Source organism: Rhinatrema bivittatum, chromosome 2, assembly GCF_901001135.1.
Source record: "Rhinatrema bivittatum chromosome 2, aRhiBiv1.1, whole genome shotgun sequence".
Lineage (NCBI taxonomy): Eukaryota > Metazoa > Chordata > Amphibia > Gymnophiona > Rhinatrematidae > Rhinatrema > Rhinatrema bivittatum.
The window spans coordinates 59,854,904-60,143,261 of record NC_042616.1 but is presented as its reverse complement, the minus strand read 5'-3'; the positions used below and the strand labels follow the sequence as shown (position 1 = coordinate 60,143,261).

Below are 288,358 nucleotides of genomic sequence, written 5' to 3'. Positions count from 1 at the left end.
GTGCTTGAGACTTGGGGGTGAGACCCTCGCAGGAAGATTCAGACAGCGAGGGAGTGAACCCCTGTCCTGGACGGTCTCCGGGGTCCACCTAATGCTTTTCCCATCCCAAAGATGATTCAAAAGCTCATCAGCCGGGAGTGGGAATCCCCGGAGGCGGGGCTTAAGGTCAGCCAGGCAGTGCAAAAACTCTACCCGCTAATGGTGGAACATTTAGAACGCATCAGGGTACCTAAGGTGGATGCGGCTGTATCAGCGGTTACCAATAAGATGACCATTCCAGTGGCGGGAGCAGCTGCTCTCAGAGATGTGCAGGACCACAAGCTGGAGCTGCATCTGAAGCGGTGTTTAAGGTCTCCTCCTTAGGACTTCAGGTGGCGTTGTGTGGCAACATGATGCAAAGAGGGTGCTTATGTTGGATTCAAAAACCGCAGGACCCATCGTCTTCTGCAACTTTGTTAGCTTCTCAGTCGGCTCATCTAGAGGTGGCAGTAGCCTTATATGACTTGGTGCATTCGGAGGCCCGAACTATGGTCTCCTCGGTGGTGACTCGATGAATCCTATGGCTCTGCAATTGAGCAGTGGATGCTTCCTCCAAGTTGCAACTGTGCAGTCTGCCTTTTAGAGGGATGTTGCTGTTTGGAGAGGATTTGGATCAGCTGATGAAATCTCTGGGGGATTCCAAGGGCAATAAACTGCCGGAAGATAGAAAGCCTTACAGGAAATCATTCGGTCCTCGATCCCGTTTTTGGGATTTCCGAAAAAGCATGTCGGGGAGGAGTGTTTCCACCCTCTGGTTACAGACAGACCTCTTCCCGTACACAGTCCTTTCGTGGCTCCAGTCGTCCTGCCAGAGGTGGTTTCGGTCAGAGAACCGGAACTGGGAAGCCTGCCCACTCCTCGGACGGGATGATCAGGGACAGTTACAAGGAGTGGGCCAGGATCACCTCCGATCGCTGGGTGTTGGAGGTGGTAAAAGAAGGTTACACCTTAGAATTTTCTCTACCTCTCATGCATTTCCTGCAACAAGCAAGCCACGGTAGTAGACTCTACAAAGATTGCTGGCCCTGAAGGCGATCGTCCCCGTGCTGTCCGAGGAAGGGGGGAGGGGACGATACTCTATTTATTTCGTGGTTCCCAAAAAGGAGGGCACTTTCCGACCCATCCTGTACCTACAGAAGGTGAATCACTGCTTGAAGATGCCCCATTTTTGAATGGAAACACTTCAAACAGTCATCGCAGTGGTTCGAAAGGGAGAGTTCCTCGCCTCCTTGGATCTCACCGAGACTTATCTACACATCCCGATTCGCAGCGCTCACCAGAGATTCCTATGATTCAAGATCCTGGATCAGCATTTTCAGTTCCGGGCGCTTCCGTTCGGACTGGTGATGGCCCCGCGCACCTTTAACAAGGTGATGGTCGTGGTGGTGGCGACCCTCCGGAAGGAAGGGATAATGGCCCATCCTTACCTCGACGATTGGCTGATTCGAGCCAAGTCGGAAGAGGAAGGCAAGCGGACGGTTTTTCATGTGATCCATTGTCTCCAGTCCCTAGGCTGGGGTAATCAACGAAGCGAAATGTCATCTGACTCCGTCACAGTGTCTGGAGTATTTGGGAGCTCGTTTCGACACCCTCCATTTCTCACAAGTGACAGGATATACAAATTGTTCTTATGTTCTTAAGTGCATCTCTTGTTACAGCTTCCAATCTCCAGAGTGTGAGAATACCTACAAGTTCTGGGCTTCATGGCTTCCATGTTGGAATTGGTGCCTTGGGCCTTCGCTCACCTGAGACTGTTGCAGAGAGATCTACTGTTGCGGTGGGACCCAGTGTTGGAGTAATACCAGTTGCCCCTGCCTTTGTCACAGCGAATCAGGTCCAGCCTGCAATAGTGGTTGTAGGAAGACAACTTACAGAAGGGGATGCCTCTCGAAGTCCCGGATTGGGTGATCATGACAACGGATGTGAGCCTTCAAGGCTGGGGAGCAGTGTGCCTCAGTCATGCAGTGCAGGGAACCTGGTCCTTACCCAAACTGTCGTGGTCTATCAATCGCCTAGAGACAAGGGCAGTCCACAAAGCGTTGTTGGCATTCCAGTCCCTGGCGCAGGGGAGAATGGTTTGAGTCTTCTCGGACAACGCCACCACAGTGGCATATCTCAATCGCCAAGGAGTAACCAGGAGTCCGGCCGTGGCACAGGAAGCACATCTCCTCTTCGCTTGGGCCAAGCTTCATCTGGAAGGCATCACAGCCTCTCATGTGGCAGGCATGGACAAGGTGCAGGCGGACTTCCTCAGTCGTCAACAGCTGGATCCCGGGGAGTAGAAACTATCCCCGGAAGGTTGGAATCACATTTGTGCCAGATGAGGAGTTCCCCCAACTGGACCTCATGGCGACCTGTGTCAACGCCAAGACAGACCGGTTCTTCAGCCGAAAGAAGAAAATCAGGGCAGTAGGAGTAGCCGCAGTAGTCTGCAAGTGGCCAACCGGAATTCTCCTGTATGCCTTTCCTCCATGGCCCCTGATCAGGCGCGTTCTCCGGCGCATAAAGGACCATCCATGTTCGGTAATTCTGGTGGCACCGGAGTTGCCGCGATGGCCGTGGTTTGCGGACCTGGTATGGTTGGCGACAGATGGCCTGCTCACCTAGCTCATCTGCTGAACCTCCTGCAACAAGGGCCTATTTTTTCGGATTGGGAGGATCACTTCTCTCTCGCAGCCTGGTGTTTGAGAGGTGGCGGTTACAGATGAAAGGTTATTCGGAACAGGTGATTTCCACCCTGCTTCAGTCCAGGCGGCCCTCGACATCTATGGCATACGCTCAAGTGTGGAAGATGTTTGAAGTTTTTGCAGCAGGGATTATCTAAAGGTTTGGCTTATAGTTCCCTGCATGTTCAGATTTTCAGCCCTGGGATGTCTCCTAGGGCGGGTAGGTGGCAAGCCTCTAGCCAGCCACTTGGACATTGTCCGTTTCCTGAAAGGGGTGAAGCACCTTCGTCCTCGTCTTCGTAAGTTATGCCCGGAGTGGAATCTCAATCTGGTGTTGAGGGCGCTTCATGATCCCCATTTTGAGCCTCTGGGACACGCTTCCTTAAAGGACCTCACCTTGAAGATGGTGTTCTTGGTGGCCATCTGTTCCGCGAGGCGTATTTCAGAATTCTTTATTTATGCGATAGAAGGGATCCCTACAGGCTCCTTCCTGTAGAGATCCCTTCCATCGCATCTCGGCTGATAGGGTGTCCCTGTACACGGTCCCTTCCTTTTTACCGAAAGTGGTGTCTGCCTTTCATGTTAATCAGTCCGTGGAGTTACCCAGATTCCCTGATTGGGCTCGTGACCCCGCTATGGGAAAAGATCTTCATCTGTTAGGTGTCCGCCGGGTTCTCCTTCGGTATTTGAAGGTCACTAACTCTTTTCGAAAATCGGATAACCTTTTTGTGCTCTTTGGAGGTCCAAAGAAGGGTGAAAAGGCATCTAAGGCATCCTTGGCTCACTGGCTGAAGGAAACAATTTGCTTGGCCTACATCGGGAAGGGTCACTCCGTCCCGACTGGTTTAGAAGCTCACTTGACGAGAGCGCAAGCGGCTTCTTGGGTGGAGTATAAGTTGTTGTCGCCTGAGGAGATTTGTAGAGCCGCAGTCTGGTCTTCCCTGCATACCTTCACAAGGCATTATCGTCTGGATATTAGGGATCTGGACCAAGCGCTTTTTGGGGAGAGCGTCTTGCGAGCGGGTCTTTTGGGTTCCCATCTGGTGTAATGTGGCTTTGGTACATCCCACTGGTCTGGACTGATCTGGGTATGTACAGGAAAGGAAAATTGGTTCTTACCTGCTAATTTTCATTCCTGTAATACCACAGATCAGTCCAGAATCCGCCTGGGTGCTACTGCCGAAAGACTGATTTACCTAATGGTTAGCTGCTGTATATAGGGAATCTATCAAAATGATTCTATATTATTTTGGTTTTTGTTATGAACCGTGGTTCAAACCTGATTATCAGGTATTGGGGTTGTTTGTTTCGGACCCTTGATGGTTAGATGGTTTTTTGTCAATTATACTTTGCTTGGGTATCGATAAATACTGATGAGCTGCAGGTAGCACACTTGGGATACCAGTGCCTCAAAGCTTTGCTCTCTGACTCCATCTGCTGGTGGGAGTGCATAACCCACTGGTCTGGACTGATATGTGGTATTACAGGAACAAAAATTAGCAGGTAAGAACCAAACTTTCCTCTCCCGTTCCCTGGGGGTTGGGGAACTAGGCAGCCTGGCAGATTGAGCAGCCCCCAGTGGGCTAGGCCCCACCCATAGACTTTTTTCTTGTACGTCGCATGGTAGGCCACAGCGGCTGTTTTCACCTGCTCTTGTGCATGTTCTGCTACCCTGTATAGGCTATCAGTGTGCACAGTGTGTTGGCTCTGCACACACGTTGTGCACTCAGTTTTTGGGCATACTTTTTTACGTGCTTAACTGAGCGCACAGGTTGTGCATGCGCCTTGCTGCGCTTTCTTGTAGGCGCTTATTTTTTTAGCGCATTTAATTTTTGAGCACGAGCCATTCCGACGCATGTTTATGCAGCAATGGTGCCGGAAAGCTAGAAGCCTAAGCATCTTCCTATTTTTGTTGCCTGTCATATTAGGGCTTCTCAGCCTGACCTAGATTCTAACTTGTGTCAACGTTACTCAGATGCTCAGGGAGAGTTTGTCGTCCTTGGATTTTGCTAAGCCTGACTCGTCCCATTCTGATGATTGGATGGGGGTTGCCAGATCTTGGTTCTCCCTTGACTGGCTCCTCTGGCGAGGGCAGTTATGTGGGACCGGCTTCAGTTCCTTCTGGGCTTGGTCTGGACCCGGCTGCTTTTTCTTGGGTGGAATCTTTTCAAGACTTACAAGCCTTTCTTCAGGCGCAATCCTCCGCTTCTCCCATTTCTGTCTGGTTAGACCCTCAGCAGGTGGCTCCTCCCTCTTCCAGTCCTATGCTTAAGTGCCAATGGCTCATCTCTGCTCCCTGCAGGGTGTTCCTGACAAGAAAGCAAACATTCCCGGACCCTAATTAATCTCTCACCCCACCAACATTTATCACACAGTCATTTTAGTATCAGCAATGTTTAATTATCTCTAGCTGACATTATTCTTTCCTTTTATTTCTCTCTTCGCCCAGTTCAATCTTCCTTGTTATTTGTAACTGCTTTTTTCGCACTACTGTTCCAGTTTGAAGTTTTTATGCACCCCTGTTCAACTGTAAACCAGCATGATGTGATTGTATCATGAATGCTGGTATATAAAAAACCTAAATAAATAAATTTGGCACTGATGATGAGGATGATCCTGATACCCTGGAAGATAGGGAAATTCCTCCAGGGCTGGAACCGTACCAAATCATGTTGCAGTTCTTTCATAGAGATGAACTGCCAGCCCTGATTTCCCAGACCTTGAAACAGCTGGGTGTTCCTGGTGCAGATGCTAAGTCAGAGCCTAGGGAGAATTCCATTTTGGTTTCCTTACATAAAGCCTCTTGTTTTTCCCCGGGGTAGATGCCATCCAGGAATTGATTGATCTGGAATAGGATGCACCAGAGGCAGATTTTAAAGGGTGTTGGACATTGGAAGGCCTGTACCCCCTGGATCTGGCTGAGAGAGAGCGTTTGCATTTTCCCAAAGTGGATGCTCTGGTATGTTCCGTGTCTAAGCGGACGACTATCCCGTAGAGGGAGGAGCGGCTTTGAAGGATGCACATGATAGAAAGGATTGATGCTATTCTTAAGCAAGCCTTTGAGGCAATGGCGATGAATTTACAGATTGCCTCCTGTTGCGCCCTAGTGGCGAGATCTTGTCTGCTTCTCTCTCAGGAGGTTGATGAGTCTGGAGGGAATTCCAGAGTGCTTACGGAGCCTGCTGCTGCCTTTTTAGCAGATGCAGGCTATGATTTGGTTCGGACCTCAGCCAGAGGAGTGGCTTCGGTGATAAATGGCCAGGCGTGAATTCTGGTTGTGAAGTTGGTAAGCTGACACAGCTTCCAAAGCCAATCTTACCAAGATGCCCTTTAAAGGCTCACTCTTGTTTGGGAACGAGTTGGAGAAACTGGCCAGTAAGTGGGACAAGTCTCTGGTACCTCAGTTGCCGGAGCATAAGAAACAGTTACAGCGCCTCTTTGGTATGAGTCATTTCCAGAGTTCCAGGTGTTTTCGTCCCTACAGAGGGACGACCTTTCAGTGGACTTGGCCTTTCGGTAGGTCTCAGTTCTTTTGTGCCCAGCAGCCCAAGCAAGGTGCGGGCTTGGGTGGTGGACCTTCCCGAGTTTCCCAACGAAGGTTTGCCAACCCACCTTCCAGAACAGGAAATAGGGGGACGTCTCTCTCTCTTTTATCGGAGGTGGGTTGAGATCATGTCGGACCAGTGGGTCCTGGTGGTGATAAGCGAAGTGTGTGCACTGAAATTTTGCAGTATTCCTCAGGACATGTTCATGGTGTCCCCTTGCCACTCCCCGTAGAAGAAGCAGGCAGTGCAGTTCACACTTCAAAGGCTCCTCAGACTGAGGGCTGTGGTTCCAGTGCCCATGTCTCAAATTATGGGGTGATATTCCATTTATTTTGTTGTGCCCAAGAAGAAGAGCTCCTTTTCTCCCATCTTGGATCTCAAGAGAGTCAACCATCATTTGAAGGTGACTCATTTTCAAATGGAAACAATGGTGGTGCAGTCGGAGGAATTTCTGACCTCCTTGGATCTGTCAGAAGCTTACCTTCATATTCCCATCCAATTGGATCACCAACACTTTCTACACTTTGCGGTGTTGGGGGCGCCATTATTACTTTCAGGCACTGCCTTTTGGTCTAGCTACCACTCCCAGAATGTTTTCCAAGATTATGGTGGTGGTAGTGGCAGCCTTGCAAAAAAGAAATCCTAGTGCATCCATATGTGGACGACTGGCTGATTTGAGCCAATTCTCAGGAAAAGAGCCGCCTGGTGACACACAAGGTGATCTCCTTATTGCAGGAACTCGGTTGGGTGGTGAACCTGACCAAGAGCAATATTCAACCATCCTTGTGTTTGGTATATATGTGGGTCCGGTTTGACTCCGGACAGGATTGAGTTTTCCTACAGAAGTTCGGATCCTGAGATTGATGTCTCAAGTTTGTCAGTTGTTGAACACCATACGCCTGACAGTGTGATCCTACCTACAGGTACTCTGCTTGATGGCATCTACCATGGAAGTGATGCTGTGGTCAAGGGCGCATATGCATCCTCTTCAGCACTTTATCTTGTTGGAACCCGCAGTCTCAGGATTATGTGGTTCAGCTCCACTTGCCTAAGGAAATCTGCTCCTGCCTCCAGTGGTGGTTGCAAGAGGATCATCTGTGAAAGGGAATTCCCTTGTCCTCTCCGGCATGGTTGGTACTCACGACAGATGCGGGTCTCCAGGGGGTTGGGGGGCTCACTGTCTATAGTTAACAGCCCAGGGGTGCTAGAATGTCGAAGAGTCCCGCTGGAACATCAATCGCCTGGAGACCTGGGGCGGTACGGCTGGCATGCTTGCAGTTCAGCCACAGGCTGAGGAATCAAGCAGTTCACGTGATGTCAGACAACACAATGATTGTGGCCTATATCAATCACCAGGAAAGAACCAAGAGCCAGCAAGTGTCTCAGGAAATAGACCAACTGATGGAATGGGCAGAAGGTGATCTGCAGATGATCTCAGCCTCTCACATTGCAGGAAAAGATAACGTAAGAACGGACTTTCTCAGCAAGGAGAGTCTGGATCCAGGAGAGTGGGTGTTGTAAGGCGAGGCGTTTCAGATGATTGTGAATCGCTGGGGTCTTCCATTCCTAGACCTGCTGGTGACTTCTCGAAATGCGAAGGTTCCTCACTTCTACAGTCGCAGGAGAGATCCGTGGTCCCTGGGAATAGATGCTCTCATACAGGTTTGGCCCGAAGACAGATTGCTTTATACCTTTCCTCAGTGGCCCTTCCTGGGCAGGATAATTCACAAGATTGAAGGCCACAAGGGGCTAGTACTCCTGGTGGCACCAGACTGGCCCAGGTGCCGTGGTATGCGGATTTGTGATGACTCCTGGTGGTGGGCCCCCTTCATCTTCCGCCGCACATGGATCTGCTTCGGCAGGGACTGGTTCTTTACAAGGATCCGACTTGATTCTGTCTTACAGTTTGGCCCTTGAGAGGGCTCGCCTGTTAAAGCATGGTTATTCCTCTGCGGTGATTGCTGCTTTATTTTGTGCTCGCAAGTTCTCCACTTCCTTGGCTTATGTGCGGGTTTGGAGACTTTTTGAAGCCTGGTGTGAGGAGCGGGGTTTTCTTCCTCATTCAGTTAAGATGTGTCTCATTCTTGATTTTTTGCAGGATGGATTGAATAAAGACTTGACCTTAATTCCTTGAGGATGCAGTTTACTGCTCTTGCCTGTTTGAGGCCTAGTGAATGATGTTACATTGTCGTCTCGTCCTGATGTGGCCCGTTTTTTGAAGGAAGTGAAGCACCTTAAGCCTCCCTTGAGGTTACCAGTTCCATTGTGGAGTCTTAATTTGTGCTGGACTTTTTAGCAGGTCCTATGTTCCGACCACTACGTAGCCTTTCCTTACAGTTGCTGACTTTGAAGACTGTGTTTCTGGTGGCTGTATGTACTGCACATCGGATTTCTGAGCTGCAGGCATTGTCTTTCCAGGAGCCGTTCCTTTGGGTGACTCCAGGAGTGTTACAGCTGCGTACTGTTCCATCCTTCTTGCCCAAAGTAGTCTCGGACTTTTATTTGAATCAGTTCATCTCCTTCCCATCCCTGGATAAGGTCAAGGATGTGGAGGAGTTTCGTTTTTTGCACTCCTTGGATGTTAAGCATCTTGTCATGCTGTACCTGTAGGTCTCTGAGTCTTTTTAAAAGATGGATCGCCTGTTTGTTCTCCATGGCGGGAATAAGCAGGGTTCTCCAGCTTCACGGGCTACCATAGCTCGTTGGATTAAGGAGGTAATCATGGCTGCATATGTGGATGCTGGAAAGCCATTGCCTACTCAGGTTAGGGCTCATTCCACTAGGGTTCAGGCAGCGTCATAGGCGAAGGTTAGTCTGTTGTCTGCTGTCTATATCTGCTGAGCTGTGACATGGTCCTCCTTACACACTTTTTCCAGGTTTTATCATCTGGATGTGCTGGCCCGGAAGGATGCAGCCTTTGCACATGCGGTGTTGACTGGACCGCAGACACCTCCCACCCTGTTGGGGAGTAGCTTTGGTACATCCCACTGGTCCTGAATCCATCTGTCTACACGCTAGGAAATGGAGAAATTACTTACCTGATCATTTTGTTTTCCTTAGTGTAGACAGATGGACTCAGCTTCCTACCCTTGGCTGCCGCATGAGTGAGTCAATAGTCCTGCTGTAGGGCTCTGGGTCCCAAGGTATTACTGGTAGGTATTCATCCAGTCCCTAGTTTGGGATACCTAGAATCTTATGTGATTTCAGTGTTTATGGTTGGTTGAGTACAGCTCTGATTAGCCGTTTTTAATCATATCTTTAATCAAGTTTTTTGCTTCTCTGACCTCAGTTGCTTTTGAAGAGAATACTGACAGGCTGGGGTCACTGCAGGGTTATATATACTGTGATGTCAGCTTGCTCCATCTGCTGGCAGGCGAGCATAAACCCCACTAGTCCTGAGTCCATCTAGCTACACTAAGGAAAACAGAATTATCAGGTAAGTAATTTCTCCATTTGAGAGAGTTGTAACATGGACTCTCTAAGAAAATGTCTCATGTCGTCCTGGTTTCTAGGAAAGAGTCTTCCAAAAGGTAGTGTGATTTTTAAATGAAGGAAGTTTGTCATCTAATGTGAGGGGTAAATCCGTAGATCCTTTTTCTTATTCCACATAAAACCTGCATAAATACCTTCTACATGTGAGACTGGTCTCAGAACCAACTTAAGTTAACCTTACTGCAATTAGCACTAAGTCTAGTTTGTAGAAGAGAACCCAATTTTTGTTCAGCCTTTAGAGGGCGATATTGATATTACTAGTAGAGCCTGCAAGGTACCCATGGGATTGCAAGTTGATTTTCATAGGGAAATTTCTTTTTATCCAACCAGACTAGACTAGATCGATTTATTGAGATGGAGACAAAACATCAGATTTGCTGACATCACATTATATAGGATTGCATACAGAACTCAGCCTGCCAGTGTTGTCTATGTCCAGCATATGGTAGGCAAGCATCATATGCTGAGAGTTGGATCCAGGCTAAGGCCGAGTAAAGAAAAAAATTAGAAGAGGACTCTGGCCATTGCTGGAGCAATAGACCTTGCAGTCTCTTCCTCCCTCTATTGAGCGGAATATGGTTCAGGGGCTTCTAAGAGTTTCAAGGAACTTTAAGCTATGGGCTAACTGGCCTGCCTTCTGAACTTGTTTGCCCTTCTCTCTCTATCTCTATCCCACTTCTCCTCTGTTTACCTTCCTCTGTGGTCCTGAACAATAAAGTTAAAAAAAAAAAAAAAAACGATAAAACAGAGTGAAAAGAGAAAGAAGGCTGTCGGGAACATCGCCTTACAGGTTCAGGAACTGTGGCAGGTGTCTGTGGTAGCAAAGTCTGTAATTGACTGCTCCCGGAAGGGGTTGAGGAGGCAGGGAGTCCATAATAGGACTTGACAAACACAGCAGAGCACACCGCAATGGCACAGGAGTCGGAGAGTTGTGCTACTTGTGCCTGAAGGAGGTGGAGGAGGAACTTGCCACTTTGGAGGAGCAATCGCCAGCGAGTGCTGTTCTGAAAAGCATTTCCTATGGTGCACTGAGGCGAGAAGAAAAGGGCCTTCCCATGTTGATGCCAGCAGTCACTGGGGAAATGCAAGTCCCCTTGGGGAGGTTATCTCTGGGATTCTCCGGGGAGTCCTCTAGTGCTGCCACCATCTCTCGTGCAGCTGCAGTGACTGCCTTTTTCCCAGAGTTTGTGCTGTTTTTGCACCAAGCTTTTTGTTTAAAGCAGAGTGCGGGTGCTGAGCCTTCTGTATCGCTTTTTCCACTTCAGGGGAAACGGTCCAAGGGGAGGATTTCCTCCAGGTCATGTTTATCTCTAATTTCTTTCATAGAGGGCCAATGGAGTGATTTCAGGAAAAGTTTTTAGAGCATGGTTAGATTTCCCCCAGGAAAAGAATAATCCTTGGTGATCTATCTGTTAAGGAAGAAGGAGCTGCCTGTCATGATTATTCAGGTTTTATGGGCCTTGAACATAACTGAGAATAAAAGCGAGGAGAGGAAGGCCACCGGGAACCTTACCATAACAGGCATGAGGAAGCCTGCAAGAGCTTTCCCCTTGCATCAGTCAATCAGGGAGTTGATCTCTGTGGGATAGAATGCTCCGGATGCTGTTGTGAAGGTTGAAAAAGCTATAATTAAGCTATAGCCACTCTTGATGGAAGAGAGGGAGAATTCAAGGCTCCAAAGGTGAATGCACTAATTTGTGCAGTCACAAGAGACCACTTTTCCTGTTGAGGGTGACACTGCCTTCATAGATACACAGGATTGAAAGATAAGCCTGTGAGGTCTCAGAGCTAGCTTTGGAAGCAGCAGGTTGTAGTGGCTATGTGGCCAGGATATGCCCGTGTTTGATACCACAGCTCCTTGGGAGCTTCTGGAGTAGAGTTGGAAGAGGCAGCTTAGCTGGAACTTGTGACTTTTTGATGGATGCCACTGATGATCTCATTTGAACTTTGGCCTGGAGCATGGGGACAGCTCATTGTTTACTGTGGTTGAAGAACTGAGCAGCAGCTCCAAGACGGGTCTCACTAAGCTTCCTGTTAGGAAAGTGTGTTGTGTTTTGTTTTGTTTTTTGGGTGGGGGAGAAGCTTGTCAAGCACTTGGAAGAATTGAAATCACCCAGGCTTCCAGAACTTAGTGGACTTTCTTGAGGAATTCCAACTAGAAGTTGATTCCAGGAGTCCAAGCATTAAAATTCCTGCTGCAAAAATCCAAGGGCATGGTATAGTATAGGAGGTGAAATTCTTCTAAGCACAAAAGAAAAGCAAGATCTGGGGGGGATAGCATCCTATGATATTAAGGTGGTCAATCAGGTGATAAGGCGATGGCAAAAGCCAGAAAGATTGCTTGGGTGCATAGCAAGAGAAATGATCCGCAGAAAAAAGGTGATATTGCCCCTGTATAAGTCCTTGGTGAAACCTCATTTGGAATACTGTGTACAGTTCTGGAGACCGCACCTTCAGAAAGATATAAACCGATTGGAGTCTGTCCAGAGGGAGGCTACTAAAATGGGCAGTGTCTGTTGTAAAACACATGGGAATAGATTTAAAGATCTAAACATAATTTATTTAGATTTATATTCCACTTTTCGGCTCTTCAGAGCAGATTACATTCAGATACTCTAGGTATTTCCCTATCCCCACAGGGCTTACAATCCAATTTTGTACCTGAGTCAACGGAGGATAAAGTGACTTGCCCAAGGTCACAAGGAGCGATGGTGGAATTTGAACCTTGGTTTCCCTGGGTCGTAGCCCACTGCTCTAACCACTAGACTATTCCTCCACTTCCTAAAGGAAAGGCTCTAGAAAGGTTCTAGAACAAGGGGGTCATAGGATGTAATCTAAGGCAATATTTTTTTACAGAGAGGGGTGGTGGATGCATGAAACAGCCTCCCATGTGGATGTGATGGAGATAAAGACAATATCATGCAGAATGCTAGTTTTTGAAATAAAAAAAATTAATCATTTGAATTCAAGAAAACATGAGATAAGCACAAAGGATATCTGAGGGGAGGGATAGGGTTGGCAAAACTGAGTAGTTGGTGTGGATGGCCAGACTAGCTAGGCCGTATGTGCCGTCATATTTCCATGTAACCATATGTTACATGGAAATATGGGTCTCAATGTCTCATGGTGCCAGGAGAGAGGGCAGAGAAGGGAAATCTGGGGTTGCTGGGAGCACTCGTAGTACACAGTGAAGGTTTGTGAACCCAGGCGACAGAAGCAAAGCTAGGCCGTCTAACAGCATAAGAACATAAGAAAATGCCATACTGGGTTAGACCAAGGGTCCATCAAGCCCAGCATCCTGCCTCCAACAGTGGCCAATCCAGGCCACAAGAACCTGGCAAGTACCCAAAAACCAAGTCTATTCCATGTAACCATTGCTAATGGCAGTGGCTATTCTCTAAGGGGGTAATTTTCAAAGGAGTTACGCATGTAAATGTGACATACTATCGTAGCAATTTTCAAAAGCTGTTTACTCGAGTAAAGTGCACTTACTTGAGTAAATCCTATGGACAATTCAATGGCATATATTGTAGCAATTTTGAAAAGCCCACTTGCTTGAGTAAAGTGTATTTACTCGAGCAAAAACCAGTTTTGCTCGAGTAAATGCTTTTTAAAATCAAACCCTAAGTGAACTTAATAGCAGGTAATGGACTTCTCCTCCAAGAACTTATCCAATCCTTTTTTAAACACAGCTATACTAACTGCACTAACCACATTCTCTGGCAACAAATTCCAGAGTTTAATTGTGCGTTGAGTAAAAAAGAACTTTCTCCGATTAGTTTTAAATGTGCCACATGCTAACTTCATGGAATGCCCCCTAGTCTTTCTACTATCCGAAAGAGTAAATAACCGATTCACATCTACCCGTTCTAGACCTCTCATGATTTTAAACACCTCTATCATATCCCCCCTCAGTCGTCTCTTCTCCAAGCTGAAAAGTCCTAACCTCTTTAGTCTTTCCTCATAGGGGAGTTGTTCCATTCCCCTTATCATTTTGGTAGCCCTTCTCTGTACCTTCTCCATCGCAATTATATCTTTTTTGAGATGCGGCGACCAGAATTGTACACCGTATTCAAGGTGCGGTCTCACCATGGAGCGATACAGAGGCATTATGACATTTTCCGTTTTATTCACCATTCCTTTTCTAAGATTTATAAAAGGTCCTTTTCATCTTCATCCTCCTATAAAAGACTCCCCATGGCAATGGGACTTTCATCTCATCTTGCCAAGACTGATCTATCCTCCATTTGAGCCGATCACATCTAATGACATCAAATTTCTGACTTGGAAAATCCTTTTTCTTCTAGCTCTCACTTCTGCTTGGAGAGCAAGCAAACTCCAAGCGCTAGTAGCAGACCCTCAAGTCACTCAAAAAGAACTCTTCCTAAGATCCTTCCAAAGGTAGACTCTTGCTTCCATTTAAATCAATCCTATATGGTTTCCAAAATTTCATTCCTGTAAAGCAGAACAAGCAGAAGAACTCTTCTTTTTTTTTTTTTTTACCTTGAGAGAATAAAACTTCTCGGAAAATCTTGACAATTGTTCATCTCTAGGAACCTACTTTTAGTTATTTTATTTTTCCTGGGAATTTCAATGTTCTAACAAAAAAAAAAAATCAGAAGAAAAATCATTAACTCCTCTGATTAGTTTTTTGTTATGACATTGAAATTCCCAGGAAAAATAAAATAAAACTGAAAACAAAGATCTCTCTTCATTTCTTATAATTCAATAAACAAGGTCGTCCAGTAGGAAAACAAAGCTTTCCTTTTGGCCTTCACTGCATAATTTTTTGTTTTAAAGATGCTGGCATAAGCCTTCCCAGAAAAGTAAAAACTCATCAGACTCAAGCAGCTGTGGCTTCAGTGACATTTTCTCTTTCAGCCTTTATTGAAGATATTTGTACAGCAGCTATATGGTGGTCTGTTCATACCTTTGTCAGGCAATAGAATTAGGGGTCACGAAATGAAATTCCATGAGGGACGACTCAAAACCAACATCAGGAAATATTTCTTCATAGAGAGGCTGGTGGATGCCTGGAATGCCCTTCCGGAGGAGGCGGTGAAGACAAAAACAGTCAAAGAATTCAAAGGAGCATGGGATAAACACTGTGGATCCCTAAAGGCTAGAGGACGGAAATGGAAAAAAGGGGTATAAAAGGGGAACCTGCTCAGTGCAGCAGTTACTACTCGTAGCAGAAGGCATTTATTTATATGATCACTGTTATACCGCAAAGTATCACTGCGGTTTACACACTTAAAATACAAGCTTAACATTTTTTGACTGAAAAACAAAAAAGACAAATATCTCTAAGGATGATTCCAAATTCCTCAGTATAACAGGGACCCTGACTTTTACCGTCCGGGAAACTGATAAGTATGCGGTGACCTGTATGGCGCAGCAGATACTACCATAAGCTTGGACTGTTTGGTCATTTTCTGCTGTCATTTCTATGTAATCAGAATTTAATGATATTTCCAGGCATGGTGATTACTACCCTTAACCAATTAGCTTTGATGCTTTTGATACAACTGCAACATTGCTCTCCAAGAGGGAAAAAAAAGGGGAATTAAATTCAGACAACAACCAGCAAGGACCCCGACTTGTTCGGTCTGGGGTACTGATACGCAGACATAAGGGAAAAAACGCAGGCCTGCTTCTACAGCCAAGTCCAAAAGCAAAGCACCTTCAAGCAGCATTGTCTGAATTATCAAGAAGGCCACTCACATCGTAAAAATGTTGCTAGCAGTAATATTTTACGGGTTAGACAGATGCTTGGTTTTGATTGTAAATATTACTACCATTATCATAAGGCTTGAGGATAACTGCAGAGAATGGCAGTTACTTACCCTTAAAGGAAGGAAACCTGCACAGCACTGCAGATGCTACCTTAAGAAACTTGTTGGGCAGACTGGATAGACCATTTGGTCCTTTTCTGCCATCGTTGCCATGTTACTATATACAGTATATATGTTACATTATCGTGTTGAAGAAAACTCTAATAGAGATAGTGTCTTTGGTCAAACAGTATAAAACAATTCTCTTCAAATAGTAACTTTAAAACCCAGTCATAAGGCATATGAAAAAAATGGTTTTTTCATATATTTTATGCAACTCTCAACTTGGGAATCCCCACTTGTGTGGCTGTATTTGCTCCTACTTTTTCATGGAGAAAACAGTTGCTCACGTGTAACTAGTGTTCTCTATACATAGTAGGACAAATCAGCCATGCCATCCCACCCTCCCCCCCCTTAGAAATTCAGCTGGTGAAAAGACTGAGGAGACTTGCACAGAACCGGTGCACGGGAACTCCTATGCATTCTCAGAAACATTTCTTTCTGAGCTCTGAGCACCATTGGATGTCATCACCCACTTGTGTGGCTGATTTGTCCTGCTGTCTACAGAAGAATACCTGTTACAGGTAAGCAACTTTGTTCTACCTTGAGACGGAGGGATGGACTTAGATGATCACATATTCTTCCTTTCAGTTCTCTTTTTTCTGTGATGCAATTTTTTAAACTTTGATACTCTTTTAGTGACTTCTCATATTTTTGGATTTTTTTTTTAGCCAGAGTTGGTGGTGGCGGCGGCGGCAAACAACCTTCTAGATCTCCCTCCACCATCTCCACCCAAACCCAAAACTATCGTCCTTCCACCCAGTTGGAAAACAGCCCGGGATCCTGAAGGGAAGATCTATTATTATCACGTGATTACACGGTGAGTCCATTAAACCAAAGTGCTCTGCAATATAATACACCAGGAAACAAAATCCCTGTATCATGGGGCTCCCTGCCCCAGCCCTGCAAAATAAAAATAAGAGTCACAATAAACAGTTTGGTTGGGGTACTATATTTCTGACTTTTGAGTGCTATCAGCACTTGGTTCTCTTTAGCTAGAATCAGAAGCAGAGTTTGCAGAAGTCTTCAGTGGAACAGCATCATTTGCATAGCAGTGCCAATGCAAACAGAGTCACCAGTTTAATTTTATCTCCCAGACAAACACAGTGGGATCCCCCTGCCTGGGACAGTCCTGGAGACGATGGCAGTGTGGAGCATGAAGCTGAAATGGACCTGGGCACTCCAACCTATGATGAAAACCCAATGAAGGTAAGAAGTACAATAGTAGATTACAGGTTTAACATGAGTACTGTGTGCCAGGCTATGTTATGTAAGGTTGAGCATGTGCTAACATGCACTGGATGAGGTCCTTTGGACAGATAAACCACTCTGCAAGAAAGAACTTAAGGAAGGGAGTGGATTGGAGTAACAGCAAATACACCTTATTTTTAGATGAACAGAATGAAGAGGTAGTCTTGCTAAGAAACGCTTGAGGCAGTCAGAATTTTATAATGGGTGTTTATTCAGGGCAAGTCCCTGCTACTTTGCAGGATCACTTCAAAGAAAACACTATTGCTCACAATTCACCAAGCCTTGCTGTCCAGCTAGCTAAAAAGTGCTATCATAAGTTTTAAGCCTAAACGTCTGCAGATAACTGACCTTGAAGAGATTTGACCTGTTGTAATTATGAGCATCCATTTTAGACTAGTAGCAGAGGAGTGATCTCATCATTGTGTCCTTTCCCATTAAGACTCTACCACAACAAAATGGATTGCATTAGCAGGAAGTAACTTCATTAAAGGCAAAACAACAGAGCACTTATTGGGGTCTTACATTTGCTTTCCATGTCATCTCCTCTACAATAAGCCACTTCCATATTTCAGCAAGAGAATTCTTTACTACTCTGGACATTATCCTTACTTGTAACTGAATAAATAATGGGAACACAAATGTGTGCATGCACACTTCTCATGCCAATCAACCCACAGAAATATTGTTTCCCTGTACGTACCAGGATGAGTCCAGACCGTGGGTTGTCTCCCCCTTCCAGCAGATGGAGTCAGAGCAAAAACTGAGAAGGCGGTCCCTTATTAGCAAGTGCACCCTCTACATTCCCTCGGTATTCCCCTGACTCCAGCAGATGCGGGCTGCACCTACGGTTCTCCCTCTTACTTAGAAAGGACATTTCTTTATAGTTCTTCCTATAACCTTTCTTCGTTGGATGGATCTTTAAAAAAAAAAAAAATAATAATAGGAAAACGTTCAGAGCCACCGGTTCAGTTATCCCGGGCTGAACTTGCAGGCAGGATTCCTGTCAGGGACATTCCTGTCTCACTATCTATTTAATGTATTCCTGTATTTGTGGGGTAAGTTGTACTTTTCTGTTTGGGACTACTTGCAGGTTCTGGGAACCATGGCCTCCGCTATAGATGTGGTACCGTGGGCTCTGGCTCATATGAGGCCTTTGCAAAGAGCATTGCTTTCCCGGTGGAAACCGATATCTCGAGAATTTCAGATGCCCCTGCCGCTTCCATCCTCAGTCAGGACCAGTCTATCCTGGTGGCTCCATCTAGATCACTTGCTGCGGGCCAGTCTCTCATTTCTTCAGCCGCTGGCTGCACAACAGAACATCTTCTGTCGCCAGCTCCTGGGAAATGCCGACGACACCGCAGGGCCTCGTCTTCTGCCTCCCTTAGTATGCCATTGTCTTTGTAGGGTTTGAGTTGCAGACCTTGTATCATTTTAGTAGCCTGCTGAACTGCTTCCATTCTCTCAATAACCTTATGAAGATGTAGCCTCCAGACGGAACACACTAGTGACCTATACAAGTGGAATATTACCTCTTTTTTTCCATCTGATAATACTTCTTCTTTTGCAATCAAACATAGTTAACTTTCCCATTGACTGACTACCTTGAGATTATCCACCTAGATCTTTATTGTATGACAATTTCCAGTTCTTGTCTTTCTATTTGATGTGAGGCTAATGGACTTTTGTGCTTTAGATGCATTATTTTACACATTTTAGCACCGAATCTCATTTTCCAAACCCTTAATGTTGTTGGGAGTGTAAGATGCCACTGGAAAGAGAGACTATGAGGGACACCTGCCCTTAGGCCTCCACTGCGTTTTCACCATTGCGGCAGATTTGTTTTCTGGTTGTAACCATAGTGACCAAAGACATAGGGGCCAATGCAATATTGGATGCACGGGGATTTTTTGCATCGTGGGGTAATAGCTAATAGCCTCATCTACATGGAATTTACATGTGATGAGCATTATTAACCACGTGCGAGTTTGGATGCGAGTTTTGGACGCACTGATCCCCTTATTGCATCGGGGGTTATGGACGCACTTCCAAAATGCATGTCCAAGCACTCATTAACCTGTGCACCAGGCTTAGCACATGATATTGCATTGGCCCGATGGAGCAGTGATGTTCAAACCTTACTTCACAGAGCCTCCCACTTCCCCACCCAATAATTTTATTTAGTCATTTGTAGACCCTCTTTACAAACCCATCAGGATGACCAAGGTAGTGTACAATTGAAAAAACACAGCAGTACGAAATTAGGAAAAATAAAAACAGGCAATACAGAGACTACATAGGTAGCAAACTCCACCCCCTCTCCCCAAACTTGCCCAAATTAATACCAAGGCACCCCAAAACAATCCCAGTTGTTAAAACTAAATTTTCTTCCCTCGAGATCCCTGGCTGAAACTGAAGATAAAGAACCATTGAAAAAAAAAATTTATCTAATGCTTAGTAAGTCACCTAATCAGCAAATATTATGTTGGAGAAAACAGCCACATTTCGAGTTTTATTTATTAATTATTTATTTTAAAACATTTGATATTCCGCTTTGTGCCAGGGCTGACTTCTCAACGAATTGCAGAAATTAAGACTTAGGTTTAACATTTATTTATTTATTTTATTTGTACAGTTTTTATGTACCATTGTACAGAAACGAGTTTCTATCATTATGGTTTACATTCCAAATAAAAAAATAACATAAAATATGAATAATTAGAATACATAATTAGAATAAAAATTACAAAAACAGGATTAATAAAATAAATAAGACTAAAAGATAACTACATTCATTACTAAAAAGTAAAAGCTAGAAAAAGTAAAAAATTAGAAGTCTTTTCATTCGGGGTCAGCTTTGAATGCCTGTTGGAAGTACCATGTTTTTAGCTCTTTTCTGAATTTTCTCAAATCCAGTTGTAATCTCAGGTGGTAAAGTGTTCCAAAGTTTCGGACCTGCGACTGAAATAGCTCGGTCTCTCGCCTCACTTAAATGAGCAGATTTCACTGTGGGAACTGTAAGGAGACCTTTATTTGCGGACCTTAATTCCAGTTGAGGGACATGAAGTCTGATTGACATGTTCAACCAGTCAGTCTTTTCTCCATATAAAATCTTTTGTATGGTACATAACATTTTATGTTTTATTCTAAAAATTACCGGCAGCCAAAGAAGGCTTTGCAAGACTGGGGTTATGTGGTCTCTTTTTTTAGTGTTTGTTAAAAGCCAGGCGGCAGAATTCTGGAGAACCTGTAAGGGGTCAGTAGTAGATTTCGGCAGACCTAACAAGGTAGAATTACAATAATAATAATATAATTAAGTGAGTGCCATTGTATGGCATAAGGACCAAGTGTGGGAAAAACTTTAATGTTTCTAATGAGTCTGTTCGGAAGAGGTCTGGTTGAATAGCCAAGCCTTAGCTTTTGTTTTCCGTAAAGCAAGATAGTTTGCTTCCTGGTGGGATGGGTAAAGACCAGAAAACCAGTCTCAAACAAGATCTCCCTTGGGAGTCTTTTCCATCAAGTAGGGACCATTATGGAGAAAAGCTGGAGCTTTAAAATGTGCCCCCCCGAATTATCCATTCCGTCTGTAAGCCGCCCCCCAACACCTATCCAAGATTCTCTCCTTATGAGATCTGTGGAGACTTGTATGGATCAAACCCCGAACTAATAATGTGGTAGAAGCAACAGAAAGCAGGTATGAAGCTTTCTCACTTCCTACCGAGCAGAGGGCATACTGGAGGATTGCAGATCATGGAAGACCTGGAGGACCACTAGGATTTGAGGAGGGGGGATTTATTTATTTATTTATTTAAAAGCTTTTATATACCGATGTTCATGTACTGGTACATATCACGTCGGTTTACATAAAACCAAAGTTAGAAATTACATCGAACAATCGAACATTATATCAAACAAGAGGGTACAAATAACAGGTCTAACCTCATGAGAACTTATAGCTATCGCTGAGAACTTATAGATAGAGCTGAAGACGATTTAGGATTAAAATTAACATACAGCTCGATACAGTAACATTCATTTGAAGATTTCTCGTCTGTAACGAGCTCGCTGCGCACAATTCGGACGCGTAAGGCAAACCAGCGATACAGTCTCCAGTTTCGCGCGTCCGTAGCGCTTCTTAAAACAGACGCGTAACCCTTCCCCACCCGGCATGTAAATGAACGAATTAGCTGTATAATGAAGGAATTAGCTATTCCCCTCCGATACCGTAACGCGCGCTCAGGTTATCTCATTAGTAACGCACTGTTTTGCCGCGGCCGTAACGTGTTAGTTTCCCGCCTCCCCCTAGTAGGAGTTAGGACTGTGAGTCTAGTAACAAATCCATCGACACCGCTTAAGACACTCAAAAACAATAAAACAATAAAAAAAAAAAAGCGATACAGAGATGATCGAGAAAATGTAATGATGTGGGACACATAAAACCTGTCAGAAAAAAAATAAAAATTTTTAAATACCTGTCGGAGGGCTGCGTGGGTTCAGGCGGCGGCGGCGGGAGCCGGGTGGTCGTGTGTTAAATCTAGGCCGCGGGCGGGTGGGCGCCTGTTCCAGGCGGCAGCGGCGGCGGGGGGACACGCGTTAGTTCGAGACGGTCGGTGGGCGGCGGGTGGTCGCGTGTTAAATCTAGGCCGGGTCCGCACAGGCGCACATTCATTCATCCAGGCGGAGGAGCCGGCAGCGAAAGCAGCCGGCTCCGCCTGAATGAATGCGCGCCTGTGCGACCCCTGCGATTCGGCGCTCAAGGCAGTCACATGCCGTGACGTCACGGCATGTGACTGCCTTGAGCGCCGAATCGCAGGGGTCGCATTCATTCACTGCCTTGAGCGCCGAATCGCAGGGGTCGCACAGGCGCGCATTCATTCAGGCGGAGCCGGCGGCTTTCGCCGCCGGCTCCTCCGCCTGGATGAATGAATGCGCGCCTGTGCGACCCGGCCTAGATTTAACACGCGACCGCCCACCGACCGTCTCGAACTAACGCGTGTCCCGCCGCTGCCGCCTGGAACAGACGCCCACCCGCCCGCGGCCTAGATTTAACACGCGACCACCCGGCATCCCGCCGCCGTCGCCTGGACCCACGCGGCCCTTCGACAGGTATTTAAAATTTATTTTTTTTTGAACACTCAGGTTTTTACATATTTTGGTATTTTTTTTTTCACTTCATGGTGCCTGTCATTTCAAATGTCATTTGAAATGACATTTGAAATGACAGGTACCAGCGCACCCTGGTTACTGTATAGGCGCTGTATTAAGCGCCTATACAGTAAAATGGGTTACGGCGGGCATAACCCTTCCCTACCGCTTTAAAGCCGCGGCATGCATTTGCATGCGATTAGAGGAAAGTATCGGGGAGTTAGTGAAGAGAACTGTGCGTGCGGGGAGGAAGGGTGCGCCTGACACTGCCGCACTGTTATTACCGCGGCCTTACAGGATCGACCTGATTGTTATTACAAATAAATAAATAAATAAACAACAATCAACAAAGTCGGAATTACAACCCGACTTAATAAACATGGGTGAAGATTGAAGTAAGTGGAGCCAAACAGGAGAATTAAGGGCTACGGCGTCGTAGTTCTAACGTGATGGGATGTAAAGAGAAACAAGAACCCCCTTAGTGCCAATTGTCTCAAAACCACCCACTCTTGACCTGCAGAACAAATTAGTCTATCTTTTCTGTTCTCCTTCCAGATCATTCTGGGTTTTTCCCCATGTGAAAAGCTTTGAAATGGGAGTTGGAAAACCAGAACTGACTAAAGCCAGGCAGTTGCTCTGATTAGAACTGTCTGCCTCAGGACCTGAAGCTGTACTCCCTGTGCTGCAAATGCTCAGTGAGCTAGTTGGCTCTCCTATAGAAAATGCATGTTAGAAATGAAATTACAGATGCAGTTCGTTTCCTGGGCCTCACTCGCCTCTCTCCAGGGGGTTTGAGAAAACGTTTCATGCTTACTAGGGAATGCCCTTAATTGCTTTTCTTATTATATACGTTTCATGTGAGCATGTAAAATGCCTGTCAGTGTTATGTAATGCCCTTGGTCCATAGAATGTGAAGCACACAGCCATGATCAGAGGGCATTCACAGCTCTCAACACATGGGCAGAGCAGTCCAGGCGCAAGAGATTAAACGGCAGAAGTAAAGCCAAGATAAGCGATGCATACATGCTGGGAAATAAGACATGCATTAACAACATGATCCTTCTGTTTCATAATGGCAGGGGCAGTGCAGGCACATAAAGGCCATTTGTTGTCACTAGGGACTACTTTCATTCCTACATTTCTTTGTTTTCTTCTTAGTGGGCATTTTGGTAAAATCATCCCCTCAGTCCTTTAAATATCTTCACGTTGTAGTAAGCAGTTTTACTTCCCTCTGCTGTGCTCTTTGCAGTCCCCAGGGCAGCTTGTGTCTCGTGACTGGATGCAGCAGCTGTTCTCCAGCTGCTTTCATTAGATTAGCTCCCTTTTAGTGTCTGTGCCCAGTCTGTCCATGTCTGTGCCAGCTCCGTCTTCAGTATCAGACAGCATGCTTCTTTCGAGGGGTTGCTGCAGCTGATCTTCAGAGGCCACCTGGAAGCCAGGTGTATTGAAGGATCTGTGCTAGGGGTTGGTGCTTTTGGAGAGCCAGACCAGAGGGCCCTTAATCCGTGGGCTTGCAGACAGATGGACAGCCAATTGGTCTGATTCCCAGCTCAGGGTCCCGGGTTATTTGGTTGGAGCCTCAGGGTAGATTCTGTGGCAGAGTGTATGGAATTATGCAGTCCCAATTTTACAACTCTTCAGCTTATCTATAATGCAAAATATACCTATTTGTTGCCATGATTTACTGCACATGAAAGTTTTGGATTTTTTGGGTTTGTTTTTTGTTTTTTTTTTTTACTAAAACCATGATATTTCAATCTTTTAGCTATTCATAGCCAATCACAATGGCTTTTCTTTTTAAAAAGTTGGTTTTTGTTGGGGGGGAGAGGGAAGATTGCTTACCATACTGTGTTAAATGCAAATCCTTATGCATAGCAGAACATCCTAATCCTAAATTACTGTTCATATTGGGCCTGGATTTTCAAAAGGGGTTTTGCACATAAATGGACTTTTGAAATTTGTCCCCGGGGGGTGTATGCATAAAAATGCGGAAGTGATGTCACACGTACACGGAAAAGGCATTCCCAGGGATGGCGTTGGAGCACCTATTCCGCATGCACAGTTAAGCAGTTTTATCATTTGAAATGCTAAATTCCCTTTAAGCTTTTGAAGTGCATTCATTTTGCATAAACAAGATCTTTGGTGTATATCGATTTATCGCGTGCATATTCTTCATGGCGATCCTGCAAATCTGACTGGCTGTTAGGTCACCAGGGACAAGTTTGGGCAGCCTGGGCTTTTCATTAGATTCACCTACTATTGTTGCCCAAAAATAATATATATTCTCTTTCTCAATTTCATACATCTTTTTAATCAACTAAGAAAAAGGGTGATCCATATCAGTTTATAATGCTAGTAGTCTCAGTCTACAGGCTTGTGCCCACAATGGGCTTTTAGACTGGATCATATGCATGCTTTAAGATATAATCATTTATGGTTCTCCTTAAATGTACAAAAATAAGTCTCTAACCAAATCCTATATCTCATGAACCTGAGCAGTACTTAATCTCCAAAAGACGCTCAACCACGATTTTCCCAAAGTGCTCATAAACATGGAACCCCTGACATCGACGATGTTTCGGCACTTAATGCCTGCCTCAAGGGATCTTATTTAGGTACATTTTTGTACTGGGATACATCATCTCACATGAACCTCAAAAATGGCGTCAATATCCTGATCACATGGTTGGTATGATCTTAACAATTTTACAGAGGTGCCAAGCTCTGTATTTTTGGTAATAGACACTTCTCTTTTTTTCCTAGCAGATAAAAGGACTTTTGCTTCTTGTTGAAACGATCATGTTGGTCTGCCTGCTCAATATGGTGACTGAGTTCTGTGTTAACCTTGTGTAAGCCAGTCTAAGAATGCTGAGTTGGTTTGTACAGAAGAAAATGGATTGTTTACATTTTTAATCATTTTGTTGTTAATTACCGGTATATTATACTATATACGTTCATGCTTGTAAACCGCTTAGACCTCTACCCGCGTATAAGTGGTCTACAAAAGTTTTTAAATAAATAATACAGAAATGTCAAAAAGGGAGAGATTGTGACCGCAAGCATACTCTGCATCTTTAGAATTTCAGAAAACTAAGAAGCCTAGACCTAAAGCAATAAAAGCCTTTCCCCCAGTTAAGGAGGAATTTGAACTAACCTAGTGATACACATGAAACTTAGTATCCCCTGCTCAGTGTTTACATATGCCTTCTTTGGTGCTCTGGATCACCAGTTGTTCTGTGATATAAATGCCTGTTAGCGATGGAGAGAGCATATGATTCATTCAACCAGCATTAGTATATATATTTATTTATTTTATTTATGTGTTTTTTTATACCGAAGTATCAGTGTTGGCCTTCACTCCGGTTTACATCTAGAAACAACTCAGTACATTTAAACAGGGGTGCAGCTTTAACAGGGCCACCTTTATACCTTTTTGCCACCTTTGTACCTGCCGATGATCTTCATTCCTCAGTTCCATTAACCTTTGTGATCCATTTTACAGTTATCACAGGACTTTCCATAGGCAAGGGCAAAAATGACGCTTTGTGGTTTGTTTGGCCTGCCATGGCAGCTTTTTGCTCTTCCTTAGGACTTTCAGCTTCATGGGAGCCTGCCCTCACTAGGCTAAGACAACATGAGCCTTCATTATTTGCAGCTACTTCGGGTTTTTCACCATTTTGTCCTCTACCCTACTTCCCGCCCAGCCCAGCCATTGCAACGACAATCCTGCAGCTGAAAGACATGGACTATGAATTCATCTGGAACTCAGCACAAGTGCTCTCTTCAGCTAGCCGGTAGGTAGCTATGAAGGTTGACTCCACAGCCTTCCCAGCCAGTCCAAGGAGCAAAGATAGGCTAGGGAATTGAGCCCAGGTCTCCTGCATGGGCCATGAACCCAAACCAGCAATGGATGTTAATAGATATGGAGGAAATGCTAGCTGATAAAAGAGCAATAGAAAATCATCCATTCCCTGTACATACCCGGATCAGTTCAGACTGCTGGGTTTTGCCTCCCTTCCAGCAGATGGAGACAGAGAAAAACATCTTGCTGCAAATTAGTTTTGCATAGTAAATTCGATTTAAACAAGATTCAATGCACCTCACTATCATGTTACATCAGAAATGTGCAAGCAGCTACGTCTTGGAAAGGAGGGACAATTTTTTTCTGACTGAAGATACTGTGTGACAGCTGCTGCTACAATTTTCTCTGAATGCAGCTCTATAAATGGAAGTACAAAGAATGCCGCAAATGGAGTTTCTGTTCCCGCTAGAAGACCCACGTCCTCTGCTTCTCATGTCTGCAGAAGAAAAGGTTGTGATGATAGTTTCACTGTACTGTAGCCTTTCCTGCAGGATCTGGTCAGGCAAAAACACAGATCATTTTAAGCTGGTTACAGGTTTCTGTGACTTCAGATAAGATCTCAAGGTGCACGAGGAACCCAGGCCACACACTGTAATGCAAGATCCTGTCATTACCTGTGAATCTTGCAGTTCAGAAAGTGCACAGTCAATATGGCATTGTTGAGCTCTTTTGATGATGGAAAACAATAATTACATTAATTAATTACATTAATTTAGATCACCTGTAGCCTAGAATATGATGTCAGATAAAGACAGTGAAAGCCCATCTAGTCAACTCTGTTTGATCTCTGGTTTTCCCTTCAGTTTTTGCCAACTAAGTATCCTCTGTGCTTATCCCAGGCTTTCTTGAATGCTGTTACTGTTTTTGCCCCTTCCACCTCCCTTGGGAGTCTATTCATGCATCCAATTCTCTTTCTGTGAAGAAATAGCTCTTAATGCTACTTCTGAGTATATCCCCTTTGAACTTCATATCATAACCTTTTGTTCTAAAACTTCTTTTTCACTGAAAAATGTTTGTCTATTTACACCTTTGAAGTACTTGAACATCTCTGTCATATACCTTCTTCTCTCAACTAAGGTGTACAGATTTAGATCTTTTAAAACTCATTTCATAGGGCTTTTTGTGCAGGTTCTGCACCATTTTGGTAGCTCTTCTCTGAAGCTATAAATTGTAGCTTTTTAGTACCTCACTTTCACACAAAAATATTAAACGTATGTGCTGAATTTAATACACCTAGACCTGCTTTTTAAAATTCTTCTATTGTGCCTTTGCCAGTTGGCCACAGTGAAGCTCTGTGATTAGATCCCCAGAAGAAGGAGGGAAGAGGCTATGTGTGGACCGACCAAGTGCAGCAGTCTCTATAATGCATGCAAGGTTTGCTGCAGCAGGATGGGAAACTGCAGTGCATTTCATCAGTGTCTGGAGGAGTGGGGGAAAGAGCACTTCAACAGGACCCACAGCTTGCAGGAATATGTCTGCAGCCGGGCCAGTCTTAAACAGAATTCCCATTGGCACGCTGACTGCCATGACAGGAATAGCAGCCAGTTTAGGGCTGATTGGCCCATCGGGGGAGGCTGAAATGGGGCTTCCTGTGTTTGCTGCCTGATGTCCCTGGACAAAACCAGTTTCCTTAGGACCTGAGGCCTTCTAGGGATATCTGTTGCTCTAGCCTGTGTTCCCTTGGCAGTGTCTTCCCTGTCCCGAGAATTTTTTTGTTTCTTGAATCAGATATTTTGTTGAAAAGAGCATGCAGGACTAGGACATTTATCCGGTTCACCTTCTCCTCAACAGGTTTTTACTGTGGGTCTGCCAAGGAGAGGAGAACTGGGATTTTGAGGAGGAGAAGTCCTCCAGATCACGCATGCCAATGGTTTCATTTAAAGATGGCCAGAGGAATGATGTGGAATATTGGGAGGATGAAGAAGGCTTCTTCAGAGAAGAGAGAGAGTCCTCCGTGATCCATTTGATTCGAAAGTAAGAGCTGCCTTTCCCTGATTGTTCAGGCCTTGGTGGTTTTGAACATATCTGAAGATAAGTGAGAAGAACGCAAAGTGGCAGGAGACCCTATCATGGCAGGAATGAGAGAGCTTGCTAGGGCTTTTCCCATGCATCAGGCAATCGGGGAATTAATCTGCTTGGAGTCAGATGCTCCATAATGCTAATTTAAAGGTTGGAAAAGCTAACACCCACTCAGGATTAACTCTGCATCCATTCGGAAGCTCCTGCCAAGCACTGCCCAGGTCCACCAGCGCATGTGCCTTCCTATATTGGCAACCTCACACTTGCCAACTGGGTTCCTGCTTGCCTCTGGGCAAGTTATGTGCCCACAAGCTATCCTCTAGTGGTTTCTATGAACACTGAGACCCCATATAACCCAAGGGTCACCACTTCCTAGAAATACACCCACAGATCAAAAACACTCAATATTGGTATTCTTAATCAGTCCAAGACAGGCAGAGCTAACAACATAAGCATAGTGAATGAAACAAAGATTTAACCTGCAAAATGGACCAGATAAAACAACAAGAATTAAACAGTAAAAATTAACTAAACACCTTTCACTACTTATTAGTGCCTGGGAGGATCAGAAAATAGGCTGTCCACATGAGCTGAACTGGGCCTCAGCACAGAGATCTGCTCCCTTTCTATTCCCAGCTTAGACTAGTTCCAGCACTTTTAGGGCTAATTCTCTGAAGGGCCAAACAGTGTACAAAGTACTAACAGTCACTCCTTGACCAATGACCTTCTGATCAGTAATAGTATTTTGGACAATGACACTGCAGGATGTTTCAGTCTTGCATTTTTGCAGGGGTGCTGGGATGTGTATGCTGTTCAAGACTCCTCTTGAGTCAAGGCAGCATCCAAAGCCTCTACTTGAACTACAGTGCAGTGGTCAAACATCATCTACAGGCCAGCAGGGAGGAAATGAGCTCACAGAGTAGAACAACAAACCACAAAGCATACAAAACCCCTGTTCGCCACAGGACACTTTATCCTTTAGCTTTTTCTTTTCCTCTACAAGCAAAGGCCCCTTAGTTGGATGCCATAGTTTGCGTAGTCACAATGAAGACCACTATTTCCATAGAGGGAAGCACAGCCCTCAAGGATGCACAGGATCAGATGATTGAGTAGGCGTTTGAGACCCCTGGGCTAATGCTCCAAGTGGTTTTATGTAGTGGCTGTGGGGGCAAGGCATGCCTATGTTGGACTCAACAGCTTCAGGAAGGATCCTTTGGATCTGCTTAGGCAGAATTTGAGGAGGCAACCAGCCGGGGGATACCTCATGATTTTATTCCAGCTTTGGCTAGGAATATGACCATAAGAGGAATGGCTCGCCAACTACTGTGGATGAGGAACTGGGTGGCAGATTCAGCATCAGACATCTTGCAAAGCTCCCTTTTAAAGGAAACTTCTCTTTCGTGATTTGCAGGTCAAGCTGATTAAGGACTTCGGAGAGTCTAAGTTTCCCAGACATCCCGAAGACCAGCCTCCAGGGGCTCCTAAGGGAGTTCAGCTAAGTGTTGGTTCCAAGATGTGAGATGTTACCAGCCCAGAAAAACTTCAGCTATTCAGCGTAACTGTTCCTTCATTAAGTCACAGCCCATTCGAGGGACTAGGAAAAGTGGTAGAGATGGGAACTTTGATGGGGGGGATACCAGTGAAGGATTAGGGACCCAGCATCTGAACTCACGAATGAGTGGTCTCTTGACAGGTCTTTTGCTGGATATGAGTTCAAATTACTTCAGACCAGTAGGTCCTAAATATTGTGAGAGATTTTTATGCTCTAGTATTTTTCTGCCCTATTTCAAATGCCTTTATTGTGTTACTTTGAATAGAAGAGGGGCATTCTGGACTGTTCTCAGCAGGTAGGAATGGTAGTTCCAGTTTAGATGTCTCAGTGGGAACCCAAGTAGGAGAGGAAACCTTTTGGCCCATTCCGGATTTGAAGCAAGTTAACAGAGCGCTGGTGATCTAATTTCAGGATGGAACTCTGAGATCACTTATGATGAAGGTGGATTTGACAAAGGCCTACCTTCATATTACCAACAGTGAGGAGTACTGGAGATTTCTCCAGCTTGCAGTCCTAGGGTGGAGGGCAGGGACTCTCTTCCAATTCCGAGCACTGCCATTTGGACAGGCTACGGCTCTGAGAACCACCTCCAACATGATGGTTGTGGTAGCAGCAGCTTTTCACTGAGGTAATTCTGATGCATCCATATCTGCATGATTAGTCCAGGTGAAGTCAGCAGCTTTGAGCCGATGCCTTGCTGCCAGAGTGGTCCAGTTGTTGAAAGAATTGGGCTGGGTGATAAATTTTGCCAAGAGCAAATTGGAGCCCACCCAAGTCTTAGAGTACCTGAGAGCCTGATTCGACAACAGGAGGGGTCAAGTACACCTGACAATGGAAAGGAGACAGAAACTCCAGAGTCAAATGCAGGTCAGAAGCCTGGAATATGGGATGTCCTTCAAATCCTGGAATCAATGTTGGTGGCTCTGGACTTGGATAACAAGCCAGAGAGAGGAAGAGAAGGGAGGTTTCCAGGATCTGGGGGATAGAATCTGAGATCAAAAGAAAGAGTGTCAAAATTTGGTAGGGACACCTCTCTCCTCCACTGCTCCACTCCTATTCCCCTTTGCAATCTCATCTGCTTTCTAACCTCCCACCCAATCTGGCATACGCACAAACCCCCAGCACCAATCCCTTTTCTCTCACACAAATACTGCACCTGGATTCATCCCCCTCTTTCTCTTACAAAGGCACATGCTCCCATCTTATCCCCTCTCTGCACACCTAAGGATCGTCCTGTCCTAATCTCCCTAAAATGAACTGCCCTTGGTCTGTCTGCTCCAAGCTGAACCCCTCTCCTCCTGTCCCTGCATGACAAGAAGGGAGGGGCTGGATTATAGAGTATAAGTTCTTCTACGCTCCGCCTCCTGTTCCCTCATTGCTGCTCCCCAGATTTCTGCCAGCCAGGGCACAAGCTTCATGTGCCTGTTGGCAAATCCAGGTCAGCTCTGAATATTGCTGCAGACTGAGGCTCTTGAAAGACAAATAATCTTCAGTTCCCCCTTGTTTCCCAACTCTGTGCTCCTTAGTATAGAGTCCCCTATCAAAATTTCGGTTTTTGTTTTTTTGGGGGTTTTTTTAGGAACCTCTTCCATCTCTTTCATCCCTTTACTAAGGCGGACTCCCCTCATTTACTTTAATCCTTACTCCGAGTGCCCAGAAGTTACATAAGAACATAAGAAAATGCCATACTGGGACAGACCAAGGGTCCATCAAGCCCAGCATCTTGTTTCCAACAGTGGCCAATCCAGGCCATAAGAACCTGGCAAGTACCCAAAAACTAAGTCTATTCCATGTAACCATTGCTAATGGCAGTGGCTATTCTCTAAGTGAACTTAATAGCAGGTAATGGACTTCATATTACCAAGTTGAGTGCACACCGCTGCCAAAACTCTCCGTCAGGAGCCCGAACATCCAAACGGTAATGCTGAGCAAAGGTATGCAAAGATTTCCAGGTTGCCGCCCTATAGATCTCCTGAGGGGAAATCAACTGACTTTCTGCCCAGGACGCCGCCTGAGAACAGAGCGAATGAGCCTCTGGAACTGCTCGTGCGTGACATATGGCGTTTTGGATGTCAGGCGGGCGCTGATGCGTTACTTGGAGGTCACTAATAATTTTCGCCTGTCGGATCACCTTTTGTCTTGTGGAGCGGCCCCAGGAAAGGGCATAAAGCTTCCAAGGCTACTGTTGCCCGGTGGTTGAAGGATGCTATTGCTTCAGCATACATATGTCACCTATATTTGTTTGTATCTACCCATTCAATCCATTTGTTTTTGGAAGTTTATGCACATAAGTGCTGTTTTATATGCATAAAATTGAATGTTCTGCACGTAATTTGTACTTGCGTTCATAAAATCAAATTTTATGTGCAAAAAAGGAACATGCACAAACCACCGAAAACAAACAGAATGGATGCACATCCTTGATAACTTATATAAAGCCACAGCACAGCGCTTAACTCGAACTTTCATTTTAAGGTTACAAGAACATGACCCCCCCCCCCCAGTGAGCATTGTCTGCTGGTGTACTGCAGCTCACCAAATGTCAAAGATTCTCCGAGACTGTACTGAGAGCAGGGGAAACATTATCCATGTGAAAATCTAACCTCTTAAAAACAGTAAAGAGCCTAAAAAACATGGCGGAGAGTTCAGACCTCAAAGAAGGGTACAGTGTAGTTCCGAGCTCTTAGGCTGGTAACAAGTGGCCTTTCTCTGGCTCCCATTATTAGGTAGCTGTACTCATGGCCTGTAGAATAAAGACGGTCTTGTTTAACTTGTGCTTCAGGTATTTGTGCTTCTGTTAAAGTTTCCAGCCTCTCTTTGGTTTTTTTCCTGGTGTCCTTAAACTAGCCAATTGTGTATCAAAACTAGATTTGACAATGCATAAGATGCTGGCAATGAGAGAAAAAAGGGACTGAGGAAGATAGCAGATGTCCCACAGAGAAGTTTGAGGGCAGTGTCTTTCGTGATGCTAAATGCAGCCTATCCTTGGAAAAGCATGTGACAAAAGCTAAAAAGCTAGGACACTATTTCCAGTCTTTCTGCCATATTTATGCTCCATTCTGACTTTAGTGCTGCTATTCAGTTCTGAAATTTTGTTTTAAAGCCCCTCTTTTTTGGGGGGGACATATTTTTCATCCAAGAAGATTCCCCCCTCCTCCTCCCCATATTATTTTTTTCAGGAGAAAAATATTCCCCAAGGCTTTAATTGTAAACTCCTTGGAAAGTGTTGGAGATTTTCACTGCTGATGTTGACAGTTCAGAATGAGGGGTTATTTTAACAAAAGAAAAAAAAATCTCTTTTGGCACAATTTTTAAGAAACAGATTATGTTCTTGGACAGATCTCTAGGACTTCTTACTTGGATCGCAAACAGCAATCAGAGAATAGCTGTCGTCCAGGAAGACTTATTTTTAATGCCCAGAGAAGTGTGACTTAGAGACCCAGGTCTGATGCATGCCAGCACTGTTCTGTTAAGCTCTCTTTACTTCCTTTGGCGCTCTAGTGCAGGTCTACTGATTTCTCTTAACCTCTGAAGTGGTTTGGGTTTGTAGAATGGGCACTATGACTTTAAATGTGTTGCTTCTTCAAGCAGATGATCTGTTTTGCAGCCCTTCAGCATCTAATTTTCCTTTTTGTCCCCTGGATATCCTCCAGCACATACTGGTATATATAATGCTTTTCTTCTGCTTTCCTTGTACTGTGTCCAGTTTACAAGCAACATTACTTCCTACTTTGCTACAGGAGAGAAAAGCAAAGCAGTCCTACTTTTAGTAAAGTTCACAATTGTTTGTTTGTTTCATGCTTTTCCAGCAAAAGAGCTCAGAGCATGTTACAACAAATCAGAAATGTACATCTCTTGGCATTTTTAAGAAAAAAAATGATGGTATCTTCTCAAGCTTAAATGTCTTTAATTTCCTAAGGTAGTTTAGATTTAGCTGCTATTTTGAGATATTGGATAAGGAATTGGTGAAACCTGCTACTTTGATTTAGATTTTAGCCTGGAACTGGGGTGAGCCTGGTTGCTAAAACTTTGCTTTAAGCATAGTGACAAACTGTTTCTTCAGCTGAAAGATAGGGCTCTTCCAGATATTGCTAAAGTTACCCAGAGAAAGAGGAAACCATTGTTGCTCTTGAGACAGAGTTTTTCAGATGGCTGCATCTGGTTTGTTTGTTTTTTTAATCTCCATGTAAATATCTTATTAAGTTTAATAATGATGCTTATATTTTCTTTGATCCTCAGCAGCCAATGCTGTTCCTGAGTGATAAATGTGTTCAGCAAGATTAATCTTCGGCTATAGGATCGGTATATCTTCCATGATATGTCTGTCCCGGTATGCTCTTATTAATGGTTAATAATCTTTCTACCTAGTTTTTTATTTTTCTTTTGTTATCCATCATATTTTATATACTTTTCCTGTGGGTTGTGATATTGTGATCCCCTATAAGGTGGATTTGAGTTTAGCACTGCTCATAGATTGTTTGGTTGATTACATTTCTTATACTGGGTCAGACTAAGGGTCCATCAGGCCCAGTATCCTGTTTCCAACAGCTGCCAATCCAAGTCACAAGTATCTGGCAAGTATCCAAACAAATCATTTTGAAAGCTAATCTTTTTGCCATTAACCTCTTCTGCCACCTCCTTTCAAAATCATGCTGGTCTCTCTTTCTCCTTCATTTTATTTACTTTCCTTATATAAAGGTTTTGTTGCCTTTACTACAACTCCTTTTGGTTTAGCCCACTTTTCTGTTTCACAATGATATTTCCCAGTCTGCCAGTGCCTCCTTTGGGTACTCAACCAAAGTTGGTAGTCAAAGTACAGGACATTGACCTTTGTGTGATCCATCTCTGTCTTTGTACTTAGATTAAACCACACCATTTGATGATCACTGAAGTTGTAATATTGTCTTTAATAAATAAGTTTAAAAAAAAAAGAAATTTGCAGCAAATAAGCACATAAGAGTTGCATCGATAGAAGTAATTTGCGGTATATAGTAAAGAACCAGGAGTGGAGTTAACAGCAGAAACAAAAACTGCATTGAAGGGGGAGGTATTACTGGTGGGACCATCCCATTTGTAGAAGTAGAGGGAACCTGGACCCCTTTCAACAGAGTCTCCTCAAGCAAATGGTAACAGAACCCATAAGGGAGGGAGCAATACTGGACCTGGTACTTGCAAAGGGGACCGTGTAAGGTACAGTGATCGTCAAATGGTGTGGTTTAAGACAGAGATGAATCACACAAAGGTTAGGCCATCATATAGGCTCCCTTTCTCCCACACAGGCTCCTTCTTTCTCACTGCACAGCCACTCACACAGGCTCCCTTTCCACAACATGGCACACTGGGGCCTACTCCATCTTAATTGCGAGCGGGTTTAGGCTCCACTCGTGACCCCCAGGATCTGCTCCCTCTTCAACGCAATGTGGCATGCTGGGGCCTACTACTCTATCTTCACCACAGTGGGGATGGAGTCTGCTTATGGCATGCCAAGGCCTGCTTCATCTTTGCCGCAGCGGGATGGGGGTCCACTTGCGGCATGCCAGGACCCGCTCCAAATTCTGAGCAGAAATTTGAAATTCTGCACTCCACAGTAGCACAGAATTCGCCCAGGAATAAAAGATGGGAAAGAAGGGAGAAGTGGTGCTCATTGGAGATTTTAATCTGCCGGATGTAGACTGGAGAATCCCTTCTGCAGAATCTATGAGAAGTAGAGAGATAGGCAATGCCCTTCAAGGGGCTCTGCCAAACAAATGGTAATGGAACCCATGATACTTGACTTGGTGATATTTGATTAGGTGCTCACTAATGCCCACCTGAACACCAGGGATTATCAAACGGTATGGTTTGATATCTCAAATAGGACAAAAAGAAGCCAGCAAATGGGGATGTACCTGGAGGAAGAACTAGAAGACTGGGAGAAAATGAGGAGGTGGAACAACAGTGGGCTAAATTAAAAGGAGCTATTACAAAGGTTACAAATCTATATGTTAGGAAAATAAACAAAGGTAAGAGGAATAAGAAACCAATCTGGTTCTCAAAGAAGGTGGATGAAAAAACTAAAGACAAAAAACAGCGTTGAAGTACAAAGGATCCCAAAAAGAGGAATGCAGGGAAGAATACCTGGTGAAATTGAGGGAGACAAAGAAAGAAATCAGGAGAGTAAAAGGTCAAGCAGAAGAAAGGATTGCCAAAGAGGTAAAGCGAGGTAACAAAATATTTTTCAGATATATCAGAGAAAGAAGGAAGGTCTGAAGTGGTATAATGAAATTGAAAGGCGACAAAGAGAAATGTGTGGAGAGAGATGAAGAAGTGGCAGAAATATTAAGCAAATACTTTAATTTGATGTTCACTAAAGAAGACTCTGGAGAAGGACCGTCACTAATTAACAAAACCGTGGATGGGGGGTGGAGTAGATGAAACTACGTTTATAGAAGAGAATGTATGGGAAGAGCTAGAAAAACTGAAAATGGATAAGGCCATGGGACCGGATGAAGTGCATCCCAGGATAACAGAGGGAGCTCAGAGATGTGGTAGTGGGTCCTCTGAAAGACTTGTTCGATAGATGCCTGGAAATGGGAGTGGTGTTGCGAGATTGGAGAAGAGTAGTGGTAGTCCACTTCACAAGTGTGGGAGTTAGAGAGGAGGCTGCAAAACCTACAGACCAGTTAGCCTCACTTCAGTGGTGAGAAAATTAATGAAAACTCCATTGAAGGGAAGGATAGTGAACTATACAATCTAGTAGGTTGCTGGACCCAGGCAGCATGGATTCACCAGGGGAGGATCCTGTCAGACAAATCTGATTGATTTTTTTTTTATTCAATAACTAGAGAATTGGATCAAGGATTTCAACAAAGCTTTTGATATGGTCCCACATAGGAGATTAGTGAACAAAATGAGAAGCTTGGGAGTGGTCACCAAGGTAGTGGTGTGGATTGCAAACTGGTTAACTGACAGGAGACAGTGTGTAATGGTAAATGGAACCTACTGTGAAGAAAGAATGGTGTTAAGTGGAATGCCACAGAGATCGGTTTTGGGACCGGTTCTGTTCAATATCTTTGTGACTGACATTGCAAAAGGGATAGAAGGTAAAGTTTGCCTTTTTGCAGATGATACTAAGATCTGCAACAGGACAAGCCTGAAGGAGTAGAGAGAATGAAAAGTGATTTAAGAAAGCTTGAGGTCTGGTCGGGGATTTGGCAGCTGAGATTCAATGCCAAGAAGTGCAGAGTCATGCATCTGAGATGCCTTAATCCAGAAGAGCTGTATCTGATGGGCAGTAGAAGACTAATGTTCATGGACTGGGAGAGGGACCTTGGGATGATAATATGTTCTGATCTGAAGGCGGCGAGGCAATGTGACAAGGCGATTGCTAAAGCCAGAAGAATGCTGGGCTGTACAGAGAGGAATAACCAGTAAGAGAAAGGAAGTAGTGATGCCGTCGTACAGGTCCTTAGTGAGGCCTCACCTGGAGTACTGCGTTCAGTACTGCAGCTCGTATCTCAAAAAGCATAGAGACAGTATGGAGGCAGTCCAAAGAAGGGCAACCAAAATGGTGTGGGGTCTGTATTGGAAGACCTATGAGAAGAGGCTGAAGGATCTGAATATGTACTTAGTTTTTTGGTACTTGCCAGGTTCTTATGGCCTGGATTGGCCACTGTTGGAAACAGGATGCTGAGCTTGATGGACCCTTGGTCTGACCTAGTATGGCATGTTCTTATGGAAGAGAGGAAGGGCGGGCAGGGGGAGGGGTTACGATACAGATCTTCAAATACCTAAAAGGATTTAATGATGCACAAACCTTGAACCTTTCTCATTGGAAAGGAAACAGTAGAACTAGGGGTCACGAAATGAAAATCGAGGACGAAAGACTCAGAATCAACATAAGGAAATATCTTTTCACAGAGAGAGGGTGGTGAATGCCTGGAATGCCTTTCCAGAAGAAGTGGTGAGGATGAAAACAGTAAAAGGCATGGGAAAAATACTGTGGATCCCTAAAGGCTTGAAAATGTTAATAATAACATTTATTCAACGTTTTCTGCAATAAAATAAGTGCGATAGCATGAGCTAAGTCACAGGCATTAATTATAAATTCTTTTTCATTGGACTCCAATAAGAGTGATCACATCGGACATGTGCAAATAACAAGTTACCTAATGATTCAGAAGTCCTTTTAGGCTCACTGCCACGATAGCCATTACACGCATGGTATCGTATGAAGGTAAACTTGTTCCAACAATGAGTTTTCCCATATAGCAGGTCTAAACATATCATATCAATAAATAAAAGGGTGCGTGAGGGTAACCTGCATGGAACAGCAGTTAGTACTCTTAACCAGAAGGCATGGAGGGATTACTACCCTTAACGCCTTGATGACTTAGACAGACTGCAACATCGCTCTCCACTTTGACAAGTGGGGCAGGGAAAAAAGAATATTGAATTCTGAAGACAGCTAACACTGGGCCCCAGTTTTTATGGTCTGGGGTACTAATACCCCAGACCATAAAAACTGGGGCCCAGTGGGGGATAAAGTGGGGGATAAAGCTTCTACAGCCAAGTCTAAAAGCCAAGAACGTTCAAGCATCATTTTTGGAATTATCAGGAAGCCTGATCACCACGTAAAAATGTTACAGTAATATTTTTATGGGATTGACAGTTGCTTTTTCTTGCTTGTAAGTATACTATTCTTAACAAAAGGCATGGGAGTAACCTGCACGGAGTGGCAGTTACTACTCTTGATGGACACTTGGAGGGTAACCTGCATGGAGCAGCAGTTGCTGCCATGGGAAGCTTGCTGGGCAGACCGGATGGACCATTTGGTCTTTTTCTGCCGACAATACTATGTTACTATGTTATTGCATGCTTTCTTAAAGCCCAGTATTTGCCTCATTGGAAGGCTGCTACATGTATCCGCTGCCCGCATTCTCACCGTGTCCCTACTATCAATTTGATGTCCTTCAGAAGCGCGCGGGTTTCAGGGACATGATGGGAGTAGGTCCTATCAGCTGTCTTCTCAACCACCATTCATTTTAAATCTCTTTTTTTTTTTATAAAATGTGACTGCTTTTGAAAAATATTTCTGGTAGTCCAGATCCATTAGTACAGTGAAACCTGATCAGCTTGTGGCAATAGGAGCCACTACTGCTTCAAAGTAACCATCTAGAGTCTAATCCTGGATTTCAGTTAGCATCAATTTGGATATTTTTTCCCTCTCTTATATCTTATGTATAGATAAATATATAGATAGATAGATATAGATTTGCATCTCTAAAAACAAGAGCATGGTGACTGGCCTCATGCTTCACTGCTCTGTACTGTGGTCGGAGTAGATCTGGATTTGGATTCCATAAATGTCAGAACTGCTCAGGCCTGGGCGTGCTGTGGAGAGGGAAGATAGCTGCTCTGTTGGCTTAGTCAACTACTAAGCAGCAGTAAGAGTGCATCTCAGAAGGCACCCCTCTCCTGCCTTTAGGCTACCAAAGATTATTTTTGCTGTCCAGTGTGAGAGAAGGTTGGTAGAAATCTCTTAGGATGAAAATGGAGAAAAGGGGCGATGTTTTATTGATATATGAGAAATGTAAAGATGCTTCTGAAATTGGGTACAGGAGAATTTTCCATTAAGTCAGCAGTTTGACATGCCAAGAATGTGAAGTAGTGTAGCACTTGCAGGGGCGGATTAGCCTATCGGGGCTTCAGGCATGCCCCGGTAGGCCAGTCCGGACAATTAAGTGGTTGATGTTGGTCGCAGCGGCCCCATGCCTGCGGAGCCGCTGCAACCTATGCCAGACTCCGCAGCAGCTTCATTTTAATTTTTCAGTCTCCCAAGGCTCTCCTTATGTTTTGGTTGCACACGGCAAAGGAAAGGGGAGACTCCATGGGCCTGCTCTCCTTTTCTCCTCCACCACCATCTCAGCGGGAGCCTCCCCTTACTTTTTAGGCATCGTGCAGCGACGGCAGAAGTAATGTGGGGCTTATATGAGCCTGCTTTCGCTATTCATTCCCCCTCTCAGCATCACCGTGGCAACAGAAAGTTATCCCGCTTCCTCCCTCAAACCTCCTCTGCTTTGCCTGGTCTGGTCTCTCCTCTGCCGGAGGGGGCCGCACACACGTGCGCCAGATTTTATAATCTGGGCGGTGTGCGCAAGGGGGGGGGTCACTTTTTGCAATTTCCGTGCAGCAACGCAATCTGACCTTCCCCAGTTCCCTCCCAGTCTGCTCCAAACTAAACTCCTTCCCTCTTCCCCTCTCCTCCCCACTCCCTAAACCCTACCAATCTATTATTTGGTTTGTTTTGCAACTTCAGGCCCAGAGCTGAAGTAAGTTGCGCGCGCCGGCCATCGGGACAGTGTATGGTTTGTCCCGGCCCCCCCCCCCCCCCCCCTTTTGAAGAGGCCCGACACTTGTGCAAGTTCCAGGGTTTACGCGCATAGCCGGGTCCCTTAGAAAATTCGCACGGCGCACGCAAGGCCTGGCCACACGCGTAAACCCCGGGATTTACACGCACAGTCCTTTTAAAATCCGCCCCTTATTGTATTGTAATTGTAATTCTGTTTACCCATGGTTTTCCAAGGACCAGGCCCAACACCCCTGTGTTACAATAGGCCTAGAATGTGCTCTACTACTTATTTAGGGAAAATGTGAAATTTATGTTGGAGACTTTTTGGCTCAATTCTGCTATGTTTCAGATCACATGATGTACCTCTTAAGGGGGGAGCTTTTGGGAACTGTTGAAGCACGTGCTGTAGTTAAAACGCACAAGGAAAGATAACCCGTGGGCTGGTTCTGAAAAAATCCCCCAGGCTGATATTTTCCTGCAATCTGTCCCTGAGCACTCACCTAGTAAATCCCACTTAGGAGCACAACTGTGGCTCACCTTTCACCTTGCCCTACCATCTTTGTAGTACAATAGTGCTGCTGAGATCTAACCTTGTCTAATGGGCCACTTAAAGATTTCCTTGAAGGCCACCCCATCTCTGTGTTTGCTTCTTACATCTCACACAGAACATGGTGGTATTAACTGCCAAACATGCCCTGCTCTGCCTAATTACCTGTTCAGCTCTTCATCGCTGTGGTATGCTGTTTGAGTGTGTCAAGATAGAAAAGCAACAGTATCAGCTTTTTAAAGAAAAGTGGCTATTCTTCTTTTGACCCTCATCGAATCCTCACTATAGATACTTTTTGTTTCGATTTTTTTGAGGCATGAAGCTTTGTGGTCAGGAACATTGCTTGGTTGTAATAGCTGCATTTGTGTGAGAAGCATCATACAGTGCACCATGCATTAGGAGATGACCTCAGTATGTTTAAGATTTCGAAACGGCAAGCAGAAAAAAATGTGCCATGCAAACTAAACAACTTCAAAGTAATTTTATTATTACTAAGGCAGGGTGCCACACAACAACAACTTATAATTAGCTGAAAACGTCTTTGTAAAAAGGTTGATGCACAATGATGGAACACGTGAAACTTGGCCAGCTGTCTTTCACAGTCTCTATCATCCTGGCTTGAAGCTTCTCACATAGTTGTCTGGTTTCCCTCCAAACCCATCTTATCAACTTGTGCTTATGATGTGACAGCATACCGTGTTTCCCCGAAAATAAGACCTAACCGGAAAATAAGCCCTAGCATGACTTTTCAGGATGCTCGTAATATAAGCCCTACCCCAAAAATAAGCCCCAGTTAAGATCGTGAGCCAGACGGATGCATTTAGTACGTCTGTTGCAACATACAACTGACATATTGAATTATAAAATAATAATATTAATATATAATTAATTATAAATAAATAATATTGACATTGATACTTAAAATAAATGATAATATAAATTATAATTAAGTATTTGTAAATACCCAAGCGGGTGCCTTTGGATGAGAGGTAAACGCCCACACACACAAGCTCTCACCCAGGCACCCATTCACACTCACGCACACCAGCTCTCACCGCCAAACCTCTTCTTCCTTCGCTGCAGGGATGGGCTCCATTTCCGCCGCGGCTTTACTCCGGCGGGCCTTTTTTTTTTTGCGACTCAGGGATGAGCTCCCGTGGCGGCCCTGCTTGGTGGGGGTCGGGTCTCCTCTTCGCCGCCACGGGGATGAGCTCCCATGGCGGCCCTGCTTGGTCATAGTCGGGTCTCCTCTTCACCACCACGGAGATGAGCTCCCGTGGCGGCCTTGCTTCGTCGGGCTTCGACACTGCTATTCCTCCCACCCCACCCCCGGGCTATGCGATGCCTGCCTCACCGGCCAATCAAAGGCTTCCTCCCTTCTTCCTACTCCCACTGGCAGGTAGAAGGGACGAGGCTTCCGATTGGCCTGCGTGGAGGCAGGCAGAATGAAGGGGGCTTCCCATTGGGCAGTGGGGGCAGGAAGAAAGGAGGCTTCCCATTGGCCCACAGGGGCTGGAAAAAAGGAGAAGGGAAGCTTTTTGTACATGAATAAATGTAGATTGTTGTACATGAAAAAATAATACATGTACAACAATCTACAATGGCAGGGGAGAAAGACCGATACTTCACGCATATCCAGCATAGCTCTCTGCTTCAACGGCAGGGGAGAAAGACCGATACTTCACACATATCCAGCATAGCTCTCTGCTTCAATGGCAGGGGGAATGAAGAAAAGTGAATCTATATACAGACAGCAACCAACAAGGACTGAATTACATAGTCTGGGTAAACAAATAAGCATGTGTGTAGCTTGCTTATTGCGGTGGTTACTACCCCTAACTAATTAAGCTAGATATTTCACTTAGATGCAGTTCCAACACTGCTCTCTACATTAATGGTGGGGGTGGAAGGGAAATAGAACCAAAAGGTTACTAAGAGCCAAGAGAAACAGATAAGTATGAGAAAAAAAAAAGTGCGAAGCTTGCTGGGCAGACTGGATGGGCCGTTTGGTCGTCTTCTTCTGCCGTCATTTCTATGTTTCTATGACCCAGACTTATTTTCGGGGAAACACAGTACAAAGGCCTGTGGTGTGTTTCACCAATACACACCAGCAGGAAAGTTACATTCACCCTTTATCAACTGAAAGATAATTTTTTAAAAATTAAAAGCAAATCTCATTGCACCTCTGGAAGCTAACATTTTTAAATCAGTTTTCAGCTGATTTTATAAGTTATTATCATGAAGCCTTCCACTACAGAGTAACTTATTTAAGGGGAAAAAAAATCCTTAAAACCACTAAATTTGAGCTGGTCCTATGGCTTCGGCCACAGCCAGAGATGCCGTGATACAGGGGATCCAGATTCGGATTCCCTGGTTGCCATGTTGGTCAGGCTTGGGCATGCCATGGAAATAGTACACCACCGAGAGCAGGAGCCAGCACTCTTAGGACCACTCATTGGCTGGCAGGGACTGCCACACTCACAGCAGTTCCACAGTAACCACTGCCACTGTGGCAGCCCCTGGCAGCCAACAAGCAGTGCTGGGAGTGTACCTTGGAGGAGGTGAACTGCTACTGCCCTCGTCATCAAGGGTTTCCTGAGCTTCTCTGGGCATGCCTTCCAGGGAAGGAAGAGTTGAAAGTTAAAATGATACAAAGGAGGGGAGAAAGTAACAAAACTACTACATTTCTTGAATGATGCCTTCCAACGTGCATTCCTCCCCACAGCCCCCACCATGTAAATTACTGTCCTCATTTTCTCCAAGTTCATAAATTGCCTTCTGTGGAAGGGACCTGACTGGTGTGCAGTGCTATTTGTGATGACATAGCCAAATGCCACGCCAGAGACTGAGGTACTATGCAATTCTCAAGGACATGTTGGCTTCCAGAGGTGCCAAGAGGTTTATGAGCAGCAGCTTAACTTTTCAAAACTGATTTGACTTTTCAGTTGATAATGGGAGAATGTTGCTTGCCTGCTGGTAGTGTGTGTTTTTGAAACAATTCACAGTGCAGAGTTTAGTTTTCTTTTAAGCAATAGGATACACACATGACGAAAGATGTTTAATAACATATAGCGTAGACCTAGCAATATATTTTTGTTATGATGTTGATCACTTGACAGTACAGTAAATGAGTACATACTAATGCTATTAAGTTTGATAATAAACTGGTGGGCCCCTATTGAGTTGGTGAGTCTTTTCTTAAAAAGAAAATTATAAAATAAATTATAAAATAACACAGAGAAGAACAAGGAGTGGCTGGCTTCTGCAAATTCTCCGGTTCTCCTGGCCTGTGGGTTGGGGCCATACCCAAACAGGCTTCCCCCCCAATATTTGCATACAGATTTGGTGATAGCAATAACTGCTTTTCACTGATGAAACATGTCTAAAAAATTGCACGTGTTTTACATATGAACTTTCAGCCTAATACACTGCTCAGCAAGAAACTCAAGTTTAGTAGCAGTGAGTATAAATAGTCGGTTTATCAAAGTCTGTGGACTTTGGGTATGCGTGGAGGTGATTTAATTGGGTCCCAGTAAATACGGTGAGTGTACTTGCTGCAGGGAGACCACTGCTGGCTTTATGGGGTAACACTGGTGCCAGCTCTGTGGATGCAGAGTGTGCTCAAACACACGGGTTGCCAACTGGCTCCAGATTTTCAGAACAGGTTGATCCAGTCCTGGTTTTACCCATTGCATGCTGGGATTTATTCTGATTTCCCTATTGCATTCCCTAAGAAAAGCAAGACTATAAGTTACCTGCATGCAGGTGAGTAAAAGGAGGATTGGATCAACCTGTCCTGAAAATCTGGAGCCAGTTGGAAACACTATCAAACACTCCCAGTATTAAGCAAATTCTTTCTCTCTGTCTGGGGGCAGGAGAGAGGGTAATTTCTATTAAGTTTAGTATCCCCAACTGTTTTGGCTACTCTGGGTGGGAACTGAAGAGTTTCTTCTTCCTGTACTCCTAGCAACCAAGAACTTGAATCATCAGGGGCTGTTGTCCAGAGGATAATTAAAGAAAAGTGTGGGAGCTTATGTAGGGCACATTTTATTGGGTGGAAAATTTGCTTAGACCTCTGTAATTGCGTTTTTAGATACTGTGGCTTATTGTTATTTTAGTTACTTTTGACAAATTGTGGCTGTTTGCTATTTAAAAGTGTGTGTTTCTGCAAAATTATGGGGTACTGTGGCCAAAATCCAGTGGTAGGCCCGTTGGCTCTCGGTCACCTCAGACCAATGAGTCCTATCCATTGTTCATCAGGGGTACAGATTAAATTTCCAAAGGGCCCTTCTGGAATCCCCTCCGTGCCCCTCTTGGAGGTTTTCAACGAACCAGCAGGTACTTCAAGTAGAGCACAAGTTCCTGCGTCTCTTGGGGCACATCCTGGCAACAGTCCATGTTATGCCATTTGCTCAACTTCACATGTGCAGAACACAGTGGACTTTGTGTCCTAATTACTACACCACTTCGAGAGTCCCTATTGCAGAGGGAAACACTGTCCGAACCAGAGGTGGGATTCCATTCCAGGTTTCTCCTCCTCAGGTCACTGTCAGCTCTGATGCTTCCCACCTGGGTTGGGGAGCCCGTGTCTGAGATCTCCGCACCCAGGGTCGATGGTCCACACTGGAGCAGCGTTTCCAGATCAATTTCCTGGAGCTCCGGGCAATTTGGTACACTCTGAAGGCGTTCCGGGAGCTCCTGGTCAACAAGGTAGCCCTGATCCAAACCAGCAGCCAAGTGGCAATGTGATTTCTAAACAAACAAGGAGGCACGGGCTTGTTCCTCCTCTGCCAGGAGGCGGTGCAGATTTGGTCCTGGGCATTCTCGCAGGGCATCCTCCTTTGAGCAGTATACCTGCCAGGGATCGAGAATGTGACAGCGGATTCTCTTGAGCCATTTGTTCCGCCCTCTTGAATGGTCCCTAAAACAGGAGGTTGCAGATCGGATCTTCCGCCTTTGGGGAACCCCAGACATAGACCTGTTTGCTTCCCCGTGCATCAAGAAATTGCACCAATTCTGCTCACTGTTCAGGACGGACGGCATGCCGGCCTCGGATGCCTTCACTCGCCATTGGGGCACTGGCCTCCTTTATGCATACTCACAACTTCCACCAGTGTTGAAGACCCTTTTAAAAGCAGGACCAGGGGACCATGATCCTGATCACACCGTATTGGCTGCGACAGATCTGGTTCCCACTTCTACAGGATCTGGCCTCCCAGCCCCCGATATCTATGGGGACTTCTCCGTACCTGATTACACAGGATCAAGGTAGGCTGCACCATCCCAACCTCCTGCACTTGGCTCTCACGGCTTGGATGTTGACCAGATGACCCTGCAGAACCTGGGCCTCTGGGCAAGGTGTCTCAGGTTCGGGTAGAATCTAGAAAGCCTTCCACTAAGAAATCGTACAATCTCAAGTGGAAAAGGTTCTCGGGCTGGTGTGAGGAACACGGTTTGGATCCATTCTCCGAGGCTGGCTTGAAGATCACCTCCATGAGGGTCCACCTCAGTGCTGTTGGGGCTTACCACCAGGAACTGGATGGCTTGCTCATCTCCATGCTGCCTCTCGTGGGCCACTTCATGCGGGGCTTCTCCAGCTCAGGCCACCGATCCGTCCTCTGGCGGTCTTCTGGGACCTCAACATGGTTTTAGCCCACCTTATGAAGGCCCATTTTAGCCTCTGTGATCTTGTGACCTGAAATACTTGTCCTGGAAGGTCTTTTTATCTGATTGCTGTCACCTCAGCACGCAGCGTCAGCAAACTTCAAGCATTGGTGTCATACCCACCTTAAACAAAGTTCTTTCATGACAAGGTGGTGCTGCATACGTATCCTACGTTCCTGCCGAAGGTGGTGATGAATTCCAACTCAACCTATCATCCTGCCCACCTTCTTTCCAAAGTCACATTCCCATAAGGGTGAGTGGGCCCTGCACACGCTAGATTGTAAAATGGCCCTGGCCTTTTACCTGGACCATACACTAGCCCACATACAGTCTACACAGCTCTTTCCTTAGCCAGGAAATCCTTCTACCTGAAGAGGTACTATCCTCCACCTCCTTGCTCCTGTCAGCAACACCAGGCCCCTTGAGCTGTCCCAAGCAACAGAGGGCCTCGAAGCCCCCGCCAGCACCTCAGTTAACTCCAGGGACAGGTTTTGACTGGATTGCAGGAATTATAGCCAGGTCACCTATATCCAGAGCGATAGACTTGCTGGTCGGGGGAAGGCTACAATTCTTTACGAACTGATGACCCAGGGTAACCTCAGACCAGTGGGATCTTTTCATCATTTGCAAAGGGTATAAATTAAACCTATTGGGTGCCCTGCCAAGTTGCCCCCCGACCAAGCCCATTTTGAGACTTGGTAGCACATCAGTAGCTACTAGTAGCGGAGCTCTCCTCCCTCTTAATGGCCAGGGTGGTCAAGCCCTTCTGATACTTCCCAATACCAAGGAAAACAGGGGGACTCTGTACAATCCTAGACCTAAGGGCCTTGAACAAGTTCATCAAAAGAGAAAAGTTCACCCTGATCCCCTTCTTGCAAAAAGGAGACTGGCTACGCTTCCTCGATCTAAAATATACCGATACCCACATAGAGATCTTCCCAAGTCACCAGAAGTATCTCCAGTTTGTGGTGGGAAATCAGCACTTCCAGTATCGCGTTCTGCCGTTTCGGCTCGCATCGGTCATACGTGTCTTCGTGAAATGCCTAGCCATAGTAACGGCGTACCTTCACAGACTGGGAGTTCATCTTTTCCTGTATCTGGATAATTGGCTGGTCAAGATCACCTCTAAGGCAGGGGCCAAAGAGTCCATATGCTTTACCATCTGGGTGCTGGAGTTACTAGGGTTCATTGTCAACTACCCCAAATCCCATCTCAGCCCATCACCACAATTGGACTTCATTGGAGCCCTGCCAGACATGGCTCAGGCCAAGGCCTTCCTGTCCCAGCAGTGGGCCATCAATCTGATGACCATCGCAGCAGCAATTCAATGGAGCCAGTAGGCTTCAGCTTGGTACATGTTGAGGCTGCTGGGGCAATGTCCACTATAGTACACGTCACTCCCTTGACTCATTTGCATATGCAAAAAAAAAAAGCCCAATTGACCTTAAGGTTGCAGTGGTGCCAAGCCTCTGAAGACCTCCAGCATCAGAATCACAGTTTCTCTGTGTCTCTTTTTCTTGGTGTCAGGATGTCTTGAATCTGGAATAGGAGGTGTCCTTCCAAAGTCGTGCTACCCAAATTGTCCTTATCATGGATGTGTCCACCCTGGGTTGGAGAGCACATGTAGCTGGATTCTGTATCCAGGGTTTATAGTCTGCCGAAGAACATCTCTACCAAATCAATTGCCTGGCACTCCAGGCAATCAGGTATGCGCTGTGAGCTTTCAGAGATCAGTTGTTCAACAAAATTGTGCAAAAAAGACTGACAGTGAAGAAGCATTTTGGTAAGTCAACAAGCAGGATCGTACCTCCTATGTCATGAAGCGGTCCAGATTTTCTCCTGGGCACTCTTCAATGGGATGGTGCTCAGGGCCAGAACAGTGAATGTGATAGCAGACCCCATGAATGGTCTCTAGACTAAGGGGTTGCGAATTGTATCTTCCGCCTCTGGGGAAGCCCAGACCTGGTTCTCTTTGCAGCGCCTCAAACAGGAAAATTCCTCAAGTCTGCTCCCTGTACAGGACCTGTGGAAATCCAGCTTCAGATGCCTTTGTCCATCACTGAGGCAAGGGTCTTCTGTATGCGTATCCTCCAGCTCCACTGGTAGCAAACACTCTCTTGAAGATTTACAAGGACAAAGGGACTATGATCCTCATAGACCCACATTGGCCAAGACAGGTTTAGTTTTCACTCCTCCAGGTGATGTCCATCTAGAAACCAATCAGGCTGGGCACATTCCCAGATCTCATCACCCAAGATCAAAGCAGGTTTTGCCATCCCAACCTCCAGGTCCAGTCGCTCCCAGCCTGGATGTTGAGAGGTTGCTCGATCTCTTGGAAGATATGTCTCCTGGTGGCTTCCAGAAAGTCTTCCACTAGAATGTCCTAAGGACAGAAGTGGAGGAGGTTTTCCAAGTGATGTGAACAGAAGGCCCTAGATCCTTTCACCTGTTCCCTACAAAAACTGCTTGACTACCTTCTACACCTTCGGGAAGCTGGCTTGAAGATCAATATTATTAGAATTCTTCTGAGTGCGAATGATGCATATCACTGTGGTGTAGATGGTTCACCCATCTCTGTACAACCTATAGTTGTACTTTTCATGCGGGGCCTCCTTCAGTTGAAGCCTCCCCTAAGGACTCCCGCTGGGTCTTGGGACCTCAATATGGTGTTGGCTCAACTGATAAAAGCTCCCTTTAAGCCACTTCACTTCTGTGACCTGAAATACCTGACCTGGAAGGTCATATTTTTGTGGCAGTCATTTCATCACACAGGTTCAGTGAACTCCAGGCCTTAGTAACTTATCTCCTTACACGACAGGGTGATCCTACATATGCATCCTTACGTTCCTGCCTAAGGTGGTGTTGGACTTCCATCTTAACCAGTCTATTGTCCTGCCAATATATTTTCCCAGGCCTAATTCACGCACCAAGACAAGCAAGCTCTGCACATTTTGGACTGCAAAATAGCCTTAGCCTTCTATCTGGAGAGGACAGAAGCCCATAGACACTCCACCCAACTTTTTGTTTCTTTTGATCAGAACAGGTTGGGGATTGCCGTTGCCAAGCAGACACACTCGAATTGGCTAGCAGACTACATCTCCTCCTGTTATGCCCAGACGGGACTGCATCTTGGGGGTCATGTCAAGGCTCATCTTGTTTGAGCCTTGACAGCATTGGTTGCCCACTGGTGAACAATCCCCATAGAGGAGATCTGCAGGGCTGCAGGGTAGAGTTTCATCCACTCATTCACATCAAATTACTGTCTGGATAGGGATGGCCAACGCGACAATAGGTTTGGCCAGTCTGTCCTTTGGAACCCAACTCTGTTCTCACCCAGGGCCTGTTTTTCTTTTCAGGCTGCTCCCCCCAACCCCACCCAACCCCCACTTGTTACCAACAAAACTATTTTGGTGTTTTGTTGGTCCCCTTTTATGCTGGGGGGGGCAACCTGTAGCTAGGGATTCACCCATGTGTGAGGACTGCCATCCTATTTGACCTCGGATAAACAGAGTTGCTTACCTGTATCAGATGATCTCTGAGGACAGCATAATGTTAGTCCTCACAAAACCTGCCCACCACCCCATGGAACTGGGTTTCTACTATGTGGATTTTCTCATTTTTATTTATTCTCTGAATTCTATGTTATAAGACTGAGGGGACCCCACTTGGACTTGTGGTATGTTGCATGCATGAGCATGCTTAATGTGACTCAGTCAAAGTTCTAGAAACTATGGCATAAGTTTTCCATGCCAGGCTCCAACCGATCATGTCACCCATGTCTGAGGACTGACATCCTGCTGTCCTTGGAGAACATACAACTCTGCTTTACCAGGGTAGGATTTAAAGTGAAGGTTGAAAACCAAAATCCATTGAATCACTTTGAAGGAGGAAGCATGCTATAAGTCCTCTTCTAAATCGGCTACCCTAAATCTGTACCCCTAGCACAGGGCCATGGGGATCATGTTGTGTTCCTCTTTCTCTGGGACTTCACGGCATTAACCAATGAAGAATCCATGAGCCCGGGCCAGTAATCATAGATAAACAGCAAGTTTCAAGCACTTTCATGGATGAAAACGTAGATGGGAGAGTTCATGTCAAGTTTGTATGGAGTTCAGCTTTTGGTTTTTATCTTTCTATAATTTTTCAGCTTTTACCTTCTGAGTACAGAGCACAGAAATTTAGCCATCTGTTCTCATTTATGAACTGTTTGACCAGGGTAGTGTAGATGAGAAAAGAACAAAGGCACTTTGATGTTGAGCCAAGAAGTAGATCGCACAAATTATTAATTTACTTCATCCTAGAAGCTTTTCTTTTGTAAGCTTGTTTATGTAAAAATGGAAGGGGAAAAAAAGGTCACTTTGAAACAGTTGAGAGTTTTGTCTTTTGAGGTTGGGGGTGGTGGTTGTGTGGTCCATTTCTCATCTCTCCATCTGGATCTGGCATTTGTGCACACCATGGCCTTTGGATCCCTGGCCCCAATCGGTAGGGGGTCTTTCATTCTAGTCCCTTTTTCTTTCCACTCCTCTTTGACAGTGTGACTGCGACACTAACATTTGTGGCTGGTGTGAGGAAGTGTCCCACCCAGGACTGGATCCAGAGGGTTTTCTGGCCTAAAGAAAGCAGCTCTTTCAGTCAGCCTAATAGATATCAAAGAGTCAGGATCCTTAGTTTTCCCCAAGGCTGCAGCAAGAGCCACAAGATCTGAGAACTGGCATTAGGTGATACTACATATATTGACAGCTGAACTACTGACTGTCGTCATAGTCTGTTTTCCTTACATTGCATTTGGAAAGAAAACTCATCTATAACATGGATCAGCAACATTTTTGGCAAAGTGCCAAAAAAACCGCAACACCTACTTACAGGAGTTTGGGGTGCCAGACCACGAAGAGGGGGTATGGGCTAGGGTCTCGCTCCCTCCTCCTGCCTGTATCTCACCACTCTTGCTTTCTGTCGCCCCCATCTTCCTGCCTGCTCTCTGAGGGACTAAAGGCTACTTTTTAAGGAGGCACTGAGACATGTTGCTATACAGACTCTGGAAATATAACTTATGCCCAGGCTGGTCCCAAAACACACTTGCCTGTTTGCTGGAAGGAAGTGATGGCTTTACAGAGGACAGCATGTGGTGCTGGTGCAGGACCAAGACCAGGTTGGTTCCTCTTTAAAGCGGTGCACTCTGGCTTTGAGCAGCACGAGGCAAGGTGCCAAATCTGTCTTCAGGTGCCCCAGTCTGGCACGTGTACTGGGGATTGCTAGCCCCTGCTCTGGAAAGCAAGTTGGCAACCTGTATGGGCCATGACATGAGGGGGTGGTTCCCTTTCTTCTCATCTTCTGATTAGAATCAACTGCAATCCTGATTGCCTTCTTGACATGCTATTTCCTCCTAAATGCTGGCAATCTGAGCAATTTCAGAACTTGCGATCAGTTGTGGTAAAACTCACGTATCGTGAAATTAGCACAGTCTGCTAACAAGTTTTGAAATTGTTCACCAAGAGAGAGCCATATGCCATCCAGGGGAGCTTTGCTTTGTAGCACTGCTACAGAAGGATGAATTACTTATGGAAGCCCTTTGAAAATTGTTAGAAATACTCTATACATGAATACTGTATAATTTGCAATTTCTTTACTTTCAGGATTCATCCAGTGGCTCATAATCATGCTTCATAAGAAGTAACCTGTGAACACTGCTTTCAAATGTATCTTTATCTTATGGTGTTTTTGTGTTTTGCTTTGTTTTTTAATAGTCTTCCCAGAAGCCTAAAACTGCAGAAGCAGACACATCAAGCGAGTTGGCTAAAAAGAGCAAAGAAGTATTTAGGAAAGAGGTAAGTACTCTGTAGAAAATGGACTAGACTATTAGTAAGAAGTCAGCACAAGCAGTTAATAGGACAAGGAGTGGAGGAGTAGCCTAGCAGTTAAAGCAGTGGGTTGAGACCCAGGGAAGCCAGGGCTCAAATCCTACTTCTCTTGCTTACGCTCTTTGTGACCTTGGGCAAGTTATTACCTCAGGTATAAATTTTAATTGTAAGTCCTTTGGGACATGTTTGTAACTCTCCTTTAGCTTAGATTTGGAAAGGCGAGTAATTCAATCTTTAAAAACAAAAAAGAAATCTAGAACAAGTTTTCCATTTTGTTTTTCCTATGAGGTAGGGAATAGAAGAATCTTTTCCAAAAAATTGTGCCCAAATTTTTGTAGTCTTCTAGATTAACAACCCAGTTTCTTATCCCATTGATGCACCAAGTAAGAAATGGCTCAATTCGGTGCTCTGAGCAGGTATTTATCAACCGTCAGTCTTTGTATAGTATCATTGGTGTACATAATGCTGCATGGATAATTAAACCAGCAGAATGAATACTTTGTAATGGGTAGTTTGTTCTTTTGTTTTGCTCCTGTATTTAATTCCAAGTGAGTTGAAGCCTAAAGAATCAGTACTGTTTTTGTTCCCGTTTTCTCTCTTTTTTTACCCATCATTATCTCAGACAGCATGTCCCGGTGGCCCTGAAAACCTACAATGGTCTATAGTCCATCTGTGCCACTCTCTATGGCTAGAAGGGTCACAATAACTGCAGCCATCAGCCTTCCCTTCCTAGGATCAAGTGCCATCAACTTTACGGCACTCTTAACAAACAGGAGACTCAAACTTGTCATTTATATCATGGCTTACAGTGCTAAGGCCTGAGCCATGAGGTCAGCCCAAGAATAAAAATAAAATGTTCATTATGCCAATAAGAATGAAATAATTTATTGTAATCCGCTTTGATCATGCATTTGGAAGGGGGGATATTAAATATGACTAAATCTAGATTTTTAAAATCTGTATTCATGTTAATAATTTGGTCCATATTTTTAATGATTTTCCATGATATTTTTTAAAACAAAAGCTACAGTAACATTTTCATTCAACTCTCCAAGCCTCTATTAAACATGCACATTAACTAAATATTAGAAAAATAAATCTGATTAGGATTAACGTTGTGGACTATGACTGAGAAGGCAGGTTGAAGGTTTCTCTGAGGCTCTGCCAACTAGCAGGTGTCTCTGGAAAAGTGGCAACCTTGAGTCACAAGCAATGCCCAGTACAGTTTGATGATATTTGCCTCTTGTTTGTCTACCCTTTACGCTCTCAGATGTCTCAGTTCATTGTACAGTGCCTGAACCCATATCGTAAACCTGATTGCAAAATAGGAAGAATAACCACGACAGAAGACTTCAAGCATCTAGCACGCAAGGTATGCCGGAATATATGTGTCTTCTTTCTACTTAACAAAAGTTATTTTTCCATTGATGAATAGAGCTGAATTAGCCATGACATGGAGCTGATGTCATCAGGTGGCATAGGACTCTTCTAGCTTAATGGAGCTTTTACATGTACTGAGCACATGTGAACATTCAGGGATGTGCATTCGTTTAAAACGAAACTGCAAAACACGAATAAGGCTAATGTGTTTCATTCGGGGGGCCCCCAAAATGAATCTAGGTCTAGGCCCGAAGCCAGGGCCTCACCTAGGGCAAAGGCCAAGGCTCGAGCATGATCCCCGAAAATTAAACTAAAAAAACTCTCCTGATCTGTCAGGTGTCGACAAAGGCCGGGTCCTGACGCTGAGACACAGCCCAGACCCAGGCTCGACACTGCGACCTGGCCCAGAGGCCGGGTCCTGACATCGGGGCCTCAGCCGCGATCCAACCCTTAGGCTGGGTCTTGATGCCAGGGCCTCGACATAGGCTGGGTCCCAACACCAGGACCTTGGTCAAGAGGTCACATCTCGACACCTGGGCCTTGGCCCAGGATCAGGCCTAGGCTTTTATTTGGATTTGCAAGATGTGTGCTAGTCCTAAAGTTTGTATTAAAGTAAAAGATAGTTATTCTGATCATTTTAAAATTGGTTAGTCAAATAACCTGGTTATTTAAATTAGTAACGGAGCCCTTGGCAAAAAGGATTAGAGGGAATCCTGTTACTAGAGGAATTCAGGTAGGCACCAGTGAGTATAAAGTTCAACTTTTGGCATATGATCTTATGTTCGCATTATGGGATCCAAGGTCTACTTGCCTAATTTAATTAAGGATTTGGATGAGTTTAGAAGGCTCTTGGGATTTAAAGTAAGCTTGGATAAGTCGAAGAATCTGTATATTAACGTATCAGAGTTGATGGTTGGGAAATTTCCAATTGCGTGCGCTGAAGTGTATCTAGGTGTTAAAATCAGATCTTCAAGTGATAGTTTTTATTGCTTAAACTATACATAATTAGTCAATTAGTTTCCTTAGAGAAATGGATAACAATACCCTTTGTCTTGGTTAGAAAGATTATCAGCAGTAAACATGTCCTGATTACCTCAGTCAAGCTATTTTTTTTTCAGATCTTGCCAATTTTTAGTTTGATACTATCTTGAAGAATTTACTGAAAAAGATCTATGATTTTATGTGGAGACATAGCCGCCCCCCCCCCCCCCCAAGAGTGGCAAGGTCGATGTGATATCAAACTGAATTGGGGAGAAGTCTGGGGGTACCTAATATCAACAAATATTTTGTGGCTTTTCATTTGTGGATTTTGATGGATTGGCATTGTAAACTCATCCCTAAACACGGAGGAGTTTTGTAACAATTCTTTCTGGGATCAGTAACAGTGAAGGCCGATCTTTGGCTATGTAAAAGATCATGATCACCAGTTATTCCAAATAACTCCTGTAGAGCTCTGACATTACAAATTTGGGAAAGTTGGAAATGGTATCTGACTGGCAAAAAGAATTCCTCTTACCTTTCTCCAATTGTTTATAATAGAGAATTTTTATCTCTATTATGAGCAATTGGAATTCGGGAATCTTCAAAAACCGAGCCGATTTAAGACTTTGCTCTCAGGAGTCACTGTGGGAGAATAATAAGATCTGTTCGTTTGAGGTCATGCAGAGAATGTACCTCTTGAGAGACATTGATATATTTTCTTTTATCCAATTTAAGACATTTTTTGAATAAGATAGGTGTTAAGTGTGACTTACTCAAGGGAAAATCGCTTTTTGAAATGTGTGACAAATCAGGTAAACCTAAAAATTGTATTTAAAAAACCTTATGCTGTGCTCAATGTAGAATTACCTCAAAAATCCAAATATATTTTAGCTTGGGAAAAGGATCTAGATGATGAAGACTAATGGGATCTGTGTTTTCTGAATTTTGGGAAAAGCTCTATCTCGTCCCTTATTAAAGAAAATGGTTATAAACTTGTTATTCAAATGATACTTGGTCCCAGAAAATCTACATAGACTCTACCCAATAGTAAGAAAATTTTGTTGGTGGAATTATGATGAGTTTAGAACCTTCTCTCATATTTGGTGGAGTTGTCCAAGAGTCAGTATTACTGGGACTAGTGTTGGAGCTCATCTGTGCAATAACTGAGATTAGACTGACAGAAAACCCCAAAGTGGGTTTTTTTTCGCTGGATTTCTTAGATGCGACTTAGATGAAATTTACATCCTGGATTATTATAGCAGCAAGACATGAACTTGCCTTTTTACTGGAAGAATGCTGTTTTGCCAGATGTGGACTCATTGTAAACTAACAGCAATAAAGTATATTATGATTGGAAGCTTTAACATAATCTGGACACCCTTTCAGTTATGATACAATGTAAACTGGTTGTTTACCAAATGTTCTCCTTTCATGTGGTTCTTATTTAGCTTCTTGTGGTGGAGGTGGGACTGGAGAGTTATGTATGGAAAACTTTTTATGAACCTTGTTCTATATGGTGGGGTGTGTGAATTTCTGCATATGTAATTCATGATCATGTAGTTCAACAATAATTTAAATTGAAACAAAAGAAGAAAGACCCGAGGAAGCAACCATTTCCCTTATACTTTCGATTGATTAACAGGCCTTTAAAAATAAAAATTTAGCAGGTCTTGGCGGTGGGAGCTGTCTGCTTCCAAGCCCACTGTCATTGTTGCAAAATGGAAATGCTTCTGAAAAAAAGTGTTTTGCCTAAGCTGGCAGCCATCTCCTTAGTAGTTTAAGACAGCTGCTTCCCACATTTTCTGGTTCGCTTTCATGTTGTCACAGAAACGAGAACTGTCATGCTGCCTTTTCAAAGTGATGCACCTACCCTCCCATACATTTTTTAAATCTTTTTAATTTTGAAAGTAACACAGATGGCTTTAGTAGACAACTATTTGTTCCATTCTGATTGGATAAACATTTATCTTAAAAAAAAAAAAATCTAAGTTGAGAATGTATTTTTAAAGTCCATACAATTGTGTATCTTGAATAAATGCTTTAAGGTTAGCAATACCATAGGGCAAACGTTTTGTCTGGTTAATTTTATCAGCTGGAATACAGATGCTCTCTTGCCTGTCCCTGTCTTTCTCTCTTTCTCGAACCCCAAGCCCAGAAAGTAATGTCATTGTCAAGCACCTCCTGAAGCTATCAGGATTATAAAACTGTATTTCTCTCATTTACCATCCCAGGGTACAATGTAAACACTCAGAGATACAGCTGCCTGTTACTATTAGTACTAACATAGTATTGACAGCAGAAAAAGACCCAATGGTCCATCTAGTCTGCCGAGCAGTTTGATATGGTAGTAATTGCTGTTCCATGCAGATTACCTCATGCGTTCTGTTAAGGGTAGTAACTGCCACTCCATGCAAGTTACCCCCATACAGAAATGTTATACCATCCCTTTCTTTAAGTCTTTAGGGATCTGCAGTGTTTGTCCCATGCTCTTTTGAATTCATTAACTGTTCTTCTCTTCACCACCTCTTCTGGGAGGGCATTCCAGGTATCTACCACCCTCTCTGTGAAGAAATATTTCCTGATATTTTCTTAGTTATGCTCCCTGGAGTTTCAAATCTTAACCCCTAGTTCTACTCTTTCCAGCGGAAAAGGTTTGAAGTTTACATCATTGATAACTGACAGGTATCTGAAGGTCTGTATCAAATCTCCTCGGCACCTCCTCTCCTCCAGCGTATATATACTGAGATCCTTCAGCCTCTCCTCGTAGGTTTTCTAAAAACAGACCCCACACCATTTTGGTCACCGTCCTCTGCACAGTTTCCATCCTGCCTCTGTCGTTTTTGATACACAGTCTCCAGAATTGAACACAGAACCCCAAGGATCTGTACACGGGCATTATCACTTCCCTTTTCCTACTAGTCCTACCTCTCTCTATGCAGCCCATCATCTTTCTGGCTTTAGCTACTGCCTTAACACACTGTTCACCACCTTCAGATCGCCAGCCACAGTCACTCCAAAGTCCTTCTCCTGATATGTGCATAATAGTCTTTCACCCCATCACATACAGCTCTTTTGCATTTCCACACACCAGGTGCACAACATTACATCTTTTGGTCTTGAATCACTGCTGCCAAATCTTCAACCACTCTTCAAGTTTTCTTAGATCACTTTTCATTCTCTCTACTTCAGGATTGTCCACTGTGTTGCAGATCTTAGTATCATCCACAAAAAAGGCAAATTTTTCCATCTAACCCCTCCACGGTGTCACTCACGAAGATATTGAACACAACCGGGCCCCAAAACCGATCCTTGAGCCACTCCACTTAACCCTCCACTTAACACTTAACTCCAGTTTCTTATCAGATTACCAGTTAGTAATCCACTCCACCACCTTGGCACCCATTCCTAAGCTTCTCATTTTATTCCCAAGCCTCCTATGCGGGACCATATTGAAAGCTTTGCTGAAATCCAAGTAGATCACATCAAGTGCTCTTCCTTGATCCAATTCTCTCGTCAACCAACAAAAAAATCTTATCAGATTTGTCTGGCAGGACCTTCCCCCTGGTGAATCCATGCTGCCTTGGGTCCATGAAACCCACCAGATTGTAAATAGTTTACTGTCCTTTCCTTCAGCAGCGAACTGCCTAAGCTCATTATAGCAGACCAGAAAGAGTCCATAGTAATCACAGCAGGCTTAACTAAATTAAAGTCAGAGATGGTCGATGTAATGAATCCACCAAAAGAACCATGGGTGAAAATAAACGCAATTTTATAAATAATTTGAGAACTGGGGAGGAAAGCATGAATATCCTCTGTTAGGTGTTGCATCGTTAACTGCTAGTTCCCATGTCTTTGGGTCAAACTGTCCTGAACTTTACCTCTTTTTCTTTTAGCTGACCCATGGCGTCATGAACAAAGAGCTGAAGTACTGCAAGAACCCTGAAGACTTGGAGTGCAATGAAAATGTGAAACACAAAACCAAGGAATACATCAAAAAATACATGCAGAAATTTGGGTCCCTTTACAGACCCAAAGAAGACATGGACATGGAGTAACCTTGGTTTTTACCGCTAAAACAAACACACAACTTCAACAAACTGAAACAAAACTGTTTGGACCGGTGGGACAAGAGTCCGATTCCTTGGAGGGAGCAGCTAATCTTCCAAGACTCTTCATATTGACAGTATCTTATGGATTGATAGACCCGAACAACGTAAACTGTATTTCCACAATTTGTTGATTACACAGTTTGACTACGGGGATAGAGGAAGGAGGGGCGCAGGAAGAGGCTAGTGTTTTTCCGGAGGCTTTTGATTTTTGCCCTATCCTTTCTCAAATCTTTCCCTCCCCATCAATCCACCTGGGTCCCAAACAGTGGTGGTGCTGGAATGCGCAGGAACCCATGCGCAACTTTTGTGAGTGTGTGTGTGTGTGTCTGGGATCTGTATTATAGTTTAACGTATATGTGAATATATTGCTTTTTTTTTTTTTTTTTTTTTTGTGCTTCTAGTCCACCCGCTGGTTATCACGGGAACACTTTGTAAGGATAGTGTTGTTCTCTTGCAAGGTTTTATTCTGTTATCATGTATATACTTCACAACCAGCTGCCTTGTGTCTGTCTCCCCCCACCCACAACGCATTTCTCTTTCTTTGGCAGCCTTGTGCTTTGTTGATAAAAATTTGATTTTTTTTTGGCTTAAATCAATTTACTTTATTCAATTTTTACTGACTTTTTATGTAAAAAAAAAATAAAAATAAAGAAATAAATTTGCGTACAATGAAATGTAAGTAAAACTGTAAGGAAAATTGTCAGACTGTGTACATACTTTTGAGAATTAAAAAAAGAAAAAATCTGACAATTAAAACAGAAAAATGTGTATGAATGACCTGTGACTAGAAATATATAAGAAGGGATTTTCTGTTTCTTGTTACCACTGTGTAGATACATTTTATCCTGTGTACAGGATAAAATGTATAAAACTCACTATAAGCCTGCCTGCTTAGCAGTTTCTTATTTTATGTTTTTGCCCATCAAAGTAGTTTTTCTTAGAAGTTGGCAAGGACAAGAGCTGTTTTTTGGCTCAAAATGTTTAAACCCCCACCACCTCCACCAAAATGATAAAAAGCATTCATTTCTGTTATTCTCCCCAGCAGAGTACAGTTCTGTCTCTGGGAGTGGAGTAGATTAGACCTACTCCCTCTTCAAATGTCATTTCCTCCTCCTGCTGTATATATGTTCCTTGCCCTTCTAGTCCTTTATTTGGTCCTGTCAGGGAAGGATTGCTTCAGTAAGAAAATTAAAAGAACAAAATGGGCACAGTTTGTGTACACCTGAAGGTACACTGCTTGACAATCATGGAACTGCCTTGAGTCAGTAAAGCTGTCAGACTCCAGTCTTCTGCAGGCACTATTGGGAAAGGGAGAGCATATGTTGAGAGACCCAAGCTCTCTGATTTGGGATCTCCAGACAAGAAAAGGACAGCAAAGAGCTTCTAACTGTAAAGTCTCTTAAATTAGATGGGCTTGGGTGGGGTGGGGAGGAAATGATACTTCTATCCTTGAGCTTGATCTAAGAAAGTTGAGAATAGTGGGCCAGTGGACCACCCAGGTTGCTCCTTTCAAAAGCCAAAACTCTGGATAAGTCATCACCATCTCCTATTCTGTGGAATTTAATGTAGTCTGGGGGAAATATGTTGTATTATCAGGTTTCATGCCACTAAAGATGGCTCTTTGAGGATGTACAATATAATAGATTTGAAAAGGCAAGCAATTCTTGAAAAAAGGAAGGACTTTGTTTACTCTTGACTGAATGGTAAGAGACATAAGGACAGAGAACCCCAGCATCTTCAGATGTTGCTGTGCTGAGCACCCTGGACCTGGAACTGTTCAGTGTTATAATGAGACGCACAGGAAAGACCCCTTCCCATTACCTTATCAGGTAGCTGGTGACCTCTAGGCTCTACCTGACAAACATCCTAAGAGAGGAGAATTCCCAGTAGTAGTTTCCACAGAGGTTCTCCAGATTTAAGGTGTCGTCCCCCTCCCAACCAGACTGTTGTGAGGATTCAGAAGCAGAATAGAAAGAAGGATAAACTAAAAGGACTTACTGTTCAAGGAGATCCTGCATGGATCTGTTCACTAGAAATATGGAATAAGGTTTGAGACTGCAAAGCCCTCACTGAATTTTGGAGTCCTTTATGAACATGAAACTTAAATTGAAGTAGTCTTAAATAAATAAATAAAAACAGCCATTCTCAGGGCCATCAGTAGACTAAACAGCTTGCTCAAAGACAAATGTGATGCTATGGATAAATGCCCCTAATGTAGAATGCTGCAATTTCAGGGAAAAGTAGAAGGTACTGTCTGTTTAATTTTCCAATTCTATTCTGCCTTTCATGACTGGATAGCCACTTCAAAGTGGATTACAATAAGGTTAAGAGAGATGCTGACAGAATTACAATAGTTACAGTTGAAGTGTTGTATATATAGACATTAAAGCCTGAAAATATATGCATGGTGGGATACCTAACATGGAAAATTGAATCAAGTCTAGCATGTGTTACATGGGGATGATAACAAAAGGCTGTTTATCTACTTGGCTGGCCTATGGAGCAGGTCTGGAAGGATTGTGGCCTTTCTGGTTAAAGACTCGTGTTTTCAGTTGATAATAAAATTCTATGTAATTATTAGTAACCTGCAGATTGTGTGGGAGAGTTTCACTGAAGATCCTGAATCTTTTTTTTTTTATTCAGTTGGAGATTTTTGAGTAGAGGAATTGATAGACGTTGCTTTTGGCTTCCTTGAAGATTTCAGGTGAGATGATAACCCTTCACTTTGTCAAGTAAGTGCAGCTGATGCCCTTCATCGCCTTCAATATATAAGGGATAGGATTTTAAATTTGATGCAGAGAGAGCCTGGGAGCCAGTGTTGTTAAGTTTGGGCAGGGGGAGGCCTGTTCCAACTTTCTGTGACTGGTGATTATTCTGGCAGTTGTGATTTGGAGTGTCTATAGTTTCATTGTCTTTTGAAGTATTTCCACATAGTGTTGCAGTAGTTCAGATGAGTAAGTACTACTCGTTGCATAACTGTTCTAAAGTCTTTTGCTGTAGAAAGGGTTACAATTGCAGTTGCTTTGCCCAGCAGAGGCACGAAAAATACTTTCTTTTGTTACTACTGCTGTTAAATAGCTTTCCTGGATCGTAACAGTTGAATATGACTTCTAGACTTTTGAATGCATATTGAGGTTACAGGGTAATGTTGTTCAAAATAAGTAGGGGAAGATTGGCAGATCATGGAGAGTGACTGAATCAAAGAACCTCTGTTTTCTCTTTGTTTAACTGAAATCAATTGTTTATTTCTTCAAGGCAGAAGTTGAGGAAGGCAGAAGTTGAGTGCTATCAGTACTGTCTCAGGTACTAGAAATGGGTAGGAAGATTTGTACATCATCAGCATAAATGTATATTTTGAGACCAAAGTTTCTTATGATGGTAGCAAGGGGTTGGAAGTAGATATTGAAGAGAATGGGGGAGGAGCCAGGAATTGGAGGATGCTTTGTTCCAATTTATTCTCCTAGGAAAGTTTCCGTGCTGGGCTCCATCCGATGACATCATCGGATGGAGCCCAGCACGGAAAATTTATGTCCAGCATGCCACTATCCTCGCGTCCATGCAGGGTCTCTCTTCAGTCTCTTCTTTTGCACGGAGCTGTTATCTCACAGTGGTGGAGCTAGTGCTCAATTTTTTTTGTGGAAAGCTTTTCCCAGTCACTTCTGCAATGGTTTTCCTACGCTGGGTCCCTCTTCCTTCCCCTGTGAGGCGGTGTGGTAAGTTTATTTGTTCTGTGCCATTGATTCCCAGCTTGTTTTCCTTTGGAGTCCGCCGGTCATTGACCATTCGGTGGGTTGTTTTTCTATGGCGTTATTGGGTTTTCGTGTTGGACTATGTCCCTCACGGATCCACATAATGTGTGTATCCTCTGCCTGGGGCTTTACACAACGTTCAGGGGTATCGTTTTTGCGACCAGATGACCCTCAAGGGCCGATGTGCTCACCTGGAAAAAATGGAGAAGCTGTTTGGGTCAAAGAAATCTGAACCCTTGATGCCACAAGGTCGTGGTGAACCTATGGACACTTCGTTGTCCACTCCTCCGCTGGGGCTTTCAGTGGAACAGGGTGCTGGGGATCGACCTTCATCGTTCTTGTCGCACTCGAAGTTTGGATCATCTTGTTCCTCCTTGGCGCCAGGGGAAGACTGGGCCGAGCATTGAGGGAAATTCAGGAAACATCGCCACCGGTCACAGTCATTTCCAGGGACCTCAACTTGGTGTTGGCCCGGCTCATGAAATATCCATTCAAGCCACTGAGCTCCTGTAATCTGAAGTACATAACCTGGAAGGTCATGTTTTTGGTTGCAGTCCCTTCAGCACACAAGAGTCTGTGAGCTGCAGGCTTTGGTGACGTGTCCACCATACACAAAGCTCTTTCATGATAAGATTGTTATGCATACGAATCCTAAATTCCTGCCTAAGGTGGTGTCGGACTTCCATCTTAACCAGTCTATTGTCCTGCCCACCTTTTTTTCCCAAGCCTCATTCACACCAGGGCGAACGGGCTCTGCACAGTCTGGATTGCAAAAGAACCTTAGCTTTCTACCTGGAGCGGACAACGGAGCAGGAAATCCACACATTTCTTCATCTCTTTTGACAGGAATAGATTAGGCATTGCGGTTGCCTAACAGACCCTGTCTAACTAGCTGGCAGATTGTATTTCCTTCTGCTATGTTCAAGCAGGACTGCAGCTTGGGGGCCATGTCAAGACTCATTCTGTCAGAGCCATGGCGGCTTCGGAAGACCACTTGAGAGTGGTCCCCAAGGCTGAGATCTGCATGGCTGCGAAGTGGCATTCTCTCCACACTTTCGCCACCCATTACTATTTGGATAGGAATGGATAACAAGATAGCAGCTTCAGCCAGTCTGTCCTCCGGAATCTCTTTTAACTGTAGAACCCAACTCCTCCTACCTACTGCCCATTGTTCGGGTTCAGACTGTCTCCTTCTGTTACCAACTGCATCACTGTTGTGCCCATTGGCACCCCTGGTTAGATGCTGGTTGGTCTTGCTATTATTCGGGAACAGCCTGTTGCTAGGGATTCACTCGTATGAGGACTACTATGCTGCCTGTCCTAGGAAAAAGCAGAGTTGCTTACCGGTAACAAGGGTTCTCCTAGGACAGCAGAATGTTAGTCCTCACGAAACCTGCCCGCCACCCCACAGAATTGTGTTTCTCCTATTGTTTGTGTTTTATTTTTATCATAATTCTATGCTATGAGACTAAAGAGGGGACCCCATGTGGACTTGTGGGCATGCTCAGTGTGCCAAAGTTTCTAGAAACTTTGACAGAAGTTTTCTGTGCCGGGCTCCTTCCGATGTCACCCATGTGTGAGGATTAACATCCTGCTGTCCTAGGAGAACACCTGTTACAGGTAAGCAACTCTGCTTTTTCTGGGATCTGCCAGACCGAAAGGATTTAAACCATTCTGTGCATTGCCTCCACTACCCTGAATATCCAATCTGGTAAGTAGAATTTGGTGATTGACTGAATGAAAAGTGGCCAAGAGGTCAAGTAAAATCAATAGTTCTGACTCTCCTTGATCCATAAGTAGCCACATGTCAGTGAGGACTGATTGGTACTGTGTCCTGAACAAAATCCCAATTGCATTTGATCTAGGCTGTTGATGTCTTCAGGGAAGTCTTAGTTATCTAGTTACCATATGTTCTATCTACTTAGATAGTGTGGGAAGGTTGGTTATAGGGTGATAGCTAACTCAAGCAGAGACATCGAGTGATGGCTTTTTTTTTTTTGTAGAGGTTAGACATTGGTTGACTTAGGAGTTCAGGGTAGTATGCTTACTGAAGTGAGGAATTTACCATTTTGATGAGGTGAGAATCCATTTGTAACTGGCAGATCCTCAGAGAGATGAACATGGAGGGGTCTGCGGTGCTTCCTTCATTTTCTAGATGTCCTGTGAGCTTATTCATGACATAGAAGCTTACTGTGTCAAACCGATGAAAATATTAGGGCCTGCATCACTTATTGGTGCTGAGATGGAATCTGTGTTTTCTACTTTGGAAGCATTGGCAGGGAAAGTAGTGTAGGCCATGAGGTTCTGTTTTTGTAGATGGGGGATTGCTGGGGTGTGAATGTTATCTGATTGGAGAGTTGGCAGTTTTCTTTGTTAAGGTTGAAATTTGCTTCCTGCTGGATAACTGCTGTTTGCTGCTGTTGAGATTGAGTGATGCCCTTTGTCTAGTATAGAAAGAGGCGTACACTAGTCATATTTTATCTTGGTTATTTTGTTCTGAAAGAAATAGGCTAGCTGAATACAGTCTGGAGTTTTACCAACATACTCCTGCAGGTTGTGGTTGTGTCTAGGATACTGTTTATTATGTGGAATAGTTCTTTCATTGCGGGGGGGGGGGGGGTTACCCTTATCCCCTGTTATAGCATTGGTATAATACAACCAAATAAAAGGTCAACAGAGATACATCAAACAATAGTCCAAGAAAGAATTGTATCTTATATAGATTAAAAAAGAAATCCAGGCAAAAGTATTTCAAAAAGGATATTTATCCAACAGTGTTTTATTTATAATTTTTAGATTGCTACTGTCCACAGGATGAAATAGTATATAGTCCCCAGCTCCAGAATTATGTTTTGCTAAAAAAAAAAAAACAAAACTGCATCAGGGATGACTTACATCCTGTTCAGCATAAATGATTCTCATACATAAGAGGTGTAAGATGACAGCATCCCTTGATATCATACAGTATATTTGCTTACTGTTAATGGGATTCTCCATAAACAGCAAGATGAATTTTCCATGGTACTTTGTGATATCATCCAGCGGCATCACAGACCCATTTCTCTAGCTCAGTATAATTTTTACTACTGAGCATGTATGAGAGGTACCGCATGTTCTTGCTGCTTCATGAACCCTTCAGTGTAGAGCTTAGCTTTAGCTAGGTGGTTAACTCTCCAGGAAGCCAGGTGGCTAATTCATCCTGCTATCTATGAAGATCACCATTTACGCAAAGCAAATTTGCTTGCTCTGTTGACAAGCAGGGCTGAATTAACCATGATGTAGAGAGTCCCAAGATGAGGGTTGCAGCAGAGCACTTACTGAAAAGCAACCCAGACCCTCCTATGGAGAATGGACTACCTGGAGAACAAGCCGAGCAAAACTGCTTGCCCACAGTTACTGACACTTCTTGATAGATTGTCCAGACATGAATGTGTAAACTGATGACCTAGTTGCAGCTTTGTAGCTGTGTTCAATAAAGATGATGCTTAATTGAACAACTGAAGTAGCCATGGCTCTAAACTTGATCTGGAGATCAGCCAGAACATAACATTGTCTGATACAGTCTGCTAGCCAGTTGGACAACTTGTGTTTTCAATAGCTATTCCCAGTCTTTAGAATCATAAGAGAGGAAAAGTTGAGAAGCCTGATGATGAGATTGAGTTCTCGTCAGATAATACGCCCACAGCCTTCTCCCCTTTATGTGCATGAAGTTTTGAAAAGAACAGATAAAACAATGGCTTGATTCAAATGACATACCAAAACCACTTTTAGTAGAAACTTAGAGTTAACATGGAGCACCACCCCGTTGTGGAAAAACTGTAGATATAGAGAGTGTATAAACTGAAGCTTGTAGCTCGCCGACACCTCTAGCCAAAGTGATGGTGACTAGAAATACTCCCAAGTAAGAAACTTTAAGGAGGCTGACTCCAGCAGCTCGTAGGGAGGCTTCCTCAATTGTGCAAAGATGACGTTGAGATCCCATAGTACCAGTGGCTTTATAACTGAAGATTTTTAACACTAGAGGATAATTGAAAATTGGCTGTCCATCTACTTGACGATGGTAAGCGACAATGGCACTGATATGTAATTTGACCAACAACATACTGAGGCCCCCAGAGGAAAATGAGAACAAGTGCTAAAGCAGATATTTCGGAGCATAGGTGAACGTATTTAAGGAGCCTGCTTGACACCAAGGAAAACGGCTTCTATTTGAAACTGTACACCTGTCTAGTAGACAGCTTCCTGGCCGAAATAATGATTTCCTAAATCTCTTTAGATAGTGACACTGATGAGACTATAGAGGGTCAACATCCATGCCATCAACCTGAAGGAAGTGGATGACCTAGAAGACCCACTTCCTGAGTAGTAGTGCTAAATCCGATCCCAGAGGGATCAATGGATGGACTGACAGTTTGACTAGGTAAAAGAACCACTTTTGTCTGGTCCAACATTTGCCTGGGAATGATGAGGATAAGATACACCCAATCTTTGAGTACCTTCTGCATTGTTCTCACCACCAACGAAAGCAGAGGAAAGGCATACAGAAGATCTGCATCCCACTTGAGCAAAAAAGCATCTGGAACAGATCCTAATTTGCTGTGAAAAATGGAGCAAAATTTGTTGATGTTCCTATTGTCATTTGATGTGAATAGGTTGATTGGTGGGCAATCCCACAGTCGAATAGACTGTCTACCACTTACGGGGATGAAAACCCTGCTGAGACAAGCTACCAGCATGTTGGAAATTATGGGAAGATATGTTTATTTGGAGAAATTTGTGAGCCCACTTCTAAATTTTCAGAGATTCTTGTGAGAGAGTGAGGTACCCTATGTCCCCTGGTTTGTTTGGATCAGAATTCTCTTTACCTGAAGGAGATGCAAAAATACTCTTGATGCATGGTGAATGGCTCGTAGCTCCAAGAGACTAATGTGAAAAAGTCATTCTGTTGCCAAGCAGATCTCCTGAGTTCGTAAGGGGCCCATGTGTGCGCCCCCCTCCCCCCCCAATAGATGTGTCCATCACCAGTATTCTGATGAGGTTGAGTTTGAAGAAGAGCACCGATCTGTGGATCTAGCCACCAAAAATGAGACACTTTCATCTTGTCTGTAACCTTTGTGTTTCACAAGTGCTGAAATATCTAATCCCAATGGGCATGGAGACCCCATTGGAGACCATGAGGCTGAGAAAGAAAAAAGGATAGTATTCCTGGGGAAGGAGGAAAGGAAACAGATAAGGCATCGGAGAGAAATGTGAAGAAGAACACCAGGTAGGGTATTTTCAGTGCTTTAGGTTATGAGAGTGATTAGAGGAAACTAGATTTTGTATGATATGAAGTGGTCAAGCAGACAGATTAAGAACAGAAGGGAGAGCAGGGGACAACAGTCCAGGGATATGGGAACATACTTAGAAGCCATAGGGTCCACAAGTGAGACGGTGGAAATCAGGAGTACTGCAAATTCTAAATGGGGAGGCAGAGGCATGCTCAAGAGGTATTACAGGAGGAAGAGTGGTGGAAAACACACAGCACTTTTCTCCCTATTGGCCTTCTCCCCTGAGCCCCAGATCCCATCTACCAGCAGTTTTACTGTGCTGTATGTGTAAGGGTATTAGTAAAGGTGTATATAGTATATTCATTGTCCCCCGAGTGACACAAATGACAAAAAATAAATGCTACAGTTTGGTTTCCATTCAGTTGCTAAGTCTAGTGTTACGACTATGCCTGCTGTGCAGTTGCCTCACCACCAGAGGTCCCTCACGAGCATGCTCTCCTGGCTGGCCCAATCCGTCCTACTCATCTGCTCTATGCCCTGGACTTCCTTTATAACCCTGCCTACCCAATCCTTCAGTGCTTCGGCATCGAGCTCGTTTGGGCTCCCTGCCTCTGTGTTGCCTTCGGGCTTCTGCCTTGCTATGTTGCCTTCGGGCATTCTGCCTCTGTGTTGCCTTCCCTGCCTTGCTGTCTTTGAACATTGTGTCAGGTCTCCTTGATTGCTGCCTTCTGGCTTTGGTGTTTTATGTTCAGTGTTAGTGTTGTCCTGGTTTGTCTGTTTATTCATTGTCAGTCTTGCTTCCCCGAGTTCTCTCAGTCCAGTCACACATACCTACAGTCAATATCACACTTAACTACACGCTATCCTGATTCCACCCATACCTGCACCCAGTTCCAATGTTCAGACCACGCTTACCTACATTCACTTCCACACATACCTCCATGCTGCTCCTGTGAATCAAGTTCACCCTTACCTCCACGCACCCTGTATCAGAGATTCCTTCAGCCTGTATCAGATTCCCTCCAGCCAGCTCCACATGTTCCAGCCAGCACCAGACTCCTTGCCAACCAGTACTCAGCTCCACAGGTTCCAACCAGCACCCAGTTCTACACACTCCTACCTGCACCAGATTCCTCCCCATCCCTTATCAGAGGCTCTCCTGCAAACCCTGTTTCTCTCCATTCTGGAGTCACTCCTGCAGGTGGTGTTCACTACACCTGACCACTGCCCAATCATAACAGCATGCCGAAGCCATCCACCTCCAGAAAGAGAGAGACAAGACTTTATATCCATCTGGTGAGTCAACTTTTGTTTCCACTACCCACAACATGTCTCAGTCTCAATGGTTTTATATCTGTGCTTGTTGCCAAACCCTGAATTATCCCAGTTATCAAAACTGTCTAGCCTGTCATCTCTCAGACCAGGAACACTGGGCATGCAGTAACTGTCAACAGAACAATGTTTCAGTTTACCAAAAGTGTTTAAATTGCAACACTCCTAGACCAGGATGATGGAAATGTTCCTGTATACCTAGCCTTTTACCCCCAGGCAAACCTTGCTCCCTTTGCACTGCCACAGGACCAGTGGTTTCACAAAAGACATCAGCCAGTTCAATTAGTCTGTGTTCTGCTTCTGGCCCAACTAATAATGAAATTACTACTGGCAGTTTGTGGATAAAGAATCCCAGCACATCCTTTCATAAAACCTCTCACAAAAAAGCAAGTTATCTCCCTGAAAGCCCTAGAACTCACCTGGTCAGGAATGCTCCTGTGACTTCCATGCTAAGGTCTCAGAAACAAGATTTTCTAAAGCAGAGAGAACTAATTAAGCCAAGCAGAACTCTGCCTTCCACTGCTGCAGGTCAGTTACGACTAACGAACTGTTTCCCAAGACTTTCCAGAGCTGCCTGTGCTTTTTCCAATCTGCAAGTCCACACCTCAGAACCAGGGAATCATGATCTGGGGTTCAAGACTCTGTCTCTATTTACCAAGTCCTCAGCAGTCCAGTCTTTATCCTCCTTTAACACTACTCCTACAACTTGTGAACAATCCAGAACAGACTTCAATACCTTGCCATATGAGCCTGCCTTATCGCCCCAGGAGGGGTTGGAGCCTGCCCGGCTGCCCCAGGAGGGGTTTGTATTTACCACATCACCGCAGGGGAGGTTTGGGCTTGCCACATCGCCCCAAGAGGGGTTTGGGACTGTTCTGCCACCCCGGGAAGGAGTTGAATTCGTTGCATCGCCCCAGGAGGGGTTTGAGCCTGCCGCATCGCCCCAGGAGGAGTTTGGGACTGTTCTGCTACCCCAAGAAGGGGTTTGACCCTGCCCCCCACCCCAGAAAGGGTTTGCGCCTGCTGTATCACCCCAGGAAGGGTTTGCGACTGCTGTATCACCCCAGGAAGGGTTTGCAACTGCTTCATCACCCCAGGAGGGGTTTGAACTTGTCACGCCATCTCAGGAAGGGGTTGAATTTGCCATCATTCAGTAGCCCTGCAGAGTTGGGACCCAGGAGGAGGAGGAGGCCTTAAAGAGGGGGGGTAGTGTTACGACTATGGCTGCTGTGCAGCCGCCTCACCACCAGCGGTCCCACACGAGTATGCTTTCCTGCCTGGCCCAATCTGTCCTACTAATCTGCTGTATGCCCTGGACTTCCTTTATAACCCTGCCTACCCAATCCTTCAGTGCTTCGGCATCGAGCTCGTTTGGGCTCCCTGCTCTAGCCTCCTTTCTGCTTCTGTGTTGCCTTCGGGCTTCTGCCTTGCTGCGTTGCCTTCCCTGCCTTGCTATCTTTGGACATTGTGTCAGGTCTCCTTGATTGCTGCCTTCGGGCTTTTGTGTTTTATGTTCAGTGTTTGTGTTGTCCTGGTTTGTCTGTCTATTCATTGTCAGTCTTGCTTCCCCGAGTTCCCTCAGTCCAGTCACACACACCTACAGTCAATATCACACTTACCTACTCGCTATCCTGATTCCACCCATACCTGCACCCAGTTCCAGTGTTCAGACCACACTTACCTACATTCACTTCTACACATACCTCCATGCTGCTCCTGTGTATCAAGTTCACCCTTACCTCCATGCACCCTGTATCAGAGATTCCTTCAGCCTGCATCAGACTCATTCCAGCCAGCACCCAGTTCTACACACTCCTACCTGCACCAGATTCCTCCCCAGCCCTTAACAGAGGCTCTCCTGCAAACCCTGTTTCTCTCCATTCTGGAGTCACCCCTGCAGGTGGTGTTCACTACACCTGACCACTGCCCAATCGTAACATCTAGTTGCCATAAGGGAATAGTACACAGTCTACCTCTCTCCTCCCTCACAAGGGCTTGCCTTCATGCAGAGGCATGACAAAAAGAAATCTCCAGAGAGCAACTAAAATGTTATGTTTTGCTATAGATGTGAACCCTGGGTCGAGATGAAAGATGTCTCTGCTTATAGGGAGGAGCCCTGTGGGCCTCACCGTTGATGGCCGTGGTCTCAGCGACATAGGACACAGCTGTATGATAGACTTTATTATAAAGGGAAGGGAAAGCAAACCCTGCAGAGCAGGGACTGCGATTAAGTACAGTTCTGAGCAAAGGGTATGCCCAGGGTGATACCACAGATGTGAAGATCTGGTAGTGGCCCGCAGAGCGGGGTACGCCAGGAAGTCCCTTCAGCCAAGTAGATATTACCTCAGAAGTGCAGATCCGGTAGTGGCCCGCGGAGTGGGGTATGCCGAGGATAACTGTACTAGAGATGATAATGAACCAGTCTGAGGTGTAGGAATCAGAAGTGGATCTTGTAGTTGGTATGGCAATACCCTGCAGCATAGGGTATACTGGAAAAACTTCTACTGAAGAGGAATGGTAGTAGCCCAAGGCACGGGGTACACCACAGAGAAGCTTCAGTATAGCTGGTATCGCTGAAGTCTGAAGAAAGGTACTCAATGGTAGTACCAGGAGAGTGACCCGAGAAGCGGGTCAGGTCGTAGTCCAAGGCTGGAAGGCCCTCCGAGGAGCAGATAGCCAGGACATGGAAGGGCCCCCGAAGAGCGGGTACCCAGAGCGTCCACACACCAAGAGCAAGTCTGGAACAGGAAGTTCAACAATGGAGCAGATTCAGCAATGAGGAAAACTCCTTGCTAACTCGTAGTAGCAGAGGGCCGGTCAGCTTAAGTACAGCAGCGAGTTGACATCATCGGGAGGGGATGCCCCCGAGGTTCCTGTCATGATGTGTACAAAGGAGGCCCTTGCACGCACCTTAGGTGATTCCAGAGACAAGATGGAAGTCGGCAGCGCCCACCCCGTCCCGGGGATGCCGGAGAGGACAGCATTGGTTAGCAGAGGCTGCCATTCTTCCCAGGATTGATGGTGCAGGGAAAAAGGAGGTGAGCATGAGAGGCTGCAGTCGTCTGCGACCGGGTGTAACATAAAACAATAGCTGTGAAAAATGTACCCTTCTAAGTCCACCAGTACCATACTCAAAGAGCAAGCTATGCAGCCTTCGGAGCTTTTGTTGGCCTGTTATAGCTGCCATTCCTTGCTGGTCTTGTGATCTGCAGACCTGAACCTCTTATAAATGATCTGGAAAGGAATACAAGTGAGGTTATCAAATTTGAGGATGATATAAAATTATTCAGAGTATTTAAATCACAAGCGGATTGTGATACATTGCAGGAGGACCTTGCAAGACTGGAAGATTGGGCATCCAAATGGCAGATGAAATTTAATGTGGACAAGTGCAAAGTGTTCATATAAGGAAAAATAACCCTTGTTGTAGTTACACGATGTTAGGTTCCATATTAGGAGCTACCACCCAGGAAAAAGATTTTAGGCATCATTGTGGATAATACTGTAAAATCGTCGGCTCAGTGTGCTGCAGCAGTCAAAAAAGCAAACAGAATGTTAGGAATTATTAGGAAGGGAATGGTTAACAAAACAGAAAATGGCATTATGCCTCTATCACTCCATGGTCAAGACCGCACCTTGAATACTGTGTTCAAGTCCGGTCGCCACATCTCAAAAAAGATATAGTTGCAATGGAGAAGGTACAGAGAAAGGTGACCAAAATGATAAAGGGGATGGAACAGCTCCCCTATGATGAAAGGCTGAAGAGGTTAGGGCTGTTCAGCTTGGAGAAGAGACGGCTGAGGGGGGATATGATAGAGGTCTTTAAGATCATGAGAGGTCTTGAATGAGTAGATGTGAATCGGTTATTTACACTTTCGAATAATAGAAGGACTAGGGGGCACTCCATGAAGTTAGCAAGTAGCACATTTAAGACTAATCGGAGAAAATTCTTTTTCACTCAACACACAATTAAGCTATGGAATTTGTTGCCAGAGGTGGTAAGTGTACTCAGTGTAGCTGGGTTTAAAAAAGGTTTGGATAAGTTCTTGGAGGAGAAGTCCATTAACTGCTATTAATCACGTTTACTTAGGGAATAGCCACTGCTATTAATTGCATCAATAGCATGGGATCTTCTTAGTGTTTGGGTACTTGCCAGGTTCTTGTGCCCTAGTTTGGCCTCTGTTGGAAACAGGATGCTGGGCTTGATGGACCCTTAGTCTGACCCAGCATGGCAATTTCTTATGTTAGAACATAAGAACATAAGAAAATGCCATACTGGGTCAGACCAAGGGTCCATCAAGCCCAGCATCCTGTTTCCAACAGTGGCCAATCCAGGCCATAAGAACTTGGCAAGTACCCAAAAACTAAGTCTATTCCATGTAACCATTGCTAATGGCAGTGACTATTCTCTAAGTGAACTTAATAGCAGGTAATGGACTTCTCCTCCAAGAACTTATCCAATCCTTTTTTAAACACAGCTATACTAACTGCACGAACCACATTCTCTGGCAACAAATTCCAGAGTTTAATTGTGCGTTGAGTAAAAAAGAACTTTCTCCGATTAGTTTTAAATGTGCCCCATGCTAACTTCATGGAGTGTCCCCTAGTCTTTCTACTATCCGAAAGAGTAAATAATCGATTCACATCTACCCGTTCTAGACCTCTCATGATTTTAAACACCTCTATCATATCCCCCCTCAGTCGTCTCTTCTCCAAGCTGAAAAGTCCTAACCTCTTTAGTCTTTCCTCATAGGGGAGTTGTTCCATTCCCCTTATCATTTTGGTAGCCCTTCTCTGTACCTTCTCCATCACAATTATATCTTTTTTGAGATGCGGCGACCAGAATTGTACACAGTATTCAAGGTGCGGTCTCACCATGGAGCGATACAGAGGCATTATGACATTTTCCGTTTTATTCACCATTCCTTTTCTAATAATTCCCAACATTCTGTTTGCTTTTTTGACTGCCGCAGCACACTGAACCAACGATTTCAATGTGTTATCCACTATGACACCTAGATCTCTTTCTTGGGTTGTAGCACCTAATATGGAACCCAACATCGTGTAATTATAGCATGGATTATTTTTCCCTATATGCATCACCTTGCACTTATCCACATTAAATTTCATCTGCCATTTGGATGCCCAATTTTCCAGTCTCACAAGGTCTTCCTGCAATTTATCACAATCTGCTTGTGATTTAACTACTCTGAACAATTTTGTGTCATCTGCAAATTTGATTATCTCACTCGTCGTATTTCTTTCCAGATCATTTATAAATATATTGAACAGTAAGGGTCCCAATACAGATCCCTGAGGCACTCCACTGTCCACTCCCTTCCACTGAGAAAATTGTCCATTTAATCCTACTCTCTGTTTCCTGTCTTTTAGCCAGTTTGCAATCCACGAAAGGACATCGCCACCTATCCCATGACTTTTTACTTTTCCTAGAAGCCTCTCATGAGGAACTTTGTCAAACGCCTTCTGAAAATCCAAGTATACTATATCTACCGGTTCACCTTTATCCACATGTTTATTAACTCCTTCAAAAAAGTGGAGCAGATTTGTGAGGCAAGACTTGCCCTGGGTAAAGCCATGCTGACTTTGTTCCATTAAACCATGTCTTTCTATATGTTCTGTGATTTTGATGTTTAGAACACTTTCCACTATTTTTCCTGGCACTGAAGTCAGGCTAACCGGTCTGTAGTTTCCCGGATCGCCCCTGGAGCCCTTTTTGGTTATAACCAAGATGGGGCCAAGTTCCCAGATTAAAGGCAACCCTCACAGCAAGCCTCACAACTGGAGGTTAATGTGAAGTGTAATTGCCAGTATCTCTTTCACATCCTTACATTTTAAAGAGCTAGAGGAATGGGAAGGGGGCAGGAGCTCATACTTGGAGAGAACACAAGATGGGCTGAATATGTCAAGGGACACCATTCTGTGATAAAGGACTAGGAAATGCATACTCCCAACATGAGGTTGTATTTGCTGATGCAGAAACAAAGCTTGCTGGTGTGGTCCACATAGCTTTCTTTCCAAATGAACCCTGTGTTGGCAAGTGAAGAGGCAGAAAAGATGGCTAGAGATAGCATCCAAACAATTAAACTGCCACTCTTCACCCAATCATACTGGATACAGCTAGGCAGTCAGGTGTTCTTATTTATCACTTTCAATATGCATGAAGTCAACGATCAAGCAATGGTCCATTGAGTGGAAATCCATCTTCTGCAATAGCATTGTTTAGATTAGGAACACCTGATTGCCATGGGGGTGGGAACCCAGACATAGAGGAGTCAGTGTTTGCCATCACTGCACTGCCATAGAGGTTATGTGGGTAAGACTGTGCAATAATGCGAGCAACCCTATACAAGTGTTACAAAACTTTGTTTTTCAATTGGTTAATCACGTAACATTTGCCCACAGACTCCCCTGCCCCCATGTATGGTGTGGCATATGCACATGCACATTACACACATTTGCAAGGATAAAAGGAAGGAGACAGCTGCTTCCATGTCTCAAGGACACCCAGTCCAGATGAGAAAGGCCAGCTTTCTTCCCAGGGAGGTTGACGACCTGGTCAAAGAGGTCATGAGGGTGCACAACATCTTCTATGGACCAGAGTACAAGAAAGTGGGCTCCTATCAGCAAGAGCAGCTTTGGGAGAAAATCCAGCACAAAATAAATGTTGTATTTAAGAACAGCCATCATGTGGCAGAGCTATGCCACAAGTGGAGGGGACCTGCTCAGCGTTGTGAAGAAGAAACAGGCCCAGATGCGTGCAGAGGTGGCAGAAGTACAGGTCACCTTCATGGCAGCAGAGAGAATGTTTCTGCACCCCATCTCCAAGTCAGCTGTGGCAAGGGTGGTGGACTTGGACATCTCCCAACCAGACCAGAAGCAAGGTGAGCATTCTCTATTCTCTATTGCATTCTCTATTGTATTAGTGAAAGTAAATAGATTGGTTTATACATGTCATATTGTTTGTGTGGCTATACCAAGACCTTCTATTATAATGATCCTCTGTGCACACAGAGAAGAGCCTGGTTGATCCCTTAGCTCCAGAGCACCAGATCTGGTGTGTAGGACAGTGCTTTATAAGATAAGTGGATCTGTTTGCTATATGTGCCATGATACTATAGAAGCACCGATGGTCTGCATGTGGCTTCCTTTATAGGTGGCTTGGATTCCTTGTTGTAGACAGCCATAAGGTGTATATATTGTTGCCTCCTTATCTGTAGGGACACATGACCTACTGCTGTCCACTTTCCTCTCACCTTCGGCCCCAACTAATTGGTCAGTTCCTAGGCATATTACTACCTATTCCACCCTGTGACTTGAATATGAGAGTTGGGCTTGCAGATCACCACAACTAGAGCCAGTAAGCAACCCTTTTCAAGAGTATATGCCAATTGTTGATGCCCTCAGCAGCTAGGCAGGCTGAGCAACAGCTTGTGCTTCCGGGGAATATATGTTTGGAAGAGGTACACATTTGAGATTTTCACTGGACTATCAGGAGGTCCTCAAAAAGCTCTGTACTGTCTGTTAAGACTGAAATTCCAGAAATATATACACACTTTTTATGTGACCCTAAAACACGTACTATTTTCACTGTTGCAGGAGGTCAGCATGCAGAACAGGCAAGACCAAGTGGCCTAAAAAGGGCTCACAGGTGCATCCACCAGTTGCCTGACACCTCGGAGGAAAAGGAGAGCTTGGAGGAAGGAGCACCCATGGGAGAAGAACAGCAGCAGCCACCTGCCAGGGAGGAGGAGGAGCCAGAGGAGGAAGAGCAGCGAGCTGGGCCAGTTTTACCACCAGGTGAGCCAACTGGTAGCTGGATTGAGAGCAGCTCCTCAACAGAGGAGGAAGCTTCAGAAGATGAGCCTCAAGTGCAGGCCAGATAGCAGAATAACTCCTCATTCAGCTCAACACGTGGGTCCTGGAGGAAGTGGCTCCGCTCTGCTCAGAGCTTCATGGCCTCCAAGTAGCCATCTGGGAGGAAGGTCAGTTGACGAGGGAGGAAATACGGGGTCTTGCCTGGCTATAGAAACCTAGACAGCAGTGTGGAAGGAGCTGATGGACCACATGCCCCCTCACATCCAGCTCCCAGCATCTGGTCCTGTCATCCCACCAACACCACCACAGCTGCCCATCCAGATGGTTCCTTCACCACCTGCCACACCCTCCTGCAGCCACCTTCCTGAGCGGAGGAGTAGCTCTAGTCCACCCAAACCAAAAAGAAGCCCAAAGAGGCAGTAAATGTCTTTATGTATCAGTCTGCACTTTTCACATATAAATAAATGCACTTTCACCATCAAAAATATCTCAGTATCACAGTGTCTTTGACTGTGGTGATGTATCTCTTGCAGTGCCTCCTGTCTAAGCTCTTATTCTTCCTCCTCTTCCTCTTCATCTGTATTCTCATCCAGGCTCTCTGGAGGAGGCATGCGTCTGGTTTTGGCCAAGTTATGTAGCATACAGCAGGCTAGGAAAATCTCTCAGATTTTAGGTGGGTTGTAGAGGAGGCATCCCCCAGATCTTTCCAGACAGTGGAAGCATGTTTTGAGTAGTCCTAAGTTTCTCTAAATGACTTCTCTGGTCAGCCATTGGGACCTGTTGTATTGCACTTCTGCAGCACTCTGTGGGGTGGCCATAAGGTTCATGAGTCTGATTTTAAGGAAGAAGCCAGAGGAGAATGTTAGGATAGATTTTGAGGTTGGACTGCATATTAGGGGATTAGGTTGGGTCCAAGCTGTCGTCCTGAGCAGGCAGGCCAGCTAGAGATGTGGGATGCATTCCTACCTAATAGCCAGTCCCAAATGATGCATCCTTCCTGGAAGTGGTCATGAATTGCTGACTGTGAGAGGATATAGACATCGTGAGTGGATCTAGGAAACTTGGGCACCTCGTCCAAGATGGAGGTCCTTGAGGTCACAAACAACCTACTTATTGAGGGAGTGATTTGCAGTAGGTGGCCTCATCTCCCCCAATGCCCTTATATGGATGTGTGTGCATTCAATAGCTGCCAGGATGGAGGAAAAGCGTGCCACTTGATAGAAATCCTGTATGATTTGTTCTTGCTGCCATCTGCTCTGAGAGAAGGATATAAACTGGCGTGTTCTCCTTAGCAAGGGAGCCAGGCCCTGATCTGTGTACATGGAGATGGCGGACTGGCTGATACTGGCCCTGACCCCAAAAGGAGTTTGGAAAGTGTTGGTAGCAAAAAAGGCTAGGGCAGTGGTGATCTTGAGATGTGCTGGCAAGGCATGGCACTTCTGGCTGGTAGGCATAGATACTGTATGGTTTCCTTATTAAACCTGAACCTGCACACGACTTCATCCTCTGACAGATCTTAAAATAGAGACCTTGTCCTGTAGACCCTGTATATGCCGAATACCTCCTCCTTTCCATTCTCTCTCTTCTCCACTTTAATGCCATTAGTACTCATACAGTGATTAGAGTCACATGGAAAGGAAAGTGTGACGCAGTGTCTCACACCCCTCAATATATGACAGCTACCCCCGCCAAACCCTCCCATTGACCCTTAAGGTCCCTCTTTGCTCCAATGGGTTCCTCTAATGCAGGAAGCTGCATGTAGTGACCTGATTGACCCGATCTATCCCTGGTACTCTGACGACGTTCTCATGTGATCCTGGCTGTCCATGTTCCCACGATGAAGGGTCAAGGCTTTCCCAGTATCCTCCAGTGGGTCCCAATCTGCACTGGGGGGAGGGGGGCCTCTCTCCCACCCACTGGGCAGTTCCTGCTTCCACTCGGCGGGAGAAGGGGGCCTGGCAAACAGAAAGTGGCTAATCAAAAGTCTGGCAACCATGCACATAAACCCAACTGTAGTGACTTCACGTCACCGTGATGGTCACTTTTAAAAATACGTCATTACGAGCGTGTATATGTAGTCATGCCCAGACCTCGCCCCTAACATGACCCTTTCTTACCTGCGTCCCATAGCCCGCACATGCTTTGCAGCTTTTAAAGTGCGCATTTCTCACACTCTGTCAAATATGCACGGATCTGGGCCTTTTTAGGTGATCAAGGCTTTTAAAATTGGCCCCGAAATGAATACTAGCTACGGTGATTCTGTAGAGGGGCCTTTTTTCTGTTTTTTGATATGTTTGAAAGATTTTATGAGGTACTTTTCATTTTGTTAAACATAGCTGTGGGAGGCGCTGGCTACAGCCCTCCGAGGAGAAACCACCCTGGCTCTGGAGAACTGGGGATGCAGTGTTATTATAGGCAGTGCTGCCCTATATTTGGGGTTGAGGTTTTAAGTTAACGTCACTAACCAGGCAACACAGAAAGATGGGATTTTTTTTTGTAAAATGTTATACTAGGGCTTACAATCTGGGCTTGGTTTGTTTTTGCTTCTAGGACTCATTTCTCTTTCTATATTTCATATCATAGGCAGTGCCAGCAGCATTGTCTATAATATATTTGGGTTTTTGACTAAAAAAAAATGATACCCCCCACAGCACTAACCAGGCAACCTAGAAAGATGTTGTTTTTTTTATAAACTGTAGCACTAAGGCTTACGATTTGAGATATTTTTGTCTATGCTTCTGCGACTAAAATTTCTTTTTCTATATTTCATACTTTGATAATTATTCAATGAGAAAGTTGCCATGAAACCAGCCAACAAGGATTGCTACATGAAGAACGTGCACACACAATGAAAAACATAGTGAATATTAGATGGGGCGATTCTCTAGGCGGATCATTTTCCATTTTTTGATATGTTGCATTTGATGGATTTTAACAGGTATTTTTCATTTTGAGTCATCTGTCTTCTAAGGGAGATATATAAAAGGCTTATGTTGGTCACACTATCATGTATGTTTGTAGCCACCAGGTGGCCCCTGGAATACTAGAAGTGCACTGTGCAAAGATAATATGCTCTGTCTGCAAAGCCCTGTCTCTCTGGTTTCCACAGACAGGCACAGGTCTGGGTGGGCAGAAACACACACACAAGCTGTCCCTCACACACACTCATACATACTACATACATACACACAAATATACACACATACAGGAAAACATACAAAAATAGAGGCTACCATACACAGGCTCCCTCCATACATGCACACACATTGGCTCCCCCACATGCACATACGCACATACACAAACAGGCTCACACACACAGACACATACATACATACAGGCTCAAGCATACACACACACACAGAGGCTCTCACTCACATATACATACATACACACACACACACAGAGGCTCCCACTCACATATACACACACACACACACACAGAGAGGCTCTCACTCACAAGATATGATATGACTTTGTACTAAATATGAGACATCTGCTCTTATTTTGGGATCCTTCATTATGTAATTAAGTTCTCTTTTCCAACTTCTAGCCTTTATCTCTCGCTCCCACGTGCAACCGCCTCTGCACCTCCCAGTTCTCTGTTACCCTGTTTTTTGTAACTGCTCTCTTCCTGCTTTGTGTTTTACCCCTGTTACATGTACGGCATGATATCTCTGATGAAGGTCAGTCAAGAAAAAACCCACAAATAAATAAATACATACACACACAGAGGCTCCCACTCACATATACACACACACAGAGGCTCCCACTCATACATACACACACACAGAGGCTCCCACTCACATATACACACACACAGAGGCTCCCACTCATACATGCACACACACAGAGGCTCCCACTCACATATACACACACACAGAGGCTCCCACTCATACATACACACACACAGAGGCTCCCACTCATATATACACACACACAGAGGCTCCCACTCACATATACACACACACAGAGGCTCCCACTCATACATACACACACACAGAGGCTCCCACTCACATATACACACACACAGAGGCTCCCACTCATACATACACACACACAGAGGCTCCCACTCACACATACACACACACAGAGGCTCCCACTCACATATACACACACACACACAGAGGCTCCCACTCATACATACACACACACACAGAGGCTCCCACTCACACATACACACACACAGAGGCTCCCACTCACATATACACACACACACACAGAGGCTCCCACTCATACATACACACACACACAGACATACAAACATTCATATATACACACATACACACACAAATACACATAACCACAAATAGACTCCTAAACGTACATACACCCAGGCTCCCCTGTAAACACAGACACACACACATACGCACACATACAACCACTCATACACACAGACAAATGAGCACACACACATAGGGCCTCTCCTTCAGACACTGCCAGACCCCTTCTTCATCCGACAAGGGATGATGTCCGCGGCAGGCCTTTCCTTCTTTGGCCGCTGCGGAATGGGGGTCCCACAGTGACTCTCTCCCTCTGTGGCCACCGCAGGATGGCGTCCAGTGGTGATCAATAAGGAGAGATGTCTAATATACTGTCAATGTAATTTATCAAGAGGTTCCCTATGTTTCTATACACTTTCTGTTAATTACTTAGTAAAATAAAACAATATGTATCATTTTCACCTTTGTTCGATTTTAATTTGTATATTTGTTACTGACGAGACAACCTGAGCAACTTCAGGCATTTTTTGCCATGTGGATCAAAGTGTGTCATGACATTTGGGCCCTAGCAGGGGAGGAGAAAAGCTGCCCCAGAGGAGCTACAAGGCTGCCCTCCTCCTCCTCCTCATTTTTCATTGTCATCTGAGCTGGTGAGTGAGGGAATATGGGTGGCACAGAGTGAGAATGAACTTGGGATCGGAGGGAGTAAATACACAGAGCAGGGATAGTGGGAGGGAGAGTAAGTGAACCATGGGGAGAGGGCAGTTAGTGAACTGAGGAAAGTGGAGACTTCGTGGAATGAGGGAAGGAGAAAATTGGGATAAGTGGGAGGGGCGGCTGGGATAAGTTTGAGGGTTATGTGAGGTGTGGGGAGGGAGTAAACGGGTGAGTGAAAGGTTTGTTGAGGAGAGGAGTACACAGGGGTAAGTGAGGGGTTTGTGAGAGGTAGAAAGTGACCTGGGGTGAGTGAGAGGTTTGTGAGGGGGGAGGAATTGAATGAACTGAATGGGGAGCGTGAGGGGAGAGAGATGACATGAGATGTGGACCAAGCTTGAGCATGTATGGCTGGAAACACCTGAATAAAGGGTTCAGCGTTCAATAATTTTGCTGCTGTGATTAGGAAATGCAAAAAATTCACCCGCAGAGGTTGCAATCAAACATTAATTTGTCTTTAGAGGCTACAAAAAAGGAATGGACTAGTGAGAAGAGCAAAAAAGGTGAATATATTTGATCCTCGGCCATTTAACCAAGCACTTAAAAGGTTCAGACTAGGAAAATGACAGTGATAGATGTGTAAGGTATTTAGTTCAACTCTGAAACAAAAGGAACTAGGAAAAAAATGAAAACCACATGTGTTACCATATGGACGTTACATTTGTACATCGGATGAACTATTGTGTGTGGAGAGAGTGCTGGGCACAAAGCTGTAAGGTTCGCTTAGTGCACTTAATACCATTGCACTGGTCCTAATTGGAAAAAGAAAACAAATTAAGTGTTAAAGAAAAAAGAATGAGGAGGGGACAGCCACAGTGACTGTCAGCAAAAAAAAAAGCTAGCACTGGCTCTGAGAATAATATACCCAAAGGAGTATAGGAATATCCCAAGACAGATAAGTACTGTACATCTACATTAGCATGCATGATACACCCACACTGACTACTCATAACACTTGGCCTAGTGAGCCTATTCACAAAACCAGGTCTGCTAAAGGGTAAAAAAACAGCTCATATGACACCACAATACACAATGTAAGTTTTCCCTCTCAGATTTCCTTCAAATAGCAAATATGTTGAGGGTCTCCCAATTCTCCTTTGGAGTTCATAGGGGCTTTAGTACAGAATATTCCAGTTTTTATTACTGGTTTCAGCCATTTCTCATTTTAGATCCACTTTTGTGTGTGTATTCGCGGTTTATAAAAATCTTTTAAAAACATAAATAAGTTCCAGCTATCACATTTTTAGTCCATTGAAACCCCTTCTAATAACTTTTAAGGGCAAGCTGGAGATACTGAGATCCCTCTCATCTGACCACCACCATTATTTGGGTTCAAATTGGGGTATCTAGAGAGTTTTTTTCAGCCGTTTAAAAAGAGGCAGTTAGGGTCAATTCGAGGCTTCAAAACCCTATGTGCCCACCAGAAAATGTCCCCCCTGACCTCGGTGAAGTGCAGACTTATTAGGACCAGTTCGGAGCTCAACACTTCTTTCAGAGCCCAGAAAGCCTCCTCTGCTTCTGCTGACCACTGGACCTTCTCTGGTGTTGTTTTCAACAAAGGCCTGTGAGAAGCTCTGCCTTCTCTGAGAAATTGTGGATAAACCTTCTGTAACACCTGTGAGGCCTAGGAACACTCTCACTTTTGTTTGCGGGACTAGCACCCGGGTAATCACCTCAATCTTCTGGATCTGTGGATGGACCTTGCCCTTCCCCAGTGTGTAGCCAAGATACTAGACTGCTTGTCCTCCCAGCAAGCACTTCTTAGAGTTGGCCATCAGTCCTGCTTTCCTCAGGCTGGTTAGCATGCCTTGGAATTAGATTAGATGAGTCTTCCAATCTGGGCTGCACACCATGTTGTCATCCAAGTATGTGGCTGCATACCCTTGATGTGGGTGGAGCAGGCGGTCGACCAAGTGCTGAAATATTTGAGTGTCCATGATTCCCTGAACGAGAGGAAGAAAGATCTTCTAGGCCCTGTGCATTGTTTTGCTCTATATCTCAATTATCAGTTTGCGTAAACAGCATAGATAATCCCTCTAATACGTACACTGCAGCAATAACTACACTGGAAGCGATGATGGTTTCCAACATAATCTTTACTGAAGTATAGTGCATTGATTACACATTCTTTATAGTGATGTTTCTCAGTCAGATGTTACACCATTAGGTTTTAATACATTTGTGACTTCTTTTCTGTTATCAAATACATTTATTTATTTATAAATATTTATATCCTACTCGCTCCATGGTTCGCAATAGATTACAATAAACATACATAATAATCACATGCTTAACTAACATAAAATAATACATAAAATCCATAAAAACATAAAATAAAATCATATAAAATAGAACATAATACAAGCATTTCACCATTTACTAATCTCTTCAGTTTTACCAATCTACAGAATTTTCATTGGAAACACTGCATGCCCAAATCACATGCAGAGCTAAATTGCCAGGTCTTAACTTTTCAGAACTCTTTCACATCAGTCAAAGGTGCACCTGTTCAGGCAAAAGATTCCACACTTATGGCCCAGCTACAGACAGTGCCTTGTCTCGTGTTTCTGTTCTTCAAAGGGACATCTAGCAGACCTGTATTCATAGATCTCAATGAACGAGAAGGTTGATATATATCTAACACTGATGAAATCCAAGGTAAAGAAACATTATTAAGCAATTTTGGGGTCAACATCAATATCTTGTATTGAATCCTAAACTGAATAGGTGGAAGGTGTAATGAATGCAACACAGCTGTAATATGATCACTTCCTGGGGTTCCAGTGTGGCTGCATTTTGAAGTAACTGTAAGAATCTTTGTGAACATGCTGGAAGACCCAATAAAAGAGAATTACAGTAGTCTATCCCTGAAAAAATTAAAACCTGTAAAATAGTATGAAAATATTCTGGATTCAATAGTGATTTTAACCTTCGCAGTATGCATAATTTTTTTAAATCCTTTCTTGATCAACTTATTGATACGAGACTTCATGTATAATTTCCTCTCCATTGGAACCTCTTGATTCTAGGGTTTTAAAGTTTTTGTTATATGCTGAGGATGTGCACTTGATCTGGCCAGTGGGGCCAGATGTGAAACTCTCTATGTTACAGGCACAGGAAGGACTAAATGAGATTGTTTGTGGGGTTGAAAGGAACAAACTGTTTTTAAATGGGAGGAAGACTGAGTGGATTTTTCTTCCAGGTGTTCTTAAGATAAAAGATGAAACAGTAGTGCCTACTACAAAAGTTAGGAACCTAGGAGTTTGGTATGATGAAGAGGTATCTTTTGAGCATCATATTACTAATCAGGTCCAACAGATGTTTTTTTTTTAAATAAATCAGTTGCGAAGGGTAAAAGCATTATTGAGCTTTGCTGTATTTTCAAATGGTGGTTCAGGCCTTCCGGATCCTGTTTGGGATTACTGTAACGGGATGCTGTTAGGAGTTTCGGAGAGATGTTTGTACCTGCCTTCAAATAATGCAGGATGTGGCAGCGAGGGTGGTCATTTCTAGCCCATGATGTATAAGTGCAAGACCTTTATTGATCCGGCTTCCTTGGCTGCCAATTCAGGAATATATCCAGTTTAAGATTATGGTTTTGATGTTCGAGATTAAACAAGGGTCTGGGCCAAAATATCTAAAACAGCTAGTCAAGCTTTATGCCCCTAATAGAGCTCTCTTTGTAATCCCATCAGTGAGGGGGGAGGTGCGCACTATGACTTGTAGGAAAACAGTAATTTAGGTAAGGGGTCCAACATGGTTGAATTCTACATCTCTGGAAATGACTCTTCGGGAGCTAGTTAAGATCAGGGGAGGGGGTGGTCTTGTATTGCTTTCTCTATGCCATGAAAAGGTTTTACGTTGTATGGATTTATTTTAATTTATTTCATTTTAATATGCATTATTTTATATATGGAATGTGACAGTCCAGCCAGAATTTGCTGTGTGTTTGGTATAAAACATTTGGAAATAAAAAAAAAATTCTCACCCAAGGTTGGTTCAAAATCTTATGATCAGCAAAAACAAATTCAGTGGCTATTTCTGTTTTTCAATTGGCAACTCAATACACCTGCTAAAGTCTTCTTTAAGTTTAAGGTTAGTCTATTATTAGACAACCAACTTTTGATCATTGATACATACAAGGCCGCTAGTTTAAGCATCTTGTTCCATGAAATATCTACTGAGAGAAAAAAATGGAATATTATATAAAAATCACTCGTATCCAGACCGACAAATGCTGAAAAAAATGAGCAAATAAATCACAGATTCAATTGGACAATTGTTAAATGCATGTGGGATTTTTTTCATAGAAATGGTCACCAGCATTTATTTAGTTTTGATGATGGCACCATAAATCATTGCAACCCTCCACGTATTTATAGTCCCAATAACTTTTTTGATAGAGTGGGGATAGGGACTCCTGTCTCAATTGCCATTAACAATATTGGGTATTTCTTTTATGGACAGTCACTCCCATGGGATTAAATGAAGAGCTAGACTGGCAATCTTTATTATGGTAAGTTTATTTCATTTTCAATAGTCACATATTTTCATTTATTAATGTTTCCATCAAATCCAATATTGATACTTCTCTACAGGTTTATAACAACCGGTTTCGATATATAAGTAACAGATAATTTTGCAAGACTCATTCACTGAGCCCTCAGAGGCTTTACCTCCCCACCCCCTCTCTCACACACACACACAGGCTCTCAGACACACTCACACACACATATATCTCAAACACATACTAACAAACTCTCACATACACCATCTTTCCCTCTCATACACATGCAAACAGGCTCTTACACACATACATGCATAGAGTCTCTCATGCACACCCTTCCTCTGTGTCACACAAACATACACAGGCTCTCACACACACACACACACTTCCTCTCTCACATACACAAATGCAGACAGGCTCTCAACACATATGCATATAGGATTTCATACACACACACAAATGCATACAGGCTCTCACAAACACCCTCTTGCTGTCTCTCACCCTCTGGCTCTCGCTCTCTCTTTTACACACACACACTCTCCCATGCAGACAGGCTCACTCACTCTCTCACACACACATACTGTGAGTTATGTCCACAATACCAATACACAGGGGAACCAAATATGGCTAATAATGACATCTTTATTGTAAGGGAAAATTGTCTTTGGTTTACAAGGTATTGGTGGAAGGAGAAAGAACAGAGTGTAGTGTCTGACTGCCCTCCAAACTCCTTCAGAGAGCTAATTATTACATCTCTTTCTTATATACAGTATTCTTACTATAGGTGCCATACCCTTCCGTTGCCCCCCCCCCCCCCCCATCATGCGTTGCCCAGTTCTCTTATAATTTGTCATTTACCATGCACCAAAAAGGGGCACTGATACTTACCCCTAAGCCACAAATGGTTCTGCATGTCACCTCGGTACCCAGGCAAAATGCTTCATGTTCTCTGCTAACTGTAGTCAGGCTGGCACACACTGGTTCCTCTTTTGGACATGTTCCTTCTGTGCTGCCTGTCAGTGTCTCTGTAAGGATGCAACTCTCCCTTTAGCTGGGGCTTTGGATACATGAGCATCTTGCCTGACCTTTGGTGCTTGTTGCCAGGAAGATTTCTACAATACACAGGCTCCCTGTCTCTCTCACACTCTCACTCATACAGGTGCTCTCACACACTTTCAGAGCTTTCCCCTCTCCCTTGGCTGCCTCAGGATGGGATCTGCGGCAGCCCTGCTGGGCCTCATCTTTGGCCATCATAGGATGGAATCCACAGTCAGCCCCATCAGGTCTCTTTCTCGGCCACAGATGAAGCAGAGACATTTTTTATTTGATTTATAATTCTACTATTTTAACACTTCAAGGTGGATTACATTCAGGTACTGTAGGGTTTTCCCTACACCAAAAGGGCTTATAATCTAAATTTTTACCTGAGGCAATGGAGGGTAAAGTGATTTTTCCAAGGTCAGAAGGAGAGTAGCAATGGGATTTGAACCTTGGTTTCCTTGTTTTATAAACCCACTGCTCTAGCCAGTAGGCTACTCCTGCACACCAGGGTTCATGGGCCTGTGTGCCCAGAGCTAACAAGGCTTCTGGCTCCAAAACGCCACCCATGCTTCACCCACATGCAGGGACAGATTTGGGATTTTGCTGTTTTTAGGCATTGTTGGTGCTTTCCCCTCCCTCAACATATCTTGTAAGGGTCTGTTACAGGGTAGCAAAGAGCTGTTCTCTGCTGAATGAGAAGCAAGCCATGGGGGAAAAATCAGAGCTGAGCACTGGCCTCGTCTGAACAATCTCTGGACATTTTAACCTTCCGTCGGACTGCCGGACATTAACCCTAAAATCAGTACAGTCCGGAAAAAAATCCGACAGTGGGCAGAATCTTCTGGATGTGCCTTCATTGAAAGCTGCTCATGCTGGCTGAGACGGGGAAAGGACATTCACTAATGCAGATCCCGCTTTGTGGAACTCAATTCCACAACAGCTAACAGCTGAAGCATGTCTTCTCAAGATATTTTTGTTCTGTAAAACTTGTGAACATCAGCATTTCTGAGTAGGCTAAGGGCTGGGGTTTCACTGATGAGTCTGTTTCCTGTGGGTCTTAACATCCAGGGTATTGATGTACCACCTCGATTTAAATGTTATATTCTAGCTGAAAGGTGGTTTGTTTTTAATGGGATGGGGTTTTTTTTATAGCTGTTCTTTTGTATTCTGCGTAGGTCAGCGGACAGCACAGTTTATATATGTTTTAAATAAATAAAGGATAAAATAGCAATGCAAATTTGGAGCCAGACATATCACTAGGTCAATATAATATGGAAAAATAAAGTGCTGATCCCAAAACACAAACCATGGTGATGGGAGGGGAGATGACTGAACAATAATCAAATAAATAAGGAGCAATCATAAACTGCAGTGCATAACCCAGGACGTAATCATCTAGTGCAACAGGGCATCAATTTTATTCATATGGAACCCTTTACCAGTGGGAGCGCTGTCTCCCGAAGAGCCAAAAGCATATTTATTTCTTGGGGCTGTATCCATGGGCATATTCCCCCCTTTTTGCTGGTCCCAAGGTGTGGCTCCTTTCTAGGAGGGGAAGGCTGACCGTCTAGGCCCAGGCAGTGCAGTGAAATCCCCTCCTCTAGTGTGTGACTGACTCTCCTTTGTGATGGTGCTGCAGGGAACAGGCAGGACACCGATGGGGACGTTCAAATTAAATTTACTGTGATTCTTCAGAAATAAATAAATGTCCAATCAAGTAGATAACTCTCCCTTTCCATCTGTGCTTTCACCGGGGCACTTACAGTGCAGACTCTTCTTCCTTTCCTCTGGGTATGTGTCCTCAGTACAGGGCTCTTGGCTAGAGCTCATCCCTCAGGGAGTGAGCTGATAAGTTATCCCAGCTGGGCAGGGAATTTCCTTTGTGTGAGGAGGGTCCCCTTGGTCTCAAAAAAGCCGTATCCGAGGTTCTTCCCAGCCTGTGTCCTGTGTCTCAAGGGTGGAGATCCAGATGGGATCCCCAAAAAAAATCTTGCCTCTGCTCTTTGGCCCCTTCCTGCTGTGACTTCTTGGTGGGAAAAGTCTGATGGTGAGACCAACCAAACAGGCTAATATGACCCAGCTTCCACAGCGAGGAGGGGCAGCACTAAACCTCCTCAGAAACCAAAAATAGGGGGAAAAGATGTTAAAGTCCCAAAAACTCCCTCTGATGGTGAACACCGTCACTGCAACCTCTTCACTGGAATGGGATCTCCTGCTCCCTGGCCTCCGGATCCGGGGCTTGTCCCTCACCAAAGTGGGCCAGGGTTTCACCACAGGCAAACTCCAAAAAAAAATACCCAAACTGTAACCAAAGTCTCATCTTCCCCAGACCGGAGGCAGATCCTGACAGGAAAGGGGTCACTCCATGGATCTCCTGTAAAAAAAATTTAAAAAAATAAAAAAACAGTTTCCAAACACGGCGCCTTACTCCTCAGAAGTCAACTTAAAATGACCTCACTCTCTAAACTGCTACCCACCCCAGAGTGAACTGAGGAGCCACCATTTACAGCCAGCCTCAAGGGAAGGAGCTGTTCAGAAATGGTATCTCCCACCTTGCTGGGAAAAAAACCCAAGGCAGGGATTTAGGGCAATGTAGTGGAGACCAGGAGGTCTGTACACAGAGCTCCTATAATATCTCTTTAAGTACATTAAGATGGTAACTTGCAAACGGGTGTGCGGATGCGCATGCCCAGGGACGTGGCTGTTTTATAATATGCATGGGCACATGGGCGCATGTTATAAAACAGCCTGGGCACGCGCACATGTGCACCCGATTTTAAACTTCTGCGCGACCAGCCTCGCAAAGTCAGGTTTGAACCATGTAAGTCAGGGAATTTTCAAACAGGCGCGTGCGTGGGAAAAGGCCAGCTTTCACCAGTTCATCTACCAGTCTGCCCCAGGGTACAGCTGGGTCCTCCAAACCCCCCCCCTGGTTGAATAGACTGCACTTCCCCCAGCTAACCCAGACCCCTCAAACCCCCTAGCGATACCTGGAAATAGTTTTATTAACACGTACCCCCCACCTCAACAGCACAAGAAAAGTAATGCGGCACTGAACGTGGGCGCGCCGAGGCGTGTAAGTATTTGCGTGCACGTCTCATGGCTCCGCCCAAGAATTCCCACACTAGGGCCCCGTTTTCATTCGGAGTGAGATATTCGCGCATCAGGAGATGCACACGCACGAGGGCGTCTTTTAAAACCCACTGGGCCCGCGCAGGTATCCATTAATTTTGGCACACATCGGGCTTTTAAAATTCACTCCTAATTTTGAGTGCAAAAAAATGTATATACTTTATAAAAAAAAAATAAATAAAATCTCCCCAACCCAACGTGACATATCACAGGAAAAAAAATGTGAAAAACATTGAAAAATGTACGTACGCATAGCAGCTAAAATGTTATATCCATAAATAACTATTTAACCTGAATGTAAAGCAAAGCAGCACAGCACGATCACTTTCACAAAAAAATGTGAAAACCCAACTTGGTCAAGGTTCAGTACAAAGAACCTGCCTTGTGAGATCATACTTACAGGCCAAGACAAGGTTTCCTCTAGCTCCACATCTTTTTAAGCTCGTGTCTTCGAAGCTCCACATCACGCTGGCTGCGATCAATGTTGTCATCTTTTCCCAGTGTGGTTTACAATTTGGAAGTGGGGGGGGTGATCAATTTATTTTGCCAGTGCTTAAGGGTGACCCCTGGTGGCCGGATTCAGGGCTCAAGAATGCAGGGTTCTGGAAGGAGCCCTGGCCTATGGCACCCCCCCCCCCCCCGGTCCCCCCCAGTCCAGGATCATCACTGCAGTGACCGGGCGGGGAGGGGAGATGTAAAGCAGAGGGGAAAAATCATTGGGTAGTTGCGAATGAAGGCTAATGGGGCAATATCTCAGCCCTGGTCCTGACTGACCTGGAAATACTGGCGGAAGCTGTTGGAGCTGAGCTCCATGTACATCTCTGCTCTGTGGTTTCTGGATAATATCCATGCATTTTTCTACTCAGAACAACTTTTGTATGACCTTAGTTTCAGCTTAATGAAAACAGATTCGTTAATTCAGGCTTTGTTCCAATTGTCCCTGACATCATCAGGCAATTATGAGATTATTGTTTCATTTTGGATTAACTTTTATACCTTGGTAGCCAGGCCAGAAGAAAATCTTGCAATCAGAAGAACAGATGTCAAGAATAGTTCATTTCGGTTTGGGGGTTTTTTTTGGAATTTATATAGTACATTCTGCCATAGCACTTCTATTACAGAAATAATGATCAAGTACAAAAAACCGGAGCACAAGCCAACATGGAAGCCATAAAGATGAGAAAATCGGCAACAAAGACAAAAGCATAGATGTTGAGTGGGTTTGGGAAGTCAGACTCAAAAAGGGGGCGAGGGAGGGAATTTACAGAAAGTTAGAACAATGGTGGGCAATGATGGCTCGATACAGTACGACCTGTGACATCTCGGCCATTTGCAAGGGCCAAGCACCAGAGCAAACTTAGGGCCTGATTTACTAAGGCTTTTATCCCATGGACACAGCGGTTGATTTTTCAAAGGCTTTATCCAGGTAACTTTTGGAGTTAACAGGACAAAACCCCCAAAGACTGAAGGTTTCCGCCATTCCTTGGCTAAACTTTGGGCTGTAACTCGTTACTTGCACAAACTTTAGCCAGATAAAAACAGGTGGTAATGATTGAGGGGGATCTAAGATGGCATCAGCTTAGGTGGCCACACTCCTAGCTGCTCCTGATTTTTTTTCGGATTTCCTCCGTTTTGTTACCTGCGCTATATGGCAGGGTTCGGAAGAGTAAAGTAGTGGTTTATCCTGCTTTTCCATTGGATCCTCCTTCCTCTGGCCCCCCTGGATTCCTTCATTCTGCATTCGGGAGCGCTGGGAGCTGTGTCAGGAGGTGCTCTGTTGACATCTTATTGGGGGGGGGAAGATGTGCCCCTTGTTTTCCCTGGTGATAGCGTTTTTCTTAACCCAACACAAAGAGGCCCCCCCCCCCCCCCCGAAGATCCATCTGTCACGCACTTAGCGGATGTGGCTGGAATGACTTCATCACCTGGGGGCGCAGAAAGTTCAGCCACGACTTCAGAAAAATTGGCTCAGTCGGCTGGTCTGCTTAGGGCTACCAACTGGCTCCAGATTTTCAGGACTGGTTGATCCAGTCCTGGTTTTACCTCACTGTATGCTGGGATTTATTCTGATTTCCCTATTGCGTTCCCTAAGAAAAGCAAGACTATAAGTGCCTGCATGCAGGTGAGTAAAAGGAAGACTGGATCAGCCTGTCCTGAAAATCTGGAGCCAGGTGGCAACCCTAGGTCTGCTGCAAGGAAGTGTTTCCTCCTTGCTAGAACCTGGAGGGAGCCCTGAATCTCTGGAAAATGTGGTGTTCGTGCCATCCTCTGCTGTGACTGGAACCCAGGTACAATCTGCTCTTCCTGCTATCTCTGTATCTAGGGAAATTTAGTTCTCCTTGGAAAGACCTGCAGTCTTTAGCCTAGAAGAAATATAGAATACTAGACTGGGCCTAGGAAAAGTTCAATCAGCTCAAATTGCCTCTATTTCAGTGAATAATATGGCTATGGAACAAACAACTGGAGATTTGGAAACATTTAAGAAGGAAACTGAGAATCATCTATCCAGTACAGATAGCGCAGTTAAACGAATGGAGAGGGCCCAATAGGTGTTAATCAAAGATAATGTGGTCTTTGCATCTAAGCTGGAAAACTTAGAAAATACAGTTAGGTATAGAAACCTACATCTAATTAATTTTCCTCGTCTTCCTTTGGTTATGCCCTTGGAAATGTTTAAGCGTTATTTGAAAGACATATTGAAATTCCCAGAAAGATCCTCTCCACCAGGGTCAAGAATATATTATCTGCCGGCTCTTAAAAAAACATGATGGCATGGAATTGCAGCATGATTTGTCTACTATCTCAGAGGGCCATATTTTGGAGACGTCTGTTAAAAAGACCTGTTCAAACCATCCTCTTTGATAGTAATGTTTGCCTTGGAACCAGATAGCCACTGGATATTGAGACTTACATGGTGAATTCTTTCTCAAGTTTTGGATTAGTATTTTCCCAGATGTAGCTAAGACCATTTGAAGAAGGAGGAAACAGTTTGTGTTAATGAGATCTAGAATTTTACAAATTAGCACAACTTTTTTCTTAACTTTCCTTGTATATATGTAGTAAATTATCAAAATGTTTTATATATTTTCTTTGAACCTAATCAATTATTCTATTTCCATGTGATAAAATTGTAGCTATGGATTCTGGTAATGTAATAGATTTTTTTTTCACTTTGAGATCTGGTATCCTTATCATAAATTGTATGGTCACTGTGCTTTCTATTTTCTTCTTTTTCTTTACATTAAGTTGTTGTATTGGGTCCAGTGGAGTAGCTAGAACTGGGGGGTTTTCCGGGGGGGGGGGGGGGTTCAAGGTTAACATGGGTGGGCAGTAGACATACAGATCTAGGTCCTACTATTTGTACTCTTATCGATAAATAATGCTCTAGCATGCCCCCTACAATTGATTTTCTAAGTAGTCTGAAACAGCCATCATGAGTGTCATTTTAAAATATTTTAATTCTATTATTTCATGTCCTTACCAACATTAAAAATACCTTATTAATCTGGATTAAATTTATTATATTTATTGACATTTATAAATACATAATATCATGTAAAAAGTAAACAAAGAACATTTAACAGAAATACTGGATCCAATCACATAATAAAACAAATATCAATGTATTCTTTTATGAATCCTCATTCCAAAAATGTAGGGAAAATCATAACTACAATAAAACAGCAATAATCATAATGAGTCAGTAACTTTTAAACAGGTGCACATGTATGTGCGTATGCCAGCTCGCGTCCAGAGACGCATCCATTTTATAACATACACATGTATATGCGTGCATGTTATATAGTCCTGGGGGAATTCTGCGCTACTGCGGAGCGCAGAATTTGTGCAGAATTCCCCCCTGTACAGAATTACCATTTTCTTCGCAGAATTTAGCAATTCTGCGAAGAAAATGACCGAGGAGACCCTAGCATGGCGTGAAAGGAGCACGCGAAGATGAAGACCCCGGTGCGCCATTTGCATAAAAAATGAAGGCCTCCCCCGGTGACACAGGATGTGCGCCATTCACGGTGAAAATGAAGGCCCCCGGTGCTGCAGGATGCACACCATTCATGGAGAAAATGAAGGCCCCCGTGTGCTGCGAACAGAGTGTGCTCTGCTCGCAGCAAAGATGAAGGTCCCAGTGAGAGTGAATGTGTGTGTGTGTGTGTGAGAAAGGGGAGGTGGTGTGAGAGAGGCGAGGGTGAGAGAGCAGGGATAGGGGTGTGAGAGAGGGGAGGGTGTGAGAGAGAGCAGGGGGGTGAGCAGGAGGGGGTGCGAGAGCATTGGAGGTGAGGGGGAGTTGCTTGAGCGTGAGTGCCAGAGAGAGGGAGCCTATATGAGGAGATTGTGAAGGGATTGTGTATGTGTGAGACAGAGCCTGTGTGAAGGGGTGCATGAGAGAGAGACATAGGTAGTCTGTGAGAGGATGCATGTGTGAAAGGGAGCTTGTATGTGTGTGTATGCAAGAAGAAAGAGGGACCCTGTATGAGGGGATGTGTGAGTGTGAGAGAGTGAGGGAGCCTGTATGAGGGTGTGTGTATGTGTATTAGAAGAGGGAGCATGTGTGTGAGAGAGGGAGGGACAGAGGGAACCTATGAGAGGGGGCAGTACTGAGAACGGGGTCAAAGTCTGGGACTGGCGATAGAGTGGAAGGGGTTGAGCCTAGAGGTGGAGGGGAGAGATACTGGCAGGTGGAGGAGCTGGGGCCTGAGAGGGCAAAGTGGCCAGGGGAGTGGGGAGAGCGAGTGGAAGGGACACTCTTACAGTGAATTTCTAGGGAAATTCTGCTCAAAATATTTAAAATTCTGCATCTCTAAGTAATAACTTTTTTCTGTATTAATTTAAATGTAATTACTTAAAGACTGTCATGTAACTTGTGTTATTTTGACTTATAGAAAGTTTGCAGAATTTTAAGTTTTTGTGCGCAGAATTTTTAATTTTTTTGCGCAGAATTCCCCCAGGAGTTATAAAATAGGCTGACCACGGATACATGTACGCACAAGTTTATATGGACGAGTTCGTAGATGCTACCTCTACCACGTAAGTGGGGGGAATTTTACAAGGGACGTGCACCGACACTGCACCATTCCCAGTTTTCCCAAACATCCTTAATTAGCCTTCCTTTCCTCCTGTTAGCCCCAACCCTTAAAACCCCATTGACTAGCCTAGATGTTCTGCTTTTATACTTTCATGCCATCCATAGCAGTAGAAAAGTTACGCGGCAGGGGACCACAGTACACGCCTGCTACGTAAGTATTTATGTGCACATCTCTTGGCCTTCCCCGACACACTCACGCCCACTCCCCGCCCCTTTTTCTGAACTTTTGACTTGTGTGTGTACCGGGAGATTCACGCGCCCTCGAGTGTTTTTAAAAATCCTCGTGGCACGTACCAGCCTGATTTCTGCGCATATCTCCCAGTTTTAGCACACATAGGGATTTTAAAATTTGCCTTTTAAGATTTGCAGTGGGTGTAGAACAGAATTAGGACATGCAAAAAATATATATATATATTCAATTTCTTGGGTCACCTTAGTGACAGCAAAACAAACTCCCTACACTGCCAAACACTTTGTGAAGTAACACAACCCCCCCCCCCCCCCCCAAAAAAAAAAAGTGACATGGCTACGCCAGTCACTAACAGTAGAGGAGGGGTTTTGATATGTTTTAATCCTCTTATTGCTATAACCCCACCTTTTTGGGGGATAGGCCTGTTGGGGTATGCCACAGAGGCATTCACGGAGCGGGATGCCAGTGGCCAGTAGTTGGTGTTCCACCTTCACAGAGCGGAAGGATGGAGGGCTGCCATCTCCAAAACAAAAAAACCCAAACAAACAAAAAATAAAAACAGGGGTGGGTAAGAGTATGGGGTAAGGGTGTGGCCTGCTTGTTACAGCGGTTGCTACCCCTAATTGAGCTGGATGTTCACTTGGATGCAGATACGGCGCTGCTCTCTAAATTGGTGGTGGGGTGGAGGGGAATTAGGGCTGGAGGGTACTGGAAGCCAATAGTAACAGGTGGGAGAGAAAAAAAGGGGAAAAAAATGGATAAAGTGCGTAGCTTGCTGGGCAGACTGGATGGGCCGTTTGGTCTTCTTCTGCCGTCATTTCTATGTTTCTATGTAAGTCTTACGGAACATGCTCAGTGCTTCGGAGGATTAGTGGGAAGGAGAAAGAGGAACAGTGAGGAGCTGAAACCTTTCCCAGGATTTCAGAGGAGAGAGGATTGAAGATCACGAGATTTCCCCAAGATCTCAAAGCAGCGTGCTTGGAGAGCCGGAGATTCCCCCTGCATCTCCCAGAAAGCAATTCAAGCATTTTGGTAAAGAGGTTTTTGAGGAAGAGGTTTGTGAACAGTTTTTTTTGGATTTTGACTGACCGGTATCTGAGGGAAGGGCATACCCCCCCCCCCCCCCCCCGTATCCCAAAGGACTAGGACGGAGATCTTTGACTCATTCGACCAGTTAACAGATTAGGTGAAGAGAAGGATGTAGACTTTTGAGCCACTAACTCACAAGACTTGTGTTTTGAGAGCTGACTTACAGTTGAAGATTTTGACTTGTTGGAACCCTCTTTTAGATATTTTGCTTGGGGATATTTTTCCAGACCAGTTCATGCCTGAACTGGAGCTACACTCCAGTTATCCCATTCTCACTGGAGAGGATATTTTCAATCAGGATGAAGGTGCAAGAACCAGAAGGGAAGTGAGCAGAGCAAGGATGGACAGAGAAACCATTTGCTTTTTGTTGATCCTTGGAGGCTTGTCGATTCTTATTTTTGTCATCTTGGCTTGGATCCTGTTTTTTTTAAGTTTCAGTTCGGACTATCTTTTATTTGCACACCAACTACAGACTCCTGTGTTTTCACTGGACTTTTACCCCAAGTGCGGACTTTATGGGATGGGTGGACCTTTTTGTTATTCCTGGTTTCTCCCTATTTGCTGGTTTTGATTTCCCTGCTTTTATTTTTTTACTGTCTGGCACCTTCTGGAAATCATCAATGTAGAGAGTATGAAGTGGTCACAGAGATCATGGCAGAAAGTGCCAGGAGCTCCTGAAGAGAAATCTTCTTCCTCATCTGGACTTGAACCTGGACCTGGATTGGCTACCAAAAAAGAGGCACCTAGAGCCTTGCCATACCATACCATAACAGTACTAACTCTCAGGACTCAACAGTAGCAATCTTATTGATGAAAAGGCAGCAAAGCAAACATTACAGCAGGCCCTAGAACACTAATACACCATTTACTGGGCAAACAGAATAAGCCAACTGCTACAAATTCCTATCCTAGTCAAAATACTGCACCTCTGTCCCACATGCGCATCACAGACAGCCCTCACCTAATACAGAATAAGGGATTATAAATTAGAAACATGAACATGCAGATGAAACTAAAATGGAAAGCCAGAAAAACTAGACCCTGTGAACTCTGGAATAATGTAGAAAAAGCAAAATGCAAAAATATAAGAAGCGCACATTTCCAAAAATTGTATATTTCAATTACTGAAAGGCAAAATAATGTGTTTTTACCTTTGTTGTCTGATCTTATTTTTCTAATTGGTTCATCCTAGTTTCCTTTTTCTCCTTGTCTATCTTTTCCTTACTCCTTTTTCAGGACTTCTGTTATTCTTTCTGTTTCTTCTCTCTCCTCTGTCTTCTTTCCTTCACACAGGCTCTCTCTCACATGTGCTTTCTCACATAGCTTCCCACACTTACATGCTCTCTCACATACACACAGGCTCCCACTCTCATATGTTCTCTCACATGCTCTTACACGCAGGCTCCCATTCTCATAAACACACACAGGCTCTTGCTCTCATTCTTACATGCTCTCTCTCACATACAGCTCCCATTCACACACACACATATGCAGGCTCTCATTCTTACATGTTCTCTTTCACATACAGGCTCCCACTCCCACACACACACAGGCTCTCATTCTCGCATACTCTTACATGCATGCTCTCATTCCCTCAATTACACACACACAGACACTCACTCTCACTCACTGTCTCTCACATGCTCCAGTTCCTCCCCATAGATATACACAGGTTCTCACTCATATGCTCTGTCACACACAAATATACAGGCTTTCTCATACTCTCTCTCACATGCAGGCTCCTATTTCCATACATATGTAAACACACAGACTCTCACTATCAATTGATCTCACATGCAGCCTGCCATTCTCTCTCTCATACACACAGGCTCTCACTCTCAAGAGCTGTTTCTCATACACAGGCTCCCATTCCCCACCACAGACACACACACAGCTCTCAGTTTTACATGCTCTTTCAATCACAGCTTCGTATTCCCACACAAACACACAGGCTCTCACATACAGGCTCCCACTCCCACTTACACACAGGCCTCCTCCTCTTCTTAGTTGCTGGTGGAATGGGGTGCAGTGGCAGCCTCCCAGGCCTGCTCCTCTTCTCAGCCACTGGTGGGATAAAGTCCATCTGTGGCTTTGCGAGCTTCCTCCTCTTCTCTGTTGCCATTCCCCTGGAAGAACACACCCAATGTTTCTGCTACGGCCGCTGGGCAATGCTGATTGGGTGGGCCTGAGCCCAAAGTGAATGGGCCATGGCCCACCCAGGCAAACCCATGGCTATGCCACTGATTGGGTCTGTCATCTTTTTTATCATCCTGTAATGTAAAGCTGTCAGATTATGAATTTGTTATATTAACTTTGCTTCACAAATATCTGTCCATGACTGCAGTTATAAAACAATTTCAGTGTTTTGTCTTTGTGTTGCAAGTATTAACTTTAAACATGGAATTAAGAATGTCCTTCCTCTGTCCATATTTTTAAACATATTCTTTTCTCATAATAAGCTCAAATGGTAACAGGATAGACAAAGCCTCTAGACTTTTAAATTCTAAAATACTGTCTTGTTTCAATGTTTAAAAGTTACTCTCCTGTATCTGTATCCCTCAGTAATTTCCTTTTCTCATTGTGTTGGGAAAACAGTGTGCATAAAGTGTTAGCAGAAAAAGATGTAGCTGCACTGTTTGCCATCTTTTTGGATTTGTTGCTTTTCCTCATAACCTGTTGATCAAGAGCTAAAAGCAAAATAGCCTGACATCTCTTTTTCAAATGTTGCTTTCTACTCTAGATTTATTAATCGAAATGCTTAGATAAGAGTATTGCCATATTTATCTTTGTACTGTAGGAATGTGTATTTTCGTTCTAATTAATTAAGAAACGTGTATAAATCTATCTTTATTTCATGTCTATATCCAGTAACTTAGGTTCTTTCTCCTGGCTTGCAAAGCTTAATATGTATCAAATAAGAAGAAAGTTTATTTTTGTTATTCCCTCTTTATTTTGAATTAAAGTTAAAATGGTGCTCAGGATCCCGAAACTCTGGAATATTTGGTATGTCATTAGTACAACAGTGCACTGTCAGAATTCAATGTGCTTCTTTTTAACAGGTCAATACAGTAAAGTGCGGCCGCGGTTACCCTGCTTCTAACCCGCTTTCTACTCACAATTTGGCCGCGTTAGTCCAAGTTGCGATTCACTATCCCTTTTAACCCATCCTTACCGCTTCTTTAAAACAACGGGTAACCCTTTCCGCCCGCGGCATGTATATGAGATGTAAATGATCGGATTAGCTATTCCCTCCCATACAGTAACGCGCGCCCCCATTATCGCTTTTTAAACCTGCAGTTTTGCCGCGCGTTTAACCTGCTAATTTACCGCCTACCCTTACCCCTGCGTTAGAGGCAGGGGTAAGGGTAGGCGGCAAACTTTCCCCCAGCCCCCGCTCACCTGCCCTGGCCACGTCCATGGGTGCTGGTCTCCAGGGCAGCCCCAGTCCTCTCTCCCCTCCTCCTGAAGCAAGGCGCAGGGCGAAAAGCGACTCGACATGTAAAGTATTGTGAATAAGTGTAACCAAAGTAAACTTACTTTTTCTTTCTTTCAGCCCTCTCTGCCCTCCTCCGGAGGCGCGCACTGCGGCTCCCCTGCCTCCCGGGGGCAGCCGGCGGCGAAAGCAGCTTCCAGCGGCCCCCGCCGGCGAAGACGGATGAACGCACGCCCGTAGTGCACGGGCGCTCAAGCCAGCGAAAGCACATGAACGGGCGTGCGTGACGTCACGGCGTACATTCATTCGCTTCGCTGGCTTGAGCACCCAAATTGACGGGCCCCCAAGTCAGCGAAAGCGTATGAACGGGCGTGCGTGAGTTGGGATCCACTTCCTGGTACCTGTCATTTGAAATGACCGGTACCAGTGCACCCAGGATACTGTATAGGTGCTGTATAAAGCGCCTATACAGTAAAATGGATTGCGCTTTATGGACGCGCGTTGGACGCAGCTTGAATTTGCATGTGATTTTAATACAGTATCGAGCGGTATGTAATCCAAACTGTGCGTGCGGCAAACGCAGGTGCGTCCGACCCTAACACACCTCTTTCTACCACACCTTACTGTAACGGCCCGTAAGTTTGATTTAGAGGAAGAACTTGCTTATCTTATTCTATCTATGTATAAGGTAGGGGGGGCAGGGTCCCTCAAGACGCCATTAATGTGGTGGCAGGGGGTTATTTCCAGACGGGTGTTTTGTTAGGGAAGGGGGGGGGGGGGCAGCCTAGGTATTTGAATGTTGGTTGGGAGTTTTGATTGGCTGGTGGGAGTGAGGGTTTATGGGACGTGAGGGGTGTTAGGGGATGTGTGTCTGTTGTTTGGCGTCTTTTTTTTTTCACTTACCAGATATGTGGAGGGAGCTCCTTGCGAGCTCTCTTGACGTCTGGTGCGGCAAGGGCAGTTTTTTCTTTTGCTTCGGTGTGGGTGTTGTTTTTTTTACCGTGCTTTTCTTTCTTTCTCCTTTCTTTTCCCCGGATCTTTGTTTTTTTCTGTCTGGGTTGTAGTTTTTTCTTTCCTGTGGTGGTGTTTTCCTCCCATTCTGCGGTTTTTTGCGGGTAGTTTTTTCCCTTTGTTGACGCGGTTGGGTCGGCATCAGTATGGCGGACGGGAGCCTCAAGTCTTTGCAGCCTGCTAGTGGCGAGGCTGAGCCCAAAGATGATGTTTCTGTGGCGGTGATTGACAGCAAATCGTCGCCGGGTAGTGGGGGTTCCTCCCTTCCTCCTCGAACTGTGTGCTCCGGTCGCGGCCCAGCTCCTTCATCTCATGGCCGGCCCCAGGGTTCGGCGGTGGTGCGGTGTGTGAGGCCTTCCCCGCCGCGTTCCATTTCTCATCCCCATTCTTTTTCTGGTGTGTCCTCTCCTGTTCGCCGCCGGCAGAGTTCTGCCGTTTCTGGTGGGTGGGGAGGAGGGGCAGTGGTTTCAGGCTCCGTTTCTCCTCCTCCTAATAGGGCCCCTCCCGTTTCCAGCGAGGGCGGCGGCAAAGGGACAGCTAAGGAGTGGCAAAGGGAAGGGCAGGGTGGCTAAGCCCCCTCCTCCTTCCCATTCTGGAAAGTTTTCTGGGCCGGAGCACTTAGGGGCAGTTCCCCCTGATGGTTCCACTCCTGGGGAGGTTGACATTTCTGGACCTCCATAGGGTGGACTTTTGGAGGGGCAGTGTCACCCTGTTGTGGGAGTATGGGGTTTCTCAGATCCCATCAGTGAGATACCTCTGGGTTCATTTGATGATTTCTATCTGGGTTCAGGTTCTTTTGGACCTCCTTTCGTGGGCTTTTCCTCAGGAGGCAGCCTGGGGGTTGGAGCAGGGCTGGGGTTTTGGGGGGCAGGCCCCATTTTGGGGTTCACCTGGTTTCTTGTCTTGGGGTGGGATGGGGAGTGTTAGACCTTGGGAGGGGAAGCTCGGGGTGAGAGAGCAGAGTCGGCGTCATGATGTGGAGGATAGGTCTGTTTCGGGTGGAATGGGGGTTCCTGCGCCAGGCACTTGCCCTGTTTCTGTGGTTTCAGAAACAGGGATTGAGGATGCGGAGCCAGGTACATCGCAGCATGAGGAGCGGAGACAGCAGTCAGTGGATGGCAGGATGGAAGTGCGTCAGGAGGAGGTTGATCGGGATGAGCATGCAGAGTTGGCATCAGGGGCAGTTGGATCTGGTCAGAGTGTTGATAGGCCTTTGGATGGTGAGTTGGGTAAAGGGGTTGGGGAGGAGGATTCTTTTAGGAAGGACAAAAGGAAAAGGTCAAAAAGGGATAGTTTTTCTTCTTTGCCCTCTTCTTCTTGGTCTTCGGAAGGTGAGTCTAGGCCGAGTCGTAGGTTAGTTGCTGAGAGTGGTCCGGGTCAGGAGGCAGTGGATGGGGCTGGGGGGTTTACTGAATTATGGGAGGGTGTACCCAGATAGTTTCAGAGGAAAATTAGGAAGTGTCGTTATACTGATATTTTCAGGCTTTTGGAGGGTAGACAGGAGGTTAGGAAAGGTAAGAAGAAGGACAAGGATAGTGAGGGGACTAGGAAGGTTCCTAGGAATATCATTGATTGGGTCTGTTGTTTTTTGTGTTTGGCCACTGTGGTTGTGTATTTTGATTCTTCGCAGTATGGGGCATTATTGGTTTACGCAGATAGTATTTTGGGAGTTTTAGGGATTACGAGGGATGGGCTTGGTTAAATTATGACGAGTTGTTTAGGGACAAGATGGAGGGTAATTGTTTTATGACATGGGGTTCGCAGGTTATTAATTTATGGCTGACTCAAATGATAAATAAAGGGCATGGGGGAAGCAAAGGGAGTGTGGGTTCAAGTCAGGTGAGTTCCTTTTGTGAGTCGTCAGCTGGGAGTAAGGGAGGGGGCTGGGTTAAGCTTTCAGTGGGTGGTGCAGATATCTGCTGGTAAAATGTTGTGTCTCTTTCCCGAGTGTAAATTCAGACATGCGTGCTCGTTCTGTGAGTGGCCCCACTCGGCGGTTAAGTGTGCTAAGCGGTCGAGTGGAGGTGGGCGATCTGGAGCCAAGCAGTGAGGTGTTATTGCAGGTTGCCCCATAGCCAGTTCGTTTGGAGACAATGTTGGAATGGTTGGTGTGTTATCCGAATCGGAAGGCAGCGGGAGGGCTTTGGTGAGGGTTTTCGGATTCCTTATGAGGGGCTTGGGGAAGGGGGGTGGGTGGGGTGAGAAATGTTAGGTCTGTCAATCATTTTTCGAAAGTTGTGACAAGTTAGAATGCGAATTGGGTTTGGATGGGTGGTGGGGACGTTTGTGTCACCAACATTTGAACATATGCATTTGTCCCCTTTGGCCATGGTTCCAAAGAAGGAGGCGGGTAAATTTAGGTTGATCATGAATTTATCATTTCCGTTTGGAGCATCGGTTAATGATTTTATTTCAAGGGCCAAGAGTTTGGTGCACTTATGCTTCCTTTGATGAAGCGGTGTCTTTAGTGAGGATTGCAGGTAGGGGGGTGCTCTTTCAGCAAAAGCTGATATAAAGTCGGCTTTTTGTTTGTTGCCAGTTCATCCCAGTTGCTTTTCATTGTTGGGTTTTAGTTTTCAGGGATGTCGTTTTGTGGATCAATGTTTGCTGATGGGGTGTGCAGTATCTTGCGCACTGTTTTGAGACTTTTAGTACATTTGTTCAATGGGCGACAGTGCAGTACACGGGTCATTTGTCCATATTGCATTATTTGGATGATTTTTTGTTTGTGGGTCCTGTGCAGTCGATGGTGTGCTCTGATTTGTTTGAGGGGTTCTTGCAGGTGGCTGGGGCATTTGGGATTCCTATTGCTAAGGAAAAAACCAGAGGGTCCAGTGGGAAGGCTTACTTTTCTCAGAATTGAGTTGGATTCAACTATGGTCTTGAGGTTACCTGCTGAGAAAGTTCGGAAACTGAGGGAACTGGTAGGGTTATTTGGTTCAGCTAACAAAGTGACGTTGAAGTTGATGCAATCTTTAACTGGGTCTTTGAATTTTGCCTACAGGGTGATCCCAATGGGGAGGGCTTTTATAAGGCATTTGTCAGCTTCTACAGCAGGGGTTGTGAGGCCGCATCATTTTATTTGGGTTTCCAGGAGGATTGGGGAGGAATTGAGGGTTTGGGAAACATTTTTGGAAAATTTTAATGGGGTACGTATCATGCAGCAGGAATTGGTTTCCAATAGGGAGTTGGAGTTGTTTTTGGATGTGGCAGGGGCATATGGTTTCGGAGTATACTGGCAGGGTGAATGGTGTGCTAGCAGTTGGCCTCAATCGTGGATGGAGAATGGTGTTACAAGGAACATAACGTTTTTGGAGTTGTTTCCCATTGTGATGGCCTTGGTGTTGTAGGGCCACCACCTTCGTGACAAGAAGGTTGTGTTTTGTTGTGTCAGTCATGGGATGGTGGAAGTTATTAATCATCAGTCAGCCAAATGTCATAGGGTTTCGGCATTGTTAAGGGAATTGTGTTGTTGTTTTTAAGTTGAAATATTTTGGCTACTATGAGACATGTTCCTGGTGTAGATAATGCAATAGCTGATGCTCTTTCCTGTTTTAAATGGGAAGCCTTTCGAAGAATGCAGCGGTTGAAGCGGAGATGCCAGAATATCTATGGATGTTTGGCCTGAAGGAGTATGGGACATGATTCGGACATCTGTGGTGCCAAGAACTTGGGTATCTTACATAAGGGGCAGAAGTGTGATGTCAGGTTTTTTGAGTGGAGGTGGGTGGTGCGCGGGACCTATTTCTGAACCTGCAGTGATGATGTATATATTGTGGCTAAGAAGATGGGCTATTCTTTGGCATTGGTGAGGATGCATTTGGTGGGTTTTTCTTTCTTTCAAAAAAATATGGGTTGGGTACTCTGATGTTTAGTTTTGTGGATGGGTCTCCCTTGTCCCGTTACCAGTTTGCTAGTATATTGCAGTCTGTGATCGTTCTTTTGGGGTGGAATGCGGGAGTTTACAAGGCTCATTTTTTCAGGATTGGTGAGGCAAGTAGTGCTGCAAAAGTGGGTTTCTTGGACGCACAGATTCAAGACATTGGGAGGTGGCGTTCTAAAATGTTTTTGCGTCCTACTTGAGACATGACTGCTAGAAGTGCATGTTATATTATGTCTGTGATGTAGGGTGGTCTTAACATTTTGTTTTATGTTTTTCAGAGCTGAGGGAGGGAGGAATCGATTATGGGTTGTGGCCATTCATTGGTTCATTGGGCATATTGCAAGGCCATGCAGCACCTGTATGGAGCGGATCTGCATCTAAAAAATGAGTGTGGTGGTTTGGTCAGCATGGTATGTGCTGGGACCAGATGGTGCCTATGGTACAGGCTATGGTGAATGTGTATTTGGCATCAGAGGTGTTATTTTTTTATTTTGGGGGTAGTGATTTGGGGTTTTGGACTTGAAGGGAATTTGTGGGAGCTGCTAGGAAGGATTTCAGTGTGGTTATGAATCGTTGCCAGCTACTCGATTTGGGTGGTCAGACATCATTATGCGCTTTAACTTAAGGGAGCAGCCTCTCTGGAAGAATTAAGTATTAAGAAGGTCAATTGTCAGGTTTGGAGGATGGTTAGAGAAGCAAGGGGGGGTTAGGATTATGCATGAGTGGGCAGGCGATAGTTGTGCTGGCTTGTATAGGCCTGATGGGATGCATTTTTATGAGTTTGGGATTGATCTTTTTAATCTATCTAGGAGACATTGGAGAGGTTTTTGTTTACATAGGGCTGCAGTGGGGGGAACAAGGCTCATAGGTGGCCTTGTTTGTGGCAGGTAACCCGAGCATAAGGTTTGGTCATTGATAACTTTTACAGTTTGTATTGGGAGGTCATGGGAGGACAGGTGTAGCTGGGGGTCTGCTACACGTGTCAGACATGCACAGTGGTTTTGCTAGGTGAGTTGTAGGGCTTCTTTGCTGGGACGTGTCAAGGGGACTAGTAACAGCGGTGGCCGTGAGGTAAGGTGGAGGAGGGGCATTGATATTATGTCACTGGGACATGATGTCATACTATGTTGGGTGGATACGAATTTAAGTGAAAATGTTTTAAGATTAGGCTTGGGTTATTTGTGTATTGTCAGTAAACTGCAGCCTGTTTATATTCCAGTTTGGTATTTGTGTGTAATTTTTGGGAAGGAAGAGTGAGGGGGGGGAGGGGAGAATATATGGGAATAACCATTGTCCCGTCTACTCCATGTTATCTATCTTATATGGAAGAGTAATCTCAACATTTTAAAAGATAATGTAAGCCAATTGAAAATAATTCATGCTGACTGCCACATGATAATTTATGACTTATAGAACTAATTAAGAAAAAAAAGGTCAAAATATATAAAATAAATACTCACAGAATGGTCTTGTGTGAGAAGATATGGGGGTTAAGCAGTATAACTTTTAAATAAATGAATAACAGCTCTTCCAAAAGCTATTTCCTGATGTGCTGACATAACAATGAGCATAATTCTGATATGTTAACTCTATCCTCTCCCTATGTAAGAAGCTTGTGATTCAAACAAATTACTAAAGGAAAGATCCACTTCATGTTTTAGATCAATCTAGTCCGAATACGCTGAATTTTTTTTACGATTTTTAAAATGTGTGGTATAAAAATATTGGAACATGATACTTTCTTATTTTCTTACCTTGTTCCTGAATTAAAAGGAAATCTTTAATATTGTTTACCCTTTGCTGAAAACACTACACTGTAGAACGCCACCAGAATTGTTTAGACTATTCATGATCTTGCTAAGAGGGATTCTATGTAAACAAGGTTATTTTCAATTTCTTTCTTAGGATAAAGAAAGAAAAGGGGGTTTAGTGTTGTTGGTTCCATTCCTGCTATGTAAATGTTTAAGAATGAATGTTCCTATTACATTTAAAAAGAAAAAAAGTTACTGCAAATACAGACGAGATCTATTGTAAATGAGGTTGTCGGCTCTGTATGTTTGTGATTGCAACCTTGGAGCAAGCTAAGATATGTCCCTAGGCATGTTGAGAAATCAGTGGTTTTGGAGCCAAACACTGCATTATATGCCAATGTTAATGCTGTGAAAAATAGACCTGGATTGTCATACGGTGAAGAGGCAGATTAACAGGGCAGCAAAGAAATAAAAATAATTTGTTATAGAACCGATTTTTCTTTAGAATTGATTATATTTTTAAAAAGAATTAGACCATTTTGGGAGTGGTTTTTTTTTCTGAAGACTAAAAGAATCATGATAAGATTAAATTGCATGAATAATTAAAATGACTGTATTAATTGTGATTACTACCCCAGATTCAGTCTAATTAACTTTTGAAAACAAGAATTACTGTTAAGTAAAACCTGCTTTAAATTTACTTCCCAAAATTAAGTGTGAGAAAAATTTCCAGAGGTGATATATGTATATATGTAATGATTTGTTTGGATTTTGATATGAATTTTACAGAGAGTACAAGAGGGAGCATTGTCGAAGTCAAAAGATTTTATTGTATCTCTCTGTTCAATTCAACGTAAAAATCCCACACATATTCTTTTAGAAAACCAGATGTATTAGTTGTTGCAAAACTTGATCTTTACACCAGGTAAAATACTGAAGTACTAAGCAACCCTTAGATAGGCATAATACCACTATGCCAAGGTTGAAGAAATAATTGTGTGGTAGAAAACAGATATAATGTGGAGACGTCCTTGTTTGTGTGCTGCACTTGTATGTAATTGCAATGAGAGCCTGTGTCATGCTGACCTGTTAATTTAGTCCTGATTTAGAATGAGATGATGAAATGAAATGCAAGAAGTGAAATTATGATGAGTCCATCTGAAGTGTTTAATTTTTTAACCAAGATTTTGTAATAGAGAACATATAAACTTGGTTGCATGCATTAGTTTTTCAGAAGTGCCCTGAGTGTACTTCTGGTTTAATATTTCATTAAACGAAAATAGATTCTTATACTGTTTTTATAACTTGTCTATTTCTATTTTTTGGGGAACATTTTTTTTTAAATGTCTACGGTAGCGCACTCCTTCCTGACTGTATGTAATGTATAACAATGCTGGAGGCACTGGAGAGGAAGGATTGATGGCTCATATCTGAAAACACTACACTGTAGAACGCCACCAGAATTGTTTAGACTATGCATGATCTTGCTAAGAGGGATTCTATGTAAACAAGGTTATTTTCAATTTCTTTCTTAGGATAAAGAAAGAAAAGGGGGCTTAGTGTTGTTGGTTCCATTCCTGCTATGTAAATGTTTAAGAATGAATGTTCCTATTACATTTAAAAAGAAAAAAAAAGTTACTGCAAATACAGACGAGATCTATTGTAAATGAGGTTGTCGGCTAAGGTTTGTCTTTTTGCGGACGACACTAAAATCTGCAACAGAGTGGACACGCCAGAAGGAGTAGAGAAAATGAGACGGGATTTAAGGAAGCTGGAAGAGTGGTCGAAGATATGGCAGCTGAGATTCAGTGCCAAGAAGTGCAGTCATGCATATGGGGAGTGGAAATCCGAATGAACTGTATTCGATGGGGGGAGAAAGGCTGATGTGCACGGAGCAGGAGAGAGAGACCTTGGAGTGATAGTGTCTAATAATCTGAAGTCGGGGAAACAATGTGACAAGACGATAGCTAAAGCCAGAAGAATGCTGGGCTGCGTAGAGAGAGGAATATCGAGTAAGAAAAGTGATTATCCCCTTGTACAGGTCCTTGGTGAGGCCTCACCTGGAGTACTGTGTTCAGTTCTGGAGACCGTATCTCCGAAGAGACAGAGACAAGATGGAGGCGGTCCAAAGAAGGGCGACCAAAAAGGTGGAGGGTCTTCATCGAAAGACTTATGAGGAGAGATTGAAGAATCTAAATATGTACACCCTGGAGGAAAGGAGGAGCAGAGGTGATACGATACAGACTTTCAGATACTTGAAAGGTTTTAATGATCCAAAGACAACCACAAACCTTTTCCGTCGGGAAAAAAATCAACAGAACCAGAGGTCACGATTTGAAGCTCCAGGGAGGAAGACTCAGAACCAATGTCAGGAAGTATTTCTTCACGGAGAGGGTGGTGGATGCCTGGAATGCCCTTCCAGAGGAAGTGGTGAAGACCAGAACTGTGAATGACTTCAAAGGGACGTGGGATAAACACTGTGGATCCATAAAGTCTAGAGGATGTGAATGAAGAGTGGGTGGCTCGTGGGAATGATGGCTACTGCTTGGAGATAATACCCTTATTCAATAAACATACACACAGTTAATGCGACTCCAACGATGCTCTAAGCTTCAACAGCAAGAGGAAATGTGGAAAAAAGGATTTGCATTCACAAAAAAGCGGGGAGTAGCTTGCTTGTTACGGTGGTTACTACCCCAAACCAAATAAGTCTGATATTTCATTTTCAATGCATATCCAGCATAGCTCTCTGCTTCAATGGCAGGGGGAATGAAGAAAAGTGGATCTATATACAGAGAACAACCAACAAGGACTGAATTACATAGTCTGGGTAAACAAATAAGCATGGGTGTAGCTTGAGGGGGTCATTTATCAAAATGTGCTAAGGCATTTTTGCATGTGTTAGCACCATATTGTATGGAGAGAGAGAGAGAGAGACTAGCCATAATGTCATCTCCCTAGATAGGTATTTGTATCCCTATGGTAGGCCCACCTAGTAACTCGAGGTGAGGGTTAGGTATCAGTGTAGGGGGTTAGGGGCCCCTTTGACATTCAATGTTAGACGTACGAACAGAACAGTGCTCTCTTGTGAACATTGGATGACCCTCGGAGTGAGGAAACTCACTCCAAAATGAGATTTGGGCAATGTTCTCTCCACCTAGCTTGATGTTACCCAGGTAGAGAGTCCATCAAGCCAGGTTTAGAGAACATTGCCCAAATCTCATCTTGGAGTGAGTTTCCTCACTCCGAGGGTCATCCAATGTTCACAAGAGAGCACTGTTCTGTTCGTACGTCTGACATTGAATGTCAAAGGGGCCCCTAACCCCCTACACTGATACCTAACCCTCACCTCGAGTTACTAGGTGGGCCTACCATAGGGATACAAATACCTATCTAGGGAGATGACATTATGGCCAGGCTTGCTCTCTCTCTCTCTCCCCTTCCCCCCAGTGGTATATGTGGGAAATACAACAGGTTTGGCTCCTATCACAAAGTCTGATAATGTTATTGCAATTTGCATTAACTTAGCTCTTCACATAGGTAACTACCACAAATTGCAATAACATGATTATTTGCATAAACCATGCCCCTTTTGCTATCACATGCGATACTTACCACATTTTGATAAATCCAGGCCTAAGCTAGATATTTCACTTAGATGCAGTTCCATCACTGCTCTCTACATTAATGGTAGGGGTGGAAGGGAAACAGAACCAAAAGGTTACTAAGAGCCAAGAGAAACAGATAAGTATGAGAAGAAAAAAAATGCGAAGCTTGCTGGGCAGACTGGATGGGCTGTTTGGTCTTCCTCTGCCGTCATTTCTGTTTCTATGTTTCTATATCTGGTGGGAATGCACTATTATTAAGAGGTTTGGGGGGCGGAGGGAGGCAAATTCAGGAATCTGCTGCAGTGCAATCTGTAGAGATCTAAAAGTTGTCTTCTTTAACTTTCCCATGGAGACAGTGTCTAGGAAAATGAGAAAGTTTGCTTCTCAAGTTTTTCAGCAGCCAGGTGCGTAATAGCAGTGCATTGGAAGAATTTGGCAGCACCTGATTTTCTTCTTTTTTTTTTTTTTCTTTTTTACAAAAGACTGCTAATTGTCCACCGCATGGAGAAGCTTACAGCACTCAGTAGAGAGGCACTGTCTGTATTTTTGTCAATTTGGAAGCCCCTTGAACATTGGGTGAGTTTAAAGGGGGGAGCAGAAATTGGTACACGTTTGTATGAATTGTAAAGGAGCTATGTTGTCTCAGGTTTTGTATTACTGTTTGATGCATTTTCTTGTTGAGACGATGAATAAAATTTAAATTACAAAATCAAAGCCTGAAATTAATCATTTGCATTAATGTTAGAGTTAATTTAACAGAAATCCATCATGCTCAGTTACATACCCTTCCTAGGAGGGATGCAGATAATGAGTGTCACGTCTACTGCTAAATTAATTACTTGGATTTAATAAAATGAAGTCTCTGAAAGCTTTAGAATCTGTGTTCTGGGAACAAATTCAGATCCTAATACACCCTGCAGACAAAATCCTCTAAAACGTATAGTGATTATTTTGAAAGTAGGGAATTCTTTGCCCCAAGTCCATTGTTTGCTACCCTAATGCTATATGCAGCACAGAGGTCTGAGATGAAAGTCAGTACAGCACCAGCAGTACAGAGTGCTAGCACCATCAGCAGCAGCACGGCACAGAGCCAGCAAAAATAAAGAACATCACCACCACCACCAGCAGTGGCAGCACAGAGCATCAGCACCACCACCACCAGAGAAAGCACAGCACAGAGCCAGCAGAAACAAAGAACACCACCAGCAGAAGCAGTATAGAGCATCATCACCAGCAGCAGCAGCACCACCACCAGAGAAAGCAAAGCACAGCACAGAGCCAGCAGGAGATATGTGCATGGCCAAAATTTTGTTTCTTTTTTTATTTTTCATTTTTCATGGGTGTTTATTCATATTTCATTTTTGGTCTTTTATTGTTACTTTTATTTTTTTATTCATTTTCAGCACTAACATTTTTTGTTTTGGGAGGGGCTAAATTTGTTTCATTTGATAGGATGAATGAGCCTGTTTTCATTTCCTATTTTTCCATTTTCTTTTCAAATGAATGCACATCCCTAACCAGCACTGGTTGTAACCATACAAATAGCTCTAGCACCACGAGCAGCAGCACAAAGCATCAGCAGGAGCGAGTGAAGCAAAAAAGGCGGGACCTAAACCATGCATCTGCAAATATATGATTTAATCTAAAATAGATCGCCTGAGGAGGTGAGAAAAACGCCAAGATTCTCTCTTTGGGGGGGGTGGAGTTCCCTTTATTCATCCAGTAGCCCAAGCTCCTGTAATAATGACTTCAGTTTTGCTCGGGACCTGCTTCTTATCTTCCATCTGATAGGTCTAAAAAAAAGGCTTAATAGCAAAGTTAAAGTCTCGTCCTAAGATGATATGGCTTGAGCAAAACCTGTGAGAGTAACATTTCTGTATAAAATAAAATACAATAAAATGTTGTCCAGTGTTCGGACCATCAGTGGCAGATTTATAACCGTGGTTCCCCTTAGGGATGTGGTCAGCCAGCTGCCACTCCCGCTGGTGCATTTGCCACAGCTGATGATGCAAAGTGACTGACTCAGAGAGCAGGGCAGCTGCCCATAAGCACTTACCTAACCTGCATGTTGGTAAATCCGCCCCTGAGAGCCATATAAGCATCCCGGGGTAATGAGGGCACCACTAATGGAGACGCCGAGACAGATATTAGCAGCCTTTGTAGTCTCCCTTTACATCTATGACATCTGCCCTTATATCAGAGTTGAACAGTAAATGTATACCCACTTTTTTTTTTCTGCCCCGAGCTATTAGACGCTAGGAATGTTTCAAGGTTTTATTACTTAAAAGTTTTCTGAGAAAAAGCAATATCAGATTTCAGGACAGCAGTCTCTAATAATCGCATGTCTAATTATTTTGTGGGGTATTTAAAGCTTTGGAGTGGTAAATGGAATCATTTTTTTTAATGCATAGTAAAAGTTGGGGGGTGCCCCATAGGAAGCTCATTGTAGATTGTCCGAGTTAATGAGCCCCGATTTAATGTTGGTACCCTAAATCTCAGCAAAGCCTGCATATAGTGCTCTGGCTGAATGTATCTCCCCCTGCGCATGATGACGTCATTTAAAGTTCGGCGCCATCCGAAAGAAGCAGAGACGCGGAAGTGAAGGTGAAAAGAGAGAGGGCGCACGAGGTCAATCGTGCAAAAAACGTCAACCGCGATCGTCTTTCTGTCGGAAGTGCAGAAAGGATCTGCTGCTGCTGCTCGCATTCAAGACGGGTAAGAGATCACACCGTTAAGACACAGTCAGATCGAAATACTGGCGGCAAGGACCGAGTACAAAAAAAGAAAAACGGAATACAAGAAAGGATCAAGCCCAGGATGTAAAATTAAACTCTCTAAAAAAAAAAAAAATCAAACACTGCAGCCACCCCCTCCCAAATGTTCCACACTACTGAGGAAATACAGGATAATCTCTCTGAAGAGACTTGGCTCCAATCAGGACACAAAAAACAAAGCAAAACAATGACACCTTATTAATCCAGTTTACTATAAACGAAGAAATGTTAACAAGCGGGATAACTATACAGTTTTACAAAAATGTTATAGCAAAATATGCATAGCCCAACTCTGTCCTTCCTTCTTTCCCCTATTTCCCCCTTTTCCATGTTTTTCCTCTTTCAAATGTGCCCATTTTAAATTCCGTGCACCCCTGATGATATGCGTGAGTGTGTGTGTGTGTGTGTATATATATAGTCTGTATATAGTCTGTATATCTAATCTATGTTTGCATGTGTTTTTCTTCTTGCTAGCCCTGCCATGATGATCAAAAGGAGAGAGCAGAACAGCTGGCTTTGCATCTGCTGCTAATGGAAGCCAGGCTAGGAAACTGGATCCCAGAATTAATGCCATCCCTGGAATGGCGGTGCTGCTGGGAGGAAGGGGGGTCCCCGGAGCTAAGACGGAAGGAAAGGCAACGCGCTTCCTACAGTCTTTGCTGAGCCGCTGCGGGAGGTGATATAGAGGGGACAGATGGACGGATATAATAATGTCTTCCAGTGCTGCCAGAAATGTACGCACGTTCCCTCTCCTAAAGAGTCCCCCTGACTGATGCCTTTCAAAAGTGAGGTTATATTTCCTCTACTTTTTTTTTCATTTTTTTACAGATCTCCCTCTGAAGAACTTCCAAATGCTGGCATGCATATGCCCTCCTACTAAACCAACATGGGGGGACAGGGGGTGGGGAGAGGCCTATTTCAAAGAAATTCCTCTGGTTCAGTGCCTACAGCAAAGTGTATTTGCAAACACTGCAGAACCAATCGAGAGCAGCTTGCAGAAGCCTCGACTTTTCTAGCCATCCTAGTGCTGCGGAGAGGTAGCTTTGGGACCTTTCTAAGGGGGGTCAGGAGGACTAGAGATGTGTGCACCCTTAGGGGCTGATGCAATACAGTGAGCTCGGCCGAGCGCACTGCTTAACCCGCAGTTGGAGGCGGGTTGTATAGGTGCTACCTAATCCCCCTTATGCGATAAGGGGATCAGCGCCTCCACAACCTGCATCCAACGCGAAGCGAAACTAATAGCGCTCATCACATGCAAATGCATACGAATGAGGCTATTAGCTATTCACTCCCAATGCAAAAAAAAAATAAAAAATTGTGCGTCCAAGACCCACGATTTTATGCTCAGAAATTAACGCCTGCCCAGCGCAGGCGTTAATTATTGAGCACAACCAAAACACATCCTCGTACTTAATATTGTTGCAATATTAAGTAGCAGGAACACAATCTTTAAAAAAGTTTTTAAAAAAAAATGTTTTAAAGTGCCGGCGGTCAGGTCAGGGGGGAATGAACGCTCATTTAACAAGTGTCCGTTTCCCGAATCCCTGGCTGTGTGCCGATTAGGAAAACAAGACGCCAAATTCGGCATCCGTTTTCCTAACCGGCGGACAGCCGACCGCTTACGGCCTCCTTGACAATGTGACCCCTAATTTGAATATTGCATGGCGCCCCCCCCCCCCCCCAGGAGGGGTGCCTGGGGACGCGCTAGGAAAGCTGACGCTGAACACTCAGCGCCCGCTTTCAACACGATCGTTTTGCATCGGCCCCTTAGCTATTAAGATAGCAGGAGGGCCGAGAGGCACTGAAAAGCAACAGAATCTTCCTGCGCCCTATAGACGTACTAGCCGTTAAGCCCGTAACAACGGGCTACATTAACCTTTTTTTTTCAGTCCATTTCCTTATCCCTCATTCTCCTCTCCTCCCCCTCCTCCTCCCCCCTACCCCTCCCCTCACTCTTCTCCCCTCCCCCTCCCCTCACTCTCCTCCCCCTCCCCCCTCAGTCACTCTCTCCTCCCTCCCCTCAGTCACTCTCTCCTCCCTCCTCCCAGTCACTCCTCCCTCCCCCCCCATAGTCACTCTCTCCTCCCTCCTCCCTCCCCCCTCCCCTCAGTCACTTCCTCCTCCCTCCCCTCATTCACAACCCCTTTGGATGGCGCAGACGGAAGATCTCTGGGGGAGGTCCCTCCCTCCCTCGTGCGCGCCACTGCCGCTAATGCTCGTGCTCCTCGCTGCGGCATTTTGGTTACTGGCAAGCTCTGACTGACGTGCTGCCCGCACATGCGCAGTAGAGTTGCTCTCTACTGCGCATTTGCGGCACGTCGGTCAAGCTTCATTTATCTAGTAGATAAGGGGAATCGTGTTCCAAGGCTGAGGCGCCTTTTCCACTGGTATAAACAGAGTTGACTCATCTATTGAGGATCTGTCATGTCCACGTAAGTTGATTTTTAGCCACCAGAAAGCACGGGTGCACTTTCATGTGTAGTGTTTGCCGCATAGAAACGAGGTGTTCCAGGGGAGGGGGGGGGGGGGGAAGAGGGATGAGGGCGTTTCCAAGTCCTCTTTGGAAACCACGCACGTACGTTTCATTTTCACTAATGTGCGCACATGTTTATTTTCATTCATTGAAAATAGTTTGGGGCGGGATACACTGAGGCACTCATAAAGCAAAACATTAAAGCAGCACGATGACAACGAGGACCGAAACTGGAATATACGAGACAGAAACAAACATTAAACAGTGTTCTTGCCCTATGCTGCTGAAAATCAAAACAGTAAAGCACAGCATGTGCAATTAGAGAGCCTTGAGGTGGGAAGTCAAAGGCTTTCTCACAAAAGGAAGGTCTTGAGTGCTGTCTTAAAGCTTGAGAATCTTTCATGTGGCACATTTCTAGGGGTAGGGAATTCCACAGTTGGAGACCTGCCCAGGGCTTAATTTGTAGACAAAAAGGAAGTGGAACTTTGGTGGTGGGGGTGTGAGATGGGCGGGGCCAGGGCCAAGTGTGACCTCTACTAAAGGGCGGGATCAAGGTCAGGTGTGAACACACATGCACACAAGCCATGTAGCTGTACTTGTCTCAGCTCCAGCGCTGTTGGTTCTCTCCTTTCCTTCCTCCAAGGACTGAGGGGGCCATAAAATGATCCAGGCAACTTCTGTCCTCTCTTCTGTTTTCTCAGGAGGACCAGAAATGATGTCGGCTCAGCTCCACTTTCTTTTGGTCCCAGAAAAAAGGTGGCAGGATGCCAGCCTGCGTTGTTCTGCCAGAAAGTAAGCCTTCCGCAATGGACACAAAAAGGTGTGGAAGCGGCACACACTTGAAAGCTGTGAGCGGCGATGCCGTTCATCATGGCCAGGGTTGAAGCTTTGACAACTGGCATTACCGCTCACGAGTTTCAAACTTGTGCTAATTCAAACCCTTTTTTGAGTCTGTTGCTTGCCCTACTTCAATATCGCCCCCCCCCCCCCTTCCCCTTCTGTTCCCTGCACTACAGGAGAGATTGGAGGAGGGGCTGTTCTCTGTGTGCTCCAGCCTCGCCCCCTCCTCTTCTCTTCCCTGCAGGCTGCCTGGAAGGAAGGGGCTGGAGCAGAGCACGCCTGCTTTCTTAATCCTGAAAAGAAGCGTTCCGGGCCATTCCTCCACAAAATAAGCCCTGGACCCCCCACACTCTTTCATGGGTCTCGGACGAGCGGGCGACCCTGGGAGATGGAATGTCGAGGAACGGCTCCGCGCACGGGAAACGGCGGCTGTCGCAAGGTGAAGACCCTTTCAAGTATCGTCCAGGACTCGTCAGGACGGTGTGGACCGTGACAAAAGAAGCGGGGGAAGCTGTTGGGTCCAGTCCTGAATCCAGTGGGACTGGAGGGTTGTCAGTGAATGTGGAACGTGTGTTCACAGTCCCCACGGTGGCTGCCCCTCCCCCCTCGCGTGTGAGCGTCCCGTTGGGAAAGGAGTTTGGTGTGGAAGGCAGGGACTGCGAGGATGTGAAGCTCCATGCCCACACTCACTCGGAACCGCTGCTCCGGCCCCTCAGGACTGACCTCAACAGCTTTCTGTGCTTCAGGAGCAATGAGCCGAGGAAGGGGGAAGGGGGAGATTGGGGAAGGGATCGATGGCATACGCGGGGGGAAGGGGTAGCATCTACTGTGGCAGTCCAATTATTGACAATTGTATTGCCAGTTTAAGGGTTGCCACTCTTTGGATTCTCCACTAGATGGTCCCCAGCTCAAGCCCTGGGTTTAAATTTAGAAATGAGGAGGTAAACAAGGGGAAAGGAGTATCAGTCCTGAACAGCACCTTAATAGGCTGCTGGATTGGTCAGCCCAGCCTCTATAAAAGCAGGCAGAGTGGGGAAATCGGCACCGCAGTTTATTTTAGAGTTCTGAGAAGCAGGAGCTTGCTTCATTTTTATGGGTTATGCCTATACTGGATACCAGGCCCCAGGGTTATGAGTCCTGTATAGCTGAGAGACTGATTCCCTGCTAGTGAATGACCTATCTGGCTGGCTTGTCTCCAGTCAGTTTTTTTGTTATTTTTGGTGAGTTTGGAATTTTTGAGGTTTCTCGTGAAACCCCTGGTCCTTGACCCAGTGAAGGACTCGGAGATAACCTTTTCTTGGGGAGGCCAAGATTAGAGAAAACCTGCCCGCTCCATCTCACAATTTTATAGATGGTTGCCTGTTGCTGATTCGCTACAGGGAAGATTCCAATTTGGGAATTTGGCTAAAGACTTTGTAGAGGCTGATGACAAAAAAAGCAAAATTGCTTAACAAATATTTAATTACATAAGAACATGCCATACTGGGTCAGACGAAGGGTTCATCAAGCCCAGCATCCTGTTTCCAACAAAGGCCAAACCAGGCCACAAGAACCTGGCAACTACCCAAACACCAAGAAGATCCCATGCTACTGATGCAATTAATAGCAGTGGCTATTCCCTAAGTAAACTTGAGTAATAGCCATTAATGGGCTTCTCCTCCAAGAACTTATCCAATCCTTTTTTAAACACAGCTATACTAACTGCACTAACCACATCCTCTGGCAACAAATTCCAGAGTTTAATTGTGCGTTGAGTGAAAAAGAACTTTCTCCGAATATTTTTAAATGTGCCCCATGCTAACTTCATGGAGTGCCCCCTAGTCTTTCTATTATCCGAAAGAGTAAATAACCGATTCACATCTACCCGTTCTAGACCTCTCATTATTTTAAAGACCTCTATCATATCTTCCCTCAGCCATCTCTTCTCCAAGCTGAACAGCCCTAACCTCTTCAGCCTTTCCTCATAGGGGAGCTGTTCCATTCCCCTTTATCGTTTTGGTCGTCCTTCTCTGTACCTTCTCCATCACAACTATATCTTTTTTGAGATGCGGCGACCAGAATTGCAAACAGTATTCAAGGTGTGGTCTCACCATGGAGCGATACAGAGGCATTATGACATTTTCTATTTTATTCACCATTCCCTTTCTAATAATTCCCAAAATTCTGTTTGCTTTTTTGACTGATCCAACAATTTCAATGTATTATCCACTATAACACCTAGATCTCTTTCTTAGGTGGTAGTTCTTAATATGGAACCTAACATTGTTTAACAATAGCATGGGTTATTTTTCCCTGTATGCATCACCTTGCACTTATCCACATTAAATTTCATCTGCCATTTGGATGCCCAATTTTCCAGTCTCACAAGGTCTTCCTGCAATTTATCACAATCTGCTTGTGATTTAACTACTCTGAATAATTTTGTATCATCTGCAAATTTGATTACCTCACTTATCGTATTTTTTTCCAGATCATTTATAAATATATTGAAAAGTACGGGTCCCAATACAGTTCCCTGAGGCACTCCACTGCCCACTCCCTTCCACTGCGAAAATTGTCCATTTAATCCTACTCTCTGTTTCCTGTCTTTTAGCCAGTTTGTAATCCATGAAAGGACATTGCCACCTATCTCATGACTTTTTACTTTTCCTAGAAGTCTCTCATGAGGAACTTTGTCAAATGCCTTCTGAAAATCCAAATACACTACATCTACCAGTTCACCCTTATCCACATGTTTATTAACTCCTTCAAAAAAGTGAAGCAGATTTGTGAGGCAAGACTTGCCTTGGGTAAAGCCATGCAGACTTTGTTCCATTAAACCATGTCTTTCACTATGTTCTGTGATTTTGATATTTAGAACACTTTCCACTATTTTTCCTGGCACTGAAGTAGGGCTAACTGGTCTGTAGTTTCCTGATCACCCTGGAAGGCTTTTTTAAATATTGGGGTTACATTATCCACCCTCCAGTCTTCAGGTACAATGGATGATTTTAATGATAGGTTACAAATTTTTACTAATAGATCTTAAATTTCATTTTTTAGTTCCTTCAGAACTCTGGGGTGTATACCATCCGGTCCAGGTGATTTACTACTCTTCATTTTGTCAATCAGGTTTACCACATCTTCTAGGTTCATTGTGATTTAGTTCTGTCCATCTGACTCACTACCCATGAAAACCTTCTCCGGAACAGATATCCCCCAACATCCTCATCAGAAAACACCGAAGCAAAGAAATCTGTTTAATCTTTTCACGATGGCCTTATTTTCTCTAAGTGCCCCTTTAACCTCCTCGATCATCTAACAGTCCAACAGACTCCCTCACAGGCTTTCTGCTTCAGATATATTTTTTTTAAGTTTTTACTGTGAGTTTTTGCCTCTGTGGCCAACTTCTTTTCAAATTCTCTCTTAGCCTGTCTTATCAATGTCTTGCATTTAACTTGCCAACACTTATGCATTATCCTATTTTCTTCTGTTGGATCCTTCTTCCAATTTTTGAATGAAGATCTTTTGGCTAAAATAGCTTCTTTCACCTCCCCTTTTAACCATGCCGGTAATCGTTTTGCCTTCTTTCCACCTTTCTTAATGTGTGGAATACATCTGGACGGTGCTTCTAGAATTGTATTTTTTAACAATGACCACGCCTCTTGCACAATTTTTACCTTTGTAGCTGCTCGTTTCAGTTTTTTTCAAACTATTTTTCTCATTTTATCAAAGTTTCCCTTTTGAAAGTTTAGCTCGAGAGCCGTGGATTTGCTTACTGTCCCCCTTCCAGTCAATAATTCAAATTTGATCATATTATGATCACTATTGCCAAGCAGCCCTACCACCGTTACATAGAAACATAGAAATGACGGCAGAAGAAGACCAAACGGTCCATCCAGTCTGCCCAGCAAGCTTCACACATTTTTTCTCTCATACTTATCTGTTTCTCTTAGCTCTTTGGTTCTATTTCCCTTCCACCCCCACCATTAATGTAGAGAGCAGTGATGGAGCTGCATCCGAGTGAAATATCAAGCTTGATTAGTTAGGGGTAGTAGGGGTAGTAACCGCCGCAATAAGCAAGCTACACCCATGCTTATTTGTTTTACCCAGACTATGTTATTCAGCCCTTATTGGTTGTTTTTCTTCTCCCCTGCCATTGAAGCAGGGAGCTATGCTGGATATGCGTGAAGTATCAGTTTTTCTTCTCCCCTGCCGTTGAAGCAGAGAGCTATGCTGGATATGCGTGAAGTATCAGTTTTTCTTCTCCCCTGCCGTTGAAGCAGAGAGCTATGCTGGATATGCGTGAAGTATCAGTTTTTCTTCTCTCCTGCCGTTGAAGCAGAGAGCTATGCTGGATATGCATTGAAAGTGAAGTATCAGGCTTATTTGGTTTGGGGTAGTAACCGCCATAACAAGCCAGCTACTCCCCGCTTTGTGAGTGCAAATCCTTATTTCCACATTTCCTCTTGCTGTTGAAGCTTAGAGCGATGTTGGAGTCACAGTAACCATGTGTATGTTTATTGAATAAGGGTATTATCTCCAGGCAGTAGCCGTCATTCTGGCGAGCCACCCACTCTTCATTGACGGCCTCTTGACTTTATGGATCCACAGTGTTTATCCCACGCCCCTTTGAAGTCCTTCACAGTTCTGGTCTTCACCACTTCCTCCGGAAGGGCATTCCAGATATCCACCACCCTCTCACCAAATCCTGTGCTCCACTGAGATATATAATTGCACCCTCTCTCATCGGTTCCTGAACCAATTGCTCCATAAAACTGTCATAGTTCATCTAGGAACTTTATATCTCTAGCATGTCCCGGTGATACATTTACCCAGTCAATATTGGGGTAATTGAAATCTACTGCAAAACACGTTGTACAACAATATTCCAGAGTTAACGTATGTGTTTTTCTAAAAATAATTCACTTACTACCTTATTAAGGACCATCATATCACCTGTGGCATGCATGCATTTGATGCCTGTATTTTCAGCCACATTGGGTCATCTTTAATCATCGGTCCTATAAAATTTAAATGCAAACAGTCTTTTTTGCTTTTTTTACTTTTTTTTTTAAAATCTTTGTATTCAAATGGTATGTGGAAAGAATACTTCCCTAAATAAGGGGCAGTGTGTGTGAGGGAAGCTTGCACTGCTGCTGCCTGTGCTGTATCTGTTCTGTGGTGGGGCAGTGTGTGAAGGAAGCTTGCACTGCTGCTGCCCGTGCTGTAACTGTTCTGTGGTGGGGCAGTGTGTGTGAGGGAAGCTTGCACTGCTGCTGCCTGTGCTGTATCTGTTCTGTGGTGGGGCAGTGTGTGAAGGAAGCTTGCACTGCTGCTGCCCGTGCTGTAACTGTTCTGTGGTGGGGCAGTGTGTGTGAGGGAAGCTTGCACTGCTGCCTGTGCTGTACCTGTTCTGTGGTGGGGCAGTGTGTGTGAGGGAAGCTTGCACTCCTGCTGCCCGTGCTGTACCTGTTCTGTGGTGGGGCAGTGTGTGTGAGGGAAGCTTGCACTACTGCTGCCTGTGCTGTAACTGTTCTGTGGTGGGGCAGTGTGTGTGAGGGAAGCTTGCACTGCTGCCTGTGCTGTAACTGTTCTGTGGTGGGGCAGTGTGTGTGAGGGAAGCTTGCACTGCTGCCTGTGCTGTACCTGTTCTGTGGTGGGGCAGTGTGTGTGAGGGAAGCTTGCACTGCTGCTGCCTGTGCTGTACCTGTTCTGTGGTGGGGCAGTGTGTGTGAGGGAAGCTTGCACTGCTGCCTGTGCTGTACCTGTTCTGTGGTGGGGCAGTGTGTGTGAGGGAAGCTTGCACTCCTGCTGCCCGTGCTGTATGTACCTGTTCTGTGGTGGGGCAGTGTGTGTGAGGGAAGCTTGCACTGCTGCCTGTGCTGTATCTGTTCTGTGTATAAGTGGAAGATTTTGGTTTCCTGTGTTGTCATTCCAATGCCTTTAATGAGCATTCAATTTACTAAACAAAGAATGCAGTTGTAACTGATTTATTTGCTTTTGTGTGTAACTGCTAATGCCCTGTGTGTAAGCCTTGGGCTCATAGTCCTGGATAGAAAGTCCCAGAGGCCCATATCTTAGTCACAGTCTCTGATGATACACCTCCCTTGATGGTCGACTATATTAATCTCCAGGATTCCCTTAGCGGGGGAGAAGGTAGTTCTTCTAGGCCCCGTGCCTTGCAGGTACTTACATCCCAGTTCAAAGTTCTTCTATATAGCACTGATCATCTCCAAGAAACCAGGCTAGAAGCCGGAATCTTTTCCAACAAGGCTAGAAGCCGAAATCTTTTCCAACAATACCTTTACTGAAGTGTTGTGTGCAGTGATAAAAACAATCTTTACAGCTCTACTCCTTCATTTCTGCTTCTTACAATCAGGTTTCCTAATAAAGTTACCATGTTTTCCTTCCTTTACTATTTAAAAGATGGAACAAGCCAATTGTCCAAATTCCGTCAATATGTATTTCCTCTCCTTCCCATGGTGTAGGGCAGTGTTCAGCTTCCCTCCCATGAAGTTGGTTATTTGTGTGCAATCTAATTGAAGTAACCCCCAAATGAGCAGCCACATGCATCCTCCTGCCTCCCCGTAGTTCTTCTTCTCTACTCTCATTCTCCTTATAGCGCCAGCTTGAAATGTGATGCGCTCCTCTATTCCCAAGATCTTCAAACCCGGAAGGGGCTCATGAGGACTCCTCCCTCCCCTGCTCTCCTTCGTCTCCATCTTGGGCAGCCGTGGGTTATCCTTCTGTAAGGATGCTCCCGATCCCAGGTTCCTTCTCAGTGAAGAGAACCTCACCCTTTTTTGGTGGATGGGAACCTAGTAGAAATGAAACGGAATAACCCGTGTCCAGGAGGGTCAGCAAAAGGAAGTGATTCTTAAGAGTGATTCTTCCAAATCCAGGAAGGCTCTCTGCCTCCCCATTCTACATCAGGTCTCATTTCTGAGGATCCCGGAGGCCATTTCCCCTCGACAGAATCTAAACTGGGGACAGCTAGAAGCAAGTTGCCCTGGCAAGGCAAACTAAGGGCTTCCACGAAGCAAAACGGCGATTAAGAGATTTTATATCACAGGAGCTTACCGTGTTCCCTCTCCCACGAGGGGGAGCTCACCACCTTCACTCTACAGCTGTGATCTCTCCCCACAATATTGGAAGATTCCACATATTAGTTACTGGTTGAGAAGATCCAAGAGGGGTCTCTACATGTCAACATTAGGGGTGTGCATTCGGATTGACCGCATTAGTGAAACGCAACTCTTTTTTTTTTTTTACTTAAAAAATTGATTCGACATAAACGATCGGATTTCCCACATATCGAACATAGATATGTTCGATATGTGGGAAATCGCGATTGTTGAGCCAAAATAAAAATATAAACCCCCTCACCCTCCTTAATCCCCCCCCCCCCCCCTGACTTACCACAACTCCCTGGTGATGGAGCGGAGTAAGGACGCCATTTCTGCAATCCTTGGCGAGAAGCATGTGACGTCGGCGGCACGTCGAGTGACGCCGGCGTCACGTGATTCCCGGCTTGTTCGCGCCGGACGGCTCGTTCGGCCCAAAAAGAACTTTTGGCCAGCTTGGGGGGTCAGGAGGCCGGGAATCACGTGGCGCCGCGTCACTCAGACGCGGCGTCACGTGATTCCCGGCTCGTTCGCGCCGGACGGCTCGTTCGGCCCAAAAGAACTTTTGGCCAGCTTGGGGGGGCCTCCTGACCCCCCCAAGCTGGCCAAAAGTTCTTTTTGGGCTGAACGAGCCGTCCGGCGCGAACAAGCCAGGAATCACGTGACGCCGGCGTCACTCGACGTGCCGCCGACGTCACATGCTTCTCGCCAAGGATTGCAGAAATGACGTCCTCACTCCTCGCTCCATCACCAGGGAGTTGTGGTAAGTCTGGGGGGGGGATTAAGGAGGGTGAGGGGGTTTAAATTTTTTTTTTGCACATATGTACATATACCCAACTCATTGGATTTTTTTTATGTCCATATTGGCCGCAAGTGGGACCCCCTTTCGGACATAAAAAATATGAACATAAAATTTTGCTCTGCACATCCCTAGTCAACATGAGCTAGCCACTGCATCTCCAGATGAGAAGTATTTTGTCCTGTCTCCTCCAAACCTTCCTACCTGCAACTTCATAACATGACCCCCTTGTCTTGGTGAATTACATTTTCCATGGAAAACTTCACTTAATTGAAGCCTCTCAAATATTTGAATGTTTCTATCTCATCCCTTTTTCCCTTCTTTCCTCTGGGGAGTACATTTCTGAGTGTCTTAAGCCTCTCTTTCAGGCCGATACAGTACAGTGCGCTCCGACGGAGCTATTGGACGCGCGTTTTCCCTTACCCCTTATTCAGTAAGGGGAGGAAAACGCGCGTCCAACCCGCGGCACCTAATAGCGCCCTCAACATGCAAATGCATGTTGATGGCCCTATTAGGTATGCGTGCGGGATACAGAAAGTAAAATGTGCAGCCAAGCCGCACATTTTACTTTCAGAAATTAGCGCCGACCCAAAGGTCGGCGCTAATTTCTTCCGGCACCGGGAAAGTGCACAGAAAAGCAGTAAAAACTGCTTTTCTGTGCACCCTCCGACTTAATATCATAGCGATATTAAGTCAGAGGTCCCGAAGAGTAAAAAAAATAAAAATAAATTTGAATTCGGCCGGCAGCTGTCGGGCCGAAAACCGGACGCTCAATTTTGCCGGCGTCCGGTTTCTGAGCCCGTGGCTGTCAGTGGGCTTGAGAACTGACGCCGGCAAAATTGAGCGTCGGCTGTCAAACCCGCTGACAGCCGCCGCACCGGGTCAAAAGGAGGCGCTACTGCATCGCGCGCACAGGCAAGTGGCCGGTGCGTGCACCGGGAGAGCGGGCATTCGCCTGCGCTCCCGCAGACTTTACTGTATCGGCCCGTTTGGAAGGTTTGTGTTGCAGGCCGTGTAGCACCGTCTTTGAACTGCTTCTATCCTTTCAATGTCCCCAAGAAGGTACAGCCTCCAGGACTAAACGCAGTACTCAAGGTGGGGGCCTAACCTTTACTTCTGCTGCCAGCTTCCCCAGGTGCTTTATTATATTGACCGGCTACTTTAAAGTCATCGGAAATTATTATTAGTATTTGCAGATCTCTTTCCTGCTTCCAGTTTTTTTTGTCTAATGGATTTTTGCATCTTGAATACTTGCTAAAGCTCATTTTCCAAACCCTTCACTATTCTTACATTCTTGTTCCAAGTCCCTTTTCATTGTCATTGGGGTTTTTTTACACCCCTTTAGCTGAGGTAACTTGCATGGATTGGCAATTACTACCCATAGTAGAAGGCAAGGGGAGAACCTGCCTGGAGCAGCACTTATTGCATTTAACAGAAGGCATTGGGGTATAACTTGAATGGAGCGGAAGTCACTACCCTTAATAGAAGGCAGGAAAGTGATGTTCAAAGAGTGGCAGTTAGTTACTACCCAAAAAAAAATATTGGTGGGCAGACTGGATGCACCACTTGGGTCTTTTCCTGCCATCGTTACTATTTTTTTCTACTCTATTTAAACAAGCAATATTTTTCTCTCAAGTTCTTTAATGGCATCACTAATAAAGATATTGAAAAGAATCGATCCCAGTACTGAGCCCTAGGTTACCCTGCCGATAACTTTGCCTTCACCAGTACGGGATCCATTTACCACCACACTCTGCCGCTCCAACAATTCCTCACCCAGTTTACAGCTTTCTAGTCTACTCTTATACTGTCCAGCTTGCTTATCTGTCTTCGGTAATCCAGGTAAGTAATGTGAACGGTTCCTCCTCGATTCACTTCTGTCTGTTCATTAAAGAACTCAGTCAAGTTTGACAGGCTCGCCTTCCCTCTGCAAAACCGCATTGTCTGCTGTCCTGTACTCTGCATCAAGTTGCTGCCTTCTCTCTTTCAGTAGTGTTTCCGTAGTTTTGCTCACTACTGATACTAGGGTGGTTCAGTATTTGCTCACTACCTTCCTGGGCCAGGGGCTATAGCCTGCTCTTTTCCAGTCCCACAGTACCTCCCTATCTTCCAGGATAAATTGAACAGAGCAACAAAGGGGCTGGGTCAGCACAATATTGAGCTATTTTAGTATCCAGGAGTGTGGCCACTTCTCATTCGCGTATGCACTTGAAAATAAAAATGTGGCTTTTGGAACAAGTGTATGGTGAGTCAGTTGCTCCAGAATATTTTTAAGTTCCAGTGCTGGTCTGAATAGTTGTCTGTACTGTATGCAAATCTATTTCATGCACATTTACCGTGGATGTTCTGAATAGTTGTGGGAGATGGGATGTGGCTTCTATTTTGTAATGAGATGCCTTAGTCAGGTTGCAATATTCTCTACTATGTTTTAGGGTATGTTAGTTGATTACGGCGGTTATTAGGAGAGTTGGATATTGAGGTTGGCTTTTATCTGTACTCTTCTCCTCTTCCTTCCAGCTCTGCACTTTTCACCTTGCTGTGCCGTATGCCTGGGCCAGACTTCCTGAATCAGTGCGTCATGCTCCCTGTCTGGCAGTATTCAAATCCAGTCTAAAGGTTCACCTTTTTGAATTTGCTTTCAAATCCTAACTACTTCTCTTCAATAAATACTCTTCCAAAAGTCTCTTGCTTTGCATGTACAGTATGTTTGTCTTGACTAGATTACTAGCTCCACCATGGAGTATGGATTGTCTCTTATATGTATGTGCATAGGACTTTGTATGTCTAGCGATGCTTGAGAGAAGATAAATAGCAGTAGTAATTGTACAGTCATGGAGTGGGGCTGGCTGAATTAGATTAATTAATTAGATATCAGTCCTGTGGGGTAGTTGATTATTCTTGGGATGGGTGGGAGGGTTTGGCATGGGGGGGGGGGAGTTGGATGCAGAGAGGGGGATTGCTGTGAGATTGGGATGAAGTAAAGTATATAGCAAAGGTGCAGTCCATCACAAGTTTACTCAACTGAATAAGATTCAGTTAACATGAAACTGGAGCATAATTTCCATATTCAGGGGATCATTTTCAAGAGGATTTATATATGCATTTAAAACTGAGCATTATACGTGAAAATACACTTTATGCGCCTATGTGGGCTTTTGAAAATTGCTTTGACATATGCTACGTTTACGCACATAAATCCTTTTAAAAATAATTCCATAGAGGCTAAAGGAAAAAAAAAATATCAAGAGTTCTTGCTTAAACTAAACAGTCTCTGTGGTGAGAAAGGGGGAAAAAAATAAATACAGAGACCCAATAAAAGTTTATATCGAGTTCAAGGAAAAAAACCCAAATGTTAAAGCTCTGAACCTGGTCCACTTTATATTTTCTCTTGGACACCTCCAATCCTTGGGTACTAATTGAGATTTTTCCCAACTTGGTCTAACTGGCTTCTGGATGAAATAGTCCTTTGGAGATCCGGATCCCTGAGGTCCAAAGACACTGCCCAAGCCCAGGCAGTTTCAAAACTTTAATGTCTGGAGAATAAGCTTTTCTGCCAGTTCTTAGGAACACAAATGCGCGCTCCAGCAAGAAAACTTTTCTTGGAGAAGCAAAAGAATCATCAGTTAGGTCATTTCAACAGTCCCTCTGGCTGAAATCTTTTTGCTTCATTCCACCACATCCAAATGCTCAGGATACAGCGGTTACATCTCCTTTCTTTGGTTCCCTATTTGTCTGCTTTTTTCCCCCTACAGCAAAAAAAAAAAGAGCCTGTTTTCTCGGCTGTCCGTTCACTCCTGATTGGATGAGCACCTTTTCGGCGTCGCCTTATATATTTCCCAGCATTGGCTGAGGACTCGTGAAGACTCAGCATGCTGACTGAATGCCAACCAGGAAAGAGAGCGACCCTTACAAGATTAACCTCAGATGTGCTGGACAAAATCACAGTCAACCTCTTCCAGTCTTTGGATTCAAAGAAGGCTGAAAAGGGGAAGCAGCACTCTATACCCTCACAGAAAATGAGGCAGGGACTACATCTCTAAAGAAGGAATTATCATCTCCGTTAGGGGGCACTTTTGAGTAGCCCATCTAGTTGCAAGGCATGTACTGACTTTTATCTGTGTGCACTTTGAAGCTAATTTTCAAAGGGGAAATACCGAGGTACTTTCCCCTTGAAAAAGAACCAAGCAATGTCTGAGTGTTTACAAAAGGCGTAAGAACATAACACAAGATTTTCCATGCTGGGTCAGGCCAAAGGTTCACCAAGCTCAGCATCCTGTCTCTGACAGTGGTCAATCAGGATCACTAGGAGGTCCCCAGCAGATCTCAAAGAGTAGATCCATTCCTTGTTGCTTATTCTCAGGGATAACCAATGGCTTTCCCAAATCTAGTTGGTTATGGACATTTCCTCCAGGAACGTGCACAGGTACTTTATATATTTATTTGTTATAATTTGATTAATCTGCTTTTCCCCTGGGCACCACAGTGGAGAACATTAGAAAAATATCTTAATAGCAAATTTTTAAAAAATACCACCAAATATATTATTAACCCTCCCCACCCAAACTCCAACACCTTCCATTATACACTTTCTCCAAGAACCCACTATGCAACCTCAAGAATCAATACCCAAAAATTATCTGCCATAAATCAATTCTGAGACAAGCCCTTAAAACTTTTGAAGTCTGGCAAAACAAAATCTGGATCAAATCTTTAATTTGTGCAACCTACCTCATCATTCAGCCCATTGTAACAGTTCAATGGTTAAATTTAATCACTGCAACAGGTAAATAAATAATTCTGGCTAGGTTGTGTCTATAAAGCCTTCACCTTTTTTCTGAAGGTTAAATAATGAAACTAATTCTGTAATTCTAATAATACAGGACTTCTGCACTGTCTTACAAACACTTATGTTTTCAAACTTAAGACTACTGCAAATCCCTTTTACTAGGCCTACCCTCAAATCAACTAAAGCCACTATAGTTACTTCAAAATGCCTCTGTAAGACTCTTACTAGGGGCAAGGAAATTCGAACACATCACCCCCTCGCTGATTGCTCTGCCCTGGCTTCCTGTACAATCCAGAATTCATTATAAAGTATTCTCTCTAATTTTCAACATCATCAACAATATTAACTCATGTTTATTAGGAGTGACAATTCAACACTACACACTACACAGAACCTTAAGATCACAAAACAAAGGACTTCTAATGGTACCTTCCACTTGGAATGTACACCTAATGCAAACAAGAGACCAAATGCTTTTCCATAGCAGGCCCCAGTTGTGGGACTCCCTTCCAGAGTCAATAAGTTAGAAAACAGAAAGATTTTCAATCGTGAACTGAAATGCTGATAACTGCTACATCAGTACCAGAGATAATGTTAGTGGAGCGAGCAATAAGTGCAGAATGATGTGAAGTGTATTGTTAATAGAGTTGGAACTTGTATTTACTGTTAGGTTGACCAAGAAAATGTATGAATATGAACTAGATTATATAGTAGCTAGAGTGATATCCAAGAACATATGTGATCATGAACTAGAATATGTATACACTATGGTGTTGAACTAGAAGGTGAATGTCGACACAAGGTATATGATCACTGACCATGAATATGAATGCAAATATTGTAAACCATTGTGATCTTCTTTTGGAATGACGGTATATAAAATGCCTAAATAAATAAATACGGAAATGAGTTCCAGATGACAGGGCCATAATTGGTAAAAGCCATGCATCTGGTGAAATCTAAGCAAAAGGGTGACCAATAACGATTGCTGGAAGGATCATAGCACCCTAGTAGGGTCATAATGTGTTAACCAAATTGCATGATATTCTGAGGAAATCCCTTGATGCAGACATTTAAAAATTAAGAATATTACATTTTGATCTGGCTTCAACTGCGAGCCAATGCAAGTTGCAAAGTATGGGTGAGATGATCTCACATTTTCCCCCTATTCAGAAGCCTATGTATTCTGGAGCAATTGTAAATGGCTAGTGCTATTCTTTGGTAGATCCTGAAAAAATGAGTTACAATAATGCAGACAATATGTCACTAGTAAATGGACTATAGTTACCAGGTCTTTCCAGTCCGAGTAAAGCTTAAGCAGACGAATTAAATGCAAATGAAAGAAAAAGCTTTCTGTACAATTGAGCAGACATCATCAAATGTGAGTCTAATCTGATACCAAGACTCATTCCTACTTCCTTTGGTTCAAGAGCAAGTCCTGATGTAAGGGGAATGGGGATCAGTGGTCTGTTCATATGGCTGATCTATTAACACCTCTGATTTCTAGGGTTTAGCTTGACTTTGATGATGTAACCAGCTTGAAATTGCTTCTAAATAAGCTGATTATCAGCAATGATATGGCAGTCTATTCCATATTCCTGAAAAATTCCTGCAAGGTGGGTGAAACAATACAGAGATAATCTTAGTGAGTCTTTTAGATAGAATTAGAACATAGGCCAATAATGGGAGAAACTCCCTCTCTTGGCTGTGTTTGATACATTTATTTATTTATTTAGGCATTTTATATTAGGGATGTGAATCGTTTTAGGACGATTAAAATTATCGTCCGATAATTTTAATATCGTCTTAAACCGTTATGGAACACAATACAATACAGATTCTAACGATTTATCGTTATAAATCGTTAGAATCGTGAGCCGGCACACTAAAACCCCCTAAAACCCACCCCCGACCCTTTAAATTAAATCCCCCACCCTCCCGAACCCCCCCCCCCAATAACTTAAATAACCTGCGGGTCCAGCGGCGGTCCGGAACGGCAGCGGTCCGGAACGGGCTCCTGCTCCTGAATCTTGTCGTCTTCAGCCGGCGCCATTTTCCAAAATGGCGCCGAAAAATGGCGGCGGCCATAGACGAAAAAGATTGGACGGCAGGAGGTCCTTCCGGACCCCCGCTGGACTTTTGGCAAGTCTCGTGGGGGTCAGGAGGCCCCCCACAAGCTGGCCAAAAGTTCCTGGAGGTCCAGCGGGGGTCAGGGAGCGATTTCCCGCCGCGAATCGTTTTCGTACGGAAAATGGCGCCGGCAGGAGATCGACTGCAGGAGGTCGTTCAGCGAGGGTTCCGGCGCCTCGCTGAACGACCTCCTGCAGTCGATCTCCTGCCGGCGCCATTTTCCGTACGAAAACGATTCGCGGCGGGAAATCGCTCCCTGACCCCCGCTGGACCTCCAGGAACTTTTGGCCAGCTTGTGGGGGGCCTCCTGACCCCCACGAGACTTGCCAAAAGTCCAGCGGGGGTCCGGAAGGACCTCCTGCCGTCCAATCTTTTTCGTCTATGGCCGCCGCCATTTTTCGGCGCCATTTTGGAAAATGGCGCCGGCTGAAGACGACAAGATTCAGGAGCAGGAGCCCGTTCCGGACCGCTGCCGTTCCGGACCGCCGCTGGACCCGCAGGTTATTTAAGTTATTTGGGGGGGGGTTCGGGAGGGTGGGGGATTTAATTTAAAGGGTCGGGGGTGGGTTTTAGGGGGTTTTAATGTGCCGGTTTTTCGATTTTTCGATTTTTAACGATTTTTCACGATATTTTACCCCCCCCAAACGGCAACAATACGATTCCCTCCCCCTCCCAGCCGAAATCGATCGTTAAGACGATCGAGGACACGATTCACATCCCTATTTTATATACCGTCATTCCAAAAGAAGATCACAATGGTTTACAATATTCGCATTCATTTTCATGGTCAGTGATCACATACCTTGTGTCGACATTCACCTTCTAGTTCAACACCATAGCGTATACATATTCTAGTTCATGATCACAGATGTTCTTGGATATCACTCTAGCTACTATATAATCTAGTTCATATTCATACATTTTCTTGGTCAGCCTAACAATAAATACAAGTTCCAACTCTTCTAACAATACACTTCACATCAGTCTGCACTTATTGGTCGCTCCATTAACATTATCTCTGGTACTGATGTAGCAGTTATCAGCATTATAGGTATTTTAAGTTAAATCATATGCATTTCTAAAGATCCAAGTTTTCAGTTCACGCTTGAAACTCTTTCTTTCTGTTTTCTAACTTATTGACTCTGGAAGTGAGTTCCACAACTTGAGGACTGCTATGGAAAACATTTGGTTTCTTCTTTGCGTTAGGTGTTATGTTCCTGGTGAAAGGTACCATATGTAGTCTTTTGCTTTTTGATCTTAAGGTTCTCTGTGGTGTGTAGTGTTGAATTGTCATTCCTAATAAACATGGGTTAATATTGTTGATGATGTTGAAAATTAGAGAGAATACTTTATAATGAATTCTGGATTGTACAGGAAGCCAGTGCAGAGCAATCAACGAGGGGGTGATGCGTTCGAATTTCCTTGCCCCTAATAAGAGTCTTGCAGAGGCATTTTGAAGTAACTATAGTGGCTTTAGTTGATTTGAGGGTAGGCCTAGTAAAAGGGATTTGCAGTAGTCTTAAGTTTGAAAATATAAGTGTTTGTAAGACAGTGCAGAAGTCCTGTATTGTTAACAAAGGTTTCAGTTGATGTAATATTCTCAGCTTGAAGTATCCTGTTTTGATTAATTTGCTTATATGCTTTTTTATAGTGAAGTTTTCGTCGATCTGAATTCCAAGGACTCATACTTGACCTGAGGGAGTAATATTGATGATTCCTAGGTCTAGGGTTTGATTATCATGTTATCTCTCCTTAACCACACAATTTCCGTTTTTGGGGGGGGGGGGGTTAGAGTTAGTTTAGTTGAGAACGTTTTTGTTGTATGGCCTTCATGTATGTTGACAGAGATGACGCAGTTTTTTCGAATGTTTTGTTGAATGGGATATAGAATTGTATGTCATCTGCATATAGGAAGAAGTTGATTCCTAGATCTGCTAGTAATGCACATATAGGCAACAGATAGATGTTGAATAGTATGACCGAGAGTGCTGAACCTTGGAGGATGCCTGTATCAATTGGAAAGGTGTCTGAAATTTGATTACCCAGATTGACTTGAAATGTTGTATCGTTTAGGAAGAAGAATAACCATTTGTTAACATAACAGGATATGGTCAATTGTGTTGAATGTAGCTGTTAAATCTATTAGTATCTTGGCCTGCTATTTAAGTGGTCGAGCCAGATTGGCTTGGGAGGACAGGTGCTACTGTGATTCCAATCTTATCTTAAAGATAGATTGCCATATGTTTAATGGGATGGTGAAAATTCTACTCATTTTCTGAAATAGGGGGGGTTCCATAGTGTTGGCCTCAACATTATTAAACATCTACATTGCCCTCCCCCTACCGTAGCAGATCTTATAAGCTCTTTTGAAATTGACTATCATGTATTCGCAGAAGATATTCAGTAGTGACCTCAGCAGGGTTGGCTCGGAAGAAAGCCATAGAAAATATAAATTCTTACTTAGCGGCACTTGGAGTATAGCTTGGCCAATGTAACTGAAATTGAATCCTTCAAAATCAGAATAATTATGGGTAAGTCATAGAGGAAGACCATTATCAGTCTTGCCAAAAATAGAAGTGTTTCTTGCCCTAAAGGATGTAGTTTTGAGTTTGGCAGTGTGGCTAGATAATAAACTAGCATGAAAACTCAAATTTCATCAGTGGTATGGTCAGGCTTCCACTATCTTAGGCAAATTTGACAACTACATCCTTACTGTTCATTGTTGACTTTAAAACTCTAGTTCATCATTTTATTATGACTAGGCTTGAACTCTCTATATTAGGGTTCAACAGGAGTGAACCTTTGTGAACTGAAATTGATCCATAATACGGCAGCATAGATAGTGGTAGGAGCCAAAAAATATGATCATATTATTCCAGTTCTAAATGAATTACATTGATTATCTATTGAAGCTTGCATTCAATTAAAAGTTTCATCCCTGATGTTTAAACATATCTGACAAAGGGGTAGATTTTCAAAGGGGTACGCGCGTATCCCCCGAAAACCTACCCCAAACCCCTCTGCGCGAGCCAAGCCTATTTTGCATAGGCTCGGCGGTGTGCGCAAGCCCCGGGACGCGCGTAAGTCCCGGGGCTTGTAAAAAGGGGCGGTTGGGGGAGTGGCCAGGGGACACGGTTAGGGATCAGGGGCGTGTCCGGGGGCATGTGGGTGGTCCGGGGGTGTGGCCGAATGCCCCGACACAGCGCGTAAGTTACTAATGCCTGGAGGCAGTAGTAACTTCTCCGATAAAGGTGTGGGGGGGTCTAGATAGGGCCGGGGGGGGTGGGATAGGTAAGGGAAGGTGCGGGGGGGGGGTAGAAAAAAAGTTCCCTCCGAGGCCACTCCGATTTCGAAGCGGCCTCGAAGGCAACGGGCAGCGCGTGCAGGCTCGGCGCGCGCAAGTTGCACAAATGTGCACCCCCTTGCACGCGCCGACCCCGGATTTTATAAGATACGCGTGGCTACGCGCGTATCTTTTAAAATCCAGCATACTTTTGTTCGCACCTGGTGCGCGAACAAAAGTACATGCACGTGTATGTTTTTAAAATCTACCTCAAAGCTTTTAGAAAGTCAGGCCTTTCAATTACTCAACATAAAGCTTTCAGTCACTTTGGCTTCAAAAGTGGAATGATTTACCACTTGAAATAAAATTGTAAGCTAATTAAAAAGTAGGAAGTCAGTAAAGACCAGGCATTTTTACTCAGGTGGATTGTAGGGAGAAGAGTGCAGCTATGAAAGCAAGAGATTGGATCAGGTTTTTGATTAGTGATAGGGTAAACCCAGACTGTTATCTTAATATTTGCATTGTTATATATGATGGGAGTGAGGGATGGGATTTTGTTGATTGTGATTTGATGTTTTAGATGATATTGATTGGGAGGGTTTGCTGATGGGATTGTACCATGCTTTGTTATCAAAAACTGATGAGAAATGTGTAATCAAATTTTATTAAATAAATAAACAAACATTGATGAGGACAGCACAGAACCCCAGAGCACACTACAGCTTAGTGCTAGGGAGCAGAAATCCTTACTCTCTTAAGTCCAAAATTTCAAACACCGGCGCACACAAAAACCAGGGGATGTGCTCGTGGCCGGACCATGCACGCCGAGCTCATTTTAAAAACGGCCATGCAGGGCGGGTCGGGGGCCGACTGAGACATCAGCCTTTAGGCCCTGTTTCAAGGAAGCGCATGCTGGAACTTGCTGCTGCTCGAAGGAGCTCATAAGTTCTGAAACAAAAAAATTTAGAGGAGTTAGGGTGGGTTAAGGGATCAAGGAGGAGAGGGGAAAAGGGAGGAAAGCTAGGTAGGGGGATAGGAAAGTTCCCTCCCAGTCCGCTCCAGTTACGGAAAGGCCTACTCGCATCGCCGCACGTAATTTTTAAAAGCCGCCCTTTGCGCGTGAGATGCTATAGCCCGCACATGCACACATTGATTTTAAAATCGGGTGAGCATGTGCACACGAGTATCAGATTTTATAGCATGCACACGGTGATGTGTGCATGATATAAAATTGACACGTCCACGTGCGCGCACTGGAAACTGTGCACACGTCTTTTAAAATCTACCCCTTATTATTTGTGTTCTGTTTGTCATAAAAAAAAAAAAAGGTCAATCAGTTTAGTATGTGTTATTGATGGCTCCTAAAGGAGGAGGAGTCAACAATCTTGTAGTGTCTCAGATATCGTCTTGCCAAGGAGTTAGACTGCGGAGTTAGCAATCTGTTAGGAAAGCTCTGTGTTATTGCTGGGAGTAGCAATCTGTAATGAATCTCCGTGAGGAGTAGCAATCTGATGTAGTTGTGGGTGGATCCCTGGGCCGGTGGCAGATGACCACGCTCCCGGGAGGAAATCCCGAGAGGGACCACCGGCTAGGCTTGAGTATGGGGACAGACGCACATTAGTTCTTTTATTAACAGGTTTTTGAAACCACCAGAGGTGGCAGTAGTGAGCTGATATGCCCGGCAGGGCTGTAGTCCCTCAGGTACTGGAACAGCGATCCAGAATGGCTGAGCTGTTGAGAAACTGTAGAAAGTGAGTAGGCAGAGTTCATGAACAGAACTAGATGACAAAACTCACGTAAGGTCTCAAGGAAGCTCAGGAGCTGGAAAGGGTTAGGCCCTCAAGGAGCGAGTACCTGGTTCCAGGGAAAGCTCTGAGAGAGCGATGGTAACTCACAATTGGTTGTAGCAGCGATAGCTTCCAAGCAGCAGAGAATCTTCAGAGTGTACAGGAACATGGGCCCTCGAGGAGTGAGTACCAGTTCCTATCTGTAATCTGAAAGTAAAGAGCGAGGCCCCTGGGGAGTGGGTACCTCTGGTAAGTCCGAGGAGGCAGAGTAGCTTGGGGGGAGTAGTCCATAGGTAGCGAAACACATGCCCAATCCAACCCCTTGCTAACTCAGTTAGATAGCGAAATAGAGACCTTTAAATATTGGAAGCGGATGATGACATCTCAGGGGAACGTCCCTGAGGTTCGCGCCCTTGCTGGTACTTCAATCAGAGCGCGCGCGCCCTAGGTCTTCAGGCAACATGGCGGATCTGCAATGTCGAGCCGGTCCAGGGATGCCGGAAGGGAGACAGCATGGAGACGCCGCGGCAGCCAGCCGTCCATCAGACCCGGAGGATATTGCCACAGAGGTAAAGAGGGCGGAGTGAGGGCGTCGAGCAGCGACGGTCGCAACAGTATGGTCCCTCAAAAACCCAGGTCCTGTACTCATGATAAAAGCAGCTCATGTTTGGAGGTACCAAATGTTGTGGCCAGGTCAAGTTTGACAAAATGTGCATCTTTGCCTGTGCGCCTGAATTCTAACCCCTAAGGCCAACCAAACTCTCTCTGCTCCCTGCCCTGCATGGAATCCCTACTCATTGGGATGGAGAATTTTCAATTTGAGTCAGGTAATCAAGGAATTGGTGACATACCGTCCTTTCTATTGTCTTGCTTAAAAATGGCAGATTCAAAACAGGGCAGTAATTCTTGACCACTGTAGTGTCGTAGTAGCTCTCCCTTTTTTTTAAATATAGGTTTAACTGATTCTTTTACTAAGTGTGGCAGTCCACCTTGCTCCAGGGAGCTGTTGATGTTATACATCATGAAAGGTGCAAGGTTTTGCTTCAAAGGTTTAGTCAGCTTTGGTGGTGCTGAATCTAGCTGACATGTTGACTTTGTGCAGATGGTTGATAGGGGATTAAACAGCACACATTTGAAAATCAAATGTCAGCATGCCAATTTCCTCCCTTGATCTAACTATCCTTCAGGAACCAAGTTAAAAGTAGGGGTGCTATGGAAGCCTGTGCATATTTTTAGCCAGATTGGGAGAAATTTCCCACCATGCCTGTTTACCTGCGTAAATAGCTTGACAGTTGTCCTCTCCATCAACTGAGCTGCTTTGTACTTCATTTGGGGCTTTGCTTTTCTGCTCTCCCTGCCTTCCTTTGTTTTTCTTGATAAATCTGCATGTCCTCCTCCATTTGTGGTCATCTCCTTAAAGAAAAATATCAATCTCTTTCTTCCTCCTGTTCCCTTCATTAACCTGCCTTATGCAAAGATTTGTTGCCTTCTCAATGCTCCCTTTTATTGCTGACCAAAGCTAGTCTATATCCTTTAGCTCTTCAATTTCCATAGAGCCTCCTCAACATACGACTCATCATCTTGAAGTCAACCCGCCTGAAGTCAAAGACCTTAGCTTCAGAATGGATAAATTCAGGTCAACATTTATTATTGAACAGACCTTATATTTTTTCTTACCACAAGATCAGTGACACTGTTTCTATTTGTCAGTATCAGATCCAATGTAACCACCATTGGGATGAGCTCTACTACTAGTTGCTTTGAGAATGCTCCTTGTAGGATACCCAGATCTCCTCTACCCTTAACTGATGGTGCAGCAGCAGATAAGCTCCAGTCCACCTCAGGTAAATTGAAGTCACCTGCAAGTAGGACTTCCCCTTGACACACCATCCCACTGATGCCTCTTATCATGCATGCATCCACCTTCTTCCCCTGAGCTAGAGATTTCTATAATACTCCCATATGGACAGAAATTCTCTTTAAGATGTATTTTAAAAATCCGGCATGCGCATTAATTAGGGAATGTGTGAAGAAGTCGGGTTTATGTGTGCTGACCGTATTTTTAAAAGTGCCCATGGCTCACAAATCTCAAACATTTCCAAAAAGGTGCAAGGTGTGGGCAGGTCATGGGCATTTTGGGGCCTGGCCAAGTGATGCACACCGAGGTCCCCCGCCTTATAACTTTTCCTCTGCTATGTATGACGTGTAAGTCATAACATAAAAAGATCGAGCCATCTCTGAGGGATTTAAAGGGTCTGGGGTAACTGGGGGGGGGGGGGGGAGTGTAGGATATCAAACCAAGGGAAGGTTGAAGAACCTACCTTTTAACTGGGCAAACTGGTGGACAAATTGGCAAACTGGGAATGGCGTGGGCGCATGCCCCGTTTAAAATCCGACTAATGTGATAGAAGTAGCATTTGTGTGCCCATGTGCATACCCACTTAAAATTTGATATACATGTGCACGTAGCCAGGCTATTTTATAACAGTATTTCCCCATTTTCACTCTGCTGACCCCTCTCCAGCCCTCAACTTCTGTCCTTTCTCCTCTTCCTAATTTCTCCCTTCACTTCAGTCTGTTCCCCCTTTTCATCCATCTTGTGCCTGCACCCTCTGGTCCCACTCTTCCACTTGTGGACAGTCTGTACGGCTCCTTCTTCCCCCTGCAGCTTCCTCCTCCAGCTTTCCCTTCTCCCTAGCTTCTTCCTTCATCTCGGTCTATTTCCTCTAGGTACACTGGAGAAATAGAAATACATTGCCCTCCTGTGCTGTACAAAATGTAAAGAGATCAGAGATACCCATTTCCCAAAGCTGAGAGAGAAAATCCAAGACCTCCCAGAAAAGAATGAGCAAGAAAAACCCTGAATAATCCAAGGGGGGGGGGGGGGGGAGAGAAGAAGAGAAACAACAGCTGAGGTATCCTGCCACCGGGTCAGAAATGAAACCTGACCAGGGACAATATGGACCAGCACCATAACCTGAGACATAGAAACATTTATTTATTTATTTATTTATTTAAGGTTTTTCTATACCGGCATTCATGATAAGATCATATCATGCCGGTTTACATATAACAGGGGGTGCAAAAACTGTTCTTTTAACAAGTGCAACGGAAGCAAAAGTTACAATAAAACAAGGTTGTAGAACTGGGAGAGGAAGGAAATAAGGATAGTAGCGTAAAATTTACAGAGGTAACTTATTTACATGAAGGCAGAAAACATGAAGGCAGAAAAATACCACATAGCCCATCCATCCAATTAATTTTGTGTTATAATTCTCATCACTTCCTTAGAGATCCCCTCTATTTATCCCACGCTTTCTTGAATTCAGATACTGTTTTTGTCTCCACTTCAACTGGGAGGCTGTTGCATGCATCCACCACCCTCTCTGTAAAGAAATATTTCCTAAGATTACTCCTTTCAACCTCATCTCATGACCTCTTGTTCTAGAGCCTCCTCTCCATTGAAAAAGGCTCACCTCCTGTGAGCATGGAAACCTTTGAGAGATTTAAATGTCTCTATCATAACTCCCCTATCTCGCCTTTTTTTTTTTTTTGTAGGGCATACATGTTTAGATCTTGAAATGTATCCCCATCTGCTTTAGAATGAAGACCACCAACCTATTGTTTGGTCATCTTAATTTCATCATATCTTAAGGTGTCCCTGGTGCTGTAAGTCAAGTAAAGGTACGGGTTATAGACATTTTTTCTTTTTTTCTACCCTTTTCTTTTAATCATTCTGTACATTACTTTGGTGACCCATGTAAAATTGTCATGCCAATAAAGTTTCTGAATCTGAAGGTACATCCTCCTCCACCTGTCTCTCTGTATGATCTAGAGTTTCCATCTCTGCTGGTCTTTTTCTCCTCAGCTTCTCCCTTCAGCTTAGTCTATCTGTTCCCTCTTCAAGTCTTGTGTCTGTAACCTCCTGCCCCCTTCTCTCCACACGTGCATCTATAAGCCCTCCTCCCCCTCACAGTAATATGGTACACAATGGCAGAGAAGCATCAATTGACCCACTCAGTGAGCCCAAGTCTATTACACATTTACACCAACTCTTAGACGCTGACATTCGAAGGTGTTAATCCAGGCAAATTTTGCATTATCCAGTCAAATCCAGAGATTTTCCCACTACTCCGATTGGATAAACTTTACTCAGATAAAAAGAGGAAGGTGGGGCATTCTAGGTAACTTTAGGATAGTCGTTTTATCTGGGTAAGTTCAGCCATGTAACACCCAATATCGGTACTACCCATGATCACTTACTCAGTTAAGACTGGTCTGACAAAACACTGCCCTAAATTCATTGGGGTTAACTGTAGACAAATATATTCAACAAGAAACTTACCCAGGTAAGTCCTGCTGAATATCTCAGCTAAAGTTAACAAGGTAACTTGCTGCTGCCTTCAGCGCTGAATACGAACCTCTAAGATGCCTCTTCCATCCATCCTTGTTGAGTATACTTGTCCGAAGTATACTTAAATTTAGTGGTGTGCATGGAATACAATTTTGTTTTCTTCCTTGTCCTTACATCATTTTTGAATTTCATGACATTTCTATCATTTTGTTTTCCTGCATATATCATTTCGCTCATTCGTTTTGGTTTAGTGTACACACACATTTTTACAACACATGTACTTTACTAATAGCATGCGCTGAAATGCAAGCTACAAAACAAAACCTTTATTAGATTTTTTTGCGTGGTTTCAAATGAGAAACGATATAAAACAATCTAACTAATATCGTTGATATTTTTTCATTCCATTTTTAAGACGGCACGTCCCTGTGTAAATTCCATCTCAGTATCGCTTACTGCTCTGCCAGTTGGCTATCCGAGACATCTACCACCCTCTCAGTAAAGTATTTCCTTGTTATCTCCTTCGAGCCTCTTCCCTCTTGCACAGTCATGGCAAAACAATGACCCAAAATGCGCAACAGTAACTTATGGCCACATACCACCATGGTTATGCACTCCAGTTGAGCTGTAATTTGAGCTCCTTGCATCACTTCTAGACACCAAGTGGGCATCCCATCTCTGAACTAAAAACACCACATTTATATTTCTCTTTTTTAATTCAATTATTTGTACATGTAAAAGTTACATTTGTAATTATTACACATGGTTGATTTATGCACATCACTAGAGAAAAAAAAATCCTTACATGGAAATCAAGAAAAACTACAAATAAGGGGGTGAAAAAGAACAAAAATTGTTTAAAAAATAAAATAAAATCATAAAAAACAGTCAAGAAACCATGACAGTGCGGATAGGAGATGACAGCTGTCAAGTCCCTCCGTGTAGAATGACATATCTAGAGGGAAACTAGCTTCCTTTTCAAAAAGAGCTAGGACAGTCCTGGTATCCAACTTGCAGATGTCTGTGGCGATGGGTTTGGACTGAGAGAGTACAGTAGGGTCATCCTTAAATGAAAATTCTACCTGCCCACATGGCTGGGAGTAGCTCCCCATGTAGATTAACAGTCACAATTCACTTCATATAGGATGGAGTGTGTTTCATACCACATGCAATGTCGTGTATTACATCACAGCCGACAGCAACTAGCTGGCGAACTTATGATCCCCTTGGAAACACGGATGTAAGAGCATGGACGCATGATTTTCAACAATAATTATTTGGCAGCAACAGTTTTACTTGATACAAGGCAGGTGTCACTTTTTGCCATACGGACTTAGAGAAAATGAACAATGCAGAATAGGTTTATAAGTTCCCTTTCTGCTGCAGCTCTTACATTACTACATCTCAAGAGTCTGGTTCATATAGGATTCAACTAAAACCTGTTTAAACGTTTGCACATATTCACCTACCTCCACATCTGCAAAGATCAAATGGGTCAATCTGCCCGTCCAATTTTTAGCCATCTCGAGCACGTAAAACCCCTCCGCAGGGGCATAACACAGCAGGCCAAAATACCGGACTTGGGGTTTACCACGATCCTTTGTCTAGCAGGAGGGTTCTTTAGCTAGCAGGCCTTTACGGGGAAGACCTTTGGGAGATCAGGGGTTTTGCGGATGACCTTCAAACTGAGTCCAGCATGTCAAGAGACAACTAATATGCTGCTTCAGTTCTTGCAGTAATTAATATGCTCAGCCAAGACCGTGAAGGCAGCACCTGCTGATGTGGAAGATTAGGTGGCTGCTACCTCCATGGTTTTAGGCCATATCAAATAATAAAGCAATAATAACTCAGTGGTTTACAGACTCACAAGTTGATTGGTTAAAGCAGACAACATAAAAGTAAACAGCATCTTAAGATTTGGAATAAGTAGACGCTTCAGTGAAAGTTTGCTGTAGAACCCTCTTTGCTTTTCTGACCTACACCAATCAAATCAACTCTTATTCCCTTCTGTTAGAAGGTAGTTATTGGTTTACTGTGTGGGGAAAGAGATCATTATTACACGTTCCTTTCTTCAGGCTTTGCGATGCATATTTTCAGGTATAATTGGGGACAAGGTGGCAGGTTCCCTTGCACATTTGGCAGGATGGTTGGACTATACTCCCCTATATAACAGTAACAGGATCTCCTGCAGGCAGTCAACCTTGTAATGCTTACAGCTGGGAGATCTCCAGTGCAAAGGATGGTGGTAAGGGCAAGGAAAGACAATGACCATTGCTAGAGTAGAGCTAGAGTAGACTGGAGCAACTGGATGAACCAAATGGCCCTTATGTGTTGATATATTACCTTAAACCCAATGGATACGAATCTCAGGCACTCTGACAATTTACCCATTTCTGTTCTTAGACAATCAATTCATTGACGGGACATTTACTGGCAGTAAGTAGGCCTGTACTCCTAGAGGTATGGGTGCTACATGAAATGCTATAGAGGCTTCATGCAAACTAAATATTTTTCTGGAGTAGGACACATTTGAGAAGGGAAATGTACTGTACACTGTATTGCCCTCACGCATCCTATAGTTGGATGAGAGGAAGCACGATCTGGTGCTCAGAGAACCAAACTGTCAATTTGGAGTCATAGATTCAAGACTCCTTTCTGCCACTGACTGTGTTACTTTTGGAAAATCCCTTTGCCTCCAAGACCAAACTGAGAACAAGGGGTTTCTTTTAATCTGGTCTTCCAAGAAAATTAAAAAAAAAATAAAAACAGCAAAGAGGTTGACCTTGATTTTCAAAGACTGTATCTGATATTTGTACTGACATTATCAGGACTCGGGGACTTTGCCAAACACACCCTAAAATGTGTTAATTAGTCAACATGTCTGTGGGCAGGGGGAGGTTGACATATCTAATAGTAATAAGTGCAAATATAGTTAATAGGAGCAAAAAATCTTGAAAATAAATTTCCACTAGTCTATGTGGCTTAAGAAAGGGCATGATTTTTTGGGGGGAATCAGTGCGCATGCAAGGTTTCCCTATCTTTATCTGGGAAAAAAATCTCTACCTTGCTTGGCATTTCTAGCACAGTGTTAACGCTTCTTCCCAAAGAATTGTGTAGCTGTGAAGCAGATGGTGAAATATAAACTTAACTGTTACTTTCCTTTCCTTGAGTCCTGACACACCAGTCCAGACAAGTGGGTTACACTTTTGCACCAGCAGGTGGAGACAGAGAACGACTTCTTTTTCTGATGTCATCTAAGCCTATATATTCGGAGATAGCAGGATAACTTGCCAGTAGTTCCTTGCCATAGCTTCTCACTATACTGCTGAGTCTACTTTGCTCCCTTCTATACAAGGACAAGTAAACAGGAAAGAAAAAAGCAATGTATGTACTCATCCCATACATGATCAAGTTCTCTTGTTTTTCCTCTTTCAGGATTCCCTTCACCTTAAAATTCAGTACAACTTCCACTTCTACTTAGTCATTATATGCCTAGCCTTTAAGGCTGTGCTCGGGGTATCTATCCCACCCTGCCATAATGATATCTTTTTTTGGCTGAATGCAGGGAAAAGGTTCTGGTAGGCTTCTTGCTACACAGGAGGACCAGATGACCCCCAAAACTGTCTTTTGCTCCTGCTCATCTGCTAGATCTAAGGCTTGCTCCACTTTAGAAATGAGGGTGCTCAGCTCTTCTCTGCAATACAGCCTAATGGCGACATCCGACTTTGTCTCATCACCTGACTTCTCCAGAACCCCGAGGGCCTTGCACATCCTTTGTACTTCCCTTTGAGCATTTACGCAAAGGGGAATGTCCTGGGTAATGGGGCTTTCTAACTCCTAGTCAGGGTCATTTAGGCCCCACCTTGTCCTCTCTAGGGGTGCCCGGGTGGGGGGGAGACCTAGGTCCTCTATTACCTGTTCCAGTGTTCACCGTAAGCCTTATGCATAAGGAGAATAAACTCATTTGAAAACCGCGTTATCTCCACAGATTTTCCCGTAGCTTTGACGTGCCTAACTTGGGCCTGCTTCCTCCTCTGAGTTGGCCTCCCTGCCAACATTCTTACCTTGAGCCTTCACCCCCCGGACCTTCCCCCTCTGTGCTGGTGTTGGTTCTTCCCCTGATGCCAGCACATCACTGGTGTTTGCTCAGCCACCCATTTCTTGCATACCTCTCTGTACCTGTTTTTCTGCTAGGGTTTCCGGCGCATTACATTTGATGTAGAAACTGCTCACTAAGGAACTCTGCTTCCTATCACCGCATTCCAGGCACTTCCTACTTCTTTCCATGGGTCGGGGGCCTGGTGGGCGGGAGCCGGGGGTTGACTGCAACTGCTTTCACTCTTTCAGCGCTTCTCTCGCTCCCCGTGCGTGTTCAGCATTATGTGGACTGCATTTCATAGCGTTTCTACCAGGTCCACATGGGAACTGGATTTTCTCTCCCCCTTTTTTTTTTCAGAGAGGAAGAACAGCTATCCTCTGCTCGCTTTCCTTTCCTGGGGAAACTGACCCATCCACAGGCCATCGCTCCGTCTTCATTTTTGCTATCCCAGAGCAGTACCTACCAGCAGAATATTACTGGCAAGTTATCCTGTTACCCCAGAATATAAAGGCTCAGAACTACGTCAGAGAAGGAAGTTGTTCTCTGTCTCCACCTGCTGGTGCAAGAAGGAAACCCACTGGTCTGGACTGACATGGCAGGACGAAGAGGAAGTGGAGACTGAGCTTACAAGAACATAAGAAGGAAAGATATGCCATACTGGGTCAGAGCAAAGGTCCTTCAAGTCAGTGATGAATGGAGGGGCTGTGACGAAGAAGTTGTGAAAAGTGAAGCCTTGGAGGTGGCATTACTGCTCACAATCGGGCGGATTTTAAAAGCCCTGCTCGCGTAAATCCGCACGGATTTATGCGAGCAGGGCCTTGCGCGCCTATTTTGCATAGGCCGCCAGCGCGCGCAGAGCCCCGGGACGCACGTAGGTCCCGGGGTTTTCTGAAGGGGGCGTTTCGTGGGCGGGCCCGGGGGCGTGGTTTCAGCCTGGGGCGTTCCGGGGGCGTGGCCTCGCCCTCCGGAACCGCCCCCGAGTCGAGTCTCGGCGCGCCAGCAGCCCACTGGCACGCGTGGATTTACGTCTCCCTCCGGGAGGCGTAAATCCATGGATAAAGGTAGGGGGGGGTTTAGATAGGGCCGGGGGGTGGGTTAGGTAGGGGAAGGGAGGGGAAGGTGAGGGGAGGGCGAAAGAAAGTTCCCTCCGAGGTCGCTCCGATTTCGGAGCGGCCTCGAAGGGAACGGAGGCAGGCTGCGCAGCTCGGCACGCGCCGGCTGCCCAAAATCGGCAGCCTTGCGCGTGCTGATCCAGGATTTTTTAAGATTTATAAAATCCAGCGTACTTTTGTTTGCGCCTGGTGCGCCAACAAAAGTACGCAAACGTGCTTTTTTTTTTTTTTTAAATCTACCCCAATAGGTTTCAATTCAACCCTCTTTTTGCTTGCTAAAGGTAAGCTTTGCATTTTTTATATTTATAAAGGAACTCTAGCATCTGATAAATGGACTCTCACCAGGCTATCAGACCTTTTGTTTATTGCACCAGCATAAAAAGATGGTGTAGTAAAATGAGCTTTATAAGACCACTCAGGTCCCTTCAAGGCTACCAAATCTCTGCACCAATACCTGAAAAGTACAGAGGGAGTCTGAGGAACACATCTCTGCATTTAAAACTGTGAAATAAACATGATGGCTTTCCTAGCACCAGCCCATGCATCCTTCCAGTGAGCTGTGGGCTTAGTCAAGACACGGTAACACTGTGTATTGTACACTCCCCTTCCAATGTATCCTACTCCAGAAAAAAAACAGGCAGGTCCAAGGGTACAAAGTGCATGTGCATGATTCCTGAGTAAGAGGAACACTGCATCCCAATCCTTCATCCTCTCCAGCATCAAAATATGACCACACTCGGGGCAAGATTATATTAATACATATACACAAATATTTAAAGGCAACAGTAGCAATAAAAAACGCAATACAGAAAAAAACCAATTCAGCAATCCAAAACGAATCAGCTGATCATTCCATGATGTCACTTCCTGTGGGCGGAGAGATGAGAAAATGAAATCAAGAAATGATCATTGGGATTTGCTGATTTATCCTGAAAAACTGGTTTTACCATGACTGTTGCTATGAAACATCTCTGTATATATTTTTAACACAATTTTGGACTGAGTGAAGGTGTCTTTTTTTTTTTTGCTATCACCCATCACACTCTGCAGTCCCTGACCTACCTTTCCCACTCTGCCCCCCCCACCTCAGCCATCTCATGCGCTCCCCAAACCTTTCAGAGGCTCAACGCGGGTCGTACCTGCATTGCTTTCCCTGTTTGAAAGAGCTTCTGGAAACTGAGCTTGCAGGAAGGAATAAAACGAGTTTGCACCAAAATTCTGTGGTAGTTGCACCATACGCAGGGTGTTGCTGTGTCGCAGGGGAGACGCAGGGCCTAGAGGAATGATGACACATTTGTCCTTTCATGAGGCACCTGGAGACAATGTGAGCCCCAGCAAAGGCAAAAGCCCGCTCTATCAGCAATGTTATCACAATACTCTCAGGCCCGCTTAGCTGGTGCTTGGGGTTTGTTTTTTTTATCCCGATGGCTGGATGTCCGCACCACCTGAGCGGCAACAAATCTCCTGCAACATTCACGGGTTTGTCTTGAAGTTTTAGAATGGAAGGAGGGTGGAGAGGGGGGTGCCACACACTTCAAAAGACAGTAAACAAAAATACACAAATGTCATGAATTTGTAATCCACCATTTCTGACCAAATACAGGGCCACCTTCATGGGGAGCTTTGGCATGCCTGGCCTGTCTTTCTCTGGATTACCGTGCTGTCTTTGGGATTTCTGCAGCAATTTTTGCCGGCTGCCTCCAATTTTCCATTGTTTTTTTTTCCCCCTTTTGACCCGGGAGTGCCTCTTCCTTTCTGTACTCTACATTTTTTTGGACTTTATGCCACCTCGGGAAAAAAACTGGAGCGGGAGCAATTAATAAAAAAACCATCGCACAGGTAAGGCAGTGTACGGTTAGAAAGGCACGAGGATATCAGATTCACTGCGAGAAAGTGACTGGTGGGCCACGACATTTGAGTGGAAATTAAACGTGCATTATCAGCGCCTTTCTTCAACTGCTGGCAGTCTTTACTCTGATCGGGGGTCAGTCAGACTGAGAGGAATCGTCAAACATGTTGGACACGAAATGCACATTCAGTATGAGTTACACACAATCCTTTCCACTAAAAATCTGCAGCCTGTGTTGGGGGGCCCCTGCAGTACAGGGGATTCAGCTATGGATTTGCCATGGGGGGGGGCGTTGTCTTGTGCTCAGGCCTGGGAAACGGAGAGAGAGAGAGAGCATGGCTGCAGCAGACATCGCAGGAGGCACCCCTCCAGCCTTCCTGCTGGCCAGAGGTCCCACAAGCCATCCGTGGGGGAAGGAGGAAGGGCACAGGAACAAGATCCGAGGCAAGGAAGATCAGCGCAGGCACTGGTGTTAGATGTGGCGGTGGCGATAGCCCAGTCTATCAGGGTGCTTGTGGGGGGGCTCAGGTCAGCCCTGGCTTTTTTTTTTTGTCTCAGTTGCTATTCCAAGGCAATAGGGTTAATGAATACGATGAGAAGGAAGTTGTAAAAAAACAGACACATCTTCAAGGGGGGGGAACGTGAACACGGTTGTATCCGCACCAGTTCTGTGCCATTTTGCAGCTACGTACCCGAGATGGTGATGGCTGTAACCTGCACGGCTCGAAGCTGCTAAGAGCACTGCCGTCCTCTGTGCTCACTCGTACATGGACAGCCCTTTAAATGGGACACTCGGTGAAAATATACAGTCTATAATGCATATCTATACACACACCCATATATAAATATCTTTATAGCTGTATATACACATGAAGTTTACATGTTGAAGACCAATGGGGATAACGTATTGGAACTTCACAGACACATCATAGTAACATAGTAATGACGGCAGAAGACGACCAGATGGCCCAGCAAGCTTCTTACGGTAGGATCTGCCGCTCCGCCCCATGGTTCTCTCAAGGGCAGTAACTGCCGCTCCGTGCAGTTCCCCCCCCCCCCCCAAGCCTTATGATAAGGGTAGTAATATTTATAAACTATTGACTTCTAACTGCATAATTTCATTAGGGGGTTCCAATGTTTAATCAAGACTCGGTTGGATCTTGTATCAACAAAATGCAAGAAAGGCAGTCTCTGCTGGACCTGTTGGCGACTTCTTAGCTCACTCGGAGCTTGGGTTGTACCAGGACCTTACAGGAAAACTGGGACCTACCGACTAATTTTTTTATTTAACTCTCTCAAGTCAGAGAGCCCAGCTCGGTTCTCCAAACCTCCTTCTCCCTCCCCGTACGCTCTTCTCTCTCATCACCCCAAACCCATTTTAATTTTCCTAATATGGGCAGAATAAATGGTATGATTGTCAAAAAATATATATATATATATCTGTCCAAGATCAGGCTGGATCTGGAGAGTCAGGTTCTTCCCCTGCTGTTCGGCGGGAGGAGGGAGTGGGTGGGGGCCCAGGAAGACATGGAGGCAGCGGTGCCTGATGCCCCTTCTCCTTTGGGGAATGCCCACATCTCTCCTGAGGCTGAGGAGGTCAGCTGTCATGGCCAGATCACATGGTGATGTTTCACCCGTCATCATGGCCGCCCTCCCGGCTTGAAAATCCCAGTGACCTTGTTTATTTCCAAAGACGTTTGCTCTTAACCCTTTGGCATATGGAAAATTTTTATATTGCCTCTGAAAATCCTCAAAAAAAAAAAAAAAGGTATAAGAGCTAATGACAGGAGCTCAGAACCTGCAAGCTCCTAAGGCCTAGCTACGCAGTTTGTTCTTGTTTTCTTTAAATTGGTTTAAAATTTCTAGGGAGTCCTTCCTACGCGAGCCGCAGGCCTTCCTCCAGCCATCGTTACACCACTGAGCTGGCCTCGGCCGTGCTCTTCAGGTTCTCCACCACGTCTGCCCTGCCCATGTTCACCAGGGCCGCGCAGATGACCTCCAGCGTGGCGCCATCCTTGGCAGACCAGTCCGAGAGGAGGGTGTGGACGGGATCTTCCCCGCGGCCGAAGACAGCGATGCTCTCCTCCTCGTACCCCAGCAAGCTGGCCAGGCGCTGCCAGTCTTTGCCGCGGCCAGAGTCCCCCAGCAGCTTCTCCACCTCGTCCTGCTTGTGGGGCGGGAGACCGATGTAGAAATTCGGTTCTGTCTTGTGCACTGTGGAGAGAGAGAGAACATAAGAAAATGCCATACTGGGTCAGACCAAGGGTCCATCAAGCCCAGCATCCTGTTTCCAACAGTGACCAATCCGGGCCACAAGTACCTGGCAAATATCCAAAACCTAAGCCTATTCCATGTTACCATTGCTAATGGCAGTGGCTATTCTCTAAGTGAACTTAATAGCAGGTAATGGACTTCTCCTCCAAGAACTTATCCAATCCTTTTTTAAACACAGCTATACTAACTGCACGAACCACATTCTCTGGCAACAAATTCCAGAGTTTAATTGTGCGTTGAGTGAAAAAGAACTTTCTCTGATTAGTTTTAAATGTGCCCCATGCTAACTTCATGGAGTGCCCCCTAGTCTTTCTACTATCCGAAAGAGTAAATAACCGATTCACATCTACCCATTCTAGACCTCTCATGATTTTAAACATCTCTATCATATCCTGGGGGACCCTTTCGTTCCACACAGTCAAAACATCTGAGAGCTCTTCGGATGACTGGGGCCCGGCCAAAACAGAATACTTTCATGGAAGGTGTGATATATCTTTTATTGACCCGATAAAAAAGAAATACTGCACGGGAGGTTTCAGGGTCTTGGAGATCTCTTCAGATGTACATGAAGCAGACACCTGTGAGGCCCCAAAGCTGATGTACCTACCATGGCATTCACATACACACTTCATCTGATAGAAGATATCTCACCTTTCGCCTTGAACCAAAGAACAGGAGAGTCCTGGGAGATGTTTTGAGTTCAAGTAAAAACATGACCCAAAAAAAAAAAACAAACCTCTGACAAAGTTTTTCTTCACAAGATTAGCCCAGCTGTTCCAGAGGTTTTGAAAATACTTACTAACCCGGTGCCGACTCTGCGGTGAGGGTTCCGAGGGTGGCCAACCCCTGCTCTAGAACTTTCTGTCTGGTTATAGATGTTCTAGAAAACACTGTGGGCTCCACAAAATATTTCTGAGATTTGAAAAAAACAACAACCCCCCCTCCCCCCCCCAAAAAAAAATCTTTTCAACCATTTACAGGACGTGGAGTGCAGTCTCTGAGACAAGAGAGAGAGACAGAGACAACACAATTTACAAAAAAAAAAAAAGATTTTCGTTTTTAAAATGCCTGTTCTGGGGGCTTATTGGGCCCTGTCTGCCTTTCTTTTTTTTTTTTTTGTAGAGGAAAAGCTATACAAGGGAAAAGAGACGCTTTATAAATAATCCATCGCAAATAAAAAGCGAAAATAATTCTGTTTTCCATCATCAAGACGGGGCTTTAGGCCAGTTATCTGATAAGTGGGACCAGAATAGCTTCAGCTCTGTAGGTTTTTTTTTTTCTGTTGTGCAGGACTCCATGTGAACTAAAGCAAGCATGGCTTCAGTCAGAGCAGAGACCAAGAGAAGCAAGCCGGGAGACTTGTGAGGGGAAGAGCATGCAGACGGGTGCTCGGAGCACAGAAGCCTGATACCTAAAGGGCTCAGAGTTCAGATGCCACCCTGCTGACCCTACTCTAAAATATTCAGCAAGCTGACCTCCCAGAGTCTGTTCTCATCAAAGATTGTGATCTTGCAGGCTGTATATAACCTGACTGAGGTGCTTTGCCCTCTGCTGATGCTTTATATATATATATATATATATATATATATATATATATAGGGACATTTGTTTTCAGCTTTTATTTTATTTTTCCTGGGATTTTCAATGTTATAACAAATTGGTGGAAAAATGTTTTTTCTGCTGATTATTCTCCTGTTTGTTATAACATTGAAAGTCCCAGGAAAAATAAGACAACCCCCCCCCCCCCCCACCCTTGAAAACAAAAGTCCCTATTTATAAAGCATGGCATAATTTTAAATGCTAAGAAATATACTGACAGGGATGATGACTTTGAGCGGGGGTGTGGAAGCACAAACTTTGTGCATTCACAGAACCGGATACCGGACCACTCAGAAATAAAAAGCAATTGCTTCTCTATCGTTCTCCTCTTCCTCCTCCTCCCCATTCCCACGTCCCCTCCTCCCCCTTTGCTCTTGAGCTGTTTATGATCATCCTCTCCTTATTGCACTGCAGAAAAGCACCACCTGATGCAGACCTTGGCCCATCAGATGCCCTCCTCTGGGGACCTCTGAGTTAACGCTTGCCAACGCGCCAGCTGCACAGGCCCGCTGAAAATTCCTCTCAGCTTCCAAATTCACGCCTCTCTCTCTCTCCACCCACTTCCCTTTTCCCTTCTTTGATTTCAAGGATCCTGTGAGGCATCAACATTCTGAAAGCTGGGGGGGGGGAAAAAAAAAGGTTGGTGCACCCTAGCACCGTTCCCAAGGCAGGAAACCTCGCCAAGGAGCTGGCAGAGGAAAAGGGATGACCGGCAGCCAGTGCCGAGACCCAACCACTTTCAGTCTGCTGTGTCCAGTCTTTGGTTCTTCCATCCCTCTAGACCAAGTGGCTTCCAAGCCTGTCCCCTAATCAATCTCACAGCCAGCCGGGCCTTCCAAGATATCTGCAACGAGTATGCATGAGACAGACTTGCAGGCGCTGCCTCCATCGTATGTACACCATATCTCATGCAGACTTATTCCGGATATCCTCAAACGCACAGCCTGGCCCCGCCAGGTCCCGGGTTAAGGATAAACTCATAGCTTGCTGTCAGGATGACTGCCCCCACTCCCCTTACCCTTGTTGAGCTGATGCTGGTCCTGGAGGCTGTGTGTATCTAGGAAGACGCCGCTGTCGCTGTGGAGTTTCTCGCCCTCGGGGGAAGAGCCCAGCTCACCGGCTCGGGCCTTGGCCAGCTGCTTTTTCTGCTTACAGGTGCTCCAGCTAGGGAGACAGAAGAGGGAGAGATGACCATTGCGTTATTTATTTGAGCAAATCTGATATTCCGCCCTTCTTACCAAGACAGCCCTCGAGGCGGATTACAATCAATTTGCATCAAACTGCAACTGAAATAACTTAACAACGGTGATCAGATTTACAGATGGAACAGCATTGGGAACCCTGGGTATTTAACTTCAAGGTCCATAATTGGAAGCTCAGGGAGTTAGCGCAGGGAGGCCTGGGTCCCTGGTGGGAACGCCAGGCTGACAGCCATGCTTTTTAGCTTTTTTTTCCCTGAAATAAGATGGAAAGGCTCGAGTCGTAGGGGTTGTGGGGCCTTGCTCAAGCATTTCGGTGTATAACAGCTAAAAGCACAAAGTCTAGGGCAGGACAACCTGGCGGAGGCCAGAGGACAGAAAAGAAGTTGGGATGAGGGGAGATTTCTTGTGGGTGTGTAGAAATTGAGAGAGGTACTTGGATGTTTGCTTGTTCACGCATTTCTAAACGAAACAGAGAGTTTCGAGTGTTATCTTCCATAGGGGGAAGAAATGCTCTCCAGCCTCCTCACCCACCTGCATACCAGAGAGAGAGACAAGTTTTCATTTGGACAGGTAAGGCAAGGGAAAAAAGTCTGATTTTTAAATCTACCCCACAAGCCTCTTGCCTTACTTTTCCTGCCCTGCCCCGGCTCATGGAGACATCTTTCACAGTCCAAGTGCTGTCTCCGCTGCCTCACACATCTCCCCCCCTCGACTTGTTAAAGCTGCACATGGTACCAATGCCACGTAAACAAGTGGGTGCAGCTTTCTAGAGAGCTATAGCTGCTGCTGTTCTCTGGGTAGCCAGCAGATGTCACTGTATGAGCACTAATTCTGTTTTCCCCCTCAGGGATGTGAATGTCACAACAGACCCCCATCCTCTCTGATAATTCACCACTGGAGAGTGTTCCAAGCCTTACCGCTGTAACATGAATAGATGATGGCAAAAAAAAAAAGAAGAAAAACGACCTATCAGAAACATAGAATCAGAAAAAGACAGCAGAAAAAGACCAATCGGCCCATCCAGTCTGCCCAGCAAGCTCCCACACTTATTTTCCCATACTTATCTGTTTCACCAACTACCAAGTTCAGGGCCCTTGTTGGTAAATATTTGATTCAAATTTCCTGCCATTCCCTGCAATTGATGCAGAGAGTAATGTTGGAGTTGCACCAAAGGTGAGCATAAGGCTTAATGGTTAAGGGTAGTAACCTCCGCATCATAAGCAAGCTACCCCCACGCTTTTTGTTTACCCAGACTGTGAAGGTCGGTCCTTGTTGGTTCATCCAAGCAGTGGAGTTATTTTTGTGCCTCCTGTTAATGTGTGACTGTTTATAAAATATCACTCTTTATTCAGGACAGTGTTGGGCAATCTTCCTCCTTTGTATGCCACGGTCTTGGCCAGATGAGCGTTCAAGGTCCCCTGTTAGCGTTCATCCCCAGCACCCCTTCCTTCTCATATTGAATAGTTTAATATGGCTGTTGCCTGAACATCTGGCCTTCTAGGTCCCCTGTGATCTTTCTGGAGGGTATCCCACCAGCACCAATCTGCCACACCAACCTGGTGGCCAGGAGCACATAACCCGCCAGACTGACCCAGCCAACACGATGGCGTCAACCTTTAGGTAAGTGCGAATTGAGGTCCCCTCTGTCAACAGCCCTGCCGGCTCCAGCTAGGCTGGGAATGAAGATAAAGCAGCCAGGGCCTGACTTAAGGACCGAGCCCGCCACTCTGCTGGCAGTTTGGAACAACTGATGCATCTTTCGCTTAAGGCTCTAACTGCCTGCAGCTTCTGGGAGGGAACGAAATTACAGCAGGAAAAAAAGACCCCATTTGTTGCAAACCTCTCTCTCCTCCCTGCCCCCACCCATACCATGGGACTAAAGGGCTAAATTTAAGAATCAACTAAATCTATCCACGGCTTTTTGCACAAAGCTTTGTTTGCACTTTAGATTTTTTTTTTTTTACCCTTTGGATCGTTTCCCTTTTTTTCCCAAAAGGAACCGTGCGTGCAAACTGACCCGCAGGCTTGGGGGGGGGGGCAGGTTTTATTTTGTGTTGCTTTGAACCCGAGCGTCAAATCTGGGCACTGCAAGAACAGCAGCGATCACCGCGAGCTAACCCTCCCCCTCTCCTCCTCCGACGACTCATCTCTCACGTTTGTTTGTTTTCGTTATCGCTTCGTGGCTTCTTAACGACTAAACGAGGCCAGAGAGGAGAGGAGAGGAGGGGGGGGGGGGGAGTTCCTCCGATTTCTTTCAGGGCTCAGGGGCTCGCGAGGTGATGGGACTGGAATGGGTGAAGGCCAATCCAGCCTGGGGAGCTTTCATCGCGGCCCCTCTCTTTTCAGCTCATTAATAACTCTCCCCCTTCTTTTCTCCTCCTCGGCCACCGATCTCGGCGGGAAGCTTCGCGCCGGCCCGGCTGCACCGTCCCAGGAACAATGCGCCGCGGGATGTCCCGCCTCCCCCTCCCCTCCCCGCAGCAGATGTCTCCCGCGCTGCCTCGGCCGCCTGCGCCACACAAGGCCCGGGAGATTTATGGCGGCGCTGATGAAGGAGAAAGAGCCAGCGGGACTGCCAGAAAGGGCCCACGGCCTTTGGTTCCTGCTGGAAGCGGTGGCGGATTTGGGAATCGGGGGGGGGGGGGGGAGATGTATTGTCGCTGTCTGGTTTTATGCTGAGTATCCGTGTGCGCTGGTAAAGGGATCTGCATTTGGCAGGACTGCACCAAAAGTTGATGTAAAAATGAAAGGCACCAGTCCTCTCTTTGCCGAGCCTTGTGAATGCGTTGCAGTGTTTCGCAGGGGGCCAGGAAGCCACAGCCTCGCTCTCTCACCACACAAATCAAAATCCAACATCTTAAGAATCACACACACAACACACTTGAATGCTGTCCGTCCAGTGCCAGCTATGGGACCAGTAGGAGCTTTCAACAGAGAGAGGGAACAAAAACCAAAGGTAAGGGACCAAGCCCAGAAACTGCAATAGTAATAGCCAAACCGCCCCCCCCCCCCCCCAAAAAAAAAAAGAAAACAAAAAAAACCCAGCTACATATTTAAATGTTTTTTTGGCAATTAAAATAAGCCCTGCTTCACTCTGTTTTCACTCCATTCCCGAGATATTTTGTGTTTCATCTGTTTGAAAATTCCTCCTTATTTCCCACTCCCATCATTATGAATGCAATTAATCCAGCGTGCTGTTGCTGATCATCATCTGAACGCTGTGCTGGTATCCTCACGCCATATTGTACAGCAAGGTCAGCGCAAGATACAATATTAACAAACAAAACAACGGGGCAGCCTGGTGCTGAATACTGTCATGGGGAGGGACCTGGGGTTCAGTCCCAGGCCAGGTCTTCTGCACCTTGAGTTGGCAGGGGCTGCTGCAGAGGCAGCGCTCACAGGCCCTGGGAGGAGGGAGCCATGGTCACTGCACAATGGTGACACCTAGTGGCTATTTTTTTTTTTCCGCTCAATAAACCTCAGCTAATGCAATTTGGCCTGGTTGCCTATCAGAATCTTTCCAGTATGAGAGGGGAACTATTAAAACCCATCCCTTCTCCCCATCAACACAAACCCACATTACACAAAAAGGCCTGAACATATCAACTACAGAGCCACAAATCCAAACAGCGCGCCCCCCCCCCCCCAAACAAAAAACAAAACATTCAGGGATCAACATGGGAAATATAATGGATTATTCTTCATTTCTGCCCTTCCAATCTTTCTGCCCCTCTCCATCTCTATCACCTTATGCCCCACCCACATCTTGATCTTTCCCTGCTTCCTCTCATCCTTCTATCACCTGCTCAATTCTCCTTCCCACCTTACCTTCCACCCTTCTCCCGCACCTTAATTTGAGTCAGTGACCTTCGACTTTATCCATCACCTTCCTCTCTTCCCCCAAATTCATCCCTTCCCTCTCATCATGTCTGCCTCTTCATGTTCTTATTCTTTTCCCATGTCCTTTTCCCATGTTCCTCATCTCTCTTGTGCAAGAGGGGGATACGGATAATGACAAGGCCTTTGCAACTATAGTTTTTATTGGTAGGGTAGACCTGCTATTTTATGATGTATTTGGTGAGTTTATGACCATGTATCATGATGTAATTTTGTATTATGTTTACAAATCATATGTAAACATAATACATAATTGTTGTAGTATTAATCATGTGATTGTATTATGATGTATTTTATTGTTACTGTAACATACGATGGGTATAGTCTGTAGACTAAAGAAAGGCATGACCCAAATTGATAACAGAATAGAATCTGGCTAAAGTGGACCCTACATTTTGCCATTAGATGTCGCTGTTGTGTGATGACTGGGATGCCCGGCCTCCCACCCCCCTCCCCCCAACCAAGGGGCTGTGAATGCCACTTACACTGCCCTGACTGAAGGGCCTGGAGGGAGGCAAGAGAGAGGCCCAGCCACCCACACAACAGCAACACCTAATGTTGCAGAAGCCCAGCCCAGGAATCTAAGCCGCATCCCTCTGCATGGCAGTGCACAACACTACCACTGGTCCAGCCCTGCCACATCCTTTTTTTTGTTTTAACCAATCTGACAATAGATTTTTAATTTTACACAATGATCCGCACTGTACATTTTAGTCCTACTGCAAATGAAGAAGCAGTGACCCAGTCGACACTGGCACAGTTTGGGTCTTTGGCGTGGCTGTGCAATAAGCTTGCCACAGGGGGTGCTTCCATGGAAATCTACCACGCTATGGGAGTTTGTTGGGGGAACCCACAATAACACATGGTAGATTTTCCTTAAGGTGGATAGATTTTTGCAGTGGAAATTTGCTGGGCCGATGGCTCGGTGACAGTGTAGCACACGGCCATGCAGAAGCTTTGGGTTTGATTATTTTTTTTTGTGCTGAGCTTCTTTTCCCTGAGTGGATCAGGGCTGGCTGTGCTGCGGCGGTAGTGTTCCCAGCTTCTGGAGAGCTGGGGGTGGGGGTAGGGAGCGGGTCTCATCCAAGACTGAATAGCGGCAGCGACTGGCTGCATTTAGGGTGCATGCATACCCAGTTCTGGAAGCAGCCACGGTCTGTGACCCTGGAGGGAATGGTGGGAAAGTGGGTTATAAAATGGGGAAAATCCTTGGGCAGTTGTGAATAACGGCTCATGGCTCCATCGCCCAGTAGTGACCAGTGCTATCTGAACTGAGATCCCCAAATCATCAGGAGGCAATTACCAGACCAGGAAAAAAAAAGAGAAATGAATAAGGAAGGATGCATGAGGAGAGAGCCCCAAGGGCCAACCCCGTGAAAATCCTCTCTTTACCAAAATTTTGCTTCTTAGAGACCTGGATTCATTTTGTGACACCTCTGCTTAATACATGTAGAAATATTTAGGGTTGCGTTCGCAAGTCGTGCCAGCAAAACCGAGAAAGAAAGAGACAAAATGAAACCACAAGAGTCTAAGATGGTTGATGGAGTGGAGAAGGTAGGCCCCTCTGGGCTGGATACTTTAATACCTGATCTTACGAATGCTGTTGTCATAGCGCTTGATAGCAGGTTCGACAAAATTAATGAAAATATCAGCAATCTTAAACAATCAGTTGAACACATTGGTAAGAGCTTAGATGCAGCAGAAACTCTCGTCTCTGTGTTGGAGGATGATAATCTTTCAGTGCATAAACCGGAGAAGATATCAACTGAGTATGCAGCCAAGCAGGATGACCTTGAAAAATTGCTCCCAGTGCAACAATCTATGCTTTGTGGGTATTTCTGAAACTGTTGCAGATTTCATATTGACAAGTTACTGGAAACATGGCTTGGAGGAGAGACGGCTGAGGGGAAATATGATAGAGAATTATAAAAATGAGTAGAATGGAACAAGTTAAGTGTTAAAGACCAGGGACACACACCATGAAGTTACTGGGTAATACATTTAAAACTAATAAGAGAACATCTTTTTTTACTCAATGCATAATTAAGCTCTGGAATTTGTTGCCAGAGGATGTGGTGAAAGCTGTGGGGTAGATTTTAAAAAAGAGCGCGATCGCGTACTTTTGTTCGCGCAGCAGGCGCAAACAAAAGTACGCTGGATTTTATAAGATACGCGCATAGCCGCACGTATCTTATAAAATCCTGGATCGGCGCGCGCAAGGCTGCCGATTTTGGGCAGCCTTGCGCGCGCCGAGCCGCGCAGCCTGCCTCCGTTCCCTCCGAGGCCGTTCCGAAATTGGAGCGGCCTCGGAGGGAACTTTCTTTTGCCCTCCCCTCACCTTCCTCTCCCTTACCCTACCTAACCCACCCCCCCGGCCCTATCTAACCGCCCCCCCCCCCCCCTTACCTTTGTCCCTCGATTTACGCCTGCTAGAAGCAGACGTAAATCTACGCGCGCCAGCGGATTGCTGGCGCGCCGTCATCCGACCCGGGAGCTGGTCCAGAGGCCTCGACCATGCCCCTGGGCTGGCGCTACGCCCCCGGTCCCGCCGCATCATTTGGCCCCGCCCCCGACACGCCCCTTAAAAAAACCCAGGGCGGATTTACGCGAGCAGGTCATTTAAAATCCGCCTGTATTAGTATAGCTGTGTTTGAAAAAAGGATTGGACAAGTTCCTGGAGGAAAAGTCCATTAACCATTATTAAGGTAGAGTTGCAGAAATCCACTGCTTATTCTTGGGATAAGCAGCTTGGACTTTTATCTGCCCCTTGGGATTCTGCCAGTGCTTGTGACCTGGCTTGGCCACTGCTGGGAACAGGATATCGGGCTTGATGGACCTTTGATCTGACCCAGTATGGCAAGCTTTACATTCTTACGTACCCTGAGAATTGGCACCGCAAGACTTGATGGGAAAGGTGGTGATTGGACGGGCCCCATAGGCTGAGTGCTAAGCAGGGCAGGCCTTGGGTCATCATTGCAAACTTTTTAAACTATGCCCAAAGGATGAAGATATTGCAGGCATGCATTAAATTCAAAGAACTCACACATCAGGGCAATAAAGTCCTAATGTTTCAGGACTTTTCCACTATGGTAGCTATGCATAACGAATACGTCCAGGTCGGCAGTGGGGTAGGTAAGAGAAACATATTCTCTCTACAATACACGGCTAAATTGAAGGCTTTGCATATTGAAACAATGTGGATCTTTCAGTCATTGATGTAGGATAACTTTGTTTTAGATGGTTTGTCAGCCTGCCTGAACATATATTTGGGTGGATTTGTTGTGTTCTGTTTGCTAGGACATGTGCGCAGTTGCTTTGATCCTTTTTTTTGTGGTTTGAGCATAGGGGCTTCCAGTTGCCTGTGGATTTTTTTTTTTTTTAATTTGTACTAATTTTTTTGGAAGGAACATTTCATTGAGGCCACAAGAGTGACTGTGCTATTTTATAAAGGGATCCACTTGTTTGCAACACCTGGCCAATCATGAGGCTTGGTGTGCTGGCCTAAACTGAGTCTTGGAGTCGATCATGGAAGCTTCCCTCATTTGGGATATTTTGCCTTCCAGCAAACTTAAACCTGAACAGATTTTCTTATAGCTGGGTTTGCTGTGCCTTATATGTTGAAAGTTGTGAGAATTTGTCTTACTGGTGTCATGTTGGATTTTTGCATTTCTGGTGAGAAGGCTGGCGGTTGCAACTATGAGACAATTATTATTTTACCTCTGGATGGACGTTTTCTTTTATCCACGGCACTGAGCTTTTGTTTTTGTTTTCTTATTTAAGGAGCGGAGAGGTTGAAGAACCTGAAAATGAATACCCTGGAAGAGAGGAGGAGCAAGGGTGATATGATATAGACCTTCAGATACTTGAAAGGTTTTAATGATCCATGGTCGTCAACAAACCTTTTCCATTGGAAACAATTTAGTAGGGGTGGGGTGTCACGATTTGAAACTCCAGGGAGAAAGACTGAGAGGGTGGTGGATGCCTGGAACGCCCTTCCGGAGGAAGTGATGAAGACTAAAACTGTGTAGGATTTCAAAGGAGCATGGGATAAACACTGTGGATCCCTAAAAGGATAGAGGATGGAAATAAATAAAAAAGCTAAACTGGCATGGAGCGGCAGTTACTACCTTGGGAAGCTTGCTGGGCAGACTGGATGGACCATTTTGGTCTTTTTCTGCCGTCATTACTATGTTACTGTATAAGTTTGTATGAGTGGTGGCACCTGAGGGTGTCATTTATCGATTCCAAGACTGGATGGAGACTGATGTGACTGTTATGCATTCTATAATTACTTGGTTTAATGGGGGGAATGGGGTAGGGAGGATGGATGGGGGATGGGGAAGAGGGTACAGGGAGGGAATGTGGGGAGTGATTGATGTGTTAGTAAGGTGGTATAGGGATTTGCTGATAGAGGTATTCAGAGACTATGGCTTAATTGGGGGGACGATTGCTCATACGGGACAAAGCTGCCCCTCTAACTAGAATGCTGAAACTATGAATATTTTTATTTTCTTGGATGCTTGGAGAGCTCTCAATTCTTTGTGTAAAGATTTTACACATTCTGCTAGGGCCCATAATACATATCGATTGTATGTTCATTTCAGAGGCGCTCTTTCCACAGTTCATTCACACAAAGAGTGAAAGTTTAGTGATCTCTGACCATTTTCCCATATCCTGAGTGGTTATATGCAGTGCAGAGTTAGCTAATCCAGACTTGTGGAGGATGCCCCGGGATTTCATACATGAAGATCACTTTCAAGCTTCTTTTTTGATAGAAAAGTGGGAATTATATGAGATTACTAAGGCTCAGCAGAAGGCTACCCCTATTTTTTCTGGGAAATTATTAGGTAAAATACTGGATATTGAAGCTCAAATGGGGTATTTAAGAGACTGGCGATTGACACCAATTCTAAAAAGTGCATTGGATACCTATAAGCAACTTCAAAGTGTTCTGAATGACCCTATTACATCAGTGAGATGGTATGGCATTACTATCTCTTAAACATACATTTGATCTGTATGGGAACAATGTGGGCAAGTTATTGGCAAACATAACACACAGCCAGACAATGTCTAAATTTATAGCCTCCATAGTGGGTACAAAAGATGAGGAAGTTTGTGAAGGTTGGTAACCCTGCTTACTAACATTCAGGAAAAGACTTAAGACTTGGCTATTTAAGCAAGCCTTTCCTGAGTCGAATACCCATTGAGAGACCTTACTGCCCAATGTATATATCCCTAAAGAGTCATTACTGCACAATGTACATAAGTTACCTCTGTAAAGATTTTTACTCCTGTCTATTCTTGTCTCCTTCCTACCCCAGTTGTACAACCCTGTTTTATTGTAACTTTTGCTTCCTACTCACTTGTTAAAAGAACAAAGTTTTGTTTCTGCACCCCCTGTTATTTGTAAACCGGCATGATATGATCTTATCATGAATGCCGGTATAGAAAAACCTTAATTAAATAAATAAATAAATAAATAAATAAATATTACCAACAACTGTACAGGGCAGGGCAATTACATCTAGGGACTAGAGGTTCTTTCTTGCATATCTGCTGAATCTATGGAGAAATTAAATGCCCCAATTACCAGTTATGAAATTGGTATGGTAGTAAAGGCTCTGCCGAATTTTAAGACTCCTGGTCTGGACTTGATGCTCCTTTTTATAAGATTTTGAGTGATTATTTGCAGCCTACTCTCGTTAGTATATTTGAAGAGATGGCACAACGGAACTACCCTGCCTTCTTCACTACGGGAAGCAGTCATAATAATTCTTCCCAAGATGGGTAGGGATCCCAAAAAAACAGCTTCCTACAGGCCCATATCCCTGCTATACTTGGATGTTAACATTAATGCTAAGATTTTGGAAATAGGTTGAAATTTGTATTGCCGAGATTGGTTTCTTGTGGCCAGATGGGATTTGTCCATGGTAGGTATTTTTGTGACAATTTGCGCAAGTTGACGCTAGCTGTAGAGGCTAGACACAGAGTTCTTGTTGAGGATCCCATTTTAGTGAGATGTGACACAGAAAATACTTTTGATAGAGTTTTGTGGTCATTTCTTAACTATGTTCTTCATAAATTTAGGTTTATAGGGAGGAGTTTTGATTATATAACAATTTTATATCCCAATCCATGTGCTTGGCTCTAGGTGAATGGCTGTCTCTCAAAAGATTTTATTCTTCAGAGAGGGATTAGACAGGGATGTCCCTTTATACCTCTGTTGTTTATATTAACACTGGAACCCCTTATTCAAAAACTGGAGATGACTGGGAAGCCAGCAATTGAAGTCTCTCTTATTTGCTGATGATTTTTTGTTACTGTTGTCCCAAGCAAAAGACACTCTTCCTATAACTTTAAATATCTTTGCAGAATATGCGAGTTTTTCATGGTTCAAGCTTATTCTAGACAAGACAAACGCACTGGACATTTTGGGTAATTTGCAATCTGATTGGCTGAATTTTCCATTGAAATGTTCAAGAGTTAAAATCAAATATTTGGGCTTACAAATACACAGAGACCCAAATGTGTGGTATTCTCTCAACATTCCCCGTGTTATTGCAGAATTTAAGAGGAAAAAAGAGATCTGGATGGAATTCCCACTTTCACTAGAAGGTCAAGTTGCTCTTGTAAAAATGGTGTTAGCCCTAAAACTGTTGTATGTACTAAAATGCTCCCAATAAATGTACTGATTTAGGATATTAGGATATTCATAAGATTTTTGTGAAATATTTTGGAAGAGGGTGAGGATTCCTTTGCAGAGATTGATGATCCCAAAGAAAGAGAAGGGTATGGCGTTTCCTCATTTTAAGCTTTATAATGTTGCTTGTCATTTGTGTTATTTGGGTGACTGGTTGTTAGACTGGAGCCCTTATGTAGATCTATCATTTATTGTGCACCATTGTGCACAATAAATGTGTAGATTTATCATTTATTGTGCAGCCTTATTGTGCACCATTGAATTTCAAGTATGTTCTCTGCACCCACAGAGAGATGCTCCCGGAGGGTCTGGTTACATCAATGACAGTGAGATCAATGAGCTGAAACTTGCTGTGCCTGGACAGATATGTGTCCATGTATTTACCTCTGGCAATCTAGACTTTTTACCAACTGATACTGAATTCTTATAAAAAGAACCGAGACAAGGTAAACCTTATGATAATTACAAACTTTATTGATCAAGCTTCACAATAGACCTTATCCTTTGACTATTGTAAGGAATATCCGGCGTACAAGAATGTGGATTTTCTTATGTATTTACAAAATGGTACTTGTCCAGTTACCTCCCTTACAGCTTTGGTTAAAGTATATACTCCCAATAAGGGCTCCTTTTCCCGTTTATATACACTTTTGCATAATTTTAAGGAGTATATGGTTTTCAAAGTTCTAGCGAGAGTGTGGCAGATTGATGCACAATGTTCTCTAGATAAGCGGGATCTGAGAGTGTGTCATGATTTGATTATAGTAGCACTGTTAACGGTGTTGTGTGAGCTGCAGCTTCAAGTCTTTCACAGAATTATTTCTCCCTTATGTGCTTTTCAAATGGGGTTGGTGGGATCGAGTGATGTTTGAAATGCCAGGTTGTTAATGCTATTTTATTTCATTGTTTGTGAGAATGTCCTATAATCTTAAATTTTTGGCAAGCAACACTACGGGAATTGGCTACCATGACTTGGAAATCAATCCCGATGTCTTGTATGTTGGGTTTTCTGGGAGATAGTGGCGAAATTTCACAAGATGTTCCCGATTAAAGCCTATATTAATGCTAAAAAAAAATCCATCTTACTCAAATGGTTACATAAGGAACTGCCTGGCTTAGAACTGCGGAAATCATACATGATGGAAATGCTCGGTATGGCATACAGGACAGCCTCGAGGAAGACGCTGAAATCCAAAGAGAGTTTTTGAGGCATTTGAGGGTCCATATATATTGACTATTTTGGGAACAGAATGGAGGAAATTGGGAGATTGTTGCTTACTTGTACTATTGTTGCATTTACACTAATAAAGAATATTAAAAAAAGAAAAAAAACTGCGCTCTGCTGGATCCACAAATAGATTTGTGAACCGCCGAATCTGCAGAAAGCAAGCCAAAAATGCACATCCTTAGTCTCCAAAGTCAAGGGAAGCCAGTGAAGATGGCTCCTTCCACCAAATCCAAAGCTAGTGGCAAACAGCTTATCCCCTTCCTTTCATCACCAGCTGCCACGGGCTTCAGTGGCCTCATTCTGGGTAACCTTCACTTAAATCGCTATGGTTCCTCTTTCTTGTCTGAAAAATTGAGATGGGTCACAAGAAAACTAGCACTATGACCAGGTGAGAACTTTACGTGACTGCAAAAATGGAAGCTTTTGGCACGTCTAAAGGTCCCTTTCGCTGGCATTTAGGCAGAGGTGACTGGACTCTTTTGGAGAAAGGTTTCTTTCATGTACCTCCTTATGAAGAAAGCTGTCATTTTTTTTATTTTCAAAAGTCTGTTCAGCTTCAGTCCTGTGCACTAGAAATACTTCCGATTTCAGAAAGCAGCTCTGTTTAACTTCAGATGGATGAACATGGCACAACCCCCCCCCCCCCCCCACCTTCGAAAAATCACAAACTCTGCCTGACGGGTGATCGACACAAACAAAGGAGTTCAATTAGCACAAATACCCGGTAATTCCGTTACCAAGTGTCCAATATACAGGCACACGTTTTTCTGAAAGGCGATTGGGACGCGTGGTGGGGTGGGGACCGAAGGGATAGGATGCACTTAAACCACTTGCAAAAGATGTTCTGGCATTACAGTAAACCTAGCAGTCCTGGAGAAAACAGATTCTAATACCTTTCATCGGACCATTGTGAGCATTATCCAGAGATGTCCCACCACCTTCCCAGCTTTAGAGCTGAAAGAATGGACCCGATATGGCCTTAAGTGCTCACGTGCATTTTCTTGTTTGGATAATTCTTACGGTGGGCTGAGAAAAAGGTAATGCATCGCTCAAAGAATGCAGGTATTCAGAAAGAAGGATCAAGACTGGACCAAACATTCAGACAGACTGTGCGAAGGGCAGTTCGATACCTAGGGCTGGAAGGAAAGCATAGCTTAGCCCAAGCACTACCACCTGCCCATGACTATAGGAGAAGGGAACTAACTGTGCACACTTAAAATGGTCACCCATGTTCCGCTGCCTTATGGAAGAGACTATCAGGCCGATGCAATATTGGCGCGCATTAAAGGGGCACTCACCATTGAGCGCCCGCTCTCTTTACGCGTGCCGATCCACCTCTCCAGGGCACCCAATGCCACGTGCAAATGGGCTGCCACAGTAAAAAGGAGAAGCTAGGGGTAATTGCATGCCCCTAGTGCCTCCTTGGCAGCAGGCACCCAGGAGAGGTGGCTGTCAGCCACTTAGGAAAATGGATACTCAATTTTAGAGCGTCCGTTTTCCTAACCTGAGCACAGCCACAGGTTAGGAAAACGGCCGCTCGTTAATTGAGCATCTATTTTCCTAACCTGAACCCCGGCACACTTTTACATCTTTTTTTTGGGGGGGGATATTTTAGGTTTTTTTCTGTATTATCTGCTTTTCTGTACACTTTTTGGGCTCCTCAAGACTTAACGCCAGCTCCAGCATGGAGGGAGAAATCAATAATAGCCTCATCAACAGCATGTGATGAGCGCTGTTACCTACATGCACAATAGGAGGCACGTTTTGGATGCGCTAACCCCCGTTTTGCTTCAGGGGATATCCAAAACGCATGTCCAGTTCCTAGTTAATCGTGCGCTGCAATCAGCACATGGTATAGCATCGGCCCATATGAAAGTAGAGAAGTAGCCTAGTGATTAGAGAAGCAGGCTGAGAATCAGGGAAGTCAGAGCTCAAATTCTGCAAATGCTCCTCGCAATCTTGGGTAAGTCACTTTACCCTCCATTGCCTTAGGTTCCAGCTTAGACTGTAAGCTCTCAGGGGAGGGGTCTCATCAACTGTACTGAATTTGTCACTTGCTTTGAGCGCGGATTGGAAAGTTGAGTAATAATTAAATCCCAAAACATTTGGAAATGTTACAGAACTTCCCAAGATGTTGCATGTGTGCTTCCTTATAAGCAGAATATTTATTTTTTCCCAGCATATAGACAGATGGATTCAGTACCAGTGGGTTATGCACCTCTATTAGCAGATGGAGATGGAGCAAACTGACATCAGGTAAGTAGTAATTTCTCAATTTTTGAAATCAGTAAGGCTGCTGCTTGGTTTTAGGGGCAAGGGAAATCATTCTTGAGGAAGAGATGGAATGTCTCTGGGGAGAAAGAGTGATATGGCAAAGTTGTGAGGAAAAAGGAAGGTGGTGAACCACCGGGAAGAAGAGGCAGGTACAGAACAGAGCATGACTATAAGATCAGACTTAATATCAAATCTTAAAAATTTCTATAGTGAGGTAAAATACAAAGTTCTAGATTACTTTTGTAAAACATTTTCTGGGAGTATTCACTCCAGATCCTCTGCCAAAAACACTCTTAGGATTGTCTTTTTCATTGGAGTTGATCATGGTTGAGAGACACATCAAAGCCTACCAGGTCATCTGACACATTAAGGGGACAATGTTCTTTGGCACCCTGGGAGGAGCACATGATACTGAAAATCTTGCTGTACAGGTGGGGAGAGGAAGGTACAGAGGCAGAGAGGGTATCAGGTCTAGAGACCATATCTGAAAAAGGACAGAGGCGTTCTAGAGAAGGGCGACCAAAATGAAATATTTTTTCGCGGAGAGGTTGGTGGATGCTTGGAATGCCCTTCTGGGAGAGGTGGTTAGGATGAAAACAGTAAACGAATTAAAAAAAGGCATGGGATAAACCCTGTGGATCCCTAAAGGGCAGAGGATGGAAATGGAAGAAAAAAGTGCATGGGAGTAACCTGCATGGAGCAGCAGTTACTATCCTTAAGCAATTAGTTTTCATGCTTTTGACGCAAGTGCAACATCCCTCTCTGCTTCGGTGGTAGGAAAAAAAGGGGAATTGGATTCAGACGATAGCCAACACCGGGCCCCGACTTTTATGGTCCGGGGCAGAGATTAGGGAAAAAACGCAGGCCTGCTTCTATAGCCCAAGTCCAGAAGCAAAGCACCTTCAAGCAGCATTATCTGAATTATCAAGAAGGCCACTCACATCGTAAAAATGTTGTTAGCAGTAATTTTATGTATGCTTTAATTTTGTAAACCGCCAAGATCCACCACTGTGTGTATATATGCGCTATATAAGAAACTTTTAAATAAATAAGTAAATAAAGTTTGTTATGGGTTTGACAGTTGCTTGGTTTTGATTGTAAATATTACCACCTGCACGGAGCGGCAGTTACTACCTTGGGAAGCTTGCTGGGCAGACTGGACGGACCATTTGGTCTTTCTCTGCCCTCGTTACTATGTTACTTATGTACGTGTTTTCCTTTGTCCAGGCTAGCAAAAAAAAGTGTAGCGCCTGCTCTAAGTTGTAGGACAGGAAATCACTGGGAGCTGCGCTCCAGAATATGCAGCTGTGCCCGGACAGGAGACGCACACATACTCCATGCTCCCCCTCCCCCCCCACCCCAATAACCCCCCCCCCCAAATAAACCCAGACTTTTTTTTTTTTTTTTAAATTTCTTTCTGCAATAGAACAGCAAGTGGTTCGAAGCCTTTTGAAAGCCTTTCCATGAGCTGGAATGTTCTTTCTGCCCCTCCCCCAGCCCCTCTCTTGTCTGTCTGAGGCAGGAGTGAGGACAGGACCTAATCTCAGACCGCAGAGTGCCTGGAAGCCTAATCCTATTCAGCCCCAGAGCCCCCAGCTGCAAGACGGGCTCAGCAGGACTCGGGGGGGGGGGGGTCTGTGGCAAGGTTTGTCCCTCACAAATGTGAATAATGATGCTCCTTGCTGGGAGACTTAGGAGCCTTATGAGGGGTTAGGGGGACTAATAACTAAAGGGAAAGATGGGGAGGGAGGGGAGGGGGATGGGAGGCATCCATGACTGCTCGCTGCTCTCTCTTAAGCATCCCCACAACAAGATGTCCGGTTACTCTGCCACTTTTTACCACATCTGAGCCCTTAAGAGCTGAGGCGGAGACTGCATACAGCGGGGGACAACTGAGAGATACAATCGGACCTGCCTAGAGACAGGGGGGGGGACGGGGACAAATGAACCCCGAGTGGCTTCACACGCTCCTGGATCTTGCAGCGAGGCCCCTCCCTCCCCCTCCCATCCTGCTCTTCTCCATCGCACCTCCGACTCTCTGCAAGGCCTTTCCCCCCCAGAAAGAGACTTTACTGTGGAAAATGTAATGCGGAAATTCCCCAGAAGCCAGAGGAATGGATTTATCTGTTGATAACTGTTGGTGCTAGCATGTCCTCTGGTCCTAGTTCAAATTTGTTCCATCCTCGTTCACTTATGATAGACTCGGGGGTGTGGGGGCAAAATGTTGAGGCGGCGTGAGCCATGCGTCTTAATTACCGTGCGACCACTCTCTGGCCCTGTATAATCCGGCCACTGCAGAGACAAGCCTCGATGAGGAGGAGTCAGCATCCGTGACTCCCCTCAGGACCTGGCCTGTGTGTGTGTTGCCCCTCTCTGAATCCCAGCCCTAGACCTCACGGCTTTTTTTTTGTGATGGCTGAGATACTCTCCCCTTTTCAGTGGGTGGGAGAGTTTCCCGCTGCAAGCAGCACCCCTCTAGCATGACCAGCCCAGGCCCCATCAGTCTGATGAGGATCCAGGAATATCCGACCTGGCTCTCCTGCACGGCTGCATGGAGCACTGCCATTGGGTCATCAAGGCCGGCCCTAGTAGTCTTTGGACCATCAGTAGGCTCCTTATTTGGATGACAATTATGTCTGCCCCCTCCCCCACACAGAAAGTGTTCCAAAATATGTCTACGGAGGAATATAAATCTATAACAATTCTTGTGAAATCACCTGTAAAAACCGAGTGTGCTTTTTTTGTATACATTTTGAGATCCATGTTCAGCAGGCTGGCACGTGGCAGAGTTAAACAGATAACTCGCGCTAAATATTCAGCAGGGGACAAGTCCCGGGCCGAACATACTCAACTAAAGTTACTCGGGTAAACTTATCCAGATAACTTTGCTGCTCACTGAGCTTTTGAATATTGGTATTAAAAAAAACCCCCAAAAACCTAGCATGCCGAGTGGATGCTGCCGCTTCCCATCCCCTGCCTTAACAAGTGGGCTGCTGAGCTAAATGCTAGGTGCCGAAGAACTGAGAGCTCCCGGCACATTAGTATTCATTTATTCACTTCATTCCGGATGAAGAAGAGACCAATGATTCGTCCAGACCAATCCCTATTCAGAACTAAGTAACTTTTACTGCCTAGAGTTAAACAACTAAACTTACTCAGCTCCTGACCAAGGACTGCTCCCATCACTGACAGCTGGAGGTCCTGAGAGCTCTCACTTCTCTCAAACTTACGGGCTGATGCAATACAGTGCGCTCAGCTGAGCGCTCCGTATAACCCGCAGTCGGACGCAGGTTAAATAGGCGCTAATCCACCCCCTAATGCAATAGGAGGATTAGTGCCTATTTAATGCATGTCCGACGCAGGCGCTGGGAGAGGAAGTGACATCACGACTAGAGATGGCCGCTTAGGATACGAGCCCCCTCTCCCTCAGCTCGAATCCGCCACCGCCACAAATCGAAGCGATCCAATTGCCGAACATACGACCACACACAGTTACAATACGTAGCAAAGAAGAACGATGTCGGCAAGAAAGAAAATCCCAGATTTAAAACGATATTCCTTCGAAAATATAGGGATGAAGATGGCGGAGGGCCCCATTGCAGAGGAAGCTGTCCAAGATGGCGATAGAAGGCCTGCGTCACCGAAACACAACGATCCACCGAGTATACACACATGGACTGACGACCTGCCCCTATGCCGGGAGGACTTTCAAAATTGGTTCGGTGAGCTAAAGTCCGACATGAGCACTATGAAGCAAGAGTTGAAAGAAATTATAGGGGAGCTCCAGAGAGATCATGAGGAGCTCAGGGGCAGGGTCGCGGCCATAGAACAGAGGATGGAGGAGTAGGACAGTGTGGCAGAAACGCTGAAACGTGAAATGAAGCAATTGCAGGATGATAACACTCAATTAAAGGAGTGGATAGACGATTTAGAGAACAGATCACGTCCGGGAAATCTCCGCTTTCATGGAATACCCGAGGAGGCGGCCTATGCGGACTGCAACAGAGTAATCAAGGATATATGTGACCTCATATTATATGAAAATGAAATGCTGGAGGAGAGGGCACCAGTGGTGCTGGATAGGGCCCATAGATCCTTGGCCAGACCACGGGGGAATGTACCGCAAGACATCGTGGTATGTTTTCATGAATACGGAGTGAAAGAAAAAATTCTGAACCAGGCCAGATAAAGAAAAGAATTACAGGGGCAAGGACATAAAGTTGAAATATTTCAGGACCTCTCTGCCACGACAATCCGGAAACGGCGAGATTTCAGAGACATTGTTCAAGTGCTGCGGACGGGGAATTTCCGTTCAAAAGGGAACAGCCATTTATGACTGCAACTTACTATCAACGGTGAAACCATGAGGATGAAAACAGTGGAGGAGGCGAAGAGAATTTTGTCAGCTGCCGGCCTAACCGTGGGAAGTAGTGTGGGAACTGCATCACCAGCCGGAGCGGACAACGGAGGACTACCCCAAAGATGGCAGAGGGTGTCATATGGTGGGAAACGACTAAGGAGAAATTCTGGCGAGTCGTCGTCTTCAAAAGAGGCTGTGGTGTGGCTGGACATGGAGCGTACATGCGGTCTTCATATAAGCGGCATTCATAGATTGAGGGACACAAACTGGCAGTTGGTCAGATTGCGGACATAATGACTCTGAAAAGTTTAAATGCGGCTAGCAAATGTTATATAGTTTGGTGAATAATGGGAATTGCAATAGTGAGGGGGGGGGGGAGGGACACTGGGCAGCCAGGGACAATTAATGGTGTCATTCCTCGAGGGAGCAGGAGTAGGAGGTTTATGAGGGGGGGGGGGATAGTGGGAGGAGGAGGGTGAGTGGATGGGGAGGTCATCAGGGGGACTAGGGTTATGAACAGGAGGGCTTGGAACCAGACCCGGGGGGTCTGGTTCCAAGCCCTCCTGCCTCCAAGCCTATAATTTTTCCTACCACCGAAGCAGAGAGGGATGTTGCACTTGCGTCAAAAGCATTCACGGTTTCTCTATAAATTAATGACACTACATGATTTCACAGCAGTAGTTTATTGGAAATCCATACAGCAGGATGGCCTACAGGTGTCAGTACAGGATGTATCTGGTTCCCATTGCTTAGTTATGATCAGTTACATGCGACAAAAGCTAGTATTTCACAATGTTTCATGTTTTATATTCACTACTTGTTGTACATTAGAGACAAGGGAGGTGTCCTGGATAGCAGGAATTCTTGTCATGATTGTATATGAGTGAAGTTACTGTTGTGTTGGAAATTTGTACTTTTCTAAAAAGACTAATAAAATACTTAAATAAAAAAAAAAAAAGGAGGGCTTGGAACCATGAGCAGCTGATGCAGGGGCCTTATATTCACAATGGAGGCTTATTAAAACGTTGATCCATTGCAAGGAGAAATGTCATGTACACAACAGATGGAAGGGCTTACTATTGTAACCTGGAACGTAAAAGGGCTTAACACCCAGATTAAACGGAAAAAAATTATTCAATGATGCTGTCTCATTAAAGGCTGTTATTGTGTTATGCCAGGAAACCCGTCTTAAGAAATGGCATGAGAGGGTTATGATCTCGGCTCAGTATCCTGTACAATTTTTTGCCGCAGCGTCTAAATTGAATAAGTATTGTGGGGTAGGGGTCCTATTTTCTAGAAATATAGTGGTGGATGTCATTTCAGTAATTAGAGATGTGGATGGGAGGTATATCATTGTTAAATTTAAATTGGGGAATTCTCTGTATACGGTGGGAAATGTTTATTGCCCTAATAAAGGTCAAGGTCCCTTTTTAGACAAATTTTCAACAACGATGAATCAGTGGGCAGAAGGGTATATTATTGTAGGTGGGGACTCCAACCTTTCTGGATCATAGTGGGGGTGGGTGAGTGACATCACGGGTGAATCGGGCTAGCTAGAAATCGTTAATGACAACACGGGGGTTGGTAGATATATGGAGATTGCTACACCCCTCAGAACACAGTTATTCTTTTTTTTCTCTCAGGCTCATCAGGTATACTCGCGTATTGATTTTATTTTAGTAGTCAAATTGCTAGTAAACAGCGTCCGGCAGGCAGATACTGAACCAATTTGCGGTATGGATCCAGTTAGGTGGGCTTACTGACCAGAAGAGTACGAGGGGATGGAAGTTAAATGAAAGTCTATAAGGACAGCACATTTGTTACCTCTCTCAAGCAGGATATGGGCAGATATCTGGAAGAGAACGATTCGGGGGAAGTGATGGCGGGAAAGGTATGGAATTGTTTTAAAGTGATAGCGAGAGGCCACTGTACAGTGAGGGCCTTGTTTGTGAAAAAGACAAGGGAGAAGCAGAAGGTGGATCTACTTTTCCAAATTTGCCGATTGGAAATTAAGACATAAATGACATCCAGAGGCAAATATAGGAAAAAAGATAGAGTTGCTCAGGCGGGAACTGCATAATCTCGATGTACAGCGGATTGCACACCAATTAGACAGAATTCATCAAGAGCATTTTGAGGGTGATAACAAGGCCAGCAGAGTATTAGCTAGGTCACTCAAACATAAAATTACAAACAATCAGATTGTGAAAATAAAGACTTAGAGACGGCAAGATGGTATCTGCGATGGAGGATATCAGGGCTTGATTTTTGGAGTTTTATAAAGAACTGTATAAGAGCAGAAGGGACATCACTATTGAGTCCATAAGAGACTACCTTGGCGCAATTGACATCCCCCACGCCAACTTTAACCAGCAGGATAGCCTACATAGGGAAATTTCTGAGTTTGAAGTGATTCAGGCTATAAAAGAACTGAAAATGGGAAAATCACCGGGGATGGATGGATTCTCGGCAGGATTTTATAATCAATTGGAATCAATTGTTGTACCGCCATTGGTAAAGGCTTTTAAATGAACTGTTAGGGGAGAGCTCAATTGAAGAGGAAACTAACAAAGCTGGTATTACTGTGCTAGCCAAACCAGGGAGAGACAGTACCTTGTGTGGCTCGTATAGGCCCATCTCTTTATTGAATTTAGACCTTAAGCTTCTAGCCAAAATATTAGCTAAGCGACTGGGTGGAGTAGTGGATAGCTTGATTCACTTTGATCAAACGGGATTCATCCCCAGAAGACTGGCAGCAGACAACGTCCGGAAGGTGATAGATTTAATTTGGAGGGCGGGGGAAGGTAAAATACCGTTGGGCCTTCTCACTATTGATGCGGAAAAAGCATTCGATAACTTAGCCATTGCTTGGGGCAGGATAATTTAAAACTCAGGATGTGCCCGGCTAACTGCCGAACATAGCCAGACAAACTATCAAGAACTATTTTACAACTTCTCTACTAAGCAAACACTGTTTTACCTGTAGAAATGCTCTGTGACCTGAGAAGAATTCTTCCGTGGAACAGCTGCCCTTTAGAAAGGAGCCCAGAGAATCTGGATGAAGCCCTTCCACTTTCTAAAACCTTTATAGAATCCTACAGCCTTCTTATAAGGGTCAGCACCACACCAGCTATTCATTGGAAAAGCAAATTAAATTCACCTCTCTCTCCCAACCGCTATGGTCCCATCCGTTTTCTGCACATGTGTGAGGGCCCCCACTGACACTACAGCACTTTCAGTTCAGGTCCAAATCCCATCCAGCTCAGGCAATGGAGGAGACGAGGAAGGGAGGGGACAAAAAGGAGAAAATGGGATGTCGAAAAGGAATAGAAAAATTCCCAGTCCCCCTATCCACCCCCACTCCCCCTCCTCCTCAGGGTTGCCAATGGCTCCAGATTTTCAGGACAAGTTCATCTACTCCTGGTTTTGCCCCACTGTATGCAGGAATTTGTAGTTTTGCTTTTCTTAAGGAGTGCAATAGGTAAATCACAACTACAGGTCCCTGCATGCAATGGGGTAAAGCCAGGACTGGATCAACCTGCCCTGAAAATCTGGAGCCAGTTAGTAACTCTAGTCCCCACCCTCAAAATGCATCAGAAACGGGGGGAGGAGGCATGCCAAAAAAAAAAAAAAAGCCTGGACTGGCTTAAAATCTCCCCTCCTGGGTCACATCATATCTAGAACTCCCCTTCTGCCATCACATGCTCACTGCTTGCCTCTCCCCCCACACACATTCACCCTCCTCCCCTCACCCCCAGCCGGACGTCAGTAATGCAAACCTTGCAGTGCTATGGTCTGTGTTCTATCAGAAATGTAGGGGTCTGAACCTGCACCATTCCCGTTCCATACCAGCGAGGTGTGTGACTGGTTTAAGAACCCTATGTACTTTAGCCTGGCTGCTAATTTCCTTCTTGTATGTCCTTCTATACTAGCGAAAACAGGAAAAGTCCCTCGACATGCGAGAGCCCAGAGCTGCAAAACCTGTTCCCGCTCCATCGCTCAACATGTGATGTCCCTGAGCCCAAGGCGGCGAGCTCTCTCGGACTGGCACCAATCATTATCTACTGAAAGTTCTCCATAAGTAACTTATCATCAGCACTAAAGGACTCTGCCTTTACATCGAAGAGCTGTTGCATTGCTCCACTGCTTATTCCATCTAGAATAATGCTAGCACTGAGAGAGAGAGAGAGAGAATGGCCAAGTCACAATCTCAAACTCAGTACTGTTTGAAAATTCGATGTGCATCACATTATTGCTCAGTAAAAGTATGAGGCCGACTGGAGAGGATTCTTTCAGAAGTTGACTTCAAGAATTGATGCCGCCCTATCAGAGACAGCAAAAGAGACAGGAAGAAGGAGAGAGGAAAGGAAGCCAGACCAGTGGTGTTATGGCAAACGTTCTCATTCCCCTGGAATTCCTCACCATCCCATCCTCTCCCCTTCCCTCCCAGGATGCTCAGCTCAGCTTCTGCAGGCTTCACCAGGCAAGGGGGGTGAGGGAAGAACGCTAAGGGCAAAGAAAAGGCATCGGCAGCAGAGAGGCGAAGAGGCCACATACCATTTGAAAGCCACGTAGGCGAGAAGCCCCACCACGACGGCAGCCAAGATGGAGCAGTAGACCGGGATGATATTCTTGCTGTTCTCCTGCGGGATGAACTCCGGCGAGCCGGGAGAGGTGCTGCTCTCTGACTCCGACAGCTTCTTGGGGTGATTTTTCCGTGTGTCCCCCTCATCGCGTTTCAGGATCAGCAGTTCTTTATCTGTGAAGACGAAAGAAAGAGGCTGCAGAGGTCACTGCCGAGCTCAGAGGGGCCTTCCAGAACAGCGTGTAAGAAGCTTAAGCCTAAGGAAAGCAAGGGAGAACACCGGGCACCACACACAATCCCTGCGCTGTCCTGCTCCCTTCAGACTCTTCTGCTGAGCAGCAGAGACTGGAACAGCCATTAGAAATAAAATCCCTTCCCCCTTACCCAGAGAAGTGCGGCTTCCTAATGCCGACAGCAAAAAAAATGATGTCTCTTACGCTCAAGCACAAGCACACTGCGGAAACTTTAGAAATAATTTATTTAGACCAGACCCAATGACACCACCATGAGCAAACCCAATCCTGGCAGCCGTTGGCAGACCAGGCAGGGTGGTCAGGCCTTGCTCGTGTTTGGATGGGAAACCACCCAGGGAAGAGCAGGTGCTGTAGGCCGCAGAAGACACCACCACCACCACCAAATCGCCGCAGTCATCCTGCCACAAAGAATCGCGGTCAGGTGGCAGGCTGCAGTTGCCCATGTTGGCGGAGCTGCCAAGTTACCCAGTTCCAGGCGGGAGAGTTTTTTGGCCAGACCTGGTTCTCAACTTATATCCCACAGCAGTGTGGCGTTGTGTAATAGGGCATGGGCCTTCTGCCCGCTACAGTGAGCGCTACTGTCTGAAGGTCTTACAAAACCCTGATGTTAACCCTGGGTGTCTGCATGCCCTCTCTTTTCCTCCAGCAGGTATACACGCGATTAAGTTCACCCACCCATTCAGAAGTTCTTCTAGAGGTCGGGATGGAGGAGAATAGAGATAAAGTGTGTAGATTCAGAATAAATTTAAATGCAAGAATCATTAACAGAAGTTTATCTTTTCAGTTTTGCTTTTCTTTCAGAATCCCATCTGGCAAAAGAGAAATGTAATGAATCACTCACTCAACTTAAACAGCACAGGATAAGTACATGTAACCCGAGCCCGGTCTGCCTTTCCTGCACGGGTGGGGGCTATAAAAGAATCTGTAAACTCTTTGGGACAGGGACCCTGGTTAGCTCTTCCCTGTGCCCCTTTCCCCAGGGTGTGGATACTTTTGGTTGGGGTTAAAGGTTTACTTGTAGGACCCAGTGCAGGGGGCGACTTCCCCCTCACTGAAAGTTTCCCGGGAGAGGGGGTTCAGTCTCGTCACTGCGTGCCATGTGCCAAGAACCACGCAGGACGCATTGTGTTAGTGCTCAAAATAAAACCTTACTGTTCAGAAGTTGGGCGAATAATGGCACAATAAATACGAACCCAGCGTCACAGAGTTTTTCTTTGGTTATAGTCTCTATCCTCTGGCTATTTGTGCAAGTGATCCATCCATCCATCCAGCCATCTTCCTGGATTAGGTAACGTGGTGGTCCCAGTGCGCAGGGTAACCCTAAGATGATTGGGGGAAAAACCCTTCCAAACATGGCCAAACTCCTATCCATGCAGAGAGTGTTCCCAGGGGGTGAAGGCACCGAATGGGTGTCCTCAAAGGCGTAGAGAGTCTCTTACTGACAGTTACGTAGATCTTCGGGATCTTTACTCTTCATCTTTTCCCTGTGGGGATCCCAACTGGGTGCGATCTGGTGTCTAAACAGCAGCTTGGGCTGTTTCTTCCCTCCAGGCAGGAAGGAGGGCAAAAAAATCTTCCTGCTGGGCAATTAAACCAAAAGTCTTTTTTGTCCCCAAAAATATTTAAACTGGAGTTGTTCCTTGCAACGGGTCATTACCTCGGCGGGTGGGTCCTCCCTATCCCTGGGCGTTCCCTGAGTCCAAGAAAGGCTCGGGTCGTCTAGCAAGGCTCCTACCACATAAAAGTTCAAAATCCCAAATATTTCCAGGACAACCAGTCTGCACCTTGGGAGAAGAGTACAGCAGTGGAGCCCTTGACCGGATAGAGCCAAAGGTCCCCAGACAGGCCAAAATTACAACTGAGGCAAAAATCTACAACCTTCCTCCAGAACTGCAAATTGCACTGCCCTCCTGAGCTCTCATTAGAAAGCTGCTGTATAACCTCACAGGAAGGGGAATGTCCATCCCAGCACCCTGAATGGGAAGGGCTGTACTGCATGGATCCTCCCCTAAGTGTCCATTTCACTAACTGCACTAATGGCATATCCCAGGCCTTAATGGTAACCAAAAATGGCTCTCGGTTACATACACATTGAAAACTTCAATCAAAATGTAGATTTCCATAGAGCTCTGGAAAATGGAATTACTTCTTTATCTATGCAATAGTTACACTTCCATTAACTTTGTTTTTCTTTCTTTACAGGTTTACACAGCACAAGCCAACAGTTACCATTAGATAAGTGACTTTTCAACCTTTTGGATGTTTAATTTGATTTCCCATCTACATTAAAGTATGATCCTTTCCTTAAAATGTTTCCCTTTTCCTTTAAGGAGTCTATTACCAGACAGAGGCCCAGTGAAGCAACTGATCAGATGAGTTTCAACCCTTAGTTTTATCCTGTATTATCTAGGAATGATGTTTCTGTCCCGAGCTGAGTGTGGTGCATGATACTGCTCATGCTCTCTTGAAGCTAATGAACGCTGGGCACCTTAATCCGTGGATTCCCTTGGTCTGTCTTCTAGGTACATACTACACTTAGTTAATTAAAAAAAAAAACCAGGAAGGCTACCTATTCTTGTATGTCTCTTCTTCTGCAAAATTGCAGGCGATACAGCAGTTTTTTCTGCTTTTCTGTACACTTTCCTGGTGCCAGCAGAAATTAACGCCAGCCTTTGGGTAGGCGTTAATTTCTGAAAGTAAAATGTGCGGCTTGACTGCACATTTTACTTTCTGTTTCGCGCGGGAATAACTAATAGGGCCATCAACATGCATTTGCATGTTGTGGGTGCTATTAAGTTTGGGGGGGGTTGGCTGCGCATTTTCAACGCGCTTTTATCCCTTGCTGTATAAGGGGTAAAGCGATCTATTTAATGTTTGGGTACTTGCCAGGTTCTTATAACCTAGATCAGACACTGCTGGAAACAGGATGCTGGGCTCGATGGACCCTCGGACTGACCCAGTATGGCAACTTCTTTTGTTCTTCGTTTCTTGAATTAAAAAAAACAAAACCGTAAAGTGTTTCCTAGCTATCCCCACAGTGTGTCTGTGCAACTGTCCTCTCATTCACTTTTGTCCTTTTCATTAAAAGTTTATGCCCTTTAATCTAACCTGTCATTCAAAAATAAAACCAATTCTTTTATACTCTTGCTTGTCATCGGTCCATCATGCTCCATAGAACGTGCATGAGATGGGTTTGCATGCAGTGCCTTTACTGCATGCAGATTTCTCATGCATATTCACTGTGGATATCCCGAAAACCTGATTGGCTGATGGTCCCCCAGGACAGGTCAGGGGACCACTACTCTAGATAAGAACATACTTGAACATACAGGGGTGACTGACAAGAACCAGATCCAGAAGGCTCCAGGAATCTTTAGGATACTTCCCAAGGAAATGCCAGCACCTGGCCATAGGTGGGATGAAAATGCATGAGACAGATTTACATGCACTCCTTCCACTGTATGCAAATCTCTCATGCATATCCTGAAAACCCACATTGATTGCAGCCCTCGAGGACGGGAAGCAAACAGCACTGCACTATTGCATTTCTAGACCTCTGGCTCTGCTTTTATTAGGAACAGTGAAACCACATGTCTCTACAGGCAGTGCGGGACTGTGTAAATCCAGGACTGGTTCAGATTGTCCAGATGGCATGGGAGCCAATTGCTAACACTACAATTAGGGAGGCCTACGCAAGGCAATAAAGTTGTTTTGTTGTAACATTTATGCTGGCTCTTCCTGAAATATCTTACATCCGAGAAAGATTCTGTTTGCATGCCTGCTTTTTATGGAATTACCAGACCTGGCTGTGCACATCCGAGAGAATGCACGGCGAGCACATGAATTTATTGTGCAAGACCATTACTACTTGAAAACACATTAGTTGGCAGGAAGTCACAAGATCTCCAAGAGTCCCAGGAGTGATGAATGCTCTGGAGCAGTATCAAGGGCCACATCTGGAATCAGACATCCCGTATCTTCTGGCTGTACATAGAGACTTACACTCCTGTCTTCTCTCCCGGCTCCCAAATCATCACCCTGAGAACCAGCTTCTGCAGATGATGGACTAGTGTAGGGGATGGCCAACTCCAGTCCTCAAGAGCCACAAACAGATCTGGTTTTCAGAATATTCGCAATGAATGCGAATGAGATAGATCTGCATGCAAATCTCTCTCATGCATATTCATTAGGGGTACCCTGAAAACTTATGCGATTAGGGGTATTCATTAGGGGTACCCTGAAAACTTATACGCCAAGAAAAGGTATGCGAAACCTGTTGCTATTTATTGTTTTCTTACTGTATAACTTGTTACTTGTAAAGCATTGTGCTATGTTATTGTTTTCTGTAAACCGAGGTGATGTAGACCTTTACGTACCGCGGTATATAAAAATCTCCAAATAAATAAATAAATAAATAAATAAATAAATAAAACTTGCTTGTGCTCTTGAGAACTGGATTTGGTGGAAAGGTCTTGGGTAGGGTTGTCACTGTCTCCGTGTCGTAAGGGACAGGTGAATCCAGTCCTGGTTTTGCCCTATGCCATGTGTCTTAAGAAAAAGCAAGATTAGAAGTCGATGCATGCCACAGGGTAAAGCCAGGACTGGATTAGTTCATTTCTTATGACCTGATGCCAGGTGGCCACCTTTGTGGCAGACCAGCAGCAATATCCTGCTCCTCACATCTACCCCATCCTTCCTCAGATGTAAAGGATGAGGCGGGGCTCAGTTACGGCAATGCACGCTCTCACAGGCTCCAGCCCTTCTAGCACAGGATCCCAAAGGACTTCTTCTCTGTCAGCTGGAGGACAGAAATTACTGGGGCGTAAAGGTGAAAGGAAGATGGGATGGGAGAAGAGAAGGACAGAATGCAGGGAATGGAATTAGAAAGATGGAAGAGAAGAGGAGTGGGCAGGAGAGGTATATGGAGGGGGAAAAGGAGCTGGGAGAAGGTTAAAAATGAAGGGGCAGGGGAAACTGTACAAGGAGAATAAAAAGAGGACTCTTCTTACCCCGAAAAGCAAGTTTTCTTTCCTATAAACAGGGCTCTCCGCTGACAAGCTTGCATGAATTATCCATAACAAGCTGAGGGTTACACAGCAGAACAATTCATTAAAAAGCAACCCAGCCCCCACAAGGTAGAGGGTGGACTACTGGGTGAACAGGTTTTGCAGAACTGCTTGTCCAAAGTTACTGACCCCTCAGGACATGCTGTCCAGATGGTAGCAGGTCAGAATGTTAGGAATGGTCCGAAAATCATTCAAAATAAAATGGAAAATATCATATTGCCTCTGTGTCATGCCAGGTTGTGACCGCACCTTGAGTACTGGGTCCATTTTTTGTTTGGCCCATCTCAAAACAGACAAAGCAGACCTGGAAAAGATGCAGAGGAGGAGGACCATGAAAATGACAAAGAGCAAAGAAAGGCTCTTCCATGAGGAGAGGCTACCCAGGCTAGGGCTCTTCAGCTTGGAAAAGGAACAGCTGAGAGCAGTTTATAAATCATTTAGTGGGGTGGAACAGGTAAATTAAAGATGGTTATTTACCCTTTCAAATAATACTAAAACAAAGGGGCACGCCAAGAAACCAACAAGCAACAGATTCAAAACTTTTTCACTCTGCGCGCTATCAAGTTGTGGCATCTGCTGCCAGAGGACATGATCGTGGCGACCAACATAGCAAGGTTTAAAAGAAGTCTGGATGACTTCCTGGAGGAAAAGGCCACAATACACTATTAGCCAGGTAGACCAAAGAAAGCTATTGCTATCCCTGGGAGGGAGTATCAGGAATCAGATCTGCTTCATGGGCCCTGCAGGTTCTTGTGACCTGGATTGGCCACCGTCAGAGACAGGATGCTGCGTTCTTTGGACCTTGGTTTGACCCAGCCTGGCATTTATTATGGGATATGAAGGTGTGAACGGGCAATGGAGTAGCAGCTTTGCATCCGTCTTTAATAGAAGTGGCCCTGAGATAAGCCGCTGAAGTCGCCAAGGCTCTCGCTCGACATAGCCTGTAATCCAGCCAGCACGTAACAGAGCGTTATACAGCCTGCTAGCCAACTGGACAGGGTTTGTTTAGCCGTTCCCGATCTATTGGGATTAAAGGTCACAAAGAGTTGAGAAGCTTGACTGTGAGATGGAGTCCTCTTTAGGTAATGTTACAGTCAGAAGAGAAGTGAAGAGTCCATTCTCTTTTCTCAGAAAGAACGCTGGTAGCACGATAACTTGATTAACGTGGATTGCAGACATCACTTTCGGAAGAAACTAGAGGGGAGTTCAGAGAACCACCCTATTGTGAAGAAGCTGAAAGTATGATGATATGAAACCAGAATCTGCAGTTCACTTTTCCTACCAAAGTGATGGCAATACACTTTCACTCCCTCACACACACACTCAGGCTGCCTCACTCTCTCACAGTCAGACACACATACCCAGGCTTCCTCTCTCTCTTACACACATACACAGGCTTCGGCTCTCTCTCTTACACATACATACAGAGGCTTCCTCTCGCTACACACATACACACCCAGGCTTCCTCTCTGTCATACACACACACACGTTTCCTCTCTCTCATATACACACATACATGAATAATACACATACACACACACCCAGGCTTCTCTCATACACCCATACCGAGGCCCCTTTCTCTCTATCACACACACAGGCTTCGTTTCTCTCTCATACACACACACACACTCGCACACAAAGAGACTTCCTCTCTCTCTTTCTCTACACACATCCCCTCCCCCAGATATCCTCTCTCTGTCATACACACATACATTCACACACACACACACATATACACATACACACACACCCAAGCTTCCTCTCTATCATATACACACACACATATATATCTCTCTTACATACATACATACATACATACCTAGGCTTCCTCTCTCTCTCTCACATATACACACAGACATGCTTTCCCTCTCACACACTCAGCTACACATACACACAGGCTTCTCTCTCAACACACAGGCTCCCTTGTTTTCTCACTCCGGGCCTCTCATCTTATTTGGCTGTGGGTGGGATGTGTTCTGCCTACAGATCTCACATCTTGTTGTTTTTTGTTCTCTTTCCTAAAAACCTTTCAAGCCTCTTATCTTCTCCCAGTTCCTCCTCCCCTGTTTTATTGTAACTTTTTTGCTTCTTGTCACCTGTTAAATGTTCTAGGTTATCACCCCCTTGTTTCTGGTAAACCGGCATGATGTGATCCTATCATGAATGCCGGTATAAAAAAGCTTTAAATAAATAAATAAATAAATAAATCTTCTCTCCTGTCTTCACTGTGGGTGGGATGGGCATTGCCAGTGGCAGCCCTTCCAAGGCCTCTCTGTGTCTTCAGCTGTTCGTGACTCTCCCAGGCCTCTTTTTTGCATCTTCAACTCTCCCAAGCTTCTTTTTCACCACGTTTTCAGCTGCGGATGGGTTGGGCTCTGGCTGTAGCTCTCCCGGGCCTCTTTTTCACCATGTCTTCCGCTGGGGGTGGGTTGGGCTCTGCCCATGACCCTCTCCAATGTTCTGTCTTTTGTCATGGGTGGGATGGGCTCCACCCGTGGCTCTTCCAGCCCATCACTTTTTCATGTCTAAAGCCATGGGTGGATTGGGCTCCTCTTCTTTTCTTTGGCCATGGATGGATGGACTCCACCCAAGGCCTTGTCTGGTGTATCTCTCCTTGAGCCTTTCCTTATCTTCAGCAATGGGCATTGGGTTGTTCTCTTCGCAGATGGCCTCTCTCTTTCTTTGTTGGTGGTGGTGGAGAGTTCATGCTAGCAATTTTAGCACCCCCTGAGGGTCGGCGCTCTAGGTGACCACTTAGTGGAAGTGCCGGCCCTGGGTGGGGGACCCCCTCATCTCAATCCCCCCAAGGTGCTGATTCCCAGATCTGCAAGCTGAGGCACTGAGAAGAGTGGGGCCATTCGTCTTTCAACTCCAGCACAGAGGGTCCCCTAGACCTTGACGGATCAACTGTTGAGAGTAGGTGAAGGATTTCTTTGCCTTCTTAAGTCTTAGCAACCAGAGAGGAAAATTAGAAACTTTCCTACCCAAGATGAAGGAAATTTTCCCACGTAGTGGGACAAAGGAGGACTGGTGGGGGGGGGGGCTCATGAGGCAGTGTGTGCAAGGGGGGGTTCAGTAAAGTCTGTACTGAGCTTTGAGAGCTTGGTCCCTGTTGGCGCTGGATGATGTCACCCACGTGTGAAGGTTAATTCATACCTTCTTGCCAACAGAGAACAAGTATTATACAAGGGTGGAAGACGAGTACAGAAAGATGAGAGGTGCCGCAAAGAGGCTGGGCATGAGGAGGGGGATGTGGGAAGGTGGGGGGAGGTTTCAGGGTTAAGGCTAAATTCTGAGTTTGTTCTTTACAATGAGACAAAAGGTCAGCAGGTGTCACCAGTCAAAGGTCAGAGGTCCAATTCACTGGCTACAGGCCAGCAAACAAAGACACATGTCCAGCCCTCAGAGGTCACACAAATGAAGTTCACGTCGCTTAAGGGGACAACAGAGATAGAGTTCAACAAAGAAATGCTTTCTCCGCACAAAATGTTACCAGCCTCTTTACCATATCTAGATAAAGAAGACACATGGCATATGTTATTTATTGCAGTCCTAGGCAGGACCCTGCTTCTTCCTCTTCTTTCTCTCCTCAGCTGCCACCCGACCCTGAGGCCGCCTTCTTTGCAGCTGTGAGATATGCAATCACTCAGCGTATAAAATATCCAGTGCAGGTGGGACAGGGATGGGCAGTTCTCCAAGGCAGCAAACGAACGCGGCTTCCATTCCTGGCTCAGAATCCAGCTGCTGGGGCTGCTGACAGAGTTAACCCAATTAACCCAAGTCTAAGTTTAAAATGACTCTTCTATGAGAACAGGACATTGAGCACCTCCCAGGAGCTAGCCCTTTACAGTAGATATTTTTGGACTGTTATTATTATGTATTAGTTTCATTAAAAAATATATTTTTATTGGCATGCATTGCATTTTTGCATAAAACTGTACTGGTGTTTCTCATCGTGTCCCTGTCACGAATCAGTGACAAGATGTACAGCTGAGTTCACAGCTTAATGGGAACCTGATGGGAACTGTGTGTTGTGAAACCCTACTGCCATGGGTGCCCTTGCTCCTCCCCCCAGAGCTGGGCTGAGCCCACAGTCTCCTTTCACAAAGGCTGCAAGAGCTGGGATTTGAACCCATGTCCTAGAGTAATGCTCTGACCATTCCCAGGGCCAGGTTTAAGAATGTGGCACCCCCCCCCCCCCCCAACCCAGGCATGACCAGAGAGGGAAGCTTCCTCCTCCGAAAGCAGAGTGCTACAGCAGTGGTCATCCTAAGCGATGCAGAGTATGTAACCACAAAGCGTGAAAGGGTACGAGGAACTCCTCTGGCCTGAAAGTTTGGCATGCTAGATAGTTGCCTATGACTAAACCCAGGCCCAGCCATTCCTATAAGCCAGTTAGCTTAAAAGCTGGGCCCGAGGTACCACCTAGCCAGCCTGGTTTTCGGGATATCCGAACAAACCGTTCATGAAAGATTCGCATGCCACGGAGCAATGCAAGCAAATCGCTTATCCATGTTCATTGTAGATACCCTGAAGACCAGATTGGCCAGGGGATACTCCGGGACCAGCTTGAGGAAAAACTGCCACACGCCATTGAGCCTTCCCCCAGCTCCAAGCCATCCAGTCTGTGAACTGTAGTCATGAGAAAGATGGCTGTGAAACCTGGAGATGCCGGGAGAGGTCCTCAATGGTTTCCTAACAGACGTTATAAAGCCTCTTTATAAAAGAGAAGCAAGGCGTGCTAGGATTTGCCATCTAACTTAGGCCCAACCCAAACAGGCTGCGCTAGTCCCTGGTTTTGTTGTAATTGCAGAAGGGGGGGAGGGGAAGACCGCGGTGGGTCAGAAGGTCCATATTGCCATCACGAAGAGGGAGGGAGGATTAGGGCCTGGGAAGGGCCGTATGCCACGCCTGGGTTGTGGGAGTGAGATTCGGCTCCCTCTTGATAACTGCCCTTTGCACTTTGGGGCATTTAGCGTACAAGATTTTAAAAATGCAGAGTACGCCCCCCAGGTCAGGCCCACGCTCCCTTCAGCGCAGCCCTTATAACAAGTTCACACGCTGTATCTCATTGGCTTTATTGACTAAACTGCTAACAATTTTTTTTTTTTTTGCGTGGTCGGTAGCCACTCGTTCTCTACAAGCGTCACTTTTTCAAACAGAAAAACGAAAGCGTGCAGCCATAAAATCTACCTTAGTCATAATAAAGTAAGTCCAATAGAATGAAATTCAAACTTTTCACCTAGAAAAAGGAAGAAAAAAAAAAAGTCGCTTTTGTAAGAACAAAACCAACTTCAGCTGAAGAAATGTCAACGCCTCATTAGTGTAAGAGCTGCATATTACTCAGGAAGATGCATCAAACTTTCATACAAAAGGCCGAACTGTTATCCTTTAGGTGTAATTACACTTTCATAAAACCCTATTGCAAAATATTTCTCTCCCCCCCCCCCCTCCCTGAGGCAGCTAACGCGGTGCAGCCCTGTGCTCCCCGGCCTGCCGGATGGATGCAGCAGCGCCCTCACCTCTCCAGCTGTTCCTCTGCAGAAAAGATTTCCTGGTAACTTGTCATCACTTCCCAGCCAGGCCCGACCAGATGCTCCTGCGAGAGCCGCTGCCTCTTCTGAAACCAGCTCCAACCCCCCTGCCTTTTTCTGAAAGCTTTGATGTGCTCAAGAAGAGAGGGCGGGAAGAGGAGGGGGGAAACTCTCTTCCAGGCCTGGGTTGGGTTGGTTTTTTTTAAATTACAGAAGCAGAGAGGGCTCTCAGACTGGGCTAGGCCTTACTCTTTTATGTATTTGTGTATATTCTTTAGCGGCAGGCTGGGATCTGGGGGCACTGCGGTGTCAGAAGACAGATAGTAAACAAAGGCAGAAATGCAAGAATACTACTGGCTGATGTGTGCCAAGCTAGTAGCACTATGGTCCCCACTCCCCCCCCAAAAAAAAAATCTAAATCATTTGCTAGTTAAAACATGATTATTGATTTGCCTTTCTTATATATTTTTTAGATATAAATTTAATCGTGCTTCTTAATCCATTTCCCCTTCACCTTCCTATAGTGCAGGGGTAAGCAACCTCACGACCAGCTCTGGTTTTCAGGAAATCCACAATAAATGTCCATGAGTTTGATTTGAGTGCACCGTCCCCATTGTACGCAAATATTTCTCTTGCATATTCACTGTGGGTGTCCTGAAAGCAAAGCCCTCTTCCTGGCACTCCAGGTCCACAGCTGCTACCCCTGCTCTGACCGGCAGGGGGTGCTACATTAGCAGGGGCAGCTGCCTTCACCACCTTCCCTTTCCCACCCACTATAGCTTGAATACATCATCCCCACCACAAGTCCAAATCTCACTGGCCATCAGTGAGCAGTGCCAGGGCCAAGCAAAGAGGTGGAAGCCAGGTTAAACCTTTTCACAGAGGATTTTAATTTCATTTTTGTGAAGCTATTAGCATACAGCGTTTATGGAAACTCCTCCCACCCAGCCTCGGTGTGCCCTCTAAAAGGTCATCTTTGTCACTAAAGGCCAGAAGGGGAGTCTGGATTTTTAAGGACAATCCTCCTTCTCAAGATGAAGACCTTGATAAAAGGCGATTTGTATTTCCCCTTCCCTCTGGCCTTTCATGATAAAGCTGCTTCAGGTGCACTAAGTTACTTTGAAAAAAGGATTTCCTTCACATTTGGTGATGCCCTGGCTCACTTCATGTCTTGTCTGATTTGGAGCGCCTTTGACCTCTGCCTGTTAAAGATCATTCGTCTTACCAGTTAGTGGTTGAAGCTCTTAGAATATTCCATAACCAAAATATAAATAAAAACAATTGTACCCACACACACATACAGTGACATAGAAGCTGTCAGTAGATACATGGTGTACACAGTCTCCCCAGTTGCCCAAGGCTACTGTGCCAGTAAGTGTGCTTGTATTCGATCTCTGCTTCAAGCATCTGCTATCTTCTCATTTCCTCTGAGCCTTCCTCCTTCCAGTGCTGTACAAGGACTCTTTCTCCTGGAACTGCTTTTCACTATGAAAAAAATGCTACACTCGTGTTTGACTGCAGCCCTGTTTTTCAAATCCCACTTTTCTCTTTCTTCTAGAAGAGTGCATTCGAGCTTCTTCAGCTGCCCTGCGGAAGTTGGTTTGGTCGTCCTTCTCTGAACGGCTTCCATCCTTTCAATATCCTTACAAAAGGTATGGCCACCAGAACTGTGCTCCAGAGGTCTCACTAGTGTCCTGTACAAGGTCTGCATTGCCTTCTTTTATCAAAAAAGGATGGAAAAATGTGTTGGACACAGTATTGCCCACAGAAATATAGGTAAAATGGCAGAAGTCTGAAAAAACTCCTTTGGCGTAAGATCACAAAAATGTTTGTCAGCACATCGAGCTTCGTAAGACAATCTCCACTTTGCAAAGTGATTCCTTCACTGCTTGCCTGCGTTTTGTGCGCTAGAACAGAGGAACAATCACGAGGGGTGAGTATTGAAGCCTTGACGAGGGGATTCCTCTTCACAAGTTTCCAAACTTGCGCCAATCAGTCATTTCGGGGTTCTCCTCAAGTGCTGAACTGCCATCGAGAGACAGGACTTATGACAGCGGTTCCCCGACTTTTCCTGGGGACCCCACCATCAAATCAGGTTGTCAGGATACCTACAATGAATATGCATGAGATACATTTGCCTATAACAGGTCTCCAGTGTATGCAAATATATCTCATGCATATTCATTGGGGTTATCCTGAAAACCCAACTGGCTGCGAGGTCACCAGGGTTAGGTTTGAGAATCGCTGACCTATGTGGTTTCGAAAACTCGGCATCGTCTTTGGATATTTTTCATGCTGACCCTGAAAAGGGTATCACAGTCTCTTAAAGAACCCAAAATGTGTTCTTAAAAAAAAGATTCAAAGTATAAGAAATGTAAACCATTGGGACAGAAAAGAAAGATGAGAGAAGATGAATAAGACCAAGAGAAGCCACAGCAAAGCCAAGAAAGATAAAACTGGCATTTTAAGTGATCTAGCTAGCACCACTGCCTTAAGTCCTCCTGCGTTTTATAATTTATTGTTTCTGTGCGTGCGAGCACGTGCACATGGAAAGGGCAGAGGGAGCGGGGCTAGCCTAGCACCTGTCCTGCATTATCTAGAAGAGGCCATTTTTCCATGTCTCAGGCATCCATAATATTTGATACATGTAATAGCTGACCCTCTGCGAAGTGACAGCCCTCGCTGACGAGAAGGATGTGTGCACCCAAGGCCTGCTTCCAAATATAACATCCGTCTTTCACCCAATTCAGTTGTCTGCTGTCAATTTTAATCACTTTATGGTCAGTTCTACTGTAATTTACCATTTTTTGTTTGGTTGGAGGGGGGAGTAAGTCTTTATTTTTTGCAGCCATTTTTGTGGAATTTCATTGTATTTTTTCAGTTAGCCCTGTTTTATGATTTCTGCCAAATGAAAACCAAATGGAAAAAGTTTATGGAAAGGAGAGGAGAATACCGAGGGAGAGTACAGAACAGAGAGAGAGGGAAAGGAAAGGAAAGTAGAGGGTGAAAAAAGTCGCTGAGGCAGAGAGAAGGGGAGAAAGAGGAAGAAAGATGGGTGGGCCTAGAGAGGAGTAAGGAGGTGGTGGAAAAGGACTGGAAAATCGGGCACAAAAAAAAGACCAGGAAGGGGTTCCAGTCCTGAAGTTGGGAACGCACGGTGTGCTTGGAAGGAGATTTTAGATACTGTTTGCTTGTTTCTTTCTATCTTCTTATTACAGAACTTATTTTATTTTATTCTTTGATGGTGAATTATGTTCTAGAATTGCAATTGTTTTAGCTTTGCAAATGCTGAAATGAGAAGATGTTTTTAGCTTGATGGGTTATTACTCATTTTATTGTACGCGTTTCACTGTTTGGATTGCATTTTACTGGAACTTATTATATCCACTGTTGATTTTTACCTACATCACTTTGGTTTACAATTTCTTAAGAAACTCAATTAATCAAGAAATAAATTGAATTGAATTGAGTTCTGCCAGTATTATCCCAATAAAACAAAGAGAGCGGGGGGAGTATTTATGGGAAAAAAAAAAAAAAGCTGCATAAGAGTAAGAGGGCCATTTTACTTAGCTGCTTTAGGAGTTTACCACACAGCAAATGCCTCAACGCAGCAACAGCACGTGGTATTTTAAATCCCATGCGTTGGTTCACCCCTGATATCACACGAATGGTAATGAGCTATTCTGCATGCTCATTAATAGGTAATTTCATGTTAGTAAAATACGACTTGCCTGAAAAATCGCAACCCGCGTTATTTTCATGAAAGTTCCCTACAACTTAGGAGTTGTAGCTGACTTTCCTCGGGAGCACTGGGGACTCTAATGCACGATGCACCTGGGCCCATGAATTGAAGGGGCCAAGCAGCCTAAAAATGTGCCTCCCTCAGTGGAGAAGAAACCTAGGAGTCTGGCGAGACCCCTTGTATCACCCCCTGCCACCTCTTGAGGCAGCCTCAATATCGCTGAAAATAAAAGAAAGAAACCCCCACCAAACCCTGCCCTCTCCCACACCAGCCCTCCCTGCCCCCCACCCCTTTACTTACCGTGCAATTGCTGGTGACCTAGAGGGGCCTTAAGTGCCTCTGAGGCTCTGTATCCTGCACTGTCTTGTTCAACTTGGCGTCGGCTGGCCACCCTTATACTTTTGCCCCTATGATATTATAGGGGGCGGCAGGGGGGTGGGTGAAACAGGGGGTCTCAGACCCCTAGGTCTTTTTCTCCACTGGGAGGGGCACATTTTCAGGTCACTTGGCCCCTTTAACGCAAAATTTGTGGGGGCAGCTAAGCCGAGCATTTTACCAAGCACTGCAGTTTAGTAAATCCCAAGGTATTCAGGGAAAATACCACAGCTTAGTAAATGAACTACTATATCCCTAATCGTTACAACAGAAAAACAAAGAGTTATGCAAGGCAAGGGGCTGTGGGGATAGGGAGAGACCCACGTGAAGGGGGATATCCCTAGTTTTTAGAACCAGGAGGAGTAATTGCAAAATAAAACCATTTGCAGCTCTTGCTCTGGGAGTGGCTCCTTCCCTCCCTGCAATCTGTGGCCTCCAGAAAGCTGGGCTGGCCCACGAGTGCAGTGAATTGCTTACTGGCTGCAGCATTTCTACAGCCTAGCGGTTAGACACGAGCGAGCAACCATGCTACTGTGATCTCTCCCCGCTGACTGAGAGAACAATCGAAGGAAGCTGCTTCAGGTTGAAGTAGGTCGACAATTGCTAGGCGGTGTTAGCTGACACAGCCAACTGCTTTTCTACTCCCCACACTAATGGTGCTGCACGTCCTAGCAAACCCCAGGCGGGCCACCAAGGAGATTTGCTAAAGGCTGGGCAAAAGGACAATCCGTCTTTTGCATCCCTTGCATCCGAGTCGCTGAACCCAAACCTGCAGAAGTAAAATTTCCAACGGAACTGAACTTCCCGACAAGATGGGGAATGACCTAGAAGTATTGCCGTGCAGAGGCCTCTGTGGGGGAATCGCAAAAAGCAGGTAGTAGTAGCATGGCTTGCCTGGCAGCATCGATTTCTGAAGCTTCACAGGCCGTGTCTGCTTTGCAGTACCAGAGACGGAAGAATCAAGGGCATTCTGCCACCTGAGACAGGGAGTCAAGGCCCAGGAAAGCGCAGGGTGGAGGAACTCGCTAAGCCCCAGGAACTAAGAGAATGTCTATCCAAGCACTGCCACAGGTATAACTGGCCACGGAGAACTACTATTTGGCTAACATAACTATTTTATTTCTGCTTTGGCCCTATTATTTGCATTAACTGACAGAGCAACAGGTGAATAAACATCGGTCTTTGTTGAATTGTGCATCTGCAGATAATGGATGTGATCCTTCTACCTTCTTTCCTCATCATTTTGTCCTGAAGACACCCACCAGGTTCTACTTCATCCCTCCTTGACTGGCTCTTCCTAAGCCTAGGATAGGACTTTTACAACTCTTTGAAATGGCAGATTAACGTATTTACCCTCTTTTCGCCGCCAATGCTCCATCTTAAAAAGTGACACGTGCTGACGTTGATGGCACGTAGCAGCATTATATAAGGCATGCAAGAGAAATAAAACGTAAAAAAAAAAAAAAAATAAGGAGTTATATCATGTGTTATTGCCCTGTTCTGGATTTTAGCAACTCTCTGATCCTTGCCAGGTCCTTCCCACAGATCAGCTTAACTCCTCAGTTGTGACTCCTGGATTACCACCCTGCCACCCATCCCAACCAACTTCCTACATTACAGACAACATCTCGAATCTGTTGGATTGTCAAGAGATTTACAAGGTCACACCAGTGTATTTACCTGGCCACTGCACTAATGGTATAACAGCATGAAAAAGCAATCAATCACACATCGACCAATCACAGGCCATCTTGCTGTGCGGGGAGGCACGGATGTTGACGGATTCCGCGGGGCTCAGCATCTCTTTCCTTGTCCCTCCCATGTCCTCTGCAATGGTATACTAGAGGAATGATCAAACTTATTCCTGTGTGGCCCTGCACAGTTGGCGTCACAGAGAGATGAGGTCATGTGAAGCAGACATTTTAAATGAGAAGGGACGTCTTGCTGGAAAGGTCACCCGCAGGTCACAATGCGACTTTGCACACAAAGATCACATTTCACGGGAAGGACTCCAAAAGGGTCAAAATCTTTTCTTGTGATGGCAGGCACAAAAAAAATGCTCCTAGTTAGCTCTCTGGTTTAGGCAAGCAGCTGAATGAATTTTAGTGCTCGTGAAGGTAAAGACATTAATAAGAGCAGGCCGGAGACAGGCCCACAGCGTGCAGGCACCACATAAGCACAGAGATGCCCATTCAAAATGCAAACTGGGGGGGGGGGGGGGGGGGAAGGTTGACAACGCCAACATACAAAAAAATTGTTAAGCAGGCTGAAGCTGTTTGGATGAAAAGAGCCTCTATAATTCCAAATTATTATTAAAAGCAGCTGCCAGCCAGTTTAAGATATTTTGTATGAACGAGAGCTTCAGGTTATTTATATGAATTGAGTTGCTCTGACTTGCGGTTCAGATCTACTCAATTCGCAGATAAAAAAAAAAAATAAAAAAAAAAAAAATATATATATATATATATATATATATATATAAATAAAAAAAGTACTTTGTGCTCTGTGCGCAGTGAAAATGGCTTTGGATGATCTCCGCTTAGACAGCGCCTCCCTTCTTGTCTGCCAATGTCACTTCCTGAACCTTGTGTGGCTCTTCAGTAATGGGGCCACCTTAAGCTCTGCTGACTCTGAGAAGCTGCCGTAGGTGAAGGACGCCTGGTTATGGACATGTGAAAGCTCAGTTTCCCTGCTAGGCCCGTTAAGAGATACGGTGGGGAGGGAGCTTCCCCTCAGCTAAAGGCCAAGGCTAGACGAAGGCTAAAAATCCCCATGTAAGAGCCACCTTTCGAAAGAAAGCTGAACCCACCCAATGCCGCAGCATTTCAGAGGTGCTCAGGATGAACGGCGCTAGTGCTTACCTCAAACTGGACTTTCACGTTCACAGTTATTATAGATGGAAGTTCTTGAATCAGTTCCCTGGGATGCCACCACGGAACGTTGTCCCTAATGGCCTTGTGTTCACTGGATCTCTTTAGCCCGTGTTAGCTATCGTGCCATGCACTGATTCATGGGTGGCAGCTGACACGGACTACAGCGAACGTGATGCCATTTGTGGAGGCGTCCTGTACACGGCTACCCCCTTATCCAGCCATGTCAGGGGAATTACAGAAGGGGCTGCTGAAAGAATTACCAATATGGCAACTTGAAAAGCAGAATGAGTAAACCGATACGGAGCTGGGATTCCTGTTTATCCTATGGGCGTTGGAAATGTTGCACATTGCATGCACGGCAGGTACAGGAACGTGGCGGCCGTCTAGGGACGCTTTAGAAGCTGATGCACTGGAGGGGGTTTGTGCTCTAGAACAAAGGTTGACAGCTGCAGACTGTATGGAGAGATTAATGTCACTTATTCCAGTTGGAAACAAAGAAATATGACAGCAGAAAACTGCCGTACAAGCCTATTGGAGCTATTCCTGGCGATTTCATCGCACGATGCAACAGGCTTTATTCAAAAAGGACTATTCCCCATTCTGTGCCTATGGAAAAACCTTTTTTTTTTTTTTTTTTTAAATCTATTAAAGCCCTACGACTTAAGGCCTGGGCTTATCGAAACACATTTATTATGGAGACAGCCACATACTCACAATTGCCTCAGTACAAAACAAATGCATGCACGTGGGTGTCTAGTTTTTTTTAAAACGCACCTACAAAGTTCAAGAGTGTTCCAGAAGCAAAATATATATATATATAAAAAATAACTCCACTCATTCCCTGAATCTTTTTTTAAAGCAGCAATGGGGTTTACTTTGTAATGCATATTTAAATGATGTGTATAAGCATGTCTCATATCCGGTACTGGCACAGTCACCAAGGAAATATCTGGACTTGTCAAGGGGATTCTAAAACCCTCACGACACAACACAAGCAGCTTTGCAAAAGGCACTACAGACTTTCAGAACAAGTTAAAGAGCATCAAGCACTGCCACCTGGCATTCTCCTAGTCACAGTGGGGTCAATATTCAGAGTTGGCCGTTTAAGTAGCTCAGCCAGCTTATAACTTATTCGGCTAAGTTACAAGGTCTAATCAGTGGCACAGCTAAGCCGCTGAATACATGTGTATATATCCGCGCTTAGCCATATACGTTATAACTGGCTAATTTAGCTGCATTAACTTGTACAGTAAATCGTTCCGCCACGATTCGTCCGCTGTACGCCCACAAGTTATGCGACTACCTTTTAGCCATGTAAGTGTCTTATACGGCTAAGCGGCAGCCACTGAATGTAGGCAACATATTCAGCGACCACTACTTGACTGCATCAGCTAGACTTCTGCCGCTACACAGTGCTGAATGCGCTTTCAGTTTTGACCTGTGTGTGTGTGTGTGTGTGTGTGTGTGTGTGAGGAATTAGAGCTGGCTTGGAGGGGATGGGGTAGGGACAGGATGGTGGATGCTAACTGGTGGAAGAGGCAGCTGGGGCTGAACAGTGACTGAGATGGGGTTAGGGGAAGAGAGGATATGGTGGAAAGGGGCTGTGAGGGGAAGGGCAGTGTGCTGATGGGAGACCAGCTGGGAGCAGGAGTGAGAGAGTGGGAGGGAGAGAAAGAATGGGGAAGCAGACTTTGTTTTAGGTTACATGAGTTGCTCCGGGGCCGGCCACATCATTTGAGAGGCTCCGGGAACCGGCCAGTTTTGCCAGGGTATTTGAAGTATTTCCCCGCCCCCCCCAAAGTGGCCCCACTTAAAAAATAGTGCAGGTCACTGCTGTGCAACAGCGTTTCCCCAAGCAGCCAGCGTTACTGCACGTGACAAACTTCCAAAGACATCCACCCCGCACCACCAATACACACTGGGAAACCATTGCAGAATTCAAATTCCTCCTGAAGCCCAGCTTCAGCTTCAATAATGACATCTCTTGCCATGGACACCAGGATGGTAGAACTAGAAGAGCCATTTCTGAAGATCAGACTAACCCCAGGGTTTCAGGGTTCTACTGTGGAATACTCCGGTGCCATCCAGGTACCAGGATCACAGAGGTGGCGTTTTTAATGATTCAGAGTTAGAAACTGAGGGATCCACAAAAGTGAGGGATCCACAAAAGTTATGAACGATGGTTATGTACAAAACATCTGTTATGCAGGACTGACAGTCACCTTCACAGTTTCAGCTTCCACCTGTTTCATCCCAAAAGATCCATTATACACAGTCAAGCCACACGGTATTTTACCACCTATGCTCTGACTCAAGAGAGGACTCAAAGCCCTGACTGTATCCTTCAAACAAGAAAGGCCACATCCCCCCAAACCCCTGTCAATGTGTTTTTGTTTGTTCGTCAGGTTTTTATGGATGGCTTTTTTTTTTTTTTTTTTTAGGTACTCCACTGCGAACAGTGGAGCGAGAAGGGTAACGAGTTTTTTTTAAATAAATAAAACCATCTCCGAGAAGATTTGCTTCTTCACAGTACACACCCTGGGCAAAGCTACTGCGGTACGAAGAAAGAGAACCCACAGTGCGGGTTATCCCTTGTTAGTTACATACAACCCAGAGCGGGGAAAAACTGAGAAAAATCACGTAAGACCTAAGCAGCCAGCACTCGTAGAAGACTGAAGCACCGAAAGTACCTCCAGCCAAGACTACCAGACACATCACGCTTAGAGATCGGGCATTCTCCACAGCCGGTCCAACATTATGGAACTCCATTCCCCCGGATCTTAGAATGGAACCCAACATCTCAACATTCAAGAAAAGACTCAAAACGTGGCTGTTCACGCAGGCCTTTCCTAACTCCAACCCCATCTAACTCCCTTCATGCAACAAGCTCCGCTAGTATTAGCGTTAATAGCCACCTATCACAATGTTATTTATACATATATATAACTTTCTAATCTTCATTTCCCTTCTCATTCCAAGTTATTGTTTTCCTTGTTATATGTAACTGCTTTTCTGCACTATTGTTTAAATGGTAAAGTTTATTATAATTTCACCCCTGTTTCTTGTGAACCAGCATGATGGGACCACCGTCTTGAATGTTGGTATATAAAAAACTTAAATAAATAAATAAATAAATAAAATAAATAAATAAATATTCCCTGCTCCACCGGTACTGGCCTTCTGGCGACCACCTAATCTGAAGTAAAAAAATCATTGAAAAGCAAGCTTCTAACAGTAACTCAAAGAGGAAAATGGCACATTATCCCCTGCAATGTACCATGCTGCAAACCATCTCAAGGACAACATCCCCCACCCACGTCATCCACACGGGAAAAGACGGTCAACATGCTCCTTTTCTAAAGTTATATATATATATATATATTATTCAATTCAGCGAGACAAACCATATGTTAAAGACAAGCATCGGTTCACACAGACACAAGATCAAACACCAAAGAGAAGATGAAGGCTACACACCTCCATGGGGGAGCGCTTTTTGGGATCGGGGGGGGGGGGGGGGGGGGCCGCTGCATCAAGATACTTAAAGGGAAATTTAAAACAATCCAGAAACATTAGGACTTTTGAAGTTAAAACGATCAGACACTTCAGACTGTCAAGAAAGGCCTCTGTCAGGTCAATCTCCTGAATTCACGCGAGCCATAAAATTCTACTGCCTGTCACCTTGTGACCATCCATCAAGCCCTCCGGTGTCCCCCTTCACACTATCACGGGAAATGCTTTTAGTGCTCACACATTTTCTGGTAAAGTCACCTTTTGCTCATTCTGTTCTTACCTGAAGAAGGGAGCATCAGCTCTCAAAAGTTAGTAAAGGGTGTATTTAATCTCTATTTTTATGAATTAAATTCTTTAATAAAGGAGGAAATGCATTATTATCATGAAATAAAGTATATATACACCCAGAATGCCTTCAACAGGCTAAAACAAATAAGTAAATGCACACTAGACAGGTGTCCTGTAATCAAGTGCCTTTTAAGCAAAGCGGAAGCCGACCCGGTTGGCTGCGTAGCCGTGAAGAAAATGAGAATTGGATGGTGGAAAGAAGCTCTTTATTAAAAAAATGCCCGACTCTGGCCGAATTTCGCTCTTTAACATAGAGTTGCCTCAGGGGCAACTAGAAACAAATATATGAACATTAAAATCGAACACAATTAAATAATTAAAAAACAATGAGCTACATGTATAGGTGTTCAAACTCAAGACATACAAAGTTTTTTATATCTAACACATATTATGCATTTTGCTTTATTGTATGTCTTGAGTCTACATCCATACATGTAATATATTGTTTTTAATTTTTTAATTTTGTATTTATCTAATTGTGTTTAATTTTTATGTTCATATATTTGTTCCTAGTTGCCCCTGAGGCAGCTCTATGTTAAAGAGCGAAACTCGGCCAGAGTCGGGCATTTTCTAATAAAGGGCTTCTTTTCACCATCCGATTCTCGTTTTTTTCACTGTCCTGAAAAGCTTACACCATGTGACCTACACCACTGACCAATGCTGAAAGAGATGGAAAAAGTGCGGCTCCGCCTCTTCCTGCATTATTCATTCAAGTGTGCACGACAAGAGCTCCCCACTAAATCCTGAAGCAGCTCTGGCCAGGAATATCAGAGAACGAGGGCAGATATATCTATATCACAGAGGAAGTTGTTATTCGGTCTGCTTCTCTAAACTGTCTGCTACCAAAACTGTTAGCAGGACTTTGCTTTCTGTTTACATATTCCCTCTTAGATCCCATCTGAATGCTTATATCCACATTTCTGTAGAAGCAGATACTGGACTCTGATCTGTTGCTGTAGTTGTCGTGACCACAATAAAGTATTTGGGCGACTCTCTGATTTTCTTTGCGGGTCTTTGCGAATTTCACCAAAACCCTGCTAGCGAAGGTTCAAACTTTACAAAGAATGAGGTACCTGGGCTGCCCCCTACGGTGCCAGAGAGCTCTCGCCTCAGGCTTCTTTTCCCAGTTCCCTCTACTTTAGTTTTTCTTTCATCCCCTTGCTTCCTTCCGCTCTCGTTTCTCTTTCCACCTTCCAGCTGCTTTCCCTTTCCCCCCCATCAAGCCTTTTACCTGTCCCCCTTTTCCTTCCTCCTCCTCCTCTTCTCTCCTTCCCCTCTTTTTACAAACGGCAGCTCTGTCATCGACCCTGCTCCGGTGACGGCGGGCGCCACGGGTTGCAGCAATGGCTCCCATTGCCCCGCTGCTCGCTCCCTCTTCTCCCGCTCACCAACATCGTTAAGGCTGCTTGCATTCAGCAAGCTTGCGAGTGGATTCCTCCAGGGGCTGCCAGAGAGGATCGGGTGGTCAGCTCTGGTTTCTCCGTAAACCGGTCAGGTTTTCCCGACATCCACAATGAATGTGCATCAGCTAAATCCGCCTGCACTGCCTCCAGTCTATGCAAATGTATCTCTTGCATATTCATTGTGGATAATATCCCGAAAACCTGGCCTGTTTGTGGCTCTCGAGAATGGTAATAGGAAAGGAAAAGGGGCGTACTAGATGGACTTGGTATTCTCTGTTTCTTATCCAGGCACTTGGGGGTCATCTCTGCTTCATTCTCTCAAACTAAACAAAGCCAAAGAAGCAGATACCGGACCACACTTTTGCCTTCTCAGCTCCCGGGAGCAGTAGGGATTGAGCAGAAGATGTAGGACAGAGAGGAGGAGGGAGGGGAAGCTTTAATCTCCAGCCCGGAAAGTCGCCACTTCCCATTCGAAAAAGGGCAGAGGCCATGACCTTTGCCACTGACCTTCCACCTCGGGAGGGGGGGGGGTAGAGTGTGAGGGGGGAAATCAGTTCTTCCCGGTTCAATCAAGTTTAACAAAGTTTGCCGTGTGCGTGCCGCACACCTCATGATTAATAAGAGGGCTGAGCTCCTGGGCTCGGGAGGCGGCGGGGGTAGGGCTCAGCGTATCCCCCTCCCCCCAGCACCTCATGAGCCCACGGGACGTACAGCAGGGAGAGTCTGAGAAAGGCCCACTTAACAGCCGGTGTGAAATGTGTTCAGAGAGACAGACAATCCATTCCTCCCTCACCCCCGCGGAGGACGCTTAGCGGAAAACCATCCAGCTGTGCCCTTTTCTTTAGTAGAACACATTTCGGGGGGGGACTTCTTGCCCATGTGGTTAGAAAATCAGAGTTTGACTTAAAAATTAAAAAAAAAATAATTAAAAACCATCAACCCTGTTCTCCATCCCCCACCTCCAACCAAAAAAAAAAAAAAAAGAAATTGTTGGTGAGATAGCTGGGATTGTTTCCCTGCATTAAACAAGACACCTGCCAGAGCAAAGCAAGGGGGGGAAAAAGTGCATCTGGTCCCCCCCCGGGAGAGCAGCACGGTTCGGACAGGAACAGACAATTTTTATTCAAATCCTCCACTGGAAGTTAACAAATAAACGCCACTAACATTCCCCATCCCAGCCCACTTTTCACTCCAATTTCTATTTCATTTCTGGTAAGATAGTAATAATATTTCAAAGGCTTGTGTGTGGGCTCAGAGAAAAGATACTTTTGACCACAGCTGGCAGACAGACAGATGTATATTACAAGAGGAGAAAGGTGATCTAGGGCAGGGGTGCTCAAATCAGGTCCCCCCACCCCAGCCAGTCAGGCTCTCCGGATCTCTCTAAACAGGGATGAGATTTATTTGCACGCACCACCTCCTGTGTGTGCAAGTCATTCTCATGCATATTCATTAGGGATATCCTGAAAACCCCACTGGCGGGAGGTGGGGGGGGGAGAGGAACCAGAGGACCGGTTTGAGCACCCCCCCCCCCCCGACATAGGGGACAAGACCCAAAGAGATAAGCAGTAAAAGCAGCAGGTTGATATTTTGCTGCATCCTCGCTAGTCCTTACTGCTTGCCCTAAGCTGCAGGAAAGAAGGAATCACATTCATTGCAGGGGGGGGTGGGGGGGGGGGGAACAGACTCTGGTCATATTCAGTATTTTCTGTAATACCTGCAAAGATCTGGACACCAGCAGGGGTGCCCCTTTAGTGCAAAACAACAAAAAAAAAAATCCAGTGGAAAAAGAGTGTGGCAGGGTGGGCTCGGTGGTTCAGGTGACAAGTGCACAGCACTGCCAAGCAGACCTTCCCAGGTTTGATCCTCACCCAAGTCGAGTCTTCGGCTCCTGGGGGATGCTGTGGAGGCAGCGACCACAGCCCCAGTGGGAGGAAGTCATGGTGGTCACTGCTCATGGGTGACATCGGGTGGCCAGATTCAGGGTCCGGGATTGCAGGATCTCCCCCCCGACCATGGATGTTGGGGGCATGGAGGGGGAATATGAAATAGAGGGGGAAACCCCTCTGAGTCACTGCAAATAAAGGCTCATGGTGCCAGATCGCAGCCCTGCTTGCAGCTGAGCAGGAGGCACAAAGGAATAGGAGGTTACCGCTGGGTCCGAACTAAAGGACAGGCTGCCCAGTAGCATCAATGGAGCTCATAAAGTAATTATGAGGTGGCTAAAATGAAGGCTTAGCAGTGCAAAATTATGGTGGAAAAATTGGCCACCCAGATGGAAGCTACTTTAGAGATACAGAGGTTTTGCCAGTTGTGTAAAACTTCAGGGAACAAAAATAAGGCTTACAATTCAGCTGATCATATCTAAAGAGCTTCCCTTTATACTGGAATGTTCTTTTATTAGGTCTCCTTATCAAGGGAGTTTCTTTTCTGAAGGATAAGTTGAGAACTTGTTTTTTTGGTAGCAGACTTGTATAGCAGTAGCTACACAAAGAAGAACCCCATCAGGGCCCAGAGTTAAACGAATGGTTCTGCAGAATTTGGGAGACTGCTTCAGCTGAAAACATGAAATCCCATTAATGGAGTCTATGCCCCCTATCTGTGTGTATATGTGAATCCTCCTTCTCCCCCACCCAAAAAAATGCAAAAGCATCCGTCAGAAATTTCTTGGACCTCCTGACAGGTGCGGATAGGATACTAAACACTAAAAGTTTTTAGGAGGACACACCTGCACAGAAATGTCGATCTCATACATCTTTTCTCCTTTGGGAAAGTAAGCTCAGGGCCAGCGCGTCCCATTAGGCGAACTAGGTGGTCGCCTATGGCGCCAACCATCAGGGTGCGCCGAAATGCAGCCGTGTGGGGCCAGAAGCGGAGACTATCCCGCTCGTGGCAAAGAGGAGTAGAGATTCGGTAGGCCGCAAGTGGCGTCCAACCTGCTCGCTGCCTAGAGAAGCACACGCTCGGCGGCGCCAGTGAGGTAGGAGCCTGGGCCGAGACGAGGGGGTCGGCGCGACCGGAGGGGGCACAAGGCTTGCCTAGGATGCCTAATACCCTTGCACCGGCCTTCAGTAGGCTACAAATATTTACCCCAGGCAGATAAGATCTAGATCACAAATATTATGAAATCCGGAATCTGCTCTAAAAGTATATAAGAATGGACGAATTGGAACTGGTACCGTGACCAAGTCATGTCCTTTAATATCATTTAAGAGCAAGAGTATGTTGTCGGAAAGAGAAGTGTGCAAGTCTATTCCTATTAATGGACTTGGTGGCTTTTCTTTCTCTTCTGTATATTTAAGTTTGCCAATGCCTGTAAGACCTCTGAACTGGCAGTACTGTATGCTAGCACTCTGCAATGTCTGAATCTTATTTGTTTGGGAAAAAATGAATAAAAATTATACTGAAAAAAATGTATTTACTTTTATTTATTTAAAAACTTTTCTATACCGTTGCTAAGTTAAATACCGTCGCAACGGTTTACATGTAGGCAGATGTTAAATGAAGGTAAAAGTGTACTATAGTACATTCTAACAGGTGCCGTCAAAGATTCGGTTACAATATGTGGTACAATATGTGGTACAATATGTGTACACTCTATGGTAATATTATTTTACCGGCCTATCTTCCTTCCAGCTTGTTGCAAGCTTCCAAGTTCTCTCCCCTTGTTGATTGTAACTTTTTGACTTATTCCTACTTATTGTTATCTTTCGTTTACGTGAATTTGTTACTCTTGTTTTTCCCTTTGTTAAATTGTAAACCGATCTGATATGGTAAATTTACTATGAAGGTCGGTATAAAAAACTGTTAAATAAATAAATAAATAAATATATCATTAGACATAGTCATTTAGCGAAGTAGTTCATGACCAATTGTACCAAGGTACTTACACCGGTAGTTTTATTACACATAGTATTATAGTTATGGTTTATTGTGGTGTGGAGTTCATAGACTAATCTACTGTATAGTCCTAAGGACTGTATGTCGGTGCCTTTCTGTCTTTTCCTGAAATATTTCTCTCTATTCTCCTGTCACTTTGTAAAATGCTTGTTTAAAAAGCCATGTTTATTTAAAAATGTGTATATTCCACTTTTATTGGGGAGTCCGTGCTAAGCAGAGTGCATCATGTATATAAATGTTGATTAAGCAATAACAGCAAACATTTAAACAACACAATAAATGGAATACAATGTCATCATTACCTACTGCTAGCAACGAAAAGCTGAGCAATGAAAGGCCAAGGCAGAATTAGGAAAATACTGACCGAAACAAATGAGCTTTTAGCTTTTTCTAAAAGCAAAAACTATAATCCAAGATGTTGCAAAGTTCTTGAGAAAGGTCATCCCATAACAAGGGAAACACCCGTTTCCTTGGGGATTGAAGACGTGCTTTCGTGAATGATGGAACACGCAGAACGCAGAGTAGGAGATGAATCAGGCAAGTCAGGCTGGGAAACAGGGACCCTCACCCCAGACAGCAGTGTAGACCAGTGTCATCAATCTACAGTGCAAACGCTGGGGCACTGGCAGCCCAATGCATAATGTGTTCTCTGACCAGGCTGCTGTATTCTGTAAGAGCTGCAGGGCTTTAAGAGAATATTTTAGAAGACCTACGTAAAGGGAATTGTAGTAAGCAATCATAGTTAGCATGAATGCTTGAATTACTGGGTGAGAGAATCTTCCTTGGGTAAGATATATTTCACAGGACAAATCATTTTTAACTTAAAAGAAAACACTCTCTTATAGCAGCAATTAACTATAGCTTGACAGACGAATGTGAGTCAAATATAAAACCCAAGACTCGAAAATGTAAAATTGGCCAGCTCGCCAGGTCTTAGAATCCAACTAACCCACACTGCAATCGTCTTAGAAAGATTTAAGTAGAGATTATTGGCCTCCTCTTAACTGCCCGTAGATAACCTGTCAGAAGTTCCACAGGAAAGAGGAGCTGGATGTCATCTGCGTCGATTCCGAAATTAAATGTTAAAAGAGGAAAGGATGAGGGATGCACAGAGCCCTGTGGAACCCCCAGGGACTGCACCAGTGGCATAGCCAGACCTGATTTTATGGGTGGGCTGTAGGCATGCAGGTCTCAGACCTACTAGTTGTATTCTTATTGATAAAGAAAACACAGATCCAATCAATCATGTAATAAAACAAAAATCAAGTATTCTTTCTTGAATCCTCTTTGCAGAAAGCCAGAAATCATCATAACTACAATAAAATAGCATTACTCATCAGAACAGGTGCAGAGCTAGGACAATTCACATTACAACCAACATGAGAACAAAATATTCAAATTCTGGTGTCACCCCAGCAAAAAATATCCCTCCACTGCTAAACATTTTATGAAGTAACACAAACCTTTGCAATAAAAGAGACATCTAGAACCTTGCCATACCATACAGTCATAGCACTGACTCTCAGGACTCAAATAACAGCAACCCTATGAAAAAGCATCACTGCAAATACTACACCAGGCACTAGAACATTATTAATACATCACCTACTGGATGCTACAGAGAAACTACACACTAGCAGCAATACTGAACCTCAGTCACACTCAGGCAAAGCAGAGACCAACCCTTACCTAATAATTAGAAATAGAACAAAGGACCAAAATACAAAATTATAAGAAATGCACATTCCAATTGCTAAAATCTCAAAATATATATATTTTTTTTACCTCTGTTATCTATATATATGTGCAGGAGAAAGAAGTTTGTGTGGTATGGGCAGCCAGCTCAGTTAAGTTTCCCCAGTGCTTCTCAACCCAGTCCTTGGGGCACATCTAGCCAGTCAGGTTTTCAGGATAACCACAACGAATATGCATGAGATAGATGTGCACAGTGCATGCAAATTTACCTCCATTGCCTCAGGTACAAACTTGCGGGCCAATACAGTAAGGAGCGGTAGGAAGAGCTGTGTTAGTGCCGGGCGCACCCGCGGTTGCCGCACGCACAGTCCTGCTCACCTACCGCTCGATACTGTATTTAAGTAACTTGCAAATGCAAGCCACGTCCAAGAAGCGTCTGTGATGCGTTAGGCCCGCGCAACCCATTTTACTGTATAGGCGCTTAATACAGCGCCTATACAGAATCCTGAGTGTGCTAGTACCTGTCATTTCAAATGACACTGCCCTTTTTTTTTTTTTATAGCCAGTTAGATAAATAAGAACAAAACCATTTTGCTACCTTGCGCACCGAAAGTAATCTAAAAGAGTGGAATAGTTTTCAGTGTCAAATGCAGCAGATCTGTCAACTGATCCTCCCTTTTCTTGCTGATATAGGGAGATCAGAAGTATCACAGGACAATGCCTGCAGCATATAAACTATGGATGGACAAACATATTATGGAATGCACTTTGCTCATCAAAAGAATGCAGAAAACCCATGGCATCATGGGGTGGGAGCGGCGCCAAGAGAGGACATCTGGTGAGGAGCTCCTGTGCTCCTGGGTTGTTGTTATTTCCCTATTTTCTCTAAGCATGGTCAAATGAAAGGGGAAGGGTCTGGACACAAAGGCAGAGGTCTCGCTGAATCCTGAGAGCAGAGCGCCTCTTTCTCCATTGCTTGAAAGCAGCAGCACCGGCTGCGAGTGCAGAGTCCACATCAGTGTTTGGGTTTTGCAGCCTGCAAGGCATTGCCATTGGGGATGGAGCAGGGAAAGCAGTTATGTGCAAAACAGAGGAGGGGGGGCCGGAAGTACATAGAAGGGATGCGGGATTGCTGAGTGGTGGAGATGGTGGTTCCCCTTTCTGGGTCAAGACAGCCCCCCTTCCAATCTGAAGTTCCGGTGCTGCAATGTTTCTGGATAACAGGCCTCTTACTCCCATTACGCTGAAAAGTATTTGGACTGCCCTTTCTTCCTTGGAGCAATCTGTTTCTTCTTTGGTTGCAATTACAAATAGGGTTGCCAACTGGCTCCAGATTTTCAGGACAGGTAGATCCAGTTCTGGTTTTATTTCCCCCCCTGCATGCAAGTACTTATAGTTTTGCTTTTCTTAGGGAATGCAATAGGGAAATCAGAATAAGTCCCAGCATGCAATGGGGTAAACCCAGGACTGGACCAACTTGTCCTGAAAATCTGGAGCCAGTTGGCAGCCCTAATTACAAATAACACACATAGCCGAATTGTTGTGCGGCCTGGCCGCAGCAGGCCACGGTCAGTCCCTCCTACCTCCTCCAACGCGAGCCGGCGCTTTCCCCGGTCGGCGTGGCATGTCCCGCTCTGGGGCCGGCTGACCACGGCCTCCCACGCGGTGCTAGACGCCGCCATCCTGCTTCCTGCAGAGCTCTCCCTAGGCGCGCGCGGGAGGCTCCGCCTCTTAAAGGGGCTGCGGCGGGAAACTTTGGCCCGGCCCCGATTGGTGACTGAGGGGTATTTAAACCCGCCTCAGTCCCCAGTTCTTTGCCTTAGCAGCAGGTCGTCTCCTCAGAGTGCTGGTTGCTGCTTCCTGGCGTCTTCTGGTTCCAGCCTGAAGTTCCTGATTCCGTTCCTGGTCATGATCCTGCTCTGCTCCAGTCCTTTGTTCCTTAGCTCCTGTCCCAGAGTTCCAGTTCCTGCTTTCCTGCCCGCACCTGGTGTTCCTGCCTCCGTTCCTCTCCATGTCCTCCAGTTCCTGTGTTCCTTCTCGGCTTGGTCTCCCGATCCTAACTTCGGCTCGTCCCTCGTTCATGCTTGTCTGCTGCCTGTCTCGACTCCTGGCCTGGTTCTCTCATCCTCGTCTGCTTGCTGCCTGCCCTGGATCTTCGGACTGGGCTCTCGTTCTGCACCGCTGCTGCCAGCCCTGACCCGGACTCCTGACCTCGCCTTCATCTCTGTCTCGTCGAGGCAACCCGCACCTAAGACCTGCCGGCCCCGGCACCCAAGGGCTCAACCTGCAGGGAACGAGGGCTGGTATAGGTAAAACTCCAGCTGGGTTGACCTCGCCTGCACCACCAACCGGCGACGAGAACCATTGAGGGCCGTCTCTCTGTGGTAGCGCTAACCTTCGTCCCGGTCCAAGGGTCCACAATCATAGCACAAATAGAAGACACAGGAAGCGACTATGTTTGCACAGACAGAGCAGAAAGAGAATTTGGACAGCTTTATTGGTACAATTATTTTTGCTACGGTCCTCTCTTGTTTAACACGAGATGGCAATTCACCACAGATTGAGAACTTAGAAAATACTGTGAGACCCCTGAATTTGCAGATATTGAATTTGCCTAAAATGTCCTTGCTTCTTAAAATCTCACATTAGGAAGGCCTTTTTTCTTCATCCAATCTGTCCATCATGTCTCTTCAGACTCTGTCCAGCTGAAACAAAATGCTTACGAACATCCAGAGATTACTTGCGACAGAAGTGATCGAAACAAACTAAAAGAGTCCCTGAGGCAGCGGCACGTGAAACGTGACATCACGTCCGACTCTGGTCTCGGACTCTGGCCACATCGAGAAAGGGAAGTACCATTCTCTGTACTTTTATCAAAAAGGTTAAAAAAAAAAAAGAAAACTTCTTTTCATGTTTATCTTTAAAAAAAAAAAAAGGACTAGTGGACCGATGATTAAAGGTGACACCCGAGCGGTGAATACACAAGTGAAAATCCCGTACTTGTTAACCGCGGGGTGCTATGAAGGTCCGAAGCAAAATATAAAAAAAACATGAAAATATAAAAATATTAGTGAAAATATAAGTTAAGAATTTCTTGATACATAAAAAGGATAAGAGCTCGATGCAACGTGTTTTTCACTCTAAGTCCAAATGTTTCCCATCACTGCTTTGGGTGGTCCTTGCCTCCCTTGCTGACTGACAGCTGGAAAGGAAATCTCTTCTCAGACTGAACACTTTGGTACCACCCTGTGCCAAGACATACAGCAGTCAAGGAGGTCACCCCAAATTCTGTGCACCCCCTACACCATGGCTACTAGAAACTGGAAGGGTATGATAATCAGAAAACCCTATGCCCGTCTCATTTCTTATGCACTTCTTATGAGCACCTGCCGCTGGTCACGGTCAGAGACAGGGTCCTAAGCTACACAACTGAGCGGCCTGGTCCGGTTTTGTAAGTCTTATGTTCTTATGGCAACTGTTCACCATTTCCCCAAGCTCAAGTGTGTCTTCTCCACAAGGCTTAAGGGACTTGCTGGCCCTGACACGAGACTGAAACACAGCCATCCTGGGTGCCTTAGTGCTCTCCGCCATGGCCATGTCATGGACCCCGCCTTGCAGAAATTATGTCATTTCCCATTTCCTACTGAAATATGAAGAGGGTTAAGTCCAGGTCTAATGTTCTCAGCTACTCTAGGTCTCCTGCTTGCTTAGCAGCTGCCAAGGCACACTTCAGGAAGTGCCAGCACCTGAAAGAGCACCAACACGGTTAAGGACCTTCGTTTTCAGCTTTTATTTGATTTTACCTGGGAATTCCAATGCTATAAACAAACAGAAAACAAAATTGATGGAAAAATTACTGTTATAACAAACAGGAATAAAATCAGTGGGAAAGTAATTTTTCCATTTGTTTGGGTGTTTTTTGTTATAACATTAAAATTCCCAGTAAAAATAAAATAAAAACTGAAAACAAAGGTTCCCTAAGCATGGTCAAGAGGGAAGTTGTGAGATGCTAGCAATGAAAGGTGTACAGAACCGTGCAATCCAGTGGCACACATCTGTTTCCTGCTGACAACGTGGCACGCTAGAGGATCTGCAGTGGCAAGCTCAACATGGCCAGCAGCCCGAAGCGATGGAGACATGCAGTTTGCAAAATTATAGAACCACATTGTGAGAAGGTAAAGGCTGTGACTAAGGTCTAAACGTGTCAAGTAGCCTGAGTGCGTTTTCTTCCACTCACAGTCTGGTCCACAGCTGTATTATGGGATAAATACAGGGAGTCTCTAAGGAAGTGATGAGAATTATTAAGCTACAGTAATTGGATGGATGGGCAGACTGGATGGGCCACACGATCTTTTTCTGCCGTCATGCATCTATGTTTTACGTGCTCTCGTGTTGTGCACAGAAGCAACAAAGCAGTGAGGTTGTTGCACAGTGCTTGGGTGGGTTACAGCTACAAGAAGAGTGGTTGAGATCCCACAGGACACAAAGATCGACGGCTCTGATGGATCCGCTGGCGTTTCAGATACTCAACCAAGGAGATGCCAAGGTTTTAGGCTGCGGTGGCAGTTGTTCTGGGAGACAAAATGGACTCTAACCAACACACTAGCTATTTAACCTTCCCCTGAGGAGAAACTGGCCGGGGGGGGGGGGGGGGGGAGGAGAAATCTAAAGCTCGATAAGCACTGTGCCACATCTGCTTTCCTCGCCACCTAACCCACTAGGTTACCATGGTACCAGCTCACTCATCCTTCAGCTAAAGAGACGGAATTTAAAAAAAGACAGTCTCGGGGCCTCACCACTGCAGGCGTTTCAAGGACGTTGACACGAAAACAAACTTGGTGAACGATTCAGGACCCAGCCAGGTGCTTCCTTACACCGAAGCTGGGCTGCAGTCTGTAATTCGTGCAGCTCTCCTTTAACAAGAGAATTCATTCTAAGGGCCTAGCCCCGAAGGGCACTGTAAAAGCGGACCCGCTACTCCCAGTCGCTGCAGCTCAGTAATCCGCCATAATATCATGAGGCCTAAGGCCCCAGCGGCTCACCACCCCGCTGCTCTATTATGGAGACTTCCTCCCTACTCTGCAGTGCAAACCCCCCCCCCCCGAAAATAGCCATTCGCTATGACACAACAGTCGACCCCTTTCTTATTTCCTCTTGACTGGAATGGCGATGCCCATTCTCCGGGACACTTACGGCTTTCAGGACCCGAGATCATGCGGGTTTGGCGGCAAACCGGGGAGACAATGAAGTCTTAAAGGATTTCTTCTCGGCTTCTCCGCTGCCACCCATCCTTTCATGCGCTCTGCTTCACGAGGTTTCATTAAAAGCGGAGTATAAACACACACACACACACACACATACACACACACATATACACACACACACCCACACACACACGCTCTATGGAACACAGAAGTGGATTACAGCCACTGGGGATGGACAAAAGGGAGATTAGCGAAGACCTACTGAGTCTCTGTCCTAGCAGACAAAAAAGTAATTGTTTCTCTCTGAAACCAAAGCAAAAACAAAAAAAATAAAGGGGGTTAGAGACAGGGAGAGGGAGAGCTAGTAGGAAGGGTGATAGCCAAAGGGATGGCGACAGAGCTGAGAGATACAGATAGATGAGAGAGAGAGAATAGCTGAGAGAGTTGCACGCAGAAAGAAAGAAGGGAGGCACGAAAAGCTGGAGAGAACGGCGGAGAGAACTGAAAGAAAGACATTGAGTGAGGCAAAATTTAAAAAAAAAAAAAATTGGACAGAGAGGAGCAGATGGGAGATAAAGAGCGGAAGAAGGTGAGAATGTGGAAAAGAGAGGAAAGCGAACTGGATGAAGCGAGAGAAGTAAAAAGCAGGGAAAGAAATGCAAAGGCTGTGGGACAAGGAGGAAGAGAGACAGAAGCAGGGGAGGAAAGAGAAAAGGCGGGGACATGCAAAAACAAGAGAAAGAGAGAGGCAAGAGACTGAGAAAAAGCAAGAAAGGAGGAAAGAAGAGAAAAAAAAACAGAGAAAAGGAAAGCGAGGAAGCTGAACAGAGTGCGGAGGAAGAGATGGGACACAAAGCCAGGAAAAAACGGAACAAAGTGCCCACAGGCGAAACGCTGCAGCCGATTCATCGCGAGGGGTCTGGGGGTGCTTTACTTCCTGGCCCTGCCTACACCTCTCAACCCATCACGTAAACCCCAGATCGCAGGGCCCAGTCGTTTTACCCATGCCTAACCAGGACCCGCTGCTCTTCCCCGTGCCCCTGCAATATTAGAGGTTTCCTTTCCTACCTGGCGCTCGGGAGCAGAGCTTGGGGCCGTTGCCTGTCTGTCTTCCATGAGCCTTCGTTCACCGCTGCCTGGGGATGTTCTCCCTATCTCATGCCCACCAGCCTGGTCACTTCAGGGGGTCCTGAATCCGGGCCACCGGGTTGTCGTCCTGTACCGACGCCCATGTCTCGCTCTCTCCCCCCCCCCCCCCCGCCCCGGGGGGGGGTGGGGTGGGGCCTGAGACTGCTGCCTCTGCATCATCCCCAGCCCCGAAGCAGAAGACCTGAGGTTCTGAGAACGAGCTACGAACGTGCCCAGCCCTCGCCACTAAGCAAGCCCCCGATGGAGCGCACCGTTAGGCGGCATTTGGACGCGCGTTTTGGACACGCTAGCTTTACCCCTTATACAGTAAGGGGTAATAGCGCGTCCAAAACGCGCGTCCAACCCCCCCGAAGCTAATAGCGCCAGCAACATGCAAATGCATGTTCATGGCCCTATTAGTCATTCCCGCGCAATTCAAAAAGCAAAATGTGCAGCCAAGCCGCATGTTTTGCTTTCAGAAATTAGCGCCCACCCAAAGGTAGGCGCTAATTTCTCCGGGCACCGGGAAAGTGCACAGAAAAGCAGTAAAAACTGTTTTTCTGTGCACCCTCCGACTTAATATCATGGCGATATTAAGTCGGAGGTCCCGAAAGTTTAAAAAAGTAAAAAATTAAAAAATAAAATAAAATTTTCAAATGGGCCCGTGGCTGGCGGGTCAAAAATCAGACGCTCGATTTTGCCACCGTCCATTTTCCTAACCCATGGCTATTAGCGGGCTCGAGAACCGACGCCGGCAAAATTGAGCATCAGCTGTCAAACCCGCTGACAGCCACCGCTTCCGTCAAAAAGGAGGCGCTAGGGACGTGCTAGTGTCCCTAGCGCCTCTTTTTACCGCCGGGCCTAATCTTAATAAATTAAAATACTGAATCGCGCGCACAGGAGAGTGACCTGTGCGTGCGCCGGGAGAGCAGGCGCTCACCCGCTCTCCCGCGTTTTTACTATATCGGCCCGTATGTTCCGAGGCAGAGGGCCTTTGTAGCGCTTACACAGAAAGAATTCGAATCGGTGGGGGAGAAGGGAATCATTTCATTGGTTCCAGATGTTCCCACTGATTTGATGCAAAAGAAAGACCTTTCCCTATGCTGTACGTACAGTAAAAAAAAAAAAAAATCTGTTGACTAAAGCCCCGTTATGTGAGACAGATACTGAAAAACAGATCTTACAGCCAATAACTAAAAATGGTGCAGGCTTATTTACATTAGAGACAGAAACTAACGTTACATTTTCGAGGCAGCAAAAAGTTATTTTATGTTGAGAAAAAGGATTAATGCTCTATGTCAGTGGTTCTCAACCTTTTTTCTGTCGGGACACACCTGGTAGATAGTTCTCACATTCGTGACTCATTGAACAAATGACAGTCAAAAGGTTAAATGTAAATGTACACTTTGCCTCCACAGGAAGGCCCCACTCTCACCCCTGACCCTCAGCAATGGGTATAAAGCAGAACTAGAACATTCCCCGTACAACTCACCATACAAAAAAGATATTCTGGTGTTACCTCAATAACAGCAACACAAACTCCCTCTTCTACCAGGCACAATAGCCCTACTTATAAAAAGACAGCAGTTCACCACCAATGCAAGTCCTATTGAGAAACCACAACAAATACACATGATTTACCTCACCTCAGTCATACACACAAGATCGACCTTCACCAAATACAGAAAGACCACAAATTACAAATATGGAGACAGAAATTGGAATGGAAACCCAAAAAGCCACTCTGCATGCAGTGCAAACCTGGAGAAATGGAAAGAGAAATATAGCACCTAACATGATCCCAGGATCTGCAATAATGCTCACAAACTAACCTGCACAAAGTTACACCTGCATTATGGCATGCACTCACATGGAACAACCCTACCTATAAAAAGGCAACACTACAAATATTAAACCAGGCCCTAAACACCAATACACCTCCAATTAGGGAAACAGAATAAGCCAAGCTGCTATAGAGCCCCACATAGCTTTATAGTTGTTAAACTCTATGAATAAATGTTTCAAAACAGCTGATGAACAGAACAACATCTAACAATTAAAAACTCTTAAAAATTATTAAAAATTCTCCAAACACCAATAAAATATTTCAGAACAGCAGACATATCACATAATACCCTATAATTAAAATGGGAGTCAAGAAAAATGAACTTAAAAAGCCACCTTTACTTACCCTCTCCAGCAGTTCTCCTACTCCTTTCCCGTGCAGGCCACACCAGAAGTAGCAGTAGCTGCTGAAGCTGTCTTCAACATCCTCTTCCTTAGGGACCACAACCAGTCTCACACATTCACACACACACATTCACACACACACACACACCGGCCACCTCCCTGATCAGTCTTTTTTTCACACATACACACTCACCTCTTTGACCAGTTTCTGTCAATCACACAATGCTCTCTCTCTCTCTTTCTTTCTTTTACTTACACACAGGCTTTCATTCACACACCTGTTCTCTCTATCTCACTTACATACAGGCTCTCAATCACACACATACCCCCTCTCTCTCTCACAGCCACAACCAGCCAGAAACATGCTCCATCTCTCTCTCTCTCTCACACACACACACAGACAGAAGCACCCTCCCTCTCTCACATATACACCACACACACACACAAGCACCCTCCTCGTCTTACATACACAACCACACACACAGAAGCATCCTCCCAATCTCAAATACATACACAACCCACACAGGCCCCCAGCTGATCAGATCTAATCTTCAGTCCTGCTGGCCTGGTCTCCAGCGGCGGCTAGCGGCTTCTGTCTTTGGTCCCGCCGGCCTGGTCTCTGGCAGCAGCCAGCAGCTCCGGTCTTCAGCTCTGCTGGCTGTGGGTAACACGTGACACACCTGCTGCTACTTGCCGACACATTGGTTGAGAATTGCTCCTCTATGTAACATGCCAAATTGGCCCAAATACAAGAAGTGTTGTTTCTTTCCAAGATGGCGTCCACCTAGCAGCCATGCTGGACTGAGCTCTGCTGACTACAGTCTACTGTTTTCTTTTTTTCATCTGCATGTTTGATTTTATGGGTCACAAACACAAGCAGAAGGTGTGGGAGGTTCCATCGAACCTCAGTCGCCAGTCTGTCGTCACTGGTTTCATGCAGCATTTGCCTTGGACAAGATCTGTTGGTTCTCCTATGCCTTCATGCCTGGAAGCTGAGATATCTCTCAGCTCTGTTGACCATGCTATTTCCCTGCTGCCATCCCATGATGGAGCCGGGCCCACTCACTGAAGCTGAAAGAATGTACAAAGAAGCAACAGACAGGGGACTGAAGATTCCAGCTTTCACGAGAGTGAATCAGCCAGGCTATTCAAACTGAGGGACATCACAGGACGAGCAGGAAGGGAGAATAGGCAGAGAGGGATTTGAATATTCCATCTTCAATGCCTGATGTACAGCGGGAGTTTGTGAGAACCGTGGTAAGCAACTTGGTTTTCTCCCTAGCCCTGTACATCAATGCTAGTTCTCTTACTATTCCCCCTCTGGATAGGCCTGCCACCATCACACTGAACTCTATCTGGACTGTTTGGCATCCCTCCACCAAGCTATTGCCTCATTGGCGACTGTCTTCTCAAATAGTTTGGTGATCTCAGACTCAGATAAAGCATAAAATGCAGCAAAGAAGAGCCACTCTGCTCCTTAATGTAGCCCCTCCCCTCCTGTCATTCAATGACAGGAGGGGAGTGGGTGAGGCTGGAATAGACATTGCAGAGCAAAGAATAGCTACTCTGCTCCCTTCCTTATCTATCTGTAGGGAACAGAAGAGAAAGCTAGAGTGGACAGTGGAGCAAAGAAGAATTCAGTTTTTGTCTGCATTTTTCTATTTCTGTATTTATGGTCACATTCTGTATTTGGTAAGGGTCTGCATTCTGCATGTGTGACAGAGCTGAGGTATTCTGCTAGCGTGTAGGTTCTGTATAGGGATGTATAGAAGTCCGGCTTGCTCTGTTTTCCAAATATATGTATTGGTGTTTTAGAGCCCGGTGGAATATTTACAGTGTTACCTTTTCATATATGGGATTGTTGCTGTCTGCGTTCTAGAGTAAGTGCTGTTTTGGTAGGGCAGGTAATGCTATTTGAGTTCTGAGTGACATTTTTGCAGGGCGTTAGCAGAGGCGGATTCCCGAGGAAGACCGGCCCGGGGATTCGCCGCCCAGGCCGGCCCAGGACACATCACGTGGTCTGCCAAGCGCGGCTGCGCATGGCAGACCACGTGACTGGAGCGACCGGCCCACCGGGGGATGCCCAATCCCCCGATAGGCCAATCCGCCCCTGGGCGTTAGTGTCACTGTAACAGAATTTATATTTTTTTCCCTAAGGTGAGTAGGAAAGGAAAACATCCTAGTTCAGTCCAGCTAGCCATTTCAGAGATTACTTTCAACCAATGCATAATTCATAAATTTATGCATTCGATTTTTGTTTTTTGCAGTCTATCCTCAAAACTCACAGTAATCAGACACTGACATAAATTCTGAAACATTTATATTATGTGTGTGTGAAGCACTAATGCAAAAAATTAAATATAGTAAAATCAAATTTATTTCAATATAAAGCACACACCTAAATTGGTAAATTACAAAAATACTATCAACATATACAAACACATCTTTGAAAAATAGGCAACTAATTGAACCGAGAGAAAGCAAGGAGCTAACAAGCCATTCTGCAATTAGTCCATGCTTGCAAAGCTCTTAAAAATTCTGAAGTCGTGATAATATGAAGCTTGTTCGGCAAAACTGTAGTTCTTCTTCCTCTTATCAAAACTGACAGTTTTCTCCCCCTAACACAGGGCCACTGTTTCGCCAGGGGAAAAAGCTGCAGGGCTCGATCGAGGAGCCTAACATGTATGTATCGACGGCAAGACCCTTAAGGGATGCCTATAAGGGATCCTTACATGTCCCTCCAATCAGAGTTGTGCACCATTCAAACATCAGAGACCGGACATTCTCGATCACAGGTCCCTCCATCTGGAACGCCATGCCTCCGGACCTCAGGCAGGAAACTTGTCTACTAACTTTTAAAAAGAAACTAAAGACATGGCAGTTCTGCCGAGCCTTCCCCAGTACTAGCCCAACAGCCTGACTTAGAATTGTTCCATCACTTATGTAAATAAACAAACGCTAAATCACACCTACAAGTTATCATGAGGTCGGCTCCTTGCCTCCCTCCCATGTATATAGTACTTTAGCTTCGTTCTCCCCTTCTTTATTTCCTACTCCCAGTTAAGGCATCCTTTGTTATAATGTAACTTTATGCTCCTTAAATTGTCTCTTGTTGATTGGTTGGTTATAGTTACTGCTTAGTTCGATGTAAACCGAGTTGATTTGATTTGTATCAAGAAAGTCGGTATATAAAAGCCTTTAATAAATAAATAAAATAAATAAATGTATCACCACAATGTGCTGAAGTAAATGCTTATCCATAATTATGAGTCTACTCCAGCCAGTGTAGGATATTTCTTCACGTATAGTGTTATCAAAGGTCAGTCAGCCTCGTTTTCTCTTGATTCAAGTATGGAGGAGGAAGGCTGAGTTTGGCTGACATTTGATGGTACTACATGTGAAGAAATATTCTACACTGATCACTAATGTGGCCCTAGGGCCAGAGTTACTGAAGAGTTTTCTCACTTTGTGCCTATGGGAAAAATATTTAGCACATCTGGCCCTAAGCTTTCAGACAGGGTTTGCAAGACACATCTGCTGAAGATTTTTTTTTTTTTTTTTTTAACTATGCCCTTGCAAATGCAAAGTTAAGATTCAAAGACTTGGGGGGGGGGGGGGGGGGGGGGGGAATTATTTTTTTGACTCACAGCACCGGATTATTAAAGTCGAGAAACTCTCCAAAGAGGCAACGGCAGAGTTATCAAGTTCTGAATCAACCACAGGCCAGCCATCACAGGAACCAGTTCAGGCCATCAGAAGCAAGCCCCCAACCCCGCCACAAACATCTCGATCTCTAGAACTTTCTGCCGGCACGTTCAAGCCTCTGTAGCGGCAACAGGCTATACTGGGTAAGGGAGATGATAAGATTAAGGTGGCAAACTACAGCCCTCCCCACTCCCCTTCCAGAAGACTCATTCTTTGGTCCTGCTCCTTCTGAAAACAGAGGCTGTGTCACTAATTACATTTCAGAGAGAAGGATTACATTACCAGTCATGGCCGCTAAATTCCTTGTGTATGACTTGGCGGTGAGATATTTTCACTTGTCTTGTCTCCCTCCCCCCCTCCTCCAAGCTCAGTACTGGGGGGGGGGGGGGGGTTATCAGACTGCCATTACAGTAGATTTGGTATTGTATTATATGGAAATATTGATTCTAGCTTTGATTATGAAATATTTTGGTTTTGATACTGTATGCTATGGAAAACTTATGGAATTAATTAAACATAAGTAAAAAAAAAAAATAAAGGAGAAAAGGAAATAGGACTCCAAATCCCAAGATGTATAGAGATAGGTGAAAATTCCCAAAACTGGCTCACGGTAACTGTTCTCTCTCCTCCTGTGATGTTTCCCCCTGTCAACCCCCAATAATAACTGAGGGTCTGGGCAGCACTGATTTATCATTTAATTTTAAAACTTACGTATCGCCATTTCAATATTGTTCACAGCAAGGGCTAATGAAATTAAATAGAACACACGTGCATTATAAAACGCAGCAATGCTACAAAATAAAAACAATTAATAAGTATCTTGTCCTACATGAGAAAATTCTACCTTTGCTTTCTATTGGGTAAAAGGTGTGTGGCTGCTGTATTAAGTTCACCATGTGCGCACTGAAATGATCATTATGTTTCTTGCATTCGTCAGGGTGGGGGGAAGGGTACATTTCTTGGGACCGGACCTTAGGATCAGGGAGCTAACAGGGAAATTCAGAATTATCCAAGAAGATTAGGACATTGAAAAATAAAATGATCAGAAGATTTCAGAAACAAAACACAGAAAAAGTGCTTAAGAGATCCAAAATGCTTACCCCTGGGCAGGGGGCTTCCTACGGACTCTGCCCATAGCTGTGACTGGTATTAATATAAAGGCCAGAAGGGGGGGGGGGGGAGGGGGGGGGAGGGGAGAACTCATGGCCAGTGAGGACAGACGGCCTCATAAACCTATGAAGAGATGAAAAGCTGAAATCACAGTAGCCAGGACAGCAGAGAAACCATTTACAAAACAGCACAGTGAAGGTGTGGAGTCAGATTGCTGGAGAAGGATGACGGCGTTCAAAGAAATGGCTATACCACGCTGGACATGCTCAATAAAACCGTTCATTGCCTTCATCGGAGGCTATTGGGGCATGGATGCCCATTATCCTGAGAGCTGCATGCTGACCTGCAGGCAACTACCTATGAATTCTGCCGCCCCAGGAGCCCCTCCCCCACACCACGCAGCCAACAGCGTGGATTTACCTACCCATGCACAGCGTGTCCGACAAGGGAGAGCACTCCCGGATCTTCACTTCGCTCTCTTTGCACTCCATCTGGCAGGGCAAGCAGGGCGATACGCCGCTGGCCACCTCCGAGTAGAAGCCCGGGGGGCAGGCCTCGCATTCCGTGTTCCTGGTCAGGCCACACGCCACGCTGACCCCGTAGCCGAGTCGGCACTCCTGGCAGGGGAGGCACTGGGTGCTCCCGTTCTCCACGTGCCTGTAGTAGCCGCTGGTGCACTCGCAGACGGTGTCCCGGGCAGGGGTGCAGGCAGACGCCAGCTGCGTGTGCTCCTGGCACGTGCTGCACGGCTGGCACTGCTCGGTGGCGCTGCTGACGGGGGAGAACGTCACACCTGCAGGCGGAACAAACCAAGAGTTACGGATTACAGGGGAAAAAAAAAAAAAGAACAACAACTCTAGGGAAGAGAAAAAAAAAACCAATTGGTGTTAAGCATGGTCAGCGGCAGGGTTACCGAACAGGATTCATGACAACCAAGATCAGGGAAAGTCAGTCCTGCCTTTACCTCACTGCAAGGCTAGAGGTGCTTGCTGCTCTGCTGGTGTTCTTAAGTGAGGCAGAGCTGCACCTCTTTGCCTGCAATGGGGCAAAAAGCAGGACTGGATCAGCTTGGCCCTGGCATCACAGCTGCACTTTTGAATACACCTCCAAAGTTAAGTTGAACAAGTTTATCCGGCTAACTTTGCTATCCGGACAACGATTGAATACGGACCTCCGCATGTACGTTTCTGATTGGTCCCCATCTATAATATATTGGGGGGGTTTGTTGTTTTTTTTATTTTGCTTTCTGGTACCTCTGCGTCTACTGTCTAGCCTTTCTCTCTTTAAATGTTTGCTGTGACTGACAAGTTCCTGTAATAAAGGACGCACTGATTATTCTAAGACTGCCTCCTTGTGATATCTGAGGATGAGCAAGTGGAACCACAGATTCAGAGACTGTAGAGTTCATATACACACACACACACATGATATTATATATATATATATATATATATATATATATACATATACATATATATTAAATAGACTTCAGTTTTCGATATTGGTACCGAAAGGATCTTTAAAGCTTCATTTCAAGAAAAAAGAAACAAAAAAAAAAACAAAAACAGGACCTATGAAGGCAGACAATTTACAGCATGTGAAAAGCTGTCTAGAAACAGTAATATTTGGTATTTCTAAAGCTCCATCCGTTTCCAGGGTGACAGACCAAGACTGCAAACTCGCATGACTGCAATGTTCCACCAGCAAAGAGTTACGGTTAAAGTGCGGGTACAGGGAGGCTCCCAGCTGTTACTCACCTGCTCGGCAAGGTTCGCACAAGGTGTTGGAACTAGTACAGGCAGCAGCGACCCCTGAGCCCGGAGGACAGAGGTCACAGCACTCGCCCTGGGAGGAATGATGCCCGCTTTCACAGTCCTCCTCCACGGACACCTGAAAGAGTCAAAGGAAAAAACGGACAGTGAGCGAGGTCAAAGGGCGGAGCAGGGGGGGGGGGGTTCAGAACTACTCTTACAGGAGGTGCCACAAAATAGGTCCCCAAGCAGCAGCAAGCAAAGTGGGCGGGGGGGCGTTACCTACACAGAGGCCCAGGCAGCAGTGAACTAAGGTGGGAGAGAGGGGCATTTACCTACAGGGGCCCCCATAACCAGGCTTAAGCAAGAACGACAGCAAAGACCCGTGTCACGGAGAGGGTCACGCAGAAAAATTAAGTGCACGTACGCCGGGCACATGGTAGAAGACACAGAAAAGGTTTGAATTAGTACGAGTTTGAATTTTGCTCAGCGAAAGGATGTCCAGTTCCAGTCCTCGAGGGCTGCACAATGGCCAGGTCTACAGGGCATCCCTAATGAATAGGTATGAGATAGATTTGCATACGACTGGGGCGGTGTGCAAGCACATATACCTCATTTGCTAAGGAGATCGGCCCTATAGGGCCTGGAGTTGGACACTTCTGGCTCACTTCTGCTAATTCAACCCCTTATGTGCCCGGAAAGAGGCTGGTCCAAAGAGCCATTAGTCATTAAAAGATGGCAGGTGATCGATTCTTACCGCACCTATCTCACACCTGATTTTAGCAGGCATTACACTTCACTGGGGGAAGCTTCCCTTTCCATTCCCTTTTCTAGGTTCCCCATTGGCATCACCCTAGAATAGGCAGTTAAGACAGCCTAAGTCCAAACGGAGTAGAGACCACTAGAATACTCAATAGAAACATTAAAAACAAATAAATGACAGCAGAAGAGGACCAAATGATCCACCCAGTCTGCCCAGCAAGCTTATGCCAGTATCTGCTGCACCGTGCAGGTTACCCCCCATGCTTATCAGTTTCCCGGACCGTAAAAGTCAGGGCCCTCGGATGCTGTTTGAATCCAAATTCCATTAACCATTACCATGGAAGCAGAGAGCAATGTTGGAGTTGCATCAAAAGTATCAGGCTTAGTGATTAAAGGTAGTAAAAGCTGCACCAGCAAGTTACCCCCATGTTTATTTGTTGGTTGCTGTCTGAATCCAATTCCAGGCACTATTTTTTCCAGTACTGGTCCTACATCTCCTCTCTTTTTGTCCTAACTTATGCGTCTTGTAATTTTTTTCACACAATTTCGTAAGAATTTCTTTTTTAACATTAACTTTTAAAATTGGCCATGATCCCTGCTTTTAAAAAAATATATCTGCTTGGTGTCTGCTCCTCCGCTACTCATGCTGTCTGCGTACCTCACGCGCCTTGGTCCAATATCAGCACAGAACTATAAGGGGTGCTCTGATAGCGCTGTCCAGATGTACTTACATCCCATAAAGATGGGAATGGCTAAACAGGAAAGAGCTTTTAAAATTTAAAACATAAAAGAACTTTGAATTACTTATTTCTTTTCAGACAAAAGAATAAAATACCACAGTGCTCTTTAGAGAGGAACTAGTTAAGGAATTGGGGAATCAAAGCCCCAAAGGCTGCTGGAGGAATGATTTAGAGAGCTGACAAGTGGTTTTGCCCCAAGAGGCAGATATAGAGAAGCCAGATATGATAGAGGTCTACAAAATCATGAAATGACTTGAACAGGTTAATGTAAATCGGTTATTTATTTCAAAGATTTACGGTATATGCTGCCTAACCAACAGTTCCAAGCGGCAAACAAATAAAACATCCATAAAAAATAGGACAAATAAAAAATGCATAAACACTAAAACCAAAGCACAATCATATTACAAGTCAAAGGCATGCATCTTATCTTATTCAACAAATGCCCGTTGAAAAAGAAACGTTTTCAACATTTTTCTAAAAGCCTTAACGCACGTGACAAGACGCAGGCCCTCAGGCAGTGAGTTTGAAAGAACAGGTCATGTCACAGAGACAGCCCCTTCTCCAAGTCTCAGTCAGCCTAGCATGACAAACTGACAAAACATCCAGTAAGCCTCTTTGGGTTGATCTTAAATTCTATGTGGGATTATGAACATGCAGCATTGAATTCTTCCAAGGAAGAGTTTTCATTAAGCATCCTATATAGACCAAGGTAATAACCTTACGTTTTTTGCTGAGAGGATGGTGGGCATCTGGAGAAGCCAAAAATAAAATCAGGAGAGACACAAAGGGGCCGATGCAACATAGTGCGCTCAGCCTAGTGCATAGCTTGATGCGTGGTTGGACACATGTTTTGGATGCACTAGACTAACTCCAAAATATGCGTCCAAACCAGCGTGTAGCTGGTTCATGATGTTGCTTTCTGGGTTTTTTTTGCTTTTTTGTTGAGGCTTGGGGGTGTGTCAAGATAATGTTCTGGGGCTGGCGTTAATTTTTGGAGGGGTGTCAAGACAGCTCTGGGGCTGGCGTCAATTTTTGCATGTTAAAACGTGCAGGTCGGGCGCACGGTGTGTAATAGCTAATAGCCTCATCTACGTGGCATTTACATGTGATGAGCGCTATTAGCTACACGCTGGTTTGGACGCATATTTTGGAGGTAGTCTAGTGCATCCAAAATGTGTGTCCAACCACGCATCAAGCTATGGACTAGGCTGAGCGCACTATGTTGCATCGGCCCCTTTGTGTCTCTCACATCTCCTGGGCGCCTGTTGCCATGGATATGCTAGGGGCGCATAATCTATCCCTAGCGTGTCTCTTTTAATGCAGCTCATTAAAGTATGCCATCACACGTCCAGGAGACGTGGTTGTGAGCGTGTTATAAAAAAAAAAACAGGCTCTCAATACGAGCGCCCATTTTACCATGCAGCTCAAAAGAGAGTTTAGTGGTAGAGGGAAGAAGAAGACCACAGATCAAGTAAAACCTGGGACAGCACAATAGGCAGGCACTAATGGGCAGACAGGATGGACCAAGTGGTCCTTTAGTGCCATTATCGTCGGACCTGGCAATCAGCCAGAACCGGGAAGTTCCCGGGCTATTGGGCACATTCCTCCAAGCCTGGGCCTGTCTGATGGGAGCACATATCCACTGGCAAGGGGAGAGAGAGGATGGATGAGTGATAGAAAGAAAACTACTCCACCGCTGAAAGGCCTCCACAGGTGTGGAGACCCTTTGGAACCAAGTCGTGCTACAAATGGGTCAGACAGTTACGACGAGGACTTATCTTTAACTCCAGACATTCTGGGCTTTTATTAATATGATCTCCATCCAATCAACTCCCGCCTGCGGAAGAAGACCCAGAATAAGAGCGAGGTTTACGAGGTTTACCCCTGCTTGCAAAACTAACAGAGAAAGCGGCCCTGAAACAGTTCAATGAACACCTCGAATCCAACAACATACTACATCCCACCCAACATGGTTTTAGGACAAACCGCTCCACTGAAACCCTGCTACTCAACTTATCAAACAATATTTTAAGAGGCTTCGATAACAAACTAAGCCATTTACTAATCTTACTTGACCTCTCCGCCGCATTTGACACTGTAGACCACAAAAACCTAATATCAAGATTAGCAAACATCAGTCTCACAGGCAAAACTCTAGACTGGTTCACATCCTTCCTCAACAACAGATATTTCAAAGTCAACTTCAACAACAACTCATCTGAAGCCATCCACCTTGAAACAGGAGTGCCACAAGGGTCTGCTCTTTCGGCCACACTCTTTAATATTTACCTACTCACTCTCTGCCATCTCATCTCTGGTCTAGGCATAACATACTATATGTACGCTGACGATATACAACTCCTTATACCAATAACTTCTGCCATCAAAGATGCAATGATACTAGCAGCCTCTCACCTTGATGCAATTAGAAACATGTTAATCCACCTAAAGCTATGCCTCAACATGAACAAAACAGAATGCATTCTGATAGAAAGAAAAAACACAGGATCAAAAACCAGACATTCCATACAAATAGACAACATCTGTATCCAACTAAAGGACAATGTAAAAGACCTCAGTATATGGATTGACAACGATCTAAACTACAAAAAACACGTCGTAATGAAAACCAAAGAAGGCTTTCACAAACTTCAAATTCTTAAACACCTAAAACAGCTGCTCCACCACCAAGATTTCAGAACAGTCTTACAATCTCTCATTTTCACTAGCCTCGACTACTGCAACTCCCTCCTGATTGGACTCCCAAAAACGGCCCTGAGACCCCTACAGCTACTGCAGAACACTGCAGCTAGAGTACTGTCCAGCAAAAAAAAAATCAGACCACATCACCCCTATACTCAACAGGCTACACTGGCTACCAGTAGAAAAAAGAATTGAATTCAAAATCCTGACAATCTTACACAATGCAATATACAAAGCAGATAACAACGCCCTCAATAACGTCATACAGATACACAGATCCCAACGCACGACAAGATCCACAAGTAAAATACATCTAGTCGTACCTTCACTTCCTCTAGCTAAGCTATCCAACACTAGAAACAGAGCCATTTCTATTGCAGGTCTGAAATTATGGAACTCACTACCAGATCACCTGAGCTCTGAAAGTAACATCAAAACATTTAAAAAAAAGCTCAAAACATGGATCTTCAGTCAAACTTTCAAAGATGGTATATGTTAACCAAACATAAAGTATCTATGCAAGAACAATCTAAAGACTATGTCAGAGAATGTTTAAGCTTGATAGTTCACCACCAGGATCTATACTACATACTCACTTTACCCAGTTGATTCCAGTTATCCCTGTTTGTATCAGTTATCCCTGTTTATATCAGTCGTTGCCAAAATGTATTAGTTGTTGACCATCTTCCGATCTAATTACAGTTATAACCCGTTTGTATCAGTTTCCGTCAGAATGTATTAAGTTGTTGTACCTGTAAACCGGAGTGAAGGCAGATAGCTAAATTTCGGTATAGAAAAACATATAAATAAATAAATAAATCTTATTGCTATTGGTTAATATTATTGTTCTTATTAATATACAGGAAAAGTTCTTTTCATCCTCTAGACATGGAAGCCATCACAACAAATCTAAGCTGGACCGTCCAGTTTCTTTAGTACTGTTATTGGAAAAGGGTGTTGAGATTCAGTTTAAATAAAACAATTACATACATTTTCTTTTTCTTGCCCTGTAGTTTCCTACTACTACTTTGGGCTTCCAGCTCCACCAGAACTAGTTCCTTGAGAGGACCTCAGTGGCTGTGAATGCTACCTCCGCAGCATCCCCCAACTGGGCCTAGCCAAAGGAACATGACATATATATGACATATTGTATTTATTTATATTCCACTTTTCAGGCCCTTCAGCCCAGGAATCTGAGCCTGATCTTCTGTAGACTACCAATAAGCCACCAGGCCAGATCAGAAAACATCATTAACTCACTGGTCTCTAAGAAACTTACACTTGGCCAGATCTTATTTAAGAGAGAGGTTAAGAGTCACAGAAGGGAACTCAGGTTTGTTTTACTGGTTTCCTGTCCAACATGAGGCCCTCACCCCTTCATTCCTTCTAAGTCTGGTCCATTTCACTGGCTAGTCAACCACCTTTTGAACCCACAGAGCTGCCAGGAGAAAAAAAAAACCCATAGAGCAGATACCTGGGCTTTTATTTTATGTGTCCGTACTGGGGTTACTTTTAAATACTGGGAAGAAACTAACCAATGGGACTTCAAACATTCACAGACCATTTGACGGTGTTGTTAAAGAGATCCCCCAATCTCACTCCATCTCCATACTGAATAGCCAGGCTTCCTGCAGTCACAGGGGTGAGGGAAAGGAGGAGGGGCAGGTCATGGAAGGGGAGAGGTGTCAGCTGGGGCAGGGACTACAGGTAGCAAGTGTCAGCCAGGATCAATACTTCAATAAACGTCTTCAAAGACGCCTTGAACCATACACAGACTAGAAGGGTTCCATCCGAAAGCAACTGTACTTCATGTGATAGGGAACCCGCATGCTCACGTTCCGATGCATAGAACCTGTTTAATAGCAATGTCACAGAGGCACGAGCACTGGATCTCCCTTCCGTATCGGCCCACTGAAAGAGCGGGACTGCCTCTGTGATTTCCTGCTCCTGGTTAGGGATTGCTGACTGTCTCCATTGTACCTTTGGGATGGAGACAGGTTGATCTAGTCCTGGTTTTACCCTCCTCTTCCGTCTGCATGGACTTGTAGCTCTGATTTTCCTACCAATTGCACAGGACTACACCCTCCATGCATTCAGTGAGATAAAACAAGGAATAGATAACTTTATCCAGAATAAAAGGGGAACCAGTCGGCAACTCTATTTCAAGTAACTCCTGTTGAGCTGCACACTGGCACAACCATAAATATAATGCTATTATTTCAACGGACTTGCATGGAAACCAGAGGAGATAGGTCCAGAGTGACAATAAGTCTAAAGGCTATGCTCCCAGTGGGGGTACATGTGTGGGAGTAGCTTTCATTTCTCAAAGTCATTTGGCATCCTACAGGCATCTGCTCTGCCAGCGAGTGCTGAATAATTCACTTTCCCCTTGTCTGAGTGGTTTTAATGTGCACAACAGTACAGTGTGCGTAAAACCTACTGGGTGACCAAACCAAAGGGAAGTCAATGCTGCCCCACCCTCCTCTCCTGCAAAACGTCGTCAGCCAACGCAGTTGACTATTGCTCACTCCAAGTGCAAAATCCCAAATGGCACCTCAGACCCTTCTGTGATTTGTCTGCGGAATGGAGATCACAGATGGGACGGGTACAATCCCCTGTTAGGTGTTCTTTTCTTTATTTTGCAAATGAATGACTAAACAATCTCTCTCCCCATCTTACAACATTCTCCTTTTTAAATTGCTGTATCAGCAAAAGAAAATAATTTATCTTTGATAGCACAGAGACATTCAGATTGCTTTTTACAAGGCACACACAACCATCGCCCCCTTCCACTATCAGCCCGGTTCCTAATGTCTAGGAAGTGCTCTGAAAACTCCAAGGCCTGGTGCTCGGGTCACATTCAGGAGGAACTGAGTGATTTATGGCCTACCACTAATTTACCACTGCAGTACTACAAGTGACCAGCTAGCAAGTGGGAGTATAGGCTGTGCGCACTAATTAGCCACTTCTCACTGGAATGGGCTTAAAGCGAAAGACACTAGGTCAGTAAGCGGAGCTACCAATTGTGACCTCCCCAAAGGTCAGAAAGTGGCTGCTGTGGTTAATGCTGTCACACAGCGCAAATGATAGGGCGACTGAATTAGCTGCACAGGGCGGCGAGCCAGGAAGACCTGCTGCTTCCTGTCATAAAAAAAAAAAGAAAAAAAACATCAGGGCAGGAAACCAAAATGCCAGTAATCCAGAAAAGGATCCCCAGCTTAAGTTATAAGCCGAACGGATCAAGGCTTCAGTTTAAAGTATTCAAGAAAAAAAACATAACGATTATCAGGAGTGGGGACTCCAGGCTCCGTCGGGTAACTTTGTAATTTACTTTCGTTTTTTGACACTCCTAAAAACAAACTCCTAAGGCTTTGCTTTATGAGGGATAACACATGTCAAGCAAAAGTCCAAGCCTTTTCATTTACTGTAATGACATAGTCCTTTGTAGACTCTGCGGATAGGGTGAAACGATCTCCAGAGCAGATGGTCCAGAGGCAGGAAGCGGGAGGGACAAAAAAAAGAAGAGCCCCCCCCCCCCCCCCAGGCTCACCTAACTTCCTCCCTCCCCCACACCTAAAACAGCATCCAGTACCTGCCCTGCCCCCCATCAGGGCTGCCCCCTACTGCCAAGCCCTTCAGTAAATGAGAGATGGGGAGAGAGGGAAGAGGGAGTGGCTGGAAAGGAGGGGAGAAAAGGAAGGAAGAGACCGGGAGGGAAGTTGGAAAGTGCACTGGAAAGCAAACACCTAAAATAAAGCAAAGCATCTAAAAAAAAAATCAAAATCAAAACAAAATCTAAACAACTAGCAAGAGGCAGCCCGGGCACTCGGTGGCACTGCTGCCATGCAGAAGACTTGGGGTTTGATTCCTCCATTAAGTCTTGCCCCAGCACAGATTTTATCTTATGCCGATCCACAAGCCTCAGCAGATGGGAGCTGGGGCTCCTGCATTCCCAGTCCCTGTGGTGGGGGAGGAATTCAGTCATCCTGCAATGGTGATAACCCAGTGGCTAATTTCAGGCCCATGACTGCGGGTGTATAGCCTCCAGCCTGCTGCTGTAATGACTGGGCTACCTGAGTTGGGGGCGGGGTTTGTTATAAAAAAAAAAAAAGGGGGAAATATCTCCAGGTGGCTGTGAATGAAGGCTCATGATGCCAGATCCCTGCTCTGGTTCTGACTTGAGCTCAAAATTCAAAAGAACAACAAGAAGAAACTGCTGGGTCAGAAAAACAAAAGCAAAACTCTAGCCAAAAAAAAAAAAAGAAACAGAAAATTAAATTGTAAGGAAAAACAATATTCCCTGACTCAAAATAATGTTGCCTGGTGCCCTCTAAAAACACTTTTCCACCACTGCCCTCCCTCTTTCCCTGGTCCGCTTCTTCCTCACCTGCCAACACCCTCAGAACAAGAGCACGGGTCTGTGCTGCAAAACATTTACCATCAGCACGACCCCGTGATAAATCTGGGCCTCAAGAAAGCTCACACTAAGGTCTTTGTTGCGTGTCTTGTATAAGTTGGAAGGAGTAGGGACTATCCATTATTTTTATTTCTGTTTGGATCTAGCTCATACTTTTTCATTGGTAGCTCAAGGCAAGTTACGTTCAGGTACTGTAAGTATATCCCTGTTCCTAGAGGACTTACAATCAGGGACGCTAACATTAAAACGAGTGCTCGTGCCCATCTACACGCATGTGCGTTATTTGAGTATCTTTCTTTAGGACTTGTCGGCTTTCACATGCGTGAGAACATTTTAAAACATGCGCCATGTGAAGGAAATTATCGGTTTGACTACTTAGTCCACCAGTTTTGCCCAGTCTAACTTTAGGTCATCCAGGACCCCCCCCTGGTTCTTCAGTCTGCTCTACCTCTAGTTAACCCAGGCCCCCCCTCAACCAGTCAAGTTTTTGGTTATGACAAGTTTTACTCTGATTTTACACCTGAAAATAGCAGAAGTAAATATGTGCAGGTAACCTCCCGAAGCACACTGCACTCAGCGGATTTAAAATCGGGATTTATACCTATAAATGTTGGTCCTGCACCGGAGCCCCCCAACCCACCCCTTTTCATTGTGTATTCCCTTGGGCATGCATTGGCATATACGCACATAGGGCCTCATTTTCTAAAGTATCGCAGGCCTGCGATACTTTAGGTAATGAGGGGCGGGGGGAGGGGGGGGTCGACCCGGGGGGGCGGTCCTGCGCTAGCCGGCAGCAATCGCACCGCCGCGGTGTGATCGCTGCTGGTTTCGCACCCAATAAGGCCACCATAGAAGGTGTAGCTATTGGGCACAAACTCGGACGCGAAAAGGCCCTTACCTTATCGTCGTCCGCGGCGTCTTTGTGGAGTCGGCCCCGGTGACGCCCCGACTCCTCCTCTTCCGGGGCAGACTCCGCCCCCATTTTGGTATCGCAGGCGATAAGGGACTTTTCGCGTGCGAAATGTCCCTTATTGCGTGCGAGCCACTTGGAAAATGACCCCCATAGTTTGACAGATTTAAAATATGAGTTGCTGGTGCTCAGCTCATGTACTTGCAATATATGGGCCTTTTAATATGAGCAACTCTTTTAAGATTCACCCCTAAGATTGTAGCTGAGGCAACGGAGGGTGAAGTAATTTGCCAAAGATCACAAGGAGCACGAGTGGGATCTGAACCCTAGTTTACGTGGTTCACAGCCTGCTGTTCTAATCACTAGGCTGCTACTCCTCCACTCCACTCATTACAGGTCTCTGTACAGTCTTGCAGACATCTGGCATGCACTATAGAAATCATGATAACATTTCTCCATCTTTTTAATTGGTCCCATAAAAAAGGTATCACAGTGGCCCCCATAAGTTAGCTTGTAACCTTCAAAGCACAGTACACAAAGGGAAAAATACGAAAATCATCAAACCAAGGATTGGGGGAGGTGGAGCTTTTCCTAGGGAACTTCAACCAAACATGCTATATAAATATCATGTGGGCTGGCACTAGCATTGCTCCTAAGCAGGCATAAGATCCAAGGAAATTAAATGTTATTGCAGCTGTAAAACGCTGAATAAAGCACAGCCTATGACAGCCAGGTAAGACCCAGGATGTGCAGCCTCTTGCTGCTGGGATGGAACAAGGAACGGATCTACCCATTAATATCTGCTGGGCACTTCTTCCAAGTGATCTGAATTGGCCATGGATGGAAAAAGGATGCTGGGCTCGATGGAGCACCAGTTGACCCAGTACGACATGTCTTATGCCGCACTGACTAACATCTCTGTGCTCTGAATGTAAACCAGATACATTGTGCTACCCATCAAAAGCACGGACGGAAGATTCAGCAACCACAAGCAAGGAGAGAAGAGGGGTGTCTCGAGAAAGCATCCAATGAGCTGAAGAAAACACCAGATCCAGACAAGGGGAGCCAGCACCGAGAGAGACCAGTAGGCCAGAGTATTCATTAGGGGGGACCAAGAGAGGGTGGAAATAGAAAAGCAGAGGGAGGAAATAGGGCTCCGAAGAGAAGCAATGCAAGTGCTTTCAATGTCACTCAGGCTGTAGACCACAACATCTTCTGCCAGTCTACAACACAGCTTAGCAACTAGTAATTGATTTGTGAGAAGCAGGAACGGAAAGAAAAGCGTAACTACACCAAGACTCCTTTGAAAGGAAATCATTTTCCCATCACATTCAGAGGGATTCTTAAGGTCATACAGAAACACTAAGAATATGACAGCAGGTAAGGATCACAGGACCCATCTAGTTTATCTTATTTCATTCTGGTGCACTGCCACAGGCCCCCCAGCTCATTTGAGGTTTTCCCTTCGCTTCTCTGCAGCTAGGGATCCCCTATGCTTATTCCATGCTTGCTTGAATTTTTTTTCAGTCTTTATTTATTCAGATTTTCAGAGAATACTTATAAGCTTACATCAATAACCTGACATGTCCAACTGTTACAAATGAAAAGCTGTCACAACACAATTATTACAGAAGGCTATAAAGAGCTGATGAGTCAGTATTCTCATACCCTTCCCATTCCCCCCACCCCCACCTGATCATTAAACCAAAAATATGAAAGAGAATAGAACACAGAACAGACTGTAAATTATCCCTAATTTCTGAGCTTCACCTACAGAAATGGGTTTGCCATATTATAATGTCAATATTGTATTTTTAAGTTCAGACAGTAATTGGTCATTAAAAGGCTGCCAAATCTTTACTACGAATTCTTGTTTCTGTGTTGGCATAGACTTCCTTGAAAGGTATTCAAATACTAATAACTGTATCCTTTTTTCCCAATGCACCAAGCTGGGTCTACCTTGCCCTATCCAAGTGGAAAGAATAGTTTTCTTAGCAATTATCCTCGCCTTGTCTAGGAATAACTTCTGGTGCTTACCGAAACCCTTTAGTGCATTCTCATAGATTTCAAACATTTTAGATCTCCAGGTGACTGAAAGCCCAGTATGATGGAGCATCAGGTAATTAAGTCTTGCCAAAAAGAGGTCATTTTTAAGCATGTCCAGAAGCTTTGCAGGTAATCACTATTCTCTTCCCCACATTTTGGACATTGGGACGACTGGCCCACGTTTGCTTTAAATGCTCTCTTAGGCGCCAAATAAAGTTGCCAAATAAATTTAAATTGAGTTTCTCTCAATATTACATTCTCTGAAATTTCTGGAATATATTTGATGAAATAAAGAAGGTCATCATGCGTCAATTGGATCTCCAGCCTTTTGGACCATCTAGCTAAGATTTTTGAAATTGCATCTTGGTCCTGTAATTTGCGAATTGCTTTTGAGAATTTAGCACATAGAGGTTTTGATGGCGTACCTCCCCATATTATCTCCTCCAATTTGCCTTCTATCCCAAATTGAGGATTTTTATCCAGTAAACTCATAATATAATGTCTTAAATGCAAATAGGTGTAAAAGTCTATACTTTACAGTTGATATTTACTTTGCAGATCTTGAAAACGTCACAACGTATTAGAGTTTTCTATAAACATCTGCTTAATATCGCGCAAGCCATTTATATGCCAATCAAAACCGCATTGTCCATTCCTGGAAGGAACTGAGGATTACCACTAATAGCATATAAACAGTAATTCTCCCTGGAGATCTCAGCAAATTGCACAGAAACCCCCAAGCTTGCCGACAAGAAGACACTATCAAGAAGGACTGTACATGTTTTGGAATTCTACAAGCTTCTGATTGTATAATGGAGGCTAATGATAGGTTACCAAACCATTTTTGCAAATGTTCAATAGGGGAAAAAACTGACGTGCCCATAAGCCCATTCCTAATATGCCTGAGCATGCAAGCCAGATTGTAATGTTTTAAACCAGGACAATTTAAGCCCCTAGACATAATGGGTTTCATTAAAACTTGTAAGGAAAGCCTTGCTTTTTTTCCCACTCCAAATGAAAATTTTTATACTTCTATTAATCTCCTTTAAATCATTACGAGTTATCCAAATTGGCAGCATCTGAATTAAGGACAGCCATTTGGGAATTTCTATCATTTTAACAAGTGAATCCTGCCAGTAATAGATAAAGTGAGCGCATTCCATTCGCTTCCCTTTTTCTGTTAATGAACTAAGCAGGGGGGAAACGTTAACCTTATATAAGTCCTGTACTTTATTGGGATCTGGATTCCCAAGTATTTCCTTTTTTACTTCACCCATTTCAAGAGATAAAATACCCTCCCATTCTTGTTGCAAATTTCCCATTATTTCCAAGGCCTCTGATTTAACTGTTTATCTTTAAACAGAGATAAAAGCTCCAAAGTTATTCTTAGGAGTTAAAACTCTATTAAGGGCTCTCATTGGGTCTATGAGAAAAATTAAAATATCATCAGTGAAAGCCGCTATCTTGAAAGAGGTGTCCCCAATGTCCAACTCCGATATCAAACTATCTCCTTGAATTTTCCTAAGCAATGAGCAAATTGCTATTGTTCTATGTACAGCCCATGAGCAATGTTCTATGTACAGCCCATGAGCAAAGTTTACTGTTCACTGTAAACCGAGGTGATCTGTATCCCATACAGGAACCCCGGTATATAAAATCCAATAAATAAATAAATAAATAAAATTATATAGGAGTGAGGAAAGGGGGCACCCCTGCCTCACTCCTCTACTAATGGAAAGTGCTAAGAACCAGCCCCCACTGGCTAAGATATGCGATACAGGTTTATTATAAAATAGGGAAATACTTTAAAGGATATTTCCTGAGAACCCAAATCTCTGGAGTACGGAAAACATATATGGCCATGAAACATGATCGAAAGCTTTTTCCAAATCAAATCCTACTGCCAACACTGGAATCTTTCTTTGTTTATAGTAGGAAATTGCTGTTATTAATTTTACTATATGAGTTCCAATCGTTCTCCCTTTACAAAACCAACAAGTTCAGAGGATAGAACCATGGGAAGTATCAAACTTAATCTGTCTGCCAATATCTATGCATCAATTTTTAAATCACAGCTGAATAGTGAAATGGACCTATAAGACGCGGGTAATACAGGGTCCTTTCCCGGTTTGGTTAGAACAGTTACATTCAGAAAATGTTCTTGTTCCGGTGCCTGATTAGAGAAATTATGCATATGCTCTACAATAAAATCATGTAGAATTTTATAATAATCATAAGATAGACCATCAGGGCCTGGAGCTTTATCAGATTTACTCTCATTGATATCTCTTAAAATTTCTGAGGCCAGAATCAGTCTGTTATTGAACTCTAGTTGAGTGCTTGAAATATTTGGAAGCGGAAAATTTTTAAAAAACAAATCTTCTTGCACTCCCCCACTTCTATCCTCTGAGTACAATGATTCGTAAAATAAAACGCAAAGTCTCACAAATATCAGTTTGTTTTATGGTCCAAGTACCTTGCTGGGTTTTCAGCCTCTCAGTAAAAGTTTTCCCTTTCCACACTTTTACTGTATTGGCTAACAGTTTTACTGCTTTGTTTCCATATAAAAAAACAATTATGGTTGGACTATATTGCAGCAGTCTTTGTACTCTTTGATGGAGGCATGCATTTAGAGCCTCTAAGGCAGTTTGGTAATCATTTCTAGTCTCTTTAGAGAACTGACGAATCATTTTCTCCTTAGATAGCTTTTAGCCTCTCCTCCAGTTGAAAAATAATTTTTTTAAACAGGAGTTCCTCCCCTTAACATAAGAAATCATTTCTCCTCTAAGCACTGCTTTACTTGTTTCCCAAAAAAGAGTTGGATTGTTGCTATGCTCCTTGTTGTGTAGTATATAATCTTTCCATTTTCCTTGAAGGAAATTTGGAAGTCTTTGTCTTTCCTAAAATAAGCTGGAAATTTCCACAGCGCCACTCATCCCTGTCTCTCTCTCGCTCTCTGAAATGTAACTCAATCCAAATAGGGGCATGATCAGAAGTACTTGATATTCCTATCTCAGCAGACCAGATATGTGGGGACGCTTCCTGGGAGCCTAAAATGTAATCTATTCTTGAGAGTGAAGATTGTGCCCTGGACACATCAGTATAATCTTTAATTTCAGGGTTTACAATTCTCCAGAAGTCTAGTATTTGCATCTAAACCATGTAACTAGATTGGTAATTTATCGATATAGGGATCATGTACACAATTGAAATCCCCTTACAATAAAAAGCAAACCCTGCCTGTGCACTGTTAATAATTGCACAATTCTTTCAAAGAAGCTATGAGTATAATCGTTAGGTCCATTATCAATTACTTATGGTAATATCTGTGCCCTTACGTTTTCCCACCAAAAGTAAAAAATCTGCCGTCAGGGTCTGAAATCTCTTTAAGGACTTGGAAAGAGCCAGTCTTGTGGAAAAGGGAGCTACCCCCACCTTTTTTTCCTTTGGCTTGAGAACAGCAGCAAGAACCTACCCAGTCTCGCTTCAGTTTTTTTACTTTCTAATTCTGATAAGTGAGTTTCTTGGATACACGCTATATCTGCCTTGTTTCTTTTGAGTTCCTGCAAAATTTTCGCTCTTTAGCTTGGGGTACCCAAGCCATTCACATTCAACAAAATCAACCTGAGGGAATCACCCATATTCATGAGACATTAATTTGTCAGACCCAATCGTCTGCCTTTTGTTCCTACGAGTCACCCGGCCTTGACCCTCAGAATTTATTTTCTCTTAATCGAGAAAAGGAACTGAAGAGAAATCCTCCAAACCCAATTCTCTCTAACTTTTTCCTCACAACACTGAGTTGCGCCAGATGTTCTGGTTCTATTCCACAGTGCATATGGAATCTTCTATCCCCCCTCCCCCTCCCCCTCCCATTTCCCCTTTTCTTTGATCCCACCAGTATGTCATCTGGATGGGTGTGAGGATCGTATAACATGTGGGCAGACACCATCCCCCCAACCATGCACAATAATCTGCTGTGGCAAAAACTTTAAGAAACATACATCCAAGGGCTGTTACCACCCTCAAACCTGTTAGAGTAACAGCTCCCTTACTTGGCAAACAATGCCTTACAGAAAAAGCCCCTGGGACAATATTATCCCCTTGTTTAACCTGTATGTAGCCCAATAAAGTCCCTTCTGGAGCTAAATCATAATTTACGAAATTAACTTCCTTTTAAGATGAAAGTGTTGCGAAGGCCAGCCACGGGTTTCGTGGCGGCTTCTCCTCACCTCTTCTCTGCGGCCTGGGCGACCGCCCCTCCGTGGCGCGGCGGGGATGCCGTCGCCGTTCAGCTCCAGGCTTACTCGCGCAGCCCATCCGCCACCGAGCTCCGTTCTGCCGGGGACTTCCCTAGCACGTGCGCCCCTCCCCGAGGTTTAAAGGGGCCGTGACGCGCTAGGGCTGACGGGCCTCCCCTGATGACTTCATTTCCCCGGGTCTATTTAAGGCAAGCTCTGACAACTAGAGCTTGCCTTTGCAACTGTTTCCCTCCTTAGTTGTCTTGGCTCCTTGTTCTTTGTGTTTCAATTTTCAGCCTCATCTGACCGCTGCCGGAACCTGACCTCTGCCTATCCCAGGACCTCGTCTGACCGCTGCTGGAACCTGACCTCTGCCTGTCCAAGGATCTCGTCTGACCGCTGCTGGAACCTGACCTCTGCCTATCCCAGGACCTCGTCTGACCGCTGCCGGAACCTGACCTCTGCCTGTTCAAGGACCTCATCTGACCGCTGCTGGAACCTGACCTCTGGCCTGTCCTAAGACCTCTGGCCTGTCCTAAGACCTCTGGCCGCTGCTGGAACCTGACCTCTGCCTGCCTTCTGTCCTTGACTGTTCCTGACCACTCTGCCTGCTGCCTGATTTCTGACCTCTAGTCTCCAACCTGACCGCATTCTCTTCCTGTCTGTGGGCACGCCAGACTTCCACTCTCTCCAGAGACTCTGCAAGGCCCACCTAAGACTAAGCGGCCCGGGTCCCTACGGGCTCCTCCCGGGGGGACCTCGGGCTTCCCGTGGTGAAGTTCTCTCTAGCCTCTGTCTCATCCCATGCTCCGCCCCCTGGGGGCAGTTGCCTTCTGGTTCCTACCAAGAGGTGCCGCTCCACTGCCACAGGACAAGGGTCCACCCCCGAGCACAAAAGAAAGCTCCCAGGGCCACCTCCAGCATGACCCATGTATGAGTATCTTCGATCCATCTCAATCGTGGTGTCGGAGATGGACATGTTGTTTTCCTGACTTCATCAAATCGAAACCGACTCCGGCAGGGCCTTGCATTATCCACTTACAACCTAGATGTTACGTTCGTACCCGATCTCAGGACAACCATAACAGACTCTTGTAGGAAAGAAACATATTGATTCCCTAAGTGCACCACCGAATTTTTCTCACCCTAAGAGCTCCTGAAAGAGAGTCCTGAACCTTACCTGAGCCAGCCCGTTATAGCTCTAAAGCCCTGTGGTGCACATTCTTCTTTTCCTAAAAGATCAAGGCGCTGTGCCGGCTGCACCCAAATGATGCAGGTACATTCTCGCAATAGGGCAACTTTATTAAGAACGTTTGGGTGAACAATAAGAACAGAAATTATCAGGAAGCTCCCAAGTAAAATTCCAACATAAAAAAACAAAGAAAATCTGACTTAATTCCAGATTCAAGGTAAGTTATCATTAAAGGATTTAGCTGCTGTTTGATCCTTGAAGACATGTGCCTTACTATCATGCCAGCTTTTGAGTCGTGCAGGGAATTCTAAGGCAAATTTCAGATTTTTTTGCATTAGTGAGGCACAGAGTGGGTTGAACTCTTTACAGCGGTTGGCAACATTTGCTGAGTAATCTTGAAAGAATCTAATAGTTTTTTCTTGGTATTTCACCTCCTGGATTTTCCCCTTGTACAGGTCCTTGGTGAGGCCTCACCTGGAGTACTGTGTTCAGTTCTGGAGACCGTATCTCAAGGGAGACAGAGACAGGATGGAGGCGGTCCAGAGAAGGGTGACCAAAAAGGTGGAAGGTCTTCATCGAATGACTTATGAGGAGAGATTGAAGAATCTAAATATGTACACCCTGGAGGAAAGGAGGAGCAGAGGTGATATGATACAGACTTTCAGATACTTGAAAGGTTTTAATGATCCAAAGACAACGACAAACCTTTTCCGTCTGAAAAAAATCAGCAGAACCAGGGGTCACGATTTGAAGCTCCAGGGAGGAAGACTCAGAACCAATGTCAGGAAGTATTTCTTCATGGAGAGGGTGGTGGATGTCTGGAATACCCTTCCGGAGGAAGTGGTGAAGACCAGAAGTGTGAAAGACTTCAAAGGGGTGTGGGATAAACACTGTGGATCCATAAAGTCTACAGGACATAAATGAATGTGGGGGAAAAAAGATTTGCATTCACAAAAAAGCAGGGAGTAGCTTGCTTGTTACGGCGGTTACTACCCCAAACCAAATAAGCCTGATACTTCACTTTCAATACATATCCAGCATAGCTCTCTGCTTCAACGGCAGGGGGAATGAAGAAAAGTGGATCTATATACAGACAACCAACAAGGACTGAATTACATAGTCTGGGTAAACAAATAAGCATGGGTGTAGCTTGCTTATTGCGGCGGTTTCTACCCCTAACTAATTAAGCTAGATATTTCGCTTAGATGCAGCTCCAACACTGCTCTCTACATTAATGGTGGGGGTGGAAGGGAAATAGAACCAAAAGGTTACTAAGAGCTAAGAGGAAAGATAAGTATGAAAAAAAAAAAAAAGTGTGAAACTTGCTGGGCAGACTGGATGGGACGTTTGGTCTTCTTCTGCCATCATTTCTATGTTTCTATGTTACTTATGTGCCCAGTTCAAAAATTTTGCAATAACAATTCTTGGACGCCCATCTCAGTCTCTTTTGCTTCCCAAGTGATATGCTCTTTCTATTTTTAATATTCCTTGCATGTCAGGTAATTTTAGCACTTCTGGGATCCAACTCTCCAGAAATCCTTCCAAACTATCGGGCCGATACAGTACAGTGTGCTCTGACGGAGCACACTGTTAACCTGCCATTGGACGCGCGTTTTCCCTTACCCCTTATTCAGTAAGGAGCGGAAAACGAGCATCCAATCCGCCGAACCTAATAGCGCCCTCAACATGCAAATGCATGTTGATGGCCCTATTAGGTATTCCGCGTGATTCAGAAAGTAAAATGTGCAGCCAAGCCGCACATTTTACTTTCAGAAATTAGCGCCTACCTTTTCTTCGGGTACCGGGAAAGTGCACAGAAAAGCAGTAAAAACTGCTTTTCTGTGCATCCTCCAACTTAATATCATGGCGATATTAAGTTGGAGGTCCCAAAGAGTAAAAAAAGTAAAAAAAAAAATTGAAGTCGGCCAGCGGCTGTCGGGTCGAAAACCGGACGCTCAATTTTGCCAGCGTCCGGTTTCCGAGCCCGTGGTTGTCAACGGGCTTGAGAACCGACGCCGGCAAAATTGAGCGTCGGCTGTCAAACCCGCTGACAGCCGCTGCGCCGGGCCAAAAGGAGGCGCTAGGGACGCGCTAGTGTCGCTAGCGCCTCCTTTTGCCCGTTTCTACCGCCGGGCCTCATTTAAATACTGTATTGCGCGCACAGGAGAGTGGCCTGTGCGCGCGCCGGGTGAGCGGGCGTTTGCCCGCTCTCCCGCGGACTTTACTGAATCGGCCCGTATGATCTTCTACAGATACTGGAGCACCTCCTAGCCAGATGTTATTCCAGCGAGATCTATTCTCTAGATCTTCTATTTTTTCATTATGTGCGGCTTCTTGCTTTTCTAGGGCTGAAATTTTTACAGACATGCAGTCGAGTCGACCTCCAAGCACGATATTCTCCCTTCAGCCATTTCTAACCTTGGGGTCATTTTAGCAAATGATTCTTTAAGCTTTAATCTGATGCCCAGAGCTTCTATCACCGCAGTAGTTACCTTCGTCGTTAGAGCTTCCACAGCTTGCATGATCAGTGGGGATTCGCTCTGCTTTTCTGGATTGGCTACCATTTTCTCTGAAATCCCCTTCAGTTTCAGTTTGTCCATTTTTCCACCTTTCAAAGGCATGCTCACCGGGGATTTTTGCATGTACATATCGATGGACATATGTCCTTTGTTTTCGTCTCCAAATTCAAGCTGGACACTTTCAGATGCCGTCAGATTTGTTCAATATATGGGGGGTGGTGTCTGGAGCCCTTAACAGCACATCTGACTGGGCTCTCACCACATCACGTGACCTCTGCTTTCTTGAATTTTGACTTTTTTGTGTTCACTGCCACCCTTGGGAGGGAGGTATTCCACCATCCTCCCCATGATGAAATATTTTCAGGTAGCTGAAACCTACAAAACATTTTGCTGAAATTAATCTTTATTCCTTTTCCCTCATCTCTCACCATTCAAGTCTCCCAATCCATCACATCTCTAACTCTACCCTCCATTGCCCCTCCCTGCCCTCCGTCTCCCCCTCACTAGATCTCTCCCCTCACCAGTCTCCAGTTGTTTGCCTCCTTTGCTCCCTCCATAGTGACGCCTGTATGAGCAGCAGTGGGTAACCCTACACTACTACATCAGCCCTGGTGCAACTTCATTGGCTGCCTCTCCCCCCCCCCCATTGATACTTCCCATCACTGCAGCTGCAGCCAGTGAGAATATTCAGCCTGGGACTTCCCGAGAAATGGAAAAGGCTGAAGTAGCAGCAGTGACCACAAGGTATATCAGTATCCTATTACAATGGAAGATAATGAGGCCTAATGGCCACTGCTGATTCTGCAGCCTCTGGCATTTCCTGGAGAGTATTATTAAAATAAATTTGACTAATGAGTCTGTCCCCTCTCAGCCTCATACTGGGGCATCTTCCTCTAGACTAGAATTCTTTTCTCTGAAAATGATTTCCTTCTTGTGCTTGATTTATTCCTTTAAGTAATTTAAATATCTCGGTCATATCCCATTGCTGCTCTCCTCTAGGTTATACATATTCAGGTCCATAAGCAGGGCCATGAAAGCACTAGGTGGACTAGGCAGCCACCGACGGTGCCACAGTTTTGGGGGCGGCGGTCTCCCTCTTCTCGCATAAGCGGGCTCAGGAGGAGGAGTGGTGTCATGTGAGTGGGAAAAAAAGAGATGTAATTGCTGCTGCATCGGCCTAAGTAGCCAGAAAGAGCAGGAGGGGAATATCGGGCCTGCATGACCAAAGAAAGGAGAAGGAACAGGAGGTAGAGGAGTGTTGGGCCCAATAAGAAAGGAGAGAGGAATAAGAGCAGTGTTGGCCCGCTCAGCCTGAAGAGAGAGAAGTTGTCCTGTTGGAGGTGCGGGCTGAATGATGAGGCTGCTGCTGCAGCTTCCAGAAGGGTTGAAGAGTGAAAGAGTATGAGAGAGAGCGAGAACGTGTATGCGAGAAGGAGTTTGTGAGAACACGTGTGTGAGAGTGTGTGCATGAGAGTGAGAGTGCGAGTGGATTTGTGTGAGAAAGTATGCATGTGCAGGGCTTAATTTGTGGTGTAACAGGGTAGAACACAGTTCCAGCATTTCTTTTCAAGCTTAAGAGGCAGAGCAGCAGGGGTGTTCTTTTCCAGCCCCTCCCCTCCAGGCAGCCTGCAGGGAAGAAAAGAGGAGAGGTGAGTCTGGAGTAGACAGAGTAGAGAACAGCCACTCTGCTCCCTAATCCAGCCCCTTTCCTGTTGTCCCTCACCCTCGCCGCCTTCTCCTCCTGTGTTGCACAGGAGGCTGAGGGAGGGGGGTCTGAGAATGGAGGATGAGGAGTATCAGGGTCCAGAGGAGTAGGAGATTAGAGAGAAAGGGGCCAATTCTCTCTACATGATTTCTCCTTCAACCCTAGTTCCCACCAGTGCTGAAACCCCAAATGTCCTTCGCTCATCAGTGCTTATCAAGCTTGTTAAGAGTATGAAGAGTGCATTTAGGTATGTGTGTGTGTGTGTGTGTTTGAGAGATAGCGCATGTAATTTGGAGACAGTTTTCACTGGTCCTGCCCTTTTGCACCAGTCAAACCTGGCTCTAGCCCTTACCTCCTCTACCCCACAGTTCCACTTGCATATTAGTTTTAATTGTTGTTAGTCGGTGCGTCTGCCGTTTTGAAATATTTTATTAGTGTTTGGAAAATTTTGATAGGAGTTTAACAATTAGATGTTATCGTATTCATCTTCTCTTTTGAAATATTCTTTTTGTTTTCAGTATGATCTTACTATTAGTAATGTTTTATATTTCTTGATTTTATTATTTGATATTTTATTATCAGGACCAGCAGACCTGCTGGTTGTAGAGGCTGCAGGCTGGAGTCCTTCAGGGAGAGCCTTGCTGGTTGCAGGGGAAGCAGGGGAAGCAGTGTTATTTCTATCCTCCAGGTATAGAAGGCTGGGACATACCTGGTGAAGTCTCATTGGCCCAAAAGGAGACCCGCCCTTGCTGGCACACCTGTTTAAACCTCTAGCCGGCAGAGAGTCTCTGATCCACCGGGTTGGGTCTGTTAGGGCTGAGCTGTTAGATCTCACTCCTTGCTTGTCTGGCAAGGATGCACTCTTGAATACTTTTGTTTCTCCTGCATATTGTAAGACAGGAGCCTATGTTATGTTTCTTTAATTACAGCTGTTTGAACTGTGCCTGTTGCCTCTATCCCTTGATCAGACCCTAACATGTATGAGAACTGGTGATGCTTCTGTTTTATATAAACCTGAAGAAAGTGATGATTAAATCCTTGTCACAAAACACAAACCACCCAGTGGTGAACTATCCAATATTACATATTTCATTAAGAGACCCTCATATTATAGAGCTTATTTCATTAAGATTTGTGAACAGGGAGACAGTGTGGCTTTGCATGCAACAGGCATGATAAGGCAGTTTTAGTGGTTTTGTTGATATCTCAACGTTTCTATATAAATGTTTGTTTATGTTAGATAACAGCTAAAATTTAGATTAGTTGCATACAGCATTTTATTTGCAAACAAATGTATTTGAAAAAAATTGAACTGTTGAGACCTATGATTAAAGACTGGAGTGAAAACGTTATTTGAACGAAGCAAAGTTGCGAGCTGTTACAGGCAAAATCATATTGCCTCCTGGTTCACAAAACTCTAATATGCGGGTCTCTTAAAGAAATAGACACTGTTGGATAGCTCACCCCTGGATGGTTTGTGTGTTGTGCCAATGCTTTTTTTTTTTTTTTACCATTGTTGCACTGTAAACAGAGTCTGGTTTATTGCAGTTTCCAGTTCAGTTTTTGTTTGCCACATTTCTGTTTATACTTTATGGTCTCTTTATTCTATAATTTGGTGAGGGTCTGTCTATTTCTCCATGTGTGATCAAGGTGAAGTGTTTTGCTAGTATGGTTTTATTTCCCAATAGAAGGTGTATTAGAGTTTTAGGGCCTAGTGTAATATTTGCAATGTTGCCTTGTCATAATTAGGGTTGTTATTGTTTGAGTGCTGGCAGTTAGTGCTATTTTAGTATGGAAGGTTTCCTATATCTTCTTCTGCTCAGTGTGAAGCAGCAGCCAGGAAAGCAAATAGAATGCTAGGGATTATTAGGAAAGGACTGGAGAATAAAACAGAGAAAAATCATAATGGCTCTGTATCGCTCCATGGTGCGACCTCATCTTGAGTATTGTTTGTAGGTGTAGTCAGTGCATTTCGAAAAAGATATAGCAGAATTAGAAAAGGTACAGAGAAGGGCGAGCAAGATGATAAAGGAGATGGAATGATTCCACTATGAAAGGCTAAAGAGGTCAGAACTCTTCAGGGTGAGGTCCCTTCCGACTCGGGCGATAGCGGCCCGGAGTCGGAGGAGCCGGCTTATGGTTCGTCGCGGGGAGGGGTGGCCCCCTCCCTCGGTCTCCCGGATGGAGGAGGAGCTCTCGTTGCTGGCTTCCCCCCCCCCCCCCCCCGGTGATTTCCTGCTCCAGGGTTCCCGCGGGCCGAGTGTCGAGCGGGGGTGGGGCGCCCAGGAGGCGGGCAATTTCCCATCGGTGTTCCCGTCCGCCCTCCTACAGCTAGATCCGGCGGATTCCAGAGGGCCTCCGCGTGCCCCGATGGTGGCTGGGCGCAAGGGGGGCATCGGCAATGACAAGGGCAAGAAAGGAAAAGAAAGGGCCCCCGGCCCCTCCGATGCAGGGGATTTTATAGGCAAGCCGGACAGCAAGAAGGGGAGGGGGCGCCGTGCATTGCGCAGCCCTGCTCCGGCAGCTATCGCTCCGGAGCGCAGGAGCAGTCCCTCCTGGGATACCCGCAGCGGGGACATACGGGACATTCCTGTTCCAGGCTCCAGGGGTCAGGGCCCTCCTCACCAGGGTAGAAAGGGCACAGGAGCAGTCAACAAGAATGAGAAAGAGGCGGAGCGGTTAGGGTATAGCAGCATTCCTCAGGCTCAGTTCATAGCAGAAATCTTGGGCCATTTTGTGGAAGGCAGGTGGGGCAGAGGAAGACAAGAAGTGGACAGAGGGTTTCAGGAAGTTAGGGATTGGGTGGGAGGGAGAGTTGTGGGATGCAGGATTTGAGCAAGGTGTTCAAGGGGGTCAAGGAAATCCGTCGATGGGCAGCGGTGATTCGTGGCTAAAGGCAGGGCAAGGAAAGGCTTACATTGACAAGCGGAGCAAGGAGGCAGGGGTTAGGATGAGAGACGTGGGGCTCGGGGAGGTAGGGGATAGGGATTTTTTTCTCGGTACTTTGCGGCAGGAGGCGTGGAGAGAGAAAGCAGTTCCTGCAGGATTGGTTGAGCTCGGAGGCAGTCGACGAGAGAAGGAGGGACAGACTGCGGGGATGTCGGAGGGCTGTACAGCAGGAGCTGGGACAGGTAAGCCAGGTGGTGAAGAGTCTGTTAAGGTCAGGTCCAAAAGAAAGCACAGAAGCCACACCTCTAGTTCCTCCACTAGTTCGTCATCGTCATCCAGCTCCAGTGAGTTGGGACCGGTTAGGAAATCAGGGTTGGACGAAGGACCCAGACAGGACATGGGGCACCCTGCATTAGCTTCATGAATGGAGTTGTGGGAGGAAGTCCCCAAGCGTTTAGTGAAGAGAATTCGTAAGAAATATGTAGATATTTTCACATTATTAAAGGGAAGACGGGGAGGACACAAGGATAGCAAAAAAGCAAAAAAGAAAGGAAAACGAAAGGGGACGGGCCCAAAAATTAAAAAAAATGTGATTAATTGGGGTTAGGGGATTTTTGCGATTGGCCAGTGTAGTTGGGCATTTTGATCCTTCCCAGTATGGTGCATTGTTGTCCTATGCGGACAGCATATTAGGAGCCTTCAAAGATTATTCGGGTTGGGCTGGCTCAACTACAATGAGAAATTCAGGGACAAGATGGCAGGCAATAGGTTTATGTCCTGGGGGTCTCAGGATATACACCTGTGGTTAACGCAGATGACACAGAAGACAGAAAAAGTAGGGAAAATGGCAGGATCGGGAGGACTGGGCAGTGGCCTCGCCTCAGGCACCGGAGGTGGCAGTGGGAAGGGTAGTTCCTTTTGAGGGCATGGGGGCAGCAAAATGTTGGAGAGTGGGGTCACTGGGTCAGGTAAGGGAGCAGACATCTGTTGGCGTTATAACAAGCTTACCTGCCTTTTCCCTGAATGCAAATTTAGACACGCGTGCTCGACATGCGGAGGAGTGCACCCTGCAACAAAATGCCTTCAGGGGCAGATTATGGGGGCAGTCAAAGGAAGGAAACCTTGAGTGGTTGAGCGCAAAAGCGGATTCGCCAAGTGTCCTTTCAGTGTTATTTAAATGGTTGCAGTGTTATCCCGATGTTGATAAAGCAAAGTTTTTACGGGATGGTTTTGGTTCAGATTTTCGTATTCCATACGTAGGTCCGGGACGTGGTGGGAGGTTGAGAAATGCTAGGTCAGTAGCACAAAGAGCTGAGGTGGCTAGAGACAAGATTCGATCGGAACTTAGGCTGGGAAGGATTGCTGGTCCTTTCGAGTCTAAACCTTTCGAATGCATGCACTTGTCTCCCCTGGCGGTCATTCCAAAGAAAGCCCCGGGAAAATACAGGTTGATTTTGAATTTATCATATCCTCCGGGGCGTCAGTCAATGATTATATTCCAAGGGATGCATGTTCGGTTAGATATGCATCGTTTGATGAGGTATTAGCTTTGGTTAAGAAGGCGGGTAAAGGGGCACTGATGGCCAAGGCTGACATTGAAGCAGCATTTCGCTTGTTGCCGATTCATCCCGAAAGCTTTGCATTACTGGGTTTTGTTTTCGAAAAGGAATATTATGTAGATCGCTGTTTGCCCATGGGTTGCGCAATTTCGAGCGCCTTTTTCGAAGCGTTCAGCACTTTCTTACAGTGGGTGACAATGAAGGTTACAGGGCATAGAGAAATGTTGCATTATTTGGATGACTTCTTGTTTGTTGGTCCCAAGTATGACAACGTGTGTCAGCTGCAGCTTAGTGGTTTTTTGGAAATATGTAGGCAATTAGGAGTTTCAATAGCGGCTGACAAAACGGAAGGGCCAGTTAGTAGACTTACCTTTTTGGGAATTGAGTTGGATTCAGAGGATATGATATCGCGCTTGCCTATAGATAAATTAGATAAACTGTGGGAGTTGGTGAGATTGCTTAGAGGAGCTAAAAAGGTTACATTAAAGCAGATGCAGTCCTTGATTGGATCGCTCAATTTTGCCTGTAGGGTGATCCACATAGGCAGAGCGTTTATTCGAAGGTTATCGGTGTCGACGAGAGGTGTTCAATCAGGACACCATTTTATTAGGGTAAAGCGCAGTGTGAAGGAGGAATTGGGGGTGTGGGAGGTTTTTCTGGATTCATTTAAAGGAGTGCGTATTATGCCAGAAGGGGAAGCGTCTAATGTCGATCTTGAACTGTTCTCAGATGCGGCTGGAGCGGTAGGTTTTGGAGTATATTTCCAGGGGAAGTGGTGTGCGGAGAGGTGGCCGGAGGCATGGGAAAGGCAGGGGATCACCAAGAATATTACATTTCTAGAACTGTTTCCGATATTGGTAGCAGTGGTGATTTGGGGGTCTAGTTTGCAGAACAGAAGAGTTGTCTTTTGGTATGACAATTTAGGGTAGTCCAAGTCATTAATAGACAGGCGGCGGGATGTTTATACATTTCCAGTTTAATGCAGGAACTGGTATTGCAATGTTTACAATTGAACATGACTTTAACTGCTAAACATGTGCCAGGTTGTAAGAATTTGATTGCAGATGCTCTTTCTCGTTTCAAGTGGGACATCTTTCGAGAGCTGGCTCCGCAGGCGTGATTAAAGGGAGAGGCATTCCCGGAGCACCTGTGGCAGCTGGGATTGCGGAGACGTGGCACTTGATTCAGAAATCCATGGCACCAGCCACGTGGAAAGCTTATATAGCGGGCAGGGGAGTAGTGGCGCGACATTTGTTCCAGTTAGGATGGAGAGGAGGACCAGTTCATGAATACTTAAAGGTACGGTTCATATTGTGGACCAAGGGGAATGGTTATTCGTTGGCATCTGTGCGTTCTCAATTAGCGGGGTTCTCCTTTTTCCAAAAACTGGGGGGGGGGGGGGTAAATCCAATAGGAAGTTTTCTGGTTAAAAGGGTGTTAGCGGGTTGGGGAAAGGATGGGGGAAGGGTTGTCGACAAAAGACGACCCATTAGTTATACAGAATTATTAAAGATAGTGGAGCAATTAAAGAAGGTGTGTTGGTCCCTGTATGAGGTACTGCTCTTTCGGACGGCATTTGTTCTGGCCTTTTTCGGGGCGTTTAGGGTGAGCGAGCTGGCAGCTCGCTCTGTAGCAAATACTGAAATGGGATTACAGGTACATAGGGTCTCTGGGTGTATGAACGAAGGGTCTCTTTGTGTTTGCATAAGTCCAAAATGGATCAGAGAGGTAAGGGCCAATGGATTGAGTTAGCCCCCGCGCAGGTTGCAGCGGTATGCCTGGTTCGAACCATGCAGGAGTTTGTGCGAATGCGACATAAGAACATAAGAATATGCCATACTGGGTCAGACCAAGGGTCCATCAAGCCCAGCATCCTGTTTCCAACAGTAGCCAATCCAGGCCCTAAGAACCTGGCAAGTACCCAAAACCTAAGTCTATTCCATGTTACTGTTGCTAGTAATAGCAGTGGCTATTTTCTAAGTCAACTTAATTAATAGCAGGTAATGGACTTCTCCTCCAAGAACTTATCCAATCCTTTTTAAATACAGCTACACTAACTGTACTAACCACATCCTCTGGCAACAAATTCCAGAGTTTAATTGTGCGTTGAGTGAAAAAGAACTTTCTCCAATTAGTTTTAAATGTGCCACATGCTAACTTCATGGGGTACCCCCTAGTCTTTCTATTATCTGAAAGAGTAAATAACCGATTCACATCTACCCGTTCTAGACCTCTCATGATTTAAAAAAACTATCATATCCCCCCTCAGCCGTCTCTTCTCCAAGCTGAAAAGTCCTAACCTCTTTAGTCTTTCCTCGTAGGGGAGCTGTTCCATTCCCCTTATCATTTTGGTCACCCTTCTCTGTACCTTCTCCATCGCAGTTATATCTTTTTTGAGATGCGGCGACCAGAATTGTACATAGTATTCAAGGTGCGGTCTCACCTTGGAGGGATACAGAGGCATTATGACATTTTCCGTTTTATTCACCATTCCCTTTCTAATAATTCCCAACATTCTGTTTGCTTTTTTGACTGCCGCAGCACACTGAACCGACGATTTCAATGTGTTATCCATTATGATGCCTAGATCTCTTTCTTGGGTTGTAACACCTAATATGGAACCTAACATTGTGCAACTATAGCATGGGTTATTTTTCCCTATATGCATCACCTTGCACTTATCCACATTAAATTTCATCTACCATTTGGATGCCCAATTTTCCAGTCTTACAAGGTCTTCCTGCAATTTATCACAATCTGCTTGTGATTTAACTACTCTGAACAATTTTGTATCATCTGCAAATTTGATTACCTCACTCGTAGTATTTCTTTCCAGATCATTTATAAATATATTGAAAAGTAAGGGTTCCAATACAGATCCCTGAGGCACTCCACTGCCCACTCCCTTCCACTGAGAAAATTGTCCATTTAATCCTACTCTCTGTTTCCTGTCTTTTAACCAGTTTGTAATCCACGAAAGGACATCGCCACCTATCCCATGACTTTTTACTTTTCTTAGAAGCCTCTCATGAGGAACTTTGTCAAACGCCTTCTGAAAATCCAAGTACACTACATCTACTGTTTCACCTTTATCCACATGTTTATTAACTCCTTCAAAAAACTGAAGCAGATTTGTGAGGCAAGGCTTGCCCTGAGTAAAGCCATGCTGACTTTGTTCCATTAAACCATGTCTTTCTATATGTTCTGTGATTTTGATGTTTAGAACACTTTCCACTATTTTTCCTGGCACTGAAGTCAGGCTAACCAGTCTGTAGTTTCCCGGATCGCCCCTGGAGCCCTTTTTAAATATTGGGGTTACATTTGCTATCCTCCAGTCTTCAAGTACAATGGATGATTTTAATGATAGGTTACAAATTTTTACTAATAGGTCTGAAATTTCATTTTTTAGTTGCTTCAGAACTCTGGGGTGTATACCATCCGGTCCAGGTGATTTACTACGCTTCAGTTTGTCAATCAGGTCTACCAAATCTTCTAGGTTCACTGTGATTTGGTTCAGACCATCTGAATCATTACCCATGAAAACCTTCTCCATTACGGGTACCTCCCCAACATCCTCTTCAGCAAACACCGAAGCAAAGAAATCATTTAATCTTTCCGCGATGGCCTTATCTTCTCTAAGTGCCCCTTTAACCCCTTGATCATCTAACGGTCCAACTGACTCCCTCACAGGCTTTCTGCTTTGGAGTGGGCTTTAAATATAGCTCACATTCTTCTTGTTCTGGTAGACTCCACTGGAAATGGACTAGAAGAACGGCACAGGTAGACATGTTTCAAATGAAGTTTGCCATTAAGTCTAAGTTTTTGCTCTGCGGGAAATTAATTTAAAATACTTTCAGCTTAACCTGTTTTGTGATGCGTTTCTAAGGTATTCATTTGCCCTATGAAGAAAGAAAGTCTTTAAGGAATTACATTTTAAATTAAAACAGAAAAAAGTTATTTCTTAAAGATGCAGAATTTTAAATATTTTGAGCAGAATTTCCCTAGAAATTCACTGTAAGAGTGTCCCTTCCACTCGCTCTCCCTACTCCCCTGGCCACTTTGCCCTCTCAGGCCCCTACTCCTCCACCTGCCAGTATCTCTCCCCTCCACCTCTAGGCTCAACCCCTTCCACTCTATTGCCAGTCCCAGCGTTTGACCCCGTTCTCAATACTGCACCTCACACAGGCTCCCGCTGGCCCTCCCGCTGTCACACCCATGCTCCCTCTCTCTAATACACACACCCTCATATAGGCTCACTTACTCTCTCACGCACACACACATCCCCTCATACAGGACCCTCTCTCTTGCATACACACTCACACAAGCTCCCTTTCTCTTTCACCCATACATCCTCACTAGGCTACCTATGTCTCTCGCTCATGCACACCTTCACACAGTCTGTCATACACATACACAATTCCTTCACACAGGCTAGCACCCTCCCATATACACAATCCCTTTTTCATACACATGAGCTCCCAATCTCTCACACACATACACACACCTTCACAATCTCCTCATATAGGCTCCCTCTCTCTGAAACCCACACTCAAGCATCCCCCCCACTCTCTTACCTCCCATGATCTCTCACCCTCCCCTCTCCCACACCCCCTCCCCTCATATAGGCTCCCTCTCTGAAACTCACACTCAAGCATCCCCCCCACCCCCCCCCCCTCTTACCTCCCATGCTCTCTCTCTCCCCCACACCCCCTCCCCTCTCTCACCGGGGCCTTTATCTTCGCCGCGAGCGGAGCACACTCCATTCGCGGCACACGTGGGCCTTCCATTTTCGCCATGAACAGCGCACCCGGGCCTTCATCTTCGCCGAGAACGAAGCGCTTCCCGCGGTATACACGGGACATGCTCCGTTCGTGGCATCTCCTCTGCTATTTTCTGCACAGAATTTGGCAATTGTCCTTTTAGATTTTCATTGCTCCGTGGTAAAAGCTAAAGAGTTTTCAAAATTACTTTTCGTGAACTGCAAAAGACTTCCAAATTGCTCTTTTATCCTTATGATTTTGGCTAACGATTTATTTCTGGATTGCTAGCAAAAAGCAGCGGGATCAGCAGCAAATAATGCAGCCTTTGCTTCTATTGCTCCCACTTGGATTCCTTGATAATCATCCATACGTCAAAGTTTAAAATCAGTAAAACTCCTAGAGTTAATATCAAACGTAAGGGCAATATGAACAACCTTGTTAAGATTAACCTGATCAGAAAGGACGCCCTCTGTCAAAATCATGACTCTAGAATGATATCAGTTTGCATTTTAACACTCGACTTATTTATCTAATTCCCCCCCAGGGATATTAAACTGATTCCACGCCTCAGCTGCGGTGGGTTAATATTTACTTTGATTCTTGTTTTGCACACTCTCCAGTAACACCTGCGTGCATAGGCTTTGTTAATATTTACGATATTCTCTGCAAATGTCCCAACATTTTTCAAAACACTTTCACATGTGCTCAAATTTATATTCATGTTCTGGCAAAAAAAAACAAAACTGGAAAAATCTTCACTTTGTTAAAGCATGCAAGAAAATGAGCATAATAGGTACGTGAACAATGTATAGCTGTAAAACCTAAAATATTAACAAGTGTGTTCATTTATCGGAAGTCGCCCGCTACCTGCGGTGTTCGTGTCTCCCGCTGCATCCAGTGTTGGCGTAGGTGTCATGAGTGACAGTTCTATAGATGAAAATTAAACCTCTGAGAGACCTCAAATGTCTCTTGCCCGGGGCACGAACAACCCTAAGGCCGGCATGGCTTCCAGACCCCTCCCAGCAGGGCCGCATCCCCTATAATTCCTTCTCAGGAACACCCCCCCCCCCCCCCTTCACAGATTTTGCAGCATTGCATCTCCCTGGATAAATGCCACTTTAAAGTTGTATACCCCCTGCCGTTCTGTTCGATCCTCCGGCCAATGGTTCCTTGCAATCCCCCGTCCCCTCGGCATGCTAGTCTTGACGCAACCTTGAAAGGGCCTTTCCAATCGCAGGCCCCGCTCTCTGGAATTCTCTCCCTCGACAGCTGCAGAACATTGATGTCCCGAAAGAATTTAGGAAGGCCTTAAAAAAAAAAAAAGTTCCTTTTTTCATTTGCCTTTAAAGATCTGCCGGCCGGGCAACCTGATAGATGAGACACCTCCTGTCGGCCCATCCAAACAGTCTTGAGCCCAGCCTCGATTTCCATCTCGTTTATTTACGAGTTCGCCTTGGCTTCTTGTCCTGTTGCTATTAATTATGCACCAATGTGTTTTTAGTTTCTTTATTTCATTATGTATGCTTTTAATTGTACCTCGCCCTGAACTTTGGAGGGCGCGGGCTAGAAGTGAATTTTATATAAAATACATAAACATGTGTTTCTTGATCCATTTTAAAGCGAATGACTGCAACGGCCATTTTGTGACAATAAATGACATCCATTTATTCCAAACAAAATAGTACACTTAACACGGCCACAAAACATTTAAACATTCACTACAAAGAAGAGAAAATCCTCCCCCCTCCACCACCTCCCCAATACCTTTTATAAACAAGAGCAGCACTCAAGGGGCAGACTGGGAGTAAGACATTCGTGCCCAGGTCTTTATAAAGGCAATGTGTTGGTGGATGAAACCCCCCACCCCAGGAACAGGGTGCGACAGAAGCAGGGGATCCTAAATCTTCCCCCTGGTTCAGGCCTACGGCTTCTCATCCTTTGTTCTAGGGCTCCCGGTGATTCGGCTTCCAGAGTGGCCCTGGCCGGATGCCACATTCCTCATTTCCCCATTAACGGCGCGCGGCTGCCCCGCCCGCACCGTGCGACGTTTCTAACGCCTGTGGGATAAACGGGAACCCCACAGCCCCGCAACGGTTTCCTCATCCTGCAAGCCCCCTCAACTGCTTGGGGGGGGTGAAGGGGGGGTCGGTGGAGGACAGCTGCGCTCCACCGCAAACGACATCATCACCCGCACTGGGGGGGGGGGGTCCGGCCGGTCCACGCTGGGTGCACCTGAGGACTCATTTATGACACGATTTGGGCTAACAAGATCCAGTGGACATGAGGCCATTAGGGACACTGTTCCAAACATGGCTGTGTCCCAGGGAACTGCGTAAGAGCGTCATCTATAATTAATGTAGGTATAATGTAGGTATAATTGTACCATGCAGGTACAATTTGATGCAGAGATGATAATTACTGCTCGGCCTAAGCAATGGTTCGGTGTTGGTTGGGTTCAGTTTTCCTTCAGGAGGTGGTATCACTGCTTTCGGTTTGTCAATTTTCTGTCACATTAATCACATCTGTCCTTTATTTGAGGGAAGCCCCCTCTCGCCATACTCTTACGGGCCTGACAGTCCTCTGTCACCTGGGGCAGCTTCTCAGACGATGGAGATTAAATACATTTTGTTAAACTCAAAAGTGCCAACGGCTGAAAAGTTACACGAGGCTCAGGAAGTGACTCCGGCAGGGCCAGATTTAAGATTTTGGCATCTATAAGCACTCAAGCTTGAATCTCTCTCTTGCACTTCTAAAATGTAGTTGCCCCCTCCTCCACCTTATTTAAATCCCCTGCCCAGCATCCCTCTCTCTCTCTCCATTCCCCCTCAAAGCACCTTGCCCAGTACCCCTTTCTCTCTTCCTCCTCCCCTGGACACCTCCAGGCAGCAACCTGACCCGCTTGCTCTGGTAGGCTTGCTCCTCTCCTCCCCCCATGCTGCCGGCACAGCTCTTGGGGGTCTTGTCACATACATCTTCCTAGGACGGTAGAGCTCCTTCACCGGGCTTGGAGCAGGCCCCATGAAACAGCAAAGCTGGCAGTCAGCAGGACTCCGTTAATGCCCGAAGGCATCCTGCTGCATGCATGGTCCCTGCTCTCGGTACCGGAAGCTGCCCGAGAAGCATCCCTGGTGTGTGTGTGTGTGTCGGGCCATCGGCAGACACTTCTACGTTTGCACCAGATGCGGAAGGTTTAATCAAATGATTGCTTCCTTGGGACCATAAAGTCAACCCGTCAGATGAGCCCCAGTGCAGCTCCTTCAGAATGTGGCAACGGCGGCCACTGCCCTTTCTTGCCCATGGGCAAATCTGGGCCCAGAGAAAGAGGCAGGCGACAGAGAGGCCCTGTCCGATCAGGGAAATCATTCTAAGGCTCAATGCACTTTTCACTGGGTGTGTGAGAAAAGTCATTTTTTTCATCCTGCAAAAGGGGCAGCTATGAGCCGCGAGTTACAGAGAATCGATTCCTTTCAGCAGCACGCAGCCGCCACTTGTACAAACACTGACTTATTGCTGGAGGCCCACTTTAACAGCAAATTGGATTTGTAGGCCGTGCCTTTTAATACAAACAGCCGCTATGTCCTTTACATTTTTGGCGTTCTGGAGCCGGGCACGCAGCCCCCCTCCGGGCAGATGGCCTAACCCCACATTTCTGGTGACCTAAACTGCACCTGAGCTTCCAGCGAGAGGGGGAAGGAACAATTAGAAGGGAGACGGGGGGGGGGGGGGTTAAGCTTCCTAAGGAGATCTATACCAAACACATTTCACAATAAAAGCTATGCAGGTAATACCCAGAGTTGCCACACATCACGGATGTAACATCACTTTTTTTTTTTTTTTAACAAAGTCTGGTTTCTGCGATAGTCTGCTTAGATTTGCAGAAATAAAAAGGAGAATATCGTCTTTAGCTCATGATCCAATGAAGGCAGGAGAGCTTTGGAAAGAGAGGCTCGTCCTGATAAAGATCACTTATTTCTTATTTCTGTTTACATATCTTACCTTAAGAAAAACATGGGGTAACCTGCACGGAGCAGCAGTTACTACCCTTGAGAGAAACATGGGGGTAACCTGCACGGAGCGGCAGCTACTACCCTTGAGAGAAACATGGGGGTAACCTGCACGGAGCGGCAGCTACTACCCTTGAGAGAAACATGGGGGTAACCTGCACGGAGCGGCAGCTACTACCCTTGAGAGAAACATGGGGGTAACCTGCACGGAGCGGCAGTTACTACCCTTGAGAGAAACATGGGGGTAACCTGCACGGAGCGGCAGTTACTACCCTTGAGAGAAACATGGGGGTAACCTGCACGGAGTGGCAGTTACTACCCTTGAGAGAAACATGGGGGTAACCTGCACGGAGCGGCAACTACTACCTTGGGAAGCTTGCTGGGCAGGCTAGATGGACAATTTTGGTCTTTTTCTGCCGTTATTACTATGTTACTATAACAGCAGCAATTTATCACCCCCCCCCCCCCCCACCAAGGCAGGGTATCCACTGACAAATGAGACCCCCATCAGGGTTAAAAGCATTTCTCCGGGCAGGGTGTTAATTCCCCATGACAGGAGATGAGCAGGAAGTTATCAATTCAAAGCAATAAATACATTAATTTTTTTTTTTTTTTTTAAAGCTAACTAGGAGTCCAAGAGTTAATGTCCTGGGCACCATTGTCTCTTAGTTTCCAGCGCTACTGCTGGCACTTAAAACCCCCTAAAAAAAAGAGGCAAAAAAAAGGTTTTTAAAGTTGTAAAATCTCCACAGATAACTCAGTTCATGTCCGGCTAAGTAGCGGTGAACCGCGCCACATAACTACTGACTTCTCCGTGCACGTTTTTCAAACCTTTTATCTGCTTTTTTAGTGCCAGGGATCACCCCTTCTTCTTTTTGAGCGCCGAACACACATTTTACAGGCAACCCGCCTTTTTTTTTTTTAATTCCCAATGCATTAGCATATCATTCGTTTAAAATATTTTCAATCTGAACGTTAAAACCGGGCGCACGGCGTTCTGACACCCAGATTGCCGCATCGGCCCGTCTGCATGCAAGACCGCAGAGGGGGATCTCCTGCGAAAGACAGCCGGGCCAAGCCCCAAACCGCAAGGGGCCGGACTCAGAATTAGCTTAAGTCTGTCCCACAGCGTCCTGGAGACAGTGAAGAAACCTGGGGTGTTTCTCCCGGAGTTGGAACAAGGGCAAATCACTTCACCCCACTGCGGGTGCCAGCTTTTTTTTTTTTTTTTTTACTTTCAGCCCGTCCTGTCAAACCTGCTTCCCCGGACTCGGCTACGGTTTCCCCCTTTTCGCCCACGCACTGCTGCCTCGGTGGCTCTGGGACGCTGGCACCTCGGGGTACAGACAACAGTCCCAGTCTGTCAGACTGGCATTAATATGTGCATCAGAGGGCTTCCCCTCACCCGGCTCCCAGAACAAAGGGGGTCCTGTGCGACCCCCGACTGTGTGTGTGTGTGTGTGTGTGTGTGTGTGTTGTGTTTATACCGACGCGGCTGTGCTGAAAAACGCCATCAAACCCACACGGTATTGATTGGCAGTCGTCCATCAGAACAGGCGCGGATGCGGATGGCTGAGGGCCGCTTTACTCCTCCGAAGCCTCCGCCTTGAAAAGTTTACAGTCCACGGACCCGACCAGAAGGCGTTCCAGCTCTGCCGTGCTGCAGTCTTTGCTTCTCTCTCCTGAGCTGGTCTCCCCCATGTTTACTGAGGGCCAGCCCTAGTGTGCTCTGGAAATCCCGAGGTTTCATTAAGATACGGGGGCTGCTTTCTAAATCACAAATATTTTCAGCCCCAGAGTCTGGTTCACTCAAATCCCAGAAAGAAAAAGAAAAAAGAGACCAATCAATGTTTTGTTTTTTTATTAAGATTAGAACTAATGTGAGGAAACTGATTTTCAAAGTGTATCAGGTCTTTTCTTTTGATTTTAACTCTTATTCGGCTAAAACACCGCTGGTGATGTCGAGAGACAGATACTCAGCACCACTTAGGGGGATAAGTTCTGATTTACCACTAAGTGGCGGTGACCAAATAGCTGGCCGCGTTGAGTGCCCACCACTGCTCCGGAGAACTATTTATCCAGCTAAGTAGTTATAGACTGCAAAGTGTGGGTGGGACAGGGGCTATCCCAGCGATACTTAACTTAATCAGATAAGTTAGACCTGCTATTTATTTACTGTATTTATTTATACAAATTTCTATTCTGCTGATCCGCAAATCTTCGCGGAGTACATAAAAACATACAGGGGCAGATTTTCAAAGGGGTACGCGCATAAGATACGCGTGCACCCCCCGAAAACCTGCCCCAAGCTCCCCCTGCGCGTGCCGAGCCTTTGTTTCATAGGCTGCTGGTGTGCGCAAAGCCCCGGGACACGCCTAAGTCCCGGGGCTTTCCTGTCAGGGGTGTGTCGGGGCCGGCATTTCATTGGGGGCGTGGCCGCGGCCTCCGGACCAGCCCATGGACCAGAACATGGCGCGCCGGCAGCCGGCCCGGCGCGGGCAGGCGTAACTTTTGCAATAAAGGTAGGGGGAAGGAAAGGGAAGGGGGGGAAGGAAAGGGAACGGAGGCAGGCTGCGCGGCTCGGCGCGCGCAGGCTGCCGATTTTGCGCAGCCTTGCGCGCGCCGACCCCGGATTTTAAAAAGACACGTGCGACTACGCGCGTATCTATTAAAATCCGGCGTACTCTTGTTTGCGCCGGGTGCGCGAACAAAAGTAGCCGCTGGCGTACTTTTTTGAAAAATCTGCCCCACAAAATAAAATCATGCAAACAATAGCTTAATATTAAGCAGCGCTAGCAATTAAGGAGCAAAAGCTATGGGAAATCTGAAAGGAAGGAGACAGAAGGGAATCCTATCAGTCAGGGAAGGCCAGGGTAAATAAACAAATAAGACTTTAGCCGCCTTCTAAAAGGAAGCAGGTCCTTTTCCGCTCTGATTTCCAGCCGGAGAAGATTCCTTAGGGCTGGGCCCGCAATAGAAAGAAAAATGCGCTTGCAAGACTCTGATAGCCGTGCTTGTTTGACAGAGGAGATTTCTAGCAAATGCTGAGAGGTAGAGCAGAGACTATGGGCCAGGTGCCAGCTGGTATCGTCGAATGGAGGAAGATAAGCAAGGTGGGCCTAACCCACCAGGGCCCTGAAGATCCAGCTGAGAGTTCTGAATTGCGCGCGCCATATGATGGGCGACCAGTGCAACGCACAGCGAGAACCGGAGAAACGTGACCACTACGTAGAGAGGCACCCGAAATCAGACGAGCTGCAGAATTTTGGATTAGCCGAAGGGCATGAAGATGAGAGTCAAGGTGACCCAAGAACAGACCGTTACAGTAATCCAGGGGGGGGAGACAAGATTAGGAATTGAGCGAGGGTGCGAAAATCAGAACAGGGAGGCGGCTTCAGAGGGCGAAGCTTGTAATAAGAAGACTGAATCAGGGACCCGATAGGAGGCCGGAGAGACAAGGAGGAATCAGCGAGAACCCGCAAGTTTCGTGCCTTCAGTAGAAGAGGGATAGGATAACCTTCAAATAAGAAGTCTGAGAGGGCATCTAAAAAAAAGGGGGAGCAGGATTTTTGCTTCCCATATGTTCAGGGCCAGCATATTTGTCAGTCAGCCACGCAGGTGGGCTTACCTTATCCATCGCCGATCTGACTGTTGGAAGAATGGAAATAAAAAAAACCTGTATGTCATCTGCATACAAACTAAAAGACACACCTAGATCAGACAGAGCTGTGCAGAGGGGAGCAAAGCAAATATTGAAGAGAGTAGGGGAAAGGCAGGATCCCCGGGGAACACCCGTGCTCAGGTGGGATGATTCGGAAAAAGAATCGCCAGTGACTACTCGGGGGAAACGATTAGAAAGGAAGGAGGTCTTTCAGCCCAACTAAAAAAAATCGTTCGCTGAATATCCCAACTAGGTTAGCCAGGTGTGTTTACCGAGCTACCTTCCCTAATTTTTCTTCAGCTCGGTTTTCTGATAATACTGATCTGATGTTTCTGGTTTCCAGGCTCATCTGTTATAGTCACATTTTCTTCCTGCATGTCAAATTAAATTTTGTGAACTTCCATCTCTTTTTTAGAGCGTTACTGTGCTCACAGATAGACAGACATCAATCTCTTATATAATTCTTATACGCTTCTGTATGTTGGAAGGCATAAAAAGCAGAAATGTCACAATTGTGGTGAAGTAAATCAAGGGCATAAACCCACATTTTGAGTGCACATTTGTACAATATCATTCTAGGCACTGATATGAACAGGAATGGTGACCGTAGTGGGAGTCCAATCTACAAAACCATGTTAACACTGTCCCTTAACCCACATTAATGGCCAATTTTAGCTTGGGTGGTTATCTGACAATATAACACCAGGGAGCATAAAGCATAAACTTTTTAGCGCATCCGGTATTTCGGTCAAAATAATTCAGCAGTGTTACCAGTGATGGCCCTGATGGGGCTCACAGACACCCCCGCAGTAATATTTAAGGTTCACCCCGACTCCAGGGCCCGAGTAGCCCGCTCCACCCTGCCCTACCCCTTCCAAAAATGGTCCAAAAGAAGACTGAAGGCACGGGAGAAGATGACGCCCTTCTGGCCCGCTCCCACTGTTTTCAAACATGGCACCAACTGACTTCACCTGCTAGCATGTGCTAGGTAAGCCAGCACCATATTTTTTTTTTAATTGGAGGGAGTAGCCCAAGAAGCAGTTGTCCTCTCCTGCCTATCTTCTTTTGGACCCTCTTCAGAAGTGTGTGTGTGGGGAGGGGGGGCACCCAACAGCTGAGACCACGGCAAGGCTGCTGTCTGGGAACATAAGAACATAAGAAATTGCCATGCTGGGTCAGACCAAGGGTCCATCAAGCCCAGCATCCTGTTTCCAACAGTGGCCAATCCAGGCCACAAGAACCTGGCAACTACCCAAACACTAAGAAGATCCCATGCTACTGATGCAATTAATAGCAGTGGCTATTCCCTAAGTAAACTTGATTAATAGCAGTTAATGGACTTCTCCTCCAAGAATTTATCCAAACCTTTTTTGAAGTATATCTTTTTTGAGATGCGGCGACCAGAATTGTACACAGTATTCAAGGTGCGGTCTCACCATGGCGTGATATAGAGGCATGATGACATTTTCCATTTTATTAACCATTCCCTTCCTAATAATTCCTAACATTTTGTTTGCTTTTTTGACTGCTGCAGCACACTGAACCGACGATTTCAAAGTATTATCCACTATGATGCCTAGATCTTTTTCCTGGGTGGTAGCTCCTAATATGGAACCTAACATCGTGTAACTACAGCAAGGGTTATTTTTCCCTATATGCAACACCTTGCATTTGTCCACATTAAATTTCATCTGCCATTTGGATGCCCAATCTTCCAGTCTTGCAAAGTCCTCCTGTAATGTATCACAATCCGCTTGTGATTTAACTACTCTGAATAATTTTGTATCATCCGCAAAATTGATAACCTCACTCGTCATACTCCTTTCCAGATCATATATATATATATATATATATATATATATATATATATATATATATATATATATATATATTGAAAAGCACCGGTCCAAGTAGAGATCCCTGAGGCACTCCACTATTTACCATTTTCCACTGAGAAAATTGAGCATTTAATCCTACTCTCTGTTTCTTGTCTTTTAACCAGTTTGTAATCCACAAAAGGACATCGCCTCCTATCCCATCACTTTTTAGTTTTCGTAGAAGCCTCTCATGAGGGACTTTGTCAAATGCCTTCTGAAAATCCAAATACACCACATCTACCGGTTCACCATTATCCACGTTTATTAACCTCTTCAAAAAAATGAAGCAGATTTGTTAGGCAAGACTTCCCTTGGGTAAATCCATGTTGACTGTTCATTAAATCATGTCTTTCTATATGCTCTATGATTTTGATCTTAATAGTTTCCACTATTTTCCCGGCACTGAAGTCAGGCTCACTGGTCTATAGTTACCCGGATCACCCCTGGAGCCCTTTTTAAATATTGGGGTTACATTCACCACCCTTCAGTCTTCAGGTACAATGGATTATTTTAATGATAGGTTACAAATTTTAATGCAGATGACACCAGGTTTACTCAACGCCAAAAGAACCCAGGTTTTAACTGTAAGTTCTGTACCAGACCCCCCTTTTGTCTGTTACCATTAAGGCCTGGGTGAACCTTTAGTTCAGTCAGTAAGAGTGCAGGTTAGTGTGAGGGGGGAGGTTACCATTCAAATGCGGCCCCTCCTTTCGAGGGGTCTGGAATGGCGGTCCCCCCGTCCCGTCCCGTCCCCCCCCCCCCCGCGAGAGTCGAGATGGCAGCTCTCTGCAGAAAGCTCGGGAGGCAGTCCCTTATGGTTTGCTGAGAGTTAGGAGCTAGCGAGGAGCTTTGCTTGAGCTGGGTTTTTTTACAGGCCCAGTCAGAGGAGCCAGGCAAACCCTGCCTGGGGAGGCATCAGGGTCAGGAGGGGTTTTCCTTACCGAGTCCACACTCCCTGGCTGGTTAGGATTTTCCCCTCTGGGTCTATTTTTCAGGTTTAAGATTTTAAGTGGTGGGAGCCTGCACACCACCTGGGCTCAGGGCACAGGGGAAACCCTGTGTCTGGGGCTGTGCAGGTTAGTTGGGGAAGACCTGCCCTCCATAGCATCCATGAGGCAGGAGATGTCGGCGACCTGCCGCAAAGAGAAACTCCGGTGTTAAATTCAGTTAAGGGGAAAAAAACTTTGATTTCAAGATCTGAGAAGAAGTTTTGGCTGCTCCTTCCTTCCTCTTTGAAGCAAAGAGAGCTGCATGTTTCAATGGGACCCCCTCCCATCAGGGAAGCAGAGAGAAGAAATAAAGAGACGGTGTAAGAACCAAAGAGATCCAGAAGATGAGCTAACCGTTGAGTAAGGGAAACCAAAGGTCACAATGGACATCCATCCGGTGTTTTCCCTACCCTGGGGGGAGAGAGAGAGAGAGAGATTTACTCTCTGTGCCAAAGACTCTGTTCAGTTTTTACCAGATTGTAAGGGGTTTTTATGACCAAGCTAAAGAGACCCTGCCCACCTGGGACCTCCACTTAACCAAGCCCTGGAGGGTGGGTGTGAGTCCTGCTCAGACAGAGAGAAGAGACTGTAAGAAAAGAAAAGAAGAGAATTCTGAGGCGCCGCAGTTTGAGTTATTGCGCCATTCACCATCAACGTTTGAACAGTAAAGACTTTCATTTTGGACACCAACTCAGTGACTCCAGAGTATTTCTTTCACGCTCGCTGCACCCACCATGAGGACGAGTCCCCTCTCCCAAGGGGATCACAAAGGACAAGGAAAATGTGTCAAAAGGTCACCCCCGTCACACTGGGCCCTGAAGTAAATCAATCTCCCCACCTATAGAGGATGCGGCCCTGGCAGTAAGAGAGATTGTGAGAGAGCTAGCCGGTGAGTAGTTCCAGCCCCAACGAGAAATGAAACCTTTTATGGCCCCCCCCGCTCTACCCGTGCAGGACAGGCACACCGGGGTGGAGTTACAAGTATATCCCCCATGCCCCTTGAAGAGGTGCAGTTAGCTCTGAATGGCACCTCCTCTATTAGTAAGACCTGAGGCCTGAAGACAGGGTTTCCTCCTAGATACGAAACCGACAGCCTCATTTTCACAGGGCTTTCTTCCCATCCTGCATCTATGGTGAAAATGCTTTAGTGACTCAAACCCCGCACATGAAATCTTAAATTACTTCAGCCGCAAGGAACGCCTTCTTCTCCCTCTGGTGATTAAGGAAGATAAAAGCCATGCATGGACAAGCACAACCTAGCTACTCTAACATAAGCACTTCTTCCTATCTCGATCAGGCTACTGCAAGGCACTGTACGTAGGCCTTCCACAACATCTACAAGTCAATGCAGAACGCTGCGGGACGGACGTTATCTGACTGCAGCTGCAGAAACCGTAATAACCCAGTCTTCTGGAGCCTACACCACCTAACAAGCCCCTGCTGGACCCAATTCAAAGACCCTCTGCATCGCCTTCAAGTCACTGAATGACTAGGACCCACTTCATCTGCAGGATCTCCTGTCTCCTTGTATAAACCCTCCCGCAGATTAAGGTCTGAAAATTGAGCTCTCTCCCGAAAAAGAGCAGACTAGGGCCTGATGTTGCACTGCAAGGTAAAGAGCTGACTCTTCTGTTTAGTTTACCCTTCTTAGCCAGTAACCCCCGGCCTCCTCACCTCGGGAAAGGGACCTGGACCGCCACATGCGGGCGAGCACCCGCCTAGGCCAATGCTCTTCAGGAAGGTTTGGGAACGATACAGGGCCGTAAGACAAGAGTGCAAAACTTAAAAACCATGCAGGAACCAGTCCTGCGTGCACCCTAAATATGCGCCGACCGTGTCGTCACGCCAACGTCTCCCATTAGATGCAGAATCCACCAGGGAGGCTTTACGTTTCCATTTATTACTAACAAAACGTTTCCAAGACAGAAGCGAATGCTGGTGGCCAACAAGAAGTGAAAATGCTTGTAGAGAGGAAAAGGGGAAAAAAAAAAAAAAGAACACTACGCGAGGAGAGCAGAGAAGTATCTTTATGAGAGCGGGCGCTGAGAAAACACTGCAGGGACCTCTGCAGCGCATCTGTCCAGAACAGCTGCACACAGAAGCCTAACTGTAGCCATGTCATGGCAGCCTGCTAACTGCCGGGACGCTGATCAAGATAAGGGAACGGAGGGATTTGGCTCACGGGATGAGGTCTCGGTTGACAGGTCCAGACAGTCTGACTGCTAGAAGTAATGACAGAGGAAACTCCCCCAGAATTTCTGAGGAGAAAGGAGAATTCCTTCAAAGTTCAGGGAATCTGAGGTCGACTTTCCTATATATATAGTATAAAATAATAATAATAATATCTATAATAATAAAGGGTTAAACTGAACAATTGTTCCTAAGAGCTTAGGGGCAGATTTTATAACATACGCGCGGGCGTACATTTGTGCGCGCAACCTGGCGCGCACAAATGTACGACCAATTTTATAACATGCGCGCGCCCTGCCCACGCCCGCCCCCAGACCGCCCATTTTTTTCAAGCCCCGGGACTTACACGCATCCCGGGGCTTTATGCGTGCCGCCAGGCCTTTTGAAAATAGGCCCAGCGCGCTTACCCCCCCCCCCCCCCACGAGTGTAAATCCTCCTGATTTACACACATAGGGCCAGATTTTTAAATCTACGCCCAATTTTATAATATGTGCGCGGCCTCCCCTAGGGCTCGGCGCGCGCAAGGGGGTGCACACTTTTGCACCCCCTTGCGCACGCCGAGCCCTAGGGGAGCCCCGATGGCTTCCCCCGTTCCCTCCGAGGCCGCTCCGAAATCGGAGCGCCCTCGGAGGGAACTTTCCTTCTGCCCCCCCACCTTCCCCTCCCTAACCCGCCCCCATCCCTATCTAAACCCCCCCTTGACCTTTGTTGACGAAGTTGCGCGCGCCGGCCAAGTGCTGGCGTGCGAGCCCCCGGCACGACTGCTGTGCAGGAGGCCTCGGTCCCGCCCCTGCCCCGCCCCCGGCCCGCCCAGCCCCGCCCATTTTTTCAAGCCTCTTCCATAGTCTGTGGGCTAGAGACACCTTCAAACAACGTATCCTCTCATCTCCCTACATCTCCATTTTCTTTAGTATACTAAGGGCCGCGTAAGTCCCGGGACTTGGAAAAAGGGGTGGGGAGGGGGCGGTCGGGGGGTGCGGGGCAAGAGGCTCCAGGCACAGCAACCATTTGCTGCTGTGCTTGGGGTCGCGGGCTGAAGTAAGTTTACCAACAAACAAAAGAACTAAAAAAAAGGTAGGGGGGAAAGGGTGGAGGTGGAGGAGGGAAGAGAAGGTGCAGTGGGGGGTAGGGAACGGGGGAAGGCAGCGCGGCTCGGAGCAGGCTCGGTGCGCGCAAGGTGCACAACTGTGCACTCCCTTGTACGCGCCGACCCGCACGTATTATAAAAATTGGGTGTACATGAGCGCGCACCAGGTAGCGCGCGCACATGTACGCCCTCGCGCAACCTTTTAAAATCTACCCCGAAGTCTCATAAAAACTCCAGAAGATTTCACAATTATCTCTGCCAGAAGAACACTTTTTCCCAGTCTAATTTCTCAACAACTCCACCGCAAGTCTTGCTCCACCGTATCCTCACTAAATTTGCCATAAGCGTGCCCACTTTATTACCATATCTGAATAATTTATGATAGACATATAGAAGCATTCTTTGCACTCGTTGATGCAGAGAAGTATTAACGACCACATTTTAAAAGCTCCCCGCCCGTAAAATTCGGGGGTTACGTGTGCAACTGGGCTTTGCGTGTGCTACGAGCATTTTAGAAGGGGCAATCGTAACCCCTGTTACGCACACAAGAGCCAGGCCTCTTCCAAGGGGCGGTCCCGGGGGGCAGGGAGGGGGTCGGGCTGGAGGTGGTCGGTACAGCAGCCATTTGCCGCTGTGCCGGGGGATTGCACGCTGGCAGGCTGCCAGCGCGCGCAACTTACGCCAACTCAGGAGCTGGCGTAAGTTCTGAAACAAAGACAACAAAAAAAAAGTAGGAACTCTTAAGGGGTCGGACAGGAGAGGGGAAGAGGGAGGGAGTAAGGGTAGGGGGGGGTAGGAAAGTTCCCTTCCAGTCCGCTCCTTAACTGGAGCGGTCCGGGAGGAAACTGGGGGAGGGGCTGCAATGCGTCGCTGCATGAAAATTGCAATATTCCACCCCCCCCTTGCGTACGCCACCCTGGATTTTATAACACGCGCGCGCTGCACACGCATGTCATAAAATCGTGAGCGCCAGGTAGCGCGCACACGTGGATGCACGCACATATGTTTAAAAATCTACCCCTAAGAGCAGAAAGCACCACCCTATATTCATCCTTATTTTCCACGGCAATTGAACATGACGGCTTCCGTTTTGCCAGTTGCAATTTATTTCCCAATTGTACAATATTTGTATTTAATTCTTTAGTTTTCCAAATAATACACAAGGGTATCTCACTTCTTATAACTGCCTTGCTCAATTCCCAAAACAAAATAAGCATGCCCTTATATTGTTTATTATGCTGCTCATTTATGATTATAAATCGTGTCCAAATTCTCCAGCCTCAGACCTTGGGAAATAAGCTACTAAGAGATAAAAAAAAATTGAATCTATTCTGGATAAACTCATATGTGTGTGTCCAAGAAACAAGTATAAAGTCCTTTTCCTCAAGTTATAGGATCTTCTATGTACCAACTAAATGCAGGGAATTCCCTTATTATCTCCCAGTCTGTGTACCCGGGATTGTGAAGATCTGCCATAGCTGGGATCACTGACACAGTGGAAATCCCCTGCCTGTATTACTGGTCCTCTCAGGTTACGAGCAAGGTCTGCACTACAGGTTGGGGAAAAAAAAAAAAAAAAAAAAAAAAGAGTGATTGGAATCATTAGGTGCAAAAATATTGCATAGCATGATGTCTTTAGCAAATAAATGTACCCACTAGCATTAGAAATCTGCCCTGTTCGCCCTTTACTTATTTGATCACTTCAGACTTTAGCTGCTTGCAAATCAACATTGCTATCCCCACGTCCCTGTGTTGGGCTAGAGAAGAAGAAGGTTGAGCCACCCATTTGTTAACGAGTTTCTTATTTTCTCTCTCTCTCTCCGTTTCCTGGATATAAGCAATTTGTGCCCCATCTCTGTGCACAGCCTGTAGGACTTTTTTTTTTTCTTGTTATATAACAGCATAAGCCTTCCAAACCCCAAGAAAAACATTGAAGAATGTCAACCCTAACCTATACACACACACACGTAGCATCTTGCTGTCTGATTGGTTCAGCTGTATCATCATTAGGAGCCACCCTGCCTTGGCCACTAACCCAGACTTCACAGCCTAGGATTTTTGCCATGCAGATCTCAATATGAAAATAAAGACTCCACACAGACCCTCAAAACCACTTGCCCTCCCTCACCACCCCCGCCTTCCTCCCTTCTTCAAAAATACACCAAAACAATCCCCTAACTATACCCCCCCCACACACACACACACACACACACACACACAGGTAAAATCCAACCAAGGCAGGCCCACAATTAGGCAGATTCAGGTGCCCTCCCTCACACACCAGCAAACATCCAGCACAAACAACAGGTAAATAACCATGAACTGTGAACGGCATATTGCAATCACAGTATCACTGAACGTGAACATAAAACATCCCATCAAAATCGGCAAAACTCAGGTGGCATGTACAGCTTCCTCCAAACCGGCTCCCTGAAACAAACCGTACAGGAGACCCTGGAACGACCAGCTTCTTCAGCCACTCTGCACCTCTTGCCTCTTGCACATTTTCCGCTCCCCATTTGTATATAATGTGCCATTTGGCAGGGGACTGTAGGGGAAACGAAATGTTCTTCTTAAATAAGACAGCCCATTCGTTTCTGGGAGATCGTGCTGGAATAACCTTGAAAAAATGTTTTAAAAGATACGGTGTCCGTCATGTCGCAGCTCGCTGTGCTTTCTATAGGCTTGGAAGATCTCATCCTTCTGGGCAAAATTTAACTATTTCGCAATTACCACTCTTGGGTTTTCATGGAGAGCGCTGCGATTCGCCAAACGATGCACCCGCGCAAAACCGCACCTTGCCAACCAATTCCACCAGGCTTAAGTTCTTTGAGCAGCCGGTTTTCCAATATCGGACGTAAAATTCATGATCTGAAACTGAGTCAGCGAAGCTCACAAAGCTCAAGATCACGCTGTCGCGATCTGTTTTGTGCTTTGAGTGTCTGGTAGTTATGGCCTGTACGTCCGACTCCGCCTCTACAATGCGCCTTTGCCTTCCGTTTGTTTTTTAATGTCCTCCCAAAGTTGCATTGGCTGTTTCAATATTTTTTGGGGGCAATATGTTCCAACTTCCTCTCCAGGGCACTTCCCGTGGCTTTGAAGTCACTTCAGCCACTAGTGCGGCCACAAATAGCGGATACCCGCTACCGTCCGCGATCTTGGGATCCGCTGGCTTCCCTATAGATTGATCCTTTTTGTTTTGTTTTTTTTTACTTGACATGGCTGTGCTGACTGGGCAAAGCGGAGATGGGGGGTATAAAAATAGAGAGGAAAAAACTCCCTGGGGTAGTTCTGAATGGAGGCTCGTGGTGCTGCAGAGGCCAGTTCTGATTTCAACTGGAAGCCCAAGGGCGCAGGAGGAAACGCCACGTCAAATCGGAACCACAAGTTTGTAGTCTGGAAACAGAAAGAGATTGGGGCAGCATGACTTTCCTAGGTCTAAACGGGGCGTTTTCCCTGAGTGAGCTTCACGGATCCTCATGCGACCCACCCTCAAGCTTCGGCCGGGGATTTCTGTTTATTTTAAGTGCACACTTCCCACACCGTACATTTTTCCTTGAAGATTTTACATGGCCATTGCCAAAAAAACTTTGTGTGGACAGACTCCCAGCTCATGGGGCAGGATTTGTCATCATGGGCCAGGGGTTGTGAATTTTCCAGCCCATTCCCCAATTTCTGATCCACAGGAGGGGAGGGGGGGGGTGGGGTCCCGAGGTGACAGACTCAGGTCTAACACTTTTCTGCTACAAGCACAGAGTCTCTTGTCAGACACTTTCTCCCGGACAAAGGAAAAAAAAAAAAAAGACTCCAGATTTAATCAATGAAAATAGAAGAGCACCAAAAAAAAAAAAAAAATCAGGCTGGGGCAGACCAAACGTCTGGTTAGCTTAGTATCCTGCCAGTGGCAAACAGCAGGAGCTAAAGAGGAAGAGACGGGCTTGTGCAGACTTGTATCCTAGGCAGGCCTGTGGCAAACTTTGATAACTATCCCTTGGAAGCTCTGGACTGAGCACCACGGTCTCCCTTTGTTAGACTGTTTCACTTGATTTGATGAAGAAAAAGGAAAAAAAAAAACCAACCCACTTAGCTAAACTGGAGATGTGGAGAGATATATTTAGCTGGGAGACTTCAAAAGCCTGTTCTAATTAAACACACCTTCCCTCCCAATTCATCTTTTTCTTACGGAGCTGATCGGATTACAATACGAACGAACCGGGGTCCCTATTTGGTGAGCAATGGGCTCAGGAAGCACCGCCCCCCCTCTAAAACTTCACTTAACTCCCAGAACAAAGTGCATGAGCTGGCAGCTCTGTACCCAGAGGCTCCATTACAGTATCACAAAAGCATTCTCCAGGCACAAAGCACCAGAACCATAAAAAGCAAAAACAAAAAGAGAAGAAACAGCCTGGCTGCGCAAACATCGTTTAGCGCTGTACAGTGTGCACCGGGAGACACGTGCTACACAGTTAAGGCAAGGTGCCACCGTGGTCTTAAAGGTGCAGCGCCCAATGCCTGCGCTCGCACCGGTGTGTATGTTTTTCCCTTCAGAGCAAGGGGTGGGTGAATACATACATAATATATATATATATATACGCACAGAGACCCTTCAGAATTTGGGGCCAATGTAATGAAGCCGACGCTAAAATCAGAGTTTTAGCGTAGATTTTACTTAATGTGCACCTTAAGAGCAGGGGTCTCTTTGTGGGATGCAGTAAACTAATTGGATGCAAATCAACCAGGAGTAAAAAAAAAAAAAACAAAAAAAAAAACACGGAGGCTACATGAAAAAAAAAAAATGCACCAAAATGTGAGTTAACCTGAAGAAACCAAACCGACGCAGAAAAGTGCTTTAAAACAGGAGTAAGGAGGTAAATGCTTGAAGTTGGAAGGGGCGTGAACAAAAAAATGGCCTTGCATGGAAGATTGGCACTAGGTATCCCGAACTTGGGCACCATCTCACACGCAAGGCCAATTGGACAAGGAATGCCAAGTGAGACCAAACCAAACGGTAAACTCTTCAGGGGGGGCACCTACAGCTGGTGCTGTGCATCCCTATGACTATAGCTGCCTATTCCACAAAGCTTACCCTTTGATTTCACTTGGCGCACCTTGTGCAAATGACTTTGTGTGCCAGAGTGGGCCCACGTTGGGATGCCCGGTGCCAATGTTGCTTACAAGACCATTTTGGTCACGTTCCTTCCAAGTTCAAGCACTTACCTCCTTCTTCCTGTTCTAAAGCACGGGTGTGGGTTTTCAGGTTAACCCCTTGACCTGAGGTAGAGTCAAAGTTAATATCATGGCCACTAGAAATGGGAATTGCTTATTTTTATTTTATTTATTTCTCGTTTCTTATTTACCGCACAACAGATTCCGGATGCGGCTAGAGCGCTTTACAGTTAAATCAGCAATTACAATTTACGTTCAATGCAACCACATACATGAACATTAAAAATCACTCCCGATAAAACAAGGTATAGAACATTTAATAGCACTTCCGATCTACACCCTTCCTAGTCAGTAACGTCCACTTACAAGTTAAAAATTAATGGAGATCCCCCCCAACTATGATGGAAAAAGCCAGGCCTTAACTTTTTTCCTAAAGCTGAGATAATTCATTTCCACTCGCACCTCCAATGGTGCCACAATCCTGGACCGCCAACTGAGAACGTCCATCTCCTATTTGTCACCTTACATTATCTCCTGCCTGGTCGGAACCAATACCAAAGCCGCTGATGTCGAACGCAAACAGCGAGCAGGGACATAACTCCTAATCGTATCTTGTAAATAAACAAGCACCAACTCCATTTAATGCTTTATACATCAGGGTCATTAACTTAAATTGTGCTCTCTTCTCAACTGGTAGCCAATGGAGTCGCCTTAACAACGGTGGCGCTCTCACCGTTGCGGAAGACCAAAAATTAAAATTAAAGGGGCTGCCGTATTTTGCACCACTTGTAAACGCTGTGTGCTTTTTTTTTTTTTGGGAAGACCCACCAATACAATATTACAGTAATCTAAATACCAGGCAGATGAATGCTTCAACCACACAAAACCTAGAAACAGAGACCTCTAATAAGAAAGCTGGAGATCTCCTTAGCTATCCGAGTCGAAACCAAACCCTCTGAACCACCAAAGAGACATGGGGGTCCATACTAAAGGACTCATCTAGTAACACCCCTAAATTCCTTCAATAGACACATCCCCTATCTTCAGACTAACCGGTTCCTTAAGAACAACCTCCCTCCCTACACACAGCCATTCTGTTTTCTCTGCATTTACTAAAAGATTCAACCCACCCCAAGAATCTTTGCAACCCTACATTAATTCTATTACACTGCTGTATCTAAGCTGTTTCTACCATACTTGGCAGAGCAGTAGAATAACTTTGGCCACCAGAAATGTGAGTTTACTCTACCTTGCACCAAAGGAGTTGCATTGCCAGCATTAGTTTGCTCAGGCTAAGCACCTACAGTTGAACAAAACATAAGCTCTTTGGGGAAAGCACCTTCAGCTGAATAGTGTGCACGTTGGTGTGGTGAATCCTGCTTTGGGGTACTGCTCAGCTGTAGGTGCCCGCCCCAGAGAGCTTATGCATTGTTCAACTGTAGGTTCCATCCCCAGAGAACTTACTTTGCCAACTGAAATCTTTCCTGGGTCCAAGGTAGAGTACCAGAAACATTACTCCACCTAAGACCCAGGAGATAAATTTCCAAGGTAAGCTCTCTAAAGCAGGCACCAGTCACAGATTTTCTTTGTTTGCCTGAACAGCTGAGGAGCACGCGCCCATATAGTGCTGAAGTGGGTACTGTTCAGCTGTTGATACCCACCCAGTCTATGCTTTGTTCATCTTAGCTTTAGGTGCCTTCCCCAGAGAGCTTATTCCTTTATGTTACTTGCCATCCCTTTGTCAAAATGGCCTTGAATGAGAGAATGTACCCACAAGGTGGGATGCACAGCACCAGTCTCACATGCAATGCCATTTTGGCAAGGCCTGGCAGAAAATCAAAGCATGAGCTCTCTGGGGAAGGCACTTTCAACTGAATAGTATGCACTTTGGCGCTGTGCATCCGATTTTAGCATCCTGTTCAGCTGTAAGTGGCCCCCTCCCCCGGATGATTTATGCTTTGTTAAGCTACCTGTAGGTGCCCACTCAAGAGAGCTTATGTTTTTATCTTACTTGCCATTCCTTGCCAAAATGGCCTTGGATGCAAGAATTTGCTAAGTAAACAAAGTGTAAGCTCCTCCTCAGCAGGGGAATCTACAGTTAAACAGTACCCAAAGTTACACTGGAAATTAAACTCCTGGATCCGAGGTGGAGTAAACGCACATTTCTGGTGGCCAAAGTTATTGCTTTGCTGGTAGAAGTAGCTAGACACTACCACACCGGGCCCAGCGACAGTAGCCCCCAGAAATGTGAGCTAAGTTTTACTCCTGCTCTGACCCAGGAGTTCAGTTTCTAGTATTAAGAACATGTGCTTTAAGCCGTCTGCCCTTTAACGCACCTCTCTGCATTGCTGTGGAATGGCTAACGCCTTCTTTTACACGGGATCTGCACGGCCTCATGCTAATGCTAGCGCTGCTTTAGCACACATTTTTTTTAGGAGTCGAAACCCTTGTTAAATACCAGAGTTAACTTACCGCAGATAAAATGTGTGAGAAAACGGGAGTAGAAACCCAACACCAACATTAGCGCGCCTTATTACATTGGCTCCGATGAGAACATCGCCAAGTACAAAGCCATGGCCTCATTGCCGCAGTTTAATAGCAGAGCAGGGCCTGCAAGCTCAAAAAAAGGAAAAAGGAAAAAAAAGGGCATTTTTGCTTCCCGTCTGCTACTGCGTCTCCTGTTTCATGTCAAGAACTGTTTTATTAGGAAGTAATTCATAGAGTAGCTAAGGAGCTGCTGGGTTCCATCCCCCATGATATTAGGGACAAACTGCGATATCTGCCCTTTGTCAAATTAACGCATGACGGGTCTTCTAACTCTTAAGCAGCTGCCTTCTGCAATTCCCCTGCAGCCCTGGGAGCAGCCACGTTGCAAAGCAAGTGGGGCGTCCCACGCTGCTTCCGCTGGGGCCCCTGTCAACCGGAGGTGCAACAGGTGACATCACGCACAGTACAAACCAACCAGATGCCGGCATTTTATAAGCCTGCCCCCAACATGGCTGCTCTCAAGAGGCCCCTGGGGAATGGCTTAAAGGATGTTGGGTACCACGACTTGAAGGAATATTTTTAACTGATATGGGAGGGGGGACTGGCAGGGAGGAAGGGAAAGGATAACTACGTCCCCTGCACACTTTTGAAATACTGAACTGTAGACACCTCAGTCTACTGCTCACATTCGAAGCGACATGAACGTGGCTCAGGAGATTCAGCCAGGCTTGGAGGCAAGCAGTACTAGGGAGTGAAGCACCAGAATACTAGAGTACAGTATTATTGAATTACTCAATGAGTCACCACTTTCCTCCCGAATGGAGAAGGGACTACCTCCTACGGTCAATTACTTGATTGGTATGATGTACTTCTATGTATTTCTTTCTTTCTTTTTATTCTTATCTAGCATGATGCAGGGGGGGGGGGGTGGGAACATATCATTGTTTGTTTGATGTATGCTTCTGGCACATATTGGTTATAAGCTGTTCACCGACTTGTATAGTCTTATTACTGTTCATGTCTTTAAACTGACTGACAGCAATAAAAATTACAAATTAAAAAAAAAAAAAAGAATACTAGAGTGCAAAGAGAGAGGTTTTAACCAGTAGAAAAACAAAAAGTACTTTCTGACATCCAGATCTGAACAGATCTGGATGTCAGAAAGTACAGTAGGAAGATGGCTTGCCTCCTCCCTGGAAGGTGCATTTCAAGGTAATTACAGCTCTTCTGCTTGGCTTTTGAAGTCTGGCATGCTACAAGATTCAAACCCATCACCATTATTATTCAATGTTTATCTCTAACCTTTATGTACCAGCGTCAAAGTATCCCGTATTGTATGCAGAGTCTTTACAGAGGCTGGATGTATGATGTCAGAGAGAGCAGGGGTGGGTGGGTGTTCCCTGACACTCCCCCGGTGGGAAGTGCCTGGTCGGAGAGTGTGATCCCACAATGCTCATGTGCCCCACTTTGTCGCCAGCCTTCCATCCTGGGAAGGGGGCTAAGGCTGAGACTCCTTGCTGGAGACCTCAGGAGGAGGCAGATTTTGTGGAGTCCAAGGAGGCTCTTGAGACTGAGTGAACCAACATCCACAGAAGAGCAGTGAAAGGGGATTTAGTTCCACAACCCCTTGCATTTCAATTTGCCTTATGGTTCGCAGAGTGGATTTCTGGTGGGCGTGGGAGTACGGACTGCCAGAATGGGAGATCCACGTTCAGGAGTTGTTGCTTGGGAGGAGCCAGCAGAAGCTCGTCTGTCCAGGAGTGTGTTCCAATTCAACTTACAGGTAAACTTTCAAAAGGCCCACGTGTGCGCCGCACGCATTTTACAACAGGCCCGGACACGCGTGTAAACCCCGATACATGCACAAGGGGCGGGCCGGGACAGCACTATGAGCTGCTGTCCCGGGGAGGAGCACGCCGGCAGACGGCCAGTGCGCGGAAGTTGCTTCTGTTCCAATGGAGCAGTAAGTAAAAAAAACAAAACAAATGGGAATGGTTAGGGTTAGGTTAGGGGTCGGGAGGGAGAGGGGAAGAGGTAGGAAGGGTAGGGTTAGGGATAGAAGAATTCCCTCCCAGTCCGCACCTTAATTGGAGCGGACTGGGAGGGAACTGGGGCAGGCCCGATCGCATCGCCGCGCGTAGTTTACTAAAATTCACCACCCCAGCACACGCCACCCGCGCATGCGGATTTTAAAATCTGGCGCGCATGTGCCCGCGGCCATGAGATTTTATAACATGCATGCGCTGGCACGCGCATGTTATAAAATCGTGGCGTCCATGTGCACGTGCCGGGAGCCGCACACACACGGATGCACGCGCGCTCCTTTTAAAATCAACTTCTTACTGCACTTCAGAGATCTGCACACCGGACAGCACGGCCTGGGGAAGAGTCCTATTCTCTTAAAGGGAGAAAGAAGACCCCTAGTGAATGAAGATTTTGCAGTGCCTGAAACTTTTCGGACTGTGTGTACCATCTTGTTTCTTCTGTATGAACTTACGGACTGCACTGCTCCTGTGTGCACGCTGCTGATTTCATTCCTCTGCATCAGTTATTTCAGTAAAGGAATTCTTTTTGACCAGACTGTGTAATTCCGTCCTTAGCATGGGATTTCCATGCAAGAGCACTAAATGATCCATACAGTTTCATGCACACATTTTTTGTGCACAAAACTCTTTACTGAATTGGGAATAAAGTTTACGCACAAAAAAAAAATGTGCAAACAACAGCAGGTAAAATTGTGTGCTCCACTTATTACATTGGACCCTAAGATTGTAAGCCTTCTGGAGACGGTGAAATACCTACCTGTGCCTGACGGTAATCTGCTTTGAAGCGGCCGACCAGTCTCAAAAAGTTTTTTAAAACTTCCAAGTATCAAAACTCGGCAAGGATCGGGTCACTCCGATTCTCAAAAAGTTACATGGGTTTCCCGTTCAGTTTTGGGTTAAATGTGAGCTTCCAGTTTTTTACTTTTAAGGCATTAATTGACCATGGCCCTGCTCGCCTGAGGGCTGTCTGTGATTCTCTCTGCCTATGACAGCGTGAAAATACTTTAAGTGTATTCCTACTTTAACTGAAGAGAGACTAGCTCATATACAAGACAGAGCTTTGTACGAGCCCGGCATTCACTCCCCAAGGAAATTCAGTAGAACAGATAATATTTAGGCTTTAGACAGTTAGCAAAAAAGTATTTGTTCCAAGCTGTTTTATACTTTCTGAGATTGTTATTATGTTCCAGTGAGGTCAGGTTCTGTGGTAAGCAGTTGAAGCTTATTTAAGACAATTGTTCCTTGACCCATGAGATCTGGTTTTGTGGTTGGTTGGTTGGGATGCGACATTTCTTATTATTGCTGTTTTAGAAGCCGTTTTGGTCAGGTAATTTTAGGCCCTTAAATCCTCCTAACTGGTGAAAACCTGCTTTGTTATTCTGAGGGTGATTTATATAACGGTTCATATAAATTTGCAGGCCATTGCGCATATAACTGACACCAATTTTACAAAGTGAAGCTGAGTGCATAGATTCACTTTTGAGAATTTGTCCGGCAAAAAAAAAAACCAAAAAACAAACCTAAAGCTCACAGTTCCCCGATTCGGGGCAGGTGAGCTTGTCAGGAAAATTTACATGCGTGCTTTTTAAAAACAAAGAGTGTGTGTGCATAGATGCAAACTCTGCCCAAATCCCCTCCCAGCTCTCCAGCACACTGCTGCTCCTTCCAGACCCACAGACTGGCAGGCAGGCAGCTTTATAGGAGGGGAGGTCCACAGGTAAAACTACCCTCCCTATGAGCATCCCATGATTTTATGGAAATATTATGCTATATGTGTTTTGTATGTGTTCTTAAATGTTGTTCCTTGCCTTGGACATTGGGTTTTTTTGGGGGTTTTTTTAATGAAAAGACATGTTTTATATCTTAATAAAAAAATGAGAATTTAGTAAAAAAACAAGCAAGAAAACCACACTGACCCCCAGTATTTTCTCTCCCACCACCCCTGCTCCCGCTTTTACTCCTGCTTCCACCCCTCCAGCCGCTGCCAAGCACCACTCTTCCCCCATCTCTTCTCTGGCCAGCTGCAGTACTTTTCTCCTCCTCTCCCTCCCCTCCCCTCCCCCAGGATGCCACCATCAAGCTTCAGCTCATCCCAACACCACCACTCTTTCCCCTTCCCTCCTCACCTAGGCCAACAACATCACTAAAATCCCATCCCCCCCCTCCTAACCCAGACCATCAATTCCTAGGTCCTTTCCCTCTTCTGGACCACCACCATCATAATTGCTTTAGTCCCCCCTCCCCCCCCCCAGCTATCACCATCTCTCCTCTCTCCTTCCTTGCTCCCATCACCTTTTCCTGCCCTTACTTCTCCCTCCCCCATAAGTTGATCTACATCTCATCCTGTGAACTGGAGTGGGGGGAATGGTAAGAGGAACCTTAACCTCTGACGAGCTTCCTTACAGCCTTATAGATTCAAAGTGCGGGAGTGGCCTAGTGGTTAGATCAGCAGACCGGGCACGAGGGAAGCCACGGTTTAAATCTCACTACTGCTCCTTGTGGCTTTAGGCAAGTCATATTACCCTCTCCATTGCTTCAGGTACCATCTTCAATTGTAAATCCCCCAGGGGACAGCGAAATATTTATTTCAAATTTTTGCTCATTTCCAAATCTGAGCAACTTACAAAAAAACAACAAAATGCAATAAAAAATAAAACGGTAAAACATAAAATGAATTCCAGTACCCCTGAATCAGGAAACCAGAACTCGAAGCATAAAAAATGTACACCAGGTATCATTAAAATACTAAAAGCCTTACTAAACAGCCCTTGCTTTGCTGTTTCTGGAAACCTAAACAATCCTGCGGCAATCAGAGCTCTCCAGGATGAGGATTCCAGCACTGAGGAGGAACTTAAAAAAGGTCTCTTCCACGTACAGGCCAATTTGGCCTCAGACAAAGGAATAGCTAATAAACGATCCTGGAGATGAATGTAAGACTCTCTGCGGACAAGAAACCCTAATTCTATCTTTCAAGCACTGTGGAGCTGCACCATAAATCAATTCGTGCACTGCAGCCAAGATTTTAAAACTCACTCTAAAAAAGTGATTGCTAACCTGTGCACAGTTTTCAAAGAGGAAGAAAAATGATCGGACAGTTTCGCCCCATAATTATTTGAGTCACCGTGTTTTGAACCTACTACAGCCTGACTTCTTTCTTATCTAACCCTGCCAACAGAGCCTTAAATAATCAAGTCTTCCAAAAATAAGGTCCTGAACCAATGTAATCAGATCTTCTCTAGAGCCAGCAATCTGATCTGAAGGGGAATATAAACCAGAAAGTCAATAAAAGAAATTCCCCCAAGTCTTTCGCCCTGTACGTTTGTCTTGATTTAGATTGTAAGCTCTTCAGAGCAGGGACTGTCCGTTGTACATCGCTGTGCTCCGGCAGCGCTATGGAAGTGATTAGTTGTACTGGGTGCTGCTCTGAGTGCAGGACCCCTGAGCTGGTAGTAACTCACATCCACCAGAGCAGCCCCACACCCCCCTCCGTTTTTCAACAAGAAAAACTTAAAAGGGTGGGGGCTGCCCGGAAGACCGAGGCAGTCTAATCTTTCTGTGCACTGAGACCTCATCTGGAGTACTTTGTCCAGTTCTCTTGTAGGTCACTCCACCTGAAGGATGCAAATGGGAGAAAGATGGTCTCGAAAATGGCTACAAAAATAAGTCAAATGACACGAAGCTTAAGAATCTAAATATGTACACTCTAGGGGTGAATGCAGAAGGTCAAGTTTGTTGGTTTGCAGATGATACTAACTAAGATCTGCAACAGAGTGGGCACGCCTGAAGGAGTAGAGAGAATGAAAAGTGGTTTGAGAAAGCTTGAAAAGTGGTCCAAGACTTGGCAGCTGGGATTCAACGCTAAGAAGTGCAGAGCCGTGCATCTGGGGTGAGGTAAACCAAAAGAGCTGTACGTGATGGGGGGTGAAAGTCTAATGTGCACGGACTGGGAGAGGGGCCTAGGGGTGTTAGGGTCTGGGATCTGAAGGCGGCGAAGCAATGGGACAAGGCGGGCTGCAAAGAGAGAGGAATAATCAGTAAGAAAAAGGAGGCGGTGATGTCCCTGTACAAATCTTTGGTGAGGCCTCACCTGTGTTCAGTTCTGGAGCTCCTATCGCAAAAAAGGACAGAGACAAGACAGAGGTGGTTCAGAGAAGGGCGACCAAAATGGTGAGGGGTCTGTAACGGAAGGCATCATAGTGGATAACACATTGAAATCGTCGGCTCAGTGTGCTGCGGCAGTCAAAAAAGCAAACAGAATGTTAGGAATTATTAGGAAGGGAATGGTTAATAAAACGGAAAATGTCATAATGCCTCTATATTGCTCCATGGTGAGACCGCACCTTGAATACTGTGTACAATTCTGGTCGCCATATCTCAAAAAAAGATATAGTTGCAATGGAGAAGGTACAGAGAAGGGCAACCAGAATGATAAAGGGGATGGAACAGCTCCTCTATGAGGAAAGGCTAAAGAGGTTAGGGCTGTTCAGCTTGGAGAAGAGACGGCTGAGGGGGGATATGATAGAGGTGTTTAAAATCATGAAAGGTCTAGAAGGGGAAGATGTGAATCGGATATTTACTCTTTCGGATAATAGAAGGACTAGGGGGCACTCCATGAAGTTAGCATGTGGCACATTTAAGACTAATCAGAGAAAGTTCTTTTTCACTCAACGCACAATAAAGCTCTGGAATTTGTTGCCAGAGGATGTGGTTAGTGCAGTTAGTGTAGCTGGGTTCAAAAAAGGTTTGGATAAGTTCTTGGAGGAGAAGTCCATTAACTGCTATTTATCAAGTTGACTTAAGGGTAGATTTTAAAAGATGTGCGTGTGCGTCCGTGTGTGCACGGTTCCTGGCGCACGCACATGGACGCGCCAGTTTTATAACGTGCGCATCGGTGCGCGTATGTCATAAAATCGTGTGGCCGCACGTGCAAGGGGGGAGTGAATTTTTGCAAATTACGCGTGGCGGCACAATCGGGCCTTCCTCAGTTCCCTCCCAGTCTGCTCCAATTAAGGAGCGGACTGGGAAGGAACTTCCCTACCCCTCTACCTAAACTCCCTCCCTCTTCCCCTCTCCTCCCCACCCCCTAAACCCTTCCTACCTATCTTTTTTTTTTTTTGTTTCTGAACTTACTTCAGGGCCGGAGCTGAAGTAAGTTGCGTGTGCCGGCAGTTATCGGGATGCATACAATGGCACTGTCCCAGTCCACCCCCCTGCCCCGCCCCTTCCCACCCAGAATCCTTCCCCCCGGCCCTCCCCTTCAGAGAGGCCTGGCACTTGTGCACATTCTTGGGTTTACGCACATGGCCAGGTCCGTTTTAAAATGTGCGCAGTGCGTGCAAGGCCCGGTTTTACACGCGCAGGCCTTTTAATATCCTGGCTTTAGGGAACAGCCTCTGGTATTACTGGCATCAGTAGCATGGGATCTACTTAGATTTTGGGTACTTGCCAGGTACTTGTGGCCTGGATTGGCCTCTGTTGGAAACAGGATGCTGGGCTTGATGGACCCTTGGTCCGACCCAGTATGGCATGTTCTTATTGTTCTTATGGGGAGAGGCTGAAGGATCTAAATATGCATACCCTGGAGGAGAAGAGGTGCAGGGGAGATATGCCTGAAAAATGTCAATGATACACGCACTGCGAACCTTTTCCATTGGAAGCAGATAGTAGAACTAGGGTACATTACATGAAACTCCAGGAGGAAGACTCAGTACCAACATCAGCAAAAATTTCTTCACAGAAAAGGTGGTGGATGCCTAGAATGCTCTTCCAGAAGAGGTGGTGAAGACAAAAAAGGGTAAACAAATTAAAAAAAGGGCATTAGATGAACCCTGTGGTTCCCTAAAGTCTAGAGCATAGACATGAAGAAAAGAGTGTATCTGGGTAATCTGCATAGAGCAGCAGTTACTACCCTTAACCAATTAGCTTCCATGGTTTTGTCACAATTACATCACTCTCCACTTCAACAGTGGAGGTGAAAGAAGAATTGGATTCAGACAACAAACAGTGAGCCCTAACACCCAGGGGCTGCTGGGTAATGCATGCAGATGAGCCTTCTGGTCCTCTTCTGCTGAAAAGGCCTCTAGAAGCTGAGACTGAAGAGCCTGAAGCCTGCAACACTCCCTATAACCTCTGAGGTCCTCTCCCAAGGGCTGCTAGGTAATGTACACAGATGAACCTTCTAATCTACAGGACGTCTAGAAGCTCAGGCTGTGGAGCTAGAAACCTGGATCACTTGTGACAATTTAGGGAGTCTCCTTCCAAGGGCTGCTGGGTAAGGCATCCAGATGAACATCCTCATCCTTTTCTACTGCAAGCGGTACAAGGCCCCTGGAAGCTGAGGCTGTGGAGCCTGAAGCCTGGATCACTCACAGCGACCTCTGGAGTCCTCTCCCAGGGGCTGCTGGGTAAGGTATGCAGATGAGCCTTCTGGTCCTCTTCTCTTTTAAGAACTTGTGCGTGAGCCAGGAACATTTGCTTCAAGGTCCTTGTGTTTGCCATCCCCGCCTTACACAGGGAAGAGGTGGGTTGAGTGGTCCAGATGTTCCTAGGACTATAATAAAAGGGGCCCTTTTAAAGCTAAGGGGCCTGCATGGGGAGTTTCTGACGTAGGAAACTTGTAAATGGATCAGTGCCCTCTCTGCTACAATTTCAGTAATAGTTTGGGGGATTTTCAGCCGGCTTATAGAATTATTAGACTTCAGGTATAGTAAAAGCAGCTGGAAAGACTAATATGATGGCTGAACAATGCCGTAAACCCCTTGGAGCTAGAAACTGGAAAGGCCGTCCAGAAGTACTCATTTCTTCCAAGTGCTAAATTCTAAGGCACTGGCGCCGCCACGGGTGGGTGGAAACATCACATCCCCTCGTTTCTGCCGCGCCTCACAATTAAAATGGGACTTTTCAGTAGGCCCTTCAGAAAGCTGCAGTCTCGGGGGTGCACAGCAGCTCACAAAGTCACCCAGAGGTCACAGCAAGGGCAGGAAACCGGGCTCGCAAGCCCTCAGCCAGAATTCATAGGCAGGGCTAAAAAAATCTGAGGTGCCATTATTTCCCTTCTAATTTATTCTACAGTTTTTATTTGCTCCTTTTTTTTTTTTTGTTCTCATTTGTTTGGTTTTCCTTTTGCTTAATCCTTGCTTCCCTTCCTCTCTCTCTAGCCCTTCCTCCCAGCCATTTCCTCCTTTCCCTTCCGGCCCTCCTTCTAGCCCCCATCTCCCTTCCTCTCAGGTTCAGATTATTTTTATGGACATGAAAGTTTTACATGTATTGAATTATTAAAAAGGGCAAGAAAAGAAATGAACAAATTGCAAAACAATAAGTAAAGCTGCAGGTTACTGGCCATGCCTCAGGCTCTGGTGCTGGGCCAGACTGCCCCTGGTCAGGTTTCATTTCTGGTCTGATGGCCAGGAATATACAGAGATTCTCTTGCTCGTTCTTTTGTGGTAAGTCCTTGCTTTTCTCTTGCTCATCTCTGATCTTTGTATTTTGCACAGCACCCGAGGAAACGCATTTCTGGTTTTATTTCTCTAGTGTTGCGCTGCATACAGAGTCCGGTTTCTTGAGGTGTCCAGTTTAGTTTTTGTCTGCACCTTTCAATCTCTAGTTTGATCTAGTGATGATTGTTTTTAGAGATTTGTTTTTTGGCATTTGTGGCCAAGGTGAAGAGGTGATGTATTCTGCAAGCATGCATTTTCCATATAGGGATCTCCCTCCCACCAGCTTTCCTCCCAGCCTCATCCTTGGTCTCCTACCATTCTTCCACATCTCCCTCCCAACCAGGGCTTGAAACATAGAAATGATGGCAGAAAAGGGCTAAACGGTCATAAGAACATAAAATATGCCATACTGGGTCAGACCAAGGGTCCATCAGGCCCAGCATCCTGTCTCCAACAGTGGCCAATTCAAGTCACAAGTACCTGCCAAGTACCCAAACATTAAATAGATCTCAAGCTATTATTGCTTATTAGTTACTGTCATAGCGGTTTATCCAGTCTGCCCAGCAAGCTTATGGTAGTATCTGCTGCAGCACACAGGACACCCCCATACTTAGTTTCCCAGACTGTCTGCATCAAAAGATTTTCCACTAAAGACTTTAAATTTATTAACAAAAAAAAATAAAATATATATATATATATATATATAAAAGAGACCAATGATTACAAGCAAATCGGGTTTTGGTCACTTCAGTGGTCTACTCTAAAGTGAATAAGAGAATGGTTCACTAACCAAACTTAAGTGATTTCTATACCATCCTGACTTTATATGAGGGTCTCAAAAACGAAAAAAGAATTTTGGCTTATGTAGGATTAGTCCCCTTATATGTGGTTTTTGCTCTATAGGTATAAATTTTCAGTTCGCTTCAATTTTAAGAATTCTAGTAGTCATGGCTGGTCCTGGAGGAAAGTGGGTTATTTGCAAATTGTAACAGTTTTTATTGGATCAATGCATGACTTATCCAAAGATGAACATTTTGGGAGCGGAGGGGGGAACTGTTCTTCGGATGTGCCTCCTTCTGCAGCCTGGAAAGGTATATTATTCTGACATTATTCCAATAAAAGCTATCACAACCTGCAAAGAATCCTGTTGGAGAAGGAAAGTATGGTATTTAAAACTTTCTTTTTAAATTTTCGGTTTAAATATTAAACTAGTGGAAATACCTCCTGAATATACCCAACTTTTTAGCCTGGAGACTCTGAATCAGACTTACTGGAACACAAGCCTTGCAGGTCAGCTCTCATATTCAACCCTTCCTGACCGGTCCCATTTGGGCACACTTTTCACTGTTTGCAGCCGGGCCACTGTAATATAGGGCTCACGTTCAGGAAAGCTTTCCATAGGATGAGACAGGATTTGCCAAACAATCTGCAGGGATATCACTGCAATTCTTGTTTGCTTTTCTAGGAAGGGGGAAACCCTCATCTGAAGCAAGACTTTCCATGTCATATTACGAGACTGTGCCGCAGCACATGATAACTATGCATGGTTGGACACTCGTCCAACCAGGGCTTGAAACATAGAAATGATGGCAGAAAAGGGTTAAACGGTCATAAGAAGATAAGATGTGCCATACTGGGTCAGACCAAGGGTCCATCAGGTCCAGTATCCTGTTTCCACCAGTGGCCGAGTCAAGTCACAAGTACCTGGCAAGTACCCAAACATTAAATAGATCTCAAGCTATTATTGCTTATTAGTTACTGTCATAGCGGTTTATCCAGTCTGCCCAGCAAGCTTATGGTAGTATCTGCTGCAGCACACAGGACAACCCCATACTTAGTTTCCCAGACCATCAGTCAGGGCCCTTGTCCAATACACACAGGTTAGTGAGTGACCTTGAACAGGTCACTTAACCTCCTGTGTGCTCAAACTTCAGGTTTTAAGCTCTTTGGGGACAGGGACAATGTGAATTCTCAGGCAGATTAATCTACAAGAGAGATTAAGAAATGCCTCCAGTTTTCATGCCTTATTCCAGACCTCTGTTTCTACATTCACATATATCAAATCCCTGGCTTCCTGGAGCTTATGGGGGTTCAGCTTCTAAAAAATTCACAGACCTAGGCAAGAGAAATAAAAATGACTGAGAAACCAGATAAATCTATTTTTTGTTTCTTTCTTTCTTAGTTTGTTTGTTTTTTTTTTTTTGTTTTGTAGGAATTAAAATAGATATGGAAAACAGGAGATAATCAGCTTTCTTTCCTTCTGGAGTACATGTATTTTCCCAGGAATCTACAGGCAGAAACCAGCCAAGGCTGAATTTGTTGATCCTAGGTAGTGAGGTGAAAGGCATGATTTTTGGGAGTGGGGTGAGGTGGGGGGGTGTATTTGAGCACCATTCTTGCTGGAATAGGTGTCTCTGCCAAATCTGTTCCTTCCTTGAAGGCTTCAGACTAACCACAAAAGCCCTGTGTTTATCCCACTGTTAAGAAAGGCAAGACCCCACTCTTCATGTATTTTTTTACATATCTGTTGGCAGTTCTTGTGTTTTGTTTGTTTTAGTTTACAAGCCTTTTTTTTTTTTTTTTTAACACTCTGCCCCAGGCAGGAAATCATTATCTCCGGCTGACAGGGAAGGCTTTTATGTCGGGGAGCAGGAACCAAGACGTTTTTTTTTTCTGTGTGTGAAATTATCCGGCTGGCTTGAAACTTACACCTCTTCAAAACACCTAGACAGGGCCTAGGAAATTATTTTTTAGCATTCTTTTTTTTTTTTTTTTATAACTATCCACCAACCCTACCAGAAATGTTTATAAAGTACTTATGAAGGAGATCTCTCTGACTAAAGAAAGCAAATAAATGCTATCCTTCTAGTACAAGAGTGAATCTGGCTCCACTCTGGAAACACTGCTTGCTGCTTGCTTGTGTTCACCCTATCAGTTCAGAGAGCTGTGCCAAGGAGGATAGCTTCACCCGGCACCAGTCAGGCCAACAGTAATTAAGGAAGACATTGATTAAATGGATGCCAGCAGGAGTTTGGGGTTCAACTCCAGAATTATTGTATGAGCCGGAATTAATCTAGTCCAGATTCAGATCTAGACAGGGTGAACAAAACCAAAGTACTGGAGGAACTTGTCCAGGAGTTAAGAGGGTCTGTAATATTTGCCTGGGTCCTTCCATCCTTTTAGGGCATGTTGGCTGGCACTGAAGGCGGCTCCTGATTTTATTTTTTTTTTTGGGACACCCATCCCTTTATACATTGTCTTGCTTTTTAATCTGTTGGAAGCGGAAATATAACTAACCAGAACAAAGAACAGACACGGGAGTTACAGCAGGATCTTTCACAAACGGTGCAGTTCCTCCCTGAACTCTCTACTTCCTTATCCGGGAGTTGCATCCTGCGCACACGTACAAGTACTTGGGGAGTTTTCTGCACAGGCATAGCTTGACTGAATGGTATGTTCTCCCCAATTTATTTTCAAGCACACACAGACACATAATCCTCCTGTAGTAAGGGACAAAACAAGCTCGGTGGACTAAGGTTCCCCTGTACCCTTCTGAAGGTCGATCACCAAAGACTGGGCATTTCATATAAACCTATACCTGGAAATAAGGATAAGCAAGATGCAGGTGACAGTCCGATAAAAAAAAAAAAAAAGGTAACCCACACATCCCTGGCTGACTTTCGAGAGGGACCCGATGACGTTCTGGACAACTGGTCATACAGGCACGAAGTTTACGCGGATCAAAAAAAAATTGTCATTTGCATCTTATTTATTTATTTTTAGATTTTTATATACCGGTGCTCCTGTATGAAATACAGATCACATTGGTTTACATTGAAACTGAACATAAATTTTTGCCTAGAGGCATTACATAGAACAAGGTTGTGGAACTTGAAAAAGGGTAAACTAGATCAAAATTAACATTGTGATGTAAACAAATTGGCTAACAAATCTCATTGAGCAGTATAAATAAAAACAAAAACATAAAAGCAAAACAGTAGATGTCACATGAGACCTGCGGCAAGAGAATGGATAGAGTCAAGTAGAAGTATAGATCCTGGAGAATGCTATGATGAGGAACTCTTGCTGGTTGTAGAGGAAAAAAGTGCTTATGGTCCTGTAAAAGCTTGTTTATCTTATCTGACTTTTGTTTCTACCATATTCAAGTGGACTAAAGTGACAACCAGAACACTTTGCTCCCAAGGCCAGAGCCATACAAAACTGTTAGAAAGCCAGGGCCCGAATCCAGTCCATCCTCCTGCCTCTTACCTAAATCCTAAAGCATCGCAGGCAGACGACTGCCTAAGGGCGACTCTTAAAAAGGGACACTCAGCCGCCCTCCTGGGGAAGCTTCCTCTCTCTAGCACTGAAAAAGCAAACCTCTTCCACCTGGACCGCCACGTGCAAAAGATGCTAGCCGGCCTTTCACACCAAACCGGGAAAACTCGTCTGAGCTGCTAACTCTCCAGACTGCATAGTGCAGGTAACATTCCAACACCTTCCCCAGGAGTTCAAAGACAGTAACCGAAGCTATAAAAAATAAGCCACTGGGTTTGCGATTTCAAAAATTCCTTTGAACCTTCTCGGGCAAATTTACTAGACGTTCAAATGAGAATTTCCCAGGATGGGGGGTGGAGGGATAGAAAGAAAAACTCTGAAGGGCTCCAAGAAACGCGATTGAAACCGAAAGAATTTTTCCGGATCTGCTGCGCTCCCATTCCTCCCCCCCCAAACCAAGCCCTTAAAAGTCACAACTAATAAGAACAGGGGGAAAATATTTGCACCCGCGCGCAATGTTAATTACCTACCCAGGAAACAGGAGGATAAGTGCAGCTTTCATACGGGCTGACCGCATAATTACAGAGACCGGCTGCAAAAGAAATGTTAATACCAGACCAAGGAAATGTGTTCCCCATTAATTCTAACATGAAATTTACTGGGAAAAAAAAATGCTTCGTAGACCTTTCATTTATATAATCCATCTGCCGTTCCTCATCCTTTTCGGCAAGCCTCTAGCTTGTCGATTATGACACACGCGACAAGCAAGGTCTGGGATCCGGCCTGTCACATTTGAAAGAAAACGCCTCCTAGATCCTCGTGCAATCCTCGCCTTCCCTGCCTGGAAGGATGAGAGAGGGTACGCCTTGCCTAGACAGATTTCCCTTGATCTGATTCCAGATTCGAGAAAACTACAGCCCAACAGAGCAAAACCATGCCCCAAACACCGCCAACCTCTCAGAGTGCAAGAAATTGTTAAAAAAAAAAAAAAATCACACCAAGCCCTGCAAAATTCTCCTACTTGTGCTTTTAATTTTAAAATGCAACTTTAAATTTAAGCTGTTTTCATTTGGGAAAAATTAAAATCTGATTTCTCTGTGTTTAATTTTTTTTAGGGGGGGGGCGGAAATTATGAATATTTAGACCACGTGAGTCACAACCAAAATAAAATAAAATAAAAATCTCACCTTGGCCAGTAGCAGCAGGCAGAGGGTTAACGTAGTCCTGCTCACCTCCATGGCTTGAAAAGATCTTTTTCTATTTCTTGTCCCGGAAAGTTGTGAATACCTCCAGATGCAGATAGGAGAACTCAGCCCCCCTTGCGGGAATCCAACAGATTCCCTTTGTCCTTTTATTGTCGTCTTTTTTTTTTGTAGGGGGGGGGGGTTTCACTACCCGTCACAAACTGATTTTCTCTTCTTGCTGCAGAGGATCCGGCTCGGATGCAGCCTTGGAGACAGTTCACAGACGTCTTCTTCCCACGCGTGAAAGGACTGAAGCTGCCAAAGCGACCTCCGAGCCCACTTACGCCTCTAATAATTATATTTAACAATAGAATAAGCACATAAAATAAAAGTTGGAAGAACAGCTGTAAACTCCTCGAACACGCGAAAAAAAAACGTAAATTTCAAATTGCAGGAGCCTGCAAGGATTGGGTTAGAGAGGTTGCCGAGATTCTGAGGTGAAGAAGCTCAGGCAGGCTGATAGGTGTTGCCTGCATAGAAACAAAAAAAAAAAAAGAAAAGAAAAATACACAAAAGAGATGGGGGGGGCGGAGGAGGGGAGCACAGTTCGCTTCTCAAAAAGAAACCAATGAAAAAAAGGATTTGTAATCATCACTAGCATCGGCCATTCTTTGGGAGAAAAGAAGAAGAAGGAAAATCCCCCGACGGTAAACCTCCCGATGTGGTTTCTGGCTTGGAGAGTTTCTGGTGCCTGCCGTGCAAGCCCGTGCAGCTGCAAATCCCTGTCTCGCAGGGCTTTCTCTCGCCTCCTCTTGCGGGCTGATCTGAGAGACGTGCCAGCTCCTTCTCCAGCCTTTAAACTCCTCTGCATCCAGACATAAAAGAGAGGGCAGGGACGGATAAAAAAAAAAGGGGGGGGGAGTGGAGGTTAAAAAAATATATCCATGCAAAACCAAGTACAGTTCCTTAAAATGTTATGGGAGAAGGGCGGGGTGCGCCGCCGCCCTCTGATTGGTGGAGAGGTGGACGGGGGGCGGGAGAAGGAGGGTGTGGGCGGGCACCTGCAAGCCCGGTTGACGAGGAGAAGGAGGCGGGGCCGGGCCGGCTGCTGAGGTCCTATTGGATAGCTGGGGAAGGCGGGGCGCTAAATGTTTGAAGGAGGCGGGATCTGGCTGCGCGAGAGAGGCGAACGCGCTTGGCGTTGCCGCGGTCTTCACCTCTGTGCAGTGCCGGTACCCTGTCCAGCCTCCTGCATTTCAGAGGCATTTGGGGGAGCGCGTGCAGGACCTGATCCCGTTCTTAATGGATTTTGGAAAAGGAGCTGGTTAAGGGGCGGATGAAGAGATGCTTAACTCCGGCAAGCTGGTCAGAGATCTTGTCAAGTTAGTCCGATAAACATGGAATTCACCTACTTGTTTGTTGACCTTTACTGCCACGTATTATGCCCCAACTGTACCAGGACGAATATGTTTCCTTTTTCGTGCCAGTGGAAAATTGAAAGATATGCAATCCTTTGCATTAAAAAGACTGTTTTGGTGATGCAGGATATTTGTCCTCGTACAATTGGGGGCGCAATATGTGGAATTAAGGGTCAACAAACACGTTGTAGCTGATACCATTTTACTGGACTAACTTGATACATCCTGTGACTAGTCAAGTCAGTGAAGTAATATACAAAGAAAAAATAATGGGGGAGCTCACTGAAGGTGGGACAGATATCGGGGAGTGATTGTACATGCTTTGACAAAGGTATGTTATTTCATTTTTCTTCAGGGGGCACAGTATGATGCCCTGATAGTAGTTGGGTTGTATCTACTTTGAAATAAGGAGACCAGTAAGAAATAAAATATGACAGAAGGTAGGGACCATAAGGCCCATCTGGGCTCCCCAGTTTCATTCCACTTGCCCCAGTTGATCTATGGCTTTTCCCCTCCTTCACAACTGGGGATCCTCTGTGTTTATCCCAGGGTTTTTTTTAAACTCCATTCTTGCTTTTATCTCTGCCAT

General features: G+C 45.2%; 2 protein-coding genes across 7 annotated transcripts in view; one reads left to right on the top strand and one right to left on the bottom strand.

Annotated features, from left to right (window-relative positions):
• The window catches only part of SETD2 (SET domain containing 2, histone lysine methyltransferase), a 384,325-nt gene extending 325,181 nt beyond the window's left edge, over nt 1–59,144 (top strand). For 5 of the 6 annotated variants that reach the window (XM_029588242.1, XM_029588241.1, XM_029588243.1 and 2 more), the window contains 5 exons: nt 16,308–16,456; nt 16,734–16,845; nt 51,748–51,828; nt 53,132–53,233; nt 58,116–59,106. In XM_029588242.1, the coding sequence (XP_029444102.1) occupies nt 16,308–16,456; nt 16,734–16,845; nt 51,748–51,828; nt 53,132–53,233; nt 58,116–58,277 (606 nt within the window). In that variant the 3' untranslated portion in view covers nt 58,278–59,106. Of the gene's footprint in view, nt 1–16,307; nt 16,457–16,733; nt 16,846–51,747; nt 51,829–53,131; nt 53,234–58,115 lie in introns of all 6 variants that reach the window. The other variant, XM_029588239.1, reaches the window with a different exon arrangement.
• Nucleotides 59,145–145,955: 86,811 nt separating this feature from the next.
• On the bottom strand, nt 145,956–287,242 carry LOC115084003 (tumor necrosis factor receptor superfamily member 16-like). The gene is made up of 6 exons (XM_029588238.1): nt 286,355–287,242; nt 219,507–219,639; nt 218,174–218,542; nt 175,682–175,883; nt 152,479–152,624; nt 145,956–149,801 (listed from the first exon to the last, which is right to left on the bottom strand). Exons 1-6 carry the CDS (start codon nt 286,403–286,405, stop codon nt 149,497–149,499), a joined length of 1,206 nt encoding a protein of 401 aa, XP_029444098.1. The 5' UTR covers nt 286,406–287,242; the 3' UTR covers nt 145,956–149,496.
• Nucleotides 287,243–288,358: the final 1,116 nt, after the last annotated feature.

Coding starts and splice junctions, on each gene's coding strand:
- LOC115084003 (XM_029588238.1), bottom strand. CDS start 286,405: ATGGAGGTGAGCAGGACTACGTTAACCCTCTGCCTGCTGCTACTGGCC. Junction 219,640..286,354: donor GCCTGCTGCTACTGGCCAAG/GTGAGATTTTTA, acceptor TGACTCTTTCAG/GTGTCCGTGGAGGAGGACTG. Junction 175,884..218,173: donor GTCGGACACGCTGTGCATGG/GTAGGTAAATCC, acceptor TCGTCTTCACAG/ATAAAGAACTGCTGATCCTG.